The sequence below is a fragment of the Anopheles arabiensis genome, chromosome X (genome assembly GCF_016920715.1).
Source record: "Anopheles arabiensis isolate DONGOLA chromosome X, AaraD3, whole genome shotgun sequence".
Taxonomy (NCBI): domain Eukaryota; kingdom Metazoa; phylum Arthropoda; class Insecta; order Diptera; family Culicidae; genus Anopheles; species Anopheles arabiensis.
This window is the reverse complement of record NC_053519.1, coordinates 24,326,143-24,614,500: the sequence shown is the minus strand read 5'-3', so window position 1 is coordinate 24,614,500 and position 288,358 is coordinate 24,326,143. Positions and strand designations below refer to the sequence as shown.

At 41.6% G+C, this 288,358-nt stretch overlaps 4 protein-coding genes and 4 long non-coding RNA genes across 18 annotated transcripts; 4 read left to right on the top strand and 4 right to left on the bottom strand.

Annotated features, from left to right (window-relative positions):
• The first annotated feature begins 33,850 nt into the window (after positions 1 to 33,850).
• Positions 33,851 to 34,677, top strand: LOC120906569. The gene is made up of 3 exons (XR_005740122.1): positions 33,851 to 34,092; positions 34,158 to 34,247; positions 34,346 to 34,677. It is a non-coding gene; the product is annotated as an uncharacterized LOC120906569 (long non-coding RNA).
• A 19,487-nt stretch (positions 34,678 to 54,164) lies between these two features.
• On the bottom strand, positions 54,165 to 55,235 carry LOC120906195. The gene is made up of 4 exons (XM_040317700.1): positions 54,936 to 55,235; positions 54,779 to 54,869; positions 54,535 to 54,661; positions 54,165 to 54,462 (listed from the first exon to the last, which is right to left on the bottom strand). Exons 1-4 carry the CDS (start codon positions 55,062 to 55,064, stop codon positions 54,345 to 54,347), a joined length of 465 nt encoding a protein of 154 aa, XP_040173634.1. The 5' UTR covers positions 55,065 to 55,235; the 3' UTR covers positions 54,165 to 54,344.
• Positions 55,236 to 58,128: 2,893 nt separating this feature from the next.
• On the bottom strand, positions 58,129 to 59,415 carry LOC120906254. The gene is made up of 3 exons (XR_005740063.1): positions 59,184 to 59,415; positions 59,025 to 59,117; positions 58,129 to 58,907 (listed from the first exon to the last, which is right to left on the bottom strand). It is a non-coding gene; the product is annotated as an uncharacterized LOC120906254 (long non-coding RNA).
• Positions 59,416 to 116,527: 57,112 nt separating this feature from the next.
• On the bottom strand, positions 116,528 to 282,151 carry LOC120905753 (breast carcinoma-amplified sequence 3 homolog). Of its 11 annotated transcripts, none has more exons than XM_040316834.1 (8): positions 281,743 to 282,150; positions 265,849 to 266,182; positions 264,023 to 265,757; positions 248,765 to 249,125; positions 247,859 to 248,028; positions 247,568 to 247,741; positions 117,727 to 117,834; positions 116,528 to 117,570 (listed from the first exon to the last, which is right to left on the bottom strand). In XM_040316834.1, the coding sequence occupies exons 2-7, from the start codon at positions 266,164 to 266,166 to the stop codon at positions 117,788 to 117,790; spliced, it is 2,805 nt and encodes a 934-aa protein (XP_040172768.1). In that variant the 5' UTR covers positions 266,167 to 266,182; positions 281,743 to 282,150; the 3' UTR covers positions 116,528 to 117,570; positions 117,727 to 117,787. The 11 variants fall into 11 exon arrangements, with proteins under 11 accessions (XP_040172768.1, XP_040172763.1, XP_040172766.1 ...); XM_040316832.1 differs by lacking the exons at positions 116,528 to 117,570; positions 117,727 to 117,834 and adding exons at positions 192,468 to 192,771; positions 192,881 to 192,981; XM_040316829.1 differs by lacking the exons at positions 116,528 to 117,570; positions 117,727 to 117,834 and adding an exon at positions 155,502 to 155,725 and having other exon boundaries at positions 281,743 to 282,151.
• LOC120905757 lies at positions 132,210 to 132,713 on the top strand. Its single transcript, XR_005739938.1, has 3 exons — positions 132,210 to 132,265; positions 132,395 to 132,518; positions 132,655 to 132,713. It is a non-coding gene; the product is annotated as an uncharacterized LOC120905757 (long non-coding RNA).
• On the bottom strand, positions 141,815 to 143,645 carry LOC120905756. The gene is made up of 3 exons (XR_005739937.1): positions 143,174 to 143,645; positions 142,921 to 143,044; positions 141,815 to 142,784 (listed from the first exon to the last, which is right to left on the bottom strand). It is a non-coding gene; the product is annotated as an uncharacterized LOC120905756 (long non-coding RNA).
• On the top strand, positions 181,223 to 183,427 carry LOC120905754. The gene is made up of 2 exons (XM_040316835.1): positions 181,223 to 182,467; positions 182,538 to 183,427. Exons 1-2 carry the CDS (start codon positions 181,241 to 181,243, stop codon positions 182,547 to 182,549), a joined length of 1,239 nt encoding a protein of 412 aa, XP_040172769.1. The 5' UTR covers positions 181,223 to 181,240; the 3' UTR covers positions 182,550 to 183,427.
• On the top strand, positions 193,958 to 195,799 carry LOC120905755. The gene is made up of 2 exons (XM_040316836.1): positions 193,958 to 194,839; positions 194,910 to 195,799. Exons 1-2 carry the CDS (start codon positions 193,982 to 193,984, stop codon positions 194,919 to 194,921), a joined length of 870 nt encoding a protein of 289 aa, XP_040172770.1. The 5' UTR covers positions 193,958 to 193,981; the 3' UTR covers positions 194,922 to 195,799.
• Positions 282,152 to 288,358: the final 6,207 nt, after the last annotated feature.

The following is a 288,358-nucleotide window of genomic DNA, read 5'->3' as shown; positions in this document are numbered from 1 at the left end:
ATATGATTCTGTGCACTGTTTCATTTTGGAAAGAAATCCTGGCAAAAAAGGGGAGGGGGCTAATTTAACGAAGGTTCGTGCCGAACTCCGTTTGGGTTCGCTTCGGCTTCGGGTTTACTTCGGCTTCGGGACCCGACAGATCACTTGAATAATTTCGCCAATTCAAGTTATTATTCAAGCGCGTATTCAAAGGATCTCTGAGTGCTGGTGACCGGTGGGTCGTTTAATTAGCCCGCTCCCCCTTTTTTGCCAGGATTTCTTTCCAAAATGATACAGTGCGAACCATTATACCAACATGATTCGATATATTGAATATTTTACTAACATAAATTAAAAAAACACAACACATGCACAATAACCACTGCACCTAATTCTAAATTAACGCACATAATTTAAGAAACACTTTTTACACTCGCACAGAGAAAAATTAAAATCAGCACAACACTTTCTGCTCCTCATCGCTGTCGCGCCTAGTTCTTCTTGCTGCACTGTACGGACCACCATCTCGAACACTACGACACAGCCACAGGTTTTGTTGTCTCCGTTCGCCGTGAAACACACATGAAATGAAAGAAAAATTATATTAATTAGAAGGGGGGATGTTGTTTGATGATTTGAATCACTTTTACTTACCGCTGACTACCAAGCGCTGAAACACCACACAAGCACCAACCTCACTGGACTGAAAGTAAATCCTACTGCGTCATTCAGCGTTCTGCAGTCGAGTCGATCGGACGTGTTTGATGATAGCTAGCCTTGTGGTCTAATAAAGAGTAAAAGTGAGCACAAACGTAACTGTGATAGTGTGAGTAGATTAGTCGTCGTAGCGGCAAGCTATGCCAGCTACGACACGATCGCAAACAAGAGAACAATGCGTGTCCAGTGATAGTAGTGGATCTACGTCTATCGAGATACCTAACCGGAGCAAGAAAACCGGTTTGAAAAAATCAAAACGTAAACGACCTTCATCCTCATCGTTGTCCAGCTCGTGCAGCTTAGTGACGGAATATGAAGTAAGCAAAAGTGATCAAAGTGCAATTTCCACTGTAGAGATGGACGTCGACGGGTTTCAACCTGTGTTGAAAAAAACGTATCGCAAAAGGTCTTAAAACCGATATCTCTGCACCAGTGGCACCAGCTTCTGATGCCAACTCTGCTACGGTGACTCCTCGCGTGGCATCCCCCGTTCCATATTCCTCGCATGATAATCATGCTACCCCAACCACCTCTCGTACGGTGACCCAAACCTCTCAACGAATGAATGCTCCGGTTCCACTTGCAACTGGACCCTTAAAGGAACCAAAACTGCCACCAATAGTGGTTAAAACCATGCATATTGCTACGCTTAAGCCTGCATTGCAATCTCTAAACGTCAATGCCCTGTATCAGCTTTGTGGTATTGGGACACAGGTTTTGTACAGTCGAAGGTACAGTATGACGCAGTGATCCAATTCCTGGACGATTCTCGCGTGGAGTTCTTTTCTCACGAGATAAAACAGGAAAAACCATTCAAAGCAGTAATCCGCGGCCTTCCTTTGATGGAACTGGAAGACATCAAGACGGAATTAGTCGAGCATCACCAGCTGCAAGTGCTGGAAATTTTCCGAATTAAACGGCGTAATGAGGAAGAACAACCGTACCACAACCAACTGTACCTGGTACACCTGAAACGAGGCTCGTGTACTCTTGCTGGTTTACAGTCAACCAGGAGTGTGCAATCTGTGATTGTTCGATGGGAAGCCTATCGAAATGGATCTAAAGGTCCTGTACAGTGCGGCCGATGCCAAGGCTTTGGTCATGGCTTGCGGAATTGCCGCTTGAAACCCCGCTGCGCTATATGTGCTGAAAATCATCTAACGGATACATGCTCTACTAAGGAACAGCCAACCGTTATGAAGTGCACAAACTGCCAGGGACCACACCGTGCCAATAATGTTGTGTGCCCGCAACGTACTAAGTATGTTGAAATTTGCCAACAGGCCAGTTCGCGTTCTCGTAATCAGACGCAACGCCCTGTGGTACGACTGACTCCAGCACCGCTGAAATCTATGCAGGATTTCCCACAGCTCCGTACAATCGCGCCGCCCTCTGCTCACCGCAGTACCGCACGAAGTACTACAGCTCCGGTTACACCGCCTGGGTTTCAGTATAATTTAGCCCAGCGCCTGGCTGCTGCTCAACAATCCAAACCCGCTCCTGTAGAGGACGAATCACTGTATGACGCTGGTACACTTATGCGATATTCAAAGAAATGGCTACGAAACTTAAGGGATGTCGAAGCAAACACGAACAAGTTGCTGTCCTAGGAGAGCTGCTGATTTGCTATGGATAAATTGAGTGTTGTCACATGGAACGCTCACTCAGTAAAGAACAAACTTATCCCGCTATGCAATTTCCTCCATCGTCGTAATATTGACATCGCATTAGTGGTTGAGACACAACTGAAACCTACTGTAAGTTTTTCTATCCCTGACTATGTCACACACAGGCTTGATCGAACCGGCTCTACCGGTGGAGGAGTGGCCATCATCATTCGTCGTAACATTAGTCACACACTCCTTCCTCACTTTAACACAACAACAATAGAGGCAATCGGCGTACAACTGTCTACTAACAACGGACCACTTCGAATAATTGCTGCTAACTGTCCTCAACAGTGCAACAGTGTGCTTGCCACAGCATTTCAAAAAGATCTGAAAAGCATCAGCTGCGCCACCACGAAGAGTATCGTGGGAGGCGATTTCAATGCGAGACATGGTTTGTGGGGCAACCCTCGGAGCAACCGTAATGGAAACCTTCTAGTCGAAGCTGCTCAGCTAGGGTTTTTCACCGTTGAGCACCCTGACCAGGCTACACACATACCGACCCGTGGGAATTCCAGTATCATTGATATCTTTCTGTCAAATATCACTATCACAAAACCAAAAGTGATTGACGCACTAAACTCGGACCACTTCCCCGTCGCAACGGAAGTGGACGTAGACTGTCCCAAAATCTCTCCTTGTAGGAGGAGGAACTACCAACGAGCTAATTGGGATCAGTTCGGCACAATAGTCGACAGGAACATAGATTCTACTGAAGAAGCCTCCACAAGTGACATTGAAACAGCGATAACAAATCTGGAGGCGACTATCAGAAGGGCGGAGCGGATAGCAGTGCCAGAAGTGCAGGTTAGAGAATCCATTATTCAGCTGGACTATCGCACCAGCCTCCTCATCAAGACGCGCAACCAACTTCGTCGACAGCACCAGCGAACGGGCGATCTGGCGAAAAAATACCATGCAGCCGTTCTGCCAAGGATCATCTCAGCTCGAGTCGAAGAAATACGCAACAACAACTTCGGCAATAAACTAGCTGCTCTCAGTGACACCTCCAAAGACCTGTGGAAGGTGCAGAAGATCCTTAAAAAGAAACCAAGGCCGATTCCTCCCTTGGTTTCCAACACAGGTACGACACTGATAACCGCCGAGCAAAAAGCCAATGCAATTTCGCTCCAGTTTGCCAGCGCACATTCTCTTGGTAACCGTATTAGCAGTCCAATGGAATCGGAAGTAGGCAGCAGTATTGGTCAACTACAGCAAACATTACCAACAGCCGTGGAGATGTCGCCTGTAACGGTGAGTGAAATTTCATGTACTCTTAAAAGGCAAAAGAATTTTAAGGCACCAGGGTTCGATGGGCTTTTCAACATCGTGCTAAAACACCTCAAAGCCAAAGCTCTCACCTTAGTAAGTAACATTCTTACTAGATGTCTTAATCTAGCTTATTTCCCTGACGCATGGAAGCACGCTAAAGTAATCCCCATACTGAAGCCAGGGAAGGATCCAACGTCTCCGGCCAGCTACAGAGCAATTAGTCTTCTTTCAGCGTTGGGGAAGCTGTTCGAAAAGATTGTGTACAGGAGGCTCAGGATAGTAGTCGATGAACTTAATATCCTACCAGCGGAGCAATTTGGATTCCGAGAGGGTCACTCTACCACTCACCAGCTGTTACGGTTTCACAACACGCTACAATGTAACAAACGAGCGTCCAAATCCACAGCCATTGTTGTTCTCGATGTCGAAAAGCCTTCGATAATGTGTGGCACGATGGTCTGCTGCATAAAATGATGCGGTTTGGCATCCAACTCCATCTCACAAAGCTGATGCAGAGCTACCTTAGCGGAAGGTCGTATCAAGTATCACTTGGTTCGATCAATTCGCTTACCAAAGACATCCCGGCTGGCGTCCCGCAAGGCAGCATACTAGGCCCTCTACTGTATACATTGTATATAGCTGACCTGCCAGAGCTGACAAGATCCTGCCAACTGTATCTATATGCTGACGACACTGCAGTGACAGTTAAGGGGAGGTGTTTATCACAAATCCGCAACACCACCCAGCGTTGCCTGGATATCATTCATAAGTGTATGACAACCTGGAAAATTGCACTCAATGAAGGTAAAACTCAAGCGATGATTGTCCCACATAGATGGAAAGAAAAACTGCTAAACCCTAGCATAACTGTAAATATCGACGGTATCCCACTTACATGGGAGAACGAACTTAAGTATCTAGGATTAATTATAGATAAAAATTACTTTTTAGATCTCACACCTTGAATATTGTTAAGAAATGTGCAATACTTACAAAAATCTCTACAGCCTTATAAATAGAAAATCCAAACTTTCAATTAAAAATAGATTGCTAATTTATAAACAAGTATTCGTCCCAACAGCTACTTATGGGATATGTATATGGGAAAAGTGTGCCCTGATGCATAAAAAAAAGAATACAGATAACTCTAAACAATGTTCTAAGAATGATAACTAATGCACCACCAAGGACTAGGCTAACTTATCTCCACGAAATTACAAAAACCCTAACTTTAGAAGATATTAGCATAGCTAATAGAGAAAAAATGCGAACATCTTGTATGAACTCATCAAATAATATTATAAGAAACATTTGTTTCTAGGATAAGATTAAGTTGTACAGTTAGAAATAATCTTTAGCATAAAAAAAACATAAGATAAAACAAATCATACCATATTGAATTCATACCATTCCCACTTGCAAAAACTGAACGGTCTCAGGACTAATTGTAATAGATTAGGCATTGAAAAGCAAGACTGCTGTAACTCGGGGACCCCCCAATATCAGTAATGTAGACATAAAAATAAAATGAACTTTAAGAAGAAGAAGCCTTCTGCGTGAATGTGTGTATGCGCTTCTGCCAAGCCAACCGCGCCGTACTGCGTGTGTAGCCAAGTGCGTGTGTGTGTATATTTGCACCACTGGACACAGAACACAAATCTCACCGCACAGCAGAGCGTCCCAGTCAGACAAATCGGACTTAATTTACCCCTATCTTACCGCTAAATTACCGGTAATTTAAGAGTAATTTAATGGTAAATTAGCAGTCGTTAATTTACCCATTCGAGCAGTTTTGACATAGTTCCTGTCAAAAAATTTTAACCCTTATATTTTGTATACGAGCCCAATGTGCGACGCAGCATACATCGAAAACCGAAAGACGCCATTGTCGCCACAATTATTGCCGCTCAATGTAGAAAAAGTTGCAAAAAATATTTTCTCGCAAAATTTTATATATTTAGCGTATTTATTGCTTCTGCGTCCTTCCAATTCTTCTTGTGTTGTGTATTTCGGTGATAGATGGTGATAACATGTATGGATTAATAGTATTATGATTTTGTTAGCTAGATATATGATACAGTGAACAGTTTATATTATAGAAGTGACCTGAGAACGATTTTGATACATAACCAGCATTGCGTATATTGAATACGCTGACACAACACTATCTTATTGGTTATGTATGGTCAGCGCTAAAATGGGTATATGAGCCAGTGATTTACGGTTTTTTTTTTTATTTTTTTTTATTAGCAGAATGTCTGCTAAAAGAAGTAGGAAGTCCGGTATGTTATATCGCAGACGCGATAAAATATTAAAACTCATGCGGGAATAAGCGGAGAGTGATGAACCTTTTCCTGACGAACTTCATGATATCAGTAGCTTGAATGGTAAGTGTTGCTTTGTTGTTTATCTAATGAAAAGAAATTAATCATTTCACATTATGTTTATCATAATAGGTGAAAATGATGTGCAACAAATGGACAATACCATATTTGAGGATATGGACGCTACACATTCATCCAACATAGAAGATGGCGAAATCAACCATTTTGATAAAATCATCGAGGACGAATTGGAAATGCTATTCCAGACAAATGATGATTTCATTAATGAAAACATGTCCGAAGAAGATTGTATTCGTTTTTGGGCCCTTTCGACGAATCAATCATACCGGTCAACAGAAATCGTATTGGAAATATTGAAATCAAAATACAACGCCAATGTTCCAAAACCGCCAGAACATTGCTAAAAACTAGACGAAGCAATGAAGGAGTCATTGATATACTAGGCGGCAAGTACTGGTACAATGGCATTCGTAACTGTATTTCCAAGTATTTCACGTAAGAGAAATTGTTCAACTATGTGTATATCGTTATAATGTAACGTATTGCAATTCTTGTTAATATTTTAGCAAATGTGCTCCTGGGATGTCCACTCTAACATTAAATGTTTCCATTGATGGGGTACACCGGTGAACAAAAAGATAGGAAAAAAAATTGTTGTGTGTTTTTTTGCGTGCAATAGGTGTGTCATCGCCAACAGTTGTTGTTGTTAGTATGGTTTAGAGAGGCTTTGGTTCCTGCGGAGTTCTTTCGCCTAACGTTCGAGGCGTACTGAATTTGCAATCGCTGTTTGCTTGCCTTTTATACTCGCATTTGTGGTGCGCTACTTATCTGAGTTTTGAATGCCGGCAGCATTTTGCGGCAGTATAAAAAGAGATCCAAACTGCGTTGCGCTTCATTCTTCATTCAGTGGTAAAAGTGAAAGTTTGCGATTTGAAAATTCCACAAGTTCATCATGGGTCGCGGAAAGCACTGCACTCCAGAGGAGCAGAAACATATTCAGGGTTTGTATCGTGAGAACGTGCCTATCAAAACCATCTGCAAGGCGTTCGGCCGTTCGCGGACGTTTGTGGACAACGCCATTCGTAGCGAGGCTACGGGTAAATCCACAGGTCGTCCGCGAAAAACAACGGCTGACGTTGACGCGCAGATGGTTGAGATAATCAGGGCGGACCCTTTCAAAACTTGAAATCGTATTCAGCAGGAGCTTAGATTGCAAGTTTCGGCGAAAACGGTGTCGCGCCGTTTACACGCCGGTGGGTTCTGTGCCCGGAAACCACGAAAGGATCGTAAGTGGTAAAACTCAGCTATGGCCAATATTTATCAATTTGTTTGAAATGCCTGATGTGCCGCCGATGTATGTTGCTATATTTTGTGGCGAAAGCAAACCTACACAATTAGAAGATTATTTAAGACCCTTGGTTGAGGATTTGAAGGATGTCCTGGTTAACGGCATAGAAATACAAAATGAGCATGTTTCCATTAAATTGAGAGCAATTATAGCTGATTCCCTGGCACGCTTTTTTATAAAAGGTAAGAGATTTTCAACAAAATTTGTGTAATATTAGTCACTAATTAGTTCATTTTCCAACTGTATTTGCTTGTCACGCTAAGGAAAGATGCCTCAAATGATGTTGCATGGGTATGCACTAGCGATGTGCTGTATGGAGCGCACCCACGACTCCGATCCATCTCCGACTATTGTTAGTCCGATTCCGACTCCGGCAAAATGGAACCACTAAATCCGCCCGGAGACGGAGTCGTTCGGAGTCGTCCGGAGTCGTCCGGAGTCGTCCGGAGTCGACGACTCCGAACGACTCCAAACGACTCCGAACGACTCCGAACGACTCCGGACGACTCCGAACGACTCCGAACGACTCCGACTCCGGGCGCCTCCGGACGACTCCGACGACTCCGAACGACTCCGAACGACTCCGAACGACTCCGAATGACTCCGGACGACTCCCACTCCGGGCGACTCCGGGCGACTCCGGGCGACTCCGGGCGACTCCGGGCGACTCCGGACGATTCCGAACGACTCCGGATATTGAAGCGCGGACCTACCTTCCGGAGTCAATTCCAAATTTATCGGAATCAGATCGGAGTCGACTCCTGATTTTTGCCAACTTTACCCATCACTAGTATGCACAGTGCAGAAGCACATACCATTGTGTTTCCAAATCTTCATAGTAAACCTCGTACCCATGATTCATTTGAAAAACAATAAATTAAAGGTCACAAAGGAACTACACCACTATTAGAAATTCCTTATATAGATATCGTGCGGGACATTATTGTGAGCGATCCACTACACCTTTTGTTTTTAGGAGTGTTTCGTGGTTGGAAGGAAGGCAAGTTATCGCGAATTATAAAATGGTACGATGAAAAATGCGGAATAGTTTCTTCATTTTTAAAGTATATAAAACTTCCACGTGAGATACATAGGCAAATTAGACCAATCGAATACCTGCCACATTACAAAGGGTCAGAATTAAGTTCGTTTTTTTACTATGCAAGTGTAGTTGTACTAAAAAAAGTGCTTCCAGCTAATGCCTATAATAATTTTCTGATACTATTTTGCGCAATTACTTTACTATCTTCCTCTGTACATAAAAATAACTGAAAAGTTGCTGCTACAATGTTAACAAATTTTGTTTGTGGTGTAAGAGAACTTTATGGCGTTAAAGCTTTAGTGAGTAACTTTCATAACCTATTACATATCTACGAAGAAGTTAACCATTTCGTTCCTCTAATAACCCTTTCATCGTTCCCATTTGAAAGTCGATTGGGATACTTAAAATATATTTTGCGTGGTGGTTCCTAACACATAGAACAAGGTGTTAATAGAATCCTAGAGCTACAAGATTTTGTGTTTTATAAAGATGAGATCGAAGAACCTTACCCTGATTTAAAGGAACGAAAAACTTCATGTGATAAACACTTGCATGTAAGATCGGATTTTGTATTACAAAATGACGATCACAATGGATGGTTTTTGACTAAAGATAACAAAATTGTTAGGTTCGGGGGAGCTGTGGTGAATGATGAAGATAGCTATTCAGCAACAGGGGAAGTTTTGAAAATTAAACACAATTTCTTTGAACGTCCTTTTAAATCTTCGCACATAAACATCTATGTAGGAAACATAAATGATTTAGATTTTGAAAACATTGTATATAGTTGCGATCGTATGAAATGTAAATTGGTAGCAATAGGCACTGGTAAGAAAGGTGAATTCGTTTTTATTCCATTAATTCATACACTGGTTGGCTAAAATAAATTATAGCCAATATGCATTACACATGTTATACACGTATCACAATGTAATATTTTATTTTTTTATTTTACTTTTAGTAAAAACGTGTGATGTGCTTTTCCTCTTTCCAGTGATCTTTGACCGCGCTTTGGCGCTTTTCAATTTGCTTTTTAAAAAGTCGTGCACATCAGGAACAGTGGATGTCGTTGTGCCAATAAATCGAAATAGTTCAATAATTTTTAGAGAAATAATACGGTTCCCTAACACTAGCACAGGGGCTTCGGATGAGCTTCAGAAAGGCGTCTTACTCCGTTGAGGTTCAGGATACAAGAGAGCGTTTATTCGCTATTGTCACATCGAGGCGCATAAGGACAAGTATCTTATGCGCCTTGTTTACGCCCACGAGTTGGGCGATTATGTTATAATGCTGCTATCGAGCAGTTTCCTAATGCTGCTATCGAGCAGTTCCCTAATCTTGCTGTCGAGCAGTTTCTTAACAAAAATCCCTACAAATTCTATGTTTCTTCCCATTTGTGTAGGGATTGAGATAGGACAGGGAAATAATAATAAAAAAATAAAATAAAAAAAAGGAAGCAAGTGATGAACTAATATATCAGTTGAATGAGAAGGAGTAATACTGATAGGAACGGTTAATAATAATATTCAAAACAAAAATTGAATTACCCTTGCAATAAAATATTTAATCAAGCAATTTGCTTGAAAGGGCGAAAAAGCGTCAAGCGCAAAACAGGCCGGGCGAAACTGGAAAGTAAAGGAAGTTGGGGAAGACGGACGTCAGTCTTGTGGTTGATCAATTGAAGCAAGGTTGTGGGGAGGTTTAAAGCGAGGAAATAAAGAAAAAAAGTTTGATAAAAGTAAAAAATAGATAAAAGTGAAGAAAAATGTCCATCGATCACGACAATGGCGCAAGTCGGTGAGTTGTGAGTAAAGAAGCTCTCGACAAGAATGTAGCGCGTTGAATTCAAGTGAAGATCGTCATAAAAATACGACGCACGCGACACAGAAAATGGCGGTGCCCTGTCAAGCGGATAAAATATTGTACAGTTTTCATCCACAATACTTTTTTATATAAAGACCCCGTACGATTTTAGTTAACACTTTAAAATTATTTAATGATCATAAATAAGATATTATGGATTAAATATATACTCGTGTGTGAGCGTCGATATATACGATATACGACGATATTATATACATATATATGTATGTACAAGTATGTCTTTGCCAAAGTAAAGGCGGAAAGAAAGTGTTTCAACATGGCGACGTGTGGTTTCCAGTGCAGAGAAATAATAAGTCGCGATTTTTCTTTTCGAAAATTGCGCTATTGAAACTGTTTTCTATTATTTTTTAGAGAAGGAACTGTAATTTCGAGGACATACTTATAGAATTATAATATAGTACGAAGCTCGCGCGTGTGTGTCTGTGCGTGTGCACGTGTGTATGTATATGTGTGTCCCGGTAACAAAAAAAAAAACCACACGATCACGTAAATAAAATGGAGGGTTCAAATTTTAAAACAGAAAAAAAAGTTTAACAACGAACCATCTTTTTTATATAGACGTTTTTTTCACATTGTTTTACTATTAGTTATTTACATCAATTTTTTTTTAACAAAAATATATTAAATTTTAATAGCTTAAAGTAATACATATGATAACTGTGTAATATATACGCGCGTACCTGTGCGCACCGGGCACTTGTGTGCATGTACATACTCATGTGCATATGCAAGCAATAATACGCTTATCAAAAAAAAAAAAAAAAACAATACCTAGACTAGCAAATCCTGAGTGATTTTTCAATATTGAAAATTCAAGAATACAGCCAGCTCCCTGAGAGGACGGTGCTTCCCTGAGAGGAATTTCTTGAAAAATTAACCATGTATCCCTGAGAGGACACTGTTTCCCTGAGAGGAATTTCCAGAAAAATTAACCATGTATCCCTGAGAGGACACTGTTTCCCTGAGAGGAATTTTCCGAAAAATGTATATTAAAAAATGCATGACATAGACACATCTTGTTTCCGAGACACGTGAACCCGAGATAAATAGTATAATTTTAAATCAATTTACAAACAACAAATAGTTTTATCTCTTTTCACGGATATGTACCCAAAAATAATTTAAGTTTAAAAAATAATAATAAAAAAAATACTTTATGCATCACAAATTATCCCCATTTAAAAATTATACTTAAATACTCAACCGTACGTCTCGGGAACGCGTAAACTCGCACCTTATGAACAGGCTGTGTACTTCTAGTATTAACTTCTGACGCGAACGATACGGTCTCAGCACCTCTATCAGCATTCCATAATACTTAACAGGACTATATTTTGGTTTGTCTTCATAGTTAATTTATTTATGGTGGTATTGTTTTCGCGTTTTGTTAATATTTTATCATAGCATGACGCAGGCCAACATTGATGCATTAACGGAGGCTTTATTAGCAGAAAAAAACAAGAATGCCCTCTTGGAGAAAGAACTTAAGGAAACTCGTAAAAGATCCGGCATAACACCTGGATAGAAGAACCTTCGGAAAATCAACCGTTTGACCCCGAACCATACGGGTCCTCGACAATGATTCAAACACCAGTACAGTCTACTAACGAACTTTCGATGCTTACGTCGATGTCATTCGCCTCGTTACAAGTTTCCACTTGTACTCCCAAGGAAGGAGAGGAAGTGGATAAAAAATCCTTCGAACGATGGAAGGAACAGCTCGAAGCAGCAATGAAATTCGCAGGCATTTTTAACGAAAACATGAAAATGAATGCTTTCAAAATGAAAGCAGGTTATTCCTTATTAGATACTCTGGAAGCTACATCACCGAATGATTCATCGAGCGATGCACAGTTATTCCCGTATACTAATGCAATGGAAAGGTTGCATAAATACTATAGCTCACATGATTACGTTTTCCTACAGCGACAAAAATTACGCTCTATGAATCAGAATGACGGCGAGTCCGATTTAACATACGTAAAGAAAATAATTGACCTAGCAAAGCTCTGCAATTACAAAGACAACCAATTGATAGAAACAGTAGTCGACGTGATCCAAGCACATGCTACTAATCCAAGAGTCCGTAAGACAGGAATAAAAGTTCTAAGGAAACGTGGTTCAATAACAGATCTTTTGGACAAAGTGCGAGAATGCGAAATGGAACAAATGAACGATATAAATTTCGCAAGGACCCACCAGCAAAACTCACAAGTCCAACCATCAGCACTAGTGGCCGCCGTGTCCAACAGCTCTTACCATAACAATGGGCCTCGTATGGGAGGATTCCATCGCGGTAACTCACTGTACCATCAGAAATATTGGGGCATGCAAAGCGGAAGAGGAACATCTAGACTAACACCATCGCGGTTTTCATCAAATAGACCTTCCGGAGGTCGTCGCGAACAATGTGGAAGATGCACTAGCAACTATCATTCTTCTGAGAACTGCCACGCCATCAGCAAAGATGTCGCAACTGCCACACCGTAGGGCACATCGAACGTGCATGCCGTCAGGGGATTCAGGATAAAACCAAACGTCGCGCAGAGGAAGAAGAAGCAGGATCACCAGCAATTAAGACCCGGAAGATCGCGGCAATTATGGACAGCAATAACACGCCCGAAACAACCAGTGATAAAGAGATCGTAAGTGATATACAATCATCTGACCGCTCGATCAAATTATATATTCCTATACTGAATTCTATGATTTTTCTATTCACTCAAATTCTAAATTTATTCACGCTTCTAAATTGTTCACAAAAGAGAATTCCAAGAATTAACGCCTTAAAATTTGATATGGTTTGCAACTGACGAATTAGGTATAAAAAAAAAATAAAATAAAAAATAAAAATAAAAATAAATAATGTTAATACTTACATATTAGTACTTACAGTTTCTTGTTAAAAATATATTCCACAAGCTACAACTTTATTTAACATGGTACACCTAACATACCTATTATTAGTCCGGGACGAGATACTGGAACGGAATGATATTAAATTAGAGTACAGATAGTTATTATATTCTATTTGACGGAATATTTTATACAGGTACATGCGTATGTATATACATACGGACATATATACATGGGTATACGGCGTACACGTATATATGTGCGGGTGGGCGCTTATATGTACACACGTATATACATAAACCAGACATATTGAATTTTAATGTACTTCCAGGATATGATGAAAGTGGCGAGTAAAGACAGCTATTTACAGTTAACAAAGTCCCTGAACAGACAACCGCTATAAATAATGACCAGTTGTGCTCAGTCGAGAAGGGAATCGACAACGAAGGCTTTATTGTCGGATATGTCGCAGGCGTTCCTGTGAATTTCATGATTGACTCCGGAGCGGACGTGAACACAGTAGCTGAGGATATTTATGAAGAGTTAAGAGCAAGTGACCCTAGAACGAACCCGATATACAATATAAACGATGGAACCGATCGGACATTGAAAGCTTACGGGGTACAGAAGGAAATTCCTGTGGTTGCTTCCTTCATAGCCGAGCTCTACATATCTGAAGAACGCCCAAGATCTTTAGAAAAATTCTACGTTATTGCAAAAGCAAAGCCTTTGCTTAGTAGAAGTACAGCAATTATATATAGCGTGCTGCAATTGGGCTTGAACGTGCCAGTAAAATGTTGCGCATCAGAAATCTATAATCGGTTGTTAGCGGGACAAATACTGGCGATATCAATGTCGGGAGAGTTCCCAAAATTCAACGTTGCTCCTGTAGTTCTCTCATACGATCGAAGCTTACCACCATCTCGAAACGTTTTTACCAATATACCAATCGCTTTCAGAAACGAAACAGAAAAGCGTTTAGAGAATCTCTTATCCTCCGGGATTATAGAACGCGTAAATGAACAAATGGACAAGTCTTTTGCTCGTCACTCCTGGTAGTACCGAAGGATAAAAACGACATCCGACTAGTCGTTGATCTTCGAGGACCAAATAAATGTATCGTAAGATCGCCGTTCAGAATGCCAACGTTGGAAGCGATACTATCAAAACTAAACGGGGCATCATGGTTTTCGACCATAGATTTGACTAGTGCCTTTTTCCACGTTGAGCTCCACGAATCCTGTCGTCATCTAACGAATTTCTTCGCTGGTAACGGTACTTACCGTTTCAAAAGATTGCCGTTCGGATTATGCAACTCACCAGATATCTTCCAGGAACTTTTACAAACCGTTGTCCTGGCTGACTGCCCAGGAGTCCTTAATTACTTAGACGACATTCTAGTGTTTGGCTCTACTAAGAAAGAACACGATCGACACTTAGATTCAGCCCTTTTAAGATTGCGCGAACATAATGTCCGTTTAAACGACAACAAATGTATATTCGGTGCAAGGTCCGTTAAATTTCTGGGATTCAACTTATCTGGTGACGGATGGAGAGTTGAGGACGACAAGAGAAAAGCCATCGAGAACTTTCGTAGACCGGAATGCTTATCCGAAGTCAAAAGTTTCTTAGGGCTAATGATTTTGCAGAACGTTTCATCCCTAAAAGAGCCGAAAGAACAGAGAGACTAAGAAATCTTGCCAGATCCGAGACTTTTTACTGGACGAGGGAAGAAGAAAATGAATTTCAATTTCTGACTAGGGAAGCTCTTAACGCAATTAATAGACTCGAATATTTTGATGAAAAGGATACCACAGAACTTTATGTTGACGCGTCCCCAACAGGACTCGGCGCAGTACTTGTACAATTTAACGACGCAAAAACACCACGTATAATAGCTTGCGCTTCCAAATCACTCACATAATCAGAAAAAGATACCCTCATACGCAGAAAGAAGCTTTGGCAATAGTATGGAGTGTAGAAAGGTTTACCTATTACTTGATAAACAAATTCTTCACAATTAGAACAGACTCTGAGGCTAATAAGTTTATATTCGGCAGCTGCCAACGTACGGGTAAAAGAGCGATTACAAGGGCAGAAGCATGGGCTCTTCGTCTTCTTCCATATCAATTTAATGTAGAATACCCGGCTAGAATACCCGGAGATTTGAACATTGCCGACGCACTTTCACGATTGATCGGTAAGTCTCAAACAGACGACGCGTTCGATGAAGATAACGAAAAACATTTGCTATATGCACTGGACGCTGGCGATATGAATATCTCATGGACAGATATACAAACATCATCCGAATCAGACGAAGAACTGCTAGCTGTTAGAACGGCAATTCAAAACGGGAAGTGGATAAAATCCCTCCGGCGATATGAGGCAGAAAGCAAAAACCTCGAAACATTAGGACCTATCGTTTTCAAGGGCGACCTTATAGTACTACCTACAAATCTTCGAGCTAGAGCACTAGAAGCGGCCCATCGAGGTCACGTCGGTTGTGGGGCTACAAAGAAGATACTGCGAGAATTCCTTTGGTGGCCGAATATGTCGAGGGAAGCAGCGGATTACGTGAGTAATTGCGAGACCTGTATCGTAGTCTCGAAAAGGAACCCACCTATACCCTTATCATGTAGAGAATTACCTAACGGACCGTGGGAGATTTTATAGATCGATTTCCTATCCCTACAGGGTTTTGGATCGGGGGAGTTTCTGCTGATCGTAGATACGTATTCTCGTTATTTACACGTGTCAGAAATGAGACTGACAAATGCTAAGAGTACCAACGCAGCCCTATCTAAAGTCTTTTCAATATGGGGGTTGCCTTTAATTGTCCAAAGCGATAATGGGCCTCCTTTTCAGAGTTCGGAATTTATTCAATATTGGGAAGCTAAAGGAGTTAGGGTTAGAAAATCAATACCCCTAAGCGCACAGTCGAACGGAGCGGTAGAACGACAGAACCAAGGTGTCATTAAGGCGGTAGCAGCAGCAAAAGCAGAAGGAAGGAACTGGAGAATAGCATTGGACGAGTACGTCCATACTCATAACACACGAAAACATCACTCGCGTTTGGGAATAACACCCTTTGAACTGCTGGTGGGATGGCGGTATCGAGGCACCTTTCCTTGCTTGTGGAGGTCCAAGTACGAACCGGATAGAGACGAGGTACGGGAAAATGACAACTTATCAAAACTAATAAGTAAACAGTACGCAGACAAACATCGAGGAGCAAAAGAAAATGACATCGCAACCGGCGACATAGTTTTAACAGTTACTTCTCAAAGAACAAAAACCGATCCTACCTTTTCCAACGAAAGGTACACGGTATTAACGAGAGAAGGCGCCAAGGTTGTTATCGTAGACGGGTCCGGGAATAAGCTAACTAGAAATGTCCGAGATGTCAAGCGCGTTCCAAATATTAGTGATAACTCTTCAGTCGAGGATCAGGGATTAACAGAGGAAGATTGTTTTACAACGCTACCAATGTCTGTTTCACAACAAGTTACCGATAATAGAAACAATGTAGAAGCTAGACCTAAGAGAGACATTCGACATACCGGAAAGATTCAGATATACACTAATGTACCATATTTGTTGATTAAGAGTAGAGGTGGCATAGGATGTAGGGATTGAGATAGGACAGGGAAATAATAATAATAAAATAAAATTAAAAAAAGGAAGCAAGTGATGAACTAATATATCAGTTGAATGAGAAGGAGTAATACTGATAGGAACGGTTAATAATAATATTCAAAACAAAAATTGAATTACCCTTGCAAGAAAATATTTAATCAAGCAATTTGCTTGAAAGGGCGAAAGAGCGTCAAGCGCAAAACAGGCCGGGCGAAACTGGAAAGTAAAGGAAGTTGGGGAAGACGGACGTCAGTCTTGTAGTTGATCAATTGAAGCAAGGTTGTGGGGAGGTTTAAAGCGAGGAAATAAAGAAAAAAAGTTTGATAAAAGTAAAAAATAGATAAAAGTGAAGAAAAATGTCCATCGATCACGACAATGGCGCAAGTCGGTGAGTTGTGAGTAAAGAAGCTCTCGACAAGAATGTAGCGCGTTGAATTCAAGTGAAGATCGTCATAAAAATACGACGCACGCGACACAGAAAATGGCGGTGCCCTGTCAAGCGGATAAAATATTGTACAGTTTTCATCCACAATACTTTTTTATATAAAGACCCCGTACGATTTTAGTTAACACTTTAAAATTCTTTAATGATCATAAATAAGATATTATGGATTAAATATATACTCGTGTGTGAGCGTCGATATATACGATATACGACGATATTATATACATATATATGTATGTACAAGTATGTCTTTGCCAAAGTAAAGGCGGAAAGAAAGTGTTTCAATATGGCGACGTGTGGTTTCCAGTGCAGAGAAATAATAATTCGCGATTTTTCTTTTCGAAAATTGCGCAACTGCTTTTTATTGCTTTTTAGAGAAGGAACTGTAATTTCGAAGACATACTTATAGAATTATAATATAGTACGAAGCTCGCGCGTGTGTGTCTGTGCGTGTGCACGTGTGTATGTATATGTGTGTCCCGGTAACGAAAAACCACACGATCACGTAAATAAAATGGAGGGTTCAAATTGTAAAACAAAAAAAAAGGTTTACAACGAACCATCTTCTTTATACTAGACGTTTTTTTCACACTATTTTACTATTAGTTATTTACATCGGGGTTTTATTATCAAAAATATATTAAATTTTAATAGCTTAAAGTAATACATATGATAACTGTATAATATATACGTGCGTTTCGTGCGCACCGGGCACTTGTGGGCATGTACATACTCATGTGCATATGCAGGCAATAATACGCTTATCAAAAAAAAAAAAAACAATACCTAGACTAGCAAATCCTGAGTGATTTTTCAATATTGAAAATTCAAGAATACAGCCAGCTCCCTGAGAGGACGGTGCTTCCCTGAGAGGAATTTCTTGAAAAATTAACCATGTATCCCTGAGAGGACACTGTTTCCCTGAGAGGAATTTCCAGAAAAATTAACCATGTATCCCTGAGAGGACACTGTTTCCCTGAGAGGAATTTTCCGAAAAATGTATATTAAAAAATGCATGACATAGACACATCTTGTTTCCGAGACACGTGAACCCGAGATAAATAGTATAATTTTAAATCAATTTACAAACAACAAATAGTTTTATCTCTTTTCACGGATATGTACCCAAAAATAATTTAAGTTTAAAAAATAATAATAAAAAAAATACTTTATGCATCACAAATTATCCCCATTTAAAAATTATACTTAAATACTCAACCGTACGTCTCGGGAACGCGTAAACTCGCACCTTATGAACAGGCTGTGTACTTCTAGTATTAACTTCTGACGCGAACGATACGGTCTCAGCACCTCTATCAGCATTCCATAATACTTAACAGGACTATATTTTGGTTTGTCTTCATAGTTAATTTATTTATGGTGGTATTGTTTTCGCGTTTTGTTAATATTTTATCATAGCATGACGCAGGCCAACATTGATGCATTAACGGAGGCTTTATTAGCAGAAAAAAACAAGAATGCCCTCTTGGAGAAAGAACTTAAGGAAACTCGTAAAAAGATCCGGCATAACACCTGGATAGAAGAACCTTCGGAAAATCAACCGTTTGACCCCGAACCATACGGGTCCTCGACAATGATTCAAACACCAGTACAGTCTACTAACGAACTTTCGATGCTTACGTCGATGTCATTCGCCTCGTTACAAGTTTCCACTTGTACTCCCAAGGAAGGAGAGGAAGTGGATAAAAAATCCTTCGAACGATGGAAGGAACAGCTCGAAGCAGCAATGAAATTCGCAGGCATTTTTAACGAAAACATGAAAATGAATGCTTTCAAAATGAAAGCAGGTTATTCCTTATTAGATACTCTGGAAGCTACATCACCGAATGATTCATCGAGCGATGCACAGTTATTCCCGTATACTAATGCAATGGAAAGGTTGCATAAATACTATAGCTCACACGATTACGTTTTCCTACAGCGACAAAAATTACGCTCTATGAATCAGAATAACGGCGAGTCCGATTTAACATACGTAAAGAAAATAATTGACCTAGCAAAGCTCTGCAATTACAAAGACAACCAATTGATAGAAACAGTAGTCGACGTGATCCAAGCACATGCTACTAATCCAAGAGTCCGTAAGACAGGAATAAAAGTTCTAAGGAAACGTGGATCAATAACAGATCTTTTGGACAAAGTGCGAGAATGCGAAATGGAACAAATGAACGATATAAATTTCGCAAGGACCCACCAGCAAAACTCACAAGTCCAACCATCAGCACTAGTGGCCGCCGTGTCCAACAGCTCTTACCATAACAATGGGCCTCGTATGGGAGGATTCCATCGCGGTAACTCACTGTACCATCAGAAATATTGGGGCATGCAAAGCGGAAGAGGAACATCTAGACTAACACCATCGCGGTTTTCATCAAATAGACCTTCCGGAGGTCGTCGCGAACAATGTGGAAGATGCACTAGCAACTATCATTCTTCTGAGAACTGCCACGCCATCAGCAAAAGATGTCGCAACTGCCACACCGTAGGGCACATCGAACGTGCATGCCGTCAGGGGATTCAGGATAAAACCAAACGTCGCGCAGAGGAAGAAGAAGCAGGATCACCAGCAATTAAGACCCGGAAGATCGCGGCAATTATGGACAGCAATAACACGCCCGAAACAACCAGTGATAAAGAGATCGTAAGTGATATACAATCATCTGACCGCTCGATCAAATTATATATTCCTATACTGAATTCTATGATTTTTCTATTCACTCAAATTCTAAATTTATTCACGCTTCTAAATTGTTCACAAAAGAGAATTCCAAGAATTAACGCCTTAAAATTTGTTATGGTTTGCAACTGACGAATTAGGTATAAAAAAAAAAATAAAAAATAAAAAATAAAAATAAAAATAAATAATATTAATACTTACATATTAGTACTTACAGTTTCTTGTTAAAAATATATTCCACAAGCTACAACTTTATTTAACATGGTACACCTAACATACCTATTATTAGTCCGGGACGAGATACCGGAACGGAATGATATTAAATTAGAGTACAGATAGTTATTATATTCTATTTGACGGAATATTTTATACAGGTACATGCGTATGTATATACATACGGACATATATACATGGGTATACGGCGTACACGTATATATGTGCGGGTGGGCGCTTATATGTACACACGTATATACATAAACCAGACATATTGAATTTTAATGTACTTCCAGGATATGATGAAAGTGGCGAGTAAAGACAGCTATTTACAGTTAACAAAGTCCCCTGAACAGACAACCGCTATAAATAATGACCAGTTGTGCTCAGTCGAGAAGGGAATCGACAACGAAGGCTTTATTGTCGGATATGTCGCAGGCGTTCCTGTGAATTTCATGATTGACTCCGGAGCGGACGTGAACACAGTAGCTGAGGATATTTATGAAGAGTTAAGAGCAAGTGACCCTAGAACGAACCCGATATACAATATAAACGATGGAACCGATCGGACATTGAAAGCTTACGGGGTACAGAAGGAAATTCCTGTGGTTGCTTCCTTCATAGCCGAGCTCTACATATCTGAAGAACGCCCAAGATCTTTAGAAAAATTCTACGTTATTGCAAAAGCAAAGCCTTTGCTTAGTAGAAGTACAGCAATTATATATAGCGTGCTGCAATTGGGCTTGAACGTGCCAGTAAAATGTTGCGCATCAGAAATCTATAATCGGTTGTTAGCGGGAGAAATACTGGCGATATCAATGTCGGGAGAGTTCCCAAAATTCAACGTTGCTCCTGTAGTTCTCTCATACGATCGAAGCTTACCACCATCTCGAAACGTTTTTACCAATATACCAATCGCTTTCAGAAACGAAACAGAAAAGCGTTTAGAGAATCTCTTATCCTCCGGGATTATAGAACGCGTAAATGAACAAATGGACAAGTCTTTTTGCTCGTCACTCCTGGTAGTACCGAAGGGTAAAAACGACATCCGACTAGTCGTTGATCTTCGAGGACCAAATAAATGTATCGTAAGATCGCCGTTCAGAATGCCAACGTTGGAAGCGATACTATCAAAACTAAACGGGGCATCATGGTTTTCGACCATAGATTTGACTAGTGCCTTTTTCCACGTTGAGCTCCACGAATCCTGTCGTCATCTAACGAATTTCTTCGCTGGTAACGGTACTTACCGTTTCAAAAGATTGCCGTTCGGATTATGCAACTCACCAGATATCTTCCAGGAACTTTTACAAACCGTTGTCCTGGCTGACTGCCCAGGAGTCCTTAATTACTTAGACGACATTCTAGTGTTTGGCTCTACTAAGAAAGAACACGATCGACACTTAGATTCAGCCCTTTTAAGATTGCGCGAACATAATGTCCGTTTAAACGACAACAAATGTATATTCGGTGCAAGGTCCGTTAAATTTCTGGGATTCAACTTATCTGGTGACGGATGGAGAGTTGAGGACGACAAGAGAAAAGCCATCGAGAACTTTCGTAGACCGGAATGCTTATCCGAAGTCAAAAGTTTCTTAGGGCTAATGATTTTGCAGAACGTTTCATCCCTAAAAGAGCCGAAAGAACAGAGAGACTAAGAAATCTTGCCAGATCCGAGACTTTTTACTGGACGAGGGAAGAAGAAAATGAATTTCAATTTCTGACTAGGGAAGCTCTTAACGCAATTAATAGACTCGAATATTTTGATGAAAAGGATACCACAGAACTTTATGTTGACGCGTCCCCAACAGGACTCGGCGCAGTACTTGTACAATTTAACGACGCAAAAACACCACGTATAATAGCTTGCGCTTCCAAATCACTCACATAATCAGAAAAAGATACCCTCATACGCAGAAAGAAGCTTTGGCAATAGTATGGAGTGTAGAAAGGTTTACCTATTACTTGATAAACAAATTCTTCACAATTAGAACAGACTCTGAGGCTAATAAGTTTATATTCGGCAGCTGCCAACGTACGGGTAAAAGAGCGATTACAAGGGCAGAAGCATGGGCTCTTCGTCTTCTTCCATATCAATTTAATGTAGAATACCCGGCTAGAATACCCGGAGATTTGAACATTGCCGACGCACTTTCACGATTGATCGGTAAGTCTCAAACAGACGACGCGTTCGATGAAGATAACGAAAAACATTTGCTATATGCACTGGACGCTGGCGATATGAATATCTCATGGACAGATATACAAACATCATCCGAATCAGACGAAGAACTGCTAGCTGTTAGAACGGCAATTCAAAACGGGAAGTGGATAAAATCCCTCCGGCGATATGAGGCAGAAAGCAAAAACCTCGAAACATTAGGACCTATCGTTTTCAAGGGCGACCTTATAGTACTACCTACAAATCTTCGAGCTAGAGCACTAGAAGCGGCCCATCGAGGTCACGTCGGTTGTGGGGCTACAAAGAAGATACTGCGAGAATTCCTTTGGTGGCCGAATATGTCGAGGGAAGCAGCGGATTACGTGAGTAATTGCGAGACCTGTATCGTAGTCTCGAAAAGGAACCCACCTATACCCTTATCATGTAGAGAATTACCTAACGGACCGTGGGAGATTTTATAGATCGATTTCCTATCCCTACAGGGTTTTGGATCGGGGGAGTTTCTGCTGATCGTAGATACGTATTCTCGTTATTTACACGTGTCAGAAATGAGACTGACAAATGCTAAGAGTACCAACGCAGCCCTATCTAAAGTCTTTTTCAATATGGGGGTTGCCTTTAATTGTCCAAAGCGATAATGGGCCTCCTTTTCAGAGTTCGGAATTTATTCAATATTGGGAAGCTAAAGGAGTTAGGGTTAGAAAATCAATACCCCTAAGCGCACAGTCGAACGGAGCGGTAGAACGACAGAACCAAGGTGTCATTAAGGCGGTAGCAGCAGCAAAAGCAGAAGGAAGGAACTGGAGAATAGCATTGGACGAGTACGTCCATACTCATAACACACGAAAACATCACTCGCGTTTGGGAATAACACCCTTTGAACTGCTGGTGGGATGGCGGTATCGAGGCACCTTTCCTTGCTTGTGGAGGTCCAAGTACGAACCGGATAGAGACGAGGTACGGGAAAATGACAACTTATCAAAACTAATAAGTAAACAGTACGCAGACAAACATCGAGGAGCAAAAGAAAATGACATCGCAACCGGCGACATAGTTTTAACAGTTACTTCTCAAAGAACAAAACCGATCCTACCTTTTCCAACGAAAGGTACACGGTATTAACGAGAGAAGGCGCCAAGGTTGTTATCGTAGACGGGTCCGGGAATAAGCTAACTAGAAATGTCCGAGATGTCAAGCGCGTTCCAAATATTAGTGATAACTCTTCAGTCGAGGATCAGGGATTAACAGAGGAAGATTGTTTTACAACGCTACCAATGTCTGTTTCACAACAAGTTACCGATAATAGAAACAATGTAGAAGCTAGACCTAAGAGAGACATTCGACATACCGGAAAGATTCAGATATACACTAATGTACCATATTTGTTGATTAAGAGTAGAGGTGGCATAGGATGTAGGGATTGAGATAGGACAGGAAATAATAATAATAAAATAAAATTAAAAAAAGGAAGCAAGTGATGAACTAATATATCAGTTGAATGAGAAGGAGTAATACTGATAGGAACGGTTAATAATAATATTCAAAACAAAAATTGAATTACCCTTGCAAGAAAATATTTAATCAAGCAATTTGCTTGAAAGGGCGAAAGAGCGTCAAGCGCAAAACAGGCCGGGCGAAACTGGAAAGTAAAGGAAGTTGGGGAAGACGGACGTCAGTCTTGTAGTTGATCAATTGAAGCAAGGTTGTGGGGAGGTTTAAAGCGAGGAAATAAAGAAAAAAAGTTTGATAAAAGTAAAAAATAGATAAAAGTGAAGAAAAATGTCCATCGATCACGACAATGGCGCAAGTCGGTGAGTTGTGCGTAAAGAAGCTCTCGACAAGAATGTAGCGTGTTGAATTCAAGTGAAGATCGTCATAAAAATACGACGCACGTGACACAGAAGATGACGGTGCCCTGTCAAGCGGATAGAATATTGTACAGTTTTCATCCACAATACTTTTTTTTTATATAAAGACTCCGTACGATTTTAGTTAACACTTAAAAATTCTTTAATGATCATAAATAAGATATTATGGATTAAATATATACTCGTGTGTGAGCGTCGATATATACGATATACGACGATATTATATACATATATATGTATGTACAAGTATGTCTTTGCCAAAGTAAAGGCGGAAAGAAAGTGTTTCAATATGGCGACGTGTGGTTTCCAGTGCAGAGAAATAATAAGTCGCGATTTTTCTTTTCGAAAATTGCGCTATTGAAACTGTTTTCTATTAGTTTTTAGAGAAGGAACTGTAATTTCGAGGACATACTTATAGAATTATAATATAGTACGAAGCTCGCGCGTGTGTGTCTGTGCGTGTGCACGTGTGTATGTATATGTGTGTCCCGGTAACAAAAAAAAAAACCACACGATCACGTAAATAAAATGGAGGGTTCAAATTTTAAAACAGAAAAAAAAGTTTAACAACGAACCATCTTTTTTATATAGACGTTTTTTTCACATTGTTTTACTATTAGTTATTTACATCAATTTTTTTTTAACAAAAATATATTAAATTTTAATAGCTTAAAGTAATACATATGATAACTGTGTAATATATACGCGCGTACCTGTGCGCACCGGGCACTTGTGTGCATGTACATACTCATGTGCATATGCAAGCAATAATACGCTTATCAAAAAAAAAAAAAAAAACAATACCTAGACTAGCAAATCCTGAGTGATTTTTCAATATTGAAAATTCAAGAATACAGCCAGCTCCCTGAGAGGACGGTGCTTCCCTGAGAGGAATTTCTTGAAAAATTAACCATGTATCCCTGAGAGGACACTGTTTCCCTGAGAGGAATTTCCAGAAAAATTAACCATGTATCCCTGAGAGGACACTGTTTCCCTGAGAGGAATTTTCCGAAAAATATATATTAAAAAATGCATGACATAGACACATCTTGTTTCCGAGACACGTGAACCCGAGATAAATAGTATAATTTTAAATCAATTTACAAACAACAAATAGTTTTATCTCTTTTCACGGATATGTACCCAAAAATAATTTAAGTTTAAAAAATAATAATAAAAAAATACTTTATGCATCACAAATTATCCCCATTTAAATATTATACTTAAATACTCAACCGTACGTCTCGGGAACGCGTAAACTCGCACCTTATGAACAGGCTGTGTACTTCTAGTATTAACTTCTGACGCGAACGATACGGTCTCAGCACCTCTATCAGCATTCCATAATACTTAACAGAACTATATTTTGGTTTGTCTTCATAGTTAATTTATTTATGGTGGTATTGTTTTCGCGTTTTGTTAATATTTTATCATAGCATGACGCAGGCCAACATTGATGCATTAACGGAGGCTTTATTAGCAGAAAAAAACAAGAATGCCCTCTTGGAGAAAGAACTTAAGGAAACTCGTAAAAGATCCGGCATAACACCTGGATAGAAGAACCTTCGGAAAATCAACCGTTTGACCCCGAACCATACGGGTCCTCGACAATGATTCAAACACCAGTACAGTCTACTAACGAACTTTCGATGCTTACGTCGATGTCATTCGCCTCGTTACAAGTTTCCACTTGTACTCCCAAGGAAGGAGAGGAAGTGGATAAAAATCCTTCGAACGATGGAAGGAACAGCTCGAAGCAGCAATGAAATTCGCAGGCATTTTTAACGAAAACATGAAAATGAATGCTTTCAAAATGAAAGCAGGTTATTCCTTATTAGATACTCTGGAAGCTACATCACCGAATGATTCATCGAGCGATGCACAGTTATTCCCGTATACTAATGCAATGGAAAGGTTGCATAAATACTATAGCTCACACGATTACGTTTTCCTACAGCGACAAAAATTACGCTCTATGAATCAGAATAACGGCGAGTCCGATTTAACATACGTAAAGAAAATAATTGACCTAGCAAAGCTCTGCAATTACAAAGACAACCAATTGATAGAAACAGTAGTCGACGTGATCCAAGCACATGCTACTAATCCAAGAGTCCGTAAGACAGGAATAAAAGTTCTAAGGAAACGTGGATCAATAACAGATCTTTTGGACAAAGTGCGAGAATGCGAAATGGAACAAATGAACGATATAAATTTCGCAAGGACCCACCAGCAAAACTCACAAGTCCAACCATCAGCACTAGTGGCCGCCGTGTCCAACAGCTCTTACCATAACAATGGGCCTCGTATGGGAGGATTCCATCGCGGTAACTCACTGTACCATCAGAAATATTGGGGCATGCAAAGCGGAAGAGGAACATCTAGACTAACACCATCGCGGTTTTCATCAAATAGACCTTCCGGAGGTCGTCGCGAACAATGTGGAAGATGCACTAGCAACTATCATTCTTCTGAGAACTGCCACGCCATCAGCAAAAGATGTCGCAACTGCCACACCGTAGGGCACATCGAACGTGCATGCCGTCAGGGGATTCAGGATAAAACCAAACGTCGCGCAGAGGAAGAAGAAGCAGGATCACCAGCAATTAAGACCCGGAAGATCGCGGCAATTATGGACAGCAATAACACGCCCGAAACAACCAGTGATAAAGAGATCGTAAGTGATATACAATCATCTGACCGCTCGATCAAATTATATATTCCTATACTGAATTCTATGATTTTTCTATTCACTCAAATTCTAAATTTATTCACGCTTCTAAATTGTTCACAAAAGAGAATTCCAAGAATTAACGCCTTAAAATTTGTTATGGTTTGCAACTGACGAATTAGGTATAAAAAAAATAAAAAATAAAAAATAAAAATAAAAATAAATAATATTAATACTTACATATTAGTACTTACAGTTTCTTGTTAAAAATATATTCCACAAGCTACAACTTTATTTAACATGGTACACCTAACATACCTATTATTAGTCCGGGACGAGATACCGGAACGGAATGATATTAAATTAGAGTACAGATAGTTATTATATTCTATTTGACGGAATATTTTATACAGGTACATGCGTATGTATATACATACGGACATATATACATGGGTATACGGCGTACACGTATATATGTGCGGGTGGGCGCTTATATGTACACACGTATATACATAAACCAGACATATTGAATTTTAATGTACTTCCAGGATATGATGAAAGTGGCGAGTAAAGACAGCTATTTACAGTTAACAAAGTCCCCTGAACAGACAACCGCTATAAATAATGACCAGTTGTGCTCAGTCGAGAAGGGAATCGACAACGAAGGCTTTATTGTCGGATATGTCGCAGGCGTTCCTGTGAATTTCATGATTGACTCCGGAGCGGACGTGAACACAGTAGCTGAGGATATTTATGAAGAGTTAAGAGCAAGTGACCCTAGAACGAACCCGATATACAATATAAACGATGGAACCGATCGGACATTGAAAGCTTACGGGGTACAGAAGGAAATTCCTGTGGTTGCTTCCTTCATAGCCGAGCTCTACATATCTGAAGAACGCCCAAGATCTTTAGAAAAATTCTACGTTATTGCAAAAGCAAAGCCTTTGCTTAGTAGAAGTACAGCAATTATATATAGCGTGCTGCAATTGGGCTTGAACGTGCCAGTAAAATGTTGCGCATCAGAAATCTATAATCGGTTGTTAGCGGGAGAAATACTGGCGATATCAATGTCGGGAGAGTTCCCAAAATTCAACGTTGCTCCTGTAGTTCTCTCATACGATCGAAGCTTACCACCATCTCGAAACGTTTTTACCAATATACCAATCGCTTTCAGAAACGAAACAGAAAAGCGTTTAGAGAATCTCTTATCCTCCGGGATTATAGAACGCGTAAATGAACAAATGAACAAGTCTTTTTGCTCGTCACTCCTGGTAGTACCGAAGGGTAAAAACGACATCCGACTAGTCGTTGATCTTCGAGGACCAAATAAATGTATCGTAAGATCGCCGTTCAGAATGCCAACGTTGGAAGCGATACTATCAAAACTAAACGGGGCATCATGGTTTTCGACCATAGATTTGACTAGTGCCTTTTTCCACGTTGAGCTCCACGAATCCTGTCGTCATCTAACGAATTTCTTCGCTGGTAACGGTACTTACCGTTTCAAAAGATTGCCGTTCGGATTATGCAACTCACCAGATATCTTCCAGGGACTTTTACAAACCGTTGTCCTGGCTGACTGCCCAGGAGTCCTTAATTACTTAGACGACATTCTAGTGTTTGGCTCTACTAAGAAAGAACACGATCGACACTTAGATTCAGCCCTTTTAAGATTGCGCGAACATAATGTCCGTTTAAACGACAACAAATGTATATTCGGTGCAAGGTCCGTTAAATTTCTGGGATTCAACTTATCTGGTGACGGATGGAGAGTTGAGGACGACAAGAGAAAAGCCATCGAGAACTTTCGTAGACCGGAATGCTTATCCGAAGTCAAAAGTTTCTTAGGGCTAATGATTTTGCAGAACGTTTCATCCCTAAAAGAGCCGAAAGAACAGAGAGACTAAGAAATCTTGCCAGATCCGAGACTTTTTACTGGACGAGGGAAGAAGAAAATGAATTTCAATTTCTGACTAGGGAAGCTCTTAACGCAATTAATAGACTCGAATATTTTGATGAAAAGGATACCACAGAACTTTATGTTGACGCGTCCCCAACAGGACTCGGCGCAGTACTTGTACAATTTAACGACGCAAAAACACCACGTATAATAGCTTGCGCTTCCAAATCACTCACATAATCAGAAAAAAGATACCCTCATACGCAGAAAGAAGCTTTGGCAATAGTATGGAGTGTAGAAAGGTTTACCTATTACTTGATAAACAAATTCTTCACAATTAGAACAGACTCTGAGACTAATAAGTTTATATTCGGCAGCTGCCAACGTACGGGTAAAAGAGCGATTACAAGGGCAGAAGCATGGGCTCTTCGTCTTCTTCCATATCAATTTAATGTAGAATACCCGGCTAGAATACCCGGAGATTTGAACATTGCCGACGCACTTTCACGATTGATCGGTAAGTCTCAAACAGACGACGCGTTCGATGAAGATAACGAAAAACATTTGCTATATGCACTGGACGCTGGCGATATGAATATCTCATGGACAGATATACAAACATCATCCGAATCAGACGAAGAACTGCTAGCTGTTAGAACGGCAATTCAAAACGGGAAGTGGATAAAATCCCTCCGGCGATATGAGGCAGAAAGCAAAAACCTCGAAACATTAGGACCTATCGTTTTCAAGGGCGACCTTATAGTACTACCTACAAATCTTCGAGCTAGAGCACTAGAAGCGGCCCATCGAGGTCACGTCGGTTGTGGGGCTACAAAGAAGATACTGCGAGAATTCCTTTGGTGGCCGAATATGTCGAGGGAAGCAGCGGATTACGTGAGTAATTGCGAGACCTGTATCGTAGTCTCGAAAAGGAACCCACCTATACCCTTATCATGTAGAGAATTACCTAACGGACCGTGGGAGATTTTATAGATCGATTTCCTATCCCTACAGGGTTTTGGATCGGGGGAGTTTCTGCTGATCGTAGATACGTATTCTCGTTATTTACACGTGTCAGAAATGAGACTGACAAATGCTAAGAGTACCAACGCAGCCCTATCTAAAGTCTTTTCAATATGGGGGTTGCCTTTAATTGTCCAAAGCGATAATGGGCCTCCTTTTCAGAGTTCGGAATTTATTCAATATTGGGAAGCTAAAGGAGTTAGGGTTAGAAAATCAATACCCCTAAGCGCACAGTCGAACGGAGCGGTAGAACGACAGAACCAAGGTGTCATTAAGGCGGTAGCAGCAGCAAAAGCAGAAGGAAGGAACTGGAGAATAGCATTGGACGAGTACGTCCATACTCATAACACACGAAAACATCACTCGCGTTTGGGAATAACACCCTTTGAACTGCTGGTGGGATGGCGGTATCGAGGCACCTTTCCTTGCTTGTGGAGGTCCAAGTACGAACCGGATAGAGACGAGGTACGGGAAAATGACAACTTATCAAAACTAATAAGTAAACAGTACGCAGACAAACATCGAGGAGCAAAAGAAAATGACATCGCAACCGGCGACATAGTTTTAACAGTTACTTCTCAAAGAACAAAAACCGATCCTACCTTTTCCAACGAAAGGTACACGGTATTAACGAGAGAAGGCGCCAAGGTTGTTATCGTAGACGGGTCCGGGAATAAGCTAACTAGAAATGTCCGAGATGTCAAGCGCGTTCCAAATATTAGTGATAACTCTTCAGTCGAGGATCAGGGATTAACAGAGGAAGATTGTTTTACAACGCTACCAATGTCTGTTTCACAACAAGTTACCGATAATAGAAACAATGTAGAAGCTAGACCTAAGAGAGACATTCGACATACCGGAAAGATTCAGATATACACTAATGTACCATATTTGTTGATTAAGAGTAGAGGTGGCATAGGATGTAGGGATTGAGATAGGACAGGGAAATAATAATAATAAAATAAAATTAAAAAAAGGAAGCAAGTGATGAACTAATTGCTTGAAAGGGCGAAAGAGCGTCAAGCGCAAAACAGGCCGGGCGAAGCTGAAAAGTAAAGGAAGTTGGGGAAGACGGACGTCAGTCTTGTGGTTGATCAATTGAAGCAAGGTTGTGGGGAGGTTTAAAGCGAGGAAATAAAGAAAAAAAGTTTGATAAAAGTAAAAAATAGATAAAAGTGAAGAAAACTGTCCATCGATCACGACAATTTGCTCATAGATACTTACCATTAACAATATGCTTTGTACTGCTGTAGGTGAATTTAACGATAGGATAAGAGAAACATGCGACCGCTAATTTGCGCCTAAATTACTGTTTTGACAGTAGCTCTTTCCTTCACCTTCATGTTCTTCTTACATATTCTTTGGACAAGCAACAAAAAACTGATCTGCTCCTTCAACCAATCCTTTGAATGCTCAAACTATACGTCCATTGACCATGCCACGAACGATTTCTCAGAGTTTATGCGGGCCGCATTGCGTGAATGTGCTCCTATTAAAAAGCCCCATCGCGGACCGCCGTGGGGTGACCGCACATTACATGCCCTAAAAAAAGCAAAGCGAACCGCTTATGACTATTTGCGCGCTAGTCGATCCACACCGTGTCGGCTCTACTACAATGGTGTTCATGCACTTTATCGACGTTATAATAGAGTCTGCTATCGTCGATATATACGCCACACTGAACGAAGCTTGCGAAAGTACCCTCGCCGCTTTTGGAGCTTTGCCGACAACATGCGCAAGTCAACTGGCCTCCCCGGGACCATTCGGTATAAGGATAATTGTGCACACTCGCCAGGTAGCTCCTGTTTTAACTAAGATTTTTAACGAATCTCTGCGCACAGGAATCTTTCCATCACTGTGGAAGGTCTCATGGCATGGTCTCAACACCCATCCACAAAAAGGGCAGCAAAAACGAAGCAGTGAACTATCGAGGTATTACCTCTTTAGCTGCCTGTGCCAAAGTGTTCGAGCTCCTCATCTATGAACCATTAATAGCATCTGCCGGCAAATACATCAGCACCAACCAACATGGATTCATGCCTAAGAGATCAACTACGACAAATCTGATGCAATTCGTTAGCGGGTGTTATAAGTCCATTGATGATGGTATGCAGGTTGATGCCATTTACACGGACATTAAGGCGGCTTTTGACAGTGTGTCCCACAACATTCTTCTGGCAAAACTTGATAGACTTGGATTATCACCACCCCTGGTAAAGTGGATGAAATCGTATTCATGTGGTCGTTCATATGCAGTTAGAATGGGATCCCACCAATCCAGATCGATCGGTGCCTCTTCCGGCGTACCCCAGGGCAGCAACCTGGGGCCTCTGTTGTTTCTGCTCTACATAAACGACTTGTGCACGGCACTCCTGGATAATAGTTGCCTACTCTACGCAGATGATGCTAAAATCTATCGTGAAATCCGTGAGTCCGAGGACCATCTTCAACTTCAAGCCACTTTGACTGAATTTGTCTCCTGGTGCAAGCGTAACGCACTAAGCGTCTGTATCGATAAATGTGCCATAATCTCATTCAGCCGTTCAAGAGCTCCAGCGCTGTTTAATTATACGCTTGATGGTCAGAACCTCGAAAGACTGAACTGTGTAAAGGATCTAGGAGTCCTCCTAGATGCTAAACTCTCCTTCGAAGAACAGATAGACCAAGTAGTCGCTAGTGCCAATCGTCTACTTGGCTTGGTCATAAACATGACGCGCGAGCTTCGTGATCCTATGTGTTTCAAGACACTGTACTGCGCACTTATCAGACCACTGCTGGAATATGCTAGCATTGTTTGGTGGCCAGCATCTACTGGGGCACTTGCGCGGCTAGAGTCCATCCAACGGAAGGCAACGCGCTTTGCCCTTCGTGATTGGCCGCGTCGTCTCGACTACAGAACTAGGTGTTTGCTGCTTGGGATCCCGCCTCTCGCCGAACGTGTTGAGCACGCCAGACTGGCATTTATCACGGGAATCTTAAACGGAACCATCGACTGCCCCGAGCTACTTTCAAGGATCCACCTCTATGTTCCTGCCAGAATACTTCGTCGCCGACCAATGCTGGCAGTCGCTGAAACCCGAACAACGTTTGGCTCTCGCAACCCCCTTCTTTGCATGTGCCGTCTTTTAAATTCAGCTGACGATATTTACGAGCCTGGAATGACGATAACGGAACTGACTTCGCTTTTAAGTGTTCGGAATGCGTTCAACAATAACAATATATAAATGTTCTGTTCGTTATCTAATGTGTAATGTAAACAAATTTTGACTCGAGAGGGCTTCATAGTCCATCGATTAATAAACTAAACTAAACTAAACAAAACTAAACTGCTCGAATGGGTAAATTAACAGAAGGCTGTCTGAACGGGGTGTATCCCCAAGTGTGTGCATGTGTGTATTTGCACCACTGAATTCTGAACGTCCACCCCACCGCACCAAACAGCGTGTATCGCCAAGTGGCTGTGTGTAGTATCACCATGGACAGCAGAAAACTACCTGCACTAGAACAGAGCGCTAGTGTGGCCAAATGTGTGCATGTGTGTACAGTCTGTTCCCGAGTTACATGGTTCTCGACTTACGCGGATTCGGAGATACGCGGTATTCTAAATTTGACAGATTAAATGTCAAATCAGTACAATTTGTTTCAAGTTCGGTATGAATTGCATTTTTGCTAACAAATTGAAACCGCTTAATAGCCAGAAATATTAGAATTTATGCACAAATCATATCAAATAAATGATGAAGTATATAAAAGTATTAATTTAAATAAAAAACTGCGAGTAATAAATAGTATTTTAGTCAAAAAATGTGAAATTCGACTTACGCGGATATTCGAGTTACGCGGATTCGTCGGGAACGCAGAAACCGCGTAACTCGGGAACAGACTGTACTTGCTCCACTGAAAGCCGGTATCGCACCAGATTTCGTGTGTCGCCATGCCTAACCAGCAAAACCGAAGCTATTGGAAAACTTTCCTGTGTGCAAAAGCGAGAGAGCATGTTTTCTTTCTCTAGATTTTGGACGGCACAACGCCGATCGTGTGGCATATGAACGAAAAACGGGAGAAGGGGAAACCGAAATCCTTCGAGTGACACACACACATGCATCTGCATGCGGATGCCGCTGAACCGAGACTACACATCTCTCTCGATCTCCCATGATTTTTCTGCTATCGCGCTCATCCGGGTGTTAGGCACCCTCAGTCTGTCCAGAACTTTCATCGTGGAAGGATGTGTTGGAGTGATGTGTGATTTCTTGTGCCCTGTAGTTTGCTCGTTTACGTTTTGTACCGTGTTACTTCTTCTTCAATTATGGAATGATTTATCCTTGTAAATTTCTAAGGTATGTTTCTTATCCTCGTGTGTGCTTCAATGGGTACATTCAACTAACGCTTGTCGTCTAAAAAGTTACATAATCGACGGTTACCTGTTGTCCTTGCCAACATCCTGCAAAACGATTGACGGAAGGAAAACGTTGTCTGGTTTTAAAATATCAAGGTAAGCGTTTCTATCCTATGTGCAAAATGTTGTTTAGCTGTTTTTTGTTTTGTTTTATAAAGCACATGGATTAATTATTGGTTAATTTTCATCAACAGATTTCAAACAGCTCTTTCGTAGGAGAGCGCACTTCAAGGACGCCAAGGATATGGCTGAACATGCGCAGCACCAGTCGATGACGTCATTTCCAGACAGGCGCCGGCTGAACACGCACAGCACCAGTCGAGGATGTCCTAGCGAGAAGGGCAGAAGGAGGAACGAGAGGAAGGATAACGGAACCGCTACAATAGTAGGGGGTGAAGCATCCGGCCGTGTACAGAGTGTGAGTGTGCCAAAACGCATGTGGAAAGAGGAAGTCCAATAAATAGCATGCGAAAGTGTGCATAAAGCAAAAAGAAAAAGCGTCACTACTACAACCAGCAATCCGAAAATATAAGGGCAGGGATAAATACAAATGAGTGCGTGAGCAGGACCATCAATGCAAGCATTTGAATGTGTGCGCCGGTTTGTGCCGTGCTGAAAGTTTTTACTTTAGCTGCTGCTAGTGTAAAAACTTAAGGAAATCTTAAAGTAAAAATTTTTCACACAAGGCGCCTTCGGCAATTGTTGGTTGAGTGTGTGCGTGTGTGTGTTATTGTCACAGCACACAGCACACGAGCTCGTTCATCATTTTTGTCGTTCTTTCGCTTGAGCCACTCAATTTCGTTCTTAGCTGAATTTAGCAGCGCACGAGGGGGTTTCGGTTTCAACTTCCAACAACAAAAACAACACGAGGGGGCTCGTGGATAGTGTTGGGTCAAGAGCGAAAGAGCTACCTCAATCACTCCGCTCTTCTTATTGTGCGCGCTCCCGCACTGCCCACAGGAAAACGAGGTAGCTCCGCACAGAGCGCTGCACACAGGAGCGATTGTGCGATGCGCTCCCAGGAGCGAAATTTCGCACCTCAGGGAGCGCTGCACACAAGAGCGATTGTGCGATGCGCTCCTAGGAGCAAAGTTTCGCACTTTACTGTGCGCTGCACGCAGGAGCGGTTGTGCGATGCGCTACCAGGAGCGAAGGTTCGCAATCCACGGAGCGCTACACTCAGGAGCGAAGTTTCGCACCACAAGTAGCGCTGCACGCAGGAGCGATTGTGCAATGCGCTCCCAGGAGCGAAGTTTCGCACCATACGGAGTGCTGCACAAAGGCTGCGTATGTGCGATGCGCTGTCAGGAGCGAAAATGCTCTCCGCCAGGAGTGCTGCTAGATAAGTTGAAACAATGAGCTAGAAGATGTGCGCTTGAAAGCTTCGCACAGAAAATGATGGCTTGCATAAATCCAGGTTTTAACTTGCGGAATGTGAGCGGAATGCGCCAATTATTTTTACTTACCTGTTTGATAGAAAATATGTTCTTATGAGTCGAGTGACAAAAGTTTATATAACATGTCCGCTCTATGTGACAATGGCTTGGCCAAGTAATTGTCTAGTTCCTTCTGGGTTTCAGTTCGCGTATGCAAAATAACTTGGGAATCATTTGGTTCGGTATCGAAATCTTTCCAAATACTATCGGTAATGAGATCCTCACTAATTTCATCTTCAGTTTCCTTAACAGTTTGTAGTTGAAATTCATTGGTTTGTGTAGGCAATTTGTCTAGTCGTTGCAATATATGTTTGCAGATTTGCTGAAATTCTGTGTCGCTTTGGAATCCTTTTTGTTTGAACCGGGGGTCCAAAATGGTGGCTTGCCTAACAATTTCCCTGTCTATGTTAACAAAATTGTCATGTAATCCATCACTCAATAATTTGATTCATTTTTTCACCTCATTCGTTTCACAATCTGAATTGCATTCTAATTTCTTAATCATTAAAGATGTAATTACACGCATTTTGGACAACGTTACTGTTTGTTCAGCAGAATTTTTTTTAGTTACTAAATCTTAAAACTTCAATACATTAGATGCCTCATTCATAATGGTCCAATCGTTTTCATTTAGATGCGAATTATAGCTAAGAATAGCAAGTGAAGATACAATTGGATCTTTATTGGAATAAAAACGTTCCAGCATATGGAACGTCGAATTCCAGCGTGTAGGAACATCCAATATAACTTTAACTTGGACTCGATGTAAATGTTCCTGCAGTTCACGCAGTTTCAACGAGGCCGCTGCACTTTTTTTAAAATGTTTCACGATTTCTTTTACGGACGTTACTGTGCTTTGGATGAAATTCGATATGGCACTTTGAACAATCAGGTTAAGTATATGAGCGTAGCATGGAATATGTTCTATTTTGGCCAGCTGTACTGCTCGTTTCATATTCGCAGCGTTGTCAGTGACTACGCAAACTACTTTTTCGGAGATTTTAAAATTATCCATTGTTTGTTTCATCCACACTGCAATATTTTCCGAAGTGTGTTTGTTGGAAAATTCTTCGCAAGCTAGCAAATAGGTTTTTTGTTTGCATTCGCTATCGATAAAATGAGCAGTGGCCGCCAGGAAACTTTCTTAGAGTTCTTAGAGTTGGTCCAACCATCTGAAGTTAAACATACTGCTTTACAGTTAATTAGTTCTTCTTCCACAACTTCTAAGAGTTTTCCATAATTTACATTCAGTATCGTATTGCTTAGAGTTTTCTTTGCTGGAAGCGTATAACTTGGGCACAAATCTCGAATGAAATCTTTAAAATCGTCTGCCTCTACCAAACGGAATGGTAGGGCATGGCTACATATGACATTCAACAGTTTATTGTCTATGGCCTTTTTTCTACCAGCATCTAACGGTTTTGTAACACTCACGAATTGCTCCATGGATTTTTGGCGAACAGTTTATTTCTGCAATGTCAATGTTGTCTTCGAAACGCCGTCAACTGGGATATCGCTCGTAGAAAGCGTTGATGATACTCCCTCAAAACAAGTGTTGTAACGTAGTGTGTTTTCGGTAGGATGATGGGGTATCTTGTATCGAAGGGAATGTGATGAGCTTTGGCTGTGCGCCCATCGATTCGCAAGATCCCAAACTCATCTAAAAAGGGGATTAAGCCATAAAGCGTGCTATTGCGTGGTACTTGAGGTGCAGTTTCGTTCTGAGTGGTACGTGGGGCGTGAGTCGAGTTGGACTTAACTTACACCTGAACTTCTTTCTCAAAAGCATCCATCTGTGAGTTTTGCAGCAGAAATCGTTCGGCTTTCTGGTATTCTTCGCTGGTTAGGGGTGTATGTTCTGCTGCTATTTTTTGTTTGATACTGCCGATTTGCCTTTTGGTGGTTTTGAGGGATTGTATTGGCAGACCTTTTGCTTTACGCCGACAATTGGGAACGAAACGCCAAAGATTTGCGACAGTTCGCACTAAAACTTTCCAACTGGAAATTCTGAATGCATCTACTACTAGCACTCTATGGGGTGATGCTGGGCTTGAGTGCACTGAGTTGTAGCATGTTTTTCGTTCCTGGTTTGTAGCTTCAATTGGTTTTTGCGCAGGCCAGTTGTTCTCATTCAGATACAGAAACGCAGGCCCGTTCAGCCATCTGCCTTGTGGATCTATCATAGTATCCTTCCCCCACTTTGTTAAACAATCGGCAGGGTTTTCTTTAGTATGGACGTGTCTCCATTTCTTTGAGTCTGATAGTGACAATATTTCGCCTACTCGACATGCTACAAACTGCTTTAGCTCATGGGTAGGTGTTCTGATCCACAAAAGCACTACTTCAGAATGTGCGTGGCTTTAATTTCCAGGTCGTGGCTGTCGCATACCATGCGTTTTAGTCTTGCGCTCAGTAGCGCTGCCTGTAGTTCTAGCTTGGGGATCGTCAGGTGTTGTAAGGGGGCTACTTTACTTCGTGCCATAACCAGCGCACAACGTATACCGCTAGGAGTCTCTTTTCTGAAGTAGGCCGCACAGCCGTACCCCAACTCACTAGCGTCGGTAAAAATGTGCAATTGTAGGGGAGCATGGATGTTTGACGCGTTCACTCCAAAGTAGCATCGCGGGATTCTTAGGGAATGGGTACTAGGAAGGAGTGCCGTCCATCGTTTAAACTTGTTATACTGTGTTTCATTTAGTTCATCATCCCATTTTAGGTTATCACGCCAGAGATCTTGCATCATCATTCTGCCATGGATGAGCACTGGCGCCACAAGTCCCAATGGGTCAAACAACTGGGCTGAGCATGGAGAACAAGAAGCTCCAAATGTTGCGACATCCATGATAAAGGTTTGTGGTTCATGGTTTGGATCGAAACAAAAGAGGAATCTTTGTGAGCGCTTGTCCTCTTTTCTTATACGGATTTGGTGGAACATTTTCTCAATGTCTCCCCCAAATGCCACTATGCGTAGGCGGAAATTGCAAAGAACGGTGGGCAGCTGCACTAACAGGTCTGGCCCTTTCAACAGCTCCGAGTTCAACGATACACCTCTTACTTTGGCTGCTGCATCCCACACTAAACGCTTTTTATCTGGCTTTCGAGGATGTCCAACTACATCGAGCGGTAAGTACCAGACCCCCACAACAAGCCCGTAGTGTAACGGCCATTGCACTTAGTTGTAGTGGTTTCTAATATTATTTTAGCTCTACGCACATCTTCAGGTTCTGGCAGGAACTTGTTAAAGGAACACACAGCACTTTCCTCTAACGCAAAGTACTGCCGCGTGGTCTCGTTCAGTTCTTGATCAGTGTTTTCTTTGCTGCTGGAGGATCGGTGGCTATCCTCAATCAGATGGATGTTGTGATAATGAGCGCTTTGACATCTCTCCTTATTACTTGCATTTATCGTTCCATAAATGGCCCACCCTAGCGCACTGCGAACGGCGAATCGGCCTTCCAGGCTGCCCTGAACGTGTTTCCAGCGGTTTTAGCAATTCTACGTCTGCTAACCCGATGAGCAGTTGTGGAACGGGGTGGTCGCCGGTGAGAAGGGGAATGTCCTGCAAGTAGTAAAAGTTTGTTATCAGATGTTTTAAATTTGGGTTTTGTGCTGGAAGACTTAGCTTGTTGATAGTGTGAGCGGCCGCTATTGAATAGCGCCGCTCACCCCCTTTTGCCGAAATCTGCAGACTGACGCGACGAGAAGTAGCTTCATTTCTTTTGACGTCGAAAGTCCAATGAAGCTCTAGCGGATCCGGATCCCCCTTCAGCCCAAGTTGTTCCGCTAACGCTGCTTCCACCAGTGTGAGAGACGATCCTTCATCCAGGAACGCCAAGGTTTCGACGGTTACTGTGCCGTTGTATACTGAAACAGGCACAATCCGGAATAAGGTATCAGACGGCTTCTCCTTCATCTGATGGACTCTGCAGTCAGCTACCGTGGGTGTGGAATCTAGTGGACCCTCGTGAAGTAGCGTGTGGTGTCGTTCTCGACAACCCGAAACTTGGCAGACGTACACTGGTGGACATTAAAATAGGAAAAAAAAATTTGTGTGTTTTTTTTGCGAGCACTAGGTGTGTCATCGCCAACAGTTCAAGGCGTACTGAATTTGCAATAGCCGAATTTTGCCTTTTATGCTGTCATTTTTGGTGCGCTACTTATCTGAGTTTTGAGTGCCGGCAGCGTTTTGCGGCAGTATAAAAGGAGAGCCAAACCGTGTTGTGCTTCATTCTTCCATCAGTGGTCAAGGTGAAAGGTTGCTGTTTAAAAATTCCACAAAATCATCATGGGTCGCGGAAAGCACTGCACACCACAGGAGTGAAAACACATTCAGGGGCTGTATCGTGAGAACGTGCCAATCAAGACAATCTGCAAGGCGTTCGGCCGTTCGCGGACGTTTGTGGACAACGCCATTCGTAGCGAGGCTACGGGTAAATCGACAGGTCATCTGCGAAAAACAACGGCCGACGTTGACGCGCAGATGGTTGAGATGATCAGGGCGGATCCTTTCAAAACTTGCGCTCGTATCAAGCAGGAGCTTGGTTTGCAAGTTTCGGCGAAAACGGTGTCTCGCCGTTTACACGCCGCTGGGTTCTGTGCCCGGAGACCGAAGGAAGGTTCGTAAGCTGCTACCGCACCACGTAGAAGCGCGCATTCGGTTTGCCGAAGAGCATTTAGCTGCATCCATCTTTTGGTGGACCAAAATCATTTTTTCGGATGAGTCCAGAATCAATCTGGATGGTTCGGACGGCATTAAATACGTCTGGCGCTTTCCTAATCAGGCGTATCACCCGAAAAATACGATAAAAACCCTAAAGCACGGAGGCGGCCACGTAATGGTGTGGGGTTGCTTCTCCTGGCACGGCACGGGTCCTTTGTTCCGTATCAACGGGACACTGAACTCGGAAAGGTATAGAAAAATACTACGTCGTAAGATGTTGCCATACGCCCGACAACAATTCGGAGACGAAGAGCATTACATCTTTCAGCATGATAACGACTCTAAGCAAACATCGCGAACAGTTAAATGTTATTTAGCAAACCAGGATGTGCAAGTTCTACCGTGGCCTGCGTTGAGTCCTGACCTCAACCCGATTGAGAATCTATGGTCAACTCTCAAGCATCAGCTTAAGAACCAGCCCGCACATTCAGCCGATGATCTATGGACACGCTGCGAGGTTATGTGGGAACGCATACCCAGAAGCGAATGCCGTAAGCTCATCGGCGATATGGCCAAACGCTGTCAGGAAGGGATAGCGAATAACGGTCACCACATTGACAGTTAGAATGTGTTTTCGCTCAGTGGAACACCGCAACACCTCCTCCCAACAACCACTTAAACAGTCCTTTTCAGGGCTACCAAATATTTCTGACAAGAACTATGTTGTAGCAGATTTACTGCTAACAGTAGGTCACATCTAACTTAGCATTGCCAAAAGCCAGGTAAAAAGATGTTAACCACCAGAAGCTCAAGCGTATAGCCAGCAGCCAGGTAAAGAAACGTTAAACACCAGAAGCGTAAACGTTCTCGTGTTTTACCCCAGAACATAAATAAGGAAAACGCGCCACAGATAAGCAATTAAACTTCCGTAAAACCCAGGCATAAACAGAAAAACGTTCGCTACATCCACAATGCACGGATAGTTGATAAAACACAGGCACGCTAGGTATAATTTAAGAACACCCGTAAAAACCCAAACCCGGAAAACCAAATGAAAGCTCACATTTGACAAACATCTGGTTGCCAAATGTGTCACAACTTTCACACCATATTTGTTATAAATAAAGCTCGAACTGATGGAGAAGTCAGTTCACCTTCCATAGACACGTAGATCACTCGTGTTCTGGTGCATCTCACCAATTTGCAGATTCCGCCGAAGGCTCTGCTCAATTTGATAATCATTTTTGGTTATCAGCTGTTCAGTCAGTTGACCGATCAGCATTACCCTCATCGAAATAAAGTGCACGTTTGCACTAGTTCCACCCAACTTCTCCCACGGTGTCCGATTCCGCCTCGGTCATCAACTCGATGCGCAAGGTCGATCCAGTCCGCGATTCCGCCGACGTAAGCAAGTGCTTCTTTTCGAACTTAGCGTAAGTGTGAACAGGTTGACGTAACCGATACGCGACAAATGTGTTTACATTTTGGTGTCGCGTTCCGTACGATCCCCTTCCTCGTCCCACACCCTTTCACTGTGCTCCGCGCATTGACTCACCGAAACGGTTTGAGAAGCGCGGCCGAACCTACCACATGGCGACCGTGACAGCGTAGCAAAAACAAAGCTACAAGAACGTTAAAGTGCAGTGAAAAAAAAAATAAAAAAATAAAAAGTGCAGTGCTGTGGAGAAAAAGTTATACGCAAAGTGCGGTGCGTGGAAAAAAAATACAGTTGAAAGAAAAAGGTTAAAGAAAGAACGGTGTCAGTTTTTACCACATAACCATTATCGTGAGAACTCAATACAGTGCCCCAATAATCTAATAAGCAATAAAGTGATCTTTAATCGATTTTTAACCAAGTCCGAGTGGTGCAGTTTGAGGCATAAGGTAACACCAAACGCGGGAAATAAATAAAAACGTTCCAAGTGCAATCTAAAAGTGGCACAAGTTTAAAAGTTAGCAAAAACACATCGTTGCGCACAAGTATCAAGTACCCGAAAAGCAGTGCAGGAAGTGAAATCGCAGTGTCAGTAAACTGAAAAAAAAGTAGAGAGTGTGTATATTTATTCTGGCATAACACACATAAGCTATGGGTCACGATAACTCAAACCCGGAAACAAACGTTAAGGGCAATAACGACCTCACCATCGTTCAGACCCAAAACATACACACTGAACAACACGAGGCACACGAGTTCAAACTTAACCTGATTTTGGCTCTGCTCGCGTTGATTGTTATTGCAAAAGCGCTCAAAATAGTGTACAAAATAGTGAAAAATCAGGCGAAAGAACAAGCTGTAAAGATGTTGTCTTTACCTAAATAAATAGTGAAGAAAAAAAAAAAGAAAAAAAAACATTAGTGAAGCAATAATTCGGATATAAAAGACAAAGTGCCGATCAAGTGTTCATCAGACGACAACTACAAGCCGCAAACCAGGAAGACGCACACTGCCCACCTGCAAGCCGGCGTAGCCGCCCGCCTACAAGGAAGTCGTAACCGCCTACCAGGAAGATCAAGCCGCCCACCAGCAACACGTCGCAGCCGCTTACCAAGAAGACCAAGCCGTCCACGAGCAAGCAGCCTATCAGGAAGACCAAGCGCCCATCAGCAAGCCATCGCAGCCGCTTACCAAGAAGACCAAGCAGCCCACCAGCAAGCAGCCTACCAGGAAGACCAAGCGCCCACCAGCAAGCCACCGCAGCCGCCACTAACTGAGGAGATGAGCACCTGGCACGGGCTGAGAAATTTTAACGAGGACGGTGAATACGTAGGGCCATACATCCCGAACAAGAAGGATGTCGAGGATCAACGGATCGAGATCCTGGAGTTACTGAAAAACGCCGGCGACAAGGAGATAGAAAACAAGGTAGAACACATATATACTAGTTATAAAGAAAATAAAATAACAACTCGGGAGACATTTGACAGGGCTACAAATGTCTTAATGACATTATTAGGACTTTAGGAAGAATAAAAACAATTAAATAACAAGTAATTATTTTTTTTCATACATATTATTAACAACAAGAAAGAATTTTTTTTAGCTTTTTTTTATTATCAATAAAAATAAAATAAAATAAAGTCTTCTTTTACAAAAAAAAAAAACTTTTTCTATTATACAAATCCACTCGCATAGAAAGAAAATAACATTTACGTTTGTCCACCTTGGAAAATATTTCCTCTCACTTTTTCCGCTTTTAAAATTTTTTTTCTAAATACTATTCACAATTAGAAACTCAAAAAAAAAATCAATCAATAAATAAATAAATAAAATAAAATAAAGAATTTTCTTCTTTTTTTTCAACATATAAAAGAAAGAAACTTTCCTCGACTCTCGAGAAAAACCAGATTTTATTTTATATAAGCTTTTATATAAAAACATAAGTCTGCTTTCTCTAGAAAAAAAAATTGTACTTGATTTTATGTATGAACTTAAATTTTTTTTTCCTACAATCATTGAAATTCAAATTTCGACCATATGACTAAACTAAAAGAAATTGTTAGGAGACTAGAACTTATTTACAAAACCCTACAGCAAAACAAAGGGAACATTAGACAGTGCGCATTGGCCACATACAGATTACAAGTAGACGAAATATATTCCGTGTTCAGGAAAGAAATAGAGACCAACTACGACAAATACAGCGACTCAGAAATCAAGTTCTACAACAACATTATCCAAAATTTAATCACCAACATAGTAGAAAAAGTTAACAACGAGACAATTACCACCGACAACAACACTAGCGACTTGAATGAGACATTAAAATCACACAAAAAACTAACGTTAAAAACCACAGCTCACGTTATAATATCAATTTTATCTATATATAAAAGACAAAAACAAATCGTTCCGACAGCGAACATTGACCACACAGCTATTAAAACAAATACGAGCGTAGACTCAAGTTACAAACCAAACATGGATGCTTTAGAGATCCTAAAAACGGCCATCAGCCTCATACCTACATTTAGCGGTAGATATGACGAAGCTGAAGCCATGTTAGCTGCTTTAGAAACAATGAAAGAAGCAGTGGATGAACAGCACCACAGATTAATAATGCGGGTGGTACAATCAAAACTAAAGGGGAAGGGCAGAAAAATCATCGGAAAAACGGTGACTAACATAGAAGACGCTCTGGCAAAAATCGGTGCATATGTTAAGAAAATAAAGTCGCCAGAAGATATTGCCACCGCAATTCGTGCATTAAAACAAAAAACTACACCAAAGGATTTTGGTGAAGAAATACAAGCTCTGGCAGAAGAGCTAGAACAAGCATATCTTGGAGAGGACGTTGCACCAGCACTGGCAACGGCAAAAACCAACAAGATAGCAATGGCAGCTTTTGGAAAAGGGCTCAAAAAAGGAAATCCATCAGGCAATAGTATTGTCCGGTACCATTCCCACCCTTGATGCAGCTATTAGAGCAATTATTAGCATCGATAAGACGAATCAAAGCACGCAGGACAAAAAGTCAGACAATAGACAGAATGGGCAGGAGAATAGATACAGCTCGAATCAGCGTCAGACAAACACTCGTGGTATAGACCAACGTCAAAACAATAACAACTGGAGATCCCCACCCCAGCAAAACAATAACAGTTGGAGATCCCAACCACAGCAAAATAATAACAATTGGAGGTCACCACAAACACAAAACGGTAGACAGGGAGCCGGGTTCAACACCCGAAACAGGCAACCCGCCGGCCCAAATTTTTTAGGGCACTGCGAACCGCAAAGGGCAATCCTTTACACGCAAATGGAGACCCAGAACCCACAGGTGGACCAGCCCTCCACAAGCCATTACGGGCAACATACACAATAAATGTGCAAAAATCAAATTTTATTAGGACAAGATTAGGTCTAGCAGATTCAACATGCAACCTATTTGTAGATTCAGGTTCCGACATTTCTATCATCAAAGGCAACAAAGTAAGACCTACACAAATTTATAAACCAAAAGATATAGTGGATATCATAAGCGTAGGAGAAGGAACAATAACCACACATGGGTCCACAATTACGGATGTAATCGTGGAGGGAAAGAAAATCCAACAATTATTTCACATCGTACCAGATAACTTCAAGATACCGGCAGATGGTATACTCGGTAGAGATTTTTTTATGAACCATCGATGTATAATAAATTACGATACTTGGATTTTCTCTGTAAAACACAATGGAGAGTTTTTGGAAGCACCCATTGAAGATACTATCAATGGCAAAACACTCATACCTCCCAGATGTGAAGTAATTAGAAAACTTGATAAGTTAAAAGAATTAGATACAGATGCGGTAGTATGCGCAGAGCGACTGCAAGAAGACGTTCTTGTAGGTAACTGCATTGTAAATAAAAACTACCCATTTATTAAAATAATCAATACTTCCAATAAAGCTAAATTAGTAAACATTAGCCATATCAAAACAATACCTTTAAATGAATTTGAAATAGTAAAAACTAGCAATCATAAGGATGAAAATAGGTTAGCAATCATAAAGGATTTAATCCGAAAGGAAAATATTTCCGAAGATACAGATAAATCTTTTGAACAATTACTGTTAAGCTACAATGATATTTTTCATCTACCTAACGATAATTTAACTACAAATAATTTTTATGAACAAGATATAAAATTAGAAGATAAAAGACCCGTGTGCATACCAAATTACAAACAAAACCATTCCCAAGGACCAGAAATCAAAAAGCAAATTGAAAAAATGCTTCAAGATGATGTAATAGAACACTCGGTGTCACATTACAATTCACCCATCTTACTGGTTCCGAAAAAGTCCTCAGATGAGAAAAAATGGAGATTAGTAGTCGATTTTAGACAGCTTAAAAAAAAGCTGCTCCCCGATAAATTTCCACTACCTAGAATAGACTCCATACTAGATCAGCTAGGGCGAGCAAAATTTTTTAGCACATTAGATCTCATGTCAGGATTTCATCAAATACCACTGGAAGAATCGTCCAAAAAGTATACAGCTTTTTCAAGCACGGATGGTCACTATCAATTTAAACGATTACCTTTTGGATTGAACATTTCTCCAAATAGTTTTCAGAGAATGATGACCAAAGCCATGACAGGCCTCACGCCGGAATGCGCTTTTGTATATGTCGATGATATTGTAGTACTAGGAGCTTCAGAAAATCACCATCTAAAGAATTTAGAAAAGGTTTTTGAAAGACTAAGACACTACAATCTTAAACTAAACCCAGAAAAAAGTTGCTTTTTCAAAAATGAAGTTACTTATCTTGGACATAAGATAACCGACAAAGGCATCCTTCCAGATGATTCCAAATACGACAGCATAAAAAATTACCCGATACCACAAAACGTAGACGATGCGAGAAGATACGTAGCATTCTGCAATTATTACAGAAAGTTCATCCCAAACTTTGCTTTGAAAGCAAAACCGCTTAACAGCTTATTAAAGAAAAAACAAATTCTGAATGGACACAGGAGTGTCAAGAAGCATTCGAATATTTAAAAAACACACTGATTAGTCCACAGATATTACAATATCCTGACTTCAGCAAGCAATTTATACTAACCACAGATGCTTCAACTATAGCATGCGGAGCAGTTTTAGCACAGGAACATGATGGTATAGATATGCCGATTTAAAGCTCGAACTGATGGAGAAGTCAGTTCACCTTCCATAGACACGTAGATCACTCGTGTTCTGGTGCATCTCACCAATTTGCAGATTCCGCCGAAGGCTCTGCTCAATTTGATAATCATTTTTGGTTATCAGCTGTTCAGTCAGTTGACCGATCAGCATTACCCTCATCGAAATAAAGTGCACGTTTGCACTAGTTCCACCCAACTTCTCCCACGGTGTCCGATTCCGCCTCGGTCATCAACTCGATGCGCAAGGTCGATCCAGTCCGCGATTCCGCCGACGTAAGCAAGTGCTTCTTTTCGAACTTAGCGATACGCGACAAATGTGTTTACATTTTGGTGTCGCGTTCCGTACGATCCCCTTCCTCGTCCCACACCCTTTCACTGTGCTCCGCGCATTGACTCACCGAAACGGTTTGAGAAGCGCGGCCGAACCTACCACAATGTCTTTCGGTCACAGAAAAAAGTTCCTATGTTTATGTCCACCAGTGTATCTGGATCTGCATAGATTGGACGCATGCATTCCCAACCAGACATAGCACAGTTTGAATTTCCTCACGAAGGCTTGTCGTACTTCAAGGCTCATGCGTTTAAAGCTATCGCAGTGTTTAACGTGATGTGCTGGATCGTGGCAGACTAGACATTCACCTGTCCCATAGGAAACTCTCTCTGGACCTTGTTGTTGGTTTCTAGCACTTGAGGTGAGACTTGAAGGACTGGTATTCCTGTCTTGTTCGATGCTGTTGGTTGCTGGTGCATTTAGGAGGACGTGCGAACGGTCATGATTCCTTGCAGGCGTGCTGGATTTAGGAGGAATGTACTTAGTTACATCGCTAGCCTTTTCTACCAGGTCTTCCATAAATAGGCCAAATTCATATAGCGTAGGCTCTATTTGGCGTTTGGCTTGGATTGCTCGTTTGTATGTGGCCCAATCCAACTGCCTTGACGCTGGTAGCTTATCGACAAGCTCTTCCAGCAACTCGTGATTAGCTAAGTAGTGCTTTCGGTCATCGGAACTAAGCTGGCTGCATAAGTGTTGAACAGCCAACCCAAATGTAATTAAGTCTTCGAAGCGTTCGGGTCTAGGCGGATGCACTTGTCGGATTTTCTGCACCATATCCGTTACCACGAGGGATGGTTTGCCAAACAGACGCTGGAGGGTTTTAATTACTAACGGCACGGATGAAGGTGAATCCAACCAGCCTTCAACCATATCCCCTGCTGCGCCAAACAAACACTCTTCCAGTCTAGCTAGATTTTCCACGTTTGAAAATCCACATGCTGCTGTTGACTCCACGTAGCTGTTATAAAATCGTGGCCAGTCCCTAGGCGTTCCGCTAAACGCAGGTAATTTCCGTGGCCATGTTTGTCTGGCTGCAATCTGATCTGCAGTTGGTCCTCTCTGTGCAACTTGTCTCTCACCATATCACTGTACCTTTCTTGGTTACTCGCCGAAGGTGTAAGGTGTTCCTGCATAGCTGCTTGGGGCTCCCAGCTGCTAGCGGCATGTGGTTGGAACGCATTTTGCTTTTGCACCCAATTCGCGGTCTTCATCTCACCTCTAACGACCGATGAGATTTCAGAGGCACTTTTTCCATCGCTCCGATTGGACCTTTCCCGAGTTCATCCATTCTACGCTGCAAGTTAATCTGCAGCTTCAAATGGTCGGCACGGTCGCTTCTTGCTGCTTGGTGTGGATTGGCTTCCTTGTCGGCTCCTGATCGCCATCGCCATGGGCTGCTTTGGTTTCTTCTTGATGAACCAAATCGCAGCTAGCTTGAGGCTTACTGCCGGGCACCATTTTACTTTCACCTTCAGCATGATACTCGTCGACCTTTTCCGCGCCTTTGCACTTTTCACATGACCACTTTTCGTTTTTTTACGCTCCACGAAACATTAGCACAGTCGAAATGGCTCCATCCGCTGCACTTATCGCACTGCACCATATTCGACGCACTATTCTTGCGATCGCATGCAATGCAATCGTGTACTTTCGCGGCTTTCGGCATTTTGCACAATGTAGATTTGCAAACGGATCGAATATTCTTTGAATGCTGACTATTTTTAAAATTTGTTGCTTTAGAATTCACTTAACAAGCTTAAGAATTCACTAAACAATTAATTTTATTCCGGGTTTTTTGTAACGGCGATTTCACAAGCGAACAATGATTTTCGGGTGTAGGCGCGGTTTAAAAATATGATCGTTTGCGTACTGCCCTTTGAATGCGTACCGAGATAGCATGACCCTTGGTGACCCCTGTTCTCGACCGTGACCTAGTTTCTAATTTACAGACGTACTCTCTCTTTCTTTCTCTCTCTCTCTCTCTCTCTCTCTCTCTCTCTCTCTCTCTCTATCGGATGTTACTTCTTTTCCCTCTCGCCTTGTTTCTATCTCCCCCTGTTTATCTTCTGTTGTCGGTGTTATCCTCCTGTCTAACGCCACCTGGTGCTCGGTTCAATAACCAGCCTGGATTATCGCGAATGGTCAAGTGACAACCGATCTTTATAAACAAACATTTTTATGCGCTGAAAAACCACATGGCAAACGTGCCAACACATACAATGCCGTCCCTATTGAAACGTTAGTCCAGAGTATCTATTCGGCAGTATCACTATGACAAAAGTATGAATGTGTGTGTTAACTTTCAGCCAATTCTATTTCGTTTGCTTGTAGTGGTTGGTATCATTTTTAAAGAGGTGATTTCAGTGTTCATTTCAATATACTTACTTAGCTTACCATGTTTGCCGCATTTTTTATTCGAAGTACCCCCCTCCGCGTCGATGGCCGCCTGCACCCGCTTCTGGAACCGCGCGCAAGCCCGGACAACCGTGTCCCTGGGGATGGCCGCAAACACGGCCTTTATTCTGGCCACCAGCTCCGCTGTGGTATTGCAGGATGCCCTGTTGGTGTCTCGCTCAACTGTGCCCCACACAAAGTAATCCATAGGATCAAGGTCAGGGGAGCTGGGTGGCCAAACGTCGTTGCTGGTGTATCGGTCAAAATTGGCAGTGAGCCATCGGCGTGTTTTTACAGCCGTATGGCATGGTGCAGCATCCTGCTGTCAAACGTACGGCCGCCCATTGGCCACCGTATTGTTTTTACGGTGTTCAGCGAACACATCGCCGCCTTCCGATTTTCGACATTCGTATGGCCGGCACGAACCATTATAACACACGTTACGCGAGTTATTTTTCTTTCTTCGATGCTAGAAAGAAGTGGACCTTTCGAGTGCTAGAAACCAACTGACTTTATTTTCCATTATTTGTTACCAACGCTTAATGTGACCGGTCGGCTAACGGTATCAATATGCATATATCGATCAGCATATCGATACCCAAGTTATTCAACCCGCCGCATCAGCAGTTTGATGCCGATGTGCTAGCTCGAGCTTGTACAATTGGGACGGGTTCCACATATTTACGGAGCTAGACATTTTTTACACTTGTTCGCACAACTTTAGCAACTTTTAGCAATCGAATGACATGTCAATCATTTCGATACGTCAACTCAACCCTGAGATATAAACCCAAAGGCCAGGTGTCAAATTTAGCCCGCACACCCTGTATTGTTACACTGTAATACAACATTTGGAAAGAAAAGAAAAAGACAAAAGCATCTTCTCAAAACATGCGGCAAGGCCGGTTGGGGTGTTGGAGTTACAGCACATTATTTATTGAAAAAAATATTGATAGGAGTTTTAAAATTCTAATTCTACAACGATGTATTATAATACATTATTGTGATCCTATAAGACAATTTTCATTCAAATCTAACAAGTAGTTCAAAATTCAAAATTCAAAAGATACTGCTGCGCAAAGCGATCGATAACTTCTCAGCTTCTCGGTCCATGTAGCTAGAGAGCAAGAACCAATAATGATAAAGCGAGGTGAAAGGTTGGTGAAGAAAGGAGGAGGGGAAAAAGAACGTCGGTGTGAAGTATTTTTCGGCCATTATCATTTTTGCGCCAACACGGTCGCGTACCGGAGCCTTTTTGTCAGAAAGAGACAAACACATACAGCGCGCTTTCTCGAACGACCGTAAACGCTTCAATCGATCAAGAGCTTCGATCGGTTCTTCGGAAGTTTCTGTTCGCTTTCTCGATCGGTTTCGGCGGAAACTGAGCTCAAAAACTGCTCGATTTTGTTGTGCGGGGACTTAAAATGGCTCAACCTTGTGCAGAATAATTTGTCATATTTGACATAAGGATGAAGAGGGAAAAATAGTCGCCATTGATCAAAGTGTGTATCGAAGAAACAATGTTGGCAAAGATTTGGCTTTGAAAATTAAAATTTCCTGTTTCCTGTGTCTTCAGATTGGATCAAAGTTTATTACTGAAAGCAAAGACAATATTGAATTTGACACGATGTCAGACAAAAAAGTGAGTGATGTTTGGAATTACTTCAAAGTACTGCTGTGCCAAATAAAATGCTCTGCGTCAATTGACTTCGAACAATAAATCCTCATTCAACTTGAAGCGTCATTTCAAAAACATGCATCCGACGGTAGAAGTTGAGCGACTATCGGCATCAAAATCTTCAGGAAAAGAGATCAATGATTCTTCTACGAGCGATATCTTAGATGAAGGTGTTTCGAAGACAACATCAACATTGCAGAAACTATTCGCCAAAAATCCATGGAGTAATTCGTGAGTGTTACGAAACCGTTGGGTGCTGCTAGAAAAAAGCCATAGACAATAAATTTTTAAATGTCATATGTAGCCATGTCTTACCATTCCGTTTGGTAGAGGAAGAAGATTTAATTCGAGATATGTGCCGAAGATATACGCTTCCAGCAAAGAAAACTCTAAGCAATACGCTACTGAATGTAAATTATGGAAAACTCTTAGAAGTTGTGGAAGAAGAACTAATTAACTGTAAAGCAGTATGTTTAACTTCAGATGGTTGGACCAACTCTAAGAACTCTAAGAAAGTTTCCTGGCGGCCACTGCTCATTTTATCGATAGCGAATGCAAACAAAAAACCTATTTGCTAGCTTGCGAAGAATTTTCCAACAAACACACTTCGGAAAATATTGCAGTGTGGATGAAACAAACAATGGATAATTTTAAAATCTCCGAAAAAGTAGTTTGCGTAGTCACTGACAACGCTGCAAATATGAAACGAGCAGTACAGCTGGCCAAAATAGAACATATTCCATGCTACGCTCATATACTTAACCTGATTGTTCAAAGTGCCATATCGAATTTCATCCAAAGCACAGTAACGTCCGTAAAAGAAATCGTGAAACATTTTAAAAAAAAGTGCAGCGGCCTCGTTGAAACTGCGTGAACTGCAGGAACATTTACATCGAGTCCAAGTTAAAGTTATATTGGATGTTCCTACACGCTGGAATTCGACGTTCCATATGCTGGAACGTTTTTATTCCAATAAAGATCCAATTGTATCTTCACTTGCTATTCTTAGCTATAATTCGCATCTAAATGAAAACGATTGGACCATTATGAATGAGGCATCTAATGTATTGAAGTTTTAAGATTTAGTAACTAAAAAATTCTGCTGAACAAACAGTAACGTTGTCCAAAATGCGTGTAATTACATCTTTAATGATTAAGAAATTAGAATGCAATTCAGATTGTGAAACGAATGAGGTGAAAAAATGAATCAAATTATTGAGTGATGGATTACATGAAAAATTTGTTAACATAGACAGGGAAATTGTTAGGCAAGCCACCATTTTTAACCCCCGGTTCAAACAAAAAGGATTCCAAAGCGACACAGAATTTCAGCAAATCTGCAAACATATATTGCAACGACTAGACATTTCAACTACAAACTGTTAAGGAAACTGAAGATGCAATTAGTGAGGATCTCATTCCCGATAGTATTTGGAAAGATTTCGATACCGAACCAAATGATTCCCAAGTTATTTTGCATACGCGAACTGAAACCCAGAAGGAACTAGACAATTACTTGGCCAAGCCATTGTCACATAGAGCGGACAACCCTCTTGAATGGTGGAAATTATACAAAAACAAGTATCCGAGATTATACGATCTAATGATTTGCACTCTGTGCATCCCAGCCTCTTCTGTGCCATGCGAAAGGGTTTTTTCAAAGGCAGGCGACATTGAATCTTGTAAACGAAATAGGTTGCGTTCAAGTAAGCTAAGCAAAATTTTGTTTATTAAAAAAAACAATAGCTGGTATCGCGAAAGAATTGGTTTGAAATTAACAGTCGTTAAAAATTAACCAGAGTCGTTAAAAATTGCTAGAATTTGGCATCGCTAACGCATTGAGTTCATTTGTTAATTTTAACGACTGGTCCTATGCCGCCGTTAAACAAATGACTGTCAAGAGCGTATGCGGTACAAATTAACAGTCGTTTAATTATACTGCTCGAATTTTTTCCCCGTGTTTGCCTGTATGCGATATCGAGCAGTCGTTAACTGTTTTGACGGTCGTTTATTTTAACAGGAATGAACAACAAATGAACTTGGTTAAACCAAAATGAACTTTAAACCACTGTTAAAATGTGTTCATTTATTCGCGATGCCGGCTAATATGTAAGAAAGAAGGAGAATGCGGAAGATTTAGTGCGGATATCTAAGGAATATGTATTACGTTATATAAACTTTTGTCACTCGACTCATAAGAACATATTTTCTTTCAACAGGTAAGTAAAAATAATTGGCGCATTCCGCTCACATTCCGCAAGTTAAAACCTGGATTTATGCAAGCCATCATTTTCTTTGCGAAGCTTTCAAGCGCACATCTTCTAGCTCATTGTTTCAACTTATCTAGCAGCACTCCTGGCGGAGAGCATTTTCGCTCCTGACAGCGCATCGCACATACGCAGCCTTTGTGCAGCACTCCGTATGGTGCGAAACTTCGCTCCTGGGAGCGCATTGCACAATTGCTCCTGCGTGCAGCGCACAGTAAAGTGCGAAATTTCGCTCCTGGGAGAGCACCGCACAATCGCTCCTGTGTGCAGTGCTCCTTGAGGTGCGAAATTTCGCACCTGGGAGCGCATCGCACAATCGCTCCCCAAATAGCATTGGAGCGTTACGTTTCGCGATTTTTGTATGGAGGCGTTACTGCTCGCTACCTGCTCATAACACTGCTCGATAGCAGTCCTTAGTGAGCAGGTAGCGTGTAACATTCTATGTAAGCTCAATGAAAGCTCAAAGCTCAAGCGTTACTTAGCGAGTGCTCGAACCACAGTATAACGCTGAGGGTTCTGTATTCGGATGTAAACAAAAACACACACACTTTTTTTAAATTTCGATGCACATTGTCCAGTACAACGATGAAATGTATTTTATTTAACTATTATTCAATACTTACATGCCCCAATACATGGTTTTACACGTTTAAATACGATTTCAACCATCACTTTGGATGGTATCAACGGATGCCGACGGCGTTGTTGTCTCTGCGTCAGGCACATGTATTGTTGCCGCTTCTAATGCTCGGGTCTGTTTTTCGTTAGCAGTAGCACAACGATTAAACGCACTAATTGTACCACTTGCAAAGCGATACAAATAAAGTAAAACACATAATACACCGTACAACACACTTCTTAACAACACTTGCACATAAAAACCACTTGTCGATGCGGTGATCCAATGTCCTGTTTGCAGTGGAAAAATAACAATGAAAGATTAGAATGCTTTCAAATATGACATTACTTTATAATACTTTCCTTTCCATGCTATTTTGTGGTGTATGGCAACGTTGGTTTGCTTGAAGATACACAACGACCGGTGTGTTGGTCCAGTTGAGAATGTGCCGATCACGATCACAGCCGGCTTTAGTGATTGTTGTAGAAACTGTAACAAAGATCAAGATCATTAAATCTGCATTATTTTTACAATTTATTGTGATTTCATGAAAAAGTAAAGTGAAAAAGTAAACTAAAAGTGAAAAAGTAAAACATTTCATCTTACCGGCGTCGTATTTCGTCGGCATACACACACACAGCTGCTCGATCATACTCGGACGAATGTTGCCAAATTTCGGGATGAATTGATGTTTTTCCTGTGGAATAATGTGTTCAAGCATTAAAAGATAGTTTATTTACTGAAATATGCACAGAACACTTACCTTTTCCCGAGTTTTCACATAAAATTTCACGATTATTCTGCACACAATCTTTACGGGTGGTTGTCCGTGTTTGTTTACGTTTCTAACTTGACAGATATGCGAGCTGTCATGTGACGAAGTCAAATACATTCAAACCTCGCCAATTGCAAGTCTGCTTTTTCAATTGAATACAAAAAATCCGAGTTGTTCACATAAATATGAGAAAAAGTCAGTTTATCCACATTGTATAAAATAACAAACATGACAAAATACGCAGACATTAGTCGTGTTACAAAATGTCTTTCTAATAAACAAAATCTATCTTTTTTTGTAGACATATGATATAAATGCAATTAGCGAGTTCTAATTGTATCATATATATTGCTATTTTCAAAGCGGTTTAAATTAAAACAAACATCAGTGTTTTTTTTAAATAATCAGAAAGATAATTATAAACTTAATAATCATTAAAATGTAATTTATTACATTTATGTAGAACGATAACCTAACTAGTAAGCATGTTCATGCACGTGTGTAATTATTTGATAATTTTTTTGTGATCCCAATATGAATGTTATTAAGTAAAACAGACAATTTACTCTGTTCCTTTTCAATTCTTCAAGATAAGGTTTTTTAAGTAGAAACATGTAAGTTTGTTTAAAAAACATATATAAATACATATATAAATACACAAACATATATAAATAAAAATTTAGAAATATATATATATATATATATATATATATATATATATATATATATATATATATATATATATATATATATAAATAAATATAAATATATATATATATATACATAGATATATATATATATATATATATATATATATATATATATATATATATATATATATATATATATATATATATACATATATATACATTTATTCATATGGTATGGTATATTATAACATATATAATATACTATATATAACTTGTTAATATAATTATTTTTATATCATTATGCCGATGGCGGAAACCTTTAATTTTTTTATAAAATTTTAGTACAAGTTTTTGTTAATTTTGTTTTAAACTATGTGATCTGAATCGTTATGAAATATCCATCACTCATCTTTTCCAAATTCAGTTAAAACATCTCGCTTTGCTTTGAATTCTAAGTCGGAATGTATGGGGTGCGCGGTACGGGTAAGAAGAACATAGGGGCGGGGGTACAAATAAACGCATCACAACACCAAAGTCTGGGTGAGACGGTGATGGTGTGAAACGCTTCTTGCTTCAAGCTCTTGCGGTAACAGCGTTAAAGACAACAACAACAACAGAGAATAACGCATCGCGTAGAAACAAACACACCGTTCGTGGGTATGTCAGGGGGGGAAACAACGGGAAAAGCTCAATTCTCTCTCAGCGATGCCGCTTGGGTCCTGTGTGCAGCGCTCTGTGCGGAGCTACTTCCCAAGCGGCATCGCTGAGAGAGAATTGAGCTTTTCCCGACATACGAACGGCTCTGACGAAGCGCTTCACACCACTGAAAGCATTGTTCTCTTACCCGTACCGCACCATTCCACTAGCAAAAAAGCAGATGTTCTGAATTTGGAAAAGGAATGATATTTCATAACAAAATTAACAAAAACTTGTAATAAAATGCTATATATAGTATATTATATATGTTATAATATAATATACCATATGAATAAATGTATATATAAGTATATATATATATATATATATATATATATATATATATATATATATATATATATATATATATATATATATATATATATATATATATATATATATATATATATATATATATATATATATATATATAGTGGTGTTTATGTGCAAGTGTTGCGAAGAAGTGTGTTGTACGGTGTATTATATATATATTTCTAAATTTTTATTTATATATGTTTGTGTATTTATATATGTATTTATATATGTGTTTTAAACAAACTTACATGTTTCTACTTAAAAAACCTTATCTTGAAAATGAAAAAATCTGTTTGCAATAACATTCATGAGATCACAAAATATCAAATACGTGCATGAACAAGCTAGTTAGTCATCGTTACATAAATGTAATAAAATACATTTTAATCATTATTAAGTTTATAGTATTTTCGATTATTAAAAACTGATGTTTTTAAACGCTGAACAATAAACTCGCTACCGCATCATATGCTGCAAAAAAGATTGATTTATTAAACATTTTGTGTCTGCGTATTTGAACAATGGCTGACTTTTGTGAACAACGACTGAATGGCTGACTTTGGCGAACATCACCGCATTCATCGAAACATCGTAGCGGTCACCAAACCGTTGCAATATCGTTATTTCTTGTTTGTGCATATTCAGTAAATAAACTAAATCGAACTTCACAGGCGATCCCGGGCATGGCGGCATATGTGCCGACGAAATGCGACGCCAAAAATGTTTACACTACGCTTTTAATCACAATGAGTAACTATTTTAATGATCTTTGTTGCAGTTCTCATTCACCGGCTGATGTGATCGGCACATTCCAACGGCCACCACAAAATAGCATGGAAAGGAAAGTATTATAAAATAATGTCATATATGAAAGCATTCTAATCTTTCCTTGTTGTTTTCCACTGCAACCAGGACATTGTATCACCGCATCGACAAGTGGTGTTTATGTGCAAGTGTTGCGAAGAAGTGTGTTGTACGGTGTATTATGTGTTTTACTTTATTTGTATCGCTTTGCAGAATTAGTGCGTTTAATCGTTGTGCTACTGCTAACGAAAAACGACCAGTAAGCGGCAACAATACATGTGCCTGACGCAGAGACAACAACGCCGTCGGCATCCGTTGATACCATCCAAAGTGATGGTTGAAATCGTATATAAACGTGTAAAACCATATATTGGGGCATGTAGTATTGAATAATAGTTAAATAAAATACATTTTATCGTTGTACTGGACAATGTGCATCGAAATTTAATAAAGTGTGTGTGTTTTGTTTACATCCGAATACAGAACCCTCAGCGTTATACTGTGGTTCGAGCACTCGCTAAACGCTTGAGCTTTGAGCTTTCATTGAGCTTACATAGAATGTTACACGCTACCTGCTCACTAAGGACTGCTATCGAGCAGTGTTATGAGCAGGTAGCGTATACAACGCTCCAATGCTATTTGGGTTCAAGTGCACCGCACACTTTAGAGATCGAGAGCGGTGCGCTCCGCTCTTGCAAAAGAGCGACTTCCCAAATAGCATTGGAGCGTTACGTTTCGCGATTTTTGTATGGAGGCGTTACTGCTCGCTACCTGCTCATAACACTGCTCGATAGCAGTCCTTAGTGAGCAGGTAGCGTGTAACATTCTATGTAAGCTCAATGAAAGCTCAAAGCTCAAGCGTTACTTAGCGAGTGCTCGAACCACAGTATAACGCTGTGGGTTCTGTATTCGGATGTAAACAAAAACACACACACTTTTTTTAAATTTCGATGCACATTGTCCAGTACAACGATAAAATGTATTTTATTTAACTATTATTCAATACTTACATGCCCCAATACATGGTTTTACACGTTTATATACGATTTCAACCATCACTTTGGATGGTATCAACTGATGCCGACGGCGTTGTTGTCTCTGCGTCAGGCACATGTATTGTTGCCGCTTCTAATGCTCGGGTCGTTTTTTCGTTAGCAGTAGCACAACGATTAAACGCACTAATTGTACCACTTGCAAAGCGATACAAATAAAGCAAAACACATAATACACCGTACAACACACTTCTTAACAACACTTGCACATAAAAACCACTCGTCGATGCGGTGATCCAATGTCCTGTTTGCAGTGGAAAAATAACAATGAAAGATTAGAATGCTTTCAAATATGACATTATTTTATAATACTTTCCTTTCCGTGCTATTTTGTGGTGTATGGCAACGTTGGTTTGCTTGAAGATACACAACGACCGGTGTGTTGGTCCAGTTGAGAATATGCCGATCACGATCACAGCCGGCTTTAGTGATTGTTGTAGAAACTGTAACAAAGATCAATATCATTAAATCTGCATTATTTTTACAATTCATTGTGATTTCACGAAAAAGTAAAGTGAAAAAGTAAAGTAAAAGTGAAAAAGTAAAACATTTCATCTTACCGGCGTCGTATTTCGTCGGCATACACACACACACAGCTGCTCGATCATACTCGGGCGAATGTTGCCAAATTTCGGGATGAAATGATGTTTTTCCTGTGGAATAATGTGTTCAAGCATTAAAAGATAGTTAATTTACTGAAATATGCACAGAACACTTACCTTTTCTCAAGATTTCACATAAAATTTCACGATTATTCTGCACACAATCTTTACGGGCGGTTGTCCGTGTTTGTTTACGTTTCTGACTTGACAGATATGCGGGCTGTCATGTGACGAAGTCAAATACATTCAAACCTCGCCAATTGCAAGTCTGCTTTTTCAATTGAATACAAAAAATCCGAGTTGTTCACATAAATATGAGAAAAAGTCAGTTAATCCACATTGTATAAAATAACAAACATGGCAAAATATGCAGACATTAGTCGTGTTACAAAATGTCTTTCTAATAAACAAAATCTATCTTTTTTTTTGTAGACATATGATATAAATGCAATTAGCGAGTTCTAATTGTATCATATAAATTGCTATTTTCAAAGCGGTTTAAATTAAAACAAACATCAGTGCTTTTTTTAAATAATCAGAAAGATAATTATAAACTTAATAATGATTAAAATGTATTTTATTACATTTATGTACAACGATAACCTAACTAGTAAGCATGTTCATGCACGTGTGTAATTATTTGATATTTTTTTGTGTGATCCCAATATGAATGTTATGAAGTAAAACAGACAATTTACTCTGTTCCTTTATCAATTCTTTAAGATAAGGTTTTTTTTTATAGAAACATGTAATATATACACATATATAGATATATATAGATATATGTATATATATATATAAATATATACATATATATATATATATATATATATATATATATATATATATATATATATATATATATATATATATATATATATATATATATATATATATATATGTATATATATATATATATGTATATATATATATATATATATATATATATATATATATATATATATATATATATATATATATATATATATATATATATATATATATGTATATATATATATATATGTATATATATATATATATATATATATATAGATATATATATATATATATATATATATATATATATATATATATATATATATATACATATATATATATATATGTATATATATATATATATATATATATATATATATATATATATATATATACTTATATATACATTTATTCGTATGATATATTCTATTTTAATAGATATAATATGTTATATATAACTAGTAAGCATGTTCATGCACGTGTGTAATTATTTGATATTTTTTTGTGTGATCCCAATATAAATGTTATGAAGTAAAACAGACAATTTACTCTGTTCCTTTTTCAATTCTTCAAGATAAGGTTTTTTTTTATAGAAACATGTAATATATACACATATATAGGTATATATATATATATATATATATATATATATATATATATATATATATATATACATATATATATATATATATATATATATATATATATATATATATATATATATATATATATATATATATATATATATATATATATATATATATATATATATATATATATTTATACTTATATATACATTTATTCGTATGGTATATTCTATTTTAATAGATATAATATGTTATATATAAGTTGTTAATATAATTATTTATATATCATTATACCAATGGCGGAAACCTTTAATTTTTTCATAAAATTTTAGTACAAGTTTCTGTTAATTTTGTTTTAAAATATGTGATCTGAATCGTTATGAAATATCCATCACTCATCTTTTCCAAATTCAGTTAGACCATCTCGCTTTGCTTTGAATTCTAAGTCAGAATGTATGGGGTGCGCGGTACGGGTAAGAAGAACATAGGGGCGGGGGTACAAATAAACGCATCACAACACCAAAGTCTGGGTGAGACGGTGATGGTGTGAAACGCTTCTTGCTTCAAGCTCTTGCGGTAACAGCGTTAAAGGCAACAACAACAACAGAGAATAACGCATCGCGTAGAAACAAACACACCGTTCGTGGGTATGTCAGGGGGGGAAACAACGGGAAAAGCTCAATTCTCTCTCAGCGATGCCGCTTGGGTTGACCCAACACTACTCGTGGATACTCACGAAGGGAGAATCACTCAAATTAGAGCGAGAGAGAGAGAGAGAAAAAGTGAAAGGTCAATATAAAATCTTCGGCTTTTGACCGTTGGGTAGTGGCTATTCAATGAATTAGAAGTTGTTAGTCCAGTCGGTCGGTCCAGTCATTCAGAACGATCTTTTCTCCATCATTCTTCGGTTCCGTTCACATGCCAACGCCCTGACTGGCGATGTAGAGAAAATGTACCGTCAGATTCTACATCATCCTGATGATAAAAACCTGCTACGTATCCGATAAAGAGAGATCCCTACCTTTGAACTACAAATAGTAAATTACCATTCGCTTTATGATATTGCGCTGATATTCGGTACAATGTTTACCTCGACCCATTGTTACTAAAATTGCTTACTTGGACCGTCAAGAACGCACTTTTTAAAAACTTGGACACGACTGATGCTGTACACTGCCTGCGTTCTGCTTTTATACGCGATGAATCACATCGTTGTCGAGCAGCAAAAAAGCGTAATGATAAAAACTATCAATGAGAAAGCGAGTGAGCATCAACCCATTCAAAACCAGAACTGTATACTGCCGCAGGCATGAAACAAAACGCCCGTTGAAAAGAACACCTGCGCTCTTGCTCAATGCACATACAAAGTTTCCCATGCGCACACAACGTTTAACGCAGAGATGCACGCATGCCTGTCAATGGCGTGCACTGGTGAAACGCCTGTGATGGAATGCCGAGTTCATTGGTATTGTGCGCGTTTTCATTTCGCCCCGGTGGTGTTTCTTCAGACAAACCCCCCCCACACACACACACACACACATACACACACACACACACACACACACACACACACACACACACACACACACACACACACACACACACACACACACACACACACACACACACACACACACACACACACACACACACACACACACACACACACACACACACACACACACACACACACACACACACACACACACACACACACACACATACACACACACACACACACACACACACACACACACACACACACACACACACACACACACACACACACACACACACACACACACACACACACACACACACACACACACACACACACACACACACACACACACACACACACACACACACACACACACACACACACACACACACACACACACACACACACACACACACACACACACACACCAATACACATTCACACACACACACAATGCTCAAATGCGATGAGAACGACTGTAAAACTAGTTTCTATTGGTGTAAGACGAACGAAATTCAATGGAAATTTATCTCTCCACGGGCACCACACTTCGGAGGTTTATGGGAGGCAGCAATGTAGGCAGCTAAAAACACATCGTAGCATATCTGTTAAACAGAACTTATTATAAACCACACTATCAGCTATAGACTCATTGTAACACACTTCGGAAAACCAAACCACACTATTGCAACACATTCATTATAACACACTCAGCCAACCAGATCATACCATAACAAAGCGATCGGAAGAATTCAGGCCACACCGCTCATATAAAAACAATTGTGACTCACTTCTTGGAAACACCCGAAAGACGCAAAATAAGTGTTATGTTCTGCAGTTTACTATTTTATTACACTAATAAACGTACATTACAAATAGAACATAAATGACACAAACAATAAACACTTTAAAAATCACAATTGCGGTGGCCGCGCACCAGCCGCACCGAGCGCCCCTGCCGAGAACTCCTGCTCGATTGGCTCGCTAAGGCACTGGTCTAATCCTGTTGCGCGCAACATTGTTGCTGGCAAAATGTATGGATTTTGACAGCTAGCGCAACTTTGTTGCCGACCAAATTCAAACCAATTTGATTTTTGTCTGATAACATTTTGTATTTACCTTGGTCATGGTAATAGGGTGTATGAAATGACACAGCAGCAGTGTGTGTTTTGTTGACATCCGCTAAATTTGAATTATTGCATTTATAATACATTTTTTGGTGTAAATTTTATTTTTTAACACTTTATTCAACAAGTGAATGATAAAAAATAAACTCTGAGCTGTTAATTGGTTAATTTTTGACGCTAAACATTGTCAAATTGAAATGTTGCCAGCAACATTCATAGACCACCCCAGCGATATGTTTCCGAGCAACAATGTTGCGCGCAACAACATTAGACCGCTGCCTAACACACTTTCGTCGGCGTCGGCACGCACGGCTGCCCACAGCATCTAACCCTTTATTTACCTGGAGGGGTCGAACCGACACGGGATATTCTACTGAGGGAATACCGGTGTGGTGACACCCTCCGGCTGGATGCTGATGAATACTGGGGATGCTGTGGCGCGAGCGCTTTCCGTACACAACGGATACCGAAACTCTTTCCGCTTCGCTCTCACCCTTTTTCTCGCGCTTGTTCCACGATTGCGACAATTGCTTGCATCGGTGGTGATGCTGCGTGTGTCTTCGTCGCCTTTTTCCGCACTGCTATTACCCTTTGTCGGGTTACCAAACAAACAGCAGACAAACCTGCTGCGGCGGCGGATGCTTTCTTTTGACGGTGATGCTATGCCCCTCGCCTTTATTGTGAAATTGGCTGGATGAGACCTTCACCCGTCTCCTCAAAAACGCTGTAACCGGGGCGGCATGTTGTTCCTCGCCCCCATGGAACCCCCCGTCCTCTTTAAAATTGAGCATTTTTGCATCAAAGGCCTCCTCGCCCTCCTTAGACACTGTAACACTGTTCCCGCTGTTGTTGATGATGGGCGGTATGGACCCTCGCCCTTCCTTCACACGTTCCTGCTGTTGTTGCTGCTGCGCTCTGCTGCTGATGCTGATGCTAGGCGGCATAGACCCTCTCCCTTCCTGATGCAGATCCCCTAGTGCTGATGCAGATGCTAGTGGTGCTGCACCCAGGGTGGCATGACACCCTCGCCCTCTTGGTCACGATGCAGCCAGGGCGGCTTGACCCCTTGTCCTTCCTTTGCGCGTTGCTGTTGTTCGTGTTACTGGATCCAGAGCGGCATGACACCTTCGCTCTCTTTGGACACTTTGGCTGCCCCGGGGCGGCATGACAACTTCGCCCCCATAGTGCAGGGCAGCACCCGGGACGGGTTGAATCCTCGTCCCTTTTCCACACTGCATCCAGGGCAGCTTAGATCCTCTGTTGTTGTTCACGCCACAACTATAACGGTCAACTCAAACCGGCGTTATAAATGCGCAAGCAAATTGCGACTCACTACAGTTTATCAAGATAACTGCCATGAAGGCTGCCGAAGTCAACAACAGAAAAAACAGATGAAATAAAAGAAGAGAGTGACATAAGTTGTAAATGGATCGAGTTGTGTTTTTTTGCCAACAAGTAAAACCGCAGAAATATCACCAGATTTAATATCTAATCATCATTTTTGGTCCTTCGAAAGCCGGATCTGCGGACTATTCCATCGATCTATTTTAATTTAACCACGCATCACCATTTATCTTTTCAAGAATGCCACCGAAGAAAGCGATGCCATCCAAAGTGGACATGATGCGCGTCACCTCGCAAATACATAACCTAGAAAGCTTCGTCTTATCGTACACCAGCGAACATGCCTCCCAATGTGAATCCCGGTTGCAAACCCTAGACAAGTGTTGGATAGTATTTGATAGCATGCAAACAGTTCTAGAGGATGGGGAAGAAGATGAACAACAACTTACACGCCTGTTTAAAGAACGGAATGAAATGTACGATCGTTACTGCTGCATTAAGGGCCATCTAACATCATGCAAAACGGAAATGAACAGCACAATAATTGGAAATGATTTGAACGCGAGCATCCCTGTTGCTGCTTCCCCACACCTACACCTGCCGAAAATAAGTTTACCGACATTTGATGGAAAAATTACTGAATGGCTCAGCTTCAAAGATAGATTCACAGCAATGATTGCATCATCTACCGATATTCCGGATGTTATGAAACTTGAGTACCTTCTAGCGTCGTTAAAGGGTGATGTTTCTAAACGGTTTGAGTATGTTGACATTGCTGCCGAAAATTATTCAACCACTTGGAAAGCGTTGCTAGATAGATACGACAATACCAGATCACTAAAGCGTGAATATTTTAAAGCCATTTACTCCGTCGCACCTATGAAAGATAGTTCTATAGAAGAATTGCGTCGCGTAACCGATGAATTTGCTCGACTTACCCAAGGAGCAAGCAAATTGAAAGAGCCTATTAACCATTGGGATACGCCGCTTGCCAATTTGTTGCTTTACAAACTTGATCCAAACAGCGTCTTAGCTTGGGAACAATTCTCTTCAAGTGATGATAATGATAGTTTCTCTAAACTCATTGATTTTTTACACTCAAGAATCCGAATTCTAGCCGCACCAGCCCATTGTCATCGCCTAAACCAAGTACGTCGAAGGTGGCCGGTAATAAACAAAGTAAGACCTTGGCGAACGCCAGCGTAGCGTCCATATCCAACCGTTGCCACGCCTGTGACCAATCACACCTACTCTTCCAATGCGATGTTTTCAAATCAATGAATGTTAGTGAACGTAGAAAGCTCGTCAACACGAATAAGTTATGTTTCAATTGCTTTAGAAGTGGTCATGCAGCAAGGGAATGTAGATCGCATCATAAATGCTACAAATGCAAACGCAACCACCATACATTACTCCATTTAGCAGAGCTTACAACCATAAATGAAGATACATCCACAAATGTACATGTTGATACGACCTCACATATTTGCACCAATAATTTAACTGTATTACTACAAACTGCATCAGTTAATGTAATAGATGATGCCGGAAACAGTTATCAAGTACGTGCGTTACTCGATTCAGGATCAATGTCAAACTTTATGTCATCTGCACTAGCCAATCGACTTTCTAATAACATGACAAATGCTAATATACGCATCGCAGGAATTGGCCAGTGTGAAAGTAACATCAACCGCGCTATAGAAGCAATTGTATCCTCAAAGGTTCAGCAATTTACAATGAAACTGTATTTCTTAGTTATTGATTCTCCAACAGCTGAACTACCAACAGTAAAAGTTGATGCCAAAAAGTGGGACATTAACAATAATCCCTTAGCAGATCCACTATTTCACACACCTGGTCCCATTGATATCGTAATTGGCTGCGAAGCATATTGGCAGATACATTGCCCGGAAAAACGGTACATTGAACCAAATAATCCATCATTGATTAATACAAAATTTGGTTGGACAATAGCTGGATCAGTACCTATGAGGCATGTTGGCAATCGACAATCATTAAATGTGGTAACGCAAACCTCTTCCTTACAAGCAAATATGCAACGATTTTGGGAATTAGACGCTATTCCAACCTCAAGTTCTCATTCTAAAGAACACGATCCATGTGAAAAATTGTTCAAAATGACAACAACTCGTAACGAAGAAGGCAGATTTGTCGTAAAGTTACCAATATCATCCGATCCATCCGTCACTCTTGGTGAGTCTCGAAGCATAGCCGAGCGAAGATTCTATAATACTGAACGCCGTCTACAACGCAATATCACCACTTACGATCAGTATCGGCGGTTCATGAATACGTATGAAAATCTAGGGCATATGTCAGTACTACCAGAACCAGTTGATGATTCGATCGCCCATTGCTATTTACCACACCATCCAGTAATGAAAGAATCTAGCACTACAACGAAGCTACGAGTGGTATTTGACGCATCATGTGTCACCGAATCTGGTTATTCCCTGAACAACATCCTACAGGTAGGGCCAACGGTACAGCCTGATTTGTTTTCCGTTATCATTCGCTTTAGAAGTTATGCTGTTGCTTTATCAGCCGATATTGAAAAAATGTATCAACAGGTATTGATTTCTACTGAAGACCTACCACTCCAGCGCATTTTATGGCGATCGAATCCAAACGAACCACTACGATGCTACCAATTACAAACAGTTATATATGGAACTGCCTCTGCGCCTTTTTTGGCTACACGAGCATTAATTGCAAATGATGTATCGTCAACACAACCCACCATTGCAGATGTAATTGAAAACAACTTCTATGTTGATGATTTAATGACTGGCGCACAAGATGAACAATCCACTACAATTCTACAAGAATCAATCACATCCCTTCTTAAGAAATATAGTTTTATCCTTACAAAATGGGCATCTAACTCAAGTTATGTTCTCAACAATATATCCGAAGAAGATCTAGCCTTAAGAGAATGTCATGACCTGCAAATAGAAGGAACAGTAACAACCCTTGGTGTCACATGAACTCCTCAACAAGATGTTTTTGGCTTCAAAATAGTACAGTCATTACCACCATCTGTCGTTAACAGACGAAATCTCTTATCCTCTGTCTCTCAAATATTCGATCCATTGGGTTTGGCAGGCCCTGTGGTATGCAAGGCCAAACTCATGATGCAACAAGCATGGTCTGTTAAAGATGTAAACGGAAAGCAATTTGATTGGGACAAACCCTTGCCTTTGAAGCTGCAAAATGCGTGGAAATCATTTCATCAGAATATTCATGTGCTTAAAGAACTCCGCATTCCACGTTACATTTTTGGCAAAGGCAGTTTTGAGTACGAGCTACACTTTTTCGGCGATGCATCAGAAAGGGCATACGGTGCATGCTGTTTTGTTCGAGTTCTATCTGAAGACGATATTCATGCAAATCTTTTAGTGTCAAAATCAAAGGTGGCTCCAATTTCTACCCGTCATACAATTGCTCGTTTAGAACTATGCGCTGTTCTATGTATCCGACTTCTACCCAAGGTGCTATCAGCAATACGATTCAGTCCGGCCAGGATAGTGTTCTGGACAGACTCAACAACTGTCCTTCATTGGCTCAATGAATCACCTGCTAGATGGAAAACATTTGTCGCCAATAGAACATCACAGATTTTGGAAGTATCTGATGTTAGTCAATGGCATCACGTTGCTGGAACAGACAATCCAGCTGATGAAATATCTAGAGGAATGGACCCAACTGAACTTCTTCATTCCTCCCGTTGGTGACATGGACCAACTTGGCTATCCAAAGGATCTGAAACATGGCCTAGTGCTTCAGTTGACGAATCTGACATGTCCATTGTTGAATAAGAACGCCGAAATTCCTCAATTGTTGCCATGGCTACAGTCGCTGGTACGTTTTGCGATAAGTTATTCAATAGATATTCGACATATACGAACTCTTGCGTGCCGTTGTCATCTATCGTCGCTTTATTGTTTATATTTATTTATTTATTTATTTATTTATTACGATACAAATATCCGCCTCAGAGGGCTAAATATAGGGAAACTTACTGACTAAAACTTAAAATTAATGATAACAAACAAAATACTTAAATCTAACTAGACAAACATATACTAGACAGCAAGCAATTTGTAACACAGCCAACACACGTAAAATGAAAGAATTAGGATGAGGAAACAAAAAGGGAGTCAAAGAACTGAAGGAAGAGGGGGCGAAGGGATTGAGGGGGAATACGAAAATCAAACACACCAGAGGCACTGTTGAAGCGATGGAGGTGTAGGGAACTATGTTAGGAAACTGCTCGACAGCAAGATTAGGGAACTGCTCGATAGCAGCATTAGGAAACTGCTCGATAGCAGCATTATAATATAATCGCCCAACTCGTGGGCGTAAACAAGGCGCATAAGATACTTGTCCTTATGCGCTTCGATGTGACAATAGCGAATAAACGCTCTCTTGTATCCTGAACCTCAACCGAGTAAGACATCTTTCTAAAGCTCATCCGAAGCCCCTGTGCCAGTGTTAGGGAACCGTATAATCTCCCTAAAGTGGTGACCCCGACGTGATAGTGACATCTAAAAGCTCAGGCTAAACATCCGTCCCGCGAAGCGACCGTGTTTTTTGCGCCTGTGACACGAGATGAATCCCGAAGGAGCGTTCCCTACCGCGCCGAGCGCGGTTCCCTGCACTTCCCATGCAGGTGTCAAGACGGAGACGGAGGAAAGGCACGTGATATCAAAAATCACTATCCCCGATTTCGACGCGGACGATGTCGATACCTGGTTCCTCTGTCTGGAAGCAGCATTTAGCGTAAACGACGTAAAATCGGACAGGCAAAAGTTCAACACCATCATCGTGGCGCTTGGTAACCGTGCCAAATATGTTTATGCGGCCATCGCTAAGTGCAACAAAAGCGAGATCACCGATCGTTACCAGACGCTGAAAAACGCCGTACTGGCGTATTTTCAGCCATCGGAAAACCAACGCTTAACCAGCCTACTATCTGGCATTTCCTTGGGCGACCGGAAGCCTAGCATGCTGCTGTCCGAGATGCGAAGGTTAGGCGGAGAAGAATGTCCAGAAAGTGTGTTGCTCAACTTATGGCTCCGCGCACTGCCAAGCACCGTGCGGTCCATCATCACTGCCATACCCAACGCAAAGCTCGACGATCAGGCGAACGTGGCCGACAAAATAATGGAGATGCCACGTACCGACATTGCTGCAGTACAACGAGATGAAATCCGTACGCAGCATACAACTCACACAACGCCCGATTACATTGCATCACTGGAATACCGAATCGAGGAACTTTCTCAACGGATGGACGAAATACTATCAGTGGACCGACGCCCATCGCAGCACACGTCACGCCCCCGCTACACATCAAGGTCAAGGGACCGAAGGAGTTCATCGCGCGGTTATCGACAGCCGTTCTCATCCCACAGCCGTAGATGGATATGCTGGTACTACCTTCAGCATGGAGCGAAAGCGGAAAAATGCGAGAAAGAGAAGGAAGGCGACAGCAGCAGCCCATGCATTTTTTTCGAGGAAGGTATGCCGGTATACTCAAGGAACAAACCGTAAGTAGTTCCAACCGCAAACGCGTATCATTTTCTTTCGAATCCGATCATTATAACCCCACAAAAGAACCACTCCGAACTAATCTGCGCAACACATTTATTAATAAGAGCCAGGATCACACTAACCATACTTCCGGTAACACTCCGAACCACATCCCCGGTAACAATCCGAACCCCACTTCCGGTAACACTCTAAAACACACCGCTACACAAGTGCCTATACACATTCGTAGAGTTCACATAGTAGATAATAGCTCGTGCAATCGCTACCTGATCGACTCCGGTGCCGATATTTCGGTCATTCCCCCTACCGCGCGTGAACGAACCAAAACTTCTAAACGAACACTATTCGCCGCGAACAATACATCCATAGCCACCTAATGCACTAAGCGTATGACCGTTGACCTCGGATTAGCACGGCAGTTCACATGGGATTTCGTCATAGCGGATGTAGGAAGCCCAATTATTGGCGCAGACTTTCTTGCTCATTTCGATTTACTTGTTGACGTGAAAAGAAAAAGATTGGTCGATAATAAGACAAACAGTGAAATATGCAACATAAATGCAGTAGATATACCCACCATAAAAGCTTTCTCGACCGAAAATCCCTTTGTGACGATATTAGAAGAGTTTCGCGATATAACGAAGCTGAACACACTAAAAAAACCTTGTCACCAAGTTGAACACCAAATATTAACAACAGGTCCGCCAATTTTTAATCGCCCGCGTAGATTGCCGTTAGAAAAAATGAAAGAGGCAAAAACTGAATTTCAGTTCCTCGTCAAGCAGGGTATTTGTAGACCGTCAAAGAGCAACTGGGCAAGCCCATTACATATGGTAAAAAAATCAGATGGCTCGTGGAGACCGTGTGGAGACTACCGAAGCCTTAACGCCGTTACCATTCCCGATCGCTACCCAGTCCCGAACATTCAGGACGTGAGTAACATTCTCAGTGGAGCTCACATTTTCACATGTATTGATCTCCAAAGAGCGTATCACCAGATACCGGTAGCGAGAGAGGATATACCAAAAACTGCTATAACCACTCCGTTCGGCCTATATGAATTTATGTTCATGACGTTTGGCTTAAGGAACGCTGGGCAAACTTTACAACGGCATTTACATGCAATTTTTGGCGACCTAGATTTCGTTTTCCCTTATATAGACGATATATGTATTGCTTCCCCAAATGCCGAAAAACATAAAGAGCATATTAGAACCGTTTTTAAGCGATTACGCGACAACGGGCTAGCGATCAACGCCGACAATTGTCAGATTGGTCAATCAAGCGTAAACTTTTTAGGGCACACCATAACCGCCAAAGGCATAAACCCCAAAAAAGATAAAGTACAAGCAATAATAGACTTTCCTAAGCCGGTGATGGCTAAACAGCTTAAAAGATTCCTCGGGGCAATCAATTTTTACCGTCGATTCATGCCACACGCCGCTCATACGCAAAATATTTTACAAAAAATGATCAAGGGAAATAAGCGCAATGACACTACCACACTAATCTGGAACAAAGAGACAAATGCCGCATTTTCCAAATGCAAGGAAGACTTGGCAAATGCCGCAACTCTCGCGCACCCTTCACCACATGCCAGACTCGATCTTAACGTAGACGCTTCAAATCACGCGATCGGTGGTGTCCTCCAACAGATCGACAAAAACAGTCCACAACCCTTAGCTTTTTTTCTAAATGCCTATCACCTTGTTTGCAAAAGGCAAGCACGTACGACCGAGAGTTATATGCCATTTACGAATCAGTGCGATACTTTAAAGACTTACTTGAAGCACGAGAATTTTGCGTATACACGGATCACAAGCCATTAATAACTGCCTTCCAACAACGCCCAGAAAGAGCTAATCCAACGCAACAACGCAGACTCTGCTTCATCAGCGAATACACGACAGACATTCGTCACGTTTCCGGCGAAAAAAACATAATCGCGGATATGTTAAGCAGAGTTGACGCTATTAATACTCATACTATAGACTACGAACACATGGCAAAGCTCCAACGCAGTGACACCGAAACAATGCAATATTTAAAAAATGCACATGCAAACACAACACTAACACTGAAAGAGCTCAACATGCCCGGAACAAAAACGGCAATTTTCTGCGACACATCTACCGCAAAAATAAGGCCATTCGTTCCCCTGCCGCTCAGAAGACGAATTATAGAAAAACTACATAATATATCGCACCCGGGAATAAAAGCAACAACACAAATGATCTCCGAAAGATTCGTTTGGCCTTCCATGCGCAAAGATTGCAAACATTTCGTCACACACTGTTTAGCATGCCAAAAAACTAAAATCATACGTCACAATCACACTCCGATAAATCATATAAACGTACCAGATCACAGATTTTATCACGTCCATATCGACTTAATAGGCCCATTACCACCATCAGAAGGGAATCTTTATTGTCTAACAATGATAGACAAATTCACTCGTTGGCCCGAAGCAATTCCACTTCCTAACATGACTGCAGAAACCGTAACAAAAGCATTTGTAAATCATTGGGAATCGAGATTCGGAGTGCCAGCGAAAGTTACAACAGATCAAGGCAGACAATTCGAGTCGGAGCTCTTTAAACAAATATTTGTAACACTGGGCATAGATCACTTACGAACAACACCTTATCATCCGCAAGCTAATGGTTAGATCGAACGAGTACACCGACAGTTAAAATCCGCAATAATGTGCCACGACCGTACACGATGGACTGAGGTATTACCAATCGTATTATTGGGTCTAAGGTCAACAATAAAAAAAGATATCGGCGCAACTGTAGCAGAGCTTACGTACAGAACAACGCTTCGTTTACCCGGAGAGTTTTTTGATACTAGTAAATCTCACGTAAACGCGACCCCGGAATACGTTGACAAGCTAAAAAAATAATGAGCCATGTAAAAGCAACACAAACTCAGCACCACAACAAATCCCAACCATACGTTCAAACAGAGTTGCAATCGTGCACGCATGTGTGGCTTCGTATTGATGCCGTTAGACCGACACTAACACCTCCGTACGACGGACCCTTTAGGATCATTAGTAAAAAAGAGAAAACGTTCGTCATATGCGTTAGAGGTCGAAACGTCGATGTATCGATAGATCGTGTAAAGGCAGCACACATAGACACACAGGAACAACCAATCGCTCAAGAAGATCCTCTCTCGGAAACAAACACGACAGGGCATGATAAAAAAACGTACACTACACGATTCGGCCGTTCGATCACAATACCGAAGCGCTATTAATTTTTAAAGGGGGAAGTGATGTAGGGAACTATGTTAGGAAACTGCTCGACAGCAAGATTAGGGAACTGCTCGATAGCAGCATTAGGAAACTGCTCGATAGCAGCATTATAATATAATCGCCCAACTCGTGGGCGTAAACAAGGCGCATAAGATACTTGTCCTTATGCGCCTCGATGTGACAATAGCGAATAAACGCTCTCTTGTATCCTGAACCTCAACCGAGTAAGACGTCTTTCTAAAGCTCATCCGAAGCCCCTGTGCCAGTGTTAGGGAACCGTATAATCTCCCTAAAGAGGGATCGAAAAAACGGATCATTGGTGCCATACAGCGTTCTTCTCGACGGGATTTGAAGGAAATCGCGGCGTCCAAGAAAGCGAGCAGGCGCGTACAGCGGTATTCTGTTAAGAAGTGAAGGACAGTCAATCTCGTTCCGAAGCAAACCACTGATAAGCAAAGCTTGAGAAGCAGAGCGACGATCATGCAGTGTCATCAATCCAAGCATACGGCATCGGACTTCATAAGGGGGAAGAGAAGCACCCGATTGCCAAAAAAAGACGCCTAATGGCAATACGGGTGAATCTGCGTTGAACACTTTCAACCCTTTCAATCCATACCGAGCTGACCGGGCACCACACAATGCTAGCATATTCTAAAATAGGGCGGACTAAGCTACAGACAAGGGCTTTGAGGCATATAGGGTCACGCACATCATTTGCCATAGCACAAATCATTCCTAGTACACTATTGGCATGGTTAATGGTACGCTCAATATGATGATTGAATGACAGCTTTGCATCAAGGTGAACCCCAAGATTACGAATGACATTCACACGATTTAATACAACAGAGTTTAGTGAATAATTATGAGACAACACATTTAAGCTCCGAGAGAAAGATATACAAGCACATTTATCGATACACAGGGAGAGAAAGTTAGCAGAACACCAAAAGGAGAAGGAGTCCAACAGACATTGAAGAGAGACACATGAATTAGAGTCAGTGATAAGACAAAATATTTTTAAATCATCTGCAAACATAAGGAAGAAATCGGATGGAAGAACAGAGCACACATCATTGACAAATAAAATAAAAAGTAAAGGACTCAAGACACTACCCTGGGGTACACCCGATGAACAATGAAACTCATAAGAAAAACCGTCATTCAATTTAACATAGCAAAAACGATTCGATAGAAATGATTGTAGCCATTCAAGAAAGAAAGGAGAAAAGCCAAGTTTCTTGAATTTAGCAATGAGCAGAGAATGGGGGATTTTATCAAACACAGCTTTGAAATCGGTATACACAGCATCAACCTGCATGTCAGAGTCCAGATTTAAGAGTGCTGAGGAAACAAATTCCATAAGATTAGTAGTGGTGGAGCGGCCAGCCATAAAGCCATGTTGATTTGGAATGATCCACGATTTCACCATTTCCATTAGAGGTAAACGAATCATTTCTCGATTCAAAGACTTTGCTGAACGCCGATAAAATAGATATGCCACGATAATTAGAGACGCAACCACGATCACTCTTTTTAAAAACTGGCCTTATCCATGCTTGTTTCCAAATATTCGGAATAGTAGCCGTGGACAAAGAAAGATTAAAAAGGAAAGAAACAGGAAGGGCTAGTGCTTCACGACAATGAAAGAGTAAAGCAGCAGGAATACCGTCGGGACCCGGCACAGAGGATGGTTTAAGGTTACCTAACGCACGTAAAACAGAAGCAGTGCTTACAGAAACAAATTCAACATTCAGAACATTGAGAGGGGTGAATGAAAGACTGGCCTCAAAGCTTGCAGTGTTATTTAAACCATTTTCATAGACACTCGAGAAATGATCAGCAAAAAGCGAACGAATGTCATTCGGGCACGCAGCAAGCACATCACCAAGTGACATACTAGTAGGGAGGCCATTATTGTTTCTCATAGAGTTTATGTAATTCCAAAACGCTCGAGGGTTTGAACGGAAGCGAGATTGAAGACGCAAAACATATAATTTATGGCGATATCTGTTTTATGATCTGTAAGCGGATGCTGCATATTTAAATAACCTACGCGTGTACGGTGAACGCCAAGTCCGGTAAGCACGTGTAGCCCGATTTCGATCCCTAAGCAGAGAGCGCAGATGGCGGTCGGACCATGCAGGGGAGGGAGGTGGTCTGAAGAGAGGAAAACAGGAGTTTAAGGAAGTGATAAGGATAGCATTGAACTGTGTTACAGCCTCATTGATGGGCGTACATTCAAACAAAAATGACCAATCAAAAGAGGACAAAATTACACACAGCCTAGCATAGTCAGCCTTCTTATAATTATAAATAGGACTAAGATTAACACTTTGCACAGAAACAGGTAAGTTGGCAGTGGATAGATATTCAATTTCAAAAACAAACGGAGGATGGTGGTCATCAATTTTTACAAGAGGAAGATCTGCCTCATAAACGGAACACGGCGTGAAGTTAAGAGAAAACAATAGTATAAGGTCAAGCACACGACCATTATGGTTTGAAATATTGTTTAGTTGACAAAATTCCATGACGTTGAATAAATCGACAAAAGGTGCATGACATAGCAACGCATTATGAGGTGTATAGTGCTGGAAAGGTGTCGTTAAATTAACAGAATTTATCCACTGCAGAGAAGATTGATTAAAATCACCAAGAAGAACAAGTTGATCCTTGTTACGCAAGCGGGCTTTGACATCGTGAATATATATATATATATATATATATATATATATATATATATATATATATATATATATATATATATATATATATATATATATATATATATATATATATTTTAAAGCACTCATTTTTAATCACAACCCACACACACTCGAGCGGCGCGGCATTTACAGAAATAGGCGCTGATGCTAAACTGGTCGAAACAGCAATGAGAACACCGCCACCGCGAGTACGAGAACTATTATTTATGTTACGATCACAACGGTAAACGATAAATTTATCACTACTAAAGAGCATACTATTGGGTAACGAATCATCAGCCCAGGTTTCAGTGAAAACAATCACATTAAAATCAGCAGCATCGGCCGCTAGCCTCAAATCAGTACATTTTGACCGTAGCCCATGAGTGTTCTGATAGTAAATACTTAGCTATTCATTTGGTTCATTTGACAACGACGGTTGTCTGGCGTAATCACCACGGGTACGCTTAACAGGGACAGGCAGGTTATCTGGAGGCGACCGATCCGAAGGTTTACGAGAGGATCCAGTCGTTCTCGCAGGAATGAACACCGATGAAGACGATGACGGAATCGACGAGGATGATTGAAGAGCAGGAAGCACGGAAGTAGGCTCGGAACAGGTGTCACTCAGTGGATGAGAGAGAGCCGAAGGAAGGCAGAGAAGCACTCTGAGAAGGCATGCTGGCCAAGCGTGGTGTACTCAGAGAGCCGAAGTTAGATGGATCGTTTACGGGAGCATCCAATCGGGCGACGATAGATTTAACGGTATTAGTGTTGCTTGCACTATCGATATTTTTGGCCGACTCATCTGTAAGCGTGTCGTTCACTGACACTACAGGGAGATGACGATTTTGGTAATCGATGAACTCTCGGAACACGAGAGACGGAGGCCAAGTGGCCGGAGAGAGAGCTTCTTCGCGCTTGCTGGAAGGTACACCGACCTTAAACGATACGAATGACATCGTTTCGACGTTGGCGCCAAGTTTTACGAGACGACGCACCACAACGTCCGATGGAGCAAGCGCAAGTCGATTTGTAACCATGGTAATGTCATGCTTATCCGTTACATATGTGTCGAAGCGCGACATAAAAATCCACGACAATGACTGTGGCCTTGGAGCCACAAATACTGGATCATATGTACTCCCCGATCCCGTTCCTTGTTGCATTGCAGGCGCAGGAGGCACTGCCGGCCAGGGAGCCGGAGGGAGGTGACGAGATGGTAGATCGAGGGGTAGTGATGTTCGGAGAGGGCACCATGCGTCTCTCTTACCATATGCAGAATCAAACGAGGCACTCTCACTAAATAGATCCTGCTTAAGACGGTGAAGCAGATCCGCTCTTATCGAGTTAATGGCGTTTCCTAGAGACGAGAAAATGCCATCCATTGAATTGACCAAGGCGGCCTCAATCTCCGGAAACAATACAGGCTTTTTCGATTTACGCAAGGCATCACATTGTTTGCATAGCCAGCACAGACCACAATCTGCCAGCAATTCACTTAACGTGGATTCAGAGACACCGGCACAGTGAGCATGGAACAAACGGCCACACACCCCCGAACACGACAAGTGTAATGGATCACCATTTGGATTAATTGCCGTAGAGCAAATTGCACAGATAGTCATTATGATAACACTGTTACACTGGAAAGCAGGCACGAGTGATATCGCAAAGCAAATGTGTGCAAAAGTCACAAGCGATAAAATTTTGCCAGCCACAGGGCGATTTATCAAGCCGCGTTAAAACACTGGAATAAGCAGGAGCGATCAAAACCACGTCTGTGCGTCACCAAGCGGAGAGAGTGAGTGACAGCATTGGTCTATAGACAGCATTGGTCTGCCACCCAGCATATGAAACACAACCAAGCAGTGAAGAAGAAGCAGCAATCTGAAATTCCAAAGAGTCTATTTACATCATGGTTCAACTCAGACGAATTCAAGGCGGCAGAAAAATGTTTGTGCTTGCTACACCAGAAGCAAATGTATCCCGAGGAATTAAGTACGCTGCAAGGTAAGCGAACCATATCCCGTTCTTCACCATTAAGATGGGTTAATCCTGTGGTCCTAGGTGATGGGCTTATTCGTGTTGGTGTAAGGTTAAGTCATGCCAAGTTACCTACTGAAACGAAGCATCCAATAATATTAGCAGCAAAACACCCACTAGTATTGTTATTGGTCAGAGATTGCCACAGCATGCTGCAACATGGTTCACCTCAACAGATGTTGGCTACACTCCGGCAAAAATTTTGAATTCTCGGAGCAAGAAATCTTATTCGAAATGCATATCATCGATGTATCACATGCTTCAAACAAAAACCAACTTTTATCACACAACCAATCGCAGACTTACCATCCAGTCGAGTTCATCCTTCAAGACCATTCGAAGTGTCAGGGGTAGATTACTGTGCCCCGTTCTTTGTTAAATTCAACACCAGGCGCTCTACTCCACGTAAAGTCTACATAGCCATTTTTGTATGCTTCTCAACTCGTGCTGTCCATATCGAGGTTGTAAGTGATTTATCGACAGCAGCATTCATCTCAGCATTACAAAGATTTATCTCACGGGGTGGAAAGATCTGTGAATTACATTCTGATAATGGAACTGCTTTTAAAGGAGCTTCACATCAGCTGCATGAGTTGTATGCAATGCTCAAGGCAGATGAAACTGCAAGAGAAAAAATATTCAACTGGTGTGGTGTTAATGAAATCACTTGGAAATTTATTCCACCACGAGCATCTCAGTTTGAGGGGTTTTTGGGAAGCCGCAGTCAAATCCGTCAAAACCCATCTTTTGAAGCAAATTGGAACAACCTCCATCATCTATGAAGATTTCATGACTCTCTGCCCTCAAATAGAAATGTGCCTCAATTCGCGGCCTTTAACACCAATTCCTACAGAAACAGAGGACATTGAAGTCTTAACACCAGGACATTTCTTGGTTGGTTCTAACTTTCAAATGGTGCCAGATACTAGCGTAACCACTATTCCTGATAACCGCTTGTCTCATTGGAGACACACTCAGAAAATACTGCAGGCCATATGATCAAGATGGTACACTGAGTACTTACAACAGCTGCAAGCTAGAACAACCAACATGCGAAAACTTGCTACCAAAATTGAAGTTGGAAGGGTGATGATATTGAAGGAAGACAACATGCCACCTGCTCAATGGCCTCTTGGTATCATAACAGACCTACATCCCGGTAAGGACAACATAGTTCGTGTAGTTTCTTTGCGAACTCCTCGAGGAAAGATCATCACAAGGCCAGTTACACGAATTGCTTTGCTACCAATTGAGGATGATTTGAAATAACCTGGTTATTTCAAGGTGGGCGGAATGTTGACGCCACAACTATAACGATCAACTCAAACCGGCGTTATAAATGCGCAAGCAAATTGCGACTCACTACAGTTTATCAAGATAACTGCCATGAAGGCTGCCGAAGTCAACAACAGAAAAAACAGATGAAATAAAAGAAGAGAGTGACATAAGTTGTAAATGGATCGAGTTGTGTTTTTTTGCCAACAAGTAAAACCGCAGAAATATCACCAGATTTAATATCTAATCATCAGTTGTGTTTAACGATTGTCTTGGCACTCAGGTACTTTTATTATCCCTTATATGAACAGTACATAATAATAAATAATACACACAAGACACATAATAAACACATCAAAATAACCTCGGCCGCGCGCCAGCCGTACCGTGCCCTACCGGCAGCCCTGCTCGACCGGCTGCTCGCAACACTTCTCTTGTTCGAACGCACGACACACACTAAGTGGCTTGCGCTTAGTGTGCGTACGACAATGTGCGAGGCACACTGTCGTCCCCTGGACATTGACCAGTGGTAGCGCACTACCACGGCAAGTCCGGGGGTCGGCACGGCTGCCCACAACACCCTCTTATGGGATGACTAAGAAAGCTTCCCTCGTCGTCCTATCCCGGCAGACCTCGTCCATAGCCCGGCAGCAAGGCGCAAAGCTTCCTCGCCGATGACGCTGCCGGCGTTGCTTGGGCTGAATTTCACACGTCGCCAAGTGTGCACCGCTGCCCATACGGTCCCTTGGATGGGACGGCAGCCGGGAGCCTCGGTCTTGGCGGTGGCGGCGGCTCAATCCTTCCGCAGATTCCCGGACCTTTACCATCGCGATAGTCGCTGCGATGATGCAGCGAAAGACGAGCCCAATCGCGATGCCGTTCGCGGGTTCGCGCAGGAGGATACCATCCTCGTCGCCAGTTGTTATGTTCTTCACTTTACTATTTTATTACACTAATAAACGTACACAGTAAATAGAACATAAATGACACAAACAATATACACTTTGTGGCGACCACGGTGTGGCCTTTCCACTGTTCGGAGCTGACATCCGATTGTATACAGCCTGTTCCCTAGTTACGCAGTTCTCGACTTAGGCTTGAAATAGACGAACCAAGATTGCCGCGGTACCGCGAAATTCGCGCCTTGTTTATAACAGTTGTAGAACAGTTGAGCTGTTAAATCTTCCACGCCTCCAATCGCGGCTGCTGTTTCGCAGAGATATTCAACTTTGGTATTGCTATGATTTTCGCGGTAGCGCGAACCGATTATTTTTACTTTTTCTGGTGGATTTGTGTGGAAACTCGAGTCGAGAAACGAATTTTGAATTTTATTTTGCATAAACTATGTGAAATAAATAATTTGATTCACAGATTGAACAGTTTTCTAAATTTGACATATCAAATGTCAAATCAGTACAATGTGCTTCTCGAATTGCCCATTGCAGTATAAATTGTATTTTTGCTCAAGGTGGAATGTATAATGAGGTGTAGTTATAGCGCTTTTGGCGATCCCCTCCCCTGGGCTCCAACTTTGACAGATGGTCTTCCGCTTGTACAGGCGTCCCCCGAGTTACGACCCCTCGAGTTACGACGATTCGCTAAAACGACGATTTTGATTTTGACAGTTTAAAGATGTCATTGACAAGAAATTGAAACATTTTTTTGGATTTCTGGGCAGCTAACCGTTATACAGACAATTCTAAAGATTCCACAACTATCCGATTTTGAATATCTATATTGTGTACGGCTTTTGGAATATAATTATTACACTATCGAACATTATTTTAAATCAAATACACGATGTCATAGATTGGAATTTTTGAACTATGGTTATAAACTTTATATTCATAGATATTCAACATACGACTTTTTCGACTTACGCCTTGCTTTGGGACATTTATTCGGTCCCAAATACAGTCGTTTCTCGGGGAACACCTGTATATGTACTAAAGTGACATTTTTTTAATTATATTTATATTTACACCTATGCCAAACACATACACCAATACCACGATTGCCGTCCAGCCGGCACCTACACAACCGCATGAACTGGTGGGAACCGATCCGTTATCATCACCGCTTCAAGCTGCACCTCGTGAGCCATTCACAGATAGGATCTGGATCCGCCTATCCCGCTTATCAACGGCCGTCACTGTGGAACAAGTGGTCGCTTCTGTAAAGCGTCGCTTAGCCACCGATGACGTTATAGCGTATTGCCTGCTGAGAAGAGGGATTAGTGTGGACAGCATGAATTGGCTTTCATTCAAAGTGAGGGTCCCGGCTATCCTTCGAGATGCGGCACTCACACCATCCACCTGGCCCGTCGGTATCGGTGTACGTGAGTTTTTTCAATCCCGTCAACACGACCACCAAACCTCATCTCCTATAGCCACCCGAAACCGCTTTACTACACGCACACCAGCTACTAGTACTGAACACCGCTACACCACACGCACACCAACAACGACTCACCGTTTAGCCGCACGCACGTCTACTCCACCTGATCCTGAAACAACATCATCACAACAGTGTCACCCCCCGGTGAATGATACCTTGGAAGCACCCAACTCAACACTTGTTTCTGGACCGCCCCAAAACCACCGTGCTTCATCTCCGCACCTACACCAGTCTACAATCGATCGCTTTTTTCTCAACTAGACGAAGTTCCGCTCATTGCACGCAACAAACACGCCAAGCCTCATGCTCTGACAACGTAGCTCAATTGACTTACCGTATACCCGCTTTATCCAACCGCCACAATGACAACGCTACCGCTGAGTATTTAAGCTGCTATTATCAAAACGTTAGAGGTTTGCGTACTAAAACAAAAGAATTTCACCTAGCTGTATCGGAGGCTGACTTCGACCTCATCGCCCTCACGGAAACTTGGCTTGTTGACAACATTTCATCTGCTCTTCTCTTCAACAACAACTTCTCTGTTTACCGCTGTGATCGCTCTCTCAGCGGCTCTAGCTCTCGCGGTGGTGGTGTTTTGCTAGCCGTTTCTAACGCATACGAGTCGATAGAATTACCTCCCCGTGATCGTTCTCTCGAGTATATTTGTGTGCGCGTCACCTGCAATAACGCACATCTGTACGTCATGGTAGTATACATTCCACCGCAGCTTAGCTCCGAGATATCGACTCTTCGCTCTCTACATGATTGTATCAGCGGCTTCACCCTCACACTGAAGCCTTCGGATCTGCTGTTTGTTATTGGCGATTTCAATCAGCCTAGCATAAGCTGGTCCACAGCTGATCCTTCGTCCTCGCCAGCATACTCATCAATCACGCACTATGAACCAACTGCGCGCTCACTGGCCAACAACACCTGTGTGGATGGATTTAAATTTAACGGATTAGTGCAACTTAATCACATCAATAATTCGCACGGACGCATGCTTGACCTGCTCTACGCTAACAATGCTGCAGCTAAATTGTGTTCGCCTGTCTTTCCAAGTGTTGTTCCGCTTATACCTCTTGACTCCTACCATCCGGCGTTAGACTTCAATATACGTATTAACTCGTCGACCCGACGCAATTCGACGACTCGACAAAACTCGACGACAACCGCATTTTATCGTTATAACTTTGCTAAAGCTGACTATGTGAAACTGAACGACATGATATCAATGTTTAACAATAGCTTTCATTGTTCCAATTTTATTTCACTTGACGAAGCAGTATGTTCATTCTCGTCCTTCATGCTGCAAGCCTTTGTTGTATGCGTCCCAGTTCAGCGTCCTAAACCTTACCCCCCCTGGGCGGACCGCACACTCAAACGACTCAAACGTGTAAAAAGAGCTGCTTATCGTCACTACCAAACGCGCCGCTGCCAAAGATCTCGCTCGATCTACTTTGACACGCACTCTTTATACTGCAGCTATAACAGGTTTCGATATCGCAGATATTTGAGTAAAATTCAACGCAGGTGCAGGTGGCCTGACTCGTTTTGGAGCTTCTACAACAGCAAAACAAAATCCACGCATACACCGAAATCCATTACGTACAAAGGAGCAACAAGTGCCAACACTAATGAAATGTGCAATCTCTTCGCGGATCGCTTCGCAGATTGCTTTTCACCGGCCATGAATGATACCGATACCATTGATGCTGCTCTCGTCAACACTCCGACTGGCGCAATTAACATGAGCACTCCTTTCATCGACATTGAGATCGTTTTATCTGCCCTAGCGCAACTAAAGCCTTCCTTCGCCTTCGCTCCTGGACCCGACGGAATTCCTTCTACCGTGCTGAAACGCTGTCAAACGACAGTAGCACCTATCCTTGCAAAATTGTTCAATGCAACGCTAGCCAATGGCTACTTTCCCAAAACATGGAGGAAATCTTGGATGGTTCCTATTTACAAAAAGGGCGACAGGACAGATGCCATCAACTACCGGGGTATTACATCTTTGTGTGCCATTGCCAAGGTGTTCGAACTAGTGATATACAAAAATCTGCTACATGCATGCCGCATCTACCTAAGTCCGTATCAACATGGATTCGTGCCAAAAAAGTCGACTACCACGAACCTGGTTGAATTTGTAACCTATTGCACTAGTCAAATTGATGCCGGAGCTCAAGTCGATGCAATTTACACAGATCTAAAAGCAGCATTCGACTCTCTTTCGCACGCAATTCTCCTCGCTAAGCTCGATAAGCTAGGAGTTCCCAGCCGGCTCGTACAGTGGATTAAGTCTTACCTAATTAATAGCACATACATCGTGAAAATTGATAAGCACATGTCTAAAGAAATAGTCAGCATCTCGGGTGTGCCACAAGGAAGCAATATTGGCCCGCTTCTCTTCATATTGTTTATCAACGATGTTACCCTCGCTTTACCTCCCGACAGTATCAGTCTGTTTGCCGACGACGCAAATATTTTTGTGCCTATTCACAACACAGGTGATTGTACATTCCTGCAAGACTGCATCGAAATTTTCTGTTCGTGGTGCAAGCGTAATGGACTGACTATCTGCATCGAGAAATGCTACTGTGTGTCTTTTAGTCGATGCAGGAGCCCAGTGACTGGGACCTACTTCATGGACGGCACTGCAGTTAATCGACAGAATCATGCCAAAGACCTGGGTGTTCTGCTTGACTCTAGTTTGAACTTTAAACAGCATATCGATGACGTTGTAGCCAGAGGAAATCAATTACTTGGCGTGGTTATCCGGACAACTAATGAATTCCGCAACCCCATGTGCATCAAAGCTGTGTACAACTGTATCGTTCGTTCGGTTCTGGAATATTCGTGCGTAGTCTGGAGCCCAACTACCGCTTCTTCTATTGCTTGACTTGAGGCGATTCAACGTAAGCTCACGAGATATGCCCTACGCCTACTTCCCTGGCAGGATCGCAATAATCTTCCTCCGTATGCTGCGCGGTGCCGTCTTCTAGGCCTTGAACCTCTTTCGGTTAGAAGACGCAATGCACAGTGCTCTTTCATCGCTGGATTGCTAAATGGCTCTATCGACTCATCGCCTTTGTTGCATCGAGTCGATATCTATGCACCATCCCGAACAGTTAGGTCTAGAGAGACTCTACGGCTCGGTCAACCCCGTTCCAGTGCTGGTCGGTCTGACCCTATGTTACGCATGTCGGCTGTCTTCAACACTGTCTCGGATTGCTTCGATTTCGACATCTCAACTCAGTGCTTCAAGGAACGTCTCCGGCTTTTGCCGTGGCCGCAGTGAATTGCGATGCAAATCTTGTTTTTTTCTATGTATTTTTTTTTTATTGAACTGTTACATCTTAATTAGGCCATCCGGCCCGTTGAAGATTAAATAAATAATAATAATAAATAATAAGTGTCTGAAAATATTGAAAACTCAAGCGGAAGACTTTATGTCGTATGCGTGTAAGGTTAACCGTGCGTGTGAAGATTTTGAATTGAAAGCTATGACGGAAAATCAACTAAAGGCATTAGTATTCGTGTGTGGTCTCAAGAACGAAAATTATTTAGAGTACCGAACGCGGTTATTAAATATGATCGAAAAGCACGCAGAAATTTCCCTGGAACAATTATCTACCGAATGTCAAGGCATAATTAATTTGCACGCAGATAGCGCAAAGATTGAAGACAGTGCAAATAGAAAGGTAGCCGCGATAAGAAAATGGCCGTCAGCAAACTCGAAATTTCTGCCAAAAGCAAATGGCAATCAGCAACGATTTCAAAATGGTAGTCAGCAACGTTTCCAAAATGGTACTCAGCAACGTATTCAAAATGGTAGTCAGCAACGTTTGCAAAATGGAGGAGGTCCATCAGGCATCAAACCAAAAACCCCATGCTGGTATTGTGGTATACAGCACTGGGTGCGTGATTGTACATTAAAATATCACAAGTGCAAGCAATGCGGAACAGTAGGTCACAAGGAAGGATTTTGCAGAAATCGAAAGAGCCCTCAGAAAACAATCTATTCTAATGCACACGTAAGGGTGGTGCATGTGAATGCGTGTTGCATAACGAAACAAAGAAAATACGTGACAGTGTGCGTGAACGGAAGGTCGTTACAGTTACAATTGGATACTGCTTCTGATATAACGGTAATAGGACAGCAGTCCTGGAGAAAGATAGGCGAACCGCAATTGAATAGTCCAACAGTGAAGGCACTAACAGCAGCAGGCACGAATTTTGAACTATACGGAGAGTTCTCGGCGAATATCATAATTCATGGTGTTGAACGTTTTGCAGTAATTCGGGTGGCAAAAGCAGATGTGAAGCTGTTAGGTGCCACGCAAACAATGAGACCCCAAATTTTGAGTGATTCAGGCCGAGGGGTATGAGGAAGCTTGAGGAAGCACGGAGAAACGCGCTGCGATGAGAGTTCGCATTCTGTTTTACACGCGCGCTTCACTAACACCAATACAAATACCGTGCTTTGACGAGCCGTCTGTGAATGTGTGTGTGTCTTCTTTCAGCGAGCTCAACTTGGAGCTGCTCGTCACATCGTGTTGTCTCGCTTACACTACAGCATCGAACCATCGCTCCGTATGTCCCCCCCTCCTACGCGTACAACACCACCAGTACAGCGCGACGCTTTGCCGGAGTTGGTTGTGCGCGTTTCGTTCTAAGTCCCGCGCGCAGTGTTTGTGCGTTGATGCGCATTTCGTTATAAGTCTCGTGCGCCGGTGTGTTTTGGTGAAGTGTGCAGTGAATAAACAGTGTGTACAGACGCACATGCAGTGCGGGCATCGACAGGTAAGAATTTGATGAACAGAGGCAACGCAGATTGTCGACAAGTTTCCCGCAGCCTGGCTCGACCCGGTATGACGTCATTCGTGAGTATGAAGGATTCTGAATGTGTACTTTAGTGTGTACTTTATGTTTCAATAAAGTGTTTAATGTAATAAAAAATGACAGTGTTTGTGTTTAGTTTTAGAATAAGTGCATGAAAGAAAACGAAAAACGAAAGAAACAACTATCTTTACATGTGTTGGTAGCATGGCTCGAAAGAACACAAACACATTGAGAACTGCAGAGCGCACCGTGCGTTACGGGTGGGGAGGGGGAGTGCTCGCGCGAGGGTGTAACTCATTCGTCGAAGGGGCACTGTATTTCGACAGCGTCACTCAAATCACTCAAAAAATACACTCATTTTGCCGGACGGGTGCTGATGTTATCGAACTTTTCGAGTTGTGGTCCGTGCCAATGAATGTATTTTGCAACAATATCAGTAATAATTCAGCAAAGATGACGATGATAAGTCTCCAAAGGCAGTTTCCAGAAGTTTTCAATGGAACAGGAGTATGTAAAAAAGTTCAGGTGGAGTTAAAGCTTGGAGATAATATTACCCCTGTTTTTCGACCCAAAAGGCCAGTGGCCTATGCTATGAGAGAAGTAGTCGAAAAGGAATTAGATAGACTAGAGCAAAACGGTGTGATTACTCCCATTAACTATTCAGACTGGGCAGCACCTGTTGTGGTTGTGCGGAAATCCAACGGAAAGATACGTATATGCGGTGATTACTCGACAGGTTTAAATCAGGCACTTCAAGCATACGAGTATCCCCTACCAATTCCGGAGGAAATTTTTACCAAATTGGCACAATGCAATATTTTTACAACCATAGACCTTTCTGATGCTTTTGCACAAGTCTCAGTAGAAGAACAATATAGGCCAGTACTGAGCATAAATACACATCGTGGCTTATACCAATACAACCGTCTTCCGCCAGGAATAAAAGTAGCCCCTGCAATATTCCAACAGCTTATAGATACAATGATAGCAGGCATGGTAAAGGTATGCGGGTACATGGATGATTTGATAGTTGGAGGTGTGACACAAAGAAGTTTTAAGCCGCATTAAGGAATACGGATTCACAATCCGAGCGGATAAATGTGTATTTGGCATGAAGCAAATCCGATATCTTGGTCACATTATAGATAGAAAAGGTATTCGTCCAGACCCGGCAAAGATCGAAGCAATTTTAAACATACCACCGCCAACAGATATATCAGGGCTTCGTTCGTTTATTGGAGCTATTAATTATTACGGCAAATTTGTGCCAAAAATGAGAGACCTCCGCTACCCTTTAGACAGTCTACTCAAGCATAGTGAGCATTTTCAATGGTCAAAGCAATGCGAGGAAAGTTTTCAAGCATTTAAGAAAACTCTCTCTTCAGACCTATTACTCACGCATTATGATCCTAAGGCAGACATCATAGTCTCAGCCGACGCGTCATCAGTTGGTCTAGGCGCCACATTAAGCCACAAGTTTCAAGACGGCAGCGTCAAAGTCGTTCATCATGCATCAAGGGCACTGACAGAGACAGAAAAGAAGTACAGTCAGATAGATCGCGAAGGACTAGCGATAGTATTTGCAGTGACAAAGTTTCACAAAATGATATATGGGCGTCATTTCAAGCTACAAACAGATCATAGACCGTTACTCCAAATTTTTGGTTCAAAGAAGGGAATCCCAGTGTACACAGCAAACAGATTACAAAGATTTGCCCTTACATTACAACTACATGATTTCGATATTGATTACGTCCGCACTGATCATTTTGGAGATGCTGATTTATTATCAAGATTAATCAAAAAGCGAACTCAGCCGGAGGAGGAGTATATCGTAGCAAGTATTGAGTTGGAAAAAGATATACGATCAGTTGCCTTGAGCTCGATATGTACGCTTCCGTTAAACTTCAGAGATGTTGCAAACGCCACTCAAACAGACAAAGTACTACGAAAAGTATATCAGTATATTCAGCAAGGTTGGCCAGAAAATAATACTTTTGGGTTGGAGTTTGCTAGATACACGCAGAATTACAGCATTGCAACATTGCTTATTACAGCAGAAAAGATACACTCTCCATAGTAGATGGAAGTAGTTTATTTGGTGAAAGGCTTGTTATTCCACAGAATCTGCAAAAGAGATGTTTAGAGCAGTTTCACCATGGGCATCCGGGAGTGCACCGAATGAAGGCGTTATGTATATTGGCCCACCTTAGATAAAGACATTGCTGAATGTGTGGGTACGTGCTCATCTTGTGCAGCTGCAGCCAAGTCACCTCCACACGAGGTTCCATTGCCTTGGGAGAAAACAGTAGTACCATGGCAGAGAGTCCATGTGAACTACGCAGGTCCCATTGACGGGGATCATTTTCTAATTGTTGTGGATGCTCACACAAAATGGCCTGAGATAGTTAAAACAAATAGTATCACAACTTCAGCAACGGCAGCTATACTAAGAGGTTTATTCGCTAGGTTTGGAATGCCAACTACATTAGTCACAGATAACGGAACACAATTTGCAAGCGAAGCATTTCATGATTTTTGCACAGCGCATGGAGTACATCATATAAGAACAGCACCATTTCATCCGCAATCGAACGGTCAAGCCGAGCGTTTTGTCGATACATTCAAGAGAGCGCTAGTGAAAATCAGGAACGGAGACACATCTCTGCAAGAAGCAATTGATATATTCTTATTGGCTTATAGAACCACACCAAACGCACAATTACAAGAATGCAAAACGCCAGCAGAAGCAATGTTTGGAAGAAGATTAAGAACAAGTTTCGAACTGTTGCGCCCACCAACAAAATCCCAGTACAGATCATTCGATACAGAGCTAAGAGCATTTGCAATTAACGATCCAGTGTATGTAAAGGTGTACAAGCGGAATTCGTAGAGTTGGACTCCAGCAGTAATTATCAAACGATGCGGAAACGTTATGTATTTAGTTAAAACCAATACGCAACAAAGAGTATTAAGAAGCTATGTAAATCAGATGCGTAAAAGGGTCATAGCTGGTGCTCGTCAAGCAGTAGGCACGTTGGCGAGTCGCATGCCATTAAACGTCCTGTTGGATACTTGGGGTCTATCCACATCATCGCCTGTACCATCATCGTCTTCGTCACCTAAGTCATCGTCTTCGTCATCTACATCCTCGCCTGCTTCTTGGCTGTCGGCACAGTCATCATCATCATCATCATCATCGATGCCAGAATAGACAGTAGAGATTCGTCATCAGCACCAGGACAACTTCATCCCTCCAGAGCAGAGTACAGCAGAACAGATACCGCCACCTCGCCGCTCCTCTAGGCCTAGAAGAGTTCCGTGAAGGTTTGACTCGTATCAACTACCCCCAGGACAATCGCATGACAATCGGATTGAACGCGCAACATTTTCCATACAATCCGCAGTGTTACGTTTTCTTCGCGCCAACTTTGCCTGTATTTTCAATGAGCCAAGCGATTTTACCCCCTCCTACACGCATTGTATCCTACAGCACGCTTGACGCGGCAACGTTCACCACATACACACACACATCTCCACACTCAGGGTACGACATCTTCCCTGTTGCTGTTCTGGACTCAGACAAAATTTTTGTCTCTACAGTTATTGTTCAAAAAAGTAGTAGCTCCTAGGATCTGAATTTACAAACAAATATCAAAATGTTATGTTCTGCTAATGATATTGCACTAAATTTAATTGAGCTACATTAAGTTTTTACATATCTTTCATAAAAGTTCGCCAGAGTATAAAAACGTCGATACAATTTGTCATGAATAACTTAAATTTTAAGATTTTCGCGCATAAAATTATGACGCGCGCTGTCTGTGCGGCGGCGTAATTCGCTACTCGTATAGCCGTCTCGCTTCTTCTTGTGTGTGCTTTACCGTTGCTCACCGCATCAAGAACATTGCTGCTCACACACACGTCAGTCTGTGGCAAACAATTGGAGGGGGAGGATGTGTCGGTTTGCTCCAGAAATCGTGTGTGATTTTGGTGTTCTGGATTTGGTTCCATCGCTTTTTGTTTTGGTGAATTTGAAAAGGTAAGAATCATCAACCGATGTAAAAGTGTGAGAGTAAGATGATGCTGATGGTGACTGATGCTTTTCTTTGTTTCTTTTCCTGCTTTCATCCACTGATGGCGTCGAGCATCGCCGAGGATGTGATCGAATGCGGAATATTCTAAACGAGGAGCTTCATTCCGGATTTTGTTTGCAATAAGGTAAGTTATGATAACACACAAAGCATACCAAAAAAGAGTGAGTAATCTTATTCTTAACTTTCATTTCTTCAACAGCGCTGAACTCATCCTCCAGCTTACAACGAACGGTCAACGGATGAGGAAGGAGAGGAGGGACGGCAAAGGTACACGCACAAACGTGCACACCTCAGCCTTGTCGGAGAACGAGAACACGGGAGGGGGAGACCGGCAACGTAGGTTCTATACGTTCTTCATTTACGCTCCCTCGTGCGTTCGTGCGTGTGTGCACGCGCGCGTCTGTGTGTGTATGTGTGTGCATGCCTGCGTGCGTGGCTGTGTGTGTTTTTGCCGCTTCGCTTAACGAGATCCTACGGGATCACCTTGTGAAAAACACCAAGAGAGGGGGAGGGGTAGGTGTATGTGTATGTGTGTGTATGTGTGCTTGCATGCGTACGTGGTTGTGAGTGTGTTTTTTGCTGTTTCGCGATCTCCTACGGAATCAAAAGGGGGTGGGGGGGAAACACGAGGGGGGGGGAGGAGTGAGGTGTGTGTTTGTGTGCTAGCCTGCATGCGTGCGTGGCTTTGTCTGTGTGTGTTTTTGCGTTCGCGTTCTCCTACGGGATCACCTTGCGAAAAACACCATGGGGAGGAGAAGGTGTGTGTGTGTGTTTTCTCTTCTTTGTCGTTTCGCACTCTCCCGTGGGTCTCCTTGTGTGCGTTAGTTTTTTTGTTTTTCAAGAAGAAAAAAAAATACTTCGAAAAATACCAGTGGGGAGGGTGTGTGTATGAATGAAAGAATGTGCTTAGAAAAAGAAAGTAGAAAATAAAAAAAATATTGAACAACGGATTCGTAAGTGTGTTTGAACTCATTGCTATCCGAAAAAAAGCGAGGGGGGGCTCTTGAAATGTAGTATACATGTATGCAACATGTATCGTGTCGCCGCGACGGTGTATCTCGCTCAATCCGTTAAGCCTGAAAAGTGCTTCTATCGGATCGTCTAATCGGGCGCCATTTAATCAATCCGTTAGCGAAAAGTCGCATGGATTTTGGTACCGGGGGTTTCTCGCTTTCAGCCTGATAGGAGCTTCTAAGGGATTACCCGCTTGGCAAAATGTCGCGCGACATGCATGCTTGAAATCGATGCTTGTTACCCCCCGCTTGGCAAAGAGTAACTCATTTTGATTCCTCTCGCTACCCCTGGCCTTAGTTTTGAAGGAATCATGCGACACACTCGCACTCCACTACCCCATCCCATGGAAAAACCTCCCACCATCGAGGTGTTGACCAAAATTTCGCTGTGTGCATGAGACACACACTCGCACTCCTCCAGCCCTCCACAGCTGAACGCTCCCACCGTTGCGAAGTTGCGAGCATTTTTGCTCTGAGCGTGAGACCCTGAAGCACAAGAGATGACACTATGTGTAAAGACGATCATAATTCGATATGGTCAAAAAGCGTCGATTATCGTTTCATTTATCTGCTAATGATGTTTTCACTTCATCAAAATTTTAAACATTATCAACTAGGCTGATAACAATAGTTGAAATGTAAATCAGAATAAAGTAGTAAGGAAGTAAAATAAATTTAATTATACATTATTTTGACCATATGATCAACATTTGTACATAGTGCCATTTACTTTGTGTTCTTCGCTCTCGCGCTGTGTTGTGATCGTTCTAAACTCATCGCCAGAACGAATGCAAATTTCATTTGGGAAGGATCGGTGCCGGAAGATGCAGTGAAAATTATAAAATGTTTATAGAAAAGTGGTTAAGTAAATCGTGAAAGATATCAACGCAGGCGTAAATGCAGTTTGTTTTGTTACTTGATCTACGGGTAAGTGTATGCATAAAAGAAGAATCTTCCAAATGATGTTTGTGTTCTAATAATCGTACTGCTTTTAATATTTGTTTATTCTTCTATTATTTTCCATCACACCTAGCTATTTCATTACCAAAGCACCTGATAACCGATCAAAGAAGGTGAATTGGGCTTACAGAGTCGCCATTTAACATTAAATATCTTCTTGATCGGTAAGTTTTAAACAGTACTAGTTTTGTTCACCATTCTTATGCTAGATATGTCTTTCATTCCTCAGGAAAACGCATCAAACAGCAAGTGTTTTTCTTCTAACAGCACGCGCCATCGGTGGAGCAAGCAGCAAACGTTTCGTTCGCCCAGCACGCACCATCAAGTATTATAATATTCCCGAATAGCTCTGTGAATAAAAAACTTCACACTTGCTGTCCGAATTTCCTGGAATTTTTGATCGGTCTACGCTCGCGGGAATGGTGGGTCCGTTGAGGAGAAGGAAAGAAAGGGTGGGAGCGAGGATTAAACAAAAACGCGGCATTGAGAATGAGGGGAGGTGCGCTCAGCGCTCACGCTAGGACACTCACGATGCTTGAAATAAAATGTTAACAAGCATCGATTTCAAGCATGCATGTCGCGCGACATTTTGCCAAGCGGGTAACAAGCATCGATTTGAAGCATGCATGTCGCGCGACATTTTGCCAAGCGGGTCGGGCTTACACTTTTTGGAGGGGCCATGAGATGAACTAGGCTACCACTCGGTTTATCCTTTATATAGCCTGATTTTATCCTTCCTCTCCTTTTTTTATCACTCCTTATTTTCTTCAACTAGGAGCTTTTTTATTCATCATGGCAGGATCGCCAATGTGATATTCCATTGAAAACACCGGAACTGCAGTAACACACGTCTGATCTTTATTCCGTCCAACCTCATACTGCCCGCACACCCACACTGCTACTCTCACATACCACACTAAGTACAATGGATCTAACTTTTCCTATTTTCATTTTTTAAGTATACCAAGTCTCCTATGCTTACATCTATGGGATTTATATGCTGATTTAATTATTTTTCTCTTTTTTCTTTTTCTATAATTACGTTCTTACGTGCAATCTCATTGGACTTTTGCAGTTTAAATTTCATTTCATTGTAAAATTATGCTTTATTATAAATTGGATCGATTGTATGTTTATAAATTTCTTGTGGTAGATTTGCTGTTCTACCGAAAACTAATATTTTGTTTCCGTATGTGTTGTTGTATTATAAACAAACTCATAAAATTTTATCCAATCATCCCAATCATCATGATATCCATTAGTAAATGCTCCAAGCAGTGGAGTATTTAACGGTAAGCAAAGTAAGCAATTGCGGGGGGCCCGTCAATGAGGGGCCCCGGAAACTTTAGTCCATTATCCATAACAGTTGATAGAATATGGCACTGTATTAGCAAGGAGGGCCCCGTGGGTGATGGACGTTAGGGCTCCACGCTAGACGAACCCTAAGCACCCCACCCCCCCCCCCCCCGAGAGAAACCAAATTTAAGTTGAAATGTTAATAATCAAAGACAGATGTCGAGTACCCCCCAGTAATCATGTACAGGGGCCTCAACACTTCTTACTGCTTAGGGCCCCCGATACTATAAACCCGCTGCTGGCTCTAAGGTATTCATTTAAGCTTCTATGATTACGTTCTAGAACTCCAATTGTTTGTGGATGATATGGCGTTGAAAATGTTTGTTTTATTTTTAAAATTTGGGCTATTTTACCTAACACCTCATTGTTATATTCCAATCCTTGGTCTGATCTAAGCTCCAAAAAGCTTCCATAAGTCAAGATAAAATGTTCAACTAATGCTTTTGCAATCGTGTTTGCTTCTTTGTTTTTAATTGGAATGATCACTATATATTTTGATAGGTCGTAATTAGATAGCATTGAATCGTAATTGCATATCTGTTGCTATTTATTGTTTTGGGTAATGGACCAACTGTGACAATTGATATGATGATAAATGGTTTTGCTGGAGTTGATGTGATTATAGATTTTTCTTTTGTGTGCTTATTTACTTTGCTGACTTTGCATATTTCATATTTCTGCACGTAACTTATTATATCTTGCATCATATTATTCCATTTAAATTTTTCACGAATTTTTAAATATAATCTCTATTGCGCTATATGACCTCCTGTGGGTATGGCATGATATTTTTCCATGATTTTCAACTTTTCTTTCTTACTTTTTATCCATTTAGATGCATGAAACAAAATTATTTCGTAACCTAAAATTGCTGTGTCTGCTATTTCCTTTATGGTTCATTGAGAGTTATATTTGAATAATTTGTCCTCAACTGATATTGCTAACTTGTCTCGATTAAATTTCTTAGCAATTTGGCATATATCTAGAAGAGCAAGTTCTATTCCTTGACTTCCATTTTGGCCTTTAGAATTGTTAAGAGGGATAACCCTTTTTCCAAGTTGCTTATTTTAGTTGTGACTACATACTTTGATTTCTATTCCATTTCTTTTAACTTCTGACTTAATTTTCAAAATCTTATTAACCTCTGACGGTCTATCTGTCTTCCAAAATACTTGATTAATTACTTTTTCTTTATTTCTTCCAGCTTGTGATAAATTATCACTAAAAAGCTGGTTGTGATATACGGATTGCCGAAAACAGAAAAGAATGGATAAAAACTGTTGTGTGCTGTTCGCCAATCAATTTGCTACTGTTTATTTACTAGTCATTTTATTTACATAGTTCATTTGCTAGTTCATTTCATCCTAATCCTAAGAGTTCATTCTCCAATTCCAATCCATAACTGATCTAGTTCAATTGAAATATTTCCCCATTTGAAACAATTCACGAAAACATGCATTTTCAATTATTCAAATTTCTAAACTAACTACAATGCAATTTAATTCAATTTCCAACACAGCGGTTGGTGTATCCTTTACTTTCTTTTGCACCTTTACCATTGCTCTTGTGTTAACTACCATAATTGAATTGTTTTTAATGCTTTTAATATCCTCCTCTTTAGTTTTTAGGATCAATTCTTTCAACTCATCTGAATTGTACACGATTCGTGATAATGCGTCTGCTGCAACATTACTTTTTCCAGCTACGAATTGTATTGTGAAATCAAATTCTTCCAGATCTAGTTTAATTCTGGTTAATTTTGACGTTGGATTTTCATACCAAAGAGATAAACTAGTGGTCTATGGTCTGTTCTGATTGTAAATTTTCGTCCAGAAACATATGTTTTAAAATGATTTACTACCCAGTGTACAGCTGCTAATTATTTTTCTATTATACTCTTATTCTTTTCACCTTTAGTAAAAGTTTTACTTGCGAAGGCAATAAGAAAATCTTGCCCATTTGTTATTTGGAAGAGAACTGCTCCGCACGCAAAGTTTGATGCGTCTGTAGTTATAATAAAATCTTTGCTAAAGTCTGGGTATTTAAGAATGGTTGGAGATAGCAGATGCTCCTTTAATGAATCAAATGCTGTTTGTTGTTCCTTTTTCCATTCAAAAAGTGTGCCTTTCTTTAATAAATCATTTAGTGGCTTTGCAATTTTTGCAAAGTTTTGTATAAACTTTCTGTAGTAATTACAGAAAGCTACGAATCTTCTAACTTCGTCTGCGTTGGTTGGTATAGGAATCTTTCTTATTGTTTCGAATTTGGTTTCATCAGGGTATATTCCCTGGTCCGTTATTTTGTGTCCAAGATATGTAACATCTGATTTAAAGAATTTGCACTTCTCTGGGTTCAATTTAAGATTGTAGTATCGTAATCTATTAAATACTTGTGTAAGATTTTCTATATGATTTTTCATTGAGCTTCCTATTACTATAATATCATCGATATAAATGAATGCTATTTCAGGTGTGAGGCCAGCCATTGCTATTGCCATCATACGCTGAAAACTGTTAGGACTTATGTTTAGTCCAAAAGGCAGTCTTGTGAATTGATAATGTCCTTTTGGTGTAGAAAATGCTGTATATTTTCGCGATTCTTTTTCCAAAGGGATCTGATGAAAACCTGACATCAGATCTAGAGTGCTGAAATATTTTGCATTTCCTAATTGGTCTAATATTGTGTCTATTCTCGGAAGTGGAAACTTATCTGGTAATATCTTTTTGTTCAATTGCCTAAAATCGACTACTAATCTCCATTTCTTATCGTTTCCTGTTTTCTTGGGGACAAGCAGAATTGGTGAATTGTAAGGGGAAACGGAGTTTTCTATTATATTATTTTCTAACATCTTTTTTACTTGCTGATCTATTTCTTTGCTTTGCGAATGAATTTGTTTATAGTTGGGTATATATGTAGGAATATTGTCTTTAGGAGTAATTGTTTGCTTATAAAAATTATTAGTTGTAATTGGGTCTTCATTTAAACAAAATAAATCAGAAAATTTATTTACTAGTTTACTTATTTCTTGACTAATAATATCTGGATAATTTTTTAAATTGATTTTGCTTAATATTTCTTTAACTCTATGCATATTTGTTTTAGTTTCTGCTACTTTATAAATTTCAAAATTATTAATTGGCTCTATTGTAGGTTTGAAAAATTTCGTGTTAATAATAGTATCTTTTTCAGTAGTATTAATAAATTTTATACATGGATTATTCTTGGAAACTATTGTATTAGCGCAAAATATTCCTGTTGTTATTTCCTGTGCATGAACTACTGAATCTTTTTTTAAATTCTTTAAATCTATTTTATGAATTTGAAAGTTGAAAATAATGGAAGAATATCATGCCATACCCACAGGAGGTCATATAGGGCAATACAGATTATATTTAAAAATTCGTGAAAAATTTAAATGGAATAATATGAAGCAAGATATAATAAGTTACGTGCAGAAATGTGAAATATGCAAAGTCAGCAAAGTAAATAAGCACACAAAAGAAAAATCTATAATCACATCAACTCCAGCAAAACCATTTACCATCATATCAATTGACACAGTTGGTCCATTACCCAAAACAATAAATAACAACAGATATGCAATTACGATTCAATGCGACCTATCAAAATATATAGTGATCATTCCAATTAAAAACAAAGAAGCAAACACGATTGCGAAAGCATTGGTTGAACATTTTATCTTGAATTATGGAAGCTTTTTGGAGCTTAGATCAGACCAAGGATTGGAATATAACAATGAGATGTTAGGTAAAATAGCCCAAATTTTAAAAATAAAACAAACATTTTCAACGCCATATCATCCACAAACAATTGGAGCTCTAGAACGTAATCATAGAAGCTTAAATGAATACCTTAGAGCATTTACTAATGAACATCACGATGATTGGGATGATTGGATAAAATTTTATGAGTTTGTTTATAATACAACACCACATACAGAAACAAAATATTAGTTTTCGGTAGAACAGCAAATCTACCACAAGAAATTTATAAACATACAATCGATCCAATTTATAATAAAGCATAATATTACAATGAAATGAAATTTAAACTACAAAAGTCCAATGAGATTGCACGTAAGAACATAATTATAGAAAAAGAAAAAAGAGAAAAAGAATTAAATCAGCATATAAATCCCATAGATGTAAGCATAGGAGACTTGGTATACTTAAAAAATGAAAATAGAAAAAAATTAGATCCATTGTACTTAGGTCCATTTATAATTACGAATATTAAAGATCCAAATTGTACAATCAAGAATAAGCATACGCAAAAGACTACAACAGTACATAAGAACAGATTAATCAAGAACTAAATGAATAACGCAATTCTTTCGCTCATTCACTCAATCTTACGTTATTCACAAAAACGGGGAGGTGTAGCATAGGTTCGACACCCGACACTATTAGACTTAGCAAATTAGAATTAGATTAGAATAGCAAAGACACAATTATTAGTATAACATCCGCTATAATAATCTGCAGTAAATTCATTACATCCTAGACACAAACCGCACTAAGGCTAGAATGAAACAGCTAATGATAGAATGAAATAGCATGATAAGTGGCGTGATCGTATTCACCAACACACTCAAAAGAAATAGTTTTTACAAGTATAAAATTTTAGATTAAACATTATCAGAACATAAATTACTGTAATTAGATGCACACAAATATTAGACATAAAAGTGCAATATGTTCTAATCCGAACCAACTAGATAAATAGGGAAAATTTAATAGAGTTCATCCAATTGCGCAGTAGGATAATACACATGGAAGGACGATGTTACCTAATGTACGCAAAAGTCACGTACGCATAATGCGATAGATAGAGCAGGATAATAAATTGTAAACATGCATAACGGAGCGGATAAGCTAAATATGCCCATAAGCGCAATGTAATTATTTCGTATAAAAGGAAGCTCGCGCGTAGCTAGAAGAGAGTTGTTGTATCAGTAAAATCACGCAGTCCAGTCCGCCGCGCAAAATTTAGTTCGCAAATCAATAGAAGCCAACCACGCTATTAAGTTTAAGTAAAGTGGCAAAAATAAAGTGAGTTTATATAAAAGTGCAAATACAATCCGTCTTTAGTCAGGAACGGCACTAAGTGATGACAAGTTCACTACAGAAGGATGTGCGTGAGTTACAGCTCGCTGACGAGACGATTGAGAGAGATAGTGCAAAAGAGGAGATCTAACCTACAGCGCACATGTAGTGAGTATTCTCATTCGTGCGGCTGAGCTAAGGCAAATAGGACTAACGGGCCCGTGCTATTCATTTATAATTAGGGAATAAAGGATTTTATATGTTTGTGTCAATGGAAAGTAATCGTCTTCATCATTGTAGTTAACGTCCATGCATCCGACATCAAAGAAGCCAAAGCAATCAGAAACCGATTGAAGATTTTAAAGCTCGCAAGCCACAGCGGGCATTAAGCACTGTTGTGGAAGGTCAGTGTTTTACGAACAAGAGCCCAACTGAATAGGAAAGGACTGTTCGAAGGGGAGTAGTTAGTACCAACATGTGATCGTCCTGATGATAGTTTTAAGAGTGTGTTCCTTTAGTCAAATAATTATTGTTTAAAATACGGTCGAGTAAAATACGTATGTTTGTCAATGATAATAAAAGGTCAAGGCTAAGTATGTAGAGAGAAAAAATAAATAAATAAATAAATAAAAATAAAACATAGTCCCCCGATCCTGTTAGTATACGATCGTCAGCAATTGACGTCGCATTCCAGCTAGCACCACGAGGAGGTAGGATTCGGAGTTCCAAGATAGCGGTTGCATAATAATACATCCGCTTCCTGGCATTAGCTAGCCAGCTGGAAAGAGCTCGATTAATTTAAAGTGTTTAAAAATACGAAGAACAATATGTTAATACTTACTCAAACTCCTGAACTGATTGGATGGCACGCAAGATGGTAATGAAATTGTTGGACTGGGCTCGCTTTTAATGCTCCTCGGTTTGTGCCTTTAGATCTTAAAAAGGGCTTGACCCAGCGCCATAAATTCTCGATGGTCTGTGTGTGTACTAATGGATCGCTTGGGTCGACAAAATTTTCGGAATGGTTTATCATCTCGTGCTCATACCCTTTTCCGTCTAATCCGATGTAGGCACGCCAACCATCCGTCACAATTGTCGTTCCGGGGGCCACATTGTTCATAATGATGCCTTGCAAGTTGCCAGCGTCGCGTTTCTGAACCAGCTCCAGAAAAATCTCTTTTGTCTCCCGACAAATACCACCGACCAGCCAAACCTGGTTGTTGTCCGCGATCCGTCCTCTGTGGTACTTCCGTTTAGTAATGACGGACTCGTCGATCTCCACAGTGAGCCCTTCGCCTCCGAACTGTTGTCGGTGGATTTCCACATATTCAGCGTTTAAATCACGGAGTATTTTGAACCATTTAAGAATGGCTGTCTTACCTACAATGAGATGAAAAAAAAAAAATTAATCAAATCCGACTGATTGAAAAAAATACTAAAAATAAATTACCGGCTGCACATTCAGCTTCCGCAACCATCTGCGTCGTATTTCGAGACTACTCGAAGGTTATCTCCATCAACTGAGATAGAGACAGCCTCGAATTTTTGAAAATACTATCCGTGCGGACAGTACATTCCCAGCCGGTGCAGCTCGATGTAGGCTTGCAAATCCATTTGCAAGCATTGGAGCGCTAGGTTACCTTCAGCTTCATTTGTCTCTTGCACTTGCTGCATTGTTGCGTTGGCGGCAAGAGTTCCGCTTCCTGCAAAAGACGACCCAACCCTTCCTCATCCGCGGTTAGCTTCTTCAGGTCACTGGAATTTTTGATTGCTGCAAATATATCCATGGTAAATGGTTTGTCCTGAAAATAAAACTTTCAAAAAGAGAGAATCTTTAATCTGTTCACCACTTTGTTGATCAAAACATTCAACTACATACGGAGCAATATTTTCCCGCGCGATCTACACTTCCACACATAACCGATTTTACTCATTCGTTAGTACAATACATTCAAACATACTCAACCGATATCGACGATTGATTGTGTGGTTTGTGAAGTAGTGATGTCCTGCTCGACCCGCACCAACCGGATTGGAGACATCCGGAAGCAACTCAGAGTCGTTCGAAACGACCCGTAAGATTCAAGCAGGTTCAGTAGGGGCAACGATTCCGGAAATCCAGAAGGTGCAAGAAAGCAGTCTCGATTCCGACACGTTGGTGCATTTCGGGTCGGGTCAAGGTAGGTTCAAAACTCCAGACCATAACTCGCTGCAATAACGGGTCGGAGCCGCTTATGGTTTCTCGCACCTACTCATCATTCGGGTCGACACGAACTCGTTGCACCCTCGGGTCGGAATCGAGACTGCTTTCTTGCACCTTCTGGATTTCCGGAATCGTTGCCCCTACTGAACCTGCTTGAATCTTACGGGTCGTTTCGAACGACTCCGAGTTGCTTCCGGATGTCTCCAATCCGGTTGGTGCGGGTCGAGCAGGACATCACTACTTCACAAACCACACAATCAATCGTCGATATCGGTTGAGTATGTTTGAATGTATTGTACTAACGAATGAGTAAAATCGGTTATGTGTGGAAGTGTAGATCGCGCGGGAAAATATTGCTCCGTATGTAGTTGAATGTTTTGATCAACAAAGTGGTGAACAGATTAAAGATTCTCTCTTTTTGAAAGTTTTATTTTCAGGACAAACCATTTACCATGGATATATTTGCAGCAATCAAAAATTCCAGTGACCTGAAGAAGCTAACCGCGGATGAGGAAGGGTTGGGTCGTCTTTTGCAGGAAGCGGAACTCTTGCCGCCAACGCAACAATGCAGCAAGTGCAAGAGACAAATGAAGCTGAAGGTAACCTATGCTCCAATGCTTGCAAATGGATTTGCAAGCCTACATCGAGCTGCACCGGCTGGGAATGTACTGTCCGCACGGATAGTATTTTCAAAAATTCGAGGCTGTCTCTATCTCAGTCGATGGAGATAACCTTCGAGTAGTCTCGAAATACGACGCAGATGGTTGCGGAAGCTGAATGTGCAGCCGGTAATTTATTTTTAGTATTTTTTTCAATCAGTCGGATTTGATTTTTTTTTTTTTTTATCTCATTGTAGGTAGGACAGCCATTCTAAAATGGTTCAAATTACTCCGTGATTTAAACGCTGAATATGTGGAAACCCACCGACAACAGTTCGGAGGCGAAGGGCTCACTGTGGAGATCGACGAGTCCGTCATTACTAAACGGAAGTACCACAGAGGACGGATCGCGGACAACAACCAGGTTTGGCTGGTCGGTGGTATTTGTCGGGAGACAAAAGAGATTTTTCTGGAGCTGGTTCAGAAACGCGACGCTGGCAACTTGCAAGGCATCATTATGAACAATGTGGCCCCCGGAACGACAATTGTGACGGATGGTTGGCGTGCCTACATCGGATTAGACGGAAAAGGGTATGAGCACGAGATGATAAACCATTCCGAAAATTTTGTCGACCCAAGCGATCCATTAGTACACACACAGACCATCGAGAATTTATGGCGCTGGGTCAAGCCCTTTTTTAAGATCTAAAGGCACAAACCGAGGAGCATTAAAAGCGAGCCCAGTCCAACAATTTCATTACCATCTTGCGTGCCATCCAATCAGTTCAGGAGTTTGAGTAAGTATTAACATATTGTTCTTCGTATTTTTAAACACTTTAAATTAATCGAGCTCTTTCCAGCTGGCTAGCTAATGCCAGGAAGCGGATGTATTATTATGCAACCGCTATCTTGGAACTCCGAATCCTACCTCCTCGTGGTGCTAGCTGGAATGCGACGTCAATTGCTGACGATCGTATACTAACAGGATCGGGGGACTATGTTTTATTTTTATTTATTTATTTATTTATTTTTTCTCTCTACATACTTAGCCTTGACCTTTTATTATCATTGACAAACATACGTATTTTACTCGACCGTATTTTAAACAATAATTATTTGACTAAAGGAACACACTCTTAAAACTATCATCAGGACGATCACATGTTGGTACTAACTACTCCCCTTCGAACAGTCCTTTCCTATTCAGTTGGGCTCTTGTTCGTAAAACACTGACCTTCCACAACAGTGCTTAATGCCCGCTGTGGCTTGCGAGCTTTAAAATCTTCAATCGGTTTCTGATTGCTTTGGCTTCTTTGATGTCGGATGCATGGACGTTAACTACAATGATGAAGACGATTACTTTCCATTGACACAAACATATAAAATCCTTTATTCCCTAATTATAAATGAATAGCACGGGCCCGTTAGTCCTATTTGCCTTAGCTCAGCCGCACGAATGAGAATACTCACTACATGTGCGCTGTAGGTTAGATCTCCCTCTTTTTTGCACTATCTCTCTCTCAATCGTCTCGTCAGCGAGCTGTAACTCACGCACATCCTTCTGTAGTGAACTTGTCATCACTTAGTGCCGTTCCTGACTAAAGACGGATTGTATTTGCACTTTTATATAAACTCACTTTATTTTTGCCACTTTACTTAAACTTAATAGCGTGGTTGGCTTCTATTGATTTGCGAACTAAATTTTGCGCGGCGGACTGGACTGCGTGATTTTACTGATACAACAACTCTCTTCTAGCTACGCGCGAGCTTCCTTTTATACGAAATAATTACATTGCGCTTATGGGCATATTTAGCTTATCCGCTCCGTTATGCATGATTACAATTTATTATCCTGCTCTATCTATCGCATTATGCGTACGTGACTTTTGCGTACATTAGGTAACATCGTCCTTCCATGTGTATTATCCTACTGCGCAATTGGATGAACTCTTTAAATTTTCCCTATTTATCTAGTTGGTTCGGATTAGAACATATTGCACTTTTATGTCTAATATTTGTGTGCATCTAATTACAGTAATTTATGTTCTGATAATGTTTAATCTAAAATTTTATACTTGTAAAAACTATTTCTTTTGAGTGTGTTGGTGAATACGATCACGCCACTTATCATGCTATTTCATTCTATCATTAGCTGTTTCATTCTAGCCTTAGTGCGGTTTGTGTCTAGGATGTAATGAATTTACTGCAGATTATTATAGCGGATGTTATACTAATAATTGTGTCTTTGCTATTCTAATCTAATTCTAATTTGCTAAGTCTAATAGTGTCGGGTGTCGAACCTATGCTACACCTCCCCCGTTTTTGTGAATAACGTAAGATTGAGTGAATGATCGAAAGAATTGCGTTATTCATTTAGTTCTTGATTAATCTGTTCTTATGTACTGTTGTAGTCTTTTGCGTATGCTTATTCTTGATTGTACAATTTGGATCTTTAATATTCGTAATTATAAATGGACCTAAGTACAATGGATCTAATTTTTTTCTATTTTCATTTTTTAAGTATACCAAGTCTCCTATGCTTACATCTATGGGATTTATATGCTGATTTAATTCTTTTTTCTCTTTTTTCTTTTTCTATAATTATGTTCTTACGTGCAATCTCATTGGACTTTTGTAGTTTAAATTTCATTTCATTGTAATATTATGCTTTATTATAAATTGGATCGATTGTATGTTTATAAATTTCTTGTGGTAGATTTGCTGTTCTACCGAAAACTAATATTTTGTTTCTGTATGTGGTGTTGTATTATAAACAAACTCATAAAATTTTATCCAATCATCCCAATCATCGTGATGTTCATTAGTAAATGCTCTAAGGTATTCATTTAAGCTTCTATGATTACGTTCTAGAGCTCCAATTGTTTGTGGATGATATGGCGTTGAAAATGTTTGTTTTATTTTTAAAATTTGGGCTATTTTACCTAACACCTCATTGTTATATTCCAATCCTTGGTCTGATCTAAGCTCCAAAAAGCTTCCATAAGTCAAGATAAAATGTTCAACCAATGCTTTCGCAATCGTGTTTGCTTCTTTGTTTTTAATTGGAATGATCACTATATATTTTGATAGGTCGCATTGAATCGTAATTGCATATCTGTTGTTATTTATTGTTTTGGGTAATGGACCAACTGTGTCAATTGATATGATGGTAAATGGTTTTGCTGGAGTTGATGTGATTATAGATTTTTCTTTTGTGTGCTTATTTACTTTGCTGACTTTGCATATTTCACATTTCTGCACGTAACTTATTATATCTTGCTTCATATTATTCCATTTAAATTTTTCACGAATTTTTAAATATAATCTGTATTGCCCTATATGACCTCCTGTGGGTATGGCATGATATTCTTCCATTATTTTCAACTTTTCTTTCTCACTTGTTATCCATTTAGGTGGATCAAACAAAATTATCTCGTAACCGAAAATTGCTGTGTCTACTATTTCCTTTATGGTTAATTGAGAGTAATATTCGAATAATTTGTCCTCAACTGATATTGCTAACTTGTCTCGGTTAAATTTCTTAGCAATTTGGCATATATCTAGAAGAGCAAGTTCTATTTCTTGACTTCCATTTTGGCCTTTAGAATTGTTAAGAGGGATAACCCTTTTCCAAGTTACTTATTATAGTTGTGACTACATACTTTGATTTCTATTCCATTTCTTTTAACTTCTGACTTAATTTTCAAAATCTTATTAACTTCTGACGGTCTATCTGTCTTCCAAAATACTTGATTAGTTACTTCTTCTTTATTTCTTCCAGCTGTTGGTGTATCCTTTACTTTCTTTTGCGCCTTTACCATTGCTCTTGTGTTAACTACCATAATTGAATTGTTTTTAATGCTTTTAATATCCTCCTCTTTAGTTTTTGGGATCAATTCTTTCAACTCATCTGAATTGTACACGATTCGTGATAATGCGTCTGCTGCAACATTACTTTTTCCAGCTACGAATTGTATTGTGAAATCAAATTCTTCCAGATCTAGTCTAATTCTGGTTAATTTTGACGTTGGATTTTTCATACCAAAGAGATAAACCAGTGGTCTATGGTCTGTTCTGATTGTAAATTTCCGTCCATAAACATATGGTTTAAAATGATTTACTGCCCAGTGTATAGCTACTAATTCTTTTCTATTATACTCTTATTCTTTTCGCCTTTAGTAAAAGTTTTACTTGCGAATGCAATAGGAAAATCTTGCCCATTTGTGATTTGGGAGAGAACTGCTCCGCACGCAAAGTTTGATGCGTCTGTAGTTATATTAAAATCTTTGCTAAAGTCTGGGTATTTAAGAATGGTTGGAGATAGCAGATGCTCCTTTAATGAATCAAATGCTGTTTGTTGTTCCTTTTTCCATTCAAAAGTGTGCCTTTCTTTAATAAATCATTTAGTGGCTTTGCAATTTTTGCAAAGTTTTGTATAAACTTTCTGTAGTAATTACAGAAAGCTACGAATCTTCTAACTTCGTCTGCGTTAGTTGGTATAGGAAATTTTCTTATTGTTTCGAATTTGGTTTCATCAGGGTATATTCCCTGGTCCGTTATTTTGTGTCCAAGATATGTAACATCTGATTTAAAGAATTTGCACTTCTCTGGGTTCAATTTAAGATTGTAGTATCGTAATCTATTAAATACTTGTGTAAGATTTTCTATATGATTTTTCATTGAGCTTCCTATTACTATAATATCATCGATATAAATGAATGCTATTTCAGGTGTGAGGCCAGCCATTGCTATTGCCATCATACGCTGAAAACTGTTAGGACTTATGTTTAGTCCAAAAGGCAGTCTTGTGAATTGATAATGTCCTTTTGGTGTAGAAAATGCTGTATATTTTCGCGATTCTTTTTCCAAAGGGATCTGATGAAAACCTGACATCAGATCTAGAGTGCTGAAATATTTTGCATTTCCTAATTGGTCTAATATTGTGTCTATTCTCGGAAGTGGAAACTTATCTGGTAATATCTTTTTGTTCAATTGCCTAAAATCGACTACTAATCTCCATTTCTTATCGTTTCCTGTTTTCTTGGGGACAAGCAGAATTGGTGAATTGTAAGGGGAAACGGAGTTTTCTATTATATTATTTTCTAACATCTTTTTTACTTGCTGATCTATTTCTTTGCTTTGCGAATGAATTTGTTTATAGTTGGGTATATATGTAGGAATATTGTCTTTAGGAGTAATTGTTTGCTTATAAAAATTATTAGTTGTAATTGGGTCTTCATTTAAACAAAATAAATCAGAAAATTTATTTACTAGTTTACTTATTTCTTGACTAATAATATCTGGATAATTTTTTAAATTGATTTTGCTTAATATTTCTTTAACTCTATGCATATTTGTTTTAGTTTCTGCTACTTTATAAATTTCAAAATTATTAATTGGCTCTATTGTAGGTTTGAAAAATTTCGTGTTAATAATTGTATCTTTTTCAGTAGTATTAATAAATTTTATACATGTATTATTCTTGGAAACTATTGTATTAGCGCAAAATATTCCTGTTGTTATTTCCTGTGCATGAACTACTGAATCTTTTTTTTAAATTCTTTAAATCTATTTTATGAATAATTTCACTTCTTGCTGGAATTAAGAGTGAATTGTCTTCTATAGGATGAGATATTGAGATTCCATTGATATCAAAATTTAACAAATAATATTCATAATCTATCTTACATTTATATTTTGTAAAGAAATCTCTTCCTAAAATTCCATCGGCTTCTATTTCTATAATATCTGGAATCAAGTGAAATTTATGACTAACTGTTGCGTTGTTAAATATTAAATTTGAACTAATTGTACCATAGGTAATTAAAGAGTTATTAGTAATTCCTGTAAGTCTAACTTTGTTATTGCTATCTATCTCATGCTGAGATCTAATTTTTCCTATTTTAAATAATGAAACTGCTGCTCCTGTGTCTATAAATAATGAACTATACTTATTTGCAGCTTTTTCTACTTTAATTGTAGTTGAATTGTTGGCAGATAAATTCAATGTCATTACCGGCAGCTGTTCTATTCCTGCCGGGCTTGGCCTAAAAAATTATTCTGTTCCTCTTCTTCTTCAGCTTCAGTAGTAAATATTCTACGAGCTTGTTGATTTGAGAAGTTATTGGGCTGTGTATTTTGTCTTCCAATTTGATTATATTGTCTAGGGTTCCTATAGAAATGTCTATCTCTGTTTCTATTTGAGGTATATGTATTCGGGTTCGTTCTATTTGAATTTGGACTTTCATAATACCTCCTGTTAGTTCTGTTTTGGAAGTTTGGGTTCGAGTTATATCTATTATAATTAATTGTTTTGCTGTTAGGAAATCTTTTGAAATTATTTGTGGAAAAATCTTGGTTTCTATTAAAGGCTAAAACTTGATTTGAATTATTGTTTTCGATTTCATTTTCTAATACCTTTTGTGTAGCTGCTGTAATTGTTGGGTATTGTCCGACTTTAAGTAGAATTTTTGTTTCAGAGTTGGAATTTTTTTCTTTAAGTGTGTCAACTCCAACTTTAACAGCCATTTTGTTTGCTACTTCTTCGGGAATTTTTTGTTCTAGATAAAGTCCTTTTAATTTGCTAGTTAAGATTTCGACCTCTTCACAAATTTTAGTGGTTTGTCTTGCTTGGATAGTTTTTAATTGGTTGATGACATTTTCGGGTTTTGTTTTTTCTTCACATCTTACTTTTATATTTTCTAGAATTTCATCGATGTTGTCCAGATCTCGTGGTAATCCTATTCTGGCTTTCCCTGTTATTCGTGTTTTGATAAATTTTACCAGCATTACCTTTTGATCATTTGGAGTAATCTCTTTAAGTAAGTTTACAGAATCTATGAAAATGTCAAGATTCTCTTTTGATCCATCATATGTTTGAACAAGAGATGTTGCAATTTTAATATCGAAATGCGCCATTTTTTCTGTTTGGGAATCGTTTGTCATTTGGTAATTGTTTATGCGAAACTCAATCGCTGAAAAGCATTCGTTGGTTTCACTGTTAATTTTGTTTAAATACTCTTCACTTATGGCTTCTCCGAGCTCTATCAAATCCGATTGTATGGATGTTAATAGTTCTCTAGCCAAAATTTTATATTTACTTACAGTACAAACTCTAAAATTCTTTGGTAAATACTCCAATTTATGTTGTATTAACCTTAACTGGAATAATTTATCCTTTAACTTACTCATTAAATTCGATCCATTAAATAATAACGACAATCATAATAAATAACATAATTAATTAACGTTTAAGTCCAATAAAATTATTTCGCAAAAACTATAATTGTTCCTATTTTTTTTATTATTTTTTTTTATTTACTTATTTTTTTATTTTTTTTTTATAAAATTTTTTTTATATATATATATATACATATTTTTTTTACTGAATATTCATATATATCCCATAGTGTTAATTTTACAATACCTGACTTAACGAAACTTATCGTTTGCGTGTCCTACGGCATGCACGATGTGTAGTTTAACAGCTGCTCGATGTGTATACTGCGATGGCGTCGTTGACTGCTTCCTCGCGTATTGTTGCTCGCGTTCTATCGTTCTTAACACTTTCCTCGTGTTGTTCGTTGTGGTAGTGCTGCTGCTGCTGCGATTATGGGATTGTTCAGTTCGGTTTCACTTAGCGCACTTAGTTTCACACTTTCTTGTGCACTATTCTGATTAGTATTCCGGTTCGGTATTTATGTGTCACTGCATGTGTAATTGTTGTTGCTTTTAATTCACATTTGATTTCATTTTTAGCACTGTATTGGTGATGTTTCGGGATATTCATGCAGTTTCGGGTGAGTTTTTTCACAGTTGTTGTATCACGGAACTAATTTGTATTGGTGTCACTGCACATTATTGCATCTCACTTTACGACGCGTATCGGCTTTTGTGTTTATAAGTGTAATGTGATCTAAACGTACATCTATGCCGAATACTTTAGTGTTTATGAGCTTAGTGTATATGTATTGTGCATAATAGTGTTTACGACGAATTTGCACTCGCGATTGTTGCGATACATACCTTCGTCCGCTTTTCGCGCTATGGTATTTTTGTTTTCAAAATATAAATTTTACCATAGTGTTTACATACCGTGTCCAACGGGATTTTTATAACCTGCAGCCTTTCGTTATGCTTACTTCAGTGTTTTGTTCGTATTCCTTTGCTTTGGCTCTGTGTCACGGTCGCCATGTAGTGAACTTGTCATCACTTAGTGCCGTTCCTGACTAAAGACGGATTGTATTTGCACTTTTATATAAACTCACTTTATTTTTGCCACTTTACTTAAACTTAATAGCGTGGTTGGCTTCTATTGATTTGCGAACTAAATTTTGCGCGGCGGACTGGACTGCGTGATTTTACTGATACAACAACTCTCTTCTAGCTACGCGCGAGCTTCCTTTTATACGAAATAATTACATTGCGCTTATGGGCATATTTAGCTTATCCGCTCCGTTATGCATGATTACAATTTATTATCCTGCTCTATCTATCGCATTATGCGTACGTGACTTTTGCGTACATTAGGTAACATCGTCCTTCCATGTGTATTATCCTACTGCGCAATTGGATGAACTCTATTAAATTTTCCCTATTTTTCTAGTTGGTTCGGATTAGAACATATTGCACTTTTATGTCTAATATTTGTGTGCATCTAATTACAGTAATTTATGTTCTGATAATGTTTAATCTAAAATTTTATACTTGTAAAAACTATTTCTTTTGAGTGTGTTGGTGAATACGATCACGCCACTTATCATGCTATTTCATTCTATCATTAGCTGTTTCATTCTAGCCTTAGTGCGGTTTGTGTCTAGGATGTAATGAATTTACTGCAGATTATTATAGCGGATGTTATACTAATAATTGTGTCTTTGCTATTCTAATCTAATTCTAATTTGCTAAGTCTAATAGTGTCGGGTGTCGAACCTATGCTACACTTCCACGCACACATCATACGGAATCCGTCGACTCCTATCGCTGAGTGGCAAACCCAGATGGACAGAAAGGCTAAGTTCGATCGGACCACAACAGCTTCTCTGTTCTTCAATGAAGGAAAATAAGTTGATTGTTATGCACTAAACTAGTTTTCCAAACAACATGCTCGTCATGGGCTCAAGCCCCTCATACGTGTTAGGATTGACAATATCCTACATTTCGATCTTTTAACCCGACTCCATAAACCTGCAACCAACCGGACTTCAAACTGACAGAAGTGTCCGCGCTTTTCGTAGCGTCACGTTCTGTCTCTTTCTAACTTTTTCTTTGTATTCTGTTTTTGACTCATTAACCTAACTACGTGAAGTGTGAAATAAAAAAAGCTTGAACTAATATTCTAATTCTTTTCCATCAATCTTATTAGGTTATGGGCCCAGGTATTCGCTGGTGATAACAAAGCGTATAAGGATGGATAAAGAGATGGAATATGTGCGTGTACCCCTGTTCGATGGATCTAACTATCCGCAATGGAAGTACCGAATGTCGGTGCTACTGGAGGAGCACGAGCTCATGTCTTGCGTGGAGCAGGAAGCGGCGGATGATCATCGGCTTGCTGTAAACGAGAAGGACAGTGCTGAAGTCAAGGAGGCTGCAGTGAAATTGTCCGAGCAGAGGTTAAAGAAGGAAAGGCGTTGCAAGTCGCTGCTGATTTCTCGGATTGGTGACAACATGCTTGAGTATATCCAAGATCAGCAAACACCCAGGGCTATTTGGTTGGCCTTGGAGCGGGTGTTTCAACGAAAAAGCATCGCCAGTCGACTTTACCTGCAAAAGAAGCTTCTCACACTACGGCATGACGGAGGAAGGTTGCAGGATCATTTCCTAACCTTTGAGCGAATCGTCCGGGACTACAAGTCAACCGGAGCAAAGCTGGAGGAAATCGATATCGTTTGCTATTTACTGTTGACGCTTGGGCCAGCGTATGCGACAGTAATTACAGCTCTAGAAACGATGCCGGAAGACAAGCTGACGCTGGAGTTCTGCAAGTGCAGATTACTTGATGAAGAGATCAAGCGAAGCGGCGAAGGCAGCAGCAAATCGAGTGGTTCGAGAGTGGAAGCGGCTGCATTCAGTGGATCTGGCGGATCGTTTGGTGGAGCGAAGAAGCAACAAAAGAAAAAGAAAGTTTGTAAGTGTTACGGATGCCAACGAGAAGGGCACAAGATCGCTGACTGTCCGGAAAAGAAGAAGAAGAACGACACGTCGCAAACGAGTGCACATCTTAGCAAAGATATTTGTTTCCTTAGTAGTGAGTACGATGAACCATCGAAAATGAGCTGGATAATTGATTCTGGTTCGTCAGAGCATCTGACCAACGATCGGAAGCTGTTCGAGAAGCTTTACCCGATGAAGGAACCGATGCGCATCGCAGTGGCGAAGGAAGGGCAGTTCATTGTCGCTAAGGAATGTGGTGATATTCGTGTGCTAAGTGAAGTGAATGGCGAGTCGTTTCTGATCAGGTTAAAGAATGTGTTGTTCATTCCGGAAGCGCAGGTAAATCTGTTATCCGTTCGGAAAATGGAGATGGCCGGTTTGAAGGTTGTTTTCGCAGATGGTGTTGTTAAGATCGAGCGAAATTCTGAGGTTATAGCAATCGGGATGCGTCGCGGGAAACTATACGTGATAGATTTCCATCTTAACGAAGCGTCGTGTACAGCGTTATATTCGTGTGGACGAGTGCCAAAGAATCTCGAATTGTGGCATCGTAGATATGGACATCTCAGTGCGAAAAATCTTCAGGTGTTAATCGGAAATGACATGGTTTGCGGATTAAATGCGAAAGTTTCACAATCGGGTGGCGATTTCGTGTGTGAGCCGTGTCTCATCGGGAAACAAACGCGTAAACCCTTTTCCGCGCGCGAGGGTCGACAATCGTCGCGAGTGCTCGAATTGATTCATTCGGACGTATGTGGCCCGGTTACGGCAGAAGGGCTAGAAGGCGAAAAGTATTTTGTTACTTTTGTCGACGACTGGAGTCGGTTTACGATGGTGTTTCTGATGCGGTCAAAGGAAGAAGTATTTGACAACTTCCGTAAGTATGAAGCGCTGGTAAACGCAAAGTTTGGTTCATGTATTTCTCGCCTGCGTTGTGACAATGGAGGAGAATACATCAGTCGCGAATTTAGGAGTTTTTGCGAGCGAAAAGGAATCCAGATCGAGTGGACAGTTCCCTACACTCCTGAACAAAACGGCGTGAGCGAGCACATGAACAGAACTCTCGTCGAGAAAGTTCGATCCATGTTAGAGGACCGCAGCATCAGCAAAGTATTTTGGGGAGTTGCCATAGAGACGGCAGCGTTTTTGACCAACCGCAGTCCTGCCAGTGCGCTTGATCAGCGTAAGACACCGTTTGAAATGTGGGAGGGAAGAAAACCAAATGTCCGAAGCTTGCGAGCTTTTGGATCAACTGTGTTTGTCCACATTCCAAAGGAGCGAAGGAAGAAGCTAGACGCAAAATCCTGGAAAGGGGTTTTTGTAGGGTATGCTCGTAATGGTTATCGAGTATGGAACCCTAATCGCAAGGAGATCGTCGTAGCTCGAGATGTGGTCTTCCTAGAAGGTGAAACAACAACTATTTCGGAAGATAGTCCGAAGCCTAGCTGCAGTCCCGATATGTTCCCGATTCGTAGAGTGCGATACGAATCCGAAAGTGAGTCCGAGACAAGAAGTAACGACAAGGATGTTCCCGATGATTCAGGCGGCGTCTCGGAGGCATCAGGCGTTGTACATGATGCAGAGACAAACGATGCGGATGAGGATGAGACCTTCGACAGCTGTGCAGACAGAATTGATCCTGGAGAGGGTTCAGATGAAGCTGAAGACAAAATGGTCGAAGTTCGGAAATCGGAACGAGACCGAAAGCATCCCAGCTGGCAAGCGGAGTATGACATGGGATATACTGGTTATGCCATGAATGCAACTGCATTTGTGGATAATCTTCCGAGCTCGCTGGTTGAGATGAGGAAACGTCCTGATTGGAATCTATGGGAAACAGCTATTCGCGAAGAAGTGGATTCTCTAGAGCGAAATGAAACGTGGACAGTAGTGAAACTTCCTAAAGGGCGTGTACCTATCACATGCAAATGGCTTTTCAAAATAAAGCAAAATGAGGCAAATGGTGAGCAGCGTTACAAGACGAGACTTGTGGCACGTGGATTCAGCCAGAAAGCAGGTTTTGACTATGGCGAAACCTATTCGCCAGTTGCGCGTCTTGATACTGTGCGAACAGTATTGAGTATCGCTAATGACCAAATGATGATAATTCATCAGATGGACGTCAAGACGGCCTTCCTAAATGGGCAACTGGAAGAGGAGATCTTTATGATTCCACCAGAAGGATTCGAGATAGGTAAGAATCTTGTATGTCGTCTTAACCGTTCTTTGTATGGTCTCAAGCAGGCATCGCGAGCTTGGAATACAAGATTCCATAGTTTCGTACAGCGTCTAGGATTTACCAGAAGCTTGAGTGATCCGTGTCTTTATGTGAAGGGTTCCAAAAGCAGCCAGGTAATCCAAGTTCTGTACGTGGACGACTTACTTGTTGTCGGTCGTCAGCTGAAGCAAATAGAAGCCGTCAAGAAATGTTTTTCGAAGGAATTCGAAATGACGGACATCGGAGAGGTACGCACATTTCTCGGTATGAGAATTGACCGAGACATTAAAGAGAGGATCCTTTGCATCAGCCAGAGGGGATTTCTAGAGAACCTGCTTCGTCGCTTCAACATGCTTGAGTGCAAACCAGCATCTACACCGATGGAGTGTCGCCTGCACTTAAAAAGAGGAGAAGAAGCTGAGCGTACTGAGAAACCTTACCGAGAGTTGGTTGGCTGTCTCACGTACGTAACTCTAACTTCAAGACCTGACCTATGTGCCGCGGTAAACTACATGAGTTAGTTTCAAAGCTGTCCAACGGAACTGCATTGGACACATGCCAAACGGATACTGCGGTACATTAAAGGAACGCTGGATTTGGCTTTGGTGTTTTCAGCGAAGGATCCGGTACCAGTACTGGAAGCATTTGCCGATGCAGATTGGGGGAACGATCTGGTGGATAGACGCTCTATCACTGGATACGTCTTCCGAGTATGCGGCGGTGCCGTCAGTTGGTTGACTAAGAAGCAGTCCACCATATCGTTGTCTTCGACGGAAGCGGAGCTCGTGGCCTTGAGCACCGCTGTTTGCCATGGAGTTTGGCTGGTTCGTTTACTGAAGGAGCTTTCCATGGAACCGGAGGGTCCGGTGGTCTACTACGAAGACAACCAGTCGACGATAAGGGTTGTCGAGGAGGAGCGAGATACAGCGCGCTTGAAGCATGTCGATGTTCGACATCGATTCATCCGTGAAGAGATTCAGCGGGGGCGTGTTGCTGTTCGTTATGTCCCGACCGGTGAACAAGTTGCAGACATGATGACCAAGGGCTTGTCATCCGGTGTGTTCCAGAAGCATCGAGCCAAACTGGGGTTGACACCTTCCGGATATTGAGAGGGGGTGTTAGGATTGACAATATCCTACATTTCGATCTTTTAACCCGACTCCATAAACCTGCAACCAACCGGACTTCAAACTGACAGAAGTGTGTGTCCGCGCTTTTCGTAGCGTCACGTTCTGTCTCTTTCTAACTTTTTCTTTGTATTCTGTTTTCGACTCATTAACCTAACTAAGTGAAGTGTGAAATAAAAAAAGCTTGAACTAATATTCTAATTCTTTTCCATCAATCTTATTAATACGTAGGACTGACTATCCTGATCTGGGTAATCAATAGCTTAATTACACTGATACATCCATTAGTGGTACAGGCATGCCATTAATGACAACAGTTATATCCAAAGACGAATAAGAGAAGTAAAAACACCTGACTACATTGATTGTTTTTTCATGAAGCAGACTGACCCAACCTTTTCGCAAGCTAGTTGCATTTCTCACACAACGGTTTGTTAGATGATAGAACACCTTCTGTTAAGACGGAAGTACTTTTACCGTATCCATCACGACAACGCAGCACTTTCTATCTTTTTGGCTTAACGACGCGAACATGTCGACCTGTACAGGCTTTCAAAACTGATTTCGTACCACGCAGCCGGATAGTTGATCCTTGCTACGGGGGGACGGACCGTATGAGGTTTGAACCCATGATAGGCATGTTATTAGGTTGTACGAATTGATAACTGTATCACGGGGCCGCACAGCGTTGCACTTTCTTCCTATTTATATCGTAACAAATAAATAATTGTTATGCTTTATTTCCGCTACAGCCGACAAACGAGGTCATGCTGACGTTATGTATAAATGCTTACAAGACTTATTCGTATCACCTAACCGGATAGTCAATCACTGGTTGGTGTGTGCTGCGCGAGGGAATAGAACTACGTTTAACCTATACAGAAACCAGCTTTCTGCCATTAGGGCATACGGAATGATTAATATTTTTTTCCTGTTCCAAATGACACCGTCATGTAGCTAGTTGAATAGGTCATCTAAATAAAGAGCCGAACAAATTATCCTAGCATATAACATATCATCAAAAACCAAACATTAACTCTATCTTATCGTTGCACCGAAAGGTGCATGGCGGCGCCGAAAAGAATATAGCCATACCCTTCTACGCTCTCCTTCATACAGAACTGAGGCACCAAAGGCACCCCGAGAGGCTGGTCACGGTCATGATCATTATAATGCAAAACCCATCAATTGCACTCATTCAATACAAAGACGATCTATAGCTTAAAAAATATTTTGCCATATTTTATTGTTAATAATTGAAATAATAACAGATGTTGAACATGAAGAAAGTATAATAACAATTGAGTGAACACACAAATAACAGTTATCATTACTTATCATTACACTTGCCTTGTTCATATTAAATTCAAATACCACTACTTCTTATAAGAGATAGGGTTTAAAAAACAAAAAGGTACAGGTATCTTATAAACATACTTAGTGAGAACATAACGATATATGGTACATGGTAGCAGCAATTCCTATTTACTTTTTGTGCACGTGCAGCAGAATCCAGGGATGGACGCAACATGTTTCAGCGGCATATGGCTGGCCAGATCCTTAACGAACAGTCCCAAGATCAGATGGGCCGCCGGCTTCGTCATATCTGGCGGCATCTTAAACTGCAGCTTCATCATACGTGGTCGCCAAAACCGGGACCTTACCGCACATCAGCTTGTACGCCAGCACGCCCAAATTCGATAGATCGACAGTTTTTATGTGCGGCTGACCATGCACCATCTCGGGCGATAAATAGTCGAGCGAAACGCACAGCGTCGTACCGGAACAAGGTCGGCTCGTACACGGACCAACCGAAATCGGCAAACCGAAATCAGATCACCACCGTGCGCCAGCTGCAAGTTTTCCGGATGATGTCACGATGTATCACGTTGCGCTCGTGCTGCGATGAATAGGTGTATTACTTTATAGCATGCAAAGGACAGCGGCGAAACACGACGGACGACGCATCCTCCGGATCATCTTAAGCGGTGCATTCGAGCATGGGGTGTGGATGCGAATGATCAACCACGAGCTTACTGAAGCCGTATGGCGCGTCGGACATGGCTGTTTGCGCTGGCTGGGACATGTTGTAAAGATGCCAGACTCGTGCCCCAACAGCAAGGTGTTCGAAAGCGGCACTCAGTTCGGTACTAGAAGCAAGAAAGCACAGCGAGTTCGATGGCTAGATCAGGTGAAGTTAAACCTCGAAGATCGAGTGCCTACATCGATGGGAAGCTGCAGCTAGCGACCAGGCATTCCTATCAAGAGAGAGATGGAGAGGGAGAAAACCAAAATGAAACAATGTATAAGCAGTTTTTTTTTTGCACTCAAATGCAATTGGTCTGTCTATGAATTGGGTTTGAACATGTCACAATTCATTACTGAGCATATTTTTTCATTCAGTTCATACTTACGTTCGTCTGAAGTGTAAGAGTGCTGACCATGATTGATTGACCATTGAACGATTGAAGAGGCTTATGAAACCCATATAAACGGATAGACCGATTTATGTACTTCAATTTCTAAAAAAATAAATAAATAAATAAATAAATAAATAAATAAATAAATAAATAAATAAAAAAATTAAACGAGATCAGATCCTACTGATGAAAAATATACAATGCATAAAAAGGAAAGAAATGAGCGGTGAGGGTTTTCGATGATAAAATATTACAAAATATCTGCTCAGCCGAACACTAGCAACGGAACACCAATGTATGATGCACCCGGCACTCCGGCGAGGGGCCAAGCGCATCCGATTTTAGTCAGCACTAACCAGCCAGTGAGCCGTTCTGCCATCCAATCAGCCAGCCAGACAACCAGGCAGGGAAATTACATCATCATATTTACACATTATCGTTTTGTTCACATTATGCAACTGCATCGTCTAAAACACATTGTTAGCGGAACCTAGGAACAATCATATGCACATTATGAAGAATGCGGAAGCGAATACATCGGGAAAAAAACAAAAAAAAGAAGAACATCGTAGCTGAGAAATTTCCTTTCAACGCAATCACTGATTCCTTACCTTTTTGCACTTTAGTGATATTTTTTTGCTACCAAAAAATACACAAAACACACAGTTTTTTAAAACAATATTTGTACACTATTTTATTCAGTAAAGAAATCACTCCAGCACTGATATCAATCTTGCTTAATGTTTACACACCACACAAAAACAAAGGACCTATTATAACGTACAAAGTTCCACACCTTTAAACGAAACTAGTTCATCCCATTTACACTGTATTTTGTACACTTGTATAAATACTTTCGAAGTATTCAATACAGAAACCGATGCTCATGATTTAGTTGCATAAAACTAATGCAATCACACTTAAAACATACATATAGACACAATCACTACACAAAATCACTACAGCACTTCGCCGATCGAGATCTGCACACAACACGCCCGCTCCTAATCTAAACACAACACGTCCACGAAGCGTTCAGCTTCTCCGATGTCGCCTCATTCAAAGCACCAGGGCCAACTGGGATGAGCTGGTGATAACATTGGCCAAAGTAAATATTTTTCCACTGTTAGCTCCTGAACTAGTCGCGTAACGGAATAGAAATTGTTTTCTCATAGGAGTCAAAAAATGTTTATTCGCCGAGTTTCGCTTTGGGTGGAAACTTTATTCTGTCGCGGTTTTTGTACACCTTTAAAAAGTTTTTGACTATTCTCGCTCGCTGCGTGATGCTACTGTTTAAATTTGGCGATCTATAAAATAACTTCCCTTCCTGATTTGCGCTTCCTAGTCGTATAACTTTTTTGTGTTTCGCTTTCCGTCTGCTATCGTAGCGGTAATGCAATCGTAATGGCCGATGCCATTGAGTTTGTGCGGGATATGCGCTACGGCTGTTGTGTATCGTACGCATTATTGTTGCTGTTGGGATTGTTGCTGCAAATGTTTGGTTGGCTGCAAATGCTTGCATTCGGCCGTGATAGCGGTTGTTTATCGACCCCCGTGCTGCTGGAGGGTGTCAGGATTCGTCGACGCTGCTATTCCTGCTGTGAGTTTTCGGTGATGGATACTACCTCACCACCCGGATTCATCACTCGGTGATGATGGTAGCAGTGGCGGATTAAGGGTATCGGGGGCCCTAGGCGGAAAGACGAGTTGAGGCCCCTTGTACATGGTAAATGTTGTTGTGGCGGGGGGGGGGGGTGGAAGCAGCACTGTTGCGAGATTGAACAGTCGGGGGCCCCTTGGATCATCAGTCACAGGCTCTAAAATTTTAGCTGCCGGGGGGGGGGTGAAAATGATTCGCCAGCTTTGGGGCCCCATCCTTCCGGGGGCCCTTGTCGCTAGTACTCTGTCCATACGGCATACTATACAATGGCGATCTACGGGGCCCCTAAATCAGCGGGGCCCCAGGCGACCGCCTAGTCCGCCTACCGTTAGATCCGCCACTGGATGGTAGTCAACGCCTCTGATGGTACGGTAGCTGGCGGCCGTTGCCGTTGGTGAAGAGAAGTTGCAAGGGTGCTGCTGGTTTGCCACAGCATGATCATCACAAAGCAGCGATACTGCGTTCATCTCCGGCACAAGTCCGATAGGGGCCGATAAATCCTGCTGCTGGCTCGCACTGTTGCTGTTGGCAGTCGTTGGCTGACGCTTGGTGGTGTTTTTCTTATGTGGCCCGTAAACCGACCATCCTAACACCGTCCTCACTGCGATCGGTCCTCCAGATTGACCAGACCGAGACTCCAGCGGTGTAAGTAGGTGCACGTTCTCCAAGCCGATAAGGATTCTCGGCATACCATCTTCGTGTTGTTCAGCTGGCAGATCCTGTAAGTAGTCATAAGAACTTATCAGTGTGGAATAATCATTTTTTTGTTGTGGCAAACTTAGCTGTTTAACCGTATGAGTGGCCGCTATTGGATAGCGCCGCTCTCCCCCGCGTGCAGAGATCTCAAGGCTGGTCAAACGCGAAGATTCCTCCTTGCGCTTTACGTTGACGGTCCACTGCAGCTCAAGTGGGTCCGGATGGCCCTTCAATCCAATACTCGCAGCTAGAGTATCTTCAATCAGCGTCAATGATGGACCTTCATCGAGAAATGCGTGCGTGTCAACTCGCCTGTTCCCATTGTATACCGTCACGGGCACTACACGAAACAGAGTTGAATTCGCACTATGGTGATGCGTTTGACACTGTGCTGTTTGGGCGGTCGCCCCTTCCATCAACCGGTGCAGTAAGCTGTGATGCCGTTCACCACAACCCGGGACGCCACAGGAGAATTTCGACCGACAAGGCTTCGTTCCGTGGCTTGCAAGGCAGTTGCGGCACAGCTTCATCCGTGTCACAGCCTCAACACGTTCCACGGGAGACATGCGCTTGAACGCTTCGCATTCTCTTAGTTTGTGACCCGTGTTCTTGCACAGGTGACACGGTGTCGAAGGAATTTCGAGTGTAGGTGTTTGTCTCTCGCGAGGTGGTGTGCTTAGTACAACAGACATTTCACTACTTGCACAGCTATGCACGTGCATGCGATGTGCTGGGCGATGTACATTGGCCTTCGGTTGAACGTACTTCGTGACTGCACTAGCCTCGTCAACCAGCTTGTCCATAAACATGCCAAACTCCTTCAATGTTGGATGTAGGTATTTCTTGCTGTATCTCACCCATTCTAACTGTCTCGTTGCAGGTAGTTTTTCCACCAGTTCTTCTAACAGCTCCGGGTTAGAGAGGTAATGTGCCAAGTCTGCGTTGCTAAGATGGTCGCTCAAATGTAGTACCGCCAGTCCAAACGTGATGAGCTCGTGTAGCTGTTCTGGCCTGGGTGTGCGCCGTACCTTTTCCAGCAGATCCTTCACGACGAGTGAAGGTCGCCCGTACAGTCGCTGCAGCGTTTTGATCACGAGCGGCACTGACGTAGGATTATCGAGCCATCCTTCGACAGCGTCTCGTGCAGGTCCTGTGAGACACTCTTCTAACCGGGCTGCATTTTCGACTGGAGAAAGTCCGCAGGCTTTTGTTGATTCCACAAAATAGTTGTGGAATTTTGGCCACTCTCGCGGTTTCCCTGAAAAAGAGGGTAGTTTTTTTGGCCATACCTGCCTAGCCGCTATGTGGTCCGCTGGCCTCCATTTCGCAGCAGCCATTACTGGTCCGGCTGCAGCTTCTAGTTGTTGCTCATCTTGCAACATGGGATTGTAGCTAGAACACCTTTGCGGCTCGACAAATTCAGATTGCTCTTGCACCCACTCTGCCGTTTTGGACACACCACTGATGCTTATGGAGCATTTCAAACTGATCGCCTCCTCGAGGTTGTTTCTCTGGGTCTCGTGTTGCAGTTCCAGAGCAACCAATTTACATTTTAGTTTGGCCTCCGTCGCCTTTTTCTCCTTCTCAGCCATCATTTTTTCCTTTTCGGCTATCAGAAGTTTGACCTGCAGGGCTTTGTAGCATATCTGCTATACAGAACTAATTATAATACACACTATCAGCTATAGACACATTGGAAAGCCAAATCATACCATTGTAACACATTCATTATAACACACTCAGTAAATCAGATCATACCATACACACCCGGAAGAGCTCAGGCCACACCGTTCATATAAAAACAATTGTGACACACTTAACAGAACCAACCGAAACGTACAACATAAGCAGGAACAGTTTATGCTTTATAACCCAAAACAGGAACTTAGTGACAAGAACCATTGTTCTTGTCAACAAAAGACAAACGTAACTAGCTTAGTGAAAACAATAACTTTTCAACATACAACCCGGAACCAAATGTGAGAAACCCTTAACTTCTTTTGAGTATAAATAAAACCAACTCCGATCATGGCAGGTCAGATTCGTTCGGACTGTCAGGATAGGACTATGCCCATCCTACATCTATCGAGTTCTCATTTAAAGAGTTTAGATATGTCCCCCTGCCCAAGGTAAGGCCTCTAAACTCCAACGTTTCCAGTATGGGAAACCTCCTAAAGGTTTCTATGATCGCCTGGACGATCAAGTGTCGAAAGTCCGCTTCGGAACAGTATCCACCTCAGTTCTACTAAATTCGGCAAACGATGACGAAGGCCACCCTGACCAACGCGAGTTCAAAGTTACTACATTGCGATTGACCCAAAATCGAACATACTGTGACTATCTCAAAACATACAATAACATTATGAATAAACCCTTAAGCGATCAGTTTGCAAACTAGAGCTACCTTGAAGTGAGGAACATCGCATCGACCCCAAAACTAAAGTAAACGGAAATAATGATGTCATGAGTAATGAGAAGCAGTGCAGTGAAACCATAAGCAATACCTATGTAGAAGTGATGTTCATCGGAAAGGTGATAGAATGAATGGCGAGAATACAGTCCACGAGATGTAACCAGTGTGATTGAATGGAACAACCGTTCCCAACGTGGAAGACGAGAAGACAAGGCGAGTTCACTGCCCAATATGGATTGGCATGCGCGAATGGACATAGGGTCCCAACCTCGACAAGACGTCGAGTGACGACTGATGACATCGTAGAAATTCTTATCAGACATCGAGTAAACACCAAGCATCGATTAAACACCAAGCACCGGTAACGAGGCATCATCATGAGCAGCAACAACAAAGATACATGCTATGTATTCAAAAAAAGGTACCGTAAATACGAAATTTTACTGATCAGACTGCATAAAGTTGCAAAAACAGCAAAAACAGGCTAGGAATTTACTTAAATTGTCTATAGACTGTGACAATACTAACAATAACAAATTGAACGATGCAAAAATTGTTAGAGAAGATAGAAGAATCAGACATAAATTATGATCAGGTGAAACAGCTGAACAAATGTAGGCTCTGCCTCTTTAGGCAATTTGACTAACAATAGAAACTAAACCAGACAAAATGGCTGACATTATGGAATTAATTAAAATCACCACTTCTCTCATATCGAAGTATGATGGTAATGAGAAGGATTTGAAAAGTATGGTGTCAAATTTAAACGTACTAAATCAAATAGTAAATCCGGAAAATAAAGAAACAATAATAGAACTAGTATTAGGACGTCTTACAGGAAAAGCGCGAATTGTCGTAGGGGAAAACCCAACCTCAATCGAAGATATAATTAGCAAATTACAAGACAGGTGCAGCATAAAGGTAACACCAGAGATCTTAGTATTGAAAATGGACAATACTAAACAGATTGGAAGGATAGAAGATTTTGAAAGCGTTATTGAAAAATTAACGCAACAACTAGAAGAAGCATACATTGCAGAAGAGATAGCGCCAGAAGTAGCAAGAAAAAAGGCAAGTAAATCAGGAATCAGTGCATTGAGTTATGGACTCAAAAATTTCGAGACCAAAATCATAATGAGATCGAGTAAATTCGAAACCTTGCATGAAGCAATAGAGCGAGCAGTAGAGTTGGAGCTAGAAGACAGAATGAAAAAGGGAAATAATGATCGTATAAAGATCCTATATGCAAACGCTAACAGGAACAACAGAGAGCATGGAAACAACTACCAAGGAAGGAATAATTTCAACAAATTCCAAAATAATAATAGATTTCAGACACAAAACCTACCCAGGTTCCCACCCGTAAGATATGCACAGAACAACAACAGAAACAACAATAGGGATTTTCAACACAAAGATACCCAAGTTAATTATCAAATTTACCCAAATTTTAATCAATCAATAACAACTAAAACACCATCCAACAAATTCAGTTATAGAAATAATAACAATTTCAGTTTCTATAAACGCCACCATCAGTTAAGCGATTGTAGTAGTATGAGTCAAATTAACCAAGGATATAATAATCGCGAATACAACTATAACAACAGTAGTCAGAACAATTCCAATAAAATCCAATGCTGTTATGTAAGAACAGAACAAAACAATCATACACAATTCAATAATCAAAATTACGAAGACTATACAAATACTATTCAAATGAACGATCGTACTCAAAAATATTATAAAAATATTAAAAGCAAATCGAATTATATAAACAAAAAACTTGAAGATAGATCAACAAGAAGAAATGCATTGAATGATGAAACAATTAATGATATGAATAAGTCAAGAAGCGACTCTGAAAGAATAATTAAAGAAAATAATAACTTAACAAAAGAATATGAAAATGATACTAAACATTATAATAAACATGAAAACAAACAACATATACAAATGATTACAACAAGTAATGACAATGAGAAAAATATTGTTGAAGAACAAGTGACAGATAGTTTATTACTGCTAGACAAAATGGAAATAAATGATGAGATTTCTTGCAACAAAAATGATACAACCGAGCTAAAACATGTAAAGAGAACAAAACGTAGCATCAAATCAAAGAAGAATCATATAAATGAATCAAGCAATGAATTATATTGCCAGGATAAAAAGGCTAGAAAAATGAATTATTCCACATTATGTGATGTAAACGTAAAAGAATCAAGAAGAACTATTGCTTACGAAAAGTATCTAAAAGAGCTCCTAGTAAAATTTCATAATGTTATCTCCATGCTAAAAGTCATAATATCTATAAAAGCAGAAAACTCTAGATGTGAGCCTAACAAACAAATTATAGGAAAATCTAAATATTTAATAGGAAAATTAAATATTCCCAATTCTTTATCTCTAAACAATAGATCTATTTACATAAAATATTACCCACCTTAAGAGATAAGAAATGATTTTATTACTAAACCACAAAAAGCATAGCAAAAAAAAATCAATTTAATTAAATGAAAAGAATAACTTCAAACAATTTCATTATTTACGTTATTCTATCAAAGGGGGGAGGTGTAGCATATCTGCTATACAGAACTAATTATAATACACACTATCAGCTATAGACACATTGGAAAGCCAAATCACACCATTGTAACACATTCATTATAACACACGCAGTAAATCAGATCATACCATACACACCCGGAAGAGCTCAGGCCACACCGTTCATATAAAAACAATTGTGACACACTTAACAGAACCAACCGAAACGTACAACATAAGCAGGAACAGTTTATGTTTTATAACCCAAAACAGGAACTTAGTGACAAGAACCATCGTTCTTGTCAACAAAAGACAAACGTAACTAGCTTAGTGAAAACAATAACTTTTCAACATACAACCCGGAACCAAATGTAAGAAACCCTTAACTTCTTTTGAGTATAAATAAAACCAACTCCGATCATGGCAGGTCAGATTCGTTAGGACTGTCAGGATAGGACTATGCCCATCCTACATCTATCGAGTTCTCATTTAAAGAGTCTAGATATGTCCCCCTGCCCAAGGTAAGGCCTCTAAACTCCAACGTTTCCAGTAAGGGAAACCTCCTAAAGGTTTCTATGATCGCCTGGACGATCAAGTGTCGAAAGTCCGCTTCGGAACAGTATCCACCTCAGTTCTACTAAATTCGGCAAACGATGACGAAGGCCACCCTGACCAACGCGAGTTCAAAGTTACTACATTGCGATCGACCCAAAATCTAACATACTGTGACTATCTCAAAACATACCACATGGCGACCGTAACAGCCATCAAACATATTACAGCTTGCTCCCTTACCAGGCGTTCTAATGCCGAATGTTTTGAGGACGTTGAGGACCATTCTCGCTTCGAAGAAGCAGCCTTGCTGGAATGCCGCGATGCACTCTGCTCGCCGTTGGGATATAGCGACCCGTCCTCGTGCTTTCCACTGTCTACTTCTTTCTCTACCTCTTCGTTCACGCGGCGCTCTAATGCCGAGCATTTCGCTGTAGTCGAAGATCGTTCGTGCTTCGATGAACCAGCCTTACGAGGATGGTGGGATGAGCACGGCTCATCGCTGGGGTGAAGAGGCTTGCTTTCCTGTTTTTCGCATGCCACCTCTAAGGGGGCTGCAGGATCGCGATTTTGGCTAACTTTTGCCGCCATTATCCTCTCGCTCTTGGGTCGACGAACTTGCGCTGCTACCGCTGTTGCGGTTTTCTCGCCCGGTTCACCTTGCACTTTCGGCGATGAGCGACGATCACTCACTGCGCCGATAGCTTTCCTCATCTGCTCGGACATTTCACAAGTGTACACTCGCGTAAACTTTTATTTCTCCCGGCTTCACTCCCGGAACTTTCGTAATTTGATAAACGAATAATTTACTCTTCGATAAGTAATTTGGAATATTCGCGATAAAAGTCTTTGCACTTATTGCTAAAAAAAAACTTTTTTAAGGCTTGTTAGCTCCCGAACTAGTCGCGTAACGGAATAGAAATTGTTTTCTCATAGGAGTCAAAAAATGTTTATTCGCCGAGTTTCGCTTTGGGTGGAAACTTTATTCTGTGGCGGTTTTTGTACACCTTTAAAAAGTTTTTGACTATTCTCGCTCGCTGTCGTGATGCTACTGTTTAAATCGCGATGGCGAGGAACCCGATTCCTAATCCTAAGGTCATTCGCCTTCCCTGTACCCGGACCCGTTACAGTGCCCTCTGTAGGTGAGATTGTGGAATCTCTCGCGATCGCAAGTGCTGAATATTTGGCTGTCAGCCGCGGTGACAGTTCTACTCTGTTTGTTTATGATCGTCGCAACAAAGAGGTCAATGAAAGTAATATTGAAAAATTACCCATTGATAGCATTGAATGCGATTTAGCTTCCCCACCAGAAGATTTCGAACTACTTCCACATATTGAGAAACAAGAAACAGATTGTGATGTAGTTGAAACAAGTAAGGAAATACAACTGATAGGTTCTGAAAGATATGTGGAATTGTTGAGAAAAATTAGTCTTGATCATTTAGAACAGACTACAGCGAAAGATATAAAAAATATCATTAATGATTTTAAAAATATATTTTATTTGCCAGGGGATAATTTAACATATACAGATGCAGCATCACATGAAATAGAAACAAACTCTAATATTCCTATTTACAAACGCCAATATAGATTTCCGGCAGCATTAAATACGATTATGGAGTTACATATAGAGAAAATGTTAAAGCAACAAATTATAAGACCTAGTAAAAGCCCTTGGAATGCTCCCGTGATGTGCATACCGAAAAAATCTGATGTTGATGGGGAACGAAAATACCGGATTGTTGTTGATTTTCGAGCTCTTAATTTAATTACAAAGCCTTTCATTTATCCAATTCCTCGGATAGATGATATAATGGATAACATTGGCCAAAGTAAATATTTTTCCACAATTGATCTAAAATCAGGGTTTTTCCAAATACCGATAGCACGTAAAGACGCTGCGAAAACAGCATTTTCAACGTCCAAAGGACATTATGAGTTTTTAAGAATGCCAATGGGTTTGAAAAATAGTCCTTCAACTTTTCAGAAACTTATGAACACTGTTCTTTACGCTATACAACCCGTTAAGGCATTCGTGTACTTGGACGATATTGTTTGGGGAATCAGAAGAGGAACATAATCTCAATTTGGAGAAAGTTCTGAACGGATTAAAACAGCACAACCTCAAGATTGAACCATCAAAATGTAAAATTCTTCATAAACAAATAAACTATTTGGGCCACACTGTAAATGAGGAAGGGATTAAACCTACATCAGCTAATGTTAAATCTATTTTAAATATGCCAATACCAAAAACTCTCAAGGAGCTACGTTCGTTTTTGGGAACCATTAATTTTTATGGGAAATTTCTTCCAAATGTTTCCAATATTCGCAAACCATTGCATGAATTATTAAAGAAAAATACAAATTTTGTTTGGAATGAAGGCTGTCAGCAAGCATTTGAAAAATTAAAACAACTTCTTACTTCTGAGCCTTTATTAGTACGTCCTAACTATAATGATGTTTTTGTTATCACCACTGATGCTAGTGATTACGCTCTCGAAGCAGTCCTTTCAAATGAGAAAACCATTGAAAGGCCAATTGCTTATGCTAGCAAAACTCTTGTGGGAGCAGAGAAACGATACCACCCAATCGAGAAGGAGCTCTTGGCGATCGTGTGGGCCGTAGAGAACTTTAAACATTATGTCTATGGACAGAAGTTTATCATATACACTGATCATAGACCACTAGTGTCAATATGGAGACTCAAAGAAAATTCTCCAATTTTATCACGATTGCAATTAAGGCTCCAGGGATTAGAATGTGAAATAAGGTATAGAAAAGGGAAGGAGAATGTGGTTGCCGATTTTTTATCAAGGCTTCCTCAAATTAAACTGAGGGAAATACAAGAAGATGGACAAATTAAAACGGTAACAGTCATCACACGCCAACAAATCAAGAAAAACCTTATTTCAAATAACGAAGTAGAGGAAAGTATCGGTGGGCAAACTATGATGGATACTAAACAGGCAAATCACTGGGAAGATTTAATGAAAATGGATATAGAAAGGGAAACAAGTGAACAAGAAATACAGAGGAGGGACAAATTGAACAATTTAAAAGAAAAAGCAAAACTAAAATTTCAAAATTACACACCAGGTGCTGATAAAGTGGAAATAGAAAGATCTGAAATTAACACCGTTCTTCAGGAGTTTCACGATGCTCCATTAGGAGGCCACTTAGGAACCAGAAGAATGAAAAGAAGGATTAAGGACTTATTCTTTTGGAAGGGGATGGACAAGGACATCGAAGGGTAAGAAGTTGTAAATCGTGCCAGCTCAATAAGATAGGAAGATGCAACAAAATTTCTATGCAAATCACAACCACCTCAAAATATCCTTTTGAAAAAGTATACACGGATATTGTGATTTCGGTATCGGAGAAAGGAAACAAATATGGATTGGTTATCCAAGATGATCTCTCCAGATATCTTATTGTAACACCCATGGGAAATCAAGAGGCAACAAGAGTAGCCAAAGCCTTTGTAGAGGAGGTTATTTGCCTTGTAGCGGTTCCTATAGAATTAGTAACAGACCAGGGCACAAATTTTATGAGCCAGATCATGAAAGATGTATGTAAGCTACTAAAAATTAAAAAAATCAATACTTCTGCATACCACCCTCAAGGAAATATAGTTGAAAGAGCGAATAGAGAATTAAAAATATATTTCAGACAATTTGTCGGGAAAAATTATAAAACTTGGGATAAAGTATTACCATATTTCGCTATGGAATACAATACGTGTATAAACACTTCGACAGGGTACACTCCATATGAGTTGGTTTTCGGGAGGAAAGCGAGATTGCCAACATCAATTTATAATAAAAACGAGAGGAAAAGATTGTACTCCGATTTTTGTGAAGAAATGCAAACAAAACTAAAAGAGATGCAAAAAACGAGATGCTAAAAGAGATGCAAGAAATGCAAACAGAAAAGGCTAGAGAAGGTCCACAACAACAGGTTGAAGAGGTTTAACGAATAAAAAAAAAATAATAAATAAATAAAAAAAAGAATAGATTTAAAAAAAAATACCGAGTTTGCCCGGGATAAGGCACGTGCAAAAGGAGGAAATGCCCTGCACTAGGGTTAAGTTTAGATTAGGCAGATTAGGGAAAACGGAGCAGATCGAGAATAGGGCATAGCTAGGGCTACTTTAAGCAAAAGTAAAAATTAGGGTAAGAAAAATAATGTAAATGGATATGCATCAACATTTTTATAATAATGCAAATTTAGCTGAACGGGTTTAAAATTAGGATGTTATCGATTTATAAGCTTATTATAGTATTTTTTATGCATATCCATAAGAAAAAAATTGTAAAATTAGTGAATAAGGATTTCGAAAAAAAAAAAAAAAAAAAAAACGTCAAGCAGCTTTGAGGCACACATCACACGTCACCACTGTACACACACACATACACTTTATACGCACGGGTAGAACGCTACACGCACGGATGGAAGCGAAAAGCAAGCAGGCGAATTGATGGCACAGCGGCATAATATTCGATGTTCAATTAAAAGGTTGATCTGGTGCGGTTGAGCGGATGAATTTGATAGGACAGAGTTGATCAAATGCTCCCCCAGAGGTTGCTCTTAGCAGAGGATTGAACGAGCACACGGCAAATTATTAGACAGCACCTGAAACAATAAGACGAAACAATAAGCACAGCAAAGCAGGTTGTTCGATCCGTATACTTAGGTTGCGAGAGATGCTAATAAGCCAAGAAGCAAGAGATCCTTTATGAGAGACGAAGCGATTGCTGGTGCACGGTGCACGTTTATGCGACGGAAGTGGTAGGATAATTGAACAGAATTGATAATATGCAGGCAGCAGGCTTGAAATAGAAGGCACATATGCAAATTTTCTTGCTTCCGAAAGAAAAGTGTAATGACATGTAGCGACCTTGCCCGCTACGATCCGTTTTCGATAAGGCTACGTGTAGCTGCGGCTAAAGGGGCGGCCGTGAGAATAAATATTGCGGATAGTTGTGAGAGGAGAACGAGCGAACCGAAAACCGAGAGAGCGAGCGATCGGACAAAGCGGTACGATGATCGAGCGGTTTTGCGGCGCGATGGCGAAAAAAAGACGCGGCACTTTGGTAACGGTTATCAGGTGGTTTGGTGGTGGATTTGGCTCGTGCAATAAACTTTTAGTTGGTTTGGCGTTATATCAAAAAAAAAAATTATTTATTTTTAAGAAGAAAGTAGTTAGCCGTTCCACCAGCTATTTGGCAGCGGTGTATGGAGACGATCCTTCAAGGTTTGTTAATGTTGTCAGTTTTTTTGACGACGTAATTGTCTTTGCGAAAGACTTCGAAGAGATGCTAGCAGCGCTGAACGAGACATTGGAGCAAATACGACGAAACGGTCTTCGACTAAATCGTTCCAAATGCATATTTGCGACATCATCCCTCGAATGCTTGGGTCATTGCATCGATCGTCACGGCCTGCACAAATCAGACAAACGCATAAAAGCCATACGCGACGCTCCAACACCAACTACACCAGAGGAACTACAATTATTTATTGGTAAGGCAACTTATTATTCCTCATTCATACCCAATCTCTCTTGTAGGGCACGTCCTCTTCGAGATGTACTGCTTATCGATCCTTTTGAGTGGACACAAGCAGCAGAGAAGGCCTACCAAGACATAAAACTTGCGCTAATTTCACCACAAGTGCTGATGCAGTACGATCCATCGTTACCACTGATTCTCGCAACAGACGCTAGCAAAACCGGTCTCGGCGCTGTTCTCTCACATCGATTGAGCAATGGATCAGAACGACCGATCGCGTATGCCAGTTGTACAATGTCGCAAACTGAACAACGGAACCTTATGATTGATAAGGAGGCTCTTGCGATAGTGTGGGCAGTGAAAAAGTTTTTCCATTACCTCTATGCGCGAAAATTCACTCTAATCACTGATCATAAGCCCCTTACTCAAATACTGCACCCGGAAAAGTCTTTGCCTACTTTGTGCATTTGTCGAATGGCCAACTTCGCCGACTATCTGGCACATTTCAATTTCGAGATTGTCTACAGGCCCACAAATCAAAATACAAACGCCGATTACTGTTCCAGAATCCCAAATGCGCCAACAGAAAATAAGAGCAACAGACTATTTTCACACGAGGGAGGAAATATGAATGATGAATTCGATCATTTTTATCTCAAACAGATTCAGCAACTCCCAATTAGAGTAGCACACATTGCACGTGAAACGCGCAAAGACATCCAACTAGGCAAAATAATCCAAGATCTTGAACACAGTAGAGACCTCGCGAGAATGGGTTATAAAGCACCCGAGTTAAAATATACCCTAAAAGCGAACTGCCTGATGTTCGAGCATTGCGTCGTAATTCCGGCTTCCCTGCGCAAAGCCATAATGAACGATTTACATGCAGCTCACATTGGAATCGTCAAAATGAAAGGGTTGGCACGATCATACGTCTATTGGCCAGGAATTGATTCTGAAACCGAGCAAACAGCTAAATCCTGCACAGAATGTGCACGACAAGCCACAAGTCCACCAAAATTCAACAAACACCATTGGGAATACCCTAACGCACCTTGGGAACGCATACATATTGACTATGCAGGTCCCGTGGCAGGCGCTATGCTATTAGCAGTTGTGGATGCATTCAGCAAATGGTTCGAGGTAAAGGTAACTGTCGTGATCGATGGACATTTTTCTTTCACAAAACTATTTATTTCATTTTTATCAAACTTTTTTTTTCTTTATTTCCTCGCTTTCAACCTCCCCACAACCTTACTACAATCGATCAACCACAAGACTGACGTCCGTCTTCTCCAACTTCCTTTACTTTCCGGTTTCGCCCGGCCTGTCTTGCGCTTGACGCTCTTTCGCCCTTTCAAGCAAATTGCTTGATTAATTAATTAAATATTTTCTTGCAAGGGTAATTCAATTTTTGTTTTGAATATTATTATTAACCGTTCCTATCAGTATTAATCCTTCTCATTCAACTGATATATTAGTTTATCGCCTGCTTCCTTTTTTATTATTATTTCGCTGTCCTATCTCAATCCCTACAGTAACCACATCAACTACAACAAACTGGATGGTTTACTGGATGAACTATTTGCAGTTTATAACACAACGGTCCACAATTTGCATCAGCCGATTTCACGTCTGGTCTTGTGAATCGATGAGGTTCGAAACCGTCAACGGCGAAACGGTCACCGGTTTTGAACAGCATCTTTCGAATGCGTTTCGAAAGATTGCGCTTGCGTTCCGAAACGCACTTTGACCCGATAACCTCGTGCCCCCACGTCAGGTTATCGATACGTCATGTGGGAGCGTGCGTGAGAGAGAATTTTGCGCGTAAATTCTCTCTCAGCATCCTGGGGAATCGGCTATCGTGGGCTTCGTGCGATCGATCAGCGGATCGATCGAGCATTTCGTATACGTGTAGTTGAGAGGAATAAATGGTATTATTATAACGTTTTAAAGACATTCTACGTCCTAGTGTTTTTTTATCCTTTTTTTTGCGACTTCGTGAGAGAACATTTGGTGACCCCGGCGTGATTTTGCTACGTGAAAAAGGTGAAATAATAGTGAGTTGTGCTACGTGCTAGTGAAAAGAAGGCAATATGCCAACGGAGGATCAAAAGGCAGACGAAAACCAGCGGATCAAGTTGGAAGCGACTCGCCAACTGACAGGCCTAGAAAGTGCGCTGCAAAACATTTTATCGCAAGTGCGCGAAGGTAGATTGAGCCAGCAAATGACTAAGAGTAAGGATGAGATCGCAGCGTTATTGTGGAGCGAAGGCAACAAAGCGCTGTTGCAGCTGGAAGCAATATCGGGTCCGCAACCGCGACGCGATACGTTCGTTGAGGCCTACGCGCAAGTGAAAACCGAACTGAGGAAAGTGTATGCGGTGGAAGTGCCGCCTACTCCGCAGTTAGATGTAACACTTGCATCAACCCCTTCCCGCTCCGATCACCTTCCGCGTATCGAACTTCCGAAGTTTAACGGTGATCCTTCGGAATGGCCAGCGTTCGCGGGACGGTTCGAAAAGCGGATTGTCGGTTTGACAGGTGATGCGGAGCGGTACGCGTTCCTTATAAAGTATTTCGATCGGTGCGATATTGCGCGGCACAGTTGCGAAGCCTTCGAAAACGCTGGCATGCCCTTCGAAAGGGCATGGAGTAAGTTGGAGGAAAGGTTCTACAAGAAACGGGTAGCTTTCCTCAGCCACTTTAACTATCTCAGAGACCTTCCAAAAATGACTGTGGCGTCTTCCAACGGGCTTATGCGGATAATAGATGTGGTCGAAACATCAACCTCCGCAGCGAAGCAAATTGCAGGCGCAAGCGGACAACGGCCTAGCGTGGTGGAGGATGGAATGCTGGCTGGACGTCCACACCATTCCGACGTGGAAGGAACTGCGCGACGAGCTCGATAGGTTGTCGAGTTCACTCTACTATGAGCCGCGGAAAAGCGCCGCGTCCCGTCCTGACCGCGCTTCTACTAGTAGCAAGCGCCCAATACGTGCGGCATTCGTAGCCACGGTGGATACAGTAAGTACCAGTCAGACGCCAACCCCGCAAACTCAGCGAACTAGATACAGCTCGGTGAATCACCAGCCAGGCACGCGACGCTGCTATGCGTGCGACAAGCCGAGCCACACGGGCCCGCTGTGTCCAGAGCTGCAGGTTCGGTCGGAATGAGAACGCATCAACTACGTGATGAGCAAAGGCAAGTGCGTGAATTGCCTTTCCAGCCAGCACCCCGCTTCGCAGTGCCCCAGCAACAAAAGATGCCAAGTGTGTAGACAAAAGCATCATACTCTTTTGCACGTGAAATCTTCCGAAGCTGCGAAGTGACAACCACATTCCGTTTCGCCACCACGTGGTGTCCGGCGTCCCTGCTCCGTGCTTCCGTCGCCGCGTTCCCACTCCGTGCCGCCATCCACAAGCACTAGTGCCGTGCTTTCAGCGATGGCCGATCCACGTGGTGTCCGGCGTTCCTGCTCCGTGCTTCCGTTACCGGGTTCCCGCTCCGTTCCGCCATCCAAAAGCACTAGTGCCGTGCTTTCAGCGATGACCGATCCACGCGCTCGGTCCGTTTCGCCGCCGCGTGGTGTCCTGCGTTCCTGCTCCGTGCTACCGTCCCCGCGTTCCCGCTCCGTGCCGCCATCCCCAAGCACTGGTGCCGTGCTTTCTGCGATGGCCGATCCACGCGTTCGGTCCGTTTCGTCGCCGCGTGGTGTCTTGCGTTCCCGCTCTGCTCACCCATTGCTAAGTGTGCGCGCATCATCCCCTGCAATGGATGATGGTGGTATCGTATCCTCCTGTTCCAATCTAAGCCATCCCCTAGCAGTGAGGATGGCTCCAGCTGCCCAGCGTTCCGCTACGTGTGGTTCAATGCATCTGTCTGGTGCGTCACCTCGTGACGTCTCTAACCTTGCCAACCACGTTTTGCTAGCAGCTGTTGCGGTGCTTATTCAAGACGGCCTGGGGGAGTGGCAACGAATTCGTTGCCTGCTAGATTCTGGGTGCCAAATCCAAGCCATCACGGCGTCCGTTGTGAAACGGTTGAGGTTACCGTTACTGTCTGAGAAAATTACGCTAATGGGGATAAGTGGTAAACTTCCTGTATCGAATAAAATTCGTACAAAAGTCATAGCAATTAATGGGTCCTACCGTTTTAGCTCCAATTTCTACGTCATACCGGAACTCAGTGCGCAACCCTATCGCACAATCAAGCAGGACGAACTGAGCCTCCCACCTGGCAAGCGACTCGCCGATGAAAACTTCAGTCATACAGGGCCAGTTGATGCGATATTAGGGGCCGGAATATGCTATGACTCGCTCGGTGCAGGACTTCATCGCTTACCTAATGGACTCACTTTACAAAACACCAAATTCGGTTGGATAGTTGGAGGGTTGCTATGCAATATGACCTCCACTAATCTCCACGCACGGAGTTGTCATAAGGCGACCTATATTGACGACCTGGAAGTGAGTCTTGAGCGATTATGGAAGGTGGAAGAACTGCCACCTGACGTCCCAGACCGGTTAGCTTTACAAGACCATGAGCTCGAGGAACATTTCAGAGCTCACACGAAGATTGCTGAGGATGGTCGATACGTCGTCCGAATTCCCCTACGGGGGGAGTTGACACAACTGGGAGACTCCATCGAACAGGCTCAACGACGATTATTATCACTCGAGCGGAAGCTGTCTCGGCATGAAGATACTTACGAGGAGTACCGAAAGTTCATGCGCGAATATCTTGAGCTAAGACACATGACTTCTGTACCGGCAGACGAACTACATAAGGTTCGATACGTAATCCCACATTCGTGTGTGATAAAACCAGATTCTACAACCACGAAGCTGCGAGAAGTCTTCGACGCGAGTGCGAAGTCCACCACTGGAATTTCGCTTAACGACCTACAAGCCATCGGGCCAGTGATACAACCGGATCTCCTTCACTTATGGTTGCATTTTTGGCCACAGACACTGGTGGTTACAGCGGACATTGCGAAGATGTATCGCCAAATCTGGGTAGCTGACTCGGACACCTGGATGCAGTGCATATTATGACGCGAAGATGCAAGAGATACCGCTCAAATGTATCGGCTCCGTACCGTCACTTACGGCGAGGCCTCCTCGTCGTATCTTGCGTGTAGAGCGTTATATGAGGCGGGCGAGGAAGTGCGTTCATCCAATCCGGAAATCGCTGACGCCATTCAGCGCTCATTCTACGTGGATAACCTGTCCTTGGGTGCTGCGACTCCGGACGAATTACGTGTGCTTAGCTGCGGGATTGAACGGGCACTTATGAATAGAGGAATGCCCTTACGGAAATGGGCATCCAATGTCCCTGCAGTAGTACATGATGTGCCAGAAGAACACCTTGACTCTCCGGTGCAAATCGGCGACAGACAGGCTATCAAAATGCTGGGTCTAGCGTGGTGTCCTTCAGAAGACACATTCCAGCTTATCATTGACAATGATTGCCACCTGCCCGTAAACTCCATGACCAAACGATGCTTAGTGGCGAGAATTGCCAAACTTTACGATCCAGTTGGAATCCTGCATCCCGTGATCATCACCGCAAAAATCCTCATGCAAAATCTATGGCGCGACAATCTTACATGGGACGAAACTGTACCACCTCATGCCCTTGCTAAGTGGAACGAGTTTGCGGCTCAACTACCAGTCCTTCGGCAGCTACACATCCCAAGAATGGCGCTGCCAAGTGAAGCAGAAAATAGTACCATCTATGGTTTTTGTGATGCCTCAACAAAAGCATATGGGTGTGCAATATACGTTCGCTACTTGGATGGTAATGGAGAAAGACGATCGCGTTTCCTATGTGCCAAGTCAAGAGTTGCACCGCTGAAGGAACTGACTTTGCCCAGACTAGAACTCCAAGCAGCACTCTTGCTAGCTGAACTCTACGTGAAAATAAAGGACGTATTCGGCACCCGAGTCCAACAAACTAGATGGTGGACTGACTCGCAAGTCGTATTAGCCTGGATACGTTCCGATAATTCGAAATTAGACGTCTTCGTAAAAAATCGAGTATCCAAGATATGCGCTGCAACCAATGCATGTGATTGGCACTATGTGCCAACAAAGCTAATCCCGGCAGACATCGTATCCAGGGGACTTCCAGCTAGCAAATTGGTGAGGGGGGAAAATATGAAATTCTGGTTAAACGGTCCGAATTTTATCATTACAGATTCCTGCCCACAAACCAATGATGGTTTCGAGACCATATCAGAAGAGGTTGCAGCCCCACCACAAGCTTTAGCGGCAACCGTAGGCCCCGCTTGTGAAGATTTGATAGCTCAATATAAGTACCACAATTCCTTCATTAAGACGAGGCGACATTTCGCATGGCTTAGCAGAATCATCCACAACTTCAAAGTTAATTCTGCCAGGCTCCGTGTGACCTCTTCTACGGTGGAAAGAAAAACTGGTCCCTTGCTGCTGGACGAATTGGAATCCGGACTTCGATTGTTGCTACGGGTAATGCAGGCCACAGCATTCCCCAATGAGGTACGAGAAATGCACGAATCTGGACAGGCTAGCTCAAAAGGTCCTCTCAACTCGATCGTTCGAGACAACCTGATACGCGTGAAGGGACGATTGGGGAACGCAGAAATGACTAAATTGTACACTATTGTACGGTATCTTCATGAATACAATTACCGCGCCGGTACGGACCTAGTTATGGCAGAATTTCGGGCAAGGTTCTGGATACGAGATCTTCGACGCACAGTTATCGGTGTAACATCGCGATGTATCGTATGTGTACGAGCCAGACCTAAACAATTCGTGCAGCAAATGGGACAATTGCCTGCTGCCCGGGTAACTGTGTCACCCGCTTTCACCCACACGGGGGTGGACTTATGTGGACCTTTCTACGTCATCCCTCACACCAGATCGACACGGCGGATAGAAGTCTACGTGTGCATATTCGTCTGCTTTGCTACCAAGGCAATTCATCTGGAAGTGGTGGAAAACCTTTCAACGTCTGCCTTCATCTCAGCACTGATTCGTTTCGTATCCCTTCGTGGCAGACCAGACACGATATATTCAGATAACGGCCGAAACTTCGTTGGAACAGCCAAAGAGTTGCGCCTGCTACGTGAAGCCTACAACAACCGCGCCTTCCAGGACGAGATAGTAAATCTAGCTGCCGAAAAGGGGATACGGTTCACCTTCATTCCACCGCGGAGCCCGAATTTCGGCGGCCTTTGGGAGGCCAACATTAAAGTGGCCAAACGCCTTTTCAAGGCTGCAGCGAGGGGCGCATATCTCAAATTGGTTGAGTTGCAAACGTTACTCTATCAAATTTCATCAATTCTCAATTCCAGGCTACTTACTGCTGTCCATGCCAATCCTGGCTCCGTCGAAGCGCTCACTCCAGCACACTTTTTGATCGCGCGGGCCTCATTCTCTATTCCTGCTACCATCCAAAACGATGATACGGACGGTATCAAGACGAGATGGTAGCGCGTGCAAAAATTGTCCCAGCAATTTTGGTCTCGCTGGCAAGCCGATTACCTGTCCCAGCTACGATGCCACGCCAAATGGACAAAACGAACTTCGAACGTGCAAGTTGGGCAGATTGTACTGGTTGGCGACGACAACCTCCCGGTCGGTCGATGGCCCATGGGGATAGTTACGAGAACTTACGTGGGACCTGACGATATGGTACGCGTTGCTGACATTCGGACAACCAGCGGTACTTACAAGCGAAACGTGAGGTTGTTGGCTCCGCTTCCGATAGACGCCATGGAGAAGGACGCCGACGAGACACCGGCTGACCTGCTGGCCCTATCCACCGAGAAAACAGATGAAATTGGCCAGCTTGGATCCCAGCATACGTTGCATAATACGATCTCTGAACTTGAGGATGACCAACCACCTTCGTGCAGCGTTTGGGACGGCCGACTGCGTCCCAAAGGGGGGAGAAATGGTCATATAAATCGATGAGGTTCGAAACCGTCAACGGCGAAACGGTCACCGGTTTTGAACAGCATCTTTCGAATGCGTTTCGAAAGATTGCGCTTGCGTTCCGAAACGCACTTTGACCCGATAACCTCGTGCCCCCACGTCAGGTTATCGATACGTCATGTGGGAGCGTGCGTGAGAGAGAATTTTGCGCGTAAATTCTCTCTCAGCATCCTGGGGAATCGGCTATCGTGGGCTTCGTGCGATCGATCAGCGGATCGATCGAGCATTTCGTATACGTGTAGTTGAGAGGAATAAATGGTATTATTATAACGTTTTAAAGACATTCTACGTCCTAGTGTTTTTTATCCTTTTTTTTTTGCGACTTCGTGAGAGAACAACGTTTTACCTCAAAAAGGCAGGTCAAGTCCAAAGTTGTTCTTAGGTCGAAACATTCGCACACGCATTGAACTTGTGCGTCCACAAGATATCAACACACGGATGCATCAGAAGCAACAATCCACATTCGAACCGACTTTCCGTACATTCTCAGTTCGACAGAAAGTGTACTGTCTTTCTGGAAACCCTCGAACGGACAAATGGATTGTAGGAGTCATCGACGCCTGCTTAGGTGATCTTCATTATCAAATCAGATCTAACGGAAAGATGCTTAAGCGACATGTCGACCAGATTCGAAGCTGCCAAGGCAACGTCAGCTTCGAAGAGACCGATGAAGACGTACCTCGTCGACTGCACTTCTATGCGAACACTGAGACGCAGCAACCACCAATCAATAATGAAGCCAACGAAACAACAACGTCTTCAGATGAGTCCATTTCATCAGATATTGTGTTTGGAACACCTATGAGCAGCCCGCAACATTTAACCTCATCGTCAAGCGAAGACTCACCACCAGTAGCCCGCAGGTCCCAAAGACAACGTCGCCCTCCTCTACGCTACTCGCCATCCTAGAGTGAACCAGGATCTTCATACAAGAGGGAGGAAATGTTGTATATGGAACACCCTATGTATGAACGGTGATGATTGTCATCGCTCCTGACGTGACGCAACCTGGATGTCGTCCGGATGCACCCCGACCTGGCATCAACTAAAAGAGCTCTAGATGAATCAGCATCGTTGGCTCGTGAACTTCCACTCTTTTTCATTCTCTCCATTTTTACATGTTTTTCAATAAAGTGAATTCAATACGTAACACAAAGGGCTTTGAGGAAAATTTGAAAGGATTTCCTCCTAGATGCTTCTCATCTTAAGCAAACGGCGCTGTGATTACCGGCAAAATTCTCTTTTCTTCGTTTGAAGTTGACCGAAATCTTAGGCAGCATCCTTGGCCAGACACATCGCCTTTTGGGTGATCTGTTAAATCGAACCGAACATGTAGACGAAAACCTCATGCAAATTGTCGAGCACACCGCTCAGCATCTTGCTGGTGCTCATTCATTATCAGGACAGCTATGATGTTCTGGAGTGAGTTGTATTCCTGCCATGGAAAACTTTAGGAACAGCGCCGTTATTGTTCGGTTATATGGAACGCGCGTAAGAATCAAGCGAATCGACATCCGGGTAAATTAAAAAAATTACGACATAAAAATTACCCGGTCTTTGTCCGTAGGGTCCGGATTGCCTTATTGCCCTTAGTCTTAAGGAAATTTTGTCAAGATTTATTTGGGAAATTGTTGCGTGGGTGTTTAAAGCATATATTCAAGGACCGTAGATATATCAGGTCAAGTTATAAGCCCGTTTTGACAGCTAGGTGGAAGAAGAATCGACGAATAAAACTGACAGTTAGTTTTCCGCGTATCTTTACGCGGATTATTATTGTATGTGTGCGACTCATGACTTCAATGTTTACATTGAAAGAGCTGTCAAGTACACGAAATAAGATGTAGTGCTTTAAACTAAAAAAGAAAACTGCAATCATATCCAGTTCATCACGGTGCCGCATCGTACTTTCAGATCGATACACGTTTAATATGATCGAAGGAACGACCGTATATGTAATCGCAAAAATGAGCAATTGTTCAATGCCAGCGTTACAATAACCAACGATGCGGTACGCATTTCAAGTTGTGATGTTTATTACATGATTGTTTTATTCACAAATCTAATTAAATGCTGTATTTTAGGAGCGGACGATAATCAAGTTGGATCGACATTTCTCCATCATAGTGGAATTCCATTTGCACAACAAGTAACGTGTGAATAGCTGTTGCTCGGAATCTTACCATTTCGAAAGTGTCAGGCCTGCTGGGTATTATTCCGTTCGCTTTCGATTGCCACATGACGCTAACTACGGAGTCCGTAGTACAGACTTAGCATATTGAAGCGCACAAAACGAAGAAAGGCTCATCAAGTGAGTGTAGGCCATTTACGTCCCTACCTAACACAACTGCTTACATCGACAGCAACACCGTGCTTTCGCGTGCCATAGTCAGGCTGGGCATCTCCCGGATGTCGATTCGCTTGATTCTTACGCACGTTCCATATAACCGAACAATAACGGCGCTGTTCCTAAAGTTTTCCATGGCAGGAATACAACTCACTCCAGAACATCATAGCTGTCCTGATAATGAATGAGCACCAGCAAGATGCTGAGCGGTGTGCTCGACAATTTGCATGAGGTTTTCGTCTACATGTTCGGTTCGATTTAACAGATCACCCAAAAGGCGATGTGTCTGGCCAAGGATGCTGCCTAAGATTTCGGTCAACTTCAAACGAAGAAAAGAGAATTTTGCCGGTAATCACAGCGCCGTTTGCTTAAGATGAGAAGCATCTAGGAGGAAATCCTTTCAAATTTTCCTCAAAGCCCTTTGTGTTACGTATTGAATTCACTTTATTGAAAAACATGTAAAAATGGAGAGAATGAAAAAGAGTGGAAGTTCACGAGCCAACGATGCTGATTCATCTAGAGCTCTTTTAGTTGATGCCAGGTCGGGGTGCATCCGGACGACATCCAGGTTGCGTCACGTCAGGAGCGATGACAATCATCACCGTTCATACATAGGGTGTTCCATATACAACATTTCCTCCCTCTTGTATGAAGATCCTGGTTCACTCTAGGATGGCGAGTAGCGTAGAGGAGGGCGACGTTGTCTTTGGGACCTGCGGGCTACTGGTGGTGAGTCTTCGCTTGACGATGAGGTTAAATGTTGCGGGCTGCTCATAGGTGTTCCAAACACAATATCTGATGAAATGGACTCATCTGAAGACGTTGTTGTTTCGTTGGCTTCATTATTGATTGGTGGTTGCTGCGTCTCAGTGTTCGCATAGAAGTGCAGTCGACGAGGTACGTCTTCATCGGTCTCTTCGAAGCTGACGTTGCCTTGGCAGCTTCGAATCTGGTCGACATGTCGCTTAAGCATCTTTCCGTTAGATCTGATTTGATAATGAAGATCACCTAAGCAGGCGTCGATGACTCCTACAATCCATTTGTCCGTTCGAGGGTTTCCAGAAAGACAGTACACTTTCTGTCGAACTGAGAATGTACGGAAAGTCGGTTCGAATGTGGATTGTTGCTTCTGATGCATCCGTGTGTTGATATCTTGTGGTCGCACAAGATCAATGCGTGTGCGAATGTTTCGACCTAAGAACAACTTTGGTGGCGGACTTGACCTGCGTTTTTGAAGTAAGACGTGAAATCGGCTGATGCAAATTGTGGACCCTTGTGTTATAAGCTGCAAATAGTTCATCCAGTAAACCATCCAGTTTGTTGTAGTTGATGTGGTTACTGTAGGGATTAAGATAGGACAGCGAAATAATAATAAAAAAGGAAGCAGGCGATAAACTAATATATCAGTTGAATGAGAAGGATTAATACTGATAGGAACGGTTAATAATAATATTCAAAACAAAAATTGAATTACCCTTGCAAGAACATATTTAATTAATTAATCAAGCAATTTGCTTGAAAGGGCGAAAGAGCATCAAGCGCAAGACAGGCCGGGTGAAACCGGAAAGTAAAGGAAGTTGGAGAAGACGGACGTCAGTCTTGTGGTTGATCGATTGTAGTAAGGTTGTGGGGAGGTTGAAAGCGAGGAAATAAAGAAAAAAAAAGTTTGATAAAAATGAAATAAATAGTTTTGTGAAAGAAAAATGTCCATCGATCACGACAGTTACCTTTACCTCGAACCATTTGCTGAATGCATCCACAACTGCTAATAGCATAGCGCCTGCCACGGGACCTGCATAGTCGATATGTATGCGTTCCCAAGGTGCGTTAGGGTATTCCCAATGGTGTTTGTTGAATTTTGGTGGACTTGTGGCTTGTCATGCACATTCTGTGCAGGATTTAGCTGTTTGCTCGATTTCAGAATCAATTCCTGGCCAATAGACGTATGATCGTGCCAACCCTTTCATTTTGACGATTCCAATGTGAGCTGCATGTAAATCGTTCATTATGGCTTTGCGCAGGGAAGCCGGAATTACGACGCAATGCTCGAACATCAGGCAGTTCGCATTTAGGGTATATTTTAACTCGGGTGCTTTATAACCCATTCTCGCGAGGTCTCTACTGTGTTCGTGTTATTATTATTATTTATTTAATCTTCAACGGGCCGTATGGCCTAATTAAGATGTAACAGTTCAATAAAAAAAATACATAGCAAAAACAAGATTTGCATCGCAATTCACTGCGGCCACGGCAAAAGCCGGAGACGTTCCTTGAAGCACTGAGTTGAGATGTCGAAGTCGAAGCAATCCGAGACAATGTTGAAGACAGCCGACATGCGGAACATAGGGTCAGACCGACCAGCACTAGAACGGGGTTGAGCGAGCCGTAGAGTTTCTCTAGACCTAAGTGTTCGGGATGGTGCATAGATATCGACTCGATGCAACAAAGGCGATGAGTCAATAGAGCCATTTAGCAATCCAGCGATGAAAGAGCACTGTGCATTACGTCTTCTAACCGAAAGAGGTGTTCAAGATCTTGGATTATTTTGCCTAGTTGGATGTCTTTGCGCATTTCACGTGCAATGTGTGCTACTCTAATTGGGAGTTGCTGAATCTGTTTGAGATAAAAATGATCGAATTCATCATTCATATTTCCTCCCTCGTGTGAAAATAGTCTGTTGCTCTTATTTTCTGTTGGCGCATTTGGGATTCTGGAACAGTAATCGGCGTTTGTATTTTGATTTGTGGGCCTGTAGACAATCTCGAAATTGAAATGTGCCAGATAGTCGGCGAAGTTGGCCATTCGACAAATGCACAAAGTAGGCAAAGACTTTTCCGGGTGCAGTATTTGAGTAAGGGGCTTATGATCAGTGATTAGAGTGAATTTTCGCGCATAGAGGTAATGGAAAAACTTTTTCACTGCCCACACTATCGCAAGAGCCTCCTTATCAATCATAAGGTTCCATTGTTCAGTTTGCGACATTGTACAACTGGCATACGCGATCGGTCGTTCTGATCCATTGCTCAATCGATGTGAGAGAACAGCGCCGAGACCGGTGTTGCTAGCGTCTGTTGCGAGAATCAGTGGTAACGATGGATCGTACTGCATCAGCACTTGTGGTGAAATTAGCGCAAGTTTTATGTCTTGGTAGGCCTTCTCTGCTGCTTGTGTCCACTCAAAAGGATCGATAAGCAGTACATCTCGAAGAGGACGTGCCCTACAAGAGAGATTGGGTATGAATGAGGAATAATAAGTTGCCTTACCAATAAATAATTGTAGTTCCTCTGGTGTAGTTGGTGTTGGAGCGTCGCGTATGGCTTTTATGCGTTTGTCTGATTTGTGCAGGCCGTGACGATCGATGCAATGACCCAAGCATTCGAGGGATGATGTCGCAAAGATGTATTTGGAACGATTTAGTCGAAGACCGTTTCGTCGTATTTGCTCCAATGTATCGTTCAGCGCTGCTAGCATCTCTTCGAAGTCTTTCGCAAAGACAATAAGCCTTATTATGAAGCGCAAACATCTTTTCAAACGTCAGACAAAGTTTTCTTTGGTATTATGATATTCCGTTTGTCTTTCCGCTTGGCTCAGAAAGACGTTTAAAAATCGATGTAGGCTTGTCGTGAAACGGAATGTCCAAAATTTGCATTTCCTAAGCCAAACGGAAGCAAAAATAACTCAAGCGACTTTCCGTCATTTGATTGCTACGGAAATTATTAACACCAGTAGAAAATCGCATAAAATGTAAGTATGGAACAAAATAATTAAATAGGAGTGTGTTCATAACAGACAGAATACCTTTTTAAGCAAATTTAATATTCGATTTTCAGGGAAAATGCTGAAGGACGTACTACTAGAGTACAATTTGAAAAAATGGTTGATATGATGGAAACTGCTCCAGACATCGCCAGAGCATTGTTTAAAGGCGATCAAACCCGATTTTGGACTGACTTGGCGGAAAATCTAAATGTACTAGGACCGCCAATCAGACCCTCTGCCACATGCAAACGTGTTTGGTTTGATTACAAGTGCGCTGTAAAGAAAACATTGCGACTTAACAACAATTCAATTCATGCAACTGGTGATGGGCCGTGCCGCCTTAAGCCTCTGAATGAGTTGGAAGAAAGAGTTTCAAACCTTACCAACTTAAAATTAACAATAGTGGGCAATACGGGCAAATCACATGGCTATCATCCACCACCAGCAGAGATGAATAATAACCAGAGCACCGCCAATCATAACAACAACACAACAAGCAATAATGAGCAAACAAAAAACGATAGGGAGAATCAAGAGCCGATTCCCTCACGGATCGGTGAAAGTGCTACTCAGCCAAAAACATTCAGAAGAGGTCGAAAGCGAAAGAATATCGAAGAAGTCCTCAAAACAAACAAAGAAATGCTTCAGATGATCGAAAGAAGCATTCAAGTTCAAGAAAGGGCTATAAAAGCTCAAGAAATGGCTACAAAAGCTCAAGAAGGGTCTAACCAGCAATTGAAAAATGTGTCTATCGTATTTGTTGGAAAAGTTCCGCCTTATTGTCACAGCTTGAAAAATCTCTTCACCTTGGCAGAACGGGCTGTCACAGCGATCTGAACTTTTGACAGCCGGAAACTACACGCGGTGCAAGCGGCACCACATACACTCTCTCGCAATTTGGACTTTCTACCGAACGGACGTACAGTGAAGAAATAAAGAACTATTAATTGTTACACTTTAAATCAAAGGCCTCAGTTAATTTAATATCAACTGGTTATGGGCCCAGGCCGTGAAGTGTGTAACAAGTAATTTCGTCGTGTTTTTGTGAGCTAGAGACTTTCCCAATTTTATCAGTGAAATTTTGTTAGTGAAGATGGGCCAAGACGCTATCAATTTCGAAAAATTGAACGGACGATCATATTTTTCGACCTGGGAAAAGAAGATGCTCTCGTTTCTTCGTACGCGTGACCTGTTCAAATGTGTTCAGCCAGCCCCAAACACCGAGAAGGACGAGGACAAGCTGTCGCGAGCAGTAGGATGGATTTTCCTGGCTTGCGAAGATCATGATGCTGCAGAAGACGTACGCTGAATCCGGCCAGGGTCTGCACCTGCAGGCGGTCATGACACTTTCACACACGTATCGTTCGGAGTGCGATTCGAACGACGAATACATCGGACGGATGATGGAAGCATGGCGACGATGCACCGAAGAGGGAATCACTTTCGAAGACAACATAGTGGCACTATTTATGGTGGGTAATTTGGGAAATGAATATGAATCTTTTCGTCAAAGTTTAATTGGCAGTGGGCAGGAAATCACAGTGGGTGTTGGTACGGCGTACCTTTCTATAGATGGTCGAGAAATAACCTTAAGTGATGTTTTGTATGTGCCCGCGTTAAAAGCTAATTTAATGTCGCTTGATTCGATCTCGCGATCGCATCGCATTGAATTAGAAAATGGTATTTGCAGGATTTTTTAGCAAACCGGATGGAACGCTTATTATTGAGGCGAAGGCATCGGGTGGAACATACAAGGTTGATGCCAGCAATGTAAAATGTGTACTTGCAGTGAACGAGGAATCGAATGAATGGCATCGCAGAATGGGACATTTGAGTTACGGTGGGCTCAAAAAGATCCAGAAAGCTGATGGGACGTTTAATTTCTCCGATACGCGTGAGTCTATCAACAACTGTGAAAGTTGTGCCGAAGGTAAACAGACAAGAAATGTATTTTCTAAGAACCAGAACACCACGATCAAGTCGAAGCAAATTCTTGAATTGGTACATGCTGATCTATGCGGGCCTATGAGTACATCTTTGGGTGGAGCGAAGTACTTCGCAGTTTTTGTAGATTATTTTTCTAAAAAAGTTTTCGTTTCGTTTTTAGCAGAAAAATCAGCGTTGGTCCCAGCATTTAACAACTTTATAACAAAGATGGAAAACCAGACTGGTATGAAGGTAAAGCGCCTGCGTTCGGACAACGGAAGGGAATTTGTAAATTCTAAGATGGACCAAATATGTAAACAGAACGGCATCGTACATGAAACAACAGTTCCCTATACTCCCCAACAAAATGGAGTTTCCGAAAGAATGAATAGGACGCTTATCGAACGAGCCTGATGCATGTTACAAGATTCAAAGGTCGACAGAAATTTTTGGGCCGAAGCGGTAAACCATGCGGCATATCTGATTAACCGTTCTGTTAATCGATCCTTCAGTGATCGTAGCCCAGAAGAAGTATGGACAGGCACAAAGCCAGTTTTGTCCACGTTGCGTACTTTTGGAGAGCCTGCAATGGTGTTCATCCCTAACGTAAACAGTTTGAAATGGGATCCAAAAGCTGAAAAGATGACGTTTGTCGGTTACATGGAAACGGAGAAAAACCTGAGATTTTACCATCAGAAAAACAAGAAAATTTGTATTAGTAGAGATGCAAAGTTTTTCAAGAAACAGTTCATTGCAGATGTACCCTATGAAGAGGTTACTACTTCAGTTGGGGTTTCGAATACATCAGAGAAAGAAGAGTCAGAAACAGAGAACGAGATATCTTATGATGAAGGGTCTCAATTCGAAGATGCAATAACGACTCCAAACAAAGAGCCACGACGGTCGTAACGTACGCCGCGTCCAATTGTACGGGAAGATTTTGTGACTTACTTTACAAGAGATTGCGATTCAGAGGATCCAGTGGACCTAGAGCAAGCAAATGATGCGCATGACGCTATGTCCTGGAGTAACGCTATGAAGGAAGAATTGGATTCTTTCATCAAGAATGACACCTGGTCATTAGTTGAACTCCCTGAGGGACGTAAGGCTGTTAAAACCAAATGGGTTTTCAAGCGCAAGCGTGCTGACGATGGCTCAGTAATAAGACACAAAGCTAGGCTTGTAGCCAAAGGTTGCAGTCAGCAACAAGGCATTGATTACAAAGAGACTTTTCTCCAGTTGTACGATATGAGTCCATACGTTTACTAATTGCCTTAGCAGCCCAACAAGGCATGGGTATTGATCAAATGGATGCTATTTCAGCCTACCTTCAAGGTCCAATTGATGAAGAAATCTATGTTCTACAACAAGAGGGTTTCGACGACAAATCGGGAAAAGTCTTACTTACTTACTTATCCGGCGCTACAACCGCTTTGCGGTCTTGGCCTGCCTCAGGAGTGTCCGAAACCGCTCACGGTCTCGCGCCTTCGTCTGCCGGTCCGTTATCCCGGCCTTAATGGCGGACGCCTCCACGCCATCTTGCCACCTCAATTTGGGCCTACCACGCCTCCTCTGTCCTTGTGGACGGCCTAAAAAGACTTTACGGGGTGGGTCGTCCGTTTCCATGCGTACAACATGGCCAGCCCACCGGAGCCTGGCGAGCTTAATACGCTGTACGACAGTGAGGTCACCGTACATCTCGTATAGATCGTCATTATATCGGCTCCTCCATTGTCCTTCCACACATACGGGGCCAAGTATCCTTCTGAGCATCTTCCTCTCGAACGCGGCTAAGAGGGCTTCGTCAGATTTGGACAGTGTCCATGTCTCAGAGGCGTATGTGAGTACTGGTACTATATAGGTACTATATAGTCCCAGCTTCGTCCGTCGCGACAGGTTCTTTGAGGTGAACTGCTTTTCCAGGCTGTAGAATGACCGGTTGGCAGCCAGCATCCTTGCGCGCAACTCAACTTCCATACTGTTGTCGTTGCTGACCTTTGACCCAAGATAGGTGAATTCTGGGACGACTTCAAAAGTGCGTTCACCTATCTGTACATCACGCCTACGTAGATTCGGATTATTTATTGGTAGGTCCGCTGATGTTGCCACCATCAGTTTGGTCTTTGCCTCGTTTATCTGCAATCCGAGGCTCTCTGCCGCCTGCTCGATCCCTTGGTAGGCTTCTGCTACATAGGAGAGCCGCAGACCAATGATGTCTATATCATCAGCGTATGCCAGGATCTGGGTTGACTTATAGAAGATGGTTCCCGTAGTCTCCACCCTCGAGTCGCGGATGGCCCTCTCTAGCGCCAAGTTGAATAGGAGACAGGCAAGCCCGTCCCCCTGGCGCAGACCCTTGGTGGTAGGAAAAGGTCCTGAGAGTTTTCCATCTACCCTCACCTGGCATGTGACGTTGGTCATAGTCATTCTAACTAGCCTTATCAGTTTGGCCGGGATTCCAAATGAGCTCATGGCGTCGTACAGTTTTACCCTGGCTATGCTATCGTATGCGGCTTTGAAGTATATGAAGAGATGGTATGTGTCGTTTCTGTATTCAGCCATCTTCTCCAAGATCTGCCGCATGGTGAAGATCTGATCAGTGGTTGATTTTCCGTTTCGGAATCCTCTTTGATAGTTTCCTGCTATCTCTTCGTCGTGCGGGACAAGGCGATCCTGAAGGATCAGGGAGAATATTTTATAGGCGGTATTCAACACCGTAATACCGTTGTTGCAGTCCAACCTGTCTCCCTTCTTGGATACGGGGTAGATGATGCCGAGATTCCAATCACAAGGCATCGATTCGCTATCCCACACCTCAGTAACTATTTGATGAATCTCGTTTTCTAGTTGTGCATCTCCATTCTTGACCAGTTCAGCTACAATTCGGTCGGTTCCGGGTGCCTTGTTTTTTTTTCAGCCGACGGATAGTCTTTCGTGTTTCTTCTATGCTAGGTGGCAGTAGCATGACACTATCTGCTAGAGCTGTTCGTTTAACTGGTCGTTGAGTAATTCATCAAAGTACTGAGCCCACCGCGAGAGGACCTCTGGCTGGTTACTAACCAGATCTCCATCCTTGTTGCGACAGCAGGTTACCTTAGGTTAGGGTACCTTACAACGTTGTTTCGGTGACCTGCTATCGCTTGGTAAAACTTTCGTGTCGGTCCGTACGCCTCTCTGGTTTGCTCGAGTTCCCGCATGTTTTGCTCTTCCAAAGCATGCTTCTTGGAGCGGTGAACTCGTTTCTCTTCGCGTCTGAGCCTTGAATATTCCTCTGCGCATGCCCGCGTTCTATGCCGTTGCTGCATTGCTCGGTATGCAGTATTCTTACGTTCGGTCACTTGTCTGCATTCATCGTCGAACCAGCCAGATTTGGTGTTGCCACGACGTGGTGGGAGTATATTTCTTGCACAGTTTATTATTTTTGTTTTTAGAGCGTTCCACCTCTCGGTCGTAGTTTCATATCTGTTTTCTGGTAGTAGAGACTCGTCTAAAGAGGCTTTGAATTCCTGTTGGACAGTAATGTCCCTTAGAGAGTCCGTGTTGAGGTCCGTGATACAACGTATCACTAAGCCAACCAAGTAGTGATCGGAATCGATATTGGCTCCTTGATAAGTTCTGACGTTTAACAGGCTCGACTGTCGTCGGCGGCTTATTAACACGTGGTCGATCTGGTTGAAAGATTCGCCATCCGGGTGCGCCCACGTCACTTTGTGGATGTCCCTCCGCGCAAATTTGGTACTTCCTACAACCAGATTGTTCGCTGCGGCGAACTGGACCAATCTACTACCATTATCGTTACTGTGCTCATGCAGACTGTGACAGCCAGTGTTTTGGCGGTACATTGGCTCCCTACCGACTTTTGCGTTGAAGTCCCCCAGGATGATTTTGAGGTCATGCCTGGGGCACGCATCTATAGTTCTAGCGAGGCGGCCGTAAAAAAGGTCCTTCTCCTCTCCCTCTTTCTCTTCGGTAGGGGCGTGAACGTTTATGAGGCTTATATTAAAGAATTTGCCTCGCATGCGCAGGGTGCATAGCCTATCGTTTATAGCCTTGCAATGTATGATTACGGATTTCTGCCGGGGACCTACGGCGAAACCCGTTCCGAGCACGTGGTGGCGGTCGTGGCAGCTGTAGTAAATGTCGTAGCATTGCTTACCACGCCTGTTGTGCACACCGTTCCCTAGCCACCGAATCTCTTGTAGAGCTACGAGGTCCATGCTCAGTGTGGCTAGGGCGTCATCAAGTTGTTTCAAGGCTCCGGCTTTGCTAAGAGTGCGTACATTATATGAGCCCAATTTTATCGTTGTCCGGGGGCATTGCGTTGGGTCGGTATCGTTAAGTCCGTTTCGTATCCTCCTGATGCTTTCTGTAGTCAGTTGTTACGTGAGACTGGGTGATTGGCCCTGCGCACACGTGGCCGTTTTATTTAGCGTCGGGTTGCCCCCCCGACGTACAGGCACCCAGTTTCCCGGGATACCCACCCCCCTCCTGGTTCGCCATATGCCACCATCCGCCCAAGGGGTTGGATCTAGCCCGTGTACCCAAGCTAGGATATATGGAGGCACATGTTACCACTCTGCACGACGAGGACGTGTCGGAATAGGAGTTGGATGGGAGAGCCTATGTTATCCCTCGGAGGGCTTCGGATCCCATCCCATTACAGAGCGGGAAAAGTCTACAGGGTGAATAAGGCGATGTATGGTTTAAAGCAAAGCGGAAGATGCTGGAACACTTGCCTGGATAACGCCCTACAGCAGTGAAGAGAATCCTGCGTTATGTAAGAGGAACGATCAACTATGGAATTACTTATCGGCGCGGTTCTGAAGAAACAGTAAATGGTTTCGTTGATGCAGACTGAGCAAACGATCAGGATGAGCGTCGATCATTCTCCGGATACGTGTTCAAGTTGGCCGAGGGTGCTGTCGCCTGGTCATGCAGGCGGCAACAGTGTGTAGCTGTATCCAGTTCAGAAGCAGAGTATGTAGCAATTGCACATGCTGCAAAGGAAGCTGTTTGGCTTTTTCGCTTCATCTGACAATTCAAAGAACTTGATACTGTCTTACTGCGTTGTGATAACCAAAGTGCATTGGTTATGACGGGAAGAGAAGCTTTCAGTCCGAGAGCAAAGCACATCGACGTTAGTTATCATTTCGTGCGCGATCTGGTCCGAAATGGATTACTTACTATGGAGTATGTACCGACTACTAGCAACCTAGCTGATTGTTTAACGAAGGGAGTGTGCGGATCCCAAATGCTTTGTTCTACCGACGGTTTTGGAATGCATGCAATTTAGTAGTTGTGACTATAAGCCGAGTTGGGGTGTTGGAAAAGTTCCGCCTTATTGTCACAGCTTGAAAAATCTCTTCACCTTGGCAGAGCAGGCTGTCACAGCGATCTGAACTTTTGACAGCCGGAAACTACACGCGGTGCAAGCGGCACCAGATACACTCTCTCGCAATTTGGACTTTCTACCGAACGGACGTACAGTGAAGAAATAAAGAACTATTAATTGTTACACTTTAAATCAAAGGCCTCAGTTAATTTAATATCAACAGTATTAACAGAAATAGCTAAATCGCTAGCCAATAAAAATTAAATTGATGTAAATAAATTAACTCATATAATAGATTTAAATAGTTGTAGATCATTTAATAAAAACTGAAATAAAGAGTGCGGTGATTTTTTACTAATTTATTTTTCAAATTTATTTTCCATTGATCTACGCAAAACCGTATCGCATTTTCACACACATACATAAGTTCTAAAGTTTTAAATAGGAAATAAATTAGAAAAATAATAAGACGGTTAAGCAGGTACCATTAATTTATATCAACTAACTTAAATTAACTTAAATAATATAGATAATTATTAACAAATTGGCATGTAGTGCACTCGATGTGTGCATTCTCGGGCCGCAGCAGAAGATGGTAGGGAGTTCAAGGCTATTTTCATATACTGCTATAAGTTTACGGTCTAGGCAAAATTGGTCATTGAACTAGACATATCGCAGAAGCTTTCATTCATCTCACAATGAATGCTCAGGTACCATGCGTGATTGTACATCCACGCAAACAATGAGACCCCAAATTTTGAGTGATTGAGGCCGAGGGGTATGAGGAAGCTTGAGGAAGCAAGGAGAAACGCGCTGCGATGAGAGTTCGCATTCTGTTTTACACGCGCGCTTCACTAACACCAATACAAATACCGTGCTTTGACGACCCGTCTGTGAATGTGTGTGTGTCTTCTTTCAGCGAGCTCAACTTGGAGCTCCTCGTCACATCGTGTTGTCTCGCTTACACTACAGCATCGAACCATCGCTCCGTATGTCCCCCCCTCCTACGCGTACAAAACCATCAGTACAGCGCGACGCTTTGCCGGAGATGGTTGTGCGCGTTTCGTTCTAAGTCCCGCGCGCAGTGTTTGTGCGTTGATGCGCATTTCGTTGAAAGTCTCGTGCGCCGGTGTGTTTTAGTGAAGTGTGCAGTGAATAAACAGTGTGCACAGACGCACATGCAGTGCGTGGATCGACAGGTAAGAATTTGCTGAGCAGAGTCAACGCAGATTGTCGACAAGTTTCCCGCAGCCTGGCTCGACCCGGTATGACGTCATTCGTGAGTATGAAGGATTCTAAATGTGTACTTTAGTGTGTACTTTATGTTTCAATAAAGTGTTTAATGTTATAAAAAATGAACGTGTTTGTGTTTAGTTTTAGAATAAGTGCATGAAAGAAAACGAGAAACGAAAGAAACAACTATCTTTACATGTGTTCGTAGTAGAGTTGGGAATTTCGTTAAAAAAAAGGAACGGAACGGAACTAGTTCATTTCTCAAAAAGAACGGAACGTGAACCTGGGGTGCAAAAGAACCTACCTAGAGCTTAGAAGCCAAACTGTCATCCGGGGGGGGGGATTTTGTTACTTGTTACAGGGGGAAAGGTTACTTGTTACAGGATATGAAAAGGCGTTTCTTCAATCTGAAATCATATCTGACACCAAATCTAGATGGGTTCAACCTATGCCCAGTAAGCTGTGTTAATATAAAGCATGCATTTATTATCTAGAATTTTTTACACTTTTTAGATGGGACGATCATTTTCGGTCAAAGCCTTCCTGTACCACTAATAGGCTTGGCTATCAGTAACTTATTAAATGCCCATAGCAGGATAATCATCCCGGCATATGGGGGCACGGTCCATTCGAGGCTTTTACCCATGCCGATGTTATTGAGTGGTACGAATTGACGATTGTATCACTAAATTGACTAATTATTTGCATTTCACTTACTATTTAAAACAAATAGTTTTTTTTTCACACAAATCGTTTACAAGATCACGGTTCAAACGGTTGTCGAATGGAACAGAATGCTTCGAATCGAATGGCCAAATATTGGAATCATGCCGAGTGCCAAGATCAAGTGGATAAATACATTTTATTTTTCGTTGTTCATACTCGCATATTATAATACATCTTTTCCAACCCGTTCTACCTTATGAGTACAGATTTAAATTTTATTATAGTTATTTGTCTAGTTAAAACAAGCTAAATTATAACAAAAAGTATAATAGATGTTACAAATTGCACCATAATACCAAATGCAACACCATTTTTGGTTTCGCTTACCGCGATTTTTATAAACGATACGCGACGAAGTGCGATGAATATTCCTGTGAGCATGGGAGAGTGCACAGGCAACACATACTGTGTGGGAGAAAGAGCGAACAGTTATCTTGCATGCAGCAAGCAACTGCCAGACAAAGCCAGTTTTTTCAAAGAACGGAACTCACGAACGATAGCACCTTGCTAACAACATTGAAGCGACAAAGACCGGAACGGAACGGAGTGAACGGAGAGAACGAATTGAACGGAACGGAATGAACGGAAAGAACGGAATGAACAAAAAGAACGAAATGAACGAAATGAACGAAATGAACGGAACGGAACGGAATGAACGAAATGAACGGAATGAACGGAACGGAATGGAATGAACGGAAAGAACGGAATGAACGGAACGGAACGATTTTGTATAAAGGATCGGAACGGAACGGCCTACATAAAGAACGGAACTTTTTTACTAGGTTCGGACCGGAACGGCCAATACTAGTTCGTAGCATGGCTCGAAAGAACACAAACACATTGAGAACTGCAGAGCGCACCGTGCGTTACGGGTGGGGAGGGGGAGGGCTCGCGCGAGGGTGTAACTCATTCGTCGAAGGGGCACTGTATTTCGACAGCGTAACTCAAATCACTCAAAAAATACACTCATTTTGCCGGACGGGATGTTACGACAGTGCAGAACTCTTTCACTCTACTATGGTGCAGAACTCACATCCAATGGACATTCTGCTATTTTATATGCAATGCACATATTGTGCAAAGCACAGCACACATTAATGATTTGAGTAGCTTTCTCCGGAGTATAATGTATACTGCCTAGCTCCCAATAGACATCGAAATCGGTTCTTTAGGACACCAAACGTACGTTCAATAATCTCACGACCTTTTGCATGGTTTGTATTAAACGTTGCTTCCGGTGAATCTGGAACAGCGTTACGTTTTGGTGTCACCAACCAGGGTTTTGCTGGATATGCTGAGTCACCTATAAGAAGATAAAAATTAAGTTTTGTTTACACTATTGTGGTAATGGGAATTATTGTTGTTGGTTCGGTACGGGTTCGCGTCATAGGCCTGGTGGCAGCGCTGAGTTAGCACTTCGCGATTGGCGCGGTAAACTAATCGAACTTGACCTTACGAACAATTGAAATCAATGTGATGCGTCAGGTAAAAAGCGGACTTCCAGTTATGCTAAACCGTGGGAATGACGTTATGCCACCTAGCATACGTTTAACCTTTCGGATTGGGGTTTTGCTGACCGGCCAGCTGATACACGGTGCGTTTGTTGGAGACAGTAAAGCCTTACCTTGGGTAGGGGGACAATACTGCTCATAAATGAGTTGAAGGGACAAGATGTACGATCCTATGTCCGATCAGAACTGACCTTCTGTCCGTTCTGATAGCTTTATTTATACTCCCATCTTAAGAAAGCTAGCGCACATTTGTTCACCAGATGTTTACGCTCGTAACTTTCTCTTTCGCAACTTGATGCGCTTTGACAAACGCATGTTTGTCAAGAGGGTCGCCTTCCTGGTGGGCTTTTACAATTTAAAATGTTTTGCTTAAGGTCTAATGCGTTTCTTATGCTAATTGTTCTTCCTTATTTATGACCTACTTTGGAGGTCTTCCTTGTTTATTTCCAGCTTGGGTGGTGCGACCACCATGGTAAAACACGGAACCGCGTGTGCAGTAAAACACGGAACGCATGTGCAGTGTTTTACCCGGCTGTTAGCATTCATGCTTTAAGCGGGTATGCGATAGCATGGATGCTACACTATACGGCGGGTTAATAACGACCTAATACTCTGTAGCTAGGCTGCCCAACTTCGTTTTTTTGTGCAAAAAAATTGTCAAGGCCGGTAACGTCCCAAACATGCGCATCGTGATTTGCCCCGCTGCATTTTGCGTTTACATACCGTATGCGCCTCAAATGATCGCATACCTAAAAATATATTAAACATGAATGGTGTCAGAAAGTGTATGCAATTTGTAATGTTAGCATGTTTGTAATTCATTTTAGTGGTTATCTTACCATTAACGCATTTAAGCTGTAGAAGCCCTTTCTGTTGTAGTGTTGATCCCTATCATGGGTTGGTGCAATTATTTTTATGTGCGTACCATCCACACACATCACTACTCCGGGAATACCACTTCTGGATAAGAAGTATCTACGCGCCTCCTGCTGCTCCTGATTACTCATTTCTACACTTATCCTTTTATGGCACAAAGTGTCTTCTAATATTTTTAAAGTTTTTGCAAAAACCACTGAAAATGTAGGTTGGGCAATTGCCACGTTGAAGCTCTGTCCTGCACCATGTTGATAGCTTCCTTCGGCTAAGAACCGCAACGTTGCCGCAAACATTTCCCTATGATTCAAGCCTTTTCCTTTTATTGTAGGAAATTTGGGAGCAATCTCAGCAAGAATGTCCTTAAACATCTCCTTAGAAATGCGGAAATCTTTCGTAAAACTAGAATGAAAAGAAAAGAGTAAGGGTTATTTTATCCCATTCCAATAAACTTATAGTACTTACGCATGGTTCGGAAGTTCCAAGGGATCGGCCATGCTGCGTAGGAATCGTCGCTGTGCGACAAGATTTTCCACTCTTTCGCTATCACTGCTATCACTATCACTAACGTAATACGTCGAAATCATGATTATGCGTCTAAATAATGTATTTTAATCAATCCAAATTTGTGACCAAAACTACGCGAACACCAGTGTTTACTCTAAATAATGTATTTTAATCAATCCAAATTTGTGACCAAAACTACGCGAACACCAGTGTTTACTTTACAACGGTATGTTTTTTTTTCATCAGCATGCTTTGATATGTTAAAATAAAATGGATGAAACTTTTGTCGACTCCAACGAGCAACCATAATGCGAATTTGCTTTCCGTTTGAATTGTGACTTTCCGCTTGTGAAAATCCCGTTTGAGTTTCATAATAAGGCTTAATGACGTCGTCAAAAAAACTGACAACATTGGTCAAACCTTGAAGGATCGTCTCCATACGCCGCTGCCAAATAGCTGGTATGTTCGCAGCACCATGCACCGCTCTCTTGGGACGAGTCAAACCATGTGTCGATGTGTTTAGCGTCAAAATATGCCGGAACTCTTCGTCGATTGGAAGGTACGTGTAAGCATCCGTTACGTCGAGGTGGCAAAACAGGGCAGCTCCTTTCATTTTGTTGAAGATGTCTTCGATTTTTGGTATTGGGTGTTCGGCGATAATCATTTTGGGATTTACAGTCGGTTTGTAGTTCCCGGTTATCCGAATACCTCCGTTCTCCGTTCCTAATCGCACATTTACTGGATCGCAATGGATGTTCTTTTTTGGATCGCACTTTTGTTAGGATCCCACTTCTGACACCAATAATGTTGCGTATTGAATTCACTTTATTGCAAAACATGTAAAAATGGAGAGAATGATAAAGAGTGGAATTTCACGAGCCAACGACGCTGATTCATCTAGAGCTCTTTTAGTTGATGCCAGGTCGGGGTGCATCCGGACGGCATCCAGGTTGCGTCACGTCAGGAGCGATGACAATCATCACCGTTCGTACATAGGGTGTTCCATATACAACACTTTAAATGGAATCTTGCTTCAGCTACAAATCATGTGTGTTAGTTGTAAGTGGAACAGAGCGGAAAGGGAGAGCCGCCAAGTTTGATCCGACATAACATCAATGTAGATATAGTGTTTAAGTTTTGTTTTGTGTTTATTTCCTCATCCAAAAGTACTCAAATATTAATTAAGCTCGACTTCAATTATATCCATTTCATCTCCATTCGTATCGTATGATTCCACAGTTTTATTACAACGGGTTTTATTTTCTAAATCTCCAAAACCCTCTCTCGCCCCTACATTTATACCCGCGAGGACTTTACCTCGACTTCCGTCTCGGATGCCGCTACTTTTTTGGCAAGACTAAAACCACAATCCGTGGATACTGCGGGAGAGTCTTCGTCGTCGATTGACGCTTCACGATACGGTCCGTCTGCGTTGTCCCCGGTTACTCGACCGTCTTCGTCATCGTCCTCCACGCTTCTACTTCGCGACCGGTTTGCTTCCCCGAGAAAACGAAGGTTCTGTCTTCTCTCCCTAAACCGTACCTGTTGAAGCGCAGCGCGACAGCAGCTCATGGTGACGCTGGTGGAGTTGAGTGAAGTTCGGCTCGACGCTCTTCCCGTTGGCGTACTAATGCTGCTCGCCGGTTGGTGTAGTTTGTGTTTGTGGCTGTTTGTGAGTTCAAAATATTGCAATGTAGTAGATGACAAATATCGTTTGCAGCAATAAACTTTGCACGTTCATTACTTACACAGTTCATTTTTATGTGTGTTGCTCCGGGAGGCAGATTGCTGGAAATTTACGAATCATGCAACCAGCCAGCATTACAGTTTGCTGCTTCTGTAACTACACTTCCTACATTTGGGCAGAACCTGTCGAAGCGTTCGCGTTTGGCGAACGCTTCAATTTCTCGAAGGAAAATTTCCATTTTAAATCACGAGCTGTGTTCCAATAAACTAAAATATTCACTCAAATTGATCTCCACCAAATATTGCAAAACGTAAACAATCCATCAATATATATACAAGTGGAAAATCATCTGTCAAAATCGAAGCCCATGGGGCCGCGGATCGCCAAAAGCGCTATAACTACACCTCAATATCAAGGGGGATTAAAAATATCACGTGGTGGATAAGGGCCTTTGGGGGGTCACCATAGTTGAGGGACTTTACGTCATTTTAAAACCGTTAAACATTGGTTTCCGCACACAAAGCTTAGCGAAAAGTACAGATTTCTTTGTTATTATGTGCATTTTTGTGTGTGTGTGTGATTTTATCGAAAAAATGAAATACATTAACAAAATATTTGATGACTTGTTTATGCACGAAATTTAAAATCATGTGAGTAATTGTCCATGCGGCTCGTAGATAATGAGGAATTCATGTTAAAATTGAAAAAAATAATGATATCTTAGTTTTTATAACCAAAAATGTCGAAAACATAATGAATTATAGAATAAATTCACGAAATAACACAAAATAACACACTTTAATCTATGTTTTAATGTTAAATAAGAACTCGCAAAGTCCAAAATATATTTTTAAAGAATATTTAATCGAAAAAATGGGGTAGATAAATTATATGAACCAATTTAATAAATGTAAACAAAGTTTGAATCCTGGGGACCTTACGTCAAGTGACGAATTGTCAAAATGCACTAGAGTCCACCACCTGATATTTTTAAATCCACCTTGCCTCATTATACATTCCACCAAGGTTATTAGACTCTATACAGGTTACGACAAAAGCCCGTTTTGGCCGATTTCCAATAAAAAAAATGAATGAAAATTTTGACAGACAAATTGGAATGGTTTGTTTACAATTGGACTGGTTTGTTTACAATTAGTCTGGATTGCAATCATGCAATGGTGTAGTGTTTGGTGTTAAATATTGTAAGTTTTAATTTATTTAATTATTTTTTAATTTTATAATTACTAACTATGTGATAAATTAACAGTTGTGACAAGGGAGAAATCGCGTAAGTGAGAATCCAAGACATGAGCTCATCGCGTGTTGGCCAACATTGGAACCTGGCAGGCACGGAAACATGGAGACATGTCCTTCCATTTGGCAACAGGTGCTCTCGGGACATGGCTTTTTCTGGGAGTACTTATGTATCAAGGGTTTCACGTCGTCCCCGGACTGCCAGTTGTGTGTCGGTGTACCAGAGGATGCAGAACATGTGATGTTCGAGTGTCCCCGTTTTGCTGGTGTCCGACAGAAGCTGCTAGGCGAGGGTGGCCCAGATCTGGTTCGGCCAGATACCCTTCAGCAGCATATGTTGCGAGACCAAGCCTCCTGGAGTCGTATCTGCCAGGCCGCTCGACAAATAACTGTGGAATTGCAGTGTTCCTGGGATGCGGAAAGGGCCAATTGAGCAGCCGAGGACATGGCTCAGCGCGAGGCCGAGCTGGAGGAAATTACGGCACATAGAGCGGAGGTGGTTGCCGCTCGTAACAATCGGCGTAATTCGAGACGTAGAGAGCAGCGCAGTGCAGCGTGCGCGGGAAAGAGAGGAACGCCGGGGCGGACGGTCTCCTTCCCCTCCACCGTCACCATCTACCGCTTCCCGACGTGAGGTGAATCGGGTAAGAATGCGTCTGTACTGACAGCGACACCGGTCAACGAAAATGCTGGGGCGATTGTTCGACGAAAAGGTACGGCCCGAATACTGCATCGGAGGAAGACGATGACGGCCAAGTAATTGAGGGAAGCTCAGACCGACCGTCTGTTGAGGAGCCCCGCAATGAGCGATAGAGGCCGACGTGGCCTCCCGTTAGTGTGTCGTTTGTATTGCGAGGAAAACGTTAAGGAAGGCTGACATCTGGCAGAAAGGGAGATGTCCGCTAGAATGAGTAGCAAACGAAGTTTGAACGAACGAACAGTTGGAAAAATAAATGAACTTAATAAAAATATTATTAAATGGTGAGAGGTGCTGCAAAGCAGGGGAAAGAGAGGCTCATTATGAGCAAACAACAATACCTTTCCAAGATCCTCATCAATGATTCCGACCCGCAAGTGGAGCGGTTGTGCTAGATCGGAATCGGAAACTGTTGGATCCCAGTTACCACAGGGATAATGGAAACCATAGCAACACATAGAAAAACATAGCAACCATGCGGTATAAAAGGAGCCGATAGCTCATCACCGATTTACTCTTAAGTTGACTTCCAAATACAAAACATAAACTAGAACCTGTGTGCAATAGTTCGAGTAGTTCGGACATATCAATTCGGACATATCAGAAACAAATCCGACCCGAGGAAGTAAGGACTTCGAGTTGACTCGAATGATTAGTAGTTGTTAGAAAGCATAAACGACTCCGACCCGTTGGTGCAGCGGGTTTGGGTAAGATCAAAGTAGGTTCAATATCCGATCCGTACTCGCTGTACCAATGGGTCGGAATCGCTTATGCTTTCTCGTATCTAACGAAATCGTTGCACCTACTACATCTATTTGTACGTTTCAGATTGACCCTTACGACTCCGGGATGCTTCGGATTGCTCCGACCCGGTGAGTTCCAGTTTCCCCGCCTTTCACTAGTGTGTGTATGGAAGAACGTGCGTGAGTTGTTGGATCGCTGACCAAGGAGTAGGAGAAGGAGGTAAAAATGAGTTAATGTTTAACGAGCCCGTTGTAACAATAATGATTAGAAAATAAACCTCAAATATATTTGTGTTTTTCGGAAGCATTATTAAATACGATTTCTCTCTATAAGGTTGACTAAGTGTAATTTTCATAACTTTCGTCACAAAAATTTACGCAAACACAAAATATTATATATATAAACACTATGTACAAAACATGTTGATACTCTTACTGTACGGGCCGCACACCAGCCACACCGTGCACCCCTACCGAGAGCACCTACTTGATCAACCTTTGAACACACTCTCTTGTCTGCCGTGCAATGCACTCGCCTCACACAAATGTGGGGATTTGTCACCTATGATGATGTGGTACCCACCACAAATGTTTCAAACATCATTTTCGCTCTGATATTGTAATTGACTCGAGCATAAATTAAATAAACCCCCGCCGTTGTTTTACACTAGCAGCTGCCGGGATGACATTAATCGCTCGTCTTTTCGCTCTAGCACTTAAATTAAGCTACACCCGAGGTGGCATGAATCCTCGACCCCCACTGGAACAAGACTGCAGCCGGGACAGCACGAACATTAAAGGAACGTTTCCTTTGAACCGGAACTAGAACAGGAGCAGCATAGACGATCTCCCCGAACCCGACGATTGTGGCGAATCAGAATGGAGCCTTGCCGCATTGAACAGGCCAACAAAGAAGTCGTATTCTATTAACGATGGAACGTGGTAGGATGAAGAAAACTTGAATCGTTGGTTTCAGCTGCTGCAATCTTATTAATGTTTTTTTATTATAAAACAATCACCTGACCGGCGTCGATTTTGACAGACAAATTGTAAACAAGATTTACAAAATGGTGACCCTCTCAATCGCTCTGTCGTAACCTGTATAGTCTTTTTTTTTTTTGACTATTATGATTATTATTTATTTTTTTCATTGTTTACTATTTTTAATTACAATATAGTGGAGCTCTGATTGATATTAGACCTTTTGTGCCTTTTACACAATATACTGGATAAATTTAACAGTTTACACGTCATGATATAGATCATGTTTCAGCCATCGCGTTAGAGTGGAGTTCTTCTGCAGGGAAACGTTTTTTTTTGAAAAAAAACCCTGGTCACATTGAGCACTTATAGTCTAAGAAAAAATGATAACGAAAGAGAATCTAGTCTCAACCTTATCTACACTAATCTTTCCTCTATTACATAAATTTATAATCTAGTCTATTTACTTTAATATAACCTATTTACAAATCGCCACGGGCTGGACGTACAATTTGTTTTATACTTTTCTAATAGTAGATCAGCATATTGTATTATTTTTATCATATTTGTTCTTTGATGAATGTCACTAGTACTATGCCAAAGTGGTAAATTAAGGATTCGTTTAAGAAATTTGTTTTGGAGCACTTGGATTTTCTTTAAGTACGTAGAGGCACTTTTTCCCAAACTGGGTATGCATATAATAATATAGGTCGTAGGATTTGTTTATAAAGCAAAAGCTTATTTTTTAAGTTTAGTTTTGAATTCCTGTTAGTAAAGCTATATAGAGATAATGAGGTTTTTGTTGCAGAGAGTATTCTATTTTCAATATGTTTTTTGAATGTTAACCTTTTGTCGAATGTAACCCTCAAATATTTAATGTCATTTTTCCATTCCACTTCATTATTATTAATGTTTAATTTTCTATCTTGCAATTTTCTTCTACTTGTGCAACGCGAGAAAAAAATAGCTTCCGTTTTAGATTGATTTACTTTCAGCTTCCATGTTTTGCAGTATCTTGCATACTCATTTAGTCCTTTGTTTAGGCTTTTTATAATTGTTCTTGGACATTTGGCAGAGTAACTAATCGCAAAGTCATCGGCAAAACAGTATTGTTTGACATTTCTCATTTTTGGAATATCGCATGTGTGAATATTAAACAGAATCGGTGACAGTACGCTTCCTTGAGGAAGACCTGCTAATGGGTAGAACGGTGTGGAGGTAAAATTATTTATGTGAACCGAGCCTGTTTGCGTTTTGAGAAATGAAGTGATAAGTCGAATCATATTTGGAGGAAAATTGAAGGATACAAGTTCGAATAACAATCCTTCATGCCCAACCGTATCAAAAGCCTTTTCTAGGTCTAGTAATGCTAATCCTGTTGACTTCTTATTGTCTCTTTGTGATTTTATAGTGTTTGTTAATCTGTGTAATTGGTGAGTTAACATTCTGTTAAAGATTTTTAATCTGAAGACAGCATACGGCTTACCTAAAGATGAGAGAACTTTCCTAAACACCTGCAAATATCGCCCAGAAATAACTAACGTGAAGGATGGAAGGAGTTTTGGTACAGAGGAGTTGAGGAAAGCATGACCACTCACCTACGGTAAGAATTTTAATTTTGTTTACGCCTATTGAAGCTCTAGCAAACCTAAATGTTTTTTGTTAATTTGTATTATCAATGTTTAATTTTAGCTTTACGAAAGTTCATGGTTCCGAACTGTCATTGAACATTTTTGTAGATGGGCTGCCATTACACAAAAGCAGTAGTGTGCAGTTTTGGCCCATTCTGGCGAATATTCATGAAATGCCCCACATTTCCCCTTTTATTGTCGGAATATTCCATGGAACGTCGAAGCCAGACAGTTTAAATGACTATCTAACGCAGTTAGTTGAAGAACTAAATGATTTAATGAATCGAGGCATTATATTAAACAACAAAAAGTATGACATAATAGTGAGAGCTATTATAGCCGATTCGCCAGCAAGGTCATTCATCAATGGTGAGTGTTTTATATGCATGTTTTTTACATAATTATTTTAGACTAATAATGCTCTATATTTTAGGTGTAGCATAGTTCAATTCAAAATTTGCATGCTTGAAATGCACATGTGAAGGAGAGTGTAGTGATCGTTGCGACATCTATGCGTCAGGCACGGGAACCACTCCACTCACTTAGCATAGTTCCAAACCGTATCAACCAGGAGCTAGGATCGAGCTAGGTGATAAGATCGGATGCGCCGATCTGATTACGAGAGAGGATCGGATGCGCCGAAGATAGGATCGGGTCGCCGATCTAATGAAGAGAGGAGATCGGATGCGCCGATCTAGCGAGACGATAGGATCGAGTGCGTCGATCGAGTTAGGGACGGACCACTTCTCACACGCACCTGAACCAAAGCACACGTGCCAATAAACGTATCACAAAAGTATACAGAATATATAACAAGTGGTGACCCCAACGTGATACAAGTGAAACACAAAAAGTTTTTTCAGCTCGGTGCTTATTTGCTCTCGTTTGCCTCGTTTTCTTGCCCGCGAGTGATTATCGTGCACGCCAGTGTGAGTTGTGCCGCGAGTGATACTCGATTCCGCTAGTGATCCGTTCCGTCGTTATTCTGCCAATCGCGATTCGTGTGCTGAAACAGCCAGCGTCTCCCCACTTCCGTCGAGATACAGCTTCGTCGAGACCATCACGGTGACGTCGGACTAGACGCTGGCACCCTGCGCAGCCATCGCGAATCTGCACCAGACGGACGGACCACGCGGTCCGGCCATCGCGATAAGCCGTCGGAGAAGACGCACCCACGCGGTTCGGCCATCGCGATTCCACGTCGAACAAGACGCAACCCAGTGGTGTAATTTCACTTCGGACGAAACGTGCCACGCGGTGCAGCCACTGTGTACAACGAACGTGACGTACCACAAGGTGCACCTACGGAAAAAAATCGGCGGACGAGAAGCAACAGGGTGGTGCTATCATTACATATATACGTCGTGTGAGACGCAACAACTCGGAGCGCCAATTCCGAATCCACATCCGACGTACGTACCACGCCGCGTCACTGTGAACAAGCGCCTGGTGAGACGCAACCACACGGTGTGGCCAGGTTCCACGTCGGACGAGACGTGCCGCGCAGAGCGGCCACTGTGAACAGCCGCCTGACGAGACGTAACCATCGCAGTTCCACGCGGTGCGGCCATCGGAACAACCGTCAGACGAGACGCAACACGGCGGTTCGGCCATCGCGGTTCCACGTCGGACGAGACGTGCCACGCGGTGCGGCCATCGCGATTCAACGTGGGACGAGACGCAACACGGCGTTTCGGCCATCGCGGTTCCACGTCGGACGAGACGTGCCACGCGGTGGGGCCATCGCGATTCAACGTCGGACGAGACGCGAACATCCATCGTACATGGCCAACGCAGGAGTATTCCGGATCGAATACAGCTAAGCATTTTAATTTTTTTTTAATCATTATCATTCTTTTCAATCATTATTATTATTCATATATGTATATATATATATTATAATTATTATATGATCGTTGATTGCGTGTGTCCGGAAATATTATATCTCAGTTAGGATAGTCTTTTTTTCCTCTATCATTATTATTACTAGTATTATTCTTAATATTCATTCATTTATTTTACATCATTATTGCGTTTTTTTTTCAATTTACATTTCTTGGTTTTCGACCAATTAAATATTTTCCAAAAGAGAAAAATTTAAACACGATTACTCTGTTAAAAGTCACGTGAAAAGGATTTAGTTTTTACTATGAATGAACAGAGTGGTAAAGTTTCGGTTACCGTGAGTGGGGAACCTTCCAAAGTGCCAAAAACGCAACCATGCTCGCCGTCACGCAGCGAACCTCAAACAGAGATCGAAAAAAATTCTATGAAGCTTCCTGAATTCTGGGAGGATGCACCGGACGATTGGTTTGACCAAGCTGAGGCAGAATTTGAAATTTCAAAAATCATTCGCGAAAGAACAAAATATTCGTACTTGTTGGGCGCTTTACCGAAACAGATACTGGTAAAAGTGATTGACGTGTTGAAAAAACCCGATGTGGACAACCCTTACACCTCACTCAAACATCATATTTTGAATAGAGTTACTCAAAGTGAAGAGGCAAGATTAACAAAATTGCTCTATCACGTGGAGATTGGTGACAGGACCCCTTCGGACTTGTTCCGCCATATGGTGCAGTTAGCAGGAGATTCGAGTATGGTAGGTTCGGCCCTCATTCAGAAACTATGGAAATCGAGGTTGCCCAAAGCAATAGAAACGGCACTAATAGCAGTTGACACAAAGGAACAAGAAGAACAGCTGCGGATCGCAGACAGACTGTGGGAGTGCGCTCAATTAAGGGCGGAAATCCGCGAGCCTCTGAATTAAGGGCGGAAATCCGCGAGCTTCGCGAGGCAATTAAAAAAATGACTTTTCAAGAGCGAGGAAGAAGCCCATCGCGCTCTCAAAGTGGTCGTGCTAGGCAACGTTCCAAGTCTGCTCGGTCAATCTCACAGTCGCGCATGTGCTGGTACCATTTTCGGTTTGGAAAAGACGCCGAAAAATGTGTTGCACCATGCACCTTCAGCAAAAATAACAAAAAAAAACTAACGAACTCGCGTGAACTAGCGGATGTCCCGCGAGCTCACATTAGCTTCTCGCCCCGTCTTTTTATCGAGGACGAAATGTCCAAATTAACATTTTTGGTCGATACAGGAGCTGATGTGTCTGTAATTCCGCACACCATGATAGGAAAGGCAACGCGTAAAACAGAGGCAATGCTCACCGCAGCCAACGGCAGTGCCATTGCAACGTATGGTACGATGCTGCTAAGAGTTAGCCTCGAATTACGACGTGTTTTTAGCCATATATTTATGGTGGCTGCAGTCAATCGACCTATATTGGGAGCAGATTTTCTTTTTAGTAATGATATCGCAGTAGACTTGAAGCGACGCAAGTTAGTAGATTCGTCTACTCACATTACTGCTCAAGGGAGAATTGCTCAGGTTGACACGCCTACACCTAAACATTTTTCACATGAACCTTCCGCATTCACGAAGGTGTTAGAAGAGTTTCCAAATCTACTGGAGCCTCCGAATTTCAATGAGCCAGTGCGTCATTCGGTCCAACACCACATCGAGACCAAAGGGACTCTTCACTTCTCAAGGCCTCGGCGCCTGGACCCCACAAAACAGAAGATTGCACAGGCAGAGATTCAACAGATGTTGCAACTAGGAATCTGCCGTGTGTCATCATCACCTGTTTCGTCACCTCTACATATGGTGCCTAAATCGAATCAGGATTGGAGACCGTGTGGTGATTATCGGCGACTCAATGCCATCACCACGCCAGACCGATATGCAATTCCCCATATACAGGACTTCACCATGAACCTCAACGGGTGCACATTTTTGTCAAAGTTGGATATAATCAGAGCCTACCACCTGGTTCCGGTTGCAGAAGAGGACATTCACAAAACTGCAATCACCACACCGTTCGGATTATTCGAATTTGTTCGAATGCCGTTCGGCCTTAGAAATGCTGGACAGACATTCCAGCGATTCATGAACACCATATTCAGTGATTTAGATTTCGTTTTCATTTATATAGACGATATCCTTATTGCCAGTCCAACAAAGGAAAAACACGTGGAACACCTTCGAATAGTGTTGAAGCGTCTCTCAGAGAACGGCGTAAGGATAAAATCGTCGAAGTGCCGTTTCGGGGTAATCGAGATAGAATTTCTCAGCCACCGCATAACGGCCGAGGGCATTATTCCTTGCCCAAGCAAAATAATTGCTATCAGAGATTTTCCGACCCCAACTACAGTTAAACAGGCCCAACGCATAGTTGGAATGGTGAAATATTACCACCGGTTTATTAAAAATGTTTCGGAAAAACTGCGTCCTACTCACCAACTAATAGCTGAGCATAGCAACAAAAAAAAATAAAAAGATTTTTGAATGGTCTCAAGAATGCGAGAAAGCATTGCAATCCATAAAAATCGACCTTGAAAAAACGACCTTGCTGGCCCATCCCATCAGTGATGCCAAACTATCGGTCACAACGGATGCCTCCAATTATGCCGTCGGCGCTGTTCTCGAACAGACAACAAACGGCAAGCGAGTACCTTTAGCGTTTTTTTCAAAAACCTTATCGCCAACGGAAACAAGATACTCGACTTACGATCGCGAATTACTTGCGATAGTTCTCGCTATTAAACATTTTCTTGAAGGCAGATCTTTTGCGGTATATACCGATCATAAACCGCTGATTTCAGCATTAACTTCCAAATCGGAAAAATCACCGCGACAAAGTCGCCAGCTAGATTTTATTTCCCAATATACCTCTGATATACGCTATATTACCGGAGATAGCAATGTGATAGCTGATGCACTCTCAAGGATAGGGGAAACAGAGGCAATCACGAGAAACAGACTTTACGTCCCATCAACCTTAAGGAAACAAACTTTTGAGAGCCTTCATAATCTGGCACATCCAGGCATACGCGCTTCACGCAAAATTCTAACGGATAGATTTTTCTGGCCGTCCATGAAAATAGATATTGGCATGTGGACGCGAGCTTGTCTGGGATGCCAAAAAGCTAAAGTGGTTCGCCACGTGAAATCCCCAATCGAGGAATTCAAGCCTACGAAAGGCAGGTTCGAACACATTCACATGGATTTGGTCGGACCATTGCCCCCGTCAGAAAACATGACATACCTACTAACAATTGTGGACCGATTCACAAGGTGGCCAGAGTGCTACCCGCTAAACGATATAACTGCACCCATAATAGCTAGAAAATTCGTTGACGAGTACATCTCACGTTTTGGCTGCCCTGCAGTTATTACTACCGATAGAGGTAGACAGTTTACTTCAAAGCTATTCAACGAGCTTACACAAATAATGGGAGTACACCATATTAAAACAACAGCATATCACCCCCAGTCAAACGGTATGGTGAAGCGTTTCCACAGACATTTAAAGGAAGCAATCAAGGCAAATGAAAACACCAATCAGTGGACGAAATGCCTACCATTGATACTTTTGGGAATCAGAGTCGCTTTTAAAGAAGACCTTAAAGGCGCACCTGCGGAAATGGTCTATGGCCAGAACCTGAGGTTACCTTCTGAAATATTTACCCCATCACAAGACAACTGCTTGACGGATCGAACCGAATTTATCAAAGATTTAAAAGAAAAATTTAGATCGGTGAAACCAAAGACCCCAAGGTACGATCGTCATAAGCACGTTTACTTTCCAAAAACCTTAGAGGATTGCAAACAAGTTTATGTTCGAGTTGATAAAGTGCGAACAGGACTTACTGCACCATATGAAGGACCCTACGACGTTATAAGAAGATGTCGAAAATACTACGTCGTAAAAATTAACGAGAAAAACGAATCAATTTCTGTTGATCGGCTGAAACCAGCGTTCGAATCGGAAGAGAGCCCAGACATTGTAAAATCACCAACCTCACTTCCGGTTTGTCCTTCCAGAGGCGCAAGGAAAAAAACAGTCCGTTTCAAATGATACAATTGTCCGCGTTTTTTTTTGCGTTTGACGGTTCATCGAATTCGTGACTGGGTCACTGGGGGAGGGTCATGTAGTGATCGTTGCGACATCTATGCGTCAGGCACGGGAACCACTCCACTCACTAAGCATAGTTCCAAACCGTATCAACCAGGAGCTAGGATCGAGCTAGGTGATAAGATCGGATGCGCCGATCTGATTACGAGAGAGGATCGGATGCGCCGAAGATAGGATCGGGTCGCCGATCTAATGAAGAGTGGAGATCGGATGCGCCGATCTAGCGAGACGATAGGATCGAGTGCGTCGATCGAGTTAGGGACGGACCACTTCTCACACGCACCTGAACCAAAGCACACGTGCCAATAAACGTATCACAAAAGTATACAGAATATATAACAAGAGTTTAACGAAGAGGGAAAAACAACAATATTCAAAGGCATTTACGCTCCAAAACGAACTGATAAGCACTTTCGCGGTAGCGTGTACGCGGGCCATATCAAGCAAAGAACACCTTTACTTGATTTAATTAACTTTGATATCATAAAAAAACATCATAATAGCAGAGTCTCTCCATTTGATAGATTTTGGAATTACTCGTAGATTACTTTTAAGCTGGAGGGACGGAACTTTAGGCTATGCAACAAAGTGGTCAGCAGCACAAATTGAGGAAATTTCCCTGTTGTTAAAAAATGTTAAACTTCCCTGTGAGCTCAATAGAAGAACACGTGGTTTAGAGGATTTAAAGCATTGGAAGGCATTAGAGTATAGCTACTTTCTGCACTATATAAGTATGGCTATATTACCCAATAGGTTGCCAGAAGCTTATTTTGAACACTTCAAATTATTTTTTTGTGCTGTAATGCTGCTCTCTACTAGATAATTTGAATCAAATTGGGCTCTTGCCCGAGAAATGCTGAATCAGTTTGTTTGAGACTTTAGATCTTTGTATGGAGAGAGATATATGACAAGCAACCCGCTGCGCAAATTCGAGCAGTTTCCAGCGCAGAAAATGTACCAAAATCTGCGCTGGGCTGCGCAGATTTTGGCCCGTTCCCCGCGCTGGACTTCAGCGATTCCTGCGCTAGGTCGAGCAAGTTTAGCGCCATCTGTCGGCGAAATGGACGAACTATTTATGGCGGCGGAGCAAACAAAACGGTCAGAAAATTTTTAAAAAAATTGGCGCCCATTTTTTTGTCCGCTTCGTCTCCCTCCCTCACCCTGCTGCCATGCCTTACTTGCGCTTCTGCCCGTGCCTTCCGCCGCCAGCTGATTGGCTGTTGCGGTGTATGCGTTGATACTCATATGTGCATTGCGGTTGTGTATTGTTATTGGTGGGTGTTAGCATTTATTAATTTGTGTGTGACTTTGAGACGCTGTGGGAGAAGCTGGATTGGGATTCGAAGTGTTATCGGTGTATTGATGGTTTATTTTATTTCGTGCCGCTGCTGATGAGACCATTCGATGCCCCTGCCAGTTGAGGGTGAAGAAGCCTATTTAAAACAAGCGTAGGAGAACGTCAATCAATAATCTAATATTTTTTAATTTGAACATGTTTCATGCTTCAACGACCTTCTAAGCATCATGTAGCCATGTATAGTGGCAATAATTTTTTTTTTAATATGCCGAAATCTGTCTCGAGTTTTCGGGTCTCGATACACACACGCACACAGCGCGGGGAAATTGACCGTCCTCTCTACCATGCCGCGATCCCCCTCCCCGCCCGGCCCTTTGGATGAGGATGCGCTACAAGATAGCTGAATCAACCGTTCTACCGATAAGGTAGCCGTAATCGATCATGCGTGGAGGGGGTGGGGGTGGTCTAGTGGGGGGGGGAGTGCGTGCTTGCGCGACTTCGGGGGTGCGTGCTCGCGACCGCGCTTTCGTGGGTGCGTGCTGGCGTGCGCGCTTTAATGCTCGCGGGCGCGCGTACGTGCGTGTGTGTGTGCGTGCGTGCGTGCTGGCGTGCGCGCGTTCATGCATGTGTGCGCGCGCGCGCGCATGTGTGTGTGTGTGTGTGTGTGTGTGTGTGTGTGTGTGTGTGTGTGAGTTTGCGCGCGTGTGTTTGTATGTGTGCGTGCGTTTTTAAACCCCAAAACTATTTGATTCTGATGCGTACATTTTCATCCGCTGCGGCTACAAAGTCCATGCATTTTCGATCTCGCTACCTGAGAAACAACACAACCATTGGATTGCTACCACCATCTTTGCGACCAGCTCTGCTGTTGGGGGTATTAAAAAGACGAACAATCGAAGCAAACGCGGATGTCATATGCAGACAATTTCTTTCCAATTCAGGTAGCCTAGTGGAAACTTAGCTTGAATTGAATTCATACAAAAGAGGATTCTGGATTTGTTTATTACGGCGAGCGTATGGTGCTGCACCTGTCCGTCCAGAATCTGGTGGCTTGTTGGTTTGGAGTAGTTATCATGATGCCGATTGACCGGCAATGCCTTCGAATGGGTTCGGATCGGTAGGTTCATGTCCTTTGGTCAAGTTGGCGAGAGAGTTGGCCACTGAAGCGTTTGGACGTGTTTCTGCGTTGCTCCTGTGTACTGTCTGTTTTTGGTGTGATTTTGGTTTGAAATCGTTCGTTTTTGAGTTTGTGAAGCTGTTCCTATCGCAAGTTTTGCTGTGTTGCTGTGTTGAAGCATTTTGTTCCTGCATCGTACGAGAATTTCTACGAGAACGCGTGCCTGAATTTGTATTTTCTGCGTGATTTGTGTTTCATCGGCGACAGCGGTTCAGTGTTATTGACCCTGCTTAATACACTCAGAGAGTAATTCGCACCAGCTCATCAATAAGTGTCCTCTCCGTTCACTCTCACTGCTCACCTAAGTGATCGATACTCTCTCTCATAATGGACTGTGCAATCTGCTCTACTACTATCAACAAAGATCCGGTTGTTTGTATTGGCAATCTTCCTTTTTCGGAGTGCAATTCTGCCTTTCATCCGGAATGCATTAAACTTGCCGCCACTTGTGTTAAGGAGGTGGCACGCAATCGTGGTCTCTGCTGGATGTGCGAGAAATGCCGTGACTCGAGATCAGATTTATTCTCATCAATTTCGTGCTTGATGAATACACTGAAAGATGAGTTGAAAAATGCAATACGGAGTGAGCTTGATCAAAGGATATCTCAGCTGGATCCAAATAGAGTGATGCCGCAAGAGCGTGAGAAAATCGCTCCGACTGTGAGTAAAATCTCTCTCACCGATAAAACATTCCACACATCCACCGATACTCCTATGTCACCAACACCAACTCCCGTCAAACAGAACTCACTACCACACTCTCAATCGCGTATGCTCTCTGATAATGAACACATAAATCCAACACAAGCAATTCTTCACACCGGCACTGCCAATGATCACATCAACACAGACACCATACAATTCATTCCTGCACCTGAGCCAAAAGTTTGGATGTTTGTAACTAGGATTGCACCCACTGTAACTGAGGAGAATATGAAAATGTTCATTCTAGGAAGGTTAAAATGCACTGACTGTTCGGTGAAATGTGTCATACCAAGAGGTCGCGTTACAAGCTCACTAAAGTATGTGTCCTTTAAGATCGGCATTCCATCGGAGTTTGGCGAGCTCGCTTTCTCTCCTTCAACTTGGCCATGCGGATTTGTTTACCGCCAGTTTGAATTTCACCAACGTACACAGAAACAATTCACACCAACACTCCCGGTATCTTGCTTTCCTGCTTCAAACAATTCAACAGCCAGAAGTTTCTCAACTACTAATTTTATGCATAATGATGTCAACTGCATAAATGTGATCCCACCAACACACACAACACAACATAGTCCATCACCGAGCCATCATTTTAAAAATGCAAACTCACCTGAAACTCACCTGACTCAAAACAATTCCTCCGGTTCGACTTTTTTAAGCCAACATTAAGTCATTCAACTGTACCTATGGAGCCAGTACTAAACACATTCAATATATTTTATCAAAACGTGAGAGGCTTACGTACTAAAACCTCTGAATGTTTTGCTAATACTGCAATCGCCGACTGGGATGTTATCGTTCTTACGGAAACGTGGCTAGATGACAGCTTTCCATCTGAGCTTTTGTTTGATAACAACCGCTTTAATACATTCCGTACGGATCGTTCTGCAGCAAACAGTAACAAATGTAGATGTGGTGGTGTCCTCGTTGCGATCAATGCAAATTATACTTCCTCTCTGTGCTCGACAAACACATCTACAATTGAATGCCTTTGGGTTCGAGTAAAAGTTCTTAATGTTTCGCTAATCATCGGATCATTTTATTTGCCTCCTGATCAATCAGCCAACATGGACACCATAAATGCATTCTGTAATTCATTGCACTTAACGAGAGAGAAATATAAGAATTACTTTTTTATTCTGTTCGGGGACTTCAATCAACCTAATCTTAAGTGGGATATCAACGGCAAATTTCCGACACTGAATCTTATGCTTACCCGACTATCCCCTACCAGTCAAGCTCTACTCGATGAACTAAGCTTTGAAGGTCTTCGCCAACTTAACACTGTTCTAAACCACAATAACAACATGTTAGATCTAGTGTTTGCGAACGACAAAGTTACTGATTACATGAGGCCAATCGAATTATGCATCGAAAGTATTGTTGAACCTGATGGACATCATCCAGCTTTACTTACATACTTCACGCTCCCGCAATACAGTGTGCCGTCATCTCAACCCCCACGTCAAGCAGATTTCAATTTTAGACGAACTAATTTCACTGATCTCGTTTCTGCACTTAACCAAATCAACTGGGACTCTATCGCTGACCATGACGACATCAACGACAGTGTGGCTGAATTTTCTTCTCAAATGAATGAACTGTATGAACAATTCATCCCACGGTTTAATGTTCGTGCTCATCCACCATGGACCAATTCTGCACTACGTTTGGCTAAACGTCGAAGATCACGGGCCCTTAAAAAACTGCATCGACTAAAAAACAGCACTAATCAAATAAATTTTGCTCGCGCCTCTAAAATATATAAGCAGCTGAACCGAACCGCCTACGCCAACTACGTCAGGAAAATTGATATCAATATCAAAAGACATCCCACATCATTCTGGAAATTTGCTAAAGATAAGGAATCCTGTGGACGACTTCCTTCCTCGATGCAGTTTGAGGGAAACACCATTACCGGAGATGAAGAGTTTTGCAATGCATTTGCCTCATATTTCTCTTCTGTGTACACCAACAATTCCTCGGTTCCGTCTAACTCAACATCGGCTTTATCCTTCATAAATGATGAGGTTAATTTATGCACACCACTAATCAACGATGATGAGGTGGAATCTGCTATTTCGTTGTTGAAGCTTTCCTACGCACCTGGGCCTGACAATATTCCCAGCGCAATTCTCATTAATTGCAAGGCTGCTCTCATTCCCATACTGACCAAACTATTCAACAAATCCTTGCAATCGAAATGCTTCCCGCGTCTTTGGAAATCATCGTGGATGTTTCCTGTTTATAAAAAATCTGACAAAAGTAATGTGTGCAATTATAGAGTAATTTCTATGTTATGTGCGTGCAGTAAACTGTTTGAAAAGATAATGTCTCGTCATATGCTCCAAGCCTTTTCACCATTAATTTCTAATGTTCAACATGGCTTTATGCCGAAACGATCGATTGAGACCAATCTAATATACTTACTTAACTTTTGCCACTCCTATATTGACAAGGGCTCACAGGTTGACGTCATTTATACTGACTTCTGCGCTGCTTTTGACAAGGTCAACCACTTTCTATTGCTATCTAAATTATCAAAGTATGGTGTTCACACAAATGTTGTTGAGTGGTTAAGAAGTTATTTAACTGATCGTTGCATTAACGTTAAGATAGGAACTAGTTTATCTGCCACACTCCATAATTTATCTGGTGTTCCTCAAGGGAGTATATTAGGACCTTTACTATTTATTATATTTATTAACGATGTCGTGTTTGCTATTCCTCATGTTAAATTGTTATTATATGCTGACGATCTAAAAATGTTCCTACCTGTTAAATATTCTGACGACTGTGAAATGTTACAAGACTCGTTAAACTATTTTTCTGCATGGTGTTTTAATAATGAAATGTTACTTAATGTTAGCAAATGTAGTTGTATAACATTCTCAAAGAAAAAAAATCCTATCCTTATTTATAACTACAAAATCAATGAAGACAGCGTTCCACGTTTTTCTCAGGTTCGGGACTTAGGAGTTATTTTAGACAGTAAGCTTAGTTTATCTAGCCATTATCAAACTATCGTCACTAAAGCTCTTAAACTGTTAGGATTTGTCTTACGTGTCTCGGCCGACTTTAAAGATCCTTTCAGTTTAAAAACATTATACTGTTCTCTAGTCCGTCCCATCCTGGAATTTGCCAGTGTAGTTTGGTGTCCCCATCAAATCACATACATAGATAAAATTGAAAAAATTCAGAAAAAAATCACACGTGTTATGTTTCATCGTCTTCCCTGGTCAAACCAAATTCCACGTCCTTCGTATAATGTTCGGTGTTTACTATTCGGCTTAGAGACTTTACAGCATAGGAGAACTACGGCTCAGATAACTTTTATGCATAAATTATTAATTGGAGATTTTGATGCACCTGACAATTTAAATTTTATTTGCTTTTCTACTCCCTCTAGAGGTCTTAGAAGTAGAGAGCTACTAAGAAGCCCTTTTAGATCGACTGGTTTTGGTGCCAATGATCCACTGCTCAAAATGATTGATGTGTATAATAGGTTAGGGTTATCAGCAGATTTCAATCAATCCGTTAGTCAGCTGCGTCAGCATATTCAAGTTAGTTCTAGGGCCATAATTTAAACTTGTACTCTGTAAGCATTAAGTTATTTAGGCATACTGCCCGATAACTTTGATTTAAATAAATAAATAAATAAATAAATAAATAAATAAATAAAGTGTATTCTGTGCATTTGTCGCGCCACAGCGGTAGCCCGGCAGCAACAAAGTCAAGACAAACTCTTACCCGGGTGTGGACTGCTATGCTAAGTTCTTGTTATTATTATTATTATTATTATTATTATTGGCGTAATAGCCAACGCGATCATGCCGGCCTTGTCAGGACTTGACGTACACGTAGCCGGAGCCGGTGGCTAATCCCTTGCTACGACGGCCGGTTCATACGCGATTAGAACCCACGACGGGCATGCAGATGTGCGGAATGATGGCGGTGCCGCGGGCCCGCTCCTATCCAGTGTGCAACTTGCAAACTGCCACACTGTCTCCTGCTCGATGCATACGCTGCAGGCAGGGGGAAGGATGCACCTCCACGATAAAAAATAACACCGTCATGAACCAGCGGCGGACCTAACGGTAGGCGGACTAGGCGGTCGCCGATGATCTCTAGTCTGTAGTATGCCGTATGTCTACAATTGGACAGAGTATTAGCGATAAGGGCCGCCGGAAAGATGGTCGTTGGGGCACCATGGCTGGAGAACCATTTGCACCTCCCCTTCCCCCATGGCTACTACAATTTTAGGGCCTGTGACCGATGATCGTAGGGGTCCCATGGCCACCCCCCTCCCCCCCATCTGCCGGCAATTTAAGTATACCGTTCAATCTTCCAACAGCTGTGTGCTAGTACCCCCTGCTCCCGGTCATCAGTTACCATCGACAAGGGCCTCAATTCGTCTTTCCGCCTTTCATGAACACCTTCCTTTCTTTGACCGATGGATCATAACATTCCGGAAGAAAACACATTTGGCGAAAGTGTTGCACACACACGCACGCTCACACCTACGCGCAGATGGCTCAGGATATCTATGTAATCTACAGCATACGAAAGCAAAAGCTTAGGGTAACAAAGTTATGCTTAATGCTTAACACGTTCAGCACGATGACATGTACCAGGGACTACCAGTAAACTTTCCAGGATGCTGGTTTCACAATCAACTTGCGTTCTTGATGCTGGCGGAACGGAAAGTTGATGAAAATCAGCGCCGGGCTGAACGTGTCAATGCGAATTAGGGCTCAGCGCGTTGCACAGCAAACCCTCCAGCGTTAGCTAGCGATTGCTTAGTCATTTTTATATTGCAGTGTTTGAACTCATTGCGCTTTTTTGGTTTGATTTGTGAAAATGCAACTTCATCGCCGCAATGTTTGTTAACGGCATTTTTGGCGCCACAACAGCTCGCGAGCATTGACCACACGCGAGAAAGAGATAGCGCTATGGAGGGAAAAAGCACGGACGACGGCTGACAGCGATTGGCCGTCTGACGCACCAACACATTCAAACCTTCGACAGCGGCCCTTGGCGAGGGGTACGAGGCGGAGCCAGGGACGGGTAACTCGACGAGCTGCTTGACAAATTTGTCGTTGGAGGGAAAAAGATGGCATGATAAAATTCTCCGAACGCCTTGATTTCTTCCGTCGCTTTGCGCAGCGGGAATGTACATAATTTACAACACGTTTATGATGATGTTTATTTTTTAGGACCGTTGCCCTCTTTGTCGGGTTATTCATTTGAAAACGAACTACAAATTATAAAAAATATGCTTGGATCAGGAAACAATGAGCTAATACAGGTTATTAAAAGGCTCTCAGAATTGGAAAGCTTTCACATTAACACTCGTGCTAGAACATGTAACGCAAGCAAACCTATGCTAGAAGTTAAACCAAATGGAAATGTGGTTCTCCGTATGGATAATTTTATTCTTCGGAATGATGAGGTAAATTCGTTTTTCTTAACTAAAGCTAATTGCATCGTTCAATTTTGTAACGCAATTCAGGATCAACACGGTATCCATGTATTTGGAAGAAACTTTACAAAACAAGTTGATCATTTCGAATCACCCTTTCCATCAAGAGTGCTACATATTTATCAAGCCTCAATGAATGATAGAATATCTGATGCTGTGAAATTTGACCTTGATAGCATCAAATGTAAATTAGTAAGCATAAAACTGGGAAATAATCAACCTTTTTATTCATCCCTTTAATCCATACCCTTAAGAAATAATATTAATCTACACATATTTACAATGTCATTAGTAGATATTAATAAATTCTATGTGATTTTTTACTATTCAACACACTTTTTATTTCAATCAATTCCGAATTCAATTAGATGGCTACAATGTAATCAAGTGTTTAACAAATGTTATCATTTTCATCTATAAAGTATTTTTTTGTCTTTTTATGCGAGGTTGGTTTTCTTATACCCTGAATATTAAGGAATCTTTGTTTAGCATGTTCCAATTTTTTCATAAAAAACTGAGCCACACTCTCATCTGAAACTACTACGTTCTGTGTGCTTCCTACTCTTTGAAAAAGTTTTTGAACATTTTTGTAAGCTATTATTGGAATTTTGGAACAACTCTTGCCTACTCCAGTCCAGCTGCATGTAGTTAAGAATTCTTTATCAAAAATTAAGTCGAGTGTACTCAACATTCTACTTTCAGGGTCGATGTCACTGACCAATGAAATCAAATTTGTTACGACTTCCTCAAAATATTCTTCATTAACTAGCTTAATGTTGAAGCAGTCTCAGTCTTCTTCATTGCTTATTGTTTGGAATGCTCTGTTCGCTGTAGTAGTTTGGTGCTTTTTATGACTATTCAAAATTACATCCAGCTGGCGTTCAATAACTCCTAATCTTTTAAACATTTTCTGTTGGCCTTCCAACAACTGCTGTAGAGCCCATTTTTCCTCTTCTCTAAACGTTTTGCAACGTTGACAATTTTCTTCTATTCCTTCTTGGTGTGTGTAACATCACCAAGCATGTCTAAATATTCTGATTCTTTTCATTCATTTGATTCTATCACACTATCTTCAATAGTTTGATTTATGTTTTCCAATGCTTTTTGGGAAAACATATCTTTATAAGATGGAACATTTTTTTGCTTAATGGCAGCCGCTTCATAATCGCTCGATGAATCTCCGGACATTTCTGACATTATTTTAGTAGCATCAGCGTAATTCTGAATGTTATTTCGCTTCATAATACACTGCTGCCTGGACCATTCTTTAGAAGGAACACTTTCAGCATCACATAATAATGTTGAAATGTCGCGTATGTTTTGATTTGGCCAAAGTAAGTATGTTTTTCCTGAACTGGTTCCCTGCACCCACGAACTTGGAACTGCACTCAACTCTCCATGGCCTTTTGGACCATGGGTTTCAACGACACAAAACGCCATTGCTGTGGCACCACCTAAAAATAAACACATTAATGAAACACCTAATCACTTCAACGTAGGTTACTTGTTTCGGGTTTTGCGTTGAACCATCGCAAGACACAAATAGAGCAATGTAATACTTACGGTCATAGATCAGGAAAAGTCCTAGGTTCAGTTCTCTTAGCCGCCGTTCGTCCGATGAAATAAAATGGAATCTGTTGAACAGCACCAACCCATGTGCAAATCTAAACACATTAAACAATGGCATGTACTTGTCAAGACCACACAAATTCGCAGGCGAGAACTGAGAATAATGAACAGCGAAACAACACACAATACATCTCGAAACACGTTGCATTCGGAGAATTCCTCACGGTAGAAAAAAGACCCGGCTAGAGATAATGAAAAAACAGAGCAATGGATAAAGCTGCATCTCCCCCTCTTTCGCTCGTTTTGTTTTTGCAAACTTTCGTTAACAATTCAACGAACTGTAATATCTTAGACATATGACCACGATGCGGCCACTGTGCTTCGTGTGTCAAACTTGATCATGACCGCTGTCATGATCATCGTGCGCGCGGCAATGAACAATAAACGTCATTCGTTTACGGATCGTCGTACCGGCAACATCTTCAGTCTTCTTCTGTGTCGGTTTATTTCTTCTGCCTTTATTCTTCTGCCTTCGGACTGTGTTCAGTTGGAGTTCATCGGTTGATTTGAATTAATTCAAATTAATTCTAATCATTACATCTCAGAAGTGGGATACGTCCTATCGACTACACCTGTTTTGCTGTTTGCACCCTCACGATAAAAAGTATAGCGAAAAGTGTGTGCGTGTGTATGTGTGTGCGAGGTGACGCCACGATCCGCCATCGCGATGCCTACAAAAGATGAGATGTTGTGTGCTCTTGAAAGTAAGGGCATAGAAGTCCCCGTTACGGCTTCTATTCCACAAATTCGGAATATGTTTTCTGAAAACGTTCTACAACTAACATCAGCGGAAGCAGTCGCAACAACCTCACGAGGTGAGATATGCCCCCCGTCGAGCACCGCCATAGCCGCCACCACCACCACCGCCGTAGCTACCGTCGCGGCAAATTGCGCATCCACCATTTTGAAAGGCGACAACGATACCGATTCTGCCACCATTTTGAGTGCTTCCGTAGCTTGTGCTCCCATCGCGCTTAACAATGAGAATTCTTCTTCGCTTCCTGCTAACGCCGACAACGAAAATGAACTCAACGAAATGCGACGACGCTTGGAACTTTTAGAGCTTCGCCAAAGGGTCCAAACCCTTGAATATCAATCGGGAAAATTTTCGGCAAGCGATTTGAAGCTAGATGGAATTATTGAGCCTTTTACTGGAGACGATGCATCAAAGTGCATCATTGAATGGCTTGACGAGCTAGATCATCACTTTTCTCTGTGCCGCGTCCAAGATTCTGATAAATTCTTCTACGTGTACCGTTTACTGAAAGGATCTGCTGCTATGGTCGCTAAAGCCTCTCGTGCTTCAACGCTGCAACAATTAAAAGACGAGCTGGTTGTAAACTTTTATGTGACACCCACGACCGAAGGCGTCTACCGACAGCTGCGTAACCGTCGTCTCTCGCCCCATGAGACAGCCCTGCGTTACGTATTAGATATGCAGCGAATCGCCAGTCGCGCATCCGTTCCTGAGCCTGAATTAATTAACATCATCTTCGAAGGGCTTGGCAGTCCGTCCTACACCGCTGGAATGCGTTTTCTGGTCGAAAAAGTGGAGGATTTGAAGCCACTTTTGAACAAGTTCGAGGCGATTCGACCACGATATGTTGCTAAATCATCCGAGACGCCCTTTCCCAGTGATCGCAAACGGGTTACAACTAATCGGGGAACAACACCAACAACTGTCCGTTGTTTCAATTGCTCTCAGTTTGGTCATCATCAGAGTGCTTGTACACGCCAACGCCGCCCACCAGGAGCTTGTTTCCGTTGCTTCCAGCTGGGACACAACTATAAAAGCTGTCCGAATGCTGAAACCAGCGCTGCTGCTTATCCGGATGCGGCCAATCGCGTTGATATCGATAATGCAGAAACACTGCCATTAAATGAATTGCACGAGGTGAGTGCTTCTTTTCTTAAGTCAAGGAAAATAATCATGACAGTCAAAGAATATTCCTTATTTGATACAGGTAGCCCAGTAAGCTTTATTAATGAGAAGATCGTACCTTTATGCCTGTTATCTGATCCAGTTCCTTCCAACTACAAAGGTTTAGGAAATTCGCATCTTTATACTCGTGGCCAAATACACTGCCGAATTCAATTCAGGGAGACGATTCTCCATCACATGTTTGTTATACTGCCACATACATCTATGGCATGGCCAATAATCATAGGGAAGGATCTACTTCCAGCACTTAATGTTCACCTTATGTATTTCAAAGATCACATCCCGCTTAAACGAACTTGCATTATCCCTACAAAAACTATAGAGGAACAAAAAAGGAACGTTAGCAAATCTGGTATATTAGATAATGCCTTTAGTGAAATCTGTGCTATTGATACATTTGAATCTGAATTTAAACTTGATACTGGCCCTTCTCTATCCCTCGAAGAGACTTCAACCATTTTGTCTATTTTTGAAAATTCTTATATAAATAATACTTCTAAAAATAATGAACTATCAAATACACAGATTCCACTAATGCAAATAAGAAACTCGTCTGCAAGTTCCGCGGCCCTTATATAGTTCATAAAGTACTTCCCCACGACCGTTATGTAATTAGAGATGTTGATGGATTTCAGATCACGCAGATGCCTTATGACGGAGTTTTAGAGGTAGACAAACTTAGGAAATGATCTAATAACATATAACATGATGTATTACTAGACAGCATCGTATTGCTTTAATTAGAATAGAATTGAGGTCAATCCTAGGTCAGGATAGCCGAGCTGTAATATCTTAGACATATGACCACGATGCGGCCACTGTGCTTCGTGTGTCAAACTTGATCATGACCGCTGTCATGATCATCGTGCGCGCGGCAATGAACAATAAACGTCATTCGTTTACGGATCGTCGTACCGGCAACATCTTCAGTCTTCTTCTGTGTCGGTTTATTTCTTCTGCCTTTATTCTTCTGCCTTCGGACTGTGTTCAGTTGGAGTTCATCGGTTGATTTGAATTAATTCAAATTAATTCTAATCATTACAGAACCTTGAGAATGACAGATTACACTGCCTGATTATTTGCACCGGGGTATTTGAAATTCAAATGAAATGTTTCATGAAAGTTCATGACAAATTCAGAACAAAATATTTCATGGAAGCATTTCAAAGGCATTTTATTACTGCTAAATGCACTGCTAATCGCCTTCAATTCGCCGGCGATTACAAGGCGATTAGAAGGCATTTAACGGAAATTTGCGGGTAGGGTATCTTCCAACAGCTGTGTGTCAGTACCCCCTTCTCAGGGGCCTCAATTCGTCTTTCCGCCTTTCATGAACACCTTCCGTTCTTTGACCGATGGGTCATAACATTCCGGAAGAAATTACATTTGGCGACAGTTTTGCATACACACGCACACTCACAACCATGCTTAGCATATCTGTGTAATACACAACAGACGAAAGCAAAAGCTTAGTGTAAGAAACGTGTTAGAGCGAATTAGGGTTCTGCGCGTTGCACAGCAAACCCTCCATCGTGCGCTAGCGATTCCGTAATCATTTTTACATTGCATCGATTAAACTCATTGCGCTTTTTTGGTTTGATTTGTAAAAATGCAACTTCATCGCCGCAATGTGTGTAAACGGTTTTTTAAGCGCCACAGCAGCTCATGAGCATTGTCCACACGCGAGAAAGAGATAGCGCTATGGAGGGAAAAAGCACGGACGACGGCTGACAGCGATTGGCCGTCTGAAGATGGCATGATAAAATTCTCCGAACGGCATGATTTCTTCCGTCGCTTTGCGCAGCGGGCTAGAATTAGATTCGAGTACCTGCTCGAAAACACGATGTTATTTACATCCCGCTGCGCAAATTCGAGCAGTTTCCAGCGCAGAAAATGAATCAAAATCTGCGCTAGCCAGCGCAGATTTTGGCCCGTCCCGCTGCGCAAATTCGAGCAGTTTCCAGCGCAGAAAATGCATCAAAATCTGCGCTGGCCAGCGCAGATTTTGGCCCGTTCCCCGCGCTGGACTTCAGCGATTCCTGCGCTGGGTCGAGCAAGTTTTGCGCCATCTGTTGGCGAAATGGACGAACTATTTATGGCGGCGGAGCAAAAAAACGGTCAGAAAAATTTAAAAATATTGGCGCTCATTTTTTCGTCCGCTTCTTCTCCCTCCCTCACTCTGCCCTGCCTTACTTGCGCTTCTGCCCGTGCCTTTCGCCGCCAGCTGATTGGCTGTTGCGGTGTATGCGTTGATACTCATATGTGCATTGCGGTTGTGTATTGTTATTGGTGGGTGTTAGCATTTATTAATTTGTGTGTGACCTTGAGACGCTGTGGGAGAAGCTGGATTGGGATTCAAAGTGTTATCGGTGTATTGATGGTTTATTTTATTTCGTGCCGCTGCTGATGAGACCATTCGATGCCCCTGCCAGTTGAGGGTGAAGAAGCCTATCTAAAACAAGCGTAGGAGAACGTCTAACACTAATCTAATATTGTTTAATTTCAACATGTTTGACGCTTCAACGACCTTCTAAGCATCATGTAGCAATGTATAGTGGCAATAAAATATTTTTTTTTAAATGTGCCGAAAACTGTCTCGAGTTTTTGGGTCTCGTCACACACACACACACAGCGCGGGGAAAGTGGCCGTTCACTCTATCATGTCGCGATCCCCCACCCCGCCCGGCGCTAGGGATGAGGATGCGCTACAAGAAAGCTGAACCAACCATTCTACCGATAAGGTAGCCGTAATCGATCATGCGTGGAGGGGGTGGGGTGGTCTAGTGGGAGGGGGGGGGGGTGAGTGCGTGCTTGCGCGACTTCAGGGGTGCGTGCTCGCGAGCGCGCTTTCGTGGGTGCGCGCTTTCATATTCGCGGGCGCGCGTACGTGCGTGTGTGTGTGCGTGCGTGCTTGCTGGCGTGCGCGCGTTCATGCATGTGTGCGCGCGCGCGCGCATGTGTGTGTGTGTGTGTGTGTGAGTTTGCGCGTGCGTGTTTGTGTGTGAGTTTGCGCGCGCGTGTTTGTGTGTATGTGTGTGTGCGTGCGTTTGGAAACCCCAAAACTATTTGATTCTGATGGGTACATTTTCATCCGCTGCGGCTACAAAGTCCATGCATTTTCGATCTCGCTACCTGAGAGACAACACAACAATTGGCATTGGCATCTTTGCGATCGGCTCTGCTGTTGGGGGTATTAAAAAGACACATGATCAAAGCAAACGTGCGTGTGATTTGTTGCACATTTCTTTCCAATTCAGCTAGCGGCCGCAGTGGAAACAACATTTTGAATTGAATCCATACAAAAGAGGATTCTGGATTGGTTTATTACGGTGTGCGTATGGTGCTGCACCTGTCCGTCCAGAATCTGGTGGCTTGTTGGTTTGGAGTAGTTATCATGACGCCGATTGACCGGCAATGCCTTGGAATGGGTTCGGATCGGTAGGTTCATGTTTTGGTCGAGTGCATTCCGTGCATTTGTCGCGCCACAGCGGTAGACCCGGCAGCACCAAAGTCAAAACAAAAACCTTCCCCGAGTGTGGACTGCTATGCTAAGTTCTTCTTCTTATTATTATTCTTATTATTGGCGTAATGGCCTACGCCAGGGGTCTCCAAACTACGGTCCGCGGGCCGCATGCGGCCCTCAAGAGCTTATAATGCTGCCCACGATGACTTTGCCAGAGTTAATATAAATATTACGTTATTATGACTTATTCAAATAAAAATGTATTTTTTACTTTTCTTAGACAAAAATCAAGCTTTAGTAACACGAAACTGTACTAATACAGTTAGTATTTTGTTATAAAAACGAGATTTAAACGTTCACTCATCATTTAAAGGTAGCGTCAAATGGCCCTCAATATAGTTATTTTTGAAGCAATGCGGCCCAAGAGATGAAAAGTTTGGAGGCCCCTGGCCTACGCGATCATGCCGGTCTTTTCAGGATTGAGTACCACGTAGCCGGATAGTCAGCCCTTGCTACGGCGGACGGTTCATACGCGATTAGAACCCACGACGGGCATGCAGATGTGCGGAATGATGGCGGTGCCGCGGGCCCGCTCCTATCCAGTGTGCAACTTGCATACTGCCACACTGTCTCCTGCCCGGTGCAAACGCAGCAGGCAGGGGGAAGGATGCACCTCCACGATAAAAAATAACACCGTCATGAACCAGCGGCGGACCTAACGGTAGGCGGACTAGGCGGTCGCCGATGATCTCTAGTCTGTAGTATGCCGTATGTCTACAATTGGACAGAGTATTAGCGATAAGGGCCGCCGGAAAGATGGTCGTTGGGGCACCATGGCTGGAGAACCATTTGCACCTCCCCCTTCCCCCATGGCTACTACAATTTTAGGGCCTGTGACCGATGATCGTAGGGGTCCCATGGCCACCCCCCCCTCCCCCCCCATCTGCCGGCAATTTAAGTATACCGTTCAATCTTCCAACAGCTGTGTGCTAGTACCCCCTGCTCCCGGTCATCAGTTACCATCGACAAGGGCCTCAATTCGTCTTTCCGCCTTTCATGAACACCTTCCTTTCTTTGACCGATGGATCATAACATTCCGGAAGAAAACACATTTGGCGAAAGTGTTGCACACACACGCACGCTCACACCCACGCGCAGATGGCTCAGGATATCTATGTAATCTACAGCATACGAAAGCAAAAGCTTAGGGTAACAAAGTTATGCTTAATGCTTAACACGTTCAGCACGATGACATGTACCAGGGACTACCAGTAAACTTTCCAGGATGCTGGTTTCACAATCAACTTGCGTTCTTGATGCTGGCGGAACGGAAAGTTGATGAAAATCAGCGCCGGGCTGAACGTGTCAATGCGAATTAGGGCTCAGCGCGTTGCACAGCAAACCCTCCAGCGTTAGCTAGCGATTGCTTAGTCATTTTTATATTGCAGTGTTTGAACTCATTGCGCTTTTTTGGTTTGATTTGTGAAAATGCAACTTCATCGCCGCAATGTTTGTTAACGGCATTTTTGGCGCCACAACAGCTCGCGAGCATTGACCACACGCGAGAAAGAGATAGCGCTATGGAGGGAAAAAGCACGGACGACGGCTGACAGCGATTGGCCGTCTGACGCACCAACACATTCAAACCTTCGACAGCGGCCCTTGGCGAGGGGTACGAGGCGGAGCCAGGGACGGGTAACTCGACGAGCTGCTTGACAAATTTGTCGTTGGAGGGAAAAAAATGGCATGATAAAATTCTCAGAACGCCATAACGCCTTCCGTCGATTTGCACAGCGGGGTTCCCCGCGCTGGACTTCAGCGATTCCTGCGCTGGGTCGAGCAAGTTTTGCGCCATCTGTTGGCGAAATGGACGAACTATTTATGGCGGCGGAGCAAAAAAACGGTCAGAAAAATTTAAAAATATTGGCGCTCATTTTTTCGTCCGCTTCTTCTCCCTCCCTCACTCTGCCCTGCCTTACTTGCGCTTCTGCCCGTGCCTTTCGCCGCCAGCTGATTGGCTGTTGCGGTGTATGCGTTGATACTCATATGTGCATTGCGGTTGTGTATTGTTATTGGTGGGTGTTAGCATTTATTAATTTGTGTGTGACCTTGAGACGCTGTGGGAGAAGCTGGATTGGGATTCAAAGTGTTATCGGTGTATTGATGGTTTATTTTATTTCGTGCCGCTGCTGATGAGACCATTCGATGCCCCTGCCAGTTGAGGGTGAAGAAGCCTATCTAAAACAAGCGTAGGAGAACGTCTAACACTAATCTAATATTGTTTAATTTCAACATGTTTGACGCTTCAACGACCTTCTAAGCATCATGTAGCAATGTATAGTGGCAATAAAATATTTTTTTTTAAATGTGCCGAAAACTGTCTCGAGTTTTTGGGTCTCGTCACACACACACACACACAGCGCGGGGAAAGTGGCCGTTCACTCTATCATGTCGCGATCCCCCACCCCGCCCGGCGCTAGGGATGAGGATGCGCTACAAGAAAGCTGAACCAACCATTCTACCGATAAGGTAGCCGTAATCGATCATGCGTGGAGGGGTGGGGTGGTCTAGTGGGAGGGGGGGGGTGAGTGCGTGCTTGCGCGACTTCAGGGGTGCGTGCTCGCGAGCGCGCTTTCGTGGGTGCGCGCTTTCATATTCGCGGGCGCGCGTACGTGCGTGTGTGTGTGCGTGCGTGCTTGCTGGCGTGCGCGCGTTCATGCATGTGCGCGCGCGCATGTGTGTGTGTGAGTTTGCGCGTGCGTGTTTGTGTGTGAGTTTGCGCGCGCGTGTTTGTGTGTATGTGTGTGTGCGTGCGTTTGGAAACCCCAAAACTATTTGATTCTGATGGGTACATTTTCATCCGCTGCGGCTACAAAGTCCATGCATTTTCGATCTCGCTACCTGAGAGACAACACAACAATTGGCATTGGCATCTTTGCGATCGGCTCTGCTGTTGGGGGTATTAAAAGACACATGATCAAAGCAAACGTGCGTGTGATTTGTTGCACATTTCTTTCCAATTCAGCTAGCGGCCGCAGTGGAAACAACATTTTGAATTGAATCCATACAAAAGAGGATTCTGGATTGGTTTATTACGGTGTGCGTATGGTGCTGCACCTATCCGTCCAGAATCTGGTGGCTTGTTGGTTTGGAGTAGTTATCATGACGCCGATTGACCGGCAATGCCTTGGAATGGGTTCGGATCGGTAGGTTCATGTTTTGGTCGAGTGCATTCCGTGCATTTGTCGCGCCACAGCGGTAGACCCGGCAGCACCAAAGTCAAAACAAAAACCTTCCCCGAGTGTGGACTGCTATGCTAAGTTCTTCTTCTTATTATTATTCTTATTATTGGCGTAATGGCCTACGCCAGGGGTCTCCAAACTACGGTCCGCGGGCCGCATGCGGCCCTCAAGAGCTTATAATGCTGCCCACGATGACTTTGCCAGAGTTAATATAAATATTACGTTATTATGACTTATTCAAATAAAAATGTATTTTTTACTTTTCTTAGACAAAAATCAAGCTTTAGTAACACGAAACTGTACTAATACAGTTAGTATTTTGTTATAAAAACGAGATTTAAACGTTCACTCATCATTTAAAGGTAGCGTCAAATGGCCCTCAATATAGTTATTTTTGAAGCAATGCGGCCCAAGAGATGAAAAGTTTGGAGGCCCCTGGCCTACGCGATCATGCCGGTCTTTTCAGGATTGAGTACCACGTAGCCGGATAGTCAGCCCTTGCTACGGCGGACGGTTCATACGCGATTAGAACCCACGACGGGCATGCAGATGTGCGGAATGATGGCGGTGCCGCGGGCCCGCTCCTATCCAGTGTGCAACTTGCATACTGCCACACTGTCTCCTGCCCGGTGCAAACGCAGCAGGCAGGGGGAAGGATGCACCTCCACGATAAAAAATAACACCGTCATGAACCAGCGGCGGACCTAACGGTAGGCGGACTAGGCGGTCGCCGATGATCTCTAGTCTGTAGTATGCCGTATGTCTACAATTGGACAGAGTATTAGCGATAAGGGCCGCCGGAAAGATGGTCGTTGGGGCACCATGGCTGGAGAACCATTTGCACCTCCCCTTCCCCCATGGCTACTACAATTTTAGGGCCTGTGACCGATGATCGTAGGGGTCCCATGGCCACCCCCCCCTCCCCCCCCATCTGCCGGCAATTTAAGTATACCGTTCAATCTTCCAACAGCTGTGTGCTAGTACCCCCTGCTCCCGGTCATCAGTTACCATCGACAAGGGCCTCAATTCGTCTTTCCGCCTTTCATGAACACCTTCCTTTCTTTGACCGATGGATCATAACATTCCGGAAGAAAACACATTTGGCGAAAGTGTTGCACACACACGCACGCTCACACCCACGCGCAGATGGCTCAGGATATCTATGTAATCTACAGCATACGAAAGCAAAAGCTTAGGGTAACAAAGTTATGCTTAATGCTTAACACGTTCAGCACGATGACATGTACCAGGGACTACCAGTAAACTTTCCAGGATGCTGGTTTCACAATCCACTTGCGTTCTTGATGCTGGCGGAACGGAAAGTTGATGAAAATCAGCGCCGGGCTGAACGTGTCAATGCGAATTAGGGCTCAGCGCGTTGCACAGCAAACCCTCCAGCGTTAGCTAGCGATTGCTTAGTCATTTTTATATTGCAGTGTTTGAACTCATTGCGCTTTTTTTGGTTTGATTTGTGAAAATGCAACTTCATCGCCGCAATGTTTGTTAACGGCATTTTTGGCGCCACAACAGCTCGCGAGCATTGACCACACGCGAGAAAGAGATAGCGCTATGGAGGGAAAAAGCACGGACGACGGCTGACAGCGATTGGCCGTCTGACGCACCAACACATTCAAACCTTCGACAGCGGCCCTTGGCGAGGGGTACGAGGCGGAGCCAGGGACGGGTAACTCGACGAGCTGCTTGACAAATTTGTCGTTGGAGGGAAAAAATGGCATGATAAAATTCTCCGAACGCCTTGATTTCTTCCGTCGCTTTGCGCAGCGGGAATGTACATAATTTGCAACCCGTTTATGATGACGTTTTTTTTTAGGACCGTTGCCCTCTTTGTCGGGTTATTCATTTGAAAACGAACTACAAATTATAAAAAATATGCTTGGATCAGGAAACAATGAGCTAATACAGGTTATTAAAAGGCTCTCAGAATTGGAAAGCTTTCACATTAACACTCGTGCTAGAACATGTAACGCAAGCAAACCTATGCTAGAAGTTAAACCAAATGGAAATGTGGTTCTCCGTATGGATAATTTTATTCTTCGGAATGATGAGGTAAATTCGTTTTTCTTAACTAAAGCTAATTGCATCGTTCAATTTTGTAACGCAATTCAGGATCAACACGGTATCCATGTATTTGGAAGAAACTTTACAAAACAAGTTGATCATTTCGAATCACCCTTTCCATCAAGAGTGCTACATATTTATCAAGCCTCAATGAATGATAGAATATCTGATGCTGTGAAATTTGACCTTGATAGCATCAAATGTAAATTAGTAAGCATAAAACTGGGAAATAATCAACCTTTTTTATTCATCCCTTTAATCCATACCCTTAAGAAATAATATTAATCTACACATATTTACAATGTCATTAGTAGATATTAATAAATTCTATGTGATTTTTTACTATTCAACACACTTTTTATTTCAATCAATTCCGAATTCAATTAGATGGCTACAATGTAATCAAGTGTTTAACAAATGTTATCATTTTCATCTATAAAGTATTTTTTTGTCTTTTTATGCGAGGTTGGTTTTCTTATACCCTGAATATTAAGGAATCTTTGTTTAGCATGTTCCAATTTTTTCATAAAAAACTGAGCCACACTCTCATCTGAAACTACTACGTTATGTGTGCTTCCTACTCTTTGAAAAAGTTTTTGAACATTTTTGTAAGCTATTATTGGAATTTTGGAACAACTCTTGCCTACTCCAGTCCAGCTGCATGTAGTTAAGAATTCTTTATCAAAAATTAAGTCGAGTGTACTCAACATTCTACTTTCAGGGTCGATGTCACTGACCAATGAAATCAAATTTGTTACGACTTCCTCAAAATATTCTTCATTAACTAGCTTAATGTTGAAGCAGTCTCAGTCTTCTTCATTGCTTATTGTTTGGAATGCTCTGTTCGCTGTAGTAGTTTGGTGCTTTTTATGACTATTCAAAATTACATCCAGCTGGCGTTCAATAACTCCTAATCTTTTAAACATTTTCTGTTGGCCTTCCAACAACTGCTGTAGAGCCCATTTTTCCTCTTCTCTAAACGTTTTGCAACGTTGACAATTTTCTTCTATTCCTTCTTGGTGTGTGTAACATCACCAAGCATGTCTAAATATTCTGATTCTTTTCATTCATTTGATTCTATCACACTATCTTCAATAGTTTGATTTATGTTTTCCAATGCTTTTTGGGAAAACATATATTTATAAGATGGAACATTTTTTGCTTAATGGCAGCCGCTTCATAATCGCTCGATGAATCTCCGGACATTTCTGACATTATTTTAGTAGCATCAGCGTAATTCTGAATGTTATTTCGCTTCATAATACACTGCTGCCTGGACCATTCTTTAGAAGGAACACTTTCAGCATCACATAATAATGTTGAAATGTCGCGTATGTTTTGATTTGGCCAAAGTAAGTATGTTTTTCCTGAACTGGTTCCCTGCACCCACGAACTTGGAACTGCACTCAACTCTCCATGGCCTTTTGGACCATGGGTTTCAACGACACAAAACGCCATTGCTGTGGCACCACCTAAAAATAAACACATTAATGAAACACCTAATCACTTCAACGTAGGTTACTTGTTTCGGGTTTTGCGTTGAACCATCGCAAGACACAAATAGAGCAATGTAATACTTACGGTCATAGATCAGGAAAAGTCCTAGGTTCAGTTCTCTTAGCCGCCGTTCGTCCGATGAAATAAAATGGAATCTGTTGAACAGCACCAACCCATGTGCAAATCTAAACACATTAAACAATGGCATGTACTTGTCAAGACCACACAAATTCGCAGGCGAGAACTGAGAATAATGAACAGCGAAACAACACACAATACATCTCGAAACACGTTGCATTCGGAGAATTCCTCACGGTAGAAAAAAGACCCGGCTAGAGATAATGAAAAACAGAGCAATGGATAAAGCTGCATCTCCCTCTCTTTCGCTCGTTTTGTTTTTGCAAACTTTCGTTAACAATTCAACGAACTGTAATATCTTAGACATATGACCACGATGCGGCCACTGTGCTTCGTGTGTCAAACTTGATCATGACCGCTGTCATGATCATCGTGCGCGCGGCAATGAACAATAAACGTCATTCGTTTACGGATCGTCGTACCGGCAACATCTTCAGTCTTCTTCTGTGTCGGTTTATTTCTTCTGCCTTTATTCTTCTGCCTTCGGACTGTGTTCAGTTGGAGTTCATCGGTTGATTTGAATTAATTCAAATTAATTCTAATCATTACATCTCAGAAGTGGGATACGTCCTATCGACTACACCTGTTTTGCTGTTTGCACCCTCACGATAAAAAGTATAGCGAAAAGTGTGTGCGTGTGTATGTGTGTGCGAGGTGACGCCACGATCCGCCATCGCGATGCCTACAAAAGATGAGATGTTGTGTGCTCTTGAAAGTAAGGGCATAGAAGTCCCCGTTACGGCTTCTATTCCACAAATTCGGAATATGTTTTCTGAAAACGTTCTACAACTAACATCAGCGGAAGCAGTCGCAACAACCTCACGAGGTGAGATATGCCCCCCGTCGAGCACCGCCATAGCCGCCACCACCACCACCGCCGTAGCTACCGTCGCGGCAAATTGCGCATCCACCATTTTGAAAGGCGACAACGATACCGATTCTGCCACCATTTTGAGTGCTTCCGTAGCTTGTGCTCCCATCGCGCTTAACAATGAGAATTCTTCTTCGCTTCCTGCCAACGCCGACAACGAAAATGAACTCAACGAAATGCGACGACGCTTGGAACTTTTAGAGCTTCGCCAAAGGGTCCAAACCCTTGAATATCAATCGGGAAAATTTTCGGCAAGCGATTTGAAGCTAGATGGAATTATTGAGCCTTTTACTGGAGACGATGCATCAAAGTGCATCATTGAATGGCTTGACGAGCTAGATCATCACTTTTCTCTGTGCCGCGTCCAAGATTCTGATAAATTCTTCTACGTGTACCGTTTACTGAAAGGATCTGCTGCTATGGTCGCTAAAGCCTCTCGTGCTTCAACGCTGCAACAATTAAAAGACGAGCTGGTTGTAAACTTTTATGTGACACCCACGACCGAAGGCGTCTACCGACAGCTGCGTAACCGTCGTCTCTCGCCCCATGAGACAGCCCTGCGTTACGTATTAGATATGCAGCGAATCGCCAGTCGCGCATCCGTTCCTGAGCCTGAATTAATTAACATCATCTTCGAAGGGCTTGGCAGTCCGTCCTACACCGCTGGAATGCGTTTTCTGGTCGAAAAAGTGGAGGATTTGAAGCCACTTTTGAACAAGTTCGAGGCGATTCGACCACGATATGTTGCTAAATCATCCGAGACGCCCTTTCCCAGTGATCGCAAACGGGTTACAACTAATCGGGGAACAACACCAACAACTGTCCGTTGTTTCAATTGCTCTCAGTTTGGTCATCATCAGAGTGCTTGTACACGCCAACGCCGCCCACCAGGAGCTTGTTTCCGTTGCTTCCAGCTGGGACACAACTATAAAAGCTGTCCGAATGCTGAAACCAGCGCTGCTGCTTATCCGGATGCGGCCAATCGCGTTGATATCGATAATGCAGAAACACTGCCATTAAATGAATTGCACGAGGTGAGTGCTTCTTTTCTTAAGTCAAGGAAAATAATCATGACAGTCAAAGAATATTCCTTATTTGATACAGGTAGCCCAGTAAGCTTTATTAATGAGAAGATCGTACCTTTATGCCTGTTATCTGATCCAGTTCCTTCCAACTACAAAGGTTTAGGAAATTCGCATCTTTATACTCGTGGCCAAATACACTGCCGAATTCAATTCAGGGAGACGATTCTCCATCACATGTTTGTTATACTGCCACATACATCTATGGCATGGCCAATAATCATAGGGAAGGATCTACTTCCAGCACTTAATGTTCACCTTATGTATTTCAAAGATCACATCCCGCTTAAACGAACTTGCATTATCCCTACAAAAACTATAGAGGAACAAAAAAGGAACGTTAGCAAATCTGGTATATTAGATAATGCCTTTAGTGAAATCTGTGCTATTGATACATTTGAATCTGAATTTAAACTTGATACTGGCCCTTCTCTATCCCTCGAAGAGACTTCAACCATTTTGTCTATTTTTGAAAATTCTTATATAAATAATACTTCTAAAAATAATGAACTATCAAATACACAGATTCCACTAATGCAAATAAGAAACTCGTCTGCAAGTTCCGCGGCCCTTATATAGTTCATAAAGTACTTCCCCACGACCGTTATGTAATTAGAGATGTTGATGGATTTCAGATCACGCAGATGCCTTATGACGGAGTTTTAGAGGTAGACAAACTTAGGAAATGATCTAATAACATATAACATGATGTATTACTAGACAGCATCGTATTGCTTTAATTAGAATAGAATTGAGGTCAATCCTAGGTCAGGATAGCCGAGCTGTAATATCTTAGACATATGACCACGATGCGGCCACTGTGCTTCGTGTGTCAAACTTGATCATGACCGCTGTCATGATCATCGTGCGCGCGGCAATGAACAATAAACGTCATTCGTTTACGGATCGTCGTACCGGCAACATCTTCAGTCTTCTTCTGTGTCGGTTTATTTCTTCTGCCTTTATTCTTCTGCCTTCGGACTGTGTTCAGTTGGAGTTCATCGGTTGATTTGAATTAATTCAAATTAATTCTAATCATTACAGAACCTTGAGAATGACAGATTACACTGCCTGATTATTTGCACCGGGGTATTTGAAATTCAAATGAAATGTTTCATGAAAGTTCATGACAAATTCAGAACAAAATATTTCATGGAAGCATTTCAAAGGCATTTTATTACTGCTAAATGCACTGCTAATCGCCTTCAATTCGCCGGCGATTACAAGGCGATTAGAAGGCATTTAACGGAAATTTGCGGGTAGGGTATCTTCCAACAGCTGTGTGTCAGTACCCCCCTTCTCAGGGGCCTCAATTCGTCTTTCCGCCTTTCATGAACACCTTCCGTTCTTTGACCGATGGGTCATAACATTCCGGAAGAAATTACATTTGGCGACAGTTTTGCATACACACGCACACTCACAACCATGCTTAGCATATCTGTGTAATACACAACAGACGAAAGCAAAAGCTTAGTGTAAGAAACGTGTTAGAGCGAATTAGGGTTCTGCGCGTTGCACAGCAAACCCTCCATCGTGCGCTAGCGATTCCGTAATCATTTTTACATTGCATCGATTAAACTCATTGCGCTTTTTTGGTTTGATTTGTAAAAATGCAACTTCATCGCCGCAATGTGTGTAAACGGTTTTTTAAGCGCCACAGCAGCTCATGAGCATTGTCCACACGCGAGAAAGAGATAGCGCTATGGAGGGAAAAAGCACGGACGACGGCTGACAGCGATTGGCCGTCTGAAGATGGCATGATAAAATTCTCCGAACGGCATGATTTCTTCCGTCGCTTTGCGCAGCGGGCTAGAATTAGATTCGAGTACCTGCTCGAAAACACGATGTTATTTACATCCCGCTGCGCAAATTCGAGCAGTTTCCAGCGCAGAAAATGAATCAAAATCTGCGCTGGCCAGCGCAGATTTTGGCCCGCGCTGGACTTCAGCGATTCCTGCGCTGGGTCGAGCAAGTTTTGCGCCATCTGTTGGCGAAATGGACGAACTATTTATGGCGGCGGAGCAAAAACGGTCAGAAAAATTTAAAAATATTGGCGCTCATTTTTTCGTCCGCTTCTTCCTTCCTCACTCTGCCCTGCTGCCTTCTGCTGCCTTTCGCCGCCAGCTGATTGGCTGTTGCGGTGTATGCGTTGATACTCATATGTGTATTGTTATTGGTGGGTGTTAGCATTTATTAATTTGTGTGTGACCTTGAGACGCTGTGGGAGAAGCTGGATTGGGATTCAAAGTGTTATCGGTGTATTGATGGTTTATTTTATTTCGTGCCGCTGCTGATGAGACCATTCGATGCCCCTGCCAGTTGAGGGTGAAGAAGCCTATCTAAAACAAGCGTAGGAGAACGTCTAACACTAATCTAATATTGTTTAATTTCAACATGTTTGACGCTTCAACGACCTTCTAAGCATCATGTAGCAATGTATAGTGGCAATAAAATATTTTTTTTAAATGTGCCGAAAACTGTCTCGAGTTTTTGGGTCTCGTCACACACACACACACAGCGCGGGAAAGTGGCCGTTCACTCTATCATGTCGCGATCCCCCACCCCGCCCGGCGCTAGGGATGAGGATGCGCTACAAGAAAGCTGAACCAACCATTCTACCGATAAGGTAGCCGTAATCGATCATGCGTGGAGGGGTGGGGTGGTCTAGTGGGAGGGTGGTGTGCTTGCGCGACTTCAGGGGTGCGTGCTCGCGAGCGCGCTTTCGTGGGTGCGCGCTTTCATATTCGCGGGCGCGCGTACGTGCGTGTGTGTGCGTGCGTGCTTGCTGGCGTGCGCGCGTTCATGCATGCGCGCGCGCATGTGTGTGTGTGTGTGAGTTTGCGCGTGCGTGTTTGTGTGTGAGTTTGCGCGCGCGTGTTTGTGTGCGTTTGGAAACCCCAAAACTATTTGATTCTGATGGGTACATTTTCATCCGCTGCGGCTACAAAGTCCATGCATTTTCGATCTCGCTACCTGAGAGACAACACAACAATTGGCATTGGCATCTTTGCGATCGGCTCTGCTGTTGGGGGTATTAAAAGACACATGATCAAAGCAAACGTGCGTGTGATTTGTTGCACATTTCTTTCCAATTCAGCTAGCGGCCGCAGTGGAAACAACATTTTGAATTGAATCCATACAAAGAGGATTCTGGATTGGTTTATTACGGTGTGCGTATGGTGCTGCACCTGTCCGTCCAGAATCTGGTGGCTTGTTGGTTTGGAGTAGTTATCATGACGCCGATTGACCGGCAATGCCTTGGAATGGGTTCGGATCGGTAGGTTCATGTTTTGGTCGAGTGCATTCCGTGCATTTGTCGCGCCACAGCGGTAGACCCGGCAGCACCAAAGTCAAAACCTTCCCGAGTGTGGACTGCTATGCTAAGTTCTTCTTCTTATTATTATTCTTATTATTGGCGTAATGGCCTACGCCAGGGTCTCAAACTACGGTCCGCGGGCCGCATGCGGCCCTCAAGAGCTTATAATGCTGCCCACGATGACTTTGCCAGAGTTAATATAAATATTACGTTATTATGACTTATTCAAATAAAAATGTATTTTTACTTTTCTTAGACAAAATCAAGCTTTAGTAACACGAAACTGTACTAATACAGTTAGTATTTTGTTATAAAAACGAGATTTAAACGTTCACTCATCATTTAAAGGTAGCGTCAAATGGCCCTCAATATAGTTATTTTTGAAGCAATGCGGCCCAAGAGATGAAAAGTTTGGAGGCCCTGAGTAGTAGGGATAGTCAGCCCTTGCTACGGCGGACGGTTCATACGCGATTAGAACCCACGACGGGCATGCAGATGTGCGGAATGATGGCGGTGCCGCGGGCCTCTATCAGTGTGCAACTTGCATACTGCCACACTGCCCGGTGCAAACGCAGCAGGCAGGGGAAGGATGCACCTCCACGATAAAAATAACACCGTCATGAACCAGCGGCGGACCTAACGGTAGGCGGACTAGGCGGTCGCCGATGATCTCTAGTCTGTAGTATGCCGTATGTCTACAATTGGACAGAGTATTAGCGATAAGGGCCGCCGGAAAGATGGTCGTTGGGGCACCATGGCTGGAGAACCATTTGCACCTCCCCTTCCCCCATGGCTACTACAATTTTAGGGCCTGTGACCGATGATCGTAGGGGTCCCATGGCCACCCCTCCCCCCATCTGCCGGCAATTTAAGTATACCGTTCAATCTTCCAACAGCTGTGTGCTAGTACCCCTGCTCCCGGTCATCAGTTACCATCGACAAGGGCCTCAATTCGTCTTTCCGCCTTTCATGAACACCTTCCTTTCTTTGACCGATGGATCATAACATTCCGGAAGAAAACACATTTGGCGAAAGTGTTGCACACACACGCACGCTCACACCCACGCGCAGATGGCTCAGGATATCTATGTAATCTACAGCATACGAAAGCAAAAGCTTAGGGTAACAAAGTTATGCTTAATGCTTAACACGTTCAGCACGATGACATGTACCAGGGACTACCAGTAAACTTTCCAGGATGCTGGTTTCACAATCAACTTGCGTTCTTGATGCTGGCGGAACGGAAAGTTGATGAAAATCAGCGCCGGGCTGAACGTGTCAATGCGAATTAGGGCTCAGCGCGTTGCACAGCAAACCCTCCAGCGTTAGCTAGCGATTGCTTAGTCATTTTTATATTGCAGTGTTTGAACTCATTGCGCTTTTTGGTTTGATTTGTGAAAATGCAACTTCATCGCCGCAATGTTTGTTAACGGCATTTTGGCGCCACAACAGCTCGCGAGCATTGACCACACGCGAGAAGAGATAGCGCTATGGAGGGAAAAAGCACGGACGACGGCTGACAGCGATTGGCCGTCTGACGCACCAACACATTCAAACCTTCGACAGCGGCCCTTGGTACGAGGCGGAGCCAGGGACGGGTAACTCGACGAGCTGCTTGACAAATTTGTCGTTGGAGGGAAAAAAATGGCATGATAAAATTCTCAGAACGCCATAACGCCTTCCGTCGATTTGCACAGCGGGATCTCTTTAATGCACCTTGGGATAAATACCCGCTGTGCAAATCGACGGAAGGCGTTATGGCGTTCTGAGAATTTTATCATGCCTTCCTTTTCTCTCCAACGGCAAATTTGTCGAGCAGCTCGTCGAGTTGCCCGTCCCTGGCTCCGCCTCATACCCCTCGCCTGAGCGCGCTGCCGAAGGTTTGGATGTGTTGGTGCGTCAGACGGCCAATCGCTGTCAGCCATCGTCCGTGCTTTTTCTCTCCATAGCGTCATCTCTTTCTCGCGTGTGGTCAATGCTCATGAGTTGCTGTGGCGCTTAAAAGCCGTTAACAAACATTGCGGTGATGAAGTTGCATTTTCACAAATCAAACCAAAAAAGCGCAATGAGTTTAATCGATGCAATGTAAAAATGATTACGGAATCGCTAGCGCACGATGGAAGGTCCATACGCGCAACGCGCAGAACCATAATTCGCTCTAACACGTTTCTAACACTAAGCTTTTGCTTTCGTCTGTTGTGGATTACATAGATATGCTAAGCATCCTGCGCATGTGTGTATGCAAAACTGTCACCAAATGTAATTTCTTCCGGAATGTTATGATCCATCGGTCAAAGAAAGGAAGGTGTTCATGAAAGGCGGAAAGACGAATTGAGGCCCCTGAGGAGGGGGTACTTACACACAGCTGTTGGAAGATTGAACAGTATACTTAAATTGCCAGCGGATGGGGGGGTGGCCATGGGACGCCTACGATCATCGGTCACAGGCCCTAAAATTGTAGTCGCCATGGGGGGAGGGGAGGTGCAAATGGTTCTCCAGCCACGGAGCCCAACGACCATCTTTCCGGGGGGGCCCTTATCGCTAATACTCTGTCCAATTGTAGACATACGGCATACTACAGACTAGAGATCTTCGGTGATCGCCTAGTCCGCCTACCGTTAGATCCACCGCTGGTTCATGACGGTGTTTTTTTTTACTGTGGAGGTGCATCCTTCCCCCTGCCTGCTGCGTTTGCACCGGGCAGGAGACAGTGTGGCAGTATGCAAGTTGCACACTGGATAGGAGCGGGCCCGCGGCACCGCCATCATTCCGCACATCTGCATGCCCGTCGTGGGTTCTAATCGCGTATGAACCGTCCGCCGTAGCAAGGGCTGACTATCCGGCTACGTGGTACTCAATCCTGAAAAGACCGGCATGATCGCGTAGGCCAGGGGCCTCCAAACTTTTCATCTCTTGGGCCGCATTGCTTCAAAAATAACTATATTGAGGGCCATTTGACGCTACCTTTAAATGATGAGTGAACGTTTAAATCTCGTTTTTATAACAAAATACTAACTGTATTAGTACAGTTTCGTGTTACTAAAGCTTGATTTTTGTCTAAGAAAAGTAAAAAATACATTTTTATTTGAATAAGTCATAATAACGTAATATTTATATTAACTCTGGCAAAGTCATCGTGGGCAGCATTATAAGCTCTTGAGGGCCGCATGCGGCCCGCGGACCGTAGTTTGGAGACCCCTGGCGTAGGCCATTACGCCAATAATAAGAATAATAATAAGAAGAAGAACTTAGCATAGCAGTCCACACTCGGGGAAGGTTTTTGTTTTGACTTTGGTGCTGCCGGGTCTACCGCTGTGGCGCGACAAATGCACGGAATGCACTCGACCAAAACATGAACCTACCGATCCGAACCCATTCCAAGGCATTGCCGGTCAATCGGCGTCATGATAACTACTCCAAACCAACAAGCCACCAGATTCTGGACGGACAGGTGCAGCACCATACGCACACCGTAATAAACCAATCCAGAATCCTCTTTTGTATGGATTCAATTCAAAATGTTGTTTCCACTGCGGCCGCTAGCTGAATTGGAAAGAAATGTGCAACAAATCACACGTTTGCTTTGATCTTGTGTCTTTTTAATACCCCCAACAGCAGAGCCGATCGCAAAGATGCCAATGCCAATTGTTGTGTTGTCTCTCAGGTAGCGAGATCGAAAATGCATGGACTTTGTAGCCGCAGCGGATGAAAATGTACCCATCAGAATCAAATAGTTTTGGGGTTTCCAAACGCACGCACACACACATACACACAAACACGCGCGCGCAAACTCACACACAAACACGCACGCGCAAACTCACACACACACATGCGCGCGCGCGCGCACACATGCATGAACGCGCGCACGCCAGCAAGCACGCACGCACACACACACGCACGTACGCGCGCCCGCGAATATGAAAGCGCGCACCCACGAAAGCGCGCTCGCGAGCACGCACCCCTGAAGTCGCGCAAGCACGCACTCACCCCCCCCCCCTCCCACTAGACCACCCCACCCCCTCCACGCATGATCGATTACGGCTACCTTATCGGTAGAATGGTTGGTTCAGCTTTCTTGTAGCGCATCCTCATCCCTAGCGCCGGGCGGGGTGGGGGATCGCGACATGATAGAGTGAACGGCCACTTTCCCCGCGCTGTGTGTGTGTGTGTGACGAGACCCAAAAAATCGAGACAGATTTCGGCACATTTAAAAAAAAATATTTTATTGCCACTATACATTGCTACATGATGCTTAGAAGGTCGTTGAAGCGTCAAACATGTTGAAATTAAACAATATTAGATTAGTGTTAGACGTTCTCCTACGCTTGTTTTAGATAGGCTTCTTCACCCTCAACTGGCAGGGGCATCGAATGGTCTCATCAGCAGCGGCACGAAATAAAATAAACCATCAATACACCGATAACACTTTGAATCCCAATCCAGCTTCTCCCACAGCGTCTCAAGGTCACACACAAATTAATAAATGCTAACACCCACCAATAACAATACACAACCGCAATGCACATATGAGTATCAACGCATACACCGCAACAGCCAATCAGCTGGCGGCGAAAGGCACGGGCAGAAGCGCAAGTAAGGCAGGGCAGAGTGAGGGAGGGAGAAGAAGCGGACGAAAAAATGAGCGCCAATATTTTTAAATTTTTCTGACCGTTTTTTTTGCTCCGCCGCCATAAATAGTTCGTCCATTTCGCCAACAGATGGCGCAAAACTTGCTCGACCCAGCGCAGGAATCGCTGAAGTCCAGCGCGGGGAACGGGCCAAAATCTGCGCTGGCCAGCGCAGATTTTGATGCATTTTCTGCGCTGGAAACTGCTCGAATTTGCGCAGCGGGATCAGGTGGTGGAATCTGGAATCAAAGTGTATGTAGTCCAGGGGGTCTCATAGCATTTTTTCATAACCAAATTTGAATATCACTTTTTGGCAGAACGGGTGTAAACTTTTGCTCAAACAAGCTTTCTGGAGGCTTGACGAATACTCAAAACACTCTTACAATCTTCATTCAGAAGCAGAAGCGATGAAAATCAGCCTTCTAAATTCATACACCTCGGGATAAGCCCACCTGTATATTATACTCAATTAGATAGCTGCTCGAAAACTGCTATACAATGCAAACAACTGACAGACTGAAATTTCAGCCTACGAATTTCAAACGGAAAGGGCCCCAATACTAGAAAAATTTGTGGAAAATTTGGTAATAGTTGAGTTGGAACAAGTCGAAACTCGACTAAAACGTCTTGAGAGGTGCTGGGAGCATTTTGTAAAGGTTTCAAAGGAAATAAGGCAGTTTGACGACCAGCACAACAAGAAAGAAAATTTTGATATATTAGCCGACTTTGATGAGCGTGTGTGTGTGCTAACAGGCAAACTTAAGAGAATGCAGCGTAGCAGCAACGTGCCAAAGAAGGACGAGAATATGAGCAACGTTACTAACACATCCACAGGCGGTGTAAAGCTCCCCAAAATGGCGCTACCAGAATTTCAAGGTAAATTCGATGGGTGGCTACAGTTTAGGGACATGTATGAGCAAATGGTGCACAACAACAAAACTCTTTCTAAAGTAGAAAAGTTATACTATTTGAAGAGTTTACTAAAGGGTGAAGCATTAAAAGTAATCGAAGCTTTTCCGATATGGGCAGCAAGCTATGATGCTGCATGGGACGCTGTGGTAAGTCGTTTTGCTAACCCATACATACAAAAGAAAAGACATACAAATGAGGCCGAGAATGAAAAAACCAACAGCAGCAAACATCAACGCTGTTATCGATGGTTTTGAAAGGCACACAAAGTTATTGCAACAGTTAGGAGAAACGCCGTCAACATGGGGTATCATGCTCACGCAGCTTTAAACATCAAAGCTCGATGAAGGAACTCAGCGTGAGTGGGAGCGAACAGTTCAGGTACAAGATGATGCTAATTATAACGATCTAATAAAATTCTTGCGAGGACAAGTACGAATTTTGGAAGCTTTGGGCGAAGATAAAATAGAACAGCGAAAACAACCTTTGCCAACATCAAAAGCTCCGAAATTGGCGATTCACGTCACAGTAGGTGAGAAAAAGCTCAAATGCAATGTTTGCGGTGCGGAGCATTCGACAGTAAAATGTGACGAGTTCATTTCAATGGCGGTGAAAGAACGAATCAAGAGCTTTGTCTAAACTGTTTAGGAAAAAGCCATTTTCGAAATCAATGCATATCAAAGGTACGTTGTCGTGCGTGTAAGAGTGCTCATCATTCTCTTTTATATATGTGGTTACCGAAGGAAAACACTATGCCTAGCACATCAGCTCAAAGCAACAACGGTGTTGATGAAACAATCGTCAAAGAAGCACAAGGTGCAAATCATGAAAATGCTACGCTCACTATGGCTGTTACAAGATCAGGTGTTTCTTGTGGCGTGCTTTCTACAGCTCTAGTAAATGTGAAAGCAAAGAAAGGTATGTTCATTCAAACGCGAGCACTATTAGATAGTGGATCACAGCTCAACGTCTTGACAGAGAAACTTTGTAGAAAGCTTGGTTTACAACGGCGAGCTAGCGGAATTAAACTGTAGCGACCAGAGTTATATCTGGTGCATACACCTAGAATCACGACCAAAAATGTTCGACGGGCGAACTAGAGCGAGACAACCAGTGACAGCACGCTTCACCGCCTCGGTTATCCGGTGGCTTGCTACACACATTCTCTTCTCCGGCAACTCTCGATCGAGCAACAGCAAATTTCGCGTCCCTCCCGAACTCACCGTTCCGCGGATTAGTGCTAGTAAAATAACGAATAAACTGAACTTTTGTCAAACTTAGTTCGCAAAGCGTGTTGCGTAATTAATTAAAAAATAAGTAGGGACCACAATTGTGGTGCTTCTAAAAAACTAACAGGTATAGGAAAGCATGAGGTCAATAGTGACAAAGCTGTAACGGCGGAAGTTGCGTCGCAGACCAACAATTATGCGAGAAGAATGGAATTCTTAGTGATGGAAGGCATCACTCACAATCTTCAACCAGTACATCTTCCTAACGCATGCATTCCGAATGAAGGTAATATAGCAGACCCTGGGTGGCATCAGGGACGAGAGATCAATATGTTGATGGGGTCGGAGCATTTCTTTAAATTTTTAGCGCTGGACGGCGGCCGGCCTGGAGTCTATAGAATGGATGATTCTCATCCATATTGTAAAATTATCCAGTGCTAGCACCAAAGTGCGCCCGGTTTTCGATGGTTGTTGCAAGACACACTCTTTGATCTAATTGTGAGATTTAGATCGTAAGCCATCACGCTCATTGCGAACATCGAGAAGATGTACTTATGGCGATCTTCTCAACAAGAGGAGATAAAGCATTTCGAACTTCAGAGAGTCACATTTGGCCTAACGTCATCATCCTTTTTAGCAACTCGAGTGCTCTTTCAACTTGGGGTGGATGAAGGAAAACGATTTCCATTAGATAAAAGGGCTTTACAAGAATTGTTCTACGTGGATGACTACATCGGTGGAGCAAATAGTGACGCTGAAGCTGTCCAGCTAGTAAGTGAGTTGCGGCAACTTTTGGAGAAGGGAGGTTTCCATTTGCGGAAGTGGAACTCAAATAATAAAATGGTTTTGCGAAACCTGTCTCCAGAGGAGAAAAATAAATGCGAGCTTGTGAGCATTGGACCGGAGGATCAAGTAAAAACGCTAGGCGTATATTGGGATCCAACTACCGATTCGTTAGGTGTAACGGCAGATTTCGACAATGTGTCAAATGAACCTCCTACCAGGCGGAACGTGTTTTCGTTCATAGCCAGATTATTCGACCCGTTTGGCATAATTGCTCCAATTATCGCCTGGGCGAAAATCATGATGCAGCGTTTGTGGATAGTCACAAAGGAATGGGATGATCCAATCCCTGTGGATTTGGCTGACCAATGGGAATTGTTTGAGAAACAATTGTACCTGGTAAAGGAGATGCGGATTCTAAAGTATGTGATGCTTCTTGATTAAACCAATGAGCAAATTCATTCTTTTGCAGATGCTTCCGAAGTAACCTATGGCGCATGCGTTTACCTCCGAGTAACAAATCGCGAAGGCACAGTAAAAATAGGTCTCCTTGCAGCAAAATCTAAAGTAGCGCAACTTAAGAAGTTGAGCTTACCACGGTTGGAACTCTGTGCTGCTGTGTTGGGAGCGTAACTTTGGAAAACTGCATGCATCGCCTTGAAGCAACCAATAACAGAAAGTTATTTCTGGAGTGACTCTACCTGTTGTGTCTCTAGCGGTGGACTGTAACTTGAGGGGGTGGGGTAGTAGTTTTCTTTCACCATAAATCGGGAGCCCTCACGGACAAGACGATCTTTCTTCGTTGATGTCGCATGCAAGACTAAAGTTCATTTATTATCACTTCAATGTGTGCGTGTCGCACTCCGAATTCTACTGTCACAAAAATATGCAAACCCAAGCAACAACCCAATCCCTGTGACATATGTCAGTTTGCCCATGCAGCAAACGCAATGCGCAACTCGCACAACATCCTCCCCGGCGTTGAAATGTCATTTCAATTTTCATCCTCGTCTAACGGTAGAAAACAGACCTCAGTTACCGCACGCTTGAATTCCGCTCCATTCGCTGTCTTAACGGTAACGACACGAATTGTACCATCGTCTCCAGGGTGTGCGGCAACGATTCTGGCAAGTGGCCGCTGCAGTAGTGGCGCATTCTGGTCAGCTAGTAGCACAAGTGAACCTACTTTAATCACCTTCCGCTTCAGCCATTTCGATCGATTCTGCAGCTCCGGCAGGTACTCGGCGGTCCATCGTTTCCAGAAGTGTTGCAGCATGGACTGCACTAACTGCCATCGTGAGAGATGATTTTCCTTCAAGGTAGAGTAGTCAGGTTCAGGAACCGTCTGCATCTCACGTTCGATCTGGAAATGTGCAGGCGTGATCGCAGTGTAGTCGGATGGGTCATCTGAACTCGGTACCAAGGGACGAGAGTTTAGTACCGCTTCTATCTGGGTCAATGTCGTGTAAAGCTCCTCGTTAGACAGCTTCCTATCGCCAACAATACGTTTTAGGTGGTATTTGACCTGCTTCACACCAGCCTCCCAAATGCCACCAAAGTGTGGGCTTCGTGGTTGTATGAACGACCAGTCAATACCCTTGTCGACACAATAGTTGATGATCTTTTTCGTAGCGCAATCGTTCTGGAACATACGCCAAAGTTCATGTAGCTCGGTTTTAGCTCCGACAAAATTAGTCGCGTTGTCAGAGCGTATCGTTTTTGGGCATCCACGTCGACTGATGAACCGTCTCAAACTCGCTAGAAAGGCGTCTGTCGTCAAGTCTGAAACCAATTCCAAGTGAACCGCCCGAGTCTGCCAACACACAAACAAGCACACGTGCGCCTTGGTGATTTGCGGTTTGCGAGAAGTCGTTGATTTTATCCAGAAGGGACCGGCGTAGTCCACACCGGTATTCGAAAAGACGGGGGCTGGCTGGACGCGATACGACGGTAGGTCACCCATCAGTTGCGTCGTCTTCAACGGGTTTGCCTTGAAACACACGATGCACTTCCGTATCACCTTTCGAATAGTATTCTTCACATTCAGTGGCTAGTACCGTTGACGTACAACTGCAAGCAAACCTCTTTGCCCGATGTGTAGGTTGTCGATGCGTAGTTCGCGAACGAGAGCTTCAGTAATTGGATGCTTAGCCGGCAACAGCATCTGATGTCGACTGTCGTAAGGTATGAAGGCTCGCTTGATTCTGCCTCCAACTCGTATGATCCCATCGTCAGGATCCAAAAACGCTTGTAGTCCATTAAGTCGATGTTTTGTATTCGCACCGTCCATAAGTGCGATGATTTTGGGCTGGAAAGTCTCGCGTTGAACCAGTCGTATTATTAAGAGCGTCGCTGTACGCACTTCCTTCGCTGTCAGTCGGCCCTTTACCACCTCCCTTTTGCGTGACTTGATGAACCTAGCTAGTCGCACCAAGTAGGCCATACTCCTTACAATCTGTGTGTAACTGCTCAACCTCATCCTCGATGAGGTGTTGTGTTGGTTGAGGCCGCCACCAAATAGTTGAACCAATCAATTTCCTCGGTGTAACTCCACGTGAAATCAAATCGGCCGGGTTGTCATGTGTGGAAATGTAATGCCAGTGGAAGGATTGGCTAAGCTGCTGGATCTCGCTTACCCGATTTGATACGTATGTCTGCAGTAGTTCTGGCGTTTTCTTGACCCAAGCCAAGACGATTTTTGAGTCGCTCCAAGGATGTACTGATTCAAACTTAAGCTCCGTAGCGTTCAGGAACTTCACGACCATTCGAGCCAGTAACAGTGCCGCTAACAGTTCGACTCGAGGGGTCGTGATGGCCTTCTCCTTCGGACTTCGTTTTTTCGGTAGGATCCGAGACTTGCTGCAAACAAGCTGCATCTTGGACTCCTCGTCGGTGAAAGTGCCCTGCACGTACAAGCAGGCACCGTAGGCTTGGTCGGATGCGTCAGCGAACCCTTGTAGTCTCAGCTGGAACACATCCTTCCAGGAAATCCATCTCGGAACTCGGATTTCCCTCAGTGATGTCATCTCGGTCCGAAAGTTTCGCCACTTCTCGTCGATTTCGGTTGGGATGGAGTCGTCCCAATCGATTTGTAGTTCATCTACTTCTCGCAAGATCAGCTTCGCGTAGGTGATTACTGGGCCAAATAATCCAAGTGGTTCGAAGATTTTGGCCAGTTGACTCAGAAGTTTCCTTCGAGTCATTCCTTCTGGGTTGTCAAAGTCAGGAACGGACACCGAGAACCAGTCCTCCAACGGGTTCCATGTTACGCCCAGTGTCTTAACGATGGTCTTCGAGGTGTCGTCCGTAACCTCGAAAGTGTCTCCTCGGTGTTCTTCAGCTACACCTAAAACGATATCTGAATGGTTGGCGCACCACTTGTGAGCGCTGAAGCAGGCTTTCGCTAGTAGTCCAGTCACATCTCGCTGTAGTTGGCAAGCCTCAGCAAGGGTATCGGCACTAGTCAGGATATCATCCATGTATGTCTCCCTATTGACCACCTCTGCGGCCCTTGGGAACTCATCGTGATGATCTTCTGCAGCTTGCTTCAGAGCCATGGTTGCTTGAAACGGAGAAGGTCCCAAGCCATACGTAACTGTCAGCAGCTCTCGCACCGTAAGTGGGTCGTTCCGATTGTACCTCCAAAAGATTCGCTGGTACCTTGTGTCATCCGGATGGACCACCACTTGACGAAACATCTTCGGAATGTCGAGTGTGAAGACGTACTGAAATCCTCTGAAACGAAGCAAAATTGCAGTAAGATCGTTCTGAACCGTCGGTCCAGTCATCAAAACGTCGTTGATCGAGACGCCGGTTGACGTCTTCGCTGATCCATCAAACACGACTCGCAGCTTGGTTGTCGTGCTCGTAGGCCGCAGCACGCAGTGGTGCGGTAGATAAAACACCGATCCTGGGTCGTCATTCGGTGTTTCCACAATCTCGCGCATGTGTCCGAGATCCTCATATTCTCGGATGAACCGCGAATATTGCTCCTTTAAGTCCGGCTGCTTGTCAAGTTTTCGCTCCAAAGCCAGAAAACGTCGCAGCGCTGTGTCTCGCGAGCCGCCAAGCTCGCGTTTACGTTCGTTGAACGGATATCGTACTACATACCGTCCCTCCTCAGTTCGCTCGTGTGTGCGCCGGAAGTGTTCCAGGCACGCTTCGTCATCCGCCTTCGGGGAAGGGCGGAGCTCGTCGCAGGATTCTACCTTGTAGAAGTTCCTCAGCAGTTCGATGAGCGGCTCATCGTCAGCAGTTTGGCAAAGTGTACGCGCAACGACCGTTGTGTCGCTCGCGATCACACCTCCAGCGATCCAACCCAGCTTTGTGTATCACAGCGCAGGTCGGTTCGGGCCGAGTTCACATCGGCCGTCAAGCATCAGGTTCCAAAAACTTCCAGCGCCAATCAGCATATCGACAGGTCCTCTTCTGTTGAAGGTAGGGTCGGCCAGCACCTGTTCGCTCGAGATGGGCCACTGTGATATGTCGAAAGACTTCGTCGGAAGTTCCCCAGTGATTCGTGGTGTCACTAGGAAGTCTAACTCAGCTGTAAAGTCACTGGCACGAGACCTGATCGTCGTGCGCAGTTTACGGCAAAGACGAGTTCGATTGCCGTTCAGACCACTGACCGTGACGTCAGCGGGTTTTGTCTTAAGGGAGAGAAGGTTTGCAAATCGCTCGGTGACAAAGTTCATCTGCGAAGCAGAGTCTAATACCACTCTACAAGGGTAGGGAGAGTCGCACAAACCATCCACTAAAACAATGGCAGTCGAAAGGACGGTCTGCTCCTCCGGTTCCACGTCACTCGCGCACAGGGTTGTCGGTGTTTCAGCTTGTACGTTGGCTGTTTGGGATTCTTCTATCACTGATTCACTAGATGTCGTTTGACCTACGTTAGTTGCAACCTGACTTGGGGAATCTTCCTGGAGTAAGCTATGATGTTTCTTACCGCAACGACGGCAAGAACTGGATAAACATGCTCGCAATTGATGGCCTTTGGAGAGACAATTGAAGCAAACACCGAACCGTTTTGCAATCTCGAACCTTTCCTTAACACCTTTAGTCCTGAAAAGTTCACAAGCTCGGAGTTCATGAGCAGCACTGCATACTGGACACTTCGCTAACGGTTTGGGTTCACTCACTACCAGGCTCCTTGCCACTGTTTTCGGCTTCGTACTTTCTGTCGATGTTTTCACGCTGGTATCGAGCTTCTCAGAAATTCGACACTGCTCCTCCAAAAACTCCATCATAGCGGCGTAGGAAGAAAGTAAGTTCTTCCTTTGTTTCGTCTCCCAAGCCACTCGCAACTTCTTGTCTAACTTACCAGCTATAAGGTTGACCGACATTTGCTCACCGAGACCATCTACCGGAAGGTTCTGATTCTTCAACGCCTCAACGTTTTTAGTGCAGGTGTCAATCACTTTACGAAGGCTCGAAGCATTGTCCTGGTTGATCTTGGGTAAGTTGAAAAGGTTTTCAACGTGCTTATCCACAACCACTCTTTTGTCTTCATACCGCTGAGTGAGAACCTTCCAGGCAGCTTCGTAGTCGTTGTTGTTTACCAGCTCATCGTCGATGATACCAGCCGCTTTTCCGACAAGGCAGTTTCGCAAATGAAAAAGCTTCAGGGCCGGTTCTTCTTGCTGGTATCGGTTCATCACCGTGGTGAACATCGCCTTGAACGAATACCACTTTTCGTATGACCCATCAAATGTCGGTAGGGGCACTTGCAACGGAGGGAGGTAGGGCTGAGCCTGCTGCTGGGTCAGTGGGAGAGCAGGTGGAACGGCTACTTCAACTTTCGTTACGGCATCGAAACACGCGGTCAGTTTCAACGAAACGTCATTGAAACGTGTCTCAAATTCGATGTATTTGACATTCTGCTCTTTGTCTTGGTCATCGTGCAGCGTTAACTCGTAGATTTTGTTCTGTATTTCGTTGCACTCGCTAAGGATGTTTTCTAAAGCCTTTTCCTGGAGTTGAAGGAAGCGCACGTTTTTTACGTTGAGGTTAGGCTGCTCTGCACTGTCACACAAAGCTGCACACACACGACTAAGCTTTCCACACACTGCTTCCCGTTGCTTCTCCAACACTTTCAGCTGTGCCTCCATTTCGTCGGAATTGTCTTCTACTAGCTGTTGTTGTGATGATGTTGGTTTTGGTGATGTCGTCCCACGCTTAACTTGTGTTCGTTTTAGCTTTTTCGATCGAGTAAATGGTGATGGCATCGTTCGTCACACATGCACACACACCATCAACGTCGTATCGAGCCTTTGCACAAGAATCCGCGCCAAGCTAAGCTGTCACACACACACGCGCATACACGTACACGTACATTCGCTTGCGCCACTGCGCAATTGCACACGAACCGATACCAAGCTGAACGCACTTACACACATTCACTTGCATCGGCACGCCATTTGCAACCGATAAAACCCAAGCCAAACACTTCTACTGAAAAGAACACTTTTCCCTTCTTGTTGTCTGGAATGCCCTCAGGCAGCTTCCGTCGAACAGCACTGACCGAAAACACTTGCGTTTACGGATACTGTTCGATCTGTTTGTCAGTAGCAGTGTTGTTAACTGTTGACATTTTTCATGACAGTCACCGTAAACAGCCGGTCAAAATAATTTTTGGCTGATGACATTCCATGCTTCCACGACACGACTGTCATTAAACGAAATTCATTCGTGTCGCTACCGTCAGGGCTGATGCAATGACATGAAATGTAAACAATGTAGTCTGAATGTCATTTGACATTTTTTGAACAACACAAATCGATACGATCGGAGGATTATGAAGTGTATCGTCGCTGAATATGGGGATTCTAGTGAAATAGCAAAAACTAGTGAAACGAAAGCCTTTGCACCGCACGCTCTGTTGTAGTTTGACATGAATACGGCCGTTTGCAATACGACACAGTTCACGATTCATACAGGTTGGCGAATGTCAAATGAATGTATCTTGAAAATGTCTTCATGTCAAATGACATTTTTTGACGGGAATGTCAAATGACAGGGAGAGATGGGAATGGGAAGCTTCAAATCGAATGAATGTTTACAATTTTATGTCGATGAACGTCACCGTTCGCAACACTGGTCAGTAGTAACGCACCAAAAGTCACGTCACTGTAGGCCGTCTAAAGCCCTTAACACCCGGTCTCGGATGTTCCTTTGTACCGACTTTACGCGAGAAAGACAAACCACTTATCACAACACTGGGTAACTTTATCCGGTTCCGTAGGACCACAATGTTGTGTCTCTAGCGGTGCACTGTAACTTGAGGGGGTGGGGTAGTAGTTTTCTTTCACCATAAATCGGGAGCCCTCACGGACAAGACGATCTTTCTTCGTTGATGTCGCATGCAAGACTAAAGTTCATTTATTATCACTTCAATGTGTGCGTGTCGCACTCCGAATTCTACTGTCACAAAAATATGCAAACCCAGGCAACAACCCAATCCCTGTGACATATGTCAGTTTGCCCATGCAGCAAACGCAATGCGCAACTCGCACAACACTACCATTGTGCTGAACTGGTTAAGAGCTCCATCGTATACGTGGGCGACTTTCGTGGGAAATTCAATGGGGAGTCGCCACGATACAGGACTTCCCAAGGAAAACATTGGCAACATGTGAAAGGAAGTGAAAATCCAGCAGACATCCTGTCCAGAGGTGCTTTACCTAATCAACTCACTAAGGAATGGTTCCAGGGGCCACACTGGCTCTCGAATAATGAGTACACATGGTCATTTCCTGGGGAAAAATCTGACATCGATGAATCGCAACTCGAGCGAAAGCGACAAGTCATCTCAGAAGGTATACATAGCAGTTTTTGTATGTTTTTGTACTAAAGCAGTGTATCTCGAACTGGTTGAGGATATGACAACATTAGCGTTTTTGACGGCATTTAGACGGTTCATTTCGCGTCGTGGTTATCCCAGTGATGTCTATACGGATAACGGTTTGAATTTTCGTGAAGAGCAGCGTGAACTTATTAACTTCATTTTTCATTTGTTAAGCGACGACTCTTGCCAGGCAACTACAAGGGAAGAAACGATGAAGTGTGGAATCACCTGGCACTTCATACCTCCGAGAGCACCCAAATTCGGAAGGCTATGGGAGGCGGCCGTGAAGTTGAATAAGAAGACGCTTACCAAACTGTTTGGATCCCAGCGATTGTCATTTGCTGACATGTCTACCGTGTTGACTCAGATCGAGGCTCAGCTTAACTCGCGCCCACTCACACCCTTATCGGAGGATCTAGAGGAGCTCAACGTATTGACACCTGGCCACTTTCTCATTCGAGAAGCTCTATTGACGTTACCAGATGCTAATCACGTGACAACACCCGAGAATCGTTTGAAGCATTTTGAGCAGCTGCAGCAGCTCGTGCAACGGCATTGGCAGCAATGGTCGAAGAAGTACATTTGTGAGCTGCATAATGTCAGTCAAGGGAAAGGGAATTACGAAGCAAGAAGATCGAGATAGGTCAGATGGTAATTGTGAAGGAGGATTTACCACCAAACGAATGGTGTTTAGGCAGAGTAATAGGAGTGCATCCAGGTAGTGATGAGGTAGTAAGGGTAGTGACGATGAAGACGTCAAAGGGAACTTACAAGAGACCTGTATCAAGGGTGTGTCTGTTACCAGATAGTGAAGAGTAGCCAATGTTGAAAATGTTTTATCGAAACATTACTTCAAGGCGGCCGGTATGTTGAGAATATTTAACGATCAACCGTCAAAGTTAGCGAATTCAAAATATTAACGAACTTAATGACATTTAATGAACGAAGTTTCAAAGGAAGGAAGACGGCTGCTTAGGAAGTGTCAGATTGAAAACCGCATGGAACAGAACACAACGTACAACATATTCCTGAATAATAGAATTATATTTCACTAAAATCACCCAACAACAACTTTTGGCTTAAATTATAGATAGAAAAATATAAAATATAAATTATAAATCATAGAATTAAAGGGGCTAATGAATTTTGTAGGAACAAGCATTGAACAAGCATCTTAATTAAACTTTTAAGTACGATTAAGTACAATACGAACTACAATACGTGTGAAAACATATCCGAAAAAATCGCATTCTATGAACAATTGACATAAGCCTGAATCCAATATAAAACTATCCCTATTTGAATCCTTTGAAGTGAAGATAGTGATTTTTATTGTTTTATTTTAATTAATTGAAGATAGTGAGCAGTTATGCTCTATTCCGGAAGTTTATGTTTTAAACAAGTCAAACCAGTATTAAATGGCCGGTCTCGTGGAACACTCGTCAACTCGTACGGGTTAACAACATGCCCGTCATTGGTTCAAGTCCCGAATGAACCGTGCCTCCATACGTAGGACGGACTATCCTGCAATGGGTATAAAAAAGTCCCTGAAATCCAAACCCACTAGAAGTACAGGTATGCCCTGACAGCGGTTGTTGTGCCATGATGAAGAAGTATTGAATAAAATAAAATATGTGAGTTACTATCAAACACGCAAATCATTCTGACGGCAATATAATTGGAAATTGAATTTGATCAAACTATAAAATGAGTGTTTTTCACCAATCATATGTTTATTTTATGATATGAAAAACATTATGAATTATAAAGTTTATCTTAGGTTGCAAAATTAATATATGATTAAATTAATATTAAAAACTAATTGATGCGAGGCCACGGGAGTAATAAAATGTTGAACAAATTTGTAACCTTTCAACACTGTTTGTTTATTGATAAAATATATTTTCCCGTGGCCGCATCAAAAATATACACATTGACAAAACTTGAGCGACAAAAAGCTAAGCCACATGACAGGAGCAGTAAATCTACTGAAGATTGATGTATATTTTGTATAAAAAGCAAAAAAATATAAATCGATTAGAAACATGTATTTTAGTAATATTACCTGAGCAATGGATCACAACTGCGCTAAATAATAACTTGTTCACGCTCGTTCTCAAACGTTAAATGTATCACTTTTTGTCAACTTTATTTCTAAGCGGCTCCATGTTACAAAATATTGACAAAAGCTTACGTTTTTATTGAAATTTTTTTTAGTATTTTGTCACTTGTGACTTTGCGGTTGATCAACTGAAACTGAATGAAAAAAATGTCATGTATAATAAATTTAACTATAAAACTAAAATGGCTTCTTTGAAGTGATTACTGCCTTTTCTTATGTTTTTATAGATTAATAATATAGTAATAGAATCAATTTGGTCTCGTCAAACACATATTTTACAAAATTGAAATTCATGGATTCGAAATCAAGCGCACAGTTTTATGCTAGCTTATGTAACCCTAGAATATTTCAATCATCAGTAAAAAGAGATGTTCTCATAAAACAATCAAACAGAGTTTCAGAGTAGTTTAGACTATTTTAAATGAAATGTATATCCGATTTGCTGAACTTAATGGTTTACATGCCATGTCTGTATGTCTCAACCTAACATTTTTTTTAAACAAAGCTAGTTGATTTTAAAACTGAATATAGAATAAAAATAAAGCTTAGAAGAATAAAATTATTATTTTATTGTGCATGTGTTTTACAACGATGCATAACTAAGATTAAAACGTGCGTGTGATGCGAGATAGCGATAAAACTATTTAGATATACCCAGGTGTAAACGCGAAAATCTAATTTAATAAGAAGCATGATAATTTTTAATTTTGAAAGATAATTAATAGATGAATTTTCAAAAAATACTTGTACAAAAATATACTAGAGTAAGAAAAACTAACACAATGTCCAGTATTAAAAAAAAAGTTTATTTCGCAAACTTCTTAACATAAGAGTTTTTTTTTTTTCAAGAATTTACGTTTGATTTCAATGTAATTGCATCGCATTATTCGGTTTAATCACTAGCAGTGCTAACGTGTTATCATTCGATTAAACTGTGATTTTAAAGGAGTGACCAAAACAATAAGTATAAATTAAATAAAACTTACTAAGATGGTACGTACATTTACCATAGCTTTAACTAAACACATTATGATGGAAGTGAAAACATCAATAGCTTTACTAGGTCAAACAGCAGTTATTTTCGCTTCTTTTTTGATTTTTTCTTCCCATTTCCTCCGTTACCACTCCCTGCTGGTACATCACTTGTAGTCTTGGTTGTGATGGAAGAAGCTATCAGGCTTGTGTCTAAATTACTGCTTGAATTACTATTGGGTATTAAACTCTGTGATGAAGCAATGGTGGAATCATCGCCGAGAGCGACAGTTGAATCTGTTCTTATTCTGTAATAATTAATGGATTCTGCTGAATCTGTTACATGAACAGGTTCTTGAAATTCTTTACCCTGAACGCATCGTACATTTTCTATAGGCAGTGCTGCCATTGATACGGACATTTCATTTTGTATTCCCAACAGCGACCCTTCACTGGATGTCGAATAGTTATTGTTTTCAATAGTTGTAGTATCCGAAAGTAAATACGACGAAGTTTTTTTAAAAGCTATTAATGGCTCTAATCCATCATCTCCTTCATCACGCTTCTCATCTTCATCGTCACTATCAACTTCTGGATCTCTCATCGTTGTCATAATAATAGATGTACTTTTATTATTACTTCGACTGTTATTTGGATGATGCCAACGTCGTACTTTATCGTCCGGCTCTATGAATGTATACATGGTTTTAGTTATCTTTTTTGTCAAAGCTACATCATCATGACCAGTTTCCTTATCTTGATCGTTATTTACTAAATTGACGGTAACATCCTCATCATCCTCAGATGCCGAAAACAGCAAACCTACCAAAGGTGTTGCAAGTTCCGTAGAGGGATGTTGAAATGGGCTCGTGACTTGTTTTTCGTAAGTTGCTCGTTTTTTTAAGTCTAACTCATTTTTCGAAAATAGAGAATAATTTGCATCACATTCATTTAGATTATTAAAATTTTCTGACTGTTCTTTTCGAGTAGATTCACTCGAATTAGACGGATAGGTATCAATAGATTCTGAGACTTCACGCAAGCTAGAACACATTGCCAACATTATATTTCCACGCGATAAAACTTCCTGCATATCAAACTTAAGCTGATTTAGTTGATGCACATCAAAGTTTTCGTCATTTTTGTCATCCATAGCACATTTATCTATATTTTCGCTCAATTGCACAACTGTTTGAGAAGAATCTGTACACCCCAACATTTTGTACCTTTGATCGTTATTTACCGGGTCGTAATAGTTATCCAAATGTGATGTAGTAACTATCCCAAATATTTCTTTTTCCTCATTAGATGTTTTTTCTTCTTTCATTTTCTGATTTTTGGCAATAATATTTGAACTCTCAGAGTATTCAGATTTTGAACCATCTTTGTCAATTACAGAAGTATCTCTAGCATTACTATTATCAGTTGATTGTTCAGTTGTTTGTTGCCCACTATCTTCACCGAACAGTTCTATATCGTCAATTTTCAAAGATTCTAGCGATGGAAGTAAGCATTCATGGTACATTAAAACTGACGGAGGAGCATCTGAAATCGGATTGATCAATTCATTTTTCACACTTTGAATATCTTGTGTAAAGCCCTTTTGATTAAGTGAAACAAGATTGTATTCCTGTTTATCGCTTGTTTTGTTACTGCTTATGATGTTCTTAATATGATGCACTGCACTATTACCGAAGTTATCTAAATCTCTTCGAACTTTTCGATCAACGTTTACTAATTTATGTGAATCTACTAACACGGGTAAACTTTTTTTCCGTGTTTTTGTTGATCCTATGTTCTTAGAAATGAGAAGTTTTTTTGTTAATGATTCGATTTGGCTATCATTATAAATGTCCTTTTCTTCTTTCAAGGAATCCTTTCTCTCTTTCTTTAATATACTCTCATTTATTCGCAAAGGATTATTACATAACTTGGGCAATTCAATATTCTCAAATTCGTCACATGCTTTCCCTGTGTCCGACCATTCAGATTCAAATTTTAAATCCTTGGTATCGTCAATTTTAGTCAAGGATTTTTTTCTTGTATTGAATTTTTCATGCATGTTTTTTTTTAATATTTCGATATTTGAATCTCTTAGTTGTTCACGTTTTGAATCCTCTTGTCTAATTGCAGTAACAGAACTTAAGGATGATAAGTTCTTCTCTTCAATAACCGGTACAATCAAATCCGGTTCAACCAAAAATGCTGGCTGTTTAGATTGTTCTTCATTGCCCCTGACCATGAATTTCCCTTTATCATAACTATCAACACTACTGCATTCAATGCTATTTATTGACGTATCATGGTATATGTTAGACCGGTTTTCCATCATGTCAATCTCCTGTGTCGGTATTTTTCTAGATTGCACGTTATCATAATGTACTGTTACTACAGGGCGAAAGAGTGCTTCATCACAATTTTCATGAAGATATGATTCGATGCATTCTTGCATAAATTCGTCTGGTTTGATGCTGTTTGGGGTAATTGATCTAGTCCCAACGGTGCTGATTGTTGTAACTGTTCCGAGAGGATTGACTACTTTAGCAATTGTAATGCTTGCACCTTGGTTTGTATTTCTCTCTACACAAACCGCATCGGATCCAAAGGAGTTAATATTTTCGTATTGTTGTTGCTGCTGACAATAAATCACATTTGGACAAGATTTCCTAACATTTTGCATTGTTTGTCCATGAGTTTTGTGGATATTTTCTTTTTTACTAGGAGAAACTGAATGAAGCATACACTCATAAAAACTTTCAATGCATTGTTCATTCCCAAATGCCTTACATCTACAACTCCCACTACACTGGTATTGATGGTGCTGTTGTTGATATTGCTGTTGAAGTCCTTGTTGATTTTGATGATCACAGATAGAAGTCAGCGAGTGTGTGGATGAATATATGGATGTAGATGAACATGATGACATGGACGAAAGACCAGTAGCATTGAACGATGTGTGTTGATTTTCCAGAGCTGTTGATTGGTGATGTTGTTCTTGCCATTTAGTACATCCTTGCCCTTTGATGTTACAGTCAAACGTCAAACCAGTTTCCGAAAGGTTGCCTATGACAATCACGAAAAGTCCAGGAAAGGAAACAGTGATTCAGGGAAGACACATAGATTTATTTTTCCAAAATAAAGAAACAGAGACATACAAATTATATTGTTGAAAACAGAAGATGATAAGCATGCATGGCAATCGCACCACCAGCATGCAATTGATGACCTACATCTACATCCAAAATGATGTCAATTTGCCATAAGAGCAAACCCATTCAAAAATTTATAACATAATGAGTACGACGGCGATTATTATCATCCAGAATACAAAGCAAGAAAGGAAAAAAAGTATGAGAGAAAGTGGACATAAAAAGTGAGAAAGAAAGACAGTGTGAGATAAAATGAGCGATAGAGAGTATGAGAGAGAAAAAAGGGAGAGAGTACGAGAAAAACCAGAAAGATAAAGCATAAACATATATAGATATATAAGGAATAAATTTCCAGAAGGACAATCACTAGGAACCTTTTCATCCATAGTATAATAATTGATATTAACATATAAATTGATATTGCTGCCATATTAAAATAAAAATCTCTTGGATTGGAGCTGAAATACTGTTCTTAGTGCTGAATGTTTGCCTCTTAGGCATCCATTTTTTATATTACACATCAATGTTTTGCTCTCACGTAACGTTGTTTGGAAGTCAATTTTTGTTTTGTTTTGTAGGTATCCTGATAGATTTACAAGGCACTTGAGCGGATAATCAAGACATTGTTTGCACCTACAACTACATGCAAACTTTTTTCACTTTATTAAAACTTTTTGAATTGGCGTAACAATTCATTACCAAACAATAGTTTTAAATTTACTAAATAAATTATTGATCACTTAACTTAAACTGAATTATTTTGGGATACACAGTTTCAGACATTAGTTTACGGTCTGTTCCAAAGAAATATAGGATATACCAATTGAGTGAAAATGGCACTTTTCGGCTGTGTTTTCTATTGACATTTTGTGTATGATTTTTTAAACGGAACGTTGTACGAGATCCAGACTTTTTCGGCACATAACGTAAACCGCGTGTCATGGCATATTTGCTCTCTTCATAACACGTTTAGCATTAGACATTTTGAGATTAAATAGTTTTTACATTGTTGGTGTTTATATAAATGATACGATACGAAAGAACTGATGTTCTGATTAAAATTCAAACTAAACATAACTGCCAAAAAGAAATAAACATTGGCTGGTATCTTTGAATCCGTTCGTAGCGGCGGCGTACGTCCCGACATTGATTTTCCTAACGTACTAGGTGGTTGCCACAGTTATTTACCGTGGCGTTGTAAGACCGGGCACAAGAAAAAAGTTGCCATACCTAAAATTTCGTGTGAGCGCCATACGTTAACGCTAGGAACGGATTCAATGATACCAGCCATTAATCGCAACAACGCTTGCCTTGGAGAACGAAATGGTGCGAATGGAAGAGCATACATACAGTCATATATTGCTTATCAAATTATGCGATAATGTGAGTTATCTTCCGAAAATTTCCGCTTGGGATGTGGTTTATGCATTCTCAACGAATCCGCGTAACTCTAATTTCCGCCTAAATCCCACGTCGAAGTGAACGTGAAATCGCCTGGAGAAGCATTGATAGTTTATTTTGTACAACAAAATCTGGTGAATTGAGTTGCTCTGTCGGCGAAAACTTTAAACTAAAATCATAGGAATGCAAGCACGACCCGTTAGGACTATGCCGCCCATACGTAGAATTGACTGATAACTATACCCATTTGTGGTAAATGCTGGCCTAGACCTCCAGCAGTTGTCGCGCCAAATAAGAACAACAAAAGAAACTTTTTACCTATATTTTTCGAGAAAATTATCAAATAATCATGACTGGAGCTTTCAATGGAAAGTGATTTAACAATGATCGTGCAGTTCCTGTTGCGTAATTCCACGAACATAAATATACCATACTTGCCAAAATACACGAATACGAATAAACAAATATTTTCGGTTATATTTGTGATCACACGAGGTAACCAACCCAAGCATCAATTGATCTTTTTGATACACAATTCAAAGAATCCCTTACGCAGCGATCTAAGCCAGCGAACGGAAAACTTTTGAGGCAAAGGGCCAAATTTAGTACATGATCGAGTGCCGCGGGCCAGGAGAATGCGGTGTTTTTTTATTATTGCACTTAAATTAGTACATTTTAAAGTTTTAGAATCTATTAAGGTATAATTGTTGTTTTTCTGTAATTTTATCATTTAAGCAAGGTTTAAAATTGAAAATACCTACTTTAAAACTACAGAGGGTTTTAAATGTTCGTTTTTTGCTTTTCAATACAATCTAAAATTTCCTTAAAATAGATTTAAAGGAAACCAACAGATTTTTGTGAAATTAAGAAGAACGAATAAAACAAAAAAATATTGTGAAATTATTTTTTACTATGGAGCTATTTTAATATGTTTAAAACTTTGTAATGACTGTATTGCGTTCGGGAAAGTTAAATGCTCTCCCATCGCAAAGTCGCATGCAAAACTTTAAATAAATTTATTGTAACCGGGCTTCGTAAGCGAGAGCGTAACTCATCTATATAAAATTTCGTTTGCGATTTCCTTCATTCCGAATGTCTTATTGTCCTGATGAAAAAATGTTAAAATTACATAACGGTTGCATTAACAAAATTGACAAATTCATGGGTTTATCATGGGATTATCTTCACCCGCAGTAACAAAATGTTAATTGCGCTTTGCATAGTAGTATTAGTATTAGTAGTAAGTATCCCATGACACAACAGACCCCCCCCCCCATCAATCAAAGCATTGAAAGCCCAGGTTAATTTTTGAGGTTCCAAAAGATGCATAAAATGAAGACAGAGGGACTAGTGGCTAAATTACTGCATTATCTGGGCCGGGAGATCGATACAAGTCGCCAAACAGTGTATCGATAGTACTTGGGAAACATGAACACATATATCAGGAAGCAGAAATCGCGTCCACTGGCTTCGCAACGACAAACAATGACGCCCAAAATCAATGCGTTCATTTTAAGTTAATTTCGGTAGAATTTAGACATGGCACCTTAGTCCACAAACTGGTACAACATCCGTCACATGTGTTCCATCGATTTTTTCTGGACCAACATGATGGAAAAGCTTTTCTCTAAAAATTTCGTCGAGAAAACTTGCTTTCGTCCATCATGGTGAACATTCCGGATAACTGACGAAAGGCAACTCGCAAAGTCTGAGATTAATTTGTGCAAGTAAGCTCAAATAATTATTTGAGTAAAGTAATTATCTCTCCTAGTTTTTTTTCTACAGCAAACCAAAAAAAGGCAATTTTTTTATGTAAACTTTACGGGAATATTGATCTCGAGTTTGAACATACCGAACAATCCGTCATTTTATAGTGCTTTAATTAAAGTTGAAAGAATCCGATGGTATCAAAAGTTATTCGAAAAGATATTAAGCAATTTGTTTACGAATAGTCCCATCCATCAAAATCAGTTAACCTTTCGCGGACCGGATTGAATGTTGAAATCGCTGATCTAAGCAGTAAAGGGATACATACTGCTAAATTTATTACTTTTTTTTCATACAGATAGAACCGTTCAAATGTTCTAATTCTAATAGATGTATACTATTGTTACCAACACATTTATCCGATGAGCCAAAATCAATGACATCTTTAATGCTGAGTGTAGTATCAAAAATACTGTTGTTACCATTGAAATTAGTTTGCATTAAGTTAATATTTTCATCATTTAAATGAATATTAATGAATTTAAGCAAAACAATAACACATAAATATATTGTTTTATAATAAAGAAATATAATGAATAATATGTTAAATACTAATCTAACTTTTTTAATAACATTTATTTCAATCTCATTGTGCAGATTATAATTATTTCTTTAAAAATAATTTAAGAACGCTATGGTTCAACGATATGGCTTTAAGTCTTTGGCATGTTTTTAAGGTGAAATATTTTTCCGAAAAGACAGAACATTCCGAGAGTGCAACGGTAAATTTCAAATTTTTCGCCTGATCGAAACAGTAAACTTGAACCGCTTCAACAATATGGCATGCATTTCGCTCCACTCAGAGTTTCACGCTTTGTTCATGTGGAAAAATAATTGTCATCGGGATAAGGAAATGCTTTTAATTCATTATTTTAGTATGTTTTCAGGTCTCTATAGTTGGGAATTTGAATTTCCTTTGTTTTGGTGCACGATGAGCAATATTCCGATAAATATTTAACTAAATATCTCAAAAGAACAAAATTTCCTTCGATTTTGCGAAAGGTCTAAAACGACTGGAAGTCCAAAATCACAATTTTCGGCGTAAATACAAACAGTAAATGTCGTGAGCATCATGTGATGGTGACGACCGAAAACAAAAACTATCACGTTTTTCAGATAATAATAACTACTGATAATAATCATTACTGATAATCATTAAAAGCGATTCATTAAATGCCGAAGGTGGCATGTGAGTGTTTGCGCCAAGCCTGATACTCTAACTGACAACGCTGTGCTGAGTGCCCTCTTAACTGTCACGCCGACCAAGCTTCCAAACCTTTTTTGAAAAAAATCACTAACACTTTCAACAAAACTCATGTCTAAAATAAAATCCATGTCTACGTCGCGTGCTCAACAGTGATGATCGGAAGTCATACTCATATAACTTATTTGACCGGATTGGTGAATTTTTTTCTTCGAACTTTTGGTCATGACAAGCTTGCGAGTGGTTCCATGCAACGAAATCAGCATGTTCTCGCTCTGTCTGCTTTGTTGGGCAGAACTGGAAAGCATGTTTATTGCGTTAGTTGGAATTGTCCGATGCCGTCCGGAGTTGTCTGGGCGGTCCGGAGTCTTCCCGAGTCGTCCTGGTTCATTTGGAGTCAGCTGGTATCAGAATCGGCTGGACTCACATGTATTTAGAAAAATCCGTTGCTTCAAACTCACATATCAAAATTCATCCCGATTGGACCACTCTTTCTCGAGACATGCAACTGTAAAATTCCTTAACGCAGAACAAATATTTTTCGAACTTTTTGGCAAATTTCTTTAGAATGGATTTACTCAGCCATTTACCGACCAATTTGGACGTCCGCCCCCCAAATGAAATGCCGTGAGGCCACGAACAGTATATTTTTGCCCCCACACCGATTTTTACAATTTTTAGGGTTAAACTAAAAGATACTAGTTTTCGTATATTTATTAAGATTTGCTTATTTGATTTTCCAGACGTCACCTTCAATTGAAATGAATTTTCTCCACGGTACAATGTAAAAGCGTCCCTCGACCTGTCAAAGCTATTTATCAATATGGCCTGGCGGGAAGAGCTATACACCCATCTGTATATTATACCCACTTTGCTTGCTCCTCAGACCGCACCCCTTGGTTCTTTCTCAGACCACCCTTCTCGCCCGTTCCTCATTCCGCATATCTCGCTAGTTACATTGGAATTGAACACCAGCCAACAGATCATCAAAGTAGACAGAGCAAGAAAACATGCTCATTTTGTTGCTTGAGACTAGTGTTGGCCGTTCCGGTCCGAACCTAGTAAAAAAGTTCCGTTCTTTATGTAGGCCGTTCCGTTCCGATCCTTTATACAAAATCGTTCCGTTCCGTTCATTCCGTTCTTTCCGTTCTTTCCGTTCATTCCGTTCATTCCGTTCTTTCCGTTCTTTCCGTTCTTTCCGTTCATTCCGTTCCGTTCCGTTCATGCCGTTCATTCGGTTCATTCCGTTCCGTTCCGTTCATTTCGTTCTTTCCGTTCATTCCGTTCTTTCCGTTCCGTTCAATTCGTTCTTTCCGTTCACTCCGTTCCGGTCTTAGTTGCTTCAATATTGGGGGCCTTCACAATTCTAGTAAGTTTTTTGTATGGAGTTTGACAGTTGGAGGCTGAAATCATGTAAACACTCCATACAAAACCACACAAAAAACTAGCCTGCGATTTTCAGTCTAGAAAATTTTAGCCTAAAAGCTAGAATTAGATTCGAGTACCTGCTCGAAAACACGGTGTTGTTTACATTTATCCCAAGGTGGATTAAAGAAATCAGGTGATGGAATCTGGAATCAAAGTGTATGTAGTCCAGGTGGTCTCATAGCATTTTTTCATAATTAAATTTGAATACCACTTTTTGACAGAACGAGTGAAAACTTTTGCTCCAACGAGCTTTCTGGAGGCTTTACGAATACTCAAAACACTCTTACAATCTTCATTCAGAAGCAGAAGCGATAAAAATCAGCCTTCTTAATTCATACACTTTGGGATAAGCCCACCTGTATATTATACTCAATTAGATAGCTGCTCGAAAACTGCTATACAATGCAAACAGCTGACAGGCTGAAATTTCAGCCTACGAATTTCAAACGGAAAGGGCCCCATTGTTAGCAAGGTGCTGTCGTTCGTGCGTTCCGTTCTTTGAAAAAAAAAATCGGCTTTGTCCGGCTGTTGCTTGCTGCATGCAAGATAACTGTTAACTCTTTCTCGCACACAGTATGTGTTGCCTGTGCTCTCTCCCATGCTCACAGGAATATTCATCGCACTTCGTCGCGTATCGTTTATAAAAATCGCGGTAAGCGAAACCAAAAATGGTGTTGCATTTGGTATTATGGTGCAATTTGTAACATCTATTATACTTTTTGTTATAATTTAGCTTGTCTTAACTAGACAAATAACTATTATAAAATTTAAATCTGTACTCATATGGCAGAACAAAAAAAAAAAAAAAGATGTATTATAATATGCGAGTATGAACAACGAAAAATAAAATGTATTTATTTTTTATGCGACGATATACACTCGATCTTGGCACTCGGCATGATTCCAATATTTAGCCATTCGATTCGAAGCATTATGTTCCATTCGACAACCGTTTGAGTGCCGTGATGTTGTAAACGATTTATTTAAAAAAAGCTATTTGTTTTAAATGTTAAGTGAAATTCAAATAATTAGTCAATCTCGTGATACAATCGTCAACTCGTACCACTCAATAACATCGGCATGGGTAAAAGCCTCGAATGGATCGTGCCCCCATACGCTGAGATGATTATCCTGCTATGGGCATTAAAATTACTGATAGCTAAGCCTATTAGTGGTACAGGAAGGCTTTGACCGAAAATGGTCGTTGCATCTAAAAAGTTTAAAAAATGCTAGATAATAAATGCATGCTGTATAATAGCACAGCTGGTACAGCTTACTGGACATAGGTCAACATCTAGATTTGGGGTACAACCCATCTAGATTTGGTATCAGGTATGATTTCAGATTGAAGAAACGCCTTTTCATATCCTGTAACACATAACAACCATACGGATAAGAATAAGAATAAGCAATTGTGAGAGAAAGGACCGAGAGAGAACGAATGAAGCGATTGCCCAAGCGAGTCAAAACGCTCGAAAGTAGTAAGGAAAGTAGAATATGAAGTAGCCTTCTACTTCCCGTTCTACTTTGGTTGCTTAAAATCAGAAGAATGTAGAACATGTGGGTTCCAGGAAAGAGCAAAACAATGTGTTCTCGCGTGTACACCAAACCACACACACGCACGCGACGACTCACTCACGCTTACGTTCTTGTTCTACGCCCCTCCCCCTTCTCACTCGCCCCACAGATCTATTTTTAGAACATCACTCACTTCCATCGACGGCGGTCGATGTGACGATGTGTGTCGTCGCGGCGTGTGTGTTGTCGATTTGATCAGAAAAACTTTTTTCTTCAGACCAAATATCTCTGACTTGGAGCGTCGGCGTTCCGATTTAACCATCGCGACTTAGATCAGTGCGCGCTGTTAAAACAACCTTTTGTATTGTGTTGTATGTAGCGTGCGCGCCAAAACTTTAAGAGTGCGCGGAGAGTGAATGTGGTTTTTTGTGGGTGGGGGAATGAGATACAGAGACAAATTTCGCTACACATTAACACATACATTCTCACTGCACGGGTTGAACTGCGAATACTCAGTTCTGAGAGAATATACTCGAGCGCTCGCGCATGAGTGCAAGCAAGCGCGGTATAGAGGATAGAGCGTGACAAACGATTATTTTGCTCCAAGCTTTCTACTTTTGTCCCGTTGGGTGATGGAGCAAACGCCATCACGAAAGATTTGTAGCGAACCAAAATGCAAATAAAGTGAAGCAAGTTTTTTAACTTTGCGAAAGCAATTTTTAAAGAAGCAGGACTTCGGCTCTTTTCTATTTGCTATTCTAGTTACATCCGTAACACATATGGTTCTTTAAAAAAATAATTTCTAACCTAGAACCGCCATATCGGACATTTTTGTCCCATTTTGTGATGGCTAGTATTCCTGCTGGCAACGAGTGACGGATGTGCTTCTGCAAGACTGAGAAGAAGGAATGCGTAGAAAGTACTCCGTGTAAAATGCCAGTAGAAGCTGGCCTTTTCATTATTTTTATAATATTTTGGATCTGGCGGAAATCAATACATGGGTCTTGTACAAAGAACTTACAAAAGAAAAGATATCCAGACGCGATTTTCTTTTCAAGCTAGGCGAAGATCTTTCCAAAGAACATGTGGAAAATAAGAGCGTTAACGCTAAATTGCCTGTATCAGGTGTTGGAAGGTCTCGTCAGCGCTGCCAGGTTCACATGTCTTGTAATGAGAGCAAAAGTGCTAACGAATTCTACACATAAAATAGACCATTACGTAAAAAATGTACTAAAATAGTTTCGTGCGTATACTTTTCATGTGAGCCAGGTTCTGATGAAGCAATGTAATATTTTGTCCTGATGCCAAGAAACCTAAAGATGTGTTATAGACGAATGAAATAATTAATCTAGATGTTCCTTTGGTTAAGAAAAAAAGCTTTGTCATCTTCTTTTGCCATTTAGAGCTGTATTGACATCGAATGTTTGTAATGTTTCTTAAGGGAGTCACAGACCTTTACGTAGACCCAAACAACTTAGAACAAAAGAATTGTTTTATTATCATAAAAACACTACTTATCATTTGACTGTTTAAATAATTTACAGCTATAAGCCTCAATTTGCCGGTCTCGTAGTACAGTCGTCAACTCGTACGACTTAACAACATGCCCGTCATGGGTTCAATCCCCAAATAGACCGCGCCGCCATACGTAGGACTGACTATCCTGCTATGGGGGGGGATCAATTAGTCACTGAAAGCCAAGCCCACAAGTGGGTACAGGCAGGCCTTGACCGACATCGGTTGTTGAGCCAAAGAAGAAGAAGAAGAAGCCTCGATTTACAGTCGTTCAATCCTGTAAGGAATAATTATAAGCGTTTATCACTAGAAGCCCTCTAATGTGATATTAATGCAAATAAAACTGACCTTGGTATCTTTGGTATGTGGTATATATGATCTCAATTTGATTTTTTATGTTAAATGAGTTGCTAATCAAGCTTTATTTTAAATAATTATGATGTTTATCAACACTTCGACCGCCGGCCTGGCCTCACAGTTTTTCGGGTTGCATGGCGCATGGCAAGCGAGCGATGAAAGCGACAATTTGTCGTGCGATTGTTATCATTCTTTTGTTTCAGTGCGATAACCGGCGTAGCACATATCGTTCTCGTTCTCTCTTTCCTACCTCATTCATTCTCAAGAGAATTACTGAGCGTCAGATACAAAACTGAGCGGTGAGCAAACCCGTCATGCGATTTCATATGACGCGGCGCTTAAAGAGTTAATTATTTAACCACAAGAAACCCTTAGGTAAACATGTCTACATATGTTTACATAACAAACAGGACAAAATTATCTCATATGGCGGTTCTAGTAAGGTTGAAGGGTCCGGCGGTTCTAGTGTTAAGGGCACTTCACATGGTAGCAAGCAATCAACAATTCAACCGTTTAGAATAGTTTTTATCGTGTGCATATGTAATCTACGTTGGGGCAGTCTCAAGATACACTTGTCAAGTCGTACGACTTACACCTGTTTCCATCTACGTTCGAATCTCGTGCCATTTGCATTGAATCGCAAACCGCCTGCTTCGAATCGCATGCCACTACGATCGATTGCGTGCAACCATGGTTGAATCGCGTGCCACTACGATTGAATCGTGCGCCGCTACCATTGGATTTCTGAAAGGTAGGGCATAGCAAACTGTTTGTTTGCGTTTGAAAGCTGCTTCTTTCGTCGCCAATGGCAATCGTTTGTGTATTCTAATAAAAGGTAATTATTCACTGATTACACGTAAAATCCTTGTTATCAACGAATATCGTGGTCCCTGTTGATGGTAAAATCCTTGTTTTCAACTAATATTCGGTGTTCGTTGTTGATGGTAAAATCCATGGTTTCAACCAATATTCGTGGGGTTTGCCTATAATCAGAGAATAATTCCCTTTTATTAGTATTTTACAAACAAAATGCCGTCGGCGAAGAAAGAAACAGATTTCCAACGTAAACAAACAGTTTACTATGCTCTTGCTTTCCGATATCCAATGGTAGCGGTACACGATTCGATCGTAGTGGCATATGATACGACCATAGTGGAACGCGATTCAACCGTACTGGCACGCGATTCAACTGGGGATGCACGCACTCGATCGTAGTGCCAAGCGATTCGAAGCAGGCGGTTTGCGATTCGAACGTAGCTGGAAACAGGTGTATCAACAAGCCCGTCAAGCGTTTAAGTCCCGAAAGAACCGCGCTCCCATACGTAACACAGTCTTTCCTGCTATGGTGGATACATCAGTCACTGAAAGCTAAATCCACTAGAGTGTGGTACAGGCAGGCCTCGACCGACATCCCATGTTGTACACAAGAGGAATAAAAAGTTTGCAACCCACAAACCGTGTTCTAGATTCTATGTTCCATTGCTTGAAAATGATTGTATATCTAGAACGGGAGAACAATGCAATATTGTAATATTTTTAATTGTATTAGTGTACATTTCAGCACGAATGAGTGTTGAAGTACGTTAATTTGGCAAGTTATGTTGATCCCGTACCCTAACAACACAAAAAACTCATTTTACAGGGTTTTACAAGTCAGAATCAAATGTCAGCAAAACAATTTCAGAAGCTCAAGATGCAGTTTAGCTGTCAAAAGTTGTTGTTTCACCGCACCGATGCTATTTTCAATAGCGATTATTCGTATATAAATGAATCATTTAGTGTATTTCTAGCATTATATTTATGTAACATTACGTATTTATTGTAAAAAATGAGTTTTTCTGTGCAAAAAGCTACGAGCACTAGCGTATGTAAACATGTACAATGTTTATGTAGCCTTTTGCACAGAAAATCGCCATTTTTACCAAAAATACGTGATATTTCATACATATAAACGCATAACAGCATTGATCTCAATCATATAATCTCAAAATGCGTGTTTGAATTTGCGAAACGATGCGAGAGGCCTCTAAAATACAACTTGAGCGATTTAAAAATCAAATTGCGCTTGTGAAAAATAGCATCGGTGCGGTGAAACAACAACTTTTGACAGCTAAACTGCATCTTGAGTTTCTGAAATTGTTATGCTGACATTTGATTCCGACTTGAAAACCCTGTATTTGTTATATTATCAATGCTTTCTACAGTCATTGCTATAAATTTGACACAAATCGGAGAAGCGTTATCAAAATTACATATATTCAGGGGTGGCAATTCGGCATTATTGAATGCTGATTGCGTCTAAATGATCCTTTAGAGGCAAACAATAAGACACGCTGTACAAAATTGATGCCTTGGAGACAAAAATAGGTGTGTTTGAGCCAAAATATTGCAGCTACGACTGTAAATTGAAGCGGCAACAATATGCGTATTGATTATATTGGAACTTTCCGTAAAGTAGCTATTGTTTGTTATGAAACTCCCTGTTTCCTATGAAGTTTGTCGATCTTGGCTACAACAAGTAAATATTAGGTCACGGGCCATGGGGATTCTCAACGCTCATTTTCTCGAGAAACGTATGTTCCATATTAGGCCGCAGGGCCACGGGGCTTTCTCAAGCTGAGAAAACATTCTCAAGCACTAATTTAAGTTTCTCAAGCACTCAAAACTTGTTCTCAAGCGCGAGCTCGTGGCCATCGTCAATTTTTCTCATTCTGAGAAACTGATAAAGCCACTCGAGCAGTATTTGGAGCTTTAAATAGAAAATAAATTTGTAATCGGATTTTTTTTTAGACTTTTTCAATTATAAAAATTGAATACATTTTCCAAAGTGATAACCGATAAACGAATAGCACAATTACTCATATTTCAGTTAGCCGATCGCTGCAATCGTCAATTTTCTCAAAGATTCGCAAAGATTCTCAGCGTCTTATGTTATGCCTGATGTTTGAGAGTCTTTGAAAATCTTTGAATATATGGTCGGCATTACTTTCTTACAGCATTAAAATATAGAAAGCATTGTTTACCTATGAAAATCGTTAATTTTTTGCATCAAAACGTGTGGAATACCCGGGTATGCCGGTTGCCAACTTACGTGTGTAAATCTGGTTGCCAACTCTACGCTTAAAGTTTTAATTGGAATTCAATCTTCTGACCTGCATGTCCAAAAGAATGGTGTTCCGCAGGGTGCCATTCTCTCAACCACTCTTTTTCTGATCAGTGTAGAATCCCTCTTCCGCCCATGCACAGTAACATTAAATGTTTTATGTGTGTTGATGATATAGTTCTTGTATCAGCATCCAACAATAGAACCGAATCACGTACAACTTTACACGAAGGAGTCAATTTAGTTCAGAAATGGTCACGTTCAACAAGTTCACACTCCAAATCCAAGATACTTCACATCTGCAATAGCAAATATCATACTCTAAAACCCATAACATACAATAACTCAGTAAAACCAAATACACGCACAAATAGTGACTTTTGATGGTCATTTCACATTTAAAGCACATACTACACGGGTCAAAAGAGAAGCGAAGAACCAGAATGTTCAGAATGCTTGATAACGCTCAACAACACGCCTATCGCCAAACACAACTTCAAATCACCAATAGCTGGCTTCTAACAAAACTACTCTAAGGCATTGAAATAGTCTCCCGGCAACGGGAAAATTTCCAAAAACAAATTGCACCACTCTACCATACCACCATCCGCTGTGCTACTGGGGCTTTCATCACGAGTCCCATAGCATCAATTATGTGTGAAAGCGGACTTCAACCCTTAGACCACATTATCACCGACAAGATAGTAGCAGCTGCAGGACGAATGATGGAGAAAAACATCAAGGCCGATGCCCTAATCCAAAGGGCAAACGCGGAATTCACCACACTAACAGGACAAACACTGCCCTCAGTCACCAAACTCATCTAAATCGGTTGGCGCCCCTGGTACTGCCGCCCACTATATATAGACTGGACCATCAAATATCAGCTTAGGGCTGGTTGCAATAGTGTCATTGCTAACTATCATTTTGTCGAACTCGTTCAGCAAAACTACCATAACCACCATCTCACATTCACAGATGGATCAGTACAAAACGGTTCTGGCAGTGGAATCTACTCCAGCATCGACAATAGCGCCATCCGACTACCAGACCACACCTCAATCTTCACCGCTAAAGCAATAGCTTTGATTATTGCTGCTGATGAAGGCCTACGCAGAGACAAACCCAGCGTGATCTTCACCGACAGTGCAAGTGTCCTTCAAGCACTTGAATCTGGAACCACCCGCGACCCGAACATCCAACAACTCTGCAATATACTGAATTCACCCCTAGTCACATTCTGTTGGATTCCTGGTCACATAGGTATCCAGGGAAACGTAATAGCAGAACGACTAGACAACGCAGGACGCAATAACCCGGCCTTCTGCCATAACACTCTTCCATGCCGTGACTTCATTCGCTTTAACAAAACCAACATCGCCAATTCCTGGAATGTTTATTGGGTTAGCAGCGGCCGCACTTTCCTAAGAACCATCAAGACCATAACACCGCTATGGAAAGGCCATCCATCACACCTAGACCAGAGAATCCTATTACCACTTCGGATAGGCTCAGCCACACCTTTTTATTGCAAAAATCAAGCCCACATCTAAGCAGTTTCTGTGGCGTCGACATTACCGTCCGTTATGGTTAACCGAATGCCATAATTATACGGCGGAACGCATCACCTGCAAATTGGATCACAGCATCGACACAGCAGCGATTGCCAGCGTAAACTTTTAAAATTCCTTCGTATCACTAATCTGTATGAACAACTCTAACCAAAACCACATTTGTAACAAACAATAAAATCAACGAATAGCTTTTAGTAAACCGGGGCTACCCGGTATAAGGTAACTGCAAGCCAGAAATGGCTTGCAAAGAAGAATGTTAGATTTTAAGTATAGAACTAGCTGATTTACCCGTTTTCACACGGGATAAAATTGATGTCTCGTTTTAATTAAAAATAGAAGAATTTGTAATCCTAGAAATACAAAATACGAAGAAATGATTACAATGATTACTATGATTTTATCCCAAAGCTTCGATTCTTCTTATCGGTCGTAATAACAGTAGGTGATTAAGATCTGCTATGACAAACATCCGTTTGGGTACTGCTGGGTTATTGGTTTACCACGGAGTTTATTGGACCCGTAAACCATGTACCATATAAAGGTACTCCCCGATATATGCTATTAATGCAGACTGGAGGCAATCGCGTATCTCGAATATTAGCGTAAGTTGAATTTTGATGTTTTCGTAGCAAATTTTCGTATCATTCTGCTTGAATTAGCTTAGCCATCAAATTAGTTGTTTGATCTGCTTTCAACTAAAAATTACAGTTTTGTACCATTTGAAATGATTTTTAAAATTCGATCAAAAGGGAATTTATTTTGAGTTTGACATTTGATGTGTCAAATTAGTATAAGAACTGTCAAATTAAGAAAATCGCGTATAGCGAAATTACGTATATCGTGTATGGCGTATATCGAGGTGTATGGCTTTTGAAATGGTTTTTAAAATTGGAATAAAAGGGAAGTTATTTTGCATTTGACATTCGATCTGTCAAATTTGTACAATTTGCTGAAAGAACTGTCAAATTTAGAACATAACGTACCAAAATCGCATACATCGAATATGGCGTATATCGGGGAATATCTGTACTCATATACCAGCGCTAAAAAGCTTTCGCGATTGCAAGGCCTCATGTGAGCTCGCAAACTGCTCGAATTTGCTTGCGGGGTTTTGAAACCAGTGTAAACTACACTTAACACCGAGTGTCAAAGTGCTGTATACAACAACAACAATATTGCTCTTGGTATGGGATTAGAGAATTGCAATTAAATTAAGTTTATTGTAACATCTGAAAATGATGTACGTCTTAAAACCGATTCTCATACCACCATAATGTGTGTGCAAAGTTTCATTGAAAAATGATCCAACCGTTTCGGAGGTTGCTCGCAACAAACACCGTGACATGTGATTTTTTATACAAATAGAAGATTAATCTACCAATTGAAGGAGGCGAATGAGATCAACCAATTCGAGTAGATAAATTTATTTGTCGATATAACGAAATCAGTGTAGCCGTCCCTACTGAATAAAAAAAAATAACGAAATCAGTGGTTAATTTTCTAGTTCGGCAGATTGGCAACGGGTGTCAATGTGCGTGACATTCTGTCGTCCTCCTGAACGATGACAAGTAGCAGCGCGACTGACAAGACAAGTACAGGGGTCGACACGGCTGCCCACAACAAAAAGCTACTAGAGAAAATGTACTTATGGTGGTGCAATTTGCAGTGGTAGAGATGTGTTTTACTGGATTCAAGTACCAGCAAGGTAAATATTTATACATATTTTTACACATATCAATTGGAATATGTTTTATCTTCGAAATCACAACCATTTTTAGCATAAAACACAAGAAATTTTCTAAAAAAATACATATTTTTGTGACTGCTTTGTTGTATCTAAAATGGTTGTACGGTTCCTATAATCGTCGTATTGTGTTTCAATATTGGGGCCCTTTCCATAGTAAGTTTGTAGACTGAAATTTCAGCCTGTCAGCTGTTTTCATTGTATAGCAGTTTTCGAGCAGCTATCTGAGGGAGTATAATATACAGGTGGGCCCATCCCAAGGTGTATGAGTTTAGAAGGGGAATTTAGACATGGCACCTTAGTCCACAAACTGGTACAAACATCATGTGCAATGTGAAAGTAAGTTCAAATAATTATTTTTAAAAAGATGTACATGTAAAGTAATTATCTCTCCTAGTTTTTTTTCTACAGCCAACCAAAAAAAGGCAATTTTTTATGTAAACTTTACGGGAATATTGATCTCGAGTTTGAACATACCGAACAATCCGTCATTTTATAGTGCTTTAATTAAAGTTGAAAGAATTCGATGGTATCAAAAGCTATTCGAAAAGATTACCAGTAATTATTAGTAATCAGTAATTAAGATAATCAGTAATTAATAAGTAATTACGAATAGTCCCATCGATCAAAATCAGTCAAACCCATTCGTGGGCCGCATTTGACCCGCGGGCCGGACTTACCCGACCGCTGTTCTAAACGAAAGATTAATGAAATCCAGAATTGCGCTGGTTTCTTATTTATTGCCTCGCTGCAGGACTGTAAACAGCCCACGACGGTCCTCCGCTGAGACGGGAGGTTATTGGAGAGGCCTTTGCAAGCCATCCTCGTAAAACCATAAACGAAACAAAAAATAAAAATAAATCATCTGTTCTACGCAACAAATTGTCAATCAAAAGAAGAACAGTATCGGACCAATCGATTCAGACCCACACAAAGGACAAGGATTAACGTTTGAAAGCTCGGGACATAGAACTGCTAAACCCTCTCATCGGATGACTGACTGATCGTATAACGAAACACCCGTATTGCGCACGATGAGGTCTGAACCCGCGGCTTCGAGATAGTAGCACTTCAGGAGTTGTGCTAGAAAGGCATGATGGTGCGCCAGTACCGTAGCAACTGCACGATCTACTAGAACGCTGGAAAGACGCGCGAGTGATCGGGTGGTGGCCAGATTCTTCAACCTGAGTATTATGAATGTGGACAGTCCGCACCTTGAGAGCACCGATGACGAAAAGGAGGCCTTTTATATGCAGCTAGAGAGGGAATACGACAACTGCCCAAAATATGATGTGAAGATCGTTCTAGGAGACTTGCTCGGGTGGAAAAGGAGAAGGCATACACACCAACAATCGGAAGTTTTAGCGTTCACCAGCTGACAAACGACAACCCTACTACAAAGATAGAGCTATTTACAGGCGAGTACAAATGTGTAAATGTGCTCGTTCACTTTCCGCCAACGCGCTCAGTTTGATCTGCTCGCAGGGGCGTGCTGATATCGGTGTCTCGCTTGCACTGCTGCACCACACGAAATCCTCAGTACAGCTCAAGGATCCGCAGCGAGCAGCCACGTGTGTGTCAGCTTCCTGACCGCTTGGTGTTATCATTTTGTGAAGTGTTCAAGTTCAAGTGTTAGCTCTGTAATGGGATGGGATCCGAAGCCCTCCGAGGGATAACATAGGCTCTCCCATCCAACTCCTATTCCGACACGTCCTCGTCGTGCAGAGTGGTAACATGTGTCACCACATATCCAAGCTTGGGTACACGGGCTAGATCCAACCCCTTGGGCGGATGGTGGCATATGGCGAACCAGGAGGGGGGTGGGTATCCCGGGAAACTGGGTGCCTGAACGTCGGGGGGCAACCCGACGCAAAATAAAACGGCCACGTGGGCGCAGGGCCAGTCACCCAGTCTCACGTAACAACTGACTACAGAAAGCATCAGAAGGATACGAAACGGACTTAACGATACCGACCCAACGCAATGCCCCTGGAACTGGCAGACGAAGGCGCGAGACCGTGAGCGGTTTCGGACACTCCAGAGGCAGGCCAAGACCGCAAAGCGGTTGTAGCGCCGGATAAGAAGAAGAAGAAGAAGTGTTCAAGTGTTGTGCACATTGAAATGAAGCTGCGCGAATGATTCGTAATGTATGTTTTGTAGATCGCGCAGCCTCATTTCATACTTTTTTTAACAACGTGTGCAACCGGATCTACGCAGATATTCAGCCACTTCAACCTTTGCACCATAGGAGCGATCGATTTTAAATGTTAAATATTGTGTGTCAACGTACGTGAATGTGTGAAATCATGTAATTTAACAGTTTCAATAAAGTGATGAAAAAAGAAAGATCTAAGCGTGTTTGTGTTTTTGTTTGGAGAATCTCTCCGTGGTGAACAACCAACGGAGTCAGGCCACCCCAAGGCTCAACCTGGACCGGTTGAAGTGTGCTGATGTGGCAGAGAGGTACGCGACAACGCTTGGGAAGCGTTGCTTAAATTATTGCTTAAAAACAATAAGTCTGCTGGCAGTGATGAGGCGGGAGTCGAAATGCATCGGCTGATTGTGAAAGCCTGTGAACAAGAGGAACTACCGGATGAGTGGAAACTGGGTGTCATTCATCCAGTCTACAAAAAGGACGACAGGCTGGATTGCTCGAATTTTCGAGCCATCACTATCCTCAATGCCGCCTACAAGATCCTGTCCCAGATCCTGTTATGCAGACTTGCGCCCCTTGCTACAAATTTTGTCAGCAGCTACCAAGCTGGGTTTGTTGGCGACAAATCCACCACCGACCAAGTTTTTACGTTGCGGCTAATCCTCCAGAAGTGCCGAGAACGCTAAAATCCCAACGCACCACCTGTTCATCGTCTTCAAGGCGGTCTACGACACCATATACAGAAGTGAGTTATGGGACATCATGCAGCGGTACGACTTCTCTGGGAGGTTGATCCGGCTGTTACCCAATGAGACATTTTGGACCTAGCTTGAAGAAAAATTCGGCTGTATTGCTTTATCTTTTACACCGCACCTGCTTGCACACATTCGCGAGCGTTGAAATATACTCTCCTGATTTTATGTTCTCGCGAATTGCCTGCTGCTGTAAGAATGTATGAGTGAATGTGCAGCGTTTTTCTCTATACTTACTCTTCTCTCCCCTCGTTCGTACTACCTTCTTCCATCAATTCGATGCGCGATTCGACCGCGCAGTAACATTTGTCAGGTTCCGTCGCAATGAAAGACTGTACGAAAATATACACGACATTTTCATTTAGCTTTGATGGTCCACACGGAACCCCGATACCCCAAACACCACCGGCAAATTTCAAATTTTTAGATATTGACAGTGACGGTAAGTGCGCTCCCCCCTCTACTCATTATTAGATTATATTTAAACCTCTTGCTACATCTCCTCCCCATTCTCCCTCTCTTAGAACTCATACAAATAAAATTCGTGAGAGAAGGAGGAGAGAGGCAGGAGCATCCGCTTTTTGCTCTCGCTCAAAAAATAAGTCTAAAATTGTCTGCCTTTGGGTACAAGTATGGGTACTGAGATAGGACCCCATCTCAGATCCATAGTTTTACCCAAGCAGTTCAAGGTGAGAGTTTCGAACTTTACATTGGAGGATTTCGAATCTCACAGGCCCAAGGAAACATTTTGGACCTAGCTTGAACAAAAACTAGGCTGTCTTGCTCTATCTTCTATACCGCACCTGCTTGCACTCATTCGCGAGCGTTTTAATATACTGTCCCGATTTCATGTTCTCGCGAATTGCCTGCTGCTGTAAGAATGTATGAGTGAATGTGTAGCGTTTTTCTCTGTGCTTCCTCTTCTCCCCCCTCGTTCGTACTCCCTTCTTCCATCGATCCGATGCGCGATTCCTGATTCGACCGCGCAATAACATTTGTAAGGTTCCGCCGCAATGAGATACTGTACGGAAATATACAAGACATTTTCTTTAAGCATCCGTGGTCCACACGGAACGCCGATGAACCAAACACCACCCGCCACTGTCAAATTCTCGATATTGGCGGTGACTGGTGAATGTATCCCTCCCCTCCCTCATAAACTTTAATTCACTTACTTCTCATCTCCTTCCCTTTCCCCTTCTCCTAGAACTCATACAAATGGAATTCTAGAGAGAAGTGGAGAAGAGGGGAGGAATCAGCTTTTAGCTCTCTCTCTCAAAAAATAAGTCCAAAATTGTCTGCCTTTGGGTACCAGTTTGGGTACTGAGATAGGGCCCCATCTCAGGTCCATAGTTTTACCCATTCATCGCGTTTTGGACGTTTGGGGGGGTCTGAGACAAGGTGACGGACTCTCATGTCTGCTCTTCAACATCGCTCTGGAAGGTGTCATTCGAGGCGCGGGGCTAGACCACGACATCCGTGACACCATCCTCTACCTGTCTCTCCAATTTCTTGGCTTCGCGGATGACATCGACATCATCGGCAGGACAACAGCAAGAATTGGATTGAGAATCAATGCGATGAAGACGAAGTACCTGTTTGCCGGTGACTCAGACTATCAGGGAAGCAGTGTATTAGATGACTGCGACAATCTCGAGATAGTAGAGTAGTTTTGCTATCTCGGGACTATCGTTACTTCGGACTACGACATCAGCAGCGAGATCCGGAAACGCATTATGAAGGGGAATCGTGCATACTATGGACTTCATCGACTGCTGAGATCCAGAAGACTTCGAACCCGCACGAAATGTGAGATATATTGCACATTGATTCGCCCGGTGGTTCTCTATGGACACGAGTCCTGAACCATCCGAGCGGAGGATGCAAACGCTCTGGGCGTGTTTGAGCGACGCATCCTCCAGACCATCTTTGGCGCTGTGTTCAAGCATGGAGTGTGGAGGAGAAGGATGAACCACGGGGTTGCTGAGCTGTACGGCGAACCAAGCATCCCGGCGGTGGCGAAGGCTGGCAGGATACGATGGCTGAGGCAGTTTATGAGGATTGCGGTCTCATGCCCCACCAAGAAGATGTTCGACAGCGATCCCCAGTTCGGCTCGAGGAGCAGGGCACACAGCGAGCTCTATGGCTAGATCAGGTGAAGCGAGACCTGTCGGAAATCGGGTGTCTACATGGAAGGGAGGCTGCATCAAAGGACCAAGCATCCTGGAGAACAATTGTTATTGATTGGATGTTTGTTTACGATGCATCTAGCTCTTACTATAATCAAATAACGTTATTTTCGGCAGTCCATTTTCAATAGCTACGCCTGAATGAACTGCGATAGAAGGCTGTTTTATTTAAATTTCATAATCTTTTTTCATTTATAAATATTCTGATCCATTGTCTGCTCTAGTGATGGGCGGGTTGACCCGAACCTATCGGGTCGGAGCCATCCGTAAGCGACCCGGAGTCGTTCGGGTCGACCCGAAATGTACAAGTTGGTTCAGTGGGTACAACTAATCCTGTAGGTGCGAGAAAGCATAAGGTCCGACTCCGACCCGTTGGTGCAACGAGTTCGGGTCGGGTCGGGCCGCGCTAGGTTCGATACCCGATACGAACTCGCTGCACCAACGGGTTAGAGTCGCTGCACCCACGGGTCAAACTGAACTTACCGTGGGTCGACCTGCCCATCACATTAAATATGTATATATATATATATATATATATATATATATATATATATATATATATATATATATATATATATATACATATACATATATATATATATATATATATATATATATATATATATTTACCTCTGATACCCCCTACTACCGGTCGACCACCACCATCCACCATTGAAGTTCAATCTCAACATTGATACTCCTACCGCCCAACTACCATCTAATGTTGCGGAAAGGCGGCTCAATTTTAGTCGTATTAATTTGCCTAAGCTCGAGAGATTGATCTCACAATATGACGAATCTTTTGACTGCTCGAACTTTTTTCAGTGTCGGACAAATCAATAGGACCACTTATCAATTTATTATTCACTTATCATATTTCATGACTTAAAGTTAATCAATCTTTACCATACTTTCATGAAAGCACTATTAGAATGTTTACTTTAAGAATGTTTTAAAGTTTGGTGAAAAGTTGAGAAACAAAAAAGTTATGATAAGAAATGTAAAAATTACCCAAAAATCATGCGCCAAAATAATAGGACCAGTTTAGAAAATTTTAAAATAGTTATCATTTATTATTATTAAATAACATTTTTCGATGTTATTGAGTTGTCGGATAACTTAACTTAAATTAGTGAAATAATGCGTATACATTTTTTTTTGTAGAAACGCTTAGCGCAGTGGCAATTCGCTGTGTCTTTAATTAACATGCTCTAATTTACTAATGCGAGAATATTACGGCACTCGCTTGAGGGTTTTGAGTTCCCTTTGCACGGAGAGACGAAATAGTGGTGAGTACCTTCGGCTGTGGGTATAAAAGCGCGTCACAGCGCTGGATCGCTTACACTGTATTCTTAGCCGTTGCCTAGAACACTTCACACGATCAATTAGTTCGTGTATTTTTGGGTGCACTACTTCAAGCGCTTGATTGAAGGAATTCCAACGATGGGCCGTAGTGCACACTCCACACAACAACAGCGTTTCGATATCAAACCTTTGTCCGCTGCTAGGTACTCCCAGCGAAAAATCGCGGAAATACTTGGCCGATCCAAAACATTTGTGTATAACGCGCTGCATAGCACGGGCACGAAAATACCAACGGGTCGGCCACGCAAGACAACCGCTAGGGATGATGCTCGGATGACGCGATTGTGCAAGGCTGATCCTTTCAAATCGGCCAGGACAATTAGAGACGAGCAGCAACTTTCCGTAAGTGATCGGACAGTGCAGCGTCACCTATTTGAAAACAACCTGGTCGGCCGGAATCCCCGCAAAGTTCCGTTGCTTCGACGGTGCCACATTCAAGCCCCGTTGCAGTTTGCTCGAGAGCACTACGACTGGGCAGGTGAAAACCTGAACAAGTGGCGAAATGTACTGTGGTCGAACGAGTCCAAACCAGTCCGGACGAATGGTCGGAACTTGGTAGGTTCGGATGGGAAACTCTTTGTGCGTCGTCCAAAGAATACCGCCTACCGGCCACAGTACACTTTAAAAACCGTGAAGCACAGCGGAGGCAACATAATGGTTTAGGCATGTTTCTCTTGGTACGGTGTCGGTCCTATCTTTTGGATAAAAGATATCATGGACCAACAGCGATACTTAAACATCATCCAAACTGTCATGCTGCCTCATGCAGAGTGGGAGATGCCATTGAAATTGCAATTCATGCATGACAACGATCCAAAACATACCGCAAAAGCGGTTAAAAAATGGTTTGTTGATCAAAAAATTGACGTCATGAATTGGCCTGCACAATCGCCTGACCTGAATCCGATCGAGAACCTGTGGAAGATTGTTAAAGCTAAGCTTCCACCGGCAGGTTCTCGAACTAAAGAGAAACTGTGAAAGCATATAGAGAATGCTTGGTACAGCATTCCGCCATCGACTTGTAAAAGTTTGGTGGAATCCATGCCTAAAAGGATGCGAGCTGTCATCCGGAACAAAGGGCATGAAACAAAATATTAAATGCTACCAAGTTAGCCCAGGATAAGGCTGTTTTGTTATTTTCTTTAGTTTTTCAAATGTACGGGCTGGCCACATTGCGAATTAAAAGCCGGAGTTGTTGATAAATGATAAATGGTTAAAATATTAAAATTTTCTATACTGGTCCTATTATTTTGGCGCAAGATTTTTGGGTTTTTTAAATATTTCTTATCATAACTTTTTTGTTTGTTAACTTATCAACAAACTTTAAAAGCAGACTTTAAGCCAACATCCGAAAAGTGCTTTCATGAAAATTTGGTAAATATTGATTCACTTTAGGCAATGAAATGTGGTAAGTGAATAAAACATTATTAATTGGTCCTATTGATTTGTCCGACACTGTAACTCTTGATCATGCTGTCGATGATTTCTCTCAGTTTATGCGAACGGCACTTAACGAATGCGTCCCCGTCAAAAAGCCGCATCGAGGTCCGGCCTGGGGTGACCGCACACTACGTACATTGAAAAGAGCGAAACGTGCTGCATATCGTAACTCGCGTGATCAAAGGTGTCCCGCTTTGCGGGTTTACCACAATAGCGTCCACGCACTTTATCGACGTTATAACAGAATCTTCCACCGCAGGTACGTAATATAGAAAAAAAAGCTGCGCGTGCATGCTCAACACTTCTGGACCTACGCAAACAATAAGCGCAAATCTTCCGGTTTCCCAGGTTTGATCCGCTACAAGGGGAACCGAGCTTGCACACTCCCAGATATGTGCGTATTGTTTGCTACACGTATTGAGGACACTTTTGTTTCTGAAAACATGCACCCCGAGGCTCTTCATGTTGCACTTAATAACACACCCGCAGATGCACTTCGTCCCATGCTTCCGGTCATTAATACCTCGTCAATCACCTGCGCCATAGACCGCCTAAAGATGTCCTACACCGCCGGCCCTGATGGCATCCCGGCAGTGATCCTGAAAAAGTGCACTGCGTCGATTGCTCCGATACTAGTAAAAATCTTCGAGGAATCACTACGTTCATGCACCTTTCCTGTCTCCTGGAAGGTCTCATGGTTAACACCAATCCATAAGAAAGGCTGCAAGAATGAGGCTTCTAACTATCGCGGCATTACATCGCTAGGGGCCATTGCAAAAGTGCTTGAGCTGCTTGTTTATGAACCGTTACTGGCCTCTACCCGCAATTACATCAGCCCGGATCAGCACGGAGTTGTCCCTAACAGATCAACAACCACAAACCTTACGCAATTCGTCAGTAGCTGCCATAAATCCATTGATGCTCGCCTTCAAGTAGATGTCATTTACACCGATTTAAAAGCCGCCTTCGATAGGATATCTCACGTCATATTAATAGCAAAACTCGACAGACTTGGCCTCTCAGATCCCCTAGTTGCTTGGCTGAGATCATACCTAATGGGCCGCACTTATTCCGTTAGGATGGGGCCCCATTTATCTAGATCCCTCCGTGCTTCTTCTGGCGTCCCTCAAGGCAGCAATCTGGGACCTTTACTATTTGTCCTATATATAAATGATGCTCTTAAGCAATACGGCCTTTTTGGACCGTTACTCCTGAATAAAAAAAAAAAATGATGTCTCCACGATCCTTCCTGCAGATAATCACCTGCTCTATGCGGACGGCATCAAAATCTTTCGGCAAATCCAGGGACCAGACGACCATCGCATACTCCAGGCTTCACTAGAAGAATTCGATAACTGGTGCACGCGAAACTCCTTAACCATTTGTGTTGATAAGTGTGTTACCATCACCATCAACCGTTCGCGCTCTCCAGTGCATTTCGACTACACGCTAAACGGGCAAACTTTGCAGAGAGTCGATTGTGTCAAGGACTTGGGTTTTTTCGTCGACGCGAGACTCACGTTTGAGCAACACCTTGATCACGTTGTGACAAGATGCAGTCAATTGTTAGGTTTAGTCGTTAACATGACTCGCGAGCTCTCTGACCCAATCTGCACTAAAACTCTTTATTGTGCTCTTATTCGATCAGTGCTGGAGTATGGCAGCGTTGTGTGGTGGCCCTCCTCTGCTCGGGGGGTTGCGCGCTTGGAGTCCATCCAGCGTAAGGCTACCCGTTTCGCGCTCCGTTCATGGGGCAGCAACAACGACTACACAACAAGGTGTTTGTTGCTCGGGTTACCCCAACTCGACGACCGAATACGAAATGCTAGGCTGGCTTTTATCGTTGGGCTTCTCAATGGTAGCATCGATTGTCCGGTTTTGCTCTCGTCGATACAGCTGTACGTGCCTGCAAGAACTCTCCGCCCTCGGGCGATGCTGGCCATCCCAGAGACAAGGACCGCCTTCGCCTCCCGAGACCCGTTTTTGCGTATATGTCTTGCTCTGAATGCGGAATCTGATGCGTATGAGCCCGGCATGACGATGGCAAATGTGTTGAGTCGCATTAATTTACTTCACGCCTCTCGCCAGAATCTTTAGTGTACTTGTAATTGTTATTGTTGTTATTATTGTGTTATTGTAAAGCGTGTGACTATTTATGTTATATTCCTATTGTACCCTTACATATATCGAGAGGGCTTATGAGGTCTGTCGATCATTTAATAAATATACAAATATATACAAAAATCGTTCAGATGTTACATTAAACTTAATTTAATAATAATATTCTAACTTCTAATCATCAGCCGGCTTCGCAAAGCAATGAACACATTAAACTTTAAAGTTCATTTTGGTTTAACCGAGTTCATTTATTTTACATGCCTGATAAAATAAGCAGAAAAAATCGAGCATTATGATTAAACTACTGTTAACTTGCATAGCATACGCTCTTGACGATAGTTTGTTTAACGATGACCTAGGACCAGTCGTTAAATTTAACAAATGAACTCCAATGCCAAATTCTAGCTATTTTTAACGACTCTGGTTAATTTTTAACAATTTCTTTCGCGAGGTTGGCTATTAGCCTACCATGCCAAATCCGAGCAATTTTTAACAACTCTGGTTCATTATTAACTATTGTTAATTTTTAATCAATCCTTTCGCGATGCCGGCTTTTGTTTCTGGGCGTAACTTCATCGGATTTATCTATCTGCTTCCTTACAAAATTTTACCATACATGATCTAGTGGACCATACATGCTTGGTAATAAATGTTGTAAATAAAGGCGCCCAGCATAAAAACACGTTTTATTTGGTTTGTACTTTGTATTTGTTTAAAAAAGTGTTTTCAATTAATTTGTTACATGAATAAAACAGCCGAGTAGATGAGAGGTGCGAAACCACCGTCTCATCACCGAGTTGAAACTATATATAGTTTTCTGTTCCCTTCGCAACACAGGGTTTTCTAGATTTATATTGACAAGTTTAGCGTATTTTTTGTTTTATTGTTCGAGCATATAATTGACTCAACAGTATTGCCGCACATGTCAACGCCTACTTTCGAACAAAATAATGAACTCACTGAAAGAGTCAATTCGAACAAACCCTCAACTCGCTGCATTTGTCAATATAATATTCGAAAATCCTGTAATAACCACAGTTTAAGATGGGAAAGAAGTCTTAAGATTGAAAATCGAATTATCCTATTTTGCATACCCATTGTTTCTATTAAAAAGAAAAAAATAGCTCCCAATTGTTCAACATCAATACAATACATTTAAGAAACTTTACAAAATTATCATATCATCTTTCGTAGCCCTGTACAGTCATTTAAATTATGCCTTACAAATCAATTTACTCATTTCTAGAGTATTTTGAAAATGTGTTCAGTTTTCATCTCTTTAATTTATTATTTTTCAAGGTTGAACTATTTTTAACAAAATGTTCCAAATCGAAATTATTGCATCTGCAACAGATTCTCAATACAGGAGATAGATGTAAGATATAACTTGAGATAGAAAATGTTATTTAGCCGAAAGCAATGGATTTTATTTATTTTTCAATGATAACCGTTACATACACATCGATGAATCGTGTGAATGACTTTTGAAATAAAATCAATGAATTGTAGAAAAAAATTTTAGTATAAATACACGATATTATCGATATCTATTCTTCAAGTTCGTTTGTAAATTATGTATTGAAAGATATTCGACATTCGATTTTTTCGAATTACACCATGCTTGTCATTTTTTTCAGTCGCAAATGCAGTCATGTTTCGGGGGTCTCCTATATCAAGCTTTTTTTAAATTATGTAATGTTATCACACATACTGTGTTCAAATTTTTAACACAGGACTAATAAATTTTCTCCTGATTGATTGCGTTAAAGAAAATTATAGTTAAAAAAGAGTCCAACAATAGCTACAGTTTAAAACAAGGCCAGCTACAAAATCTATTCCCGTTAATTAATAATTGACCAATAAAACAAAAAAAAACTAACGAATAAAATAACAACATAACAAGAAAATAAAATAAATCATAACATAAACAGTAACAAATATCGTCTAACTATAAAAATATAAAACATAAACGAAATTCAAAAGCACAAACTAATTGAACGAAATCAAAAACCGTTAAAAAAAATCGTGTTCATGTTGGATGAGAATGAAGCAAATAATGTGATGGCGTCTATTCAAAATAGCAACTCAACCCGTACCTGTTGTATCTTTCCTAGTAGAATAAAGAGGTGATTCACGCATAGCATCTGCAAGATCTTCGCGTAATTGTGATTCTACTGGACCTAACGATGATAACAACTCGGTGCCCAGGTTTTCGTGATGTCGAAATTCGTTCATATTCATTATTCGTGGACTTTGCTCAAAACCATCTACTGATTTTGCAATATTGCCGTCGTTTAAGAAATCCGGGAATGAAATCAGAAATATAAGGATATTATTAAAAACCCAGGCTATATAAAATTTGAAAAGTGTTATTAAATGCATATTACAACATGATCCAGATTCAATTAGAACAGGAACCAAAGGCCTCATACCTCCAACTGAAGGCATATTCATTGGATGGGATCGTTGCAGTATCCGGTTCAACATGGCACCGCTACTACCGCTGGTATTGGTACCTATTTCTACTGCTTCTGCGTCAATAGAGGTCAACGGGGAACTAAAACAATATAATAAAAAAAAGAAAATTGATTGAAATTGTCAATTATATATATACTTGCATAGGTACATACATAGGTAAAATCATTATAAAAGATTGTGATAAAATACAGTCTGTTCCCGAGTTACGCGGTTTATGCGTTCCCGACGTTCCCGTAACTCGAATATCCGCGTAAGTCGAATTTCCCTTTTTTTGACTAAAATACTATTGATTGCTCGGAGTTTTTTAATTTAATTTAGTACTTTTATACACTTTATCATTTATCTGATATGATTCGTACAGAAAATTCTAATATTTCAGGCTTTTAAGCGGTTTCAATTTGTTTGCGGTTTTGTGCAATTTCTACCGAACTTGAAGCAAATTGTACTGATTTGACATTAAATCTGTCAAATTTCAAAAACCGCGTATCTCCGAATCCGCGTAAGTCGAGAACCGTGTAACTCGAGAACAGACTGTATAAGAATTTTGTAAGTTTACGTTTATTATAAACGTTTAGCGTTTTATAATATCAACCAAAAGAGAAGTTAATGCAATTATCTAAATATCTATTATGAAAAGATACGCAATTATCTCTACCACAAAATTTTTTGTCGTAAAAAACGGTAACACTCTTTCTCATAAAAAAAAGCAAAACTAAGTAAACCAATAAATAAAAACCAACAAAAAACGAGGCGTTGTGTACGTATGGTAAAACAATTAAATAACTATACTTTACTATAAACCATTATATTCTTACCCGCTCGGTGTACTATATGTTTTAAACATGAATTGCGGACCCATCCATAAACGACGATGCGGACCAGCATGAGTTATTATCTCAACATGCGACAACCACCGATCATCGTGATCCACAGGAGTACTTTCACGTTGATGTGAATGTTGTGAGCGATCATACTCTTGCATCGATCCAGTATTGTGTCTTTTGCCAGAAATATCTTCTTCTATAATTTTGTTTTTTATGAGCCAGTTGTCCAGAGCAAGCGGTGGTTGAATTTCTGCCACAGATGCATTTTCTTGGCGCTGTAGACACCATTGTGCTTTAGCTTCTATCTCTAATTCGATTGCCGTATCATCGCATACTTTCTCCTTTGGCGTCCCTGTTTAGAATATCGTAAAAAAGCAACATTTATTAGTCATTATTTTATTTTTCTTCGGCACAACTAACCGTTGTAGCAAAGCCTGATTGCACCACTAGAGGGCGAGGCTTTCAGTGACTTACAGGGTTTTCCAAGTCAGTGGAACGAAGAATGTAAATGTTGTTATTAGCCGCGTACAAGATGTCAATCCACATCAATCTGATATTTAATTTAGATCATCTTAATTTTAAATTTCTTCAGCATGTTTTTCAACACACCCAAAGCTGAATTGAGTAAGACAGTACTTGTGATGTGTTGTAAATCATGTGTAAAACTGAAATTTTATTATGAAGCAATTACATTATTTTACAGCTGTTGAAAAACATCTTGGAGGCGGTGACTATTTATGTGCACATTCAAAAGTGACTAGAAAACCCCTGTATTGATTACACATAACAGGATAGTCAGTCCTAAGTATGTTGGGCATGACACACGTGTTGTTAAGTCGTACGAGTTGACGACTGTTCCACGAGACCGGCCATTTTTCATTAAATTAGTTAATAATTACTGGTTTAAGGATATGTTGTATCACATAAAATGCACTCGAGACTTTCAAACTGAATTAAAAACAAAATGGAATAAAAACATACTTAGTAATAAAAGAGCGTTAAATAAATACGACACGTATATCTCCCTTCAAAACTTACAACATTTAACCGAGTTACGAGTTTTGGCTTTCACATGATGCATCATTTATCTTAATAGAGGTTAGTTTCATTGGGTCCAGTGATCAGAGTGGCCACTCGAATCGGGATTTAAATTTCCCGGTTTTTTTCCGGTTGTCCCATTTTTTTTTTTTTTTTTTTTGAGTTTTCCCGGTTCACTATGCTTCGTGTACCGGTTTTATCGATACTTCAATTTCAAATTATTATATCGTACGTTTTCAAAAACTGATATCTAGAGGATGGTACATAAGTAAACACGGGCATTACGGGAAAGATGGACACTTGTCATAAAAACTGGATAAAATTTATGAGTGAATTATTCAATCCAATCTGGAGGTGTGACAACACATTTGAGAACCATTTTTGGCATGATTTCTATCAAATTTGTACAAACAAATTTTCGATCGTGCGCTCGTGTGTGGATCTAATTTGGCTACTATGGATCTTAAGCTATTTAAATATGCATTCTTTATATTTTTGGAAGTTTTATATGAGCAAAAAACTGATGAAAAAATGACAAAAAAGCTTTAAAAATATTGCTTTTTGGTGGTTTAGCTTCATGACGCTAACGTGTAAAGACTTTACCCCGTGGCAAATATATTTTTCATCTGCTATCAATTGTTGATTTACAGATGTCATCACACAACCTTAAAAAAGGGTGACCGGAAGTCATGGACCAACCAGCCACTGGAAAAAGCAGACAAATCTGCGAAGAACGGATTTCCTGTCAAACAGCAGCAATGTACAGGCGATGTGTGATTGGGTAACCTTAAAATTGCTAAAGGGGACAAAAATTATCAGTTCTGCTCAAAAATTGGAATCGCTCACTAAATCCACCGTTCAATTCGACACGACCGCAACTTCACGAGATATGAATAACAAAAGACGAGTACAAGGTAGAACGAATAGGCACACCATACCCGAAACGTGCAAGAACCGATATCGGTGAACGTAAGTATTGCACCAGTGCGAATGAGAAGTATAGTACATATATTGCGTACCATATGTGAGAAACGGAAAATGTTGTCCTTACATATTGGTGTGATGTTGCTGGCTTGTGGTAAGTTGGCAAAAAAAATATATAAAACATCCCATTAATTGAAAATGCACTTAGTACGATGGTAAACAGTGATAGCTAAAGTTTGTGAGAATTTCCCGTTTTTTTTTTTTTTTGTTTTTGAGAATTTTCCAGTTTTTCCCGGAAACATAAAATTACCGGCTAGTTCGCGGTTTTCCCGGTTGAGTGGCCACCGTGCACTGATGCAACGTGTGGTACATACCTTCTTACTCGGTATTATTGCTGATTTTGGTACCGGGTTGTTACTCTTTTCGTCTTTATTTAGTTTCTTACTTATTTACCCGGAGCTAAAACCGCTTTCGATTACTGCAGGAGTATGCGAAATCTCTTACGGTCTCGCGCCCCTGTCTATCAATCCGTTATCCCAGCTTTAATAGCGAACAACTTCACCTCATTTGGGTCTACCGCGCCCTCTCTATCCTTGTGGACGATCAAAAATGACTTAACGGGTTGGGTCGTCCGGTTTCATGCATGTAAGATGAACAACCCACCAGAGCCTAGCTAGCTTTATACATAACGTTGCACGACAATGAGATCGCTGTACATCTCGTATAGCTCGTTGCTGTATTGGCTTCTCCATTGTCCTTACTCATGTCCAATAGGAGCCTAACATAACAGGTTGGCTGATAAGTCCCCGGTCTGACACATAGATGGCGCCGCTAGTAGTAAATGCATATTATTTTTATATAGTACCAACCTTCAAATGATTCGTGTCAAAATTTGACGTCTGTATGTCAATTAGTTTGTCAGACAGAGCGTCTTTTGTCAAGCAACTTTTGTTATTTTGTTGTTCCACCAAGACAACGCACCGTGCCACAAGTCATTGAGAACGATGGCAAAAATTCATGAATTGGGCTTCGAATTGCTTCCCCACCCACCGTATTCTCCAGATCTAGCCCCCAGCGACTTTTTCTTGTTATCATGTAGTAAGTTCGGAAGTTAGTTACGGTCGCCATGTAATGTGATAAGCGTACATGCGGTACATACTGCACGTCGCGGTAGGTCAGTTTTTACTGACATGAGCCGAAGGTGGAATGACACTTTGTTCGAAGTGGACTTTTCAACTCTTGATCGTCCAGGCGATCATAGAAACCCAGAAGGGGTTTCCCTTACAGAAAACGTTGGAGTTTAGAAGAAGCCTTACGTTGGGTAGAGGGACATAACTAAACTCTTGAAATAAGTTGGAAGGCAAAGTATTAGGAAGCGTAACGTCCTATCTTGACAGTCCGAACGAATCTGACTTGCTACAGCCACAGCCACGGAATTGGTTTCATTTATACTCAATAAGTTTCGTACATTTGGTTTTGGAATGTGTTTTTGTCCTAATTAAAGGTTATTGATATGAGGTGCAATTTATACTTTGTATCGGAGTGAGGTGTCTGTCATCATGTGCCTATGCTGCGCTTTTAGTGTTTTTACGAAGGTTCTGGAAAGTATAAACTGTTCTAGCTAAAGAACGAGTGCGTTCTGTAGATCTTTGCCTACACTGCGCTTTTAGCAATAAGTTGCTATGCGTTCTCTGATTGTCCATTTTGCCGCAGTAACGCTTGAATTGCTTATGTTGCGCGTTTCGATTGTTTTCGATAAATGTGTCTCCATGGTTTTTTCTATGGACGGTATGGTCTGGGTATGTTGCTATGGTGTGGATTCCACGCAAACAATGAGACCCCAAATTTTGAGTGATTCAGGCCGAGGGGTATGAGGAAGCTTGAGGAAGCAAGGAGAAACGCGCTGCGATGAGAGTTCGCATTCTGTTTTACACGCGCGCTTCACTAACGCCAATACAAATACCGTGCTTTAACGAGCCGTCTGTGAATGTGTGTGTCTTCTTTCAGCGAGCTCACCAACTTGGATCTGCTCGTCACATCGTGTTGTCTCGCTTACACTACAGCATCGAACCATCGCTCCGTATGTCCCCCCCCCCCTCCTACGCGTACAAAACCATCAGTACAGCGCGACGCTTTGCCGGAGATGGTTGTGCGTGTTTTGTTCTAAGTCCCGCGCGCAGTGTTTGTGCGTTGGTGCGCATTTCGTTGAAAGTCTCGTGCGCCGGTGAGTTTTGATGAAGTGTGAAGTGAACAGTGTGTACAGACGCACATGCAGTGCATGCATCGACAGGTAAGAATTTGCTGAACAGAGGCAACGCAGATTGTCGACAAGTTTCCCGCAGCCTGGCTCCCGGTACTTTACAGTATGACGTCATTCGTGAGTATGAAGGATTCTACATGTGTTGTGAAAGTGTAATTTATGTTTCAATAAAGTTTTTAATGTAACCAAAAATGACCGTGTTTGTATTTGTTGTTAGAATAAGTGCGTGTTTGCAATCGTGTCTATGCATGAAAGAAAACGAGAAACGAAAGAAACAACTATCTTTACATGTGTTCGTAGCATGGCTCGAAAGAACACAAACACATTGAGAACTGCAGAGCGCACCGTGCGTTACGGGTGGGGAGGGGGAGGGCTCGCGCGAGGGTGTAACTCATTCGTCGAAGAGACACTGTATTTCGACAGCGTAACTCAAATCACTCAAAAAATACACGCATTTTGCCGTACGGGAACTGCTAACGGCCACGCAAACAATGAGACCCCAAATTTTGAGTGATTCAGGCCGAGGGGTATGAGGAAGCTTGAGGAAGCACGGAGAAACGCGCTGCGATGAGAGTTCGCATTCTGTTTTACACGCGCGCTTCACTAACGCCAATACAAATACCGTGCTTTGACGAGCCGTCTGTGAATGTGTGTGTGTCTTCTTTCAGCGAGCTCAACTTGGAGCTGCTCGTCACATCGTGTTGTCTCGCTTACACTACAGCATCGAACCATCGCTCCGTATGTCCCCCCCCTCCTACGCGTACAAAACCACCAGTACAGCGCGACGCTTTGACGGAGATGGTTGTGCGCGTTTTGTTCTCCCGCGCGCAGTGTTTGTGCGTTGATGCGCATTTAGTTATAAGTCTCGTGCGCCGGTGTGTTTTGGTGAAGTGTGCAGTGAATAAACAGTGTGCACAGACGCACATGCAGTGCGTGGATAGACAGGTAAGAATTTGCTGAACAGAGGCAACGCAGATTGTCGACAAGTTTCCCGCAGCCTGGCTCGACCCGGTATGACGTCATTCATGAGTATGAAGGATTCTAAATGTGTACTTTAATGTGTACTTTATGTTTCAATAAAGTGTTTAATGTAATAAAAATGACAGTGTTTGTGTTTAGTTTTAGAATAAGTGCATGAAAGAAAACGAAAAACGAAAGAAACAACTATCTTTACATGTGTTGGTAGCATGGCTCGAAAGAACACAAACACATTGAGAACTGCAGAGCGCACCGTGCGTTACGGGTGGGGAGGGGGAGGGCTCGCGCGAGGGTGTAACTCATTCGTCGAAGGGGCACTGTATTTCGACAGCGTAACTCAAATCACTCAAAAAATACACTCATTTTGCCGGACGGGGGGGGACGGTACTCAAATCACTCAAAAAATACACTCATTTTGCCGGACGCGATTTGAGTACCGCCCTTCGTTAGCAGTTCCCGTCCGGCAAAATGAGTGTATTTTTTGAGTGATTTGAGTGACGCTGTCAAAATACAGTGTCTCTTCGACGAATGAGTTACACCCCCGCGCGAGCCCTCCCCACCCGTAACGCACGGTGCGCTCTGCAGTTCTCAATGTGTTTGTGTTCTTTCCAGTCATGCTACCAACACATCAAAAGCTTCTTGTTTTTCGCTTTCTTTCATGCACTTATTCTAAAACTAAACACAAACACTGTCATTTTTTATTACATTAAACACTTTATTGAAACATAAAGTACACATTTAGAATCCTTCATACTCACGAATGACGTCATACCGGGTCGAGCCAGGCTGCGGGAAACTTGTCGACAATCTGCGTTGACTCTGTTCAGCAAATTCTTACCTGTCTATTACCGCACTGCATGTGCGTCTGTGCACACTGTTTATTCACTTCACACTTTATCAAAACACACCGGCGCACGAGACTTAGACGAAATGCGCACCAACGCACAAACACTGCGCGCGGGACTTAGAACAAAACACGCACAACCATCTCCGGCAAAGCGTCGCGCTGTACTGGTGGTGTTGTACTCGTAGGAGGGGGGGGACATACGGAGCGATGGTTCGATGCTGTAGTGTAAGCGAGACAACACGATGTGACGAGCAGATCCAAGTTGGCGAGCTCGCTGAAAGAAGACACACACATTCACAGACGGCTCGTCAAAGCACGGTATTTGTATTGGCGTTAGTGAAGCGCGCGTGTAAAACAGAATGCGAACTCTCACCGCAGCGCGTTTCTCCTTGCTTCCTCAAGCTTCCTCATACCCCTCGGCCTGAATCACTCAAAATTTGGGGTCTCATTGTTTGCGTGGGAATGTGTTGCAATAGTGTGATTTGGCTTTCCGAAGTGTGTTACAATTTGTCTATAGCTGATAGTGTGTGTCCAAAGGATACTCGCAGCGAAAAAATTTGGCTGCAATGAAGAGGTGGTCACCGAAACTGAGGCCTATTTTGAGGCAAAACCGAAGGAGTACTACCAAAATGGTATCAAAAAATTGGAAGGTCGTTATAATCGTTGTATCGCTCTTGAAGGGAACTATGTTGAATAATAGAAACGAATTTTGACAAAAAAAATTGTTTTTCTTTGTTAGACCGGGGACTTATCAGCCAACCTGTTACGTAGCGTGCGCGCCAACATTTTAAGAGTGCGCGGAGAGTGTATGAGGGGGTGGGAAGGTGAGATACAGAGACAAATTTCGCTGCACATTAACACATACATTCTCACTGCACGGGTTGAACTACGAATACTCAATTCTGAGAGAATATACTCGAGCGCTCGTAAGCAGAGCAGATGAGTGCAAGCAAGCATGTATAGAGGATAGAGTGACAAAAACGAATATTTTGCTCCAAGCTTTCTATGTTTGTCCCAATGGGTACAGATTTTCAGTATTTCGCGGGCCGCAAAGTTGAGAATAAAAAATATACCTCAATATTTATAAAAAATACTGTACTCCTCGCTTCAAATCTGGAATCGTTTCTTATTTAAAAGTTTGCGATACTATTTTTCATTGTGCTTTTTTTAATTTTATTTGAAAAAAATGTTTTCTCACACGGCAGTTCTGTTAGAAAATATCGCTCAACCCTTCTTTTTCACTAAGGTAGGGGAAATCTAGCTGTATGTTGCGAATCTTTTTATAAGCAATCCGAGCTATCCATCGCAGCAGCTATCCGATAACAAAAATATTTGCTTGCAATTTTTTTACAGATCAAGAGAAAAATTGTTATAAAACGTGTTTAAGCATTATTTTTCGCTAATTTCCAAGTTCCTAGTGATCTGGTGGTATATTCATTTCTTTTAACAAGAACCCGTATTTTACGAATATTTTTTTTTAAATAACGATAATTTTATCTGACGAAGATTCGTGGTGTGTGATCCCATAAAGATCGGCAAATCTTTTTTTGACACTTGAAGGGAGAGGATTCGCGAATTGAGGTATGGACTGTGTGAGCAAATCTATTAATAAGCTTTGTACTGCAAGGCTTCGGCATTTCTATTATTTTAATCCTTAATTTGAATCCTTTAGGCTTAAGCGTAATCATATCATTTTGGTTTTGATTTTTGGGGAGGTTGGAAAGCAATACATTAATTCGTCTTGCACAATATGAGGTACAAATAGTTCCAATTTGGCTTTTTTCTATTTGGCGTAACGTCCTACGCGGACATGCTGGCCTATACAGGCTTTCGAGACTTAATTCATTACCACGCAGCCGGATAGTTAATCCTTGCTACGGGGGGACGGTCCATTTTATGATTGAACCGATGACGGGCATGTTATTGAGTCGTTCGAAATTGACGACTGTACCACGGGACTGCCCCCCAACTTGGCTACAATCATTTTTATAAGCATTTATGGTGGTATGATTATGAAAAAAAAAAACAGAAGTGGCTCCAATCGAACATCAAAGATGTAACATTCTATGATCGGAGCCAGATCCGTTCGGAGAAATTCGGAGCCAAATGAATCCTTTACTCGGCAGTCGGGGGACATTGAGATCGTCAAATTCGATGGGACCGACGGGATCCATTTCTCACATGCAGACTAGCCGCTCCGTGCGACAACCGATGACTCTAACGGTTCCGAATGACTCTAAACGGCTCTATAGGCTTCGGACAGCACCGAACGGAACTGTTGGTTTGATTTTGGCCGGATTCGGAGTCGGAATAGCTAAAATCGGAAATGGTTTTAAATTTAATTCAGAATTTGATACGATACGATATCAATCAATAATTTGATCTATACGATTGTGTAGAATAAGTTTATGAGATGTTATGGGTACATTCATGTAAGTTTAGGAAAATATACCAAAAAAGGATTGTTCTTCTCTGGAAAATTTAATACACTTCGACAAATAGTAACAACAGATTTTTACTTTGCAATGCTTTTAGCAATTTTCAAAAAATTCTCGCGGGCCGCATTCAGAATCGACGCGGACCGCCAGTTTGACATACCTGGCCTACAGTAAAGGCATTTTCATATTATAAACAGGACAACATATTTCTTTCAAATTTAGTTTCTTATTTATGCGCAGAGATGGCCAGTGCCTCAATTCATGTTCATCCATGTTTTATATAGTATAATACAGTTTTTTTACTGTATTTTGCCGCAACAAGTTTTGATGGTTCCGAAAGCGCTTACAGACACCATGAAATGTCAAAAAGCACGGTGGATTGATAAGATTTTACACACCAATACCGATGCCAAATGTTTCAAATTAATCCTGTAAGCCGAAATCTCACCTGAAATTTCACCAGGGTATCTGTAAGCTCCAAGCAAATCATCGAGCCTTGCAATGTCAGTCATTTGTTTTACTGATTTTCAGTAAAATACGTATAATTGAAATGCATTCAGAAAATTATTTCACTGAAAATCAGTAACAACATAACATTAATGATGAAAATCAGTAAGATGTTCTATTACTGAACCGTTTCAGTAAAAAACTTTACTGAAGCCGGATGAGAAAATTTGCTGTGTACGATGCCATGAGCTCTTTTGGAATCCCAGCCAAACTGATAAGGCTAGTAATAATAACTATGACCAACGTCAATTTCCAGGGCAGGGTGGATGGAGAACACTCAGGGCCTTTTGCTACCAACAAAGGTCTGCGTCAGGGGGACGGGCATATCTGTTTCCTATTTATCTTGGCGCTAGAGAGGGCTATCCGTGACTTGTGGGGGGAGACTATCTTCTATAAGTCAATCCAAATCCTGACATACGCTGATGATATACACATCATTGGTCTGTGGCAATCCTATGTAGCAGAAGCTCGCCAAGCGATCGTGCAGGTGGCAGAGAACCTCGGATTGCAGATAAACGAAGCTAAGACCAAACTGATGGTGGCAACATTAGCGGCTTTAACAATAAATAATTCAAACCTACATAGGCGTAACGTACAGATAAGTGAACGCACTTTTGAAGTCGTCTCAAAATTCACTTATCTTGGATCAGAGGTCAGTAACGACAATATTGTGAAACAGAGTGGCGCGCAAGGATGCTGGCTTCCATCCGGTAATTCTACAACCTGAAAAATCAACTAACATCAAGAACGAAACCCTCTTAGGCGTGTTCGAGAGGAAGATGCTTAGAAGGATACTTGGCCCCGTATGTGTGGAAGGACAATGGAGGAGCCGCTATAATGACGAGCTATACGGGATGTACGGCGACCTAACTGTCGTGCAGCGTATCAAGCTCGCCAGGCTCCAGTGGGCTGGCCATGTTGTACGCATGGAAACGGACGACCCAGCCCGTAAAGTCATTTAGGCCGTCCACAAGGACAGAGGAGGCGTGGTAGGCCCAAATTGAGGTGGCAAGATGGCGTGGAGGCGTCCGCCATTAAGGCCGGGATAACGGACCGGCAGACGAAGGCGCGAGACCGTGAGCGGCTTCGGACACTTCTAAGGCAGGCCAGGACCGCAAAGCGGTTGTAGCGCCGGATAAGTGAGTAAGATACGCAAAATGATGGAGATTCAATTATTGAGGAAGAAAGATCAAGTGGTACATTTGCTATATTACCGTGCATTTAATTTTATTATTCAGGAGGAACGGTCCAAAAAGGCCGTATTGCTACCGTCTATTTAAAGCAGTTTGGGAAATAAATCAGAAGTCTTAATAAAAAATGATTGTGACACAAATAACAAGATAAATTTTTATGAAATAAATATTGGTGACAATAGATTTATTGAAAACGTTAGGCCAAAAACAGAATGAAACACAATCAAGAAACAGGTTGGCTGATAAGTCCCCGGTCTAACAAAGAAAAAACATTTTTTTATCAAAATTCGTTTTATTATTCAACATGGAACTATGTTCAAGAACTTCAAGAGCGATACAACGATTATAACAACCTTCCAATTTTTTGATACCATTTTGGTAGTACTCCTTCGGTTTTGCCTCAAAATAGGCCTCAGTTTCGGCGACCACCTCTTCATTGCAGCCAATTTTTTTCGCTGCGAGCATCCTTTTGAGGTCTGAGAACAAGAAAAAATCGCTGAGGGCCAGATCTGGAGAATACGGTGGGTGGGGAAGCAATTCGAAGCCCAATTCATGAATTTTTGCCATCGTTCTCAATGACTTGTGGCACGGTACGTTGTCTTGGTGGAACAACAAAATAACAAAAGTTGCTTGACAAAAGACGCTCTGTCTGACAAACTAATTGACATACAGACGTCAAATTTTGACACGAATCATTTGAAGGTTGGTACTATATAAAAATAATATGCATTTAATACTAGCGGCGCCATCTATGTGTCAGACCGGGGACTTATCAGCCAACATGTTATATTCAAATATTTGAATTAGAATCAATCCAAAACTTATTGAGAGATATTCCAGAGTTTCTATATTTGAATAAAGATAAGTTGTAAGTCACACATAGAATAAAAAATAAAATTAAGACCGCCAACAACGTCCCGATCCATACTAAATCCAATAAATATTCTCAAGTATTTGAAACTAAAGTACTGATACACTAAAGCAAGCGAAGAAAATGCTCCGAGATAATATAACTCGTGAATCAATAGCCGGCATCGCGAATAAATGAACACATTTTAACAGTCGTTTAAAGTTCATTTTGGTTTAACCGAGTTCATTTGTTGTTCATTCCTGTTAAAATAAACGACCGTCAAAACAGTTAACGACTGCTCGATATCGCATATAGGCAAACACGGGGAAAAAATCGAGCAGTATAAATAAACGACTGTTAATTTGTATCGCATACGCTCTTGACAGTCGTTTGTTTAACGGCGGCATAGGACCAGTCGTTAAAATTAACAAATGAACTCAATGCGTTCGCGATGCCAAATTCTAGCAATTTTTAACGACTCTGGTTAATTTTTAACGACTGTTAATTTTAAACCAATTCTTTCGCGATACCAGCTAATATCTCCCAACACTTCTCCCGTATGGATTGTACCAAAAGAGAGGATACAACAGGTCTAAAGAAATATCATTCGGTCATCGATTATAGATCGCTAACTGGAAAAAACCATTTCAGACAAATACCCCAATCTTGATATTACTGAAATTTTAGATATATTAGGGAAGGTTTCGTACTTCTCGCCTTTAGATATAGTAGCAAGATTTCATCAAGTGCAGTTAGAGGAGGACGATGTAGAGAAAACGACATTTGCTGTTAGTTCAGGGAAATACGAATTTACAAGGATGGTTTTTGGACTTCAAAATGCACCATCAACGTTTCAAAGGGTTATGGATACAATGCTAAGATAACAAAGAGGATCTTGTTGTCTCGTCTACATGTACAACATCCTAATTTTTATGTTACATGTTACTAAAATTATTAATAATTTATGTTATTAAAAGATACAATGTTAAAAATCCAAATCGAGAATTTTTTTTCAGAAAAAAATTCAACTCCAAGTCATCACAGTAACAGAAGAAGAGGTAAAACCTAATATGATATGATGATCGTACATACGTCACAACTGGACATCGAGTACCGTCGCGGTAAGCCAGTTTTGAATGACATAAGCCGATGTGGAACAAACTGTTCTTAGCGGACTGAATGAACTCGGCATTTGATCGTCCAAGCAATCATGGAAACTCCGAAGGGGTTTCCCTTAGGCGTCATCCATCAATTATGTAACGCTAATAGAGGAAGAGGGGAAGTTTAAGTTTTGTTACGTAACGCAATATAAAATGTAGATTTTTTTATTTTTTGATAAGTTGTTGTGAAGTAAAAAAGCAAGAATTCTTCTTGGCGACTTCACAACCTACGCGGTTATGCCGGTCTAAAAAAGATCTCGCTACTTTTTATGTATTACTCAGCCGAATAGTCCGTCCTTTGGTTCGTCGAATTTTGTCACCACGGACGTACGGACGGAAAAACTTAATACAGGATTTTCGCAGTAACGTTACATTCCGTTACTGCAACGACCACAGTGTCGTTTCGTTCCACTCGATTATACAGGAGGGCATTTGTTGAATTTTTTGGGAAAATACACGCGATTGGAAGCAAATGGTAAAAGAATCAGCTGTAACGCTTAACACTGGTGTAGTTCCTATCTAAGTCCATACAAACCCAATTCTGACAATGCGGAACATATTAAACATTACATATTATGTGAAATATAATACTCAATTTGATGATGATATAACTACGTAAGCCACAGAAACATTTATGGAAACATGGACATATTTATAGAGGACCAGGCAGATGGCTGAATGAAAAACGCTTCTGATGATAGTGATGCAAGAACATTGCAACCCTTGCTGAGGATCCGATTATCAGAATCTTTTTGAATTTGATTACTGCATGGGACATCTTCTCTTTATATAAAATACAGGGTTTTCCAGGAATTCGTACAGCTGTGGGACACTTTATTGGCTCCTCCTTCCATGAAATAAACACAATGTAATGGGAATTGGATTCTTTGCTGGACAAATACAAGAGGAATTTTCATGGAACCTGTCCAAAAAAGGTGCCATAGAGCCCAATTTCCAACATATGAAGTTCACTTCAATCTTCCTTCGGCTTAACTCTAGGTTTTTACCCACACCATGTTAAAAAAATCCCTGCTCTTTGCCCGTAGGGTACAGTTTGTTACACTAGGGGGAAGGGGTAGAAAATTTGCAATTTTTGCGTTACGTAATTGATGGATGACGCCTTACCGGAAACGTTGAAGTTTAGAAGCCTTACCTTTGGTAGGAGGTCATAATTAAACTTTTGAAATAAGTTAGAAGTAGTGCTGCAAAATGTCATCAGCATCACAAATTTTTCACTAATGAAAACAATGAACATATCCGTGGTAGCTTAATTCATTGCTGATACTAAAAAAAAAGTGAAGGCACAAGCATAATCATGCTTTTTTTCTGGCAGAGAAGTGCTGCCATATGCCACTGTTTCAGTCATCATCACTCATGTCTGAAACGAAGCGAATCAGCTCAAGTACACAGCTGAGATAATCAGAGATAAGACTCAAACAGTTGGTTGGCCAATCACATACTTTATGACATTTTGTTAATCACCCAACTCTTCTATCACTCACTTGGTCACGACATTTTCTGTCGATGATAATCACGACATTCTTGAAATATACTGGGCGTGTGGTCCAAGGCGTCAAAATGAGCATGTTTCTCGCTCTGTCTGCTTTGATTGTCTGTCGGGTCAAACAGAGCGAGAAAACATGCTCATTTTATTTCTTGGAGCCACTCGCACGCACCATGATTACTGGGATGATCACCGACACAAAATATTGCGATCAAGTGACTGACCAAGAGTTGGTTGCACACAATGGTACCAAGCATGTGATGGTCGCATCAACTGTTTAATTCTCACTTCTGATCATCACAGTAGAGCTTGTGACGCTGACATTATTTTGTTTCAGCCGGAATTTCGTCAGTGACATTTTGCACTACAAATCACATTATAAAAAAATCATGACATCATGACCAAGCTTTGGTTGCAAAAATGTCACGAAACATGTATTGGTCACAACAATCGCTTTGAGTATCAACTCTGATTATGATAATTGAATACGTGACGCTGACATGGATTTTGTTTCAGTCAGATTTTTTAACGATATTGACAGTGAAATTTTGCAGCACTGCAAACCAAGATGGATTAAAAATATCAGGTGATGGAAAAAGGTCTTTGAGGGGTCGCCATAGTTGAGGGACTTTACGTCATTTTAAAATCGTTTACCATTGTTTTCAGCACACCAAGCATAGCAAATAGAATAGATTTCTTTGTTACTACGTACATTTTTGTCGGTCTATTGGTTTTATAGAAAAAAATTAATATAATAACAAAAGATTTGATGATTTGTTTAGTCACGAAATTTAAATCATGTGAGTAAGAGATCTAATCCCTTTTAAATTGTCCATGTGTCTCACTGATAACGAGGAATAAATGTGACAATAGGAAAAATAAATGATTTTTTAGTTTTTATCATCAATCGTGTCGAAAACACAATGAATTATACAATAAATTCACGAAATAACAAACTTCAATCTATTTTTTACTGGTTAATAAGAACTCGCAAAGCCCAAAATATATGTTTAAAGTATTCTTCTTCTTCTTTGGCACAACAACCGTTGTCGGTCAAGGCCTGCCTGTACCCACTAGTGAAGTGAGCTTGGCGACTTATTGTTACCATAGCAGGGCAGTCAGTCCTACGTATGGGACACGGTCTATTCGAGGCTTGAACCCATGACGGGCGTGTTGTTAAGTCGTACGAGTTGGCGACTGTACCACCAGACCGGGATGTTTAAAGTATATTCAATCGAAAAAATGTGGTAGATAAATTATATGAAGAAATGAAACAAATGTAAACATAGTTGGAATCCTGGGGACCTTACGTCAAGTGATTATTTTTTTATGGAGACTTTGAGCCAATTGGCCTCATTCGCCTCTTTCGTCAAGTGATAAATTGTCAAAATGCTTTAGATACCACCACCTGATATTTTTAATCCACCTTGCTGCAAACTTACCATTATTGTAATTTTTATAGTAAACATAAATTAAAGTAAAATAAATTCAAACAATCTAGTTGAAAACATCAACATAATTTGGCAAAATCAGACAAAAAAAACGCTTACCTGATGCATGCTTGGGTTCCAGGTCGTACTGAATTAAAGCACCATGTGCTGCCATGATGAACAATGAATCAACTGGTTTGCGCTGTATGCGATGGGCAGGAATGTCACGCAACACACCACCAGGAAGATCGAGCAGCCACGAGCGAGCCTTTGCAAAGGTGGCGCATACACGTAATGGTTTCACAGAATCATCTGATGACGATGAAGAAGAGTTACGCTGTCTCTGATGATTGGCAAGATGTCCGCAGATTGATTTGCTTGATCCTGAGCCATTTGAGACACAGGTTCCGATGTTAGCTCCTACCCCACTTCCTATCAAATTAGTAGATTGTCTCAATTGTGCAAGCGGTTGTACTATAGTTGGATGTGGGAACGGAGGAGAGCGAGGGTTTGAATAAGCCATCGCAGCAGACACATTATTAGAACCAATTGCAGTATCACCCGAGTACGATACGGGACTGCTTGACCGTCCTTCAACCGAGAGTCCTGCTGATCGATGAAATCGGGATAATCTATTCACGACATGAGGAGAGCCATGCGTTCGCACACCTGCTGGTCCACCATATGGTGTTATGGGAAAAACGTGAGTGGTACCGCGGAGCGTGGATACTGCCACCCACCGAGAGTCAAATGAAAATGCAACGTCTTGTACCTTAGCAGAGGTATCTCCGCGATGCAATACATATAGATGATGCACAGCCGCAAGCGACGATCCACTTGGGTGAGGTTGTATTCGGAACACGTGAAAATCATGCCCGCGTTTGTCAGCAGTAAGAAGTAACATACCAGATGCATCAAATTCCAAAGCGATTATTGCTTCGGAATGAGCAATAAAATGAGCAACGATGGGGTCACTACCAGTGACAGTAATTGGCGCACCTGTAGTAGGACTTACGTCCTTGACAGGATGCTTGATATCCAAAACTGTAACAACGCCTGCTTGATTACCCTCGGAAATAATCCCTCCACCGCTTACGATGCCTCCAGCAACTAATCCACTTGTTTCGCTTGCGGAGTTAAAATTACTTCCAGTAACTAAACCTGCGCCAACTCCACCTAAATTGGAACTGCTGCCTCCACCAACCAGATTAGAGCTCAAAGAAGAGCCTAGATGGCTACCAGTAAATCCAGCCGCAACATGTTCGCTGAACTCGCGTAGACCTTTGCCAAAGCTTTTAGCTGCATTCAGAACAGTTGCAGTGTAACTCGTGACACCATCACCTTCGCAGCCTCCACTCGAGCGTTTGGATGGAATTAGGCGCCGCTCCGCGTATGCTATCCAGCGAGACCCTAGCGCAACTGGATTTGGATTAAGTCCCGGGCTTGGGTGACAAGACGTCACTGTAATGCGATCTTCTAATGTACGAGCATCAAAAACGGCTATTCGCTCAGGAAATGTAACTACAATTGAAGAACGATTCGCTAAGATGTCCACAATTATACTTTTGAATTTTATGCTTTTCACTGTTTCGCCGTCCTTAAGGGATATAAAGTTGACTGCACAATACTGGAAATTATCATTGGAAGTAGCCATTCCTGCGCTGGCACCATTCCCATTTGCACCACTATCACAAAGGGCAATTATAGGGCGTTTGTGAGTGAACTGGTCAGTCGGTTCTGTAATCGAATCATGATCACTAGACGTAGGTGTAGGTAGCACGCGCAAACACTTAACACTTCCATTACGCCAAGATAATACTTCCGAAGCTTCCCCATTGGCTGGTACGACCCAAACCTTGAATTAAAAATACACGATTAATCCTAAGCACACAATTTTGAGTAATATTAGTAAGGATCAGTCGGTTGGAATTGTTTTAATACTTTACCTGTACACCAGTGACATAGCCCAATATCAAAAGCAACGGAGGTGCTATTCCACCATCCAGTTCCCAATCGTCACCCAAGGATGGATCACTGATGTCGGCTGCGTTTTCAAAGCGAACCCATAGAATATGATCTTTACTATCACCTAACGGAGCCTGTCCTTGCAATGTAACGTCATTGATAAATCCGGCCACGCTATCTATGATCGATCGGTCGTTGACTGTCTGTGGAGGTACAATTTTGGGCATGCAACGCACCACGTTGATACCGGTTTCACAAGAAGAATTCGTTAAACGGCTTCGTTGGGATTCAGCAGACATTTTTAGATATGGTATCCTACGGAATTTGAAAAGAATTTAATAAAATTAGTAGACGTAGAACAATTTTAATTGTTAGAAATATGTAACACTGGTTAAAATTAGTGCATTAATAGTTACAACCATTTAACTTTTCTTTGTGAAAACCATATATCCAAGGAAATACCCAAATTTGATTAAAAATCCAATTTCATGAACTTCGCTCAGGCCTTCTAACGGCCAAGCTACCGGACGACATCGGACGATGCCATAAATCCGTTAAAGCCAACTGTCAAATCCCAAACAAAATCGGCCCGCTGTGATCCGACATGGCCCGGCCCGACGCAAATCTCTTGTCTGCGGTCCTACGTTTTATGGCATCGTCCGATGTCGTCCGGTACGTGTAGCTTGGCCTAAGAGCTCTCGCCCGCATCGTCAATTTGATCGCTAAAAAAAGGTCAGCCTGGCGGGCACTCATTTTGTTGCACAACTACAGAATAGTGTTAAACATGGTGCTGTGGAAAATCTGCACATCATCCATACACAAACTGTTCTTCTTCTCCTTTTGGTGTAAGATCCTACGCGACAAAACGGCCTATACAGGCTTTCGAGACTTTATAATTTGTCAAAAAACAGGTATATGACTAAGTTAATCAAGTTGTTGACAACAATATGCATTCCTCTTTACATAAAGAGTTGCGTACACAGCCAGTAACTTGTAACCACGACTCGATGCTGTCGTGCAACTGACAGCATCCGATGTCTAAAAGGCTGTTAAGGCCTTCGGGATCGGCCATGCTATCAAACATAGAACACTGGACCTCGACTCGAGGGCTCGACACACGAAAAGTCCTATTTACATTTTTTATTGTATAAGAATAGGTTTGTTTTACGGCGCTCGTAAAAAAAAAAAAATATTTTGAGAATTGCTTAAAGCATTGCAAACAAAAAAATCTGTTATTATTATTTATAGAAGTGTATTAAATTTTCGAACTTAAATATATGGTACAGGCATGGTCGAAATATGGCCAAAGACAAAGAACGCCCAGTTGACCTGTACGCAAAAAGTTTTTTGATTGATTCGAATGAGAGCGCAAAGAGCCTCCGGCTTTTTTCTAAGAGCGGCATGTATGAAAAGTGAGCAAGCTATAGCAAGCGCAAATATTCTTGCTCTTTTGTGACTCTTCTTTTATCCCCTTAGCTACACTCTCTCCAAGTGTTGTCACGCTCCCTGTTTCATATCACTCTTTCTCTTTATTTGTCACCGCTCGTTATAGCATCCTCGTTCTCTGTATGTGTTGCTGTTTGCTTCCTTCATAGCTTCTCATCCGGTTTTTGGCAACACTTCTTACTTTCTTCTATTTCTTCCTCATCCTTTGTTATTCCTCACCATGGCATTCTCGCTCTCCGTATGTGTTGCTCTTCATTTTCCCCTTCCCAAACAACCAAAACGCGATGAATGGGTAAAACTATGGACCTGAGATGGGGCCCTATCTCAGTACCCATACTGGTACCCAAAGGCAGACAATTTTGGACTTATTTTTTGAGAGAGAGCTAAAAGCTGATGCTCCTCCCTCTCTATCACTTCTCTCTCGAATTTCATTTGTATGAGTTCTAGGAGAAGGGGAAAGGAGAGTAGATGTAGCAAGTGAATTGAATATATAATTTAATGTTGAGGAGAGGAGGGGAGGGGCACACATTCACCACCATCACCATTCACACCAACACCGCCAATATCGAGAATTTGATATTTGCCGCCGGTGGTGTTTGGGGTATCGGCGTTCTGTGTGGACCACGGATGCTAAATGAAAATGTCGTGTATATTTTCGTACAGTCTTTCATTGCGACAGAACCTTTCAAATGTTACTGCGCGGTCGAATCAGGAATCGCGCATCGAATGGATGCTAGAAGGGAATACGAACGAGGGGGGGAGAAGAGGAAGCACAGATAAAAACGCAGCACATTCACTCTAACATTCTTACAGCAGCAGGCAATTCGCGAAAACATGAAATCGGGAGCGTATATTTCCACGCTTGCGAATGAGTGCAAGCAGGTGCGGTATCGAAGATAGAGCAAGACAGCTGAGTTTTTGTTCAAGCTAGGTCCAAAATGTTTCATGGATCCTAGATGGATGGATCCATCCTAGTGGCAACACTAATATAGGGACCTTTCACGATTCTAGTCAGTTTTTTGTATGGAGTTTGACAGTTGCAGGCTGAAATCATGTAAACACTCCAAACAAAACCACGCACAAAACTCGCCTACGATTTTCAGTCTAGATTATTCTAGCCTTAAAGCTAAAATTAGATTCGAGTACCAGATCGAAAAAATGGCAAAACAAGGTGATGTTTACATTTATCTCGAGTTGCATTAAAGAGATTTTGGAATCTGGAATCAAAGTGTATGTAGTCCAGGGGGTCTGATAGCATGTTTTTTTTTTTTCACTAAATTTGAATATCACTTTTTGGCAGAATGGGTGAAAATTATTGCTCAAACAAGCTTTCTGGAGGCTTGACGAATACACAAAACACTCTTAAAATCATTATATAGAAGCAGAAGCGATCAAAATCAACCTTCTAAATGTATACACCTTGGGATAGGCAAACCTGTATATTATACCCACTTAGATAGCTGCTCGATAACTGCTATACAATGTAAACAGCTGACAGGGTGAAATTTCAGCCTACGAACTTAAAACTGAAAGGGCCCCATACATAGTTTTAAAAAAGATATAAAAACTAACCAATACTAACAATAAATACCTGTGGAGACCTTTAAATTTGTGGAGACCTTAACGCACGACATCGAATGTGCAATTGTGCCACAGCTAATCAAGCAGGTAAATCCTTTTTTGAAGAAATACAAAAAGGACAGTTTTCCATGTCTGGGTAATACTCTCCAACATGCATTCCATCAAACTCTAGACAAAGCCTGTCTACGTTAGATGTCATTCTAACATATAACAATATTGATATTTCTACCCCAATCACACTCACAGAACTTGCTTCCGACCAATTGCCAGTAAAATTAAAAAATATATATATCAGTAATTAATAAACCCAACCGATTAGTATATAACTACTCTAAAGCAAATTGGAGCTAATTCAAATATACTTTAACAAAAAATATTAACATAACTGAACTGGATCTAAACATCTAAACTGGATCTGAACTGGAACAAACACCTCGAATAGATGAAATGGTAATGAAAGATACCACTGATATCATATATGCTCATTATATACCACAACATGTTCAGGAAAATATAACATCATAATACCGGATGAAGTTTTTTTTAATTCAGGAGGAACGGTCCGAAAAGGCCGTATTGCTTACCCGGATGAGGTTATATCTCTTGTAAAAGTGCAGAATCAGATAAGAAAAAAATGGCAGTGACACAGACAACATTCAACTTATAACATAACCTATCTATGGCTTAAGTCAACCATCGACACTAAACTGAACACCACTTGAAACGCCGCTTGGTCAAGTAATCTTTAATCATTTAATAGTGCCCAGAATAACAATGGGGCCCTTTCCGTTGTAAGTTCGTAGCAAGGTTATTAGACTCTATACAGGTTACGACAAAAGCCCGTTTTGGCCGATTTCCAATAAAAAAATGAATGCAAATTTTGACAGACAAATTGGAATGGTTCGTTTACAATTGGACTGGTTTGTTTACAATTTGACTGGATTCCAATCATGCAATGGTATGGTGTTTGGTGTTGAAGCTGGTAGTTTTTAAGTTATTTAATTATTTTGTGATTATTAATTTTATGATGAATTAATAGCTGTGGCAAGGGAGAAATCGACTAAGTGAAATTCCAGTAAAAATATGCTTTCGTTGTCGTGAAAAGATCCAACATGAAGGAGTTTAAGATTGTGTCAGGGAAAAGGATTACATCGAGCAAGTGGAGGATTAATGTGAAATCATTCGCTTCTCAGCATTACCAGCATTACGGACAAGGAGATAAATAAGCGTGTGAAGTACACAGCTAGAAAGCATATGTTGGAGGGAAAATGTATGCAGTTTTTGGAACTTGCACGGTAATTTGAGTCACATTTTCATGAAATGAATATAAAAATAATTTTCATTTTTTATAAACTCTCTTCTCATAGATGTCTCAGGTGGGTGTGCAGTGCATACACAGTTTCATCTTACGAGTTTCTTTTCCGTCCAACAACAGTAAAGTATATATGGAGAGGGAGGGGTGCAAAGTGCCGTACTTTCCCAAAGTAATCACTGTTCGTAATAGGTGAGGAATATTATCATGCCTGGCTGTTGCACAGTATCCGTTGGGATGAGGTCTAACTCCCTCGAGGCTAACGGACAATGTCCCATTCCGCCCTACTGCAACATAGTGTCCAGATGACCGAGATGGCATGTTGCTTCGGTGAGTATCGTTGCACTAATAAACCAATGCCCCGTTGAATGTAGTTCCATTCCAGGGAACGAAATCTTTTATCGACCGGATGCAGCTGCAGCATTAGCAGAGGGAGAAGAGTTATGCCACTATGGGTATAAAAAGAGATGTACTGTCATATAGAGATATAACAGTGCCGTGCAGTGCTTTATTTAACAGTGCAGCATGATGGACCCAGTACATAAATAAGCAACAATTGCAACCATAGCCTGACCCCAGCGTGTGATCTGGAGGGATAATAAGTTTTGACACGCAGACTGGATGCACGTGATCATACGTCATCTATCATCTCGGTTCATTATTTAATTTAATTTTATATATTTTTTCATTTATTTAATTTTTATTTCATACAAATATCTGCTTCAGAAGGCTAAATGCAAGCTTGTTTCATTGCCAGCGTCATCCTTAATGAGCTTGATGTTCCTTATCTTTTATCTGCCATTTCCTTTGATGCCCCTTCCCGCCATCTTCGCAATAGGCCACCTCTCTATATTCCCACCCGGCTAACTCGATATGGGCAAAATGACCCATTCCTTAAAGCTCAGATTGCATTTAATTCATACTATCATTTGTTCGATTTTAACACTCCTTTATCCCTCTTCCGTTCTCGTCTTCACTCTTCCTCATCCTTATCCTTTCCTTAGTAATTAAGAAACATTGTTAAGCCCTCGAGGCGGACATTTGTAGAAAAAAATAAATAAATAAAAAATAAATATAAGGAAACATATAAACAAAAATTTGAAATAATTATAACAAACTAACAACGTAGATTGGGCCACAAGCAATTTAATAACACAGACAATATAGTATGATGGCAGAGATATGATAAGGAAACGAGTCAAAGAACTGTAGGAAGAGGGAGCGAAGAGATTGAGGGAGGATATGAAAGTCAAACACGCCTGAGGCACTGTTGAAGCGATGAAGGGATTGAATAAACGGATCGTTCGAATGGTATAGCGTTCTTCTCGACGGAATTAGTATAAATTCGCGGCTTCAGAAAGTGAGCGGGTGTGTACAGTGTAATTCTATTAAGTAATGAAGGACAGTCAATCTCATTCCGAAGCAAACCACTAATAAGCAAAGCTTGAGAAGCAGATCGATGATCGTGGGCACCGTACTTCATATGGGGGAAGAGTAGCACCCGATTGCCCCAAGAGCCGCCTAACGGCAATTCAGATGAATCTGCGTTGAACGCTTTCAACCCTGTCAGTTCATACCAGACTAAGTGGGTACCTAAAAATGCTCGCGTATTCTAAAGTAGGTTGGACTAAGCTACAGTAAAGGGCTTTGAGGGAATAGGGTAACGCACATCATTTTCCCATCGTAGGGTAACGCACATCATGCATCATTAATGATTCCGACCCGCAAGTGCAACGGGTGTGCTAGATCGGAGTCGGAAACAAATCCGACCCTAGAAAGTAAGGACTTCGGGTTCACCCAAATGAATAGTAGTTGTAAGAAAGCATAAGTGACTCCGACCCGTTGGTGCAGCGAGTTTGGATCAGGTCAAAGTAGGTTCAATACCCGACCCGTACTCGCTGCACCAATGGGTCGTAATCGCTTATGCTTTCTCGCATCTACTGGAATCATTGCACCTAATACTTCTATTTGCAACTTTCAGGTCGACCCGCACAACTCCGGGTTGCTTGAGATGGCTCCGACCCGGTAAGTTCTAGTTGCTCCGCCTATCACAAGTGTGTGTATGGAAGAACGTGTGTGTCGGATCGCTGACCAAGGAGTAGGAGAATGAGATAAAAGTGACGGATAGCAATTAAACCACATGTGCAGAGAACTAGGGAGTTAATGTTTAACGAGTCCGTTGTAGCAATAATAATTGTAAATAAACTTCAAATATAAACTTAAAACATATTTTTGTCTATGTTATTGTGTTATTGTCAGTAAAGTTTGCCGTGTACAGTACGGGATCATTTAAAAGTTTACGCCGCACTTCTTGTAACAATAACAACTAGTTGTTTTTCGGTAGCATTTATCAAATACGATTTTCCTCTGTAAAGTTGACTGCCGTGGAAAGCACTCGTCTGGACTCGTCTCATCTGGAGATTTGTCACTTATGATGATGTGGTATCACAAATGCTTCTAACATCCTTTTCGCTCTGCTATTGTACTTGACGCAAGTTTGAACGTGGCCCGTGTGGCATGAATGTAATAGACCCTCGCTGTTGTTTAACACTACTGCAACTGCCGGGACGACATTTATCTCCCGATCTTTCGCTTTTGCACTTAAATGAAGCTGCACCCGAGGCGGCATGAATCCTTGACCCCCACATTCGTTTCCTATGAACCGGAACTGTAACAGGAGCAGCATAAACGATCACCCTGTACCCGTCGATTGTGGCGAATCGGAATGGAGCCTCGCGGCTTACCACACATCGCAGCGATGAAATCCTTGGCAATTTAGCAGAACTTACTCAGCATTGAACAGGCCAACAAAGAAGTCGTATTCTATTAACGATGGAACGTGGTAGGATGAAGAAAACTAGAAGCGCTAGTTTCGTCTTCTGCAATCTTATTTATGTTGTTTATTCCAGGCATCAGCTGACCGGCGTCGATTTTGACAGACAAATTGTAAACAAGGTTCACAAAATGGTGACCCCCTCAATCGCTCTGTCGTAACCTGTATAGAGTCTAAAAACCTTGGTTCGTAGGCTGAAATTTCAGCCTGTCAGCTGTTTGCATTGTATAGCAGTTTCCGAGCAGCTATCTAAGTGAGTATAATATACAGGTGGGCCTATCCCAAGGTGTATGAATTTAGAAGGCTGATTTTTATCGCTTCTGATTCTGTATGAAGATCTTAAGAGTGTTTTGTGTATTCGTCAAGCCTCAAGAAAGCTTGTTTGAACAAAAGTTTTCACCCATCCTGTCAAAAAGTGATATTCAAACTTAGTTTTAAAAAACATACTTTGAGACCACCTGAACTACATACACTTTGATTCTAGATTCCACCACCTGATCTCTTTAATGCACCTTGGGGTAAATGTAAACAACACCGTGTTTTCGAACAGGTACTCGAATATAATTTTAGCTTTGAGGCTAGAATAATCTAGACTGAAAATTGCAGGCTAGTTTTTTGTGTGGTTTTGTATGGAGTGTTTACATGATTTCAGCCTAAAACTGCCAAACTCCATACAAAAAACTGACTAGAATCGTTAAGGGCCCCAATGGTAGAATATAGAAACTACTAAAAATGGGGCCCTTTCCGTTTGAAATTCATAGGCTGAAATTTCAGCCTGTCAGCTGTTTGCATTGTATAGCAGTTTTCGAGCAGCTATCTAATAGAGTATATTATACAGGTGGGCTTATCCCAAGGTGTATGAATTTAGAAGGCTGATTTTTATCGCTTCTGCTTCTGAATGAAGATTTTATGAGTGTTTTGAGTATTCGTCAAGCCTCCAGAAAGCTTGTTTGAGCAAAAGTTTTCACCCGTTCTGCCAAAAAGTGATGTTCAAAATTGGTTATGAAAAATGCTATGAGACCACCTGGACTACATACACTTTGATTCCAGATTCCACCACCTGATCTCTTTCATGCACCTTGGGATAAATGTAAACAACACCGTGTTTTCGAGCAGGTACTCGAATCTAATTCTAGCTTTTAGGCTAAAATTTTCTAGACTGAAAATCGCAGGCTAGTTTTTTGTGTGGTTTTGTATGGAATGATTACATGATTTCAGCCTCCAACTGTCAAACTCCATACAAAAAACTGACTAGAATTGTGAAGGCCCCCAATGTTGAAAAATGTGCCACAAACGATCTCACCACTAAAACAAAGCGGAAATGAGCTAAAAACCAACAGGGAATAATGTAATGATATCAAAATACATTTTGAATTTAACCGTCCCTCCTGAATAAAAAAAAATACATTTTGAGAATGCGCATAACATCACTAATCATTATGTTAGTCCTTTAGAATATAGAGTAAATACTAATGCAAATAACTATTTTTAATCACATCCCGTGGTAAAATTTAAACCTAATGTGTTTATTACGCCACCAGACATAATTAAAATAATAAAACAATATCAAAAAGAAAAAAATACAGCTTTTGGTGGAATAAACAACACAATGATAAAACAACTCCCAACAAATATTATAATCTACTAAAATTTTATAATGAAAAGCTGTCTTAAACTGGGACATTTTCCAAATCCAATGGAAAATTAAAAAATTGTACCCATCCCAAAAACCGGTAAATATCTAAGTAGTGCTGCCAATTATAGACCTTTACTCAGTTGTCTTGGGGAACTTTTTGAAAAAAATATCGCAAACAAATTACGAACCCTTTAGAAAGGTTTATTATTATCCCAAGCTCACAATAAGGTTTTCAACCTGGTTAATCGACGGTTCATCAGCTTGATAGACTTAAAACAGACGCGGAACTCGTGTTACATTCTATCTAAGCTCAATGAAAGATCAAAGCTCAAGCTTTTCCTAGCGAGTGCTTGAACTAGTAATAGGAAAAATGAAGTTTTTGTCGATTCCGGCTAGCTCCGCAGTTTTCTGGAATCGATTCCGGATAGTAGGTCCGGAATCATTTTCCGGAATCGATTCCGGAATCGGCTCCAGAATCGGAATAGGTTTTGTAATCGAATCCAGAATTGGAATCGGTTCAGATGTTATACGCGTGTGTGCTGACATCTGATTTCATCTGATTTCTAGACGTTTCGCAAAAATAAAGTGCAGAAATATATCTTTAGTATACCTACACAGAAAACTTGTTTTACTGAAGTTCAGTAAAATTTTACTGACGTTTTTTGAGCTGAAGATTCAGTATTCCTTTCAGTAAAAATAATGTTTACTGAATCATTCAGTAATGTTCGGTGATCCCCAAAATGATAGCTCGTTTACTGAAATCACATTATCATAGAATTGGTTTTTCAGTAATTGGTAGCAATTAAAAAGTGACATTTTGTTTCAAATTGATATTTTTATTTATGCGTAGAGATTGCCAGTCCCTCAATTCATGTTCATCCATGTTTTGTGTTATTTGATATACAGGCGTCCCCCGAGTTACGACCCCCTCGAGTTACGACGATTCGCAGATACGACGATTTTGATTTTGACAGTTAAAAGTTGTCATTGACAAGAAATGGATGTATTTTTTTGAATTTCTGGGCTAATAACCGTTATAAACACATTTCTAAAAATTCCACAACTACTCTATCTTGAATATCTATATTGTGTACGTCTTTTAGAATATAATTATTACATTATCGAACATTATTTTAAATAAAATACACGAAATCATAGATTCCAACTCTTCAACTTCGGTTATAAACTTTATATTCATAGATATTCGACATACGACTTTTTCGACTTACGCCTTGCTTTGGGACATTTTTTCGGTCCCAAATACAGTCGTATCTCGGGGGACACCTGTAGTTGTTATACTGTATTTTACCGCAACAAGTTTTGATGGTTCAGAAAGCACTCACAGAAACCACGAAATGTCAAAAAGCGCGGTGGATTGTAGCTAAGATTTTACACATCAATACCACTGCCAATTGTTTTAAATGAGTCCCGTAAGCCGAAATCTCACCTGAAATTTCACCAGGGTATCTGTAAGCGCCTAGTAAATCAACTTACTTTTTGCACAGCACGAACAAGTGGGCACCTCGTTGTTTTGTTTTGTTGGTCTGACTGACAGGTCGATTTGACAGAATGAATTACTGCATTTTCGGTTATTTGTTTTATTGATATTTAGTGAAACGACTAATTTGACACTGATTTTACTGATTTTCAGTAAAATGTGTATTACTGAAATGCAGTCAGAATATTGTTTTTCTGAAAATCAGTAAAAACATGACATTTATGCTGAAACACAGTTAAATATTCTATTGCTGAACCGTTTAAGTAAAACCTTTACTGAAACAGAATGATAAAATTTTTCTGTGTTAAGATGGGTTCGTCGTTTTCCAAAAGTATATGCCAAACAAGTGTGAGAGCTTGCGTTTTTAGTTCCTGTTGGGTGGGTAATTTTGTAAATTTGTAGAAGTCTTTTTCTTATAGTAATTGTTTAATTGGTCGCCAAGTGCCATGATTGATGGCTTGACAATAAAAAAGTAATGTTTCTAAACTACATACACATGAGTAAGACATTCACGATTTTGTATGAGGTTGAAACTATACCGTGAGTTGTTTCGTTTAAGATCTGTTCATGAAATATTTGTTGCCAACAAATTTTATCATCGGAAAGGGTATAACATAGTTTTCGTAGATTTTTAACCATTTTAATAAAATTTTGCGGAATGGAAACCTCAATTGCATCAAAATAACCCTTTTGAACTTCCTTCGATGATTTTAACAGTTGTTGTAATTCTTTTTTTATGTGCATACATGCATAGAGAGAAGGTAGAAATAAATCGACAAAATTTTATGCGATGCGTGATCTGATAATTCAAAGAGAAACCTGCGAAGTTTAAAATCTCTTCGAACATGTACTTTAGAATCAGAATTGGTCTTCAAATAAATTTTGGTTCAAGCGATCACGGGCCAAACCAAAAGACCTCGCGGGCCATCAGTTTGACATCTCTGCATTAGAGGTTTGATTAACTCAAAGATATTCGCTCGTACATAGAGATGATCTGATACTGGTAGCCAAACAACGCACAGGGTTTTAACTGGATCATAAGAAATGAAATATATATATAAAATACTAGCTGGCCCGAAAAACTTAGTTATTCGCAAAAAACAAAAATATTTCATCTTTGGTTTGTCACTTGGGATACATGGTAAAAGTAAGGCTGGAAATAGACGAACCGAGATCGTCGCGGTACCGCGAAATTCGCGCCTTGTTTATAACAGTTGTAGAACAGTAGAGCTGTCAAATCTTCCGCGCCTCCAATCGCGCCTGCTGTTTCGCAGAGATACCCAACTTCGGTATTGCTGGGATTTTCGTGGTAGCGCGAACCGATTATTTTTACTTTTTCTGGCGGATTTGTGTGAAAACTCGTGTCGAGAAATGAGTTTTGTACAGGCGGTCCCCGAGATACACGGTACCTCTTATACGCGGATTCGGAGATACGCGGTTTTCTAAATTTGACAATTCTTTGAGCAAATTGTACTGATTTGACACATCAATTGCAAATTGCAAAATAATATCCGTTTTGATCGAATGTTAAAAACTATTTCAAAAGGTTTAAAACAGTTAGGGTAACTGTACCAATAGTGGTGCAATTTGTAGTGGTGCCGATGTGTTTTAATGGATTTAAAGTGTCAGGAAGGACAATTACTGAATATTTTAACACATAGCAATTGGAATATGTTTTATCTTCGCAATCACAACCATTTTTACCATGAAATACATCAAATTTACGAAAAAATACATATTTTTGTGACTGCTTCGTTGTACCTATAATGGTGGTATGGTTCCTATAGTCGTCGTATTGTGTTCCTATAGTGCTGGTAAACAAAGATGTATAAAAAACGGTGTATAATATCAATGAAACTTAGTTTCAAAGCTGTTTTCGTGTGAATAGCATGGATTACTGCCATAATATTGGTTTCTTACGTAATTTGATCGTATAAAAATGTATAAATTTGATCGATGAAACTATTGACTAAAGTACTGCATCACACCTGTCGTCAACCTACACCCGGATGAGTGTGCTTGATTCGAAGTCGATTTTTCATTCAGCCATATAAGCGAATATTGGCCTGTTTTTGGTAAATTACCTACATAAAACTCATTTCTATTGCTTATTTTAGTGAAAACAGTACGACATGTCAAAAATATCCTCGAAAAACTCTAAAACGACCTGTTTTCATTGATTTTATAACTATAGCCACAATAGGAACATGCCTGTTTTGTGTACCTATAATGGCACTATGGCAAAAAACACTTAAAAATGCATAAATATGGTCAAAAAGCAAATAATTTTAGTAAAACAATAACATTACATAACAGTTATGTCGAAAAATTAGTAATTGCGTGGTTATGTGGTCATTTAGAACGTTAACAGAAAAATGAGTTTCGTTATGAAATCCTAAGGATTTTGGAAAAATGTTGACACATTTCACAAAATAATGGATTTTTCGGTCACTAAGTAACGGAATGGCCCCATTTAACTTTTAAAACCTTTGTAAAAGGCTAAAAAACATTTCACACTAACGTAAATAACTTAATTACTTGTAATTTGCCGTATGAACCGCATTTTAGTGCAATACCACCACTATTGGTACTACCACCACTATAGGTACATTTACCCTATATTCAGTCAGAATCATATCAAATAATTCATAAAGTGACTAAAACCGCCCCCTACTTGCAAAATTACACGAAAATTTGTGATATTTTAGCTGGAAATCACGAGATTCGACTTACGCGGAAATTCGAGATACGCGGTATTTTGCGGCCGTTTTTGGTCCCCATTAACCGTGTATCTCGGGGACCGCCTGTATTTTATTTTGCATAAACTATATGAAATAAATAATTTGATTCGCAAATTGATAGAAAAATATTTCTTCTTGGCACATTCAATCGTCACCAGACCTCGGATGGTTCCATACACGAACCGCGATTATCTAGCATATCTGTCAGATTTTATAACATAATTGACAGCTCAAGTCATACGCGATTTTCGCGGTACCGCGATGATCTCGGTTCGTCTATTTCCAGCCTAAGGCTCAGCCCTCTACGTGACATAAGAGAAGCGTTACATGCCTTTTAAAATTCCCAAGCAGCATTTTTATAGAGGTTATTTTTTACGTTTTTTTTTCATCGATTTTTTTAAATTCAAATTATGTACACTGGTCGGTCGCGTGGATGACACACCCGTAATAAAAATGCTGCTTGGGAATATTTTAAGGAATGTAACGCTTCTCCACTGTAAGGGTACGGTCAGAACTTCGCCGCATGCGATTTTGCCGCATGCGGCAAGAAATGAGTTTTCTCAATTTTCTAGCTTTTTAAGGCATTATTATGATATTTTGTTATTTCTTTATAATAATAATTAAGATTAATAATAATTAAGACGTTAAAAGATAATAATTATTTGATATGATTTTAGATATTTGACATCTGAAATGAAATCGCATGCGGCGATGCGGCAATATCAAATGATTTTGATTCGTAAGTGCTGTCATTAACGTCAAATCCCATACAAAAGCTTGGGGCAAAATCACATGCGGCGAGGGTCTGACCGTTCCCTAACGCAGAGGACATACTTTTACCAAAAGAGTGATAGAAGGGACAGCCAGCCGCCCCTAACATGGATAACAGACGATGACCATACCCCCCCCCCCCCACCCTGCTCAATAACTAAATACCAAGTTATATTTAGCCATATAACTTGGTTATAAAGGAACTCCCAAGGGGTTCCCAAATAACCAAGATACCGAAAACGCCACCAATTTCCTGTACTAAAAATCCAGTTGCATCGAACAAAGCCAAAAAACTGTCAGTGGGTTAAACCACACATCTCCCGAAGCGGCCACTTCAATGTTTGTTAAAGTTAGTTTTTTATGCATGGGTAATTCATTTACCTCACATGTATCACCCCAATATGTGTTTAATTGTGCAAAAGAAGCTATAAAACTTGTGTGTTTAAGTTCAATTGTTGTGAAACATATTTGTGTAAGATGTGGATGCGCGTGTTTGTTAACTTGCAAATGGACTCTTACATTTCGCTGGTCAGTGCTTAGTTTATTTCTTAATAATATTGCCGAAGCTGTGCTGTAAGTGGATGAATCAAATAAATGGAGAGGTTAAAACCTTGTTCGGCATATTGACCTTAGCCCGTACTTGATCCATCTTTTCCTAGACACCAGGTTTGGAGAAGGTGGACCAAGCGCGGGCAAGGCCAATACATCTTATCAGAACTGACAGCTCCAATTGTTCTAAAATTTGGTGGGTTAACGACTGAATCGACCACCACTAACCCACGTGGGTTTGAAGTGGCTTTACAGAGGGTTACGACCGATTTGGTTACTTGGGTAAAACCAAGAAAATCAATAAATTAAATCAAGGTGGAATTTAGCCGGATTGGCTAGGTAAACCCTGTATGTGAGTAGTGCAAAAAAGTATTGTTTTACAGCTAGAAAGCAACAAAATATAAAGTAGGCCCAATTCATTCTGTACTTTGCCCGATTCATACTTCACAAGGCCCGAATAGAAATGACAGTGCCCAATTGAGGGTTTACGTCGCCCGAAAAAGTATTTACGGCGACCGATAACGCTTTAACGACGCTCGATTGGCTAGGTAAACCCTGTAAGCCACTTTAAGTGACCAGATTCTAAAGAAATAATGTTTGGGTTGCTCGGTCCAAACTGCAAAAGGGTGTGATTTTTAGTTAAGTTACCTGGTTCCACTTCTGTTTTGCCTTAGAGGATGAGAACAGAACTGTAACAAAATGTTGCCAGTTTTGTATGGAAAAAGTTTTTCTGTGTAAAGAACGTGTCACAAGTGTATCAGTTCCCTATCAATCCTTACTCTGCGACTGGCCTTGAAGCCAACAACACGTATACATTCCCTTCTATCAACACGTATTCATTTGTGTTGATATTAGAGACTCTTAATCTGTAAACCGTTTATCATTTTATAGATCTTCGATATTGAGCAATATTTTCTTTTCATATAGCTTTCAGCACGAAAAAATGCTACGATTGCAATAATACGATGCAGCAGCAAGAGTATGAAAATCAATGTCCGAGGATAAGTTAAGATTTCATATTGCGCTATGGTCACGGTTTGTTAGGCTTCTATTATGAACCCATCATTATATCAGGATGAATGCCTCTTGTAAAAATGGCATTTATCAATATTATCTTTACCCAGAAGTGAAGGTAATATCAATACGAGAACAATTTCTATCCATATTTCCTAATTATTCTTTTAAAAAAATAACTATGATTAATTGCAAACAGCTAAAATATAGTTTTTTCTTCCACTCACAAGCCAGCCAAACACTCTTTTATCAAAGGGCAGTATTACAACAAATAAATGCAAATCTGAAAATCATTTCTATTGCACCAGGACGTATTTCGTAAAACACTGTTAACACTAAGCATACAGTTAAAATATTTTGATTAATTTACAAGTCATTCACAGACATTACCAAACAATAACACACACTCTATTGCGCATCTCAAAATGAATGACTTTATTTATTTATAACATAAGGGTCACATATTCATCAATTTCAGATTTTGAAGGACATACCTGTCAGTAGGTTTTAGATGGCTCGTAGTTTGTGATTTTACTTTACATAATCCAATGAATTAACTGCTCCAAATGTTGGTTGCTATGTTCGTATGGATGTTTTTTTTTTTTTTTTTTTTTGTTGAATGCTCTATTAGGTCCTCAACAAAGCACACAAATACACTCTCTGAAGCTCATTCAATCAGATGTGTGTCATGAACACATGAATGATTGTCGGTAGCAATATTTAATATCCCTTTGTTTGTATACTCACACCACTTCAACTGACACCAACGACAAAAGAAATGTGCGTTCAATAAAACAGTGTATTATGGGAACTATTTAGCAATACTGTCTTAATGAATAGATATAAAGAACCTCTTTCTATAAAGCACCCTTGATTTAGATGTATCATCAAGTACACATGCGAACTTTTTTGTTCCTGTCACAACGAACTTTCAAGGAGTACAAATAAACATAGCGAACTTGCTAGGTTACCAAAGTGGGTATAAGGGAGGTGTCGTCATCTAGACTAGTTAAGGCCCGCGTCTGTGCTCCATCGGATGCGATTTTATCGGAAGGCCTGTCAAAATTTTATATGAGATTTGACAGATAACGTCGGACGTGCGATTTCGTCGTACGACGGAATAAAAATTTTTTGATTTCGTCGGACGCCGCATCCGATTTTATCTGTCAAACTAAATACGTGGTGTTTTGTACGAACAATCTCAACTTCATAATCGTTATATTATTAAAATCATCCAAATAATCGCAATATTATACGAAAAAGCATTTGACAGCACGTGCAATAAAATCGCATGCGATGGAGCACAGACACGGGCCTAAGGCAACGGTCTAATTTTGTTGCGCGCAACATTGTTGCTCGGAAACATATCGCTGAGGTGGTCTATGAATGTTGCTGGCAACAATTCGCTTTGACATTGTTTAGCGTCAAAAATAAGCCAATTAACAGCTCCGAGTTTATTTTTCATCATTCTGTAAAACCTCGAATTTTACCAATTTGAATTAAACGTTCAAGTTATAACAAAGGCACAAAATCGCAAAGTAGAAGAATAAACATAAGGCTGAAGGTGTTGTCAGTACAACGATCCGTACAAAGTGGGTTTATTATACAGGTGGGCTTATCCCGAACAAATTGACAGCCGTACTGTAGAAAAATGAAAACGAAATGACAGGAGGGGATTCGCTCATTTGTTGATGTATGCGTGTGAATTCCAATGGCTATTTTGGATGATGTGTCGTAGTGTGGGTGAAAAACTACGTATCACAATCGAATCCCCTCCTGTCATTCGTTCGTCCAATATGGCCTTCCCGCCAAACCTATAAGCCCACCTAGTCCCTACACCCACTTTGGATACGTAAACGAATGATCTTTATTTTGACATTCAGATTATCGCACAGTTGTCACGGTGATGGTCATATTCTGATCCAGCATATTGGGCACTATGGTCTTATCAGGGGTCAAATCTCCAGGATATTACAATTCATTTTTTGAAAAAAGAATCGAATTTATATTATAAATACCAAAACATTTATTATAAATGCTGAAATTCCAAATTTAGCGGATGTCAACAAAACGCACAATGCTCTCCCAAGCGAGTGAAAAAGTCACTTTTCGGCTGTGTTTTCGATTGATATTTCGTGCACGATTTGACAAACGAAATAGTGTACGAGATTCAGACTTTTTTCGGCACATACCCAAACGAGTGAAAAAGTCACTTTTCGGCTGTTTTTTCGATTAATATTTCGTGCACGATTTGACAAACGTAACAGTGTACGAGATTCAGACTTTTTTCGGCACATAACCACAACAGCGTGCAATGGCATATTTGCTATCTTCATTTCACGTCTAGCGTTAGACATTTTGAGGTTAAATAGTTTTTAAATTGTTGGTATTAATATGAATGATACGATACGAAAGAACACAACTGATTTAAATGCAAACTAAACATAGTAGTCAAAAAGAAATACACATAACCTGCTTCAACGCTTGGCTTGGAGAGCGAAATGTTACGAATGGAAGAACCACACATACAATCATATATTGCTTGTCAAATTATGAGAGTGTATGAGTTATCGTCCGAAAATTTCCGCTTGGGCTGTTTCATTTCATACACCCGATAACCATTACCAAGGTAAATAGAAAATGTTGCAAGACCAAAATCAAATTTGTTTGAAATTGGCAGACAACAAAGTTGCGCTAGCTGTCAAAATCCATACATTTTGCTATCAACAATGCTGCGCACAACAAGATTAGACCTCTGCCTAAAGGCGGTGGCAACGCTTTTTCGCATGCGATTTTATCGGACGGTCTGTCCAATTTGTACATGGGATTCGACAGATAACGTCGGACGACGAAATCGCACGTCTGAAATCATCTGTCAAATCCCATATAAATCTCGTCCAAGGACCGTAAAGATATCAGGTCAAGTTATAAGCCCTTAAGAATAAGGTGACGATTGAATGTGCCAAGAAGAAATATTTTTGTATCATTTTGCGAATCAAATTATTTATTTCACATAGTTTATGCAAAATAAAATACAAAACTCATTTCTCGACACGAGATTTCACACAAATCCGCCAGGAAAAGTAAAAATAATCGGTTCGCGCTACCGCGAAAATCTCAGCAATACCGAAGTTGGGTATCTCTGCGAAACAGCAGGCGTGATTGGAGGCGCGGAAGATTTGACAGCTCTACTGTTCTACGGCTGGAAATAGACGAACCGAGATCGTCGCGGACCCCGAAATTCGCGCCTTGTTTATAACAGTTCCACCTAGTCCCATATACCCACTGGGCTTATAGTGTTCCACCTAGTCCCTATACCCACTTTGGTTCAGAGCAAGGAAAATGTATTTAGAAGGTTGATTTTTATCGCTTTTGCTGGGCGACATTGTGGGACACATCTGTCACCTTGCAAACAAATTTCATTACCCCGCACCAGCCCACCACGATTTTTAAACCGGAGCCAAGGTGGATTTAAGAATATCAGGTGGTTGACTGTAGTGCATTTTGACAATTCGTCACTTCGGTCCCCGGATTCAAACTTTGTTTACATTTAATAAATTTGATCATATAATTTATCTGCCCCATTTTTTCGATTAAACATTCTTTAAAAATATATTTTGGACTTCGCGAGTTCTTATTTAACATTAAAACATGGATCAAAGTGTGTTATTTTGTGTTATTCCGTGAAATTATCCTATAATTCATTGTGTTTTCGACATTTTTGATGGGAAAAATTTAGAAAGCATTTTTTTTTTTCAAATTTCACATTAATTCCTCATTATCTACGAGTCGCATGGACAATTTACGTGAGATTAGAACTCTTACTAACATGATTTTAAATTTCGTGCATAAACAAATCATAAAATATTTTGTTTATATACCTCATTTTTTCGTTAAAATCAATAGACACACAAAAGTGCACATAATAACAAAGAAACCTGTTCTATTTGCTATGTTTTGTGCGCGGAAATCATTGGTTAACGGTTCTAAAATGACGTAAAGTCCCTCAACTATGGCGACCCACCGAAGGCCCTTATCCACCACCTGATATTTTTAATCCACCTTGGTACAGATATGTCAAGTAGGTGTATGGATATTAGGAGGTGAAGTGCTTCAGAGCAAGTGTTATGTATTTAGAAGGTTGATTTTTATCGCTTTTGCTGGGCGACATTGTGGGGGACATCTGTTACTCTCTGCATACAAATTTCATTACCCCGCACCAGCCCTCCCAGATTTTTATATCGGAGCCAAGGATAATATATTTAGAAGGTTGATTTTTATCGATTTTGCTGGGCGACATTGTGGGGGACATCTGTCACTCTCTGCATACAAATTTCATTACCCCGCACCAGCCCTCACCGATTTTTATAACGGAGCCCCAGGAAGAGAAATGTCAAGTCGAGAAATGTCATTTTGCTCTGAACAACTTAACCGTGTCATTTATAACACCTTGACCGGAGCCCACGGAAGAGAAATGTCAAGTCGAGAAATGTAATTTTGCTCTGAACAACTTCACCTTGTCATCTATAACACCTTGCTTCAGAGCAAATTGACATTTCACGACTTGACATAAGGCCCGTGTCTGTGCTCCATCGCATGCGATTTTATCGCACGTGCTGTCAAACGCTTTTTCGTATAATATTGCGATTAATTGGATGATTTGAATAATATAACGATCATGAAAAATTAAGTTGAGATTGTTCCTACAAAACACCACACATTTAGTTTGACAGATAAAATCGGATGCGGCGTCCGACGAAATCAAAAATTTTTGATTCCGTCGTACGACGAAATCGCACGTCCGACGTTATCTGTCAAATCCCATATAAAATTTTGACAGGCCTTCCGATAAAATCGCATCCGATGGAGCACAGACAACGGCCTAACACACTTTAATCCATGTTTTAATGTTAAATAAGAACTCGCAAAGTCCAAAATATATTTTTCAAGAATATTTATTCGAAAAAATAGGGTAGATAAATTATGTGAACAAATTTAATTAATGTAAACAAAGTTTGATTCCTGGGGACCTTACGTCAAGTGACGAATTGTCAAAATGCACTATAGTCCAAGGTGTGTTTATTTAGAAGGTGAATTATTGGCGCGTTTAACAGGCGCCATCATTGAGTATTATTATGTCAAATAGCATACAAATTTCTATAACCCCCTTCAGCCCTTTCGTATTTTAATACCGGAGCCCAAAGTATTGTTATATCACCGTATTAATACACGATGCGCAATCTCAGATTGCACATTCAGTAGAGCATCGATTATCCGGGCAGCTCGGGACCGGACGGTTGCCGATTAATCGATTTGCACGGATAATGGTCCAAGAAATGTCAAACGCATATAAAACATATGAAATTCAGCAGTTTTTTTTTTTTCATTAATTCACCTAGAATCAATCGATTAATCGTTAGTAGAATATTATTTTAATCAATAACGGTAGGTTTAACAACTGTTTATGAACAATAATGAATTTCGAAAATACCACTAGACACTACAGAGCTGCACAAGAAACTGGTTACCCAATTGTTTATCGTTGCAAACTTTCGTCGTACGTATGAACGGCTGTCAGATTTATGCGCACGGTTAAGCCACCCGCCGGTTAATCCGTCCCCGGATAATCGACGTTCTACTGTATATTCGTTTTATCAAAACATAAGTCATTTCGCGTAGCCAACCCTGAGCTATAAACGTCATTTCCATACATTTTCAGATTGTGCCAAGATTGCGCATAAATTTTCAAGATTATATGTCCGAGGTATATACAATTTTTTTGACAGATAAATATATCAAACCGACCCGTTTGACAGATAAATATATTCCCAATCTGAGATTGCGCATCGTGTATTGCTGCGGTCATGTTTTGAAATGTCAATTTGCTCTGAAGCAAGGTGTTATAAATGACACGGTGATCGTCCAAATAGACATAGAGCGAAAACTTCGCGCGCGGCGAAAAATAGCTCAAAATTTCACTCGGTGTATTATTATTATTATTTATTAATCTTCAACGGGCCGTATGGCCTAATTAAGATGTAACAGTTCAATAAAAAAAAATACATAGCAAAAACAAGATTTGCATCGCAATTCACTGCGGCCACGGCAAAAGCCGGAGACGTTCCTTGAAGCACTGAGTTGAGATGTCGAAGTCGAAGCAATCCGAGACAGTGTTGAAGACAGCCGACATGCGGAACATAGGGTCTGACCGACCAGCACTGGAACGGGGTTGAGCGAGCCGTAGAGTTTCTCTAGACCTAAGTGTTCGGGATGGTGCATAGATATCGACTCGATGCAACAATGGCGATGAGTCGATAGAGCCATTTAGCAATCCAGCGATGAAAGAACACTGTGCATTGCGTCTTCTAACCGAAAGAGGTTCAAGGCCAAGAAGACGGCACCGCGCAGCATACGGAGGAAGATTATTGCGATCCTGCCAGGGAAGTAGGCGTAGGGCATATCTCGTGAGCTTACGTTGAATCGCCTCAATTCGAGCAATTGAAGAAGCGGTAGTTGGGCTCCAGACTACGCACGAATATTCCAGAACCGAACGAACGATACAGTTGTACACAGCTTTGATGCACATGGGGTTGCGGAATTCATTAGTTGTCCGGATAACCACGCCAAGTAATTGATTTCCTCTGGCTACAACGTCATCGATATGCTGTTTAAAGTTCAAACTAGAGTCAAGCAGAACGCCCAGGTCTTTGGCATGATTCTGTCGATTAACTGCAGTGCCGTCCATGAAGTAGGTCCCAGTCACTGGGCTCCTGCATCGACTAAAAGACACACAGTAGCATTTCTCGATGCAGATAGTCAGTCCATTACGCTTGCACCACGAACAGAAAATTTCGATGCAGTCTTGCAGGAATGTACAATCACCTGTGTTGTTAATAGGCGCAAAAATTTTTGCGTCGTCGGCAAACAGACTGATACTGTCGGGAGGTAAAGCGAGGGTAACATCGTTGATAAACAATATGAAGAGAAGCGGGCCAATGTTGCTTCCTTGTGGCACACCCGAGCTGCTGACTATTTCTTTGGACATGTGCTTATCAATTTTCACGATGTATGTGCGATTAATTAGGTACGACTTAAGCCACTGTACGAGCG

Coding starts and splice junctions, on each gene's coding strand:
- LOC120906195 (XM_040317700.1), bottom strand. CDS start 55,064: ATGTATTTGACTTCGTCACATGACAGCTCGCATATCTGTCAAGTTAGA. Junction 54,870..54,935: donor ATGTGAAAACTCGGGAAAAG/GTAAGTGTTCTG, acceptor ATTATTCCACAG/GAAAAACATCAATTCATCCC. Junction 54,463..54,534: donor CCACAAAATAGCATGGAAAG/GAAAGTATTATA, acceptor CACTGCAAACAG/GACATTGGATCACCGCATCG.
- LOC120905754 (XM_040316835.1), top strand. CDS start 181,241: ATGCCTACAAAAGATGAGATGTTGTGTGCTCTTGAAAGTAAGGGCATA.
- LOC120905755 (XM_040316836.1), top strand. CDS start 193,982: ATGCGACGACGCTTGGAACTTTTAGAGCTTCGCCAAAGGGTCCAAACC.
- LOC120905753 (XM_040316823.1), bottom strand. CDS start 266,166: ATGTCTGCTGAATCCCAACGAAGCCGTTTAACGAATTCTTCTTGTGAA. Junction 249,126..264,022: donor GGAACCCAAGCATGCATCAG/GTAAGCGTTTTT, acceptor TATTCTAAACAG/GGACGCCAAAGGAGAAAGTA. Junction 219,756..247,567: donor TACTAGGAAAGATACAACAG/GTACGGGTTGAG, acceptor TGATTGTCATAG/GCAACCTTTCGGAAACTGGT.